At 41.1% G+C, this 288,358-nt stretch overlaps 4 protein-coding genes and 1 long non-coding RNA gene across 6 annotated transcripts; 4 read left to right on the forward strand and 1 right to left on the reverse strand.

The window, feature by feature from the left end:
- Positions 1–3,043: 3,043 nt before the first annotated feature.
- kbtbd12 (kelch repeat and BTB (POZ) domain containing 12) lies at positions 3,044–18,459 on the forward strand. Of its 2 annotated transcripts, XM_007890345.2 has the most exons (6): positions 3,044–3,252; positions 5,085–6,329; positions 7,282–7,552; positions 8,780–8,930; positions 16,831–17,028; positions 17,385–18,459. In XM_007890345.2, the coding sequence occupies exons 2-6, from the start codon at positions 5,251–5,253 to the stop codon at positions 17,552–17,554; spliced, it is 1,869 nt and encodes a 622-aa protein (XP_007888536.2). In that variant the 5' UTR covers positions 3,044–3,252; positions 5,085–5,250; the 3' UTR covers positions 17,555–18,459. The 2 variants fall into 2 exon arrangements, with proteins under 2 accessions (XP_007888536.2, XP_007888537.2); XM_007890346.2 differs by lacking the exons at positions 3,044–3,252; positions 16,831–17,028; positions 17,385–18,459 and adding an exon at positions 3,270–3,537 and having other exon boundaries at positions 8,780–9,765.
- Positions 18,460–21,510: 3,051 nt separating this feature from the next.
- Positions 21,511–34,007, forward strand: LOC103176668 (SEC61 translocon subunit alpha 1). The gene is made up of 12 exons (XM_042339612.1): positions 21,511–21,671; positions 23,076–23,143; positions 24,088–24,153; positions 24,337–24,414; positions 25,615–25,747; positions 26,906–27,015; positions 27,639–27,792; positions 27,879–28,039; positions 29,873–30,070; positions 30,657–30,848; positions 31,588–31,664; positions 32,523–34,007. Exons 1-12 carry the CDS (start codon positions 21,665–21,667, stop codon positions 32,707–32,709), a joined length of 1,431 nt encoding a protein of 476 aa, XP_042195546.1. The 5' UTR covers positions 21,511–21,664; the 3' UTR covers positions 32,710–34,007.
- Positions 34,008–47,777: 13,770 nt separating this feature from the next.
- On the reverse strand, positions 47,778–68,239 carry ruvbl1 (RuvB-like AAA ATPase 1). Its single transcript, NM_001292921.1, is given in 11 exon segments — positions 47,778–48,073; positions 49,805–49,896; positions 56,481–56,583; positions 59,410–59,608; positions 60,879–60,942; positions 61,653–61,802; positions 62,495–62,584; positions 62,666–62,817; positions 64,647–64,779; positions 65,615–65,701; positions 68,017–68,239. Coding segments are annotated over 11 exon segments (1,371 nt in total). The 5' UTR covers positions 68,158–68,239; the 3' UTR covers positions 47,778–47,913.
- Positions 68,240–70,564: 2,325 nt separating this feature from the next.
- Positions 70,565–218,967, forward strand: eefsec (eukaryotic elongation factor, selenocysteine-tRNA-specific). The gene is made up of 7 exons (XM_007890349.2): positions 70,565–70,874; positions 108,129–108,336; positions 113,920–114,016; positions 115,106–115,270; positions 136,064–136,711; positions 157,879–158,035; positions 218,092–218,967. The coding sequence occupies exons 1-7, from the start codon at positions 70,598–70,600 to the stop codon at positions 218,268–218,270; spliced, it is 1,731 nt and encodes a 576-aa protein (XP_007888540.1). The 5' UTR covers positions 70,565–70,597; the 3' UTR covers positions 218,271–218,967.
- A 24,469-nt stretch (positions 218,968–243,436) lies between these two features.
- On the forward strand, positions 243,437–256,128 carry LOC103176671. The gene is made up of 3 exons (XR_487617.1): positions 243,437–243,489; positions 243,578–243,653; positions 256,027–256,128. It is a non-coding gene; the product is annotated as an uncharacterized LOC103176671 (long non-coding RNA).
- Positions 256,129–288,358: the final 32,230 nt, after the last annotated feature.

Raw genomic sequence — 288,358 nt, forward strand, 5'->3', positions numbered from 1 at the left:
TCTAAAAGCTTTGTCTGTGTGCACCCAGTATATTCACCAATTTAAACAGGTATTTAGAATAAGATCAATTCTCACAAAGTTATGGGGATTCATAAAAAAAAATTGAATTTGTTTTGAAATTATGAGTTTAAAGTTTCAGTTGTTTTCAGCAACAAAGGAGAAACCAAAAAGTGATTAAGAGAGAGAAAATGGAATATGAGGGCAAACTAGCAAGGAACATAAAGACAGACTGCAAGAGTTTTTATAAATATATAGAGAGGAAGAGGCTGTCAAGGGTAAATGTGGGTCTGCGACAGGCAGAGACGGGGGGAATAATAGTAGGGGACAAAGACATGGCAGAGTCATTAAACAAGTACTTTGCTGCAGTTTACCTTAGAAGACACTGAAAATCTACCAAGAATAGAGGGGAACCAAGAAGAAAATGTTAGCGAGCAACTTGGAGGAATTAATATTAGTAAAGAAATGGTTTTAAGTAAATTATCAGGTCTTAAAACTGATAAATCTCCTGGACCTGATGGCCTATATCCTAGGGTTTTAAAAGAGGTGGCTACTGAGATAGTGGATGGCTTGTCTTTGTCTTTGATCTTCCAAAATTCTCAGGCATTTGACAAAGTACCACACAAAAGGCTATTACACAAGGTTAAGGCCCATGGGATTAATGGGAACATATTAGCATGGATTGAAGAGTGGCTAACGGGTAGAAAACAGAGAGTAGGGATAAACGGGTCATTCTCGAATTTCCAGGATGTGACTAGTGGAGTGCCATAAGGATCAGTGCTTGGGCCTCAGCTATTTACAATTTACATCAATGATCTAGACGAGGACATTGAATGTAACGTATCTAAATTTGCGGATGACACTAAACCAGATGGGAGAGTAAGGTCTAAGGATGATGCAAAACGATTGCAACTGGATATAGATAGGCTCAGGGAGTAGACAAGCAGGTGGTAGATGGAATTTAATGTGGGGAAGTGTGAAGTTATTCACCTAGGTAGAAAAAATAGAAAAACAGATTATTTTCAAGAGGGGGAGAGATTAGAGATTAGTGTGCAGAGGGATTTGGGTGTCCTTGTACACCAGTCTCAAAAAGTTAGTTTGCAGGTGCAGCAAGCAACTAAGAAGGCGAACGGCATGTTAGCGTTCATTGCAAAAGGTTTAGAGTACAAGAGTAGGGAAGTCTTGGTGCAACTGTATAGGGCCTTGGTGAGACTGCACCTAGAGTATTGTGTGCAGTTTTGGTATCCTTATTTAAAAAATGACATACAACAACAACAACAAGATTTCATTTATAGAGCGCCTTTCACGTCGGGAGGACGTCCCAAGGTGCTGGACAGTTGGGTCGGGACCGAGCAGGGGGGAAATCGTCAGGGTGAGGGGAGGGAATGAAGGGACCGAGGAGGAAGTAGAGAGTCGAGAGGGGAGCTGAAGGCACAGTCGAAGAGAAAGGTCTTGAGACCGGCCTTGAAGGAGGAAAGGGAGGAAGCGGCGAAGGCACTGGGGGATAGAGTTCCAGAGCCTAGGGGCTGAGAGGCTGGAGGCCCGGCCACCGATGGTAGAGCGGTTGGGGCGGGGGATGTGGAGCAGACCGGAGCCAGAGGAACGGAGGGTATGGGCAAGGAATGCAGGGGGATAGTAGGTTGGAGAGGTAGGAGGGAGCAAGGCCGTGAATGGGTTTGTAGGTGAGGATGAGGATCTTGAATTCGATCCTCTGGGGAATGGGGAGCCAGTGGAGGCGAGCGAGGGTGGGAGTGATGTGGTCGCGAAGACTGGTGCGGGACAGTACACGAGCTGCAGAGTTCTGAATGACCTGCAGTGTGGAGGGAGGTGGCGGGAAGGCCGGCGAGGAGAGAGTTCCCATAGTCCAGCCTTGAGGTGATAAAGGCGTGGACCAGGGTTTCAGCAGCGTGAGGGGTGAGGTAGTGCCGTAGTCTGGCGATATTCCGGAGGTGATGGTAGGCGGTGCCAGTTGTGGCGCGGATATGAGGAAGAAAGGACAGCTCAGGGTCGAACAGAACACCGAGGTTCCTGACTGCTTTGAGAGGTGGAGAGTGCAGCCTTGGATGCTGATGCTGTCAGCGCCTGAGGGGCTGCAGCGTGGATTCACTCGGTTAGTTCCTGGGATGAAGGGACTGACCTATGAGGATAGGCTGAATAAACTAGGGCTGTATTCTCTAGACTACAGAAGAATTAGGGGAGATCTTATTGTAACATATAAGATTCTTAAAGGGCTGATAAAGTAGACACTGAGGGACTGTTTCCCCGGTGGGAGAATCTATAACCAGGGGTCACAGTCTTAAAATTAAGGGTCAGCCTTTTAGAACAGAGTTGAGGAAACATTTCTTCACTCAGAGGGTAGTGAATTTATGGAATTCACTACCCCAGAAGGCTGTAGATGCTCAGTCCTTGAACATCTTCAAGGCTGAGACTCATAGATTTTTAAAAAACAGAGGGATTAGGGGATATGGGGACAGAGCAGGTAATTAGAGTTAGGTTTGAAGATCAGCCATGATTTTATCGAATGGTGGGGCAGGCTCGAGGGGCCGAATGGCCTACTCCTGCTCCTAATTCTTATGTTCTTATGACGCTTTTAATATGTGCTTTTTAAAAAATCATTGAGGACATATAATACTTATTGACCAAACATAGCCAGATGTAACTCAAAATTTATCAAAAAAAGAAAGCAAATTAATAATAATAATATCCTTATATTTGATATAGTGCCTTATCAAGTTGTTGGGACATCTCAAAGCGCTTCACAGAATATACTGTAAAATGAATTGACTGTGCACTTTGTGGGCGAAACACAGTAGCCAACTGCGCACAGCATGTGTTCAACGAAAGTCATGTAACTAAAACTACATCTCCCATGAAGACTCATGGACACATTTGATCGACAGTTTCAAATGTCAACTGCAAGGTTATACATATCATTGCTTACTGTAAGACCAATCATTGCGCAGAACAGTTGGACTATTTTGCTTAAATTAACAGGACTTTACCATGAAACAACTAAGGAAAGGGTGAAAGGGATTTTAAAGGATATGAAAAATTAAGAACAAAAAACAGCACAAGAAGCCAACAAGGATTTTGCAAAATATGAATTAAATGTTATGCAATATGATCTGAAATGACAGAAAACAAGTGAGTAGTGAATAATAAACAAAACAAAAATCCCATATAAGTATCTAGATGGTATACCCCAAAGAAATTATTTTGACATTCTACCTTATCTATCCTTTGGGGACAGCTGAGGTAAGATTATCGTACATTAATCAAAATTAGACAACTACTGCATTATAAGTAAAAAGGAACATGTTGCTTGGTGGCTAACGAAGAACATTTCTTGCCCTGAAAGCTTTATTTTCAAGAACTGCCTATGCTATTAACGATCATGGTTTATTTTTAAAACAGTCACTGGACTGCATGTTGCTTATAATAACTGGTGAGCACATTCAGGTGACTGAAGTCTACTCAATGAGGGTGAATAGTCTAAAAGCTTTGCCTGTGTCCACCCAGTATATTCACCAATTTAAACAGGTATTTAGAATAAGATTAATTCTCACAAAACTATGGGGATTCATAAATTTGTTTTGAAATTATGAGTTTAAAGTTTCAGTTGTTTTCAGCTAGGATGTTTGCTTTGCATTGTACTTTTAACACTGGTTATCATGTATACTAATAAAAACGAAATGTCTGTCTGTGTGTGTGTGTCCGCCAAGAACGCAATACCCGATTAATGTAGAGACATGATTTATACTTCATCGGAAAGGTCTTGCATGGGGCAGTGTCATGGCCATATTTTTTTCAGGGATCTACTATTGTTGATGATATTTTTTAAAAAAATTAAAACGCTTTAATTAAGCCCCAGATAAGTATACATGGTATTCTGCAACAAAATAGCGATAGAGGTCATACACCATTTTAGAGAGATATAGCTATACTGGTAAAGGTGTCTGTCTAACCAATTGATGTAGACATGATTATACTTCATTGGACAGGTCTTGCACTGGGGAGTGTAATGGGCATATTTTTTTCGGGGATCACCTATCGTGACCTAAACAAGCTCATCCCACATGTATGGACTCCAACAAGGAGTCCTCCCAACACGAGTCCTCCATTGAGTCCTCCAACTGAGGCCTCCCCACAGGAGTCCTCCCAAAAGGATATGTGTGCAAATATGTGAACAAGAGATGCTAACAAGTTCAGCAGGACATTTTCTTAATCTTAAGGGATAAAGATGCCTAAGAAGCAAAGATCAAGCCTTTCAAGGGCAAATAAAATGCCAGACAAAACAGAGAAGTCCGATTAAATGAAACCGGTTGCAAAAGTAGCTGCAACAGTATAGCTGGTCAATCATAAATGAAGAAAAATTATGTTGGTGTGGCTATGCCCCCCCCATCGCCACATGGCTGGCTCAGTGAACTGAACTATACAGACTGGGAAGATTCCAGTTTTGATCCAATCTCAGCTGGGGGAGGGGGAACGGGGTTACTATTGATTTCAGTGCCCTGGGTTAGGGTGAGTAAATTCTGTTTTGGAAAGTGGAACCGTGGAATAAGGATAGCGTCATTGCTGGCTATTAGGGTCTCTACAATCAAATAGGCTGGATATTTAAATTGTTTTGGTCTGCATATGTCTTATGGCCACTTGGGTGAGATATCAGTGGCAGGCACCCATACAACAGAAAAGTTCCAGGAAAAAGGAATTAAAGTCTTTAGAAGTGGAGGGGAGAAAATTGACAGGGGTAAAAAAGACTTGTTGTCTAGGGTTGCCAGCCAGCCATCTACATCAAAATATTAATAAATAGCATGTCTGCATGTGCAAAACACTGAAACACGAAACCTCTAGAAGCTCAGGATTGAAAGGATAAATCTAAGTATAGATGACCGAATACTCCATGCAGTACTGTAGTGCTGGCTGGTCAAAACTGGTCATCCTTATGAAAAATAATGTTAAACTGTAGATGAGGTAAGTGTAAATTCCAGTAAAAGCTCTGGGACGCGAACCCTGCATGAGAGGCGCTATATAAATGCAATTTGTTGTTGTTGTAGACACTTTTTAAATAGTAACTGTTCTAATTCCAGTTTGGAGATGAAGACAAGGTATGAAGATTCACCATGTGCTCTATAGTATAAGCGAATGTGGCGAACCAACCCGCATATAGTTCAAATTAATAGTAAAGACAGCATAAACAAGCAAATTAAAGCTTTTCATACTTTTTGACTGTTTGGGGGAAATTATTGGTTCACAATGACAACAACCATGGATTACAACAGCACAGTCAGAGACAAACACAGTTTGTATTTACTTAACCGAATTAATAAAATGAAAGACTTGGATGAACTGACCGATGTTGTGTTGGTAGCACAGGGGTCAAAGTTCCCCTCCCATCGTCTTGTTCTGGCTGCTTTCAGTCCTTACTTCAAAGCAATGTTCACATGCGGATTGATGGAATGTAGTCAGAAAGAAATTGTTCTACATGATATGGAAGCAGAGAGTGTGGCCATCTTTTTAAACTACATGTACAGATCGGATCTGGCCCTTACTAATTCCAACGTCCAGGGAGTGGCCACCACAGCCTTCTTCCTACAAATGGAAAACATTTTCATGAATTGCCAGAAATACATGATGGACCACATGGACGCATCCAACTGTATTGGAATTCACTTTTTTGCAAAGCAACTCGGAGCAGAAGATCTGTCTCACCAAGCCAACAAATATCTCCTTTTGCACTTTGCAGAAACCTGTTTGCATGAGGAGGTACTGGAGATTGAAATACATCAATTGTTACCTTTGATCTGCTCTGATGATCTCAATATTTCACGCGAGGAGTGTATCTTGGACTTAGTCCTTCGATGGGTAAATCATGAGCGGAAGTCACGTGTTCAATACCTTCTAGAACTCATGAAGCAGGTGAGATTGCAGCTTGTGAGCCCTACATTTCTAAAGGAAGCTCGTAAAAGGAACACAATCCTTCTTAGTGATGCAGAATGCTATAACATGATCGAGTCTGCCATTGATAAGATCCACAAGACAAATCAACACCCATCTCTCCATCTACGTTATGGGATGGAGACCACGGACCTCCTTCTGTGTATTGGCACCAATGGTCAAGGAATAAGATCAAGGCACCGCAGTTACACTGACACTAGTTATTGCTATGCACCTGCAACTAAAAAATCTTATTATATTCTGTCACCAAAATATGGAGAGGCTTTGGGATATGTCTACACTGGTGTTGTGACGGAGAACAATGATATTATTGTAGCAGGTGAAGCAGGAGTGACTAGAATGTCAAGGCAAAAGACCAAGAATGTGGAAATAGTTAGGTGGGTACTTGTTGCTGTAGTAATTAATGTTCCCAATCAGCTCCTACTAAAACTAGTAACCTTGGCTCTCCTGATCCTAAATTCTTGTGTAATCTTATATGACATCACAGAAAAGTTACTTTTAATATCCTTACTAGCCAACCAATAGTTAATCGGTGCCAAGCAACCTGCCACAAATGAACTATTGAATGACCAATTTATTAGTGTTTTTTTTGGTGAATTTAAATGTTGACCATTATGTGAATACTTATAACCTCCCCCTGAACCAGCAAACAGGACTCAGTTAACATCTTACACAAATGATAGCCTGAACCTCAACCCTCTAACCGAAGGATGTTTGCTAACACATGCAATCTTCTGATTGGGCACCTTCTGCCCACTCCCTCCGTTCATCAGACTCCGGCCTACTCCATGTCTCCCGCCTGACCCGCCCTACCATTGGTGGCCGGGCTTTCAGCCTCTCTGCCCCCACACTCTGGAAATCCATCCCACGGTTCCTTCGCCTCGCTTCCTCCCTCGCATCCTTCAAGGCCGGTCTCAAGACTCTTCTCTTCGACCGTGTCTTTGGTCTCCCTCCCACCTCTCTGCCTTCCCTCACCCCTACACCACCCCTTCCCCCATGCTTGGGCCCCAACAGCTGACCGTTCAGCGCTTTGGGATGTCCTCCCGACGTGAAAGGCGCTCTATAAATATAACTTTGTTGTTGTTGTTGTTATGCTTTTTTGCACCAAACTATGCTACTGATGGGAGTTTGGGAAGTTAAATGCATCTTTATATCCCTGAATTAATCTGTCTGACTATGGATGTATTCAGAAATCAACAGTAATTGATGGTTGATTTGACATTTTGTTAAACATTAAACACATCACTCAGAACACATCACACTGAGCAATCTTCTCAAATACTAAGTTCAGAAATATTTTACTCTGAATAATTATTCTCTGATTTTTAGGTACCATATCCGAGGAAATAATCATTGGGAAAAACTTTGCACAGCTCCCTATAGAGAGCTCTATGGATTGGGAACCACTTATGGCAACCTATACCTTATTGGTGGGCAGATGAAAATGAAGAACCAGTATATGATCACAAACTGTGTCGATATGTTCATGGTGGAGACCAGCCAGTGGAGAAGTGTGGCTCCTTTGCCTGTACAATTGGCATGTCATGCTGTCGTCACTGCATATAACCGGATTTACGTAATGGGAGGATGGACACCACAGGTTAAACTGCTTGTAGAATGCTGTTGGCTGTTTTATCGTGCAAATAATTATACAGATGCATTTCAGTATACTTCCAAGATTATTCTGAAAAGGTGTACGCTGGGGTTTAATTTCCTGTGTAATGGCAATAGTCAGCGCTTATATTTAAGTTTTTGCACTCAAATGATAGTTTCTCAGCGATGTTTCCAATTCCAAATTGGCTACGTGATGCACAGAGACAGAAAAAATTAAGTAAGGAAGACAGTAATATCCCTGAATCGATCAGTAGTCTAACAGTTTATAAAACTTGGGTAACAGCAGATAGAAAATCTGATCCATTATATGTAATAGAAAATAATAATAATAAAAAAAAATCCTTGAATTTGGTATTTTTTGATGGTGCTTACAATCAGCTTTCCCCCTCCCTCTCCCCCTGCGGTGTCAGAGTCCACCACTGTCAAGCACTCCAGGATGCTACCCCACGTGAAGAGCGCTATGTAAATGCAAGTTGTTGTTGTGATATAGCGCCTTTCACATTCGGAGAATTTCCTAAAGCACTTCACAGGATTTACTCTGAATTGGTGTGACTGTGTATTTGTAGTGGAACACAGCAGCCCAATTTCGTACAGCAATATCCCACATTCAGCCATGAAATGAATAACTAATTTTATTCCACATGAGAGATAATAACGCCTGACAATTAAAGAATTAGCAAAATTGGGATCATTGAATTAGCCTTGTTGCTTTCTGAACTAACTCTTAGGCCTGGGTAACTCCTTTATGTCACGGCAAAGTAAACTGTACACTACATTCCTTCAGGTGCAACCAAAGCCAAAATACTGTACAGCCTCGCCAGAGTACTGTGCATGACTGATGTGAAATATAAACTGAAAATGTTTAAAAATCACAGCAATTTTTACTTGCTCTCCTCCCATAAAAGGGGCAGCCTTTCAGTTCTGAACATTAACTTGTCTTTCTCTTTCACAAGTGGATTCACCTTGGAAATCTGGATTTCCAACAGTTTAAGTTGTTTTATTGGAGTATTATGGCTGCTCAGGACTTTTTCTTAAATTATTTAAAACAAATCTGTTTTCCCCTAAATTTGACATTAATTGATGTATTTTTTATCACTTGTCCTTGCAGGCATTTTATCCACATTAGCGTCCAATGTGATTAATTACTTGTATTTTAGGTATACATCGGTCTAAATATCCTCTTTATCTACTGCTGTCATGTTTTGTTATGCAGATGGATCTCCCCAATGATGAACCTGAGCGACTAAGTAACAAAATGTTCCGGTATGACCCTGACAGAGATAAATGGACTGAATGTAAGCCTATGAAATTCTCCAAGTATCGCTTCAGCACAGCCGTTCTGAACAACGAGATTTATGTCTTCGGTAAGAAAATAGCAAGAGACCATGACAATAGCCTTGAATGCTGGGATGGAACAGTACAATTTTTACAATTTATTTGGATGGGTGTTGTCATTAGGAAAAGTGGTGAGTGATTGGAGCATGATCAGATGGTTGACAGAAATGTAAAACTTCCCAAGTCTTTAGCATAGAAATGTGGTCAAAGTGTTTAATTGGTGTTTTAAGCTAAGGTAGTGGAATTCCAAGAATAAGGTCAGTTATTCATTTGTGCTTAGAATATTTGAGCAGCCCCGAGTGAAATGCTCTCCAGCTTCAAATAGGAAAGGAATCAAAAATGTTTTGTTTTATGTTAAGGTGTTTATTTGTTCATGATGAATTTGGTGTTAGCATAGAATGCAGTGAGATATACTGCCACCCACTCTGCGAGTTTTCTGTGGAGTGGAGTGACCGTGACAGCGAAAGCGAAATTGTGGTAGGAAACAGTCAACAAAAAAGAGTATATTAAGAATTCCAGAAGGGGGAAGCTGAGATAGGTTGTCTCAACATCATATGAAAGAGGAAATCCCTTTAAGTTTTAATTGGAGTGTCAAATTGACACAGTTGAAGAAATCAATGGGAAGTCATTAAGTGCAAATAGCATGCACACAGTCTGCAGTGTGTGAAAAGGGTTAGGACAAGTCTCTTGTGACAGAGCTAGAAATATAGACAGCCAAGAGAAATGAAAACTGGCAATTGGCTATGCTCTTGATGAAAGAAGCACACCCCAATGAATGGCCTTCCAATCCTCTCTCTATTGTAATAATTATCATAGCCATTATGCATACCAATATACATAGTTGGGCCAGACTTCCCAACTCTTCCCTCCACAAGTTGCAGACTATTCAGAATTCTGTAGCTTGGGACTTCTCCCGCACCAGGTTCCACCAACCTATTGCCCCCATCCTTTGCCTCGCCCCTTCCCTTGCTTCCTTCCTCTTTGCCTGTGCCTTTGATCATCTTCCCGCCCCCACCTCCTTGGTCCCCAAACCTCTTGAATCCATGAAAGAGGAAATCCAGCTTGGGTGCAAGCTCTCAACTGTCCAGTGCCTTGACGTGAAAGGTGAGATATAAATACAATTTGTTTAGTTCATAAATTGCACGTTATCTCATTCAACTGTTACATTATAGATTAATAAACAGGTGTGGCAAATATAAGGTATTACAAAAGATTTGTTTGAACGAAATCTTTTAAATCTTAAAATAATTAAAATGGGAAATACCACTTTATTTGAAGCAGAACACTGTTGTGCGTCTCACTGTTGAGCTCTTATTACTACAAATCTGTTTCATAATAGAAACATCCCTAACCTTATTTTGTTCTGTCTGGGCTTAGGTCTTTTTTTATTTAAAGAAAAACTGCTTAGAACATATTTAAGGGTACGAGTTTGTAAATGTTATGGAGTCTAGTGTGAGGGAGCAGAATTAACATGCAGTCGATGAGAAAGCAATGTAGGGGTTCTGGCACTATTCCTATTAGTACATTCTGGTCCTTCCTACAATCAAAATTAATAACTTAACAATGTTGGTATCATTTAATGGTATTACTTAATTGTCAATATCGTTGGCAATACACTTTTTTTCTTATGGAAAAGATAAAGGGCCAAGGCCTACATACCGGCCATAACCAAAGTTCAAAGGATTTTCAGGCCGGATGCTGGGACTCAATTAAAAAACAGCTCGATCCTGTAATAAGAAGATAGGGTGGATATTCTGGAAGGATGAGGTCACATGGGCCTTCTTCGTCAGAATCAATCTTGTAATCTTGTGGGTAGAACAGAGAGGACAAATTAAACAATGTTCAGGCTTTGTCAGGCATTTCTTCTCTGAGGCTCTCAGCCTCAGGCAGACCCCCATTTACCCATATCTTTTATTAACCCCCCAATCGAGAATATTTAAGAATTGTTACTCAGTTTATCCATCTTCAAAGGATGAGTGGACATTCTTGGATTCATACCCAGTACCAAGCAACAAGTGACTCAGAATTCTATACTGATGTCACAACAGACTTCCATCTTTAAAAGGTAAACAAAATGGACTTTTTACTGTGTGATAAATATCCTTAGCCATTTTTAGTTTTCGTTTTTCACTCCAAAAATTACACTCGCAATCAGTCGAACTGTGTTGCAGAATAGTTCAGTACATGCCCACAGGCTCCAATAATAAACCCCTCTCATTCACTGTACCCCAGAGAGGGTGTACAGGCCTTGCCTGTTCTCTGCTGCTGGACTGGGCTCAACCTTTTTATACTTGAATATTTTTTTCTCCAGCACATAAGCATGTTTGTAAAGAAATCAAAGAAAAAAGAGCTTAATTGTTCAGTAAATGGCAAGCTGATTGAGACACACTTGGACAAGCTCCAAAAGTGAGGTCTCTGTTACAGCCAATGTACTTTAAACTTTTGAGAACAGGCACAAAAAAAATGAAGGCGTTTCTTCAACTTGGAACTCGATATTACATGGGTCTAGAGCGCCACATAAACACAATGACACTTTATACAAAATAGATAAGCACCATTCTTTTTCTGCAATCTATCTTCTCCTTTACCCTTCTCTCCTGAAGATGCTAACTATTACTCGGGTACAGTTTATGGGTAGCAGCTGCCCTCCAGCACATTGCTAAAAGTTGCCAATTTTCATGTGTGATTCCAAAGAGGGTCAGCAGGTCAATTGACTATAGATGTCTGATCTCAGATATCTCCATGTGGAGGATGTCGATAAGGCATTATCAGAGGTCACAGAGCATGATGCCTGACCTCATTGCAACTGATTAAAGCTAGAGGGATCCAAAGCAGGAAAATAGAGGACATGTTATTCTCGTATAAATAAAACCTGTAAATGTATTGCAATCTTGACCTATCCCTAAGCATCTTTCTCAAAATCCATAATCGTTTTCCCAAACATAATATGCTTAATCCTTAACCTGTTGAATAAAATGTTGAAGATATTGATGAATAATTAATTTAAATCAAAAAGTTTTGTATAACTTCATTTTACATTCAAATTGAATTGTAATGTAAGTTTAACTCATAAACAGTACATTATGAACACAAAATGTAATTATATGTATGAATAATTACATTATAGTTACTCTGAGTACACAGGCAAATTTACAAAACTTACTGAATGGTGAATACCGGTTAGTTCTCATCAATTAAATTGTTGCCTGAAATGCAGAAATAATCTGTTATATAAAAAAAAACCTTGTTGCCCTTTTGACGGGGAGTAGAAAGATCCTGGAAGATGAAAGGGGAAAATATAAAAGTTAATAAGCTAGTTTAGTGTTGAAATTGAAAGAGACAAAAAGAAGTGGAAAATGATGAAACACAAAACAATAGCCTGTTTGGTAATATGAGCCCCTTCTCATGTGAGACTGTTGTGATCTTCTGTGTATAGAAATAGGCCAACACAGAAAGACGCTCGCTCGTACAAGTGTTTCTGGGAAACAAATGCAAATACGATAAATGCTGTGTGATAAATAAAGCAAGATAGGGAAGAGGGCAGGAATTTATTGAAGGATGTGAAGCAAAGAAAGAGAAGTTGGTTACAAGTAGAATGTCGTCATCAAAAACAATATTAAATTGAGAAATCTGTTAGTTCTTAGTAATTGCTCCTGAAGTTCACATTTTTTTTAAAACAGAGGGTAGAAATCATGAAGATTATTTATTCTATTGGTTTGCTCATCAAGGTAAGAGAAGCCAGGTAGCTTGGGTGGTCAAGCACCAGGCTTGGGACTCAGGAAGTGACAGTCCTAAAAGATCTACCAGTACTTCATGGTTACTATTAATGGCAATGTGTTGTCAGGATTGCATAATGGAACACTTCCACTAATCAGATGGAAAATTCCCAATAAACTATCTTAAGTCCAACCTCAGAAGGCATTGGATCCAGCAGTGTAAATCCTTCCATTGTTATGGCCTTCCTCGGTGAAATTGGCAATTTGTGCTGAATTAGGGACAGTAATGTGTTTTAGTCATCATCTACAAGAAACTGGATGGAGACTCTTTCATATAGCATTCTTGATCTTGGTAATGAGAAGAGACTTCAAGCCATCAATTTGGGCTGGACTCAAATCCCAATTTTACAACTGAAAAGATATAGGGGACAAATTCTAGATTTACTCTATTTACTTTGCATTTCAGAGTGTCCAGAATTTGACAAATTCAAAATCTAGAATGAACCTAGTAAATGTTCTGAAGATTTGTGCATTTTTTTCTTTAATATGTCTGTTCATATTAATTACCATCAATTCTTAATCCAGGAAGTTTAAATGTTAATCTCAGTAAATCCAGGCCAGTTTATCCAATCGAAAGGTTGACATGGGGTAAAATTTTAGACATGAATGAACACATCATGAAACCTGACACTTCTTTGAATGCTTTTATCTCTCACCCCATCCTCCTCCCACCCAATTTTCTTTACAAATTCTTCTCTTCCTACCTCCCTCCTTCCCCGAAGTTGTATTCCATTTTGGTTTCTACCTACGTAGAGTTTCACATGTGCAAGTCAATCCCAAGTACACCAGTCAAGTATCCATTATAAATTTGTCAGCTTTGACAGGGAATGTCAACAGTCAGTTCAACCATGTAGGGCATCCTAGCTGAGCCCAATTCTGTCCTTGCTCAATATACATGCACCTCCACCAGGGTTCATTGGATTATGATCAAGAGTTGGAATCCTGACTGATGTTTCTCGTCTCTAGCTCAGGATGCTGAAGCCATTCTAGCCTTATTCCCACCCTGGCTGAGATCAGCTGACTGGGGATCAATGCTCGGTGCTTCTCAGACTGCATTGATTTACTGCTCACTGAATAAACATGCCGGCCTTACCCATCGTGGGATCTTTTCCTCTTTGTATAAAAATACAGTGAACAGTTGAATGCAAAATAAAAGGAGCAGGAACGAAACGTGCTCACAAAGATGTTACAAGCGTAAAATTGAAATGGCAGAAGGAAAACGGGAGAGGTTTCAGAAGTCGAGCAGCTAACAGACAGCATAAAGATTTTCATTAAAATGTGCATAGTCCTGTTTCTCCAAATAATCTAATAAACCTAGTAATGTGCGTGATCATTCAATTGATCGTGCCTGCCAAAACAGCTGGAAATGGTCAGACTGTGATTGATAGGATATGGCAGAGAAATCACAACAACATGAGTTTAAAAGGCAGAAATTATTTTGAGCTATCAAAATCGTTTTTAGTTGCAGTTCAGTTTGGAAAAAGGTTAAGTGAAAGATTCTCTCTCCCATTTAATTTTAATGGATTTTACTTTAGACATTGCGCTTCCAGAAGAATCCCAGTATATTCCTACCAAACCTCTGGTCTCTTGGTCTAAAAATAAAAAAAGTATTCAAATCCTGAACACTCATCTGCTGGAAAGTGATTTCATTTGTTCATATTTGGTGAGCAATGGCATTGGAAGTTAAACTGAAGTTATAAGTGCAGCTGGAAATAATCAAACTCTTTACTTATGGAATATAGTGGATTTCAGCTAATGGGAATATTAAACCAAGGAAGACCAATGTAGAATGTACAGTTAGATTAATATGCTACGGTTTTGCTTGATCTACCCTTGAGGAGTGTTCCCTCAGGACATCAAATGGATTAGATCAAGCCCTGGGTTAGAGAGGATTGTACGATATTTGAGAAACAATGAGAATGAGTGCAATAGCCTTTACGTATTCCGTCATTTATTTTAAACTGTGAATTGGTAAAAGATGTTTGATTATCAGCTGTCTGAATTATCCCTATCCTTCAGAGGATCCAGTTCAAGATTCTGGTCCTCACCTACAGAGCCCTCCATGGCATCGCCCCACCCTACCTCTGCGACCTCCTAACCCCCTACCAACCTGCCAGTTCCCTCCGCTCAGCCGGCTCTGGCTTGCTCCATGTCCTCCAACCCAGCGGTTCCACCATTGGCAGGAGAGCCTTCAGCCACTCTGGCCCCAACCTCTGGAATTCTATCCCCCAGTCACTCCGCCTCGCCCCCTCCTTAGCTTACTTCAAGTCTCGCTTCAAGACCCTCCTTTTCGACCATGCCATCGGCCACCCCACTCCCCTCCCCTCCCTCCCCAACCCCAGCTCAGGTCTGAAATGCTGTACTCTGTCCCGCACCTTGGGACGTCCTCCTGACATGAAAGGCGCTATACAAATGTAATCTTCTTGTTGTTGTTATCTGGTCAAACATCCTAACTCTTATCTAACATATCTCATGAAATTGAACCAGAACAAGGTTTGGTTTCAATGCACCTATGGTGAATACCCTGTAAATAGCAGATGAAGAGTATGGTTTAATATAATTAAAAACACGGGATTATAATTGTTGGCATGATAGAAATAACAACTTATTTATTTGTATAAATAATATATTAAATAATGCAGCTAGGCATTTGTTATTCTCATACCAGAAACAGATTAAACCTAATCATTTACCTTACTCCTGTTTACGAGATGTTGATTGCGTAGATTAAATGCCACTTTACATACAAATAAAACCGCTGCACTTCCAAGTAAGTTACGCATTTTGTGAAGCATTTAAAGCTATTTTGACAAAAATCGATATTAAATGGAAGACTAACATTGAAAAATCTCATATTCCTGCAAAAGCAATAAAGGAATGTAATTTGTTTTCACAATGTTGATGGCTGCAATAAGACTTTTGAGCACAATAAACAGCAAAGGAAGTAGTCTCCCAGAGAATCATAGAAATTACAGCACAGGAGTTTATGGGCACACTAAATCTGTGTTTATGCTAGCTGTTCCTCTTTGACCGAGCCTTCAGCTCCCCTCTCGACTCTCTTCCCCCTTCTCGCTCCCTCCCATCCCTCCCCTCACCCTGACCATTTCCCCCCTGCTCGGGTCATGACCCAACTGTGCAGCGCCTTGGGACGTCCTCCTGACGTGAAAGGCGCTTTATAAATGGAATCTTGTTGTTGTTGTTCCACTGACACCATCTATTTGAATCCCAATTGCCTGCTCATTCCCCATACCTTTTCAATGTAACTGCTGTCTGTCTTTAATCCTGGCTTTAATAGCTGGTTTACAGATGTAGACATTCAGCAAATATGATTACATTTATATTACTAATCTGTATACAATTCAGAGATATACATATTAGTAATATGTCCTGGAACATCAAGGAATTTAAATCCAGTTTTATGTTAGGAGTCAATTTGCTTACTTGTGAATGATCACTTAAATTTGTAAGGCATGCAGCAATTTGAGAATTGATTATGTGCTGAAACGTGACATTACTTACTAACAATTGATTGTCCCTCAACCTAAATCCTTTTAGTGCTGCTTTTCAATTTTCAGTTTTTTGCTGGCCAGCCTGCTCAAAATCTGCAGTAGGCTTATGGTACCTTAAGCCGAGAGACCAGAAGTTACATATGTTGAGGAATTTGCCCCATTTACATGATAAAAATGACCTCACAGATGAGATACTAGGGACTATCAATGACTTTCGAATTGTAGTCAACAAGAACAATTTGTATTTATATACCACCCCTCATGTAGGTAATGTCGGAGCACTTTACAAACATGGGATTGAAGCGAGAGAAGCAAATAAAGGAGGGAGAAGGGGGAGATGACCATAAAATGTGGTCAAAGAGGTAGATTTTAATGTGTGTCTAAAAGACTGATAGAGAAGGGGCAACAAGGAGGGAATTCTAGAGGTTAGGGGCAAAGAAATTGAAGGCTCAGTCACTGATGGTGGTAGGGAGAGGGTGGGGGACTTGTTGCAAGCCTGAGTTAGCTGAGTACAGGAGTCGGCCGGAGTTTTAAGCTAGGAAGGAAGAAAATTAGGAAGGCAGAAGGTGAAATAGAGTGAAATAGATTCTGTTTCTAAGCAGGAAAAAGAAATCTGTAACCTTTACTTACTTTTTTAACTTTAGGTGGGATAGGCTGCTCTGGTGTTGACAGAGGTCAGGCGAGGAGATGTTTGGATCTGGTGGAAATCTACAACCCAGATGGTGATTTCTGGCGGGAGGGACCTCCCTTGCCGTTACCAATTCTGTCTCTTCGTACAAATTCCACCAGTGCAGGCGTGATAGAGGGAAAGCTGTATCTCTGTGGAGCCTTTCAAAGTGCAGGTATGAAAAGATCTGACGAAATAATTCACTGGAATGATCTTACTGATGACAGCAGGTGAAATGCTACATTTGGCCTCATTTGACATGCTAAGCAGACAAGGGCAGGGAGACGGGACATTAGCCTGTTGCACCTTATTCCCATCCAGTGAATCCTGTTGACAAGTGATAGTGGGGGGTGCAGGTGAAAGCAGGGTAAGGTTTGACTATGATGCCTCCTGAAGTTAAATAGCCTACTGACACTAATTGTCTGGAATCGCTCATAACTTGGTCAAAAACTTTTAAGTCATATTTGGGGCAGCTCCTATCGATTTTTTGTAATCTACAGCGTTTCTGTTTCATTTTGTCCTCACTTTCAGATCGGCATGAAGTGATTGTTAAAGAGATTCTGGAAATGAACCCCTGGGAAAACCTGTGGAATGTTGTGGCCTGCAATGTCCTTATGCATGACAGCTATGATGTATGCCTGGTTGCAAGGCTCAACCCCAGGGATCTCATCCCACCACCTCCTGACTTGGTAGATGAATGAGATGGCAAATAGGACACGTAGTGACTGCCTTCAGGTTTGGACTTTTTGATTTAGTTCTGCACATGATTCTGTGGGCAACTAATTCTGAACAAAATAAGGAGACAAAACCCTGTGCTGCCTAATATTTCTCCAGTGTGAAATTCAACCTGTGAATCCATCCAAAAGTATCTCTCTTGAAGCAACAGAATGTCGTACTTAATGAAGTGAGCATCAAGTGAAGACTTCACATTAGGGTATTGAGCCAACTAATTAGCCCTCCTGGTGAGTTCCTGTTTATTCTAAGGCCTGACCAGCATTGCTGTGATTGATACATTTGAACTGATTAGTCCTATCATCAAATCTGTTTTCAGAGGTTCATTGTCAGCTTTAGATGATACTATGTATTCTGCACAAGTTAAAAATATATTTATAGACTGCAGATTTGTGCTTTTAACTTTGCCAATTTTGTTGGCTGTCATCTCACATGATTTGCAGTTCTGCATTTTTTGTAGCTTTTTGTCTTTAAAAAATGGTGCAAGGCTTCCCTGATGGCTTAATTGGTAATGCTACTGCCAAGTGTCGAAATGAACCATACTTAGAAAGGTTAAATCGCTGACTTTTGCTGACTAATTTGATCTCAGCCAAATAGCCTAGTGGCTTATAAACACTGGGTTAGAAGAACATTTAACAAGGGTTCCTGCTGTTGAACACTATCCAGTGATCGCTGGTGGAACGCATACGTGTGCGAATTTTAGACCAGTACTGAATTGCACTGAGGTTATTCAACTGTGGAATACAACAACTATCTGAGGTTCACACTTAAAGCATATAAAATTGCACCAGATAAATTGGTTTATTGAATTCAGGGCTTTTTTGGAAACATTGCTATGTGCAAAATGTACAGTAAATCCTTTCAAGCCCTTTGAAACATCTCAATGATGTGTTAAGGTGCTATATCAAATGCAAGGATGTTTAGCATCGCCAGTTAAACAATGTGCTAGAGGGTGTCTAGTACCCTCAACATGAGCACAGTTCTCGCTAAGGAGGGAACATTGATTAAGAATAAAAACAAATTGGTATTGGAAATTATTAGGCTATCAGAAACATGCATGAGAGCGTATAGAAAGAAAGCAGTGTCTATAGTGCACAAAATAGTTACATCCTTGCAGGATTTAATGTCACACCACCCAAGCGACTCTATAATCCATCGTTACCCTGGGTTGTTTATCTGAGAACTAATTGTGAGTGCCTCAGAGTTAGAAGGTTGTGGCATTCAAGGCCCGTGATGGGATTTTGAATTTATATAATCTAGGCTGATAATTTAATGTTGGGCTGGTGTGGGGAAGCACTGCCTGCTGTTCAAGTGGATGTTAACAAGATCCCATGGCACTATTCGAAAAAAGATGAGAGGTTCTCCCAGTATTCTGGTCAACAAGTTCGACAGATATGAAGTATAATATCGTGGAGTCCTGTAGCTCAGTGGTTAGAGCACTCGCCTCACAAGCAAGAGACCTGGGTTTGATTCCCAGCAAGGCGAAATGTTGAGCAAGTTTCCTTATTTCACATGCCTCTGTTTACCTAGCAGTAAGTAGGAACCCAGTTGTTAGTCGATTGGGGGATCGCTTTTCCGGAGATAATAATTTCTTCAAAAAAAGTAATAAATTGGTCACTTCAATCCACGACTGTTTGAAGGAAACTGCTGTGTGGAATTGGCTGCCACATTTTGCCCAGAAAATATACTGTCAATTCACTTTACAGTATATTCTGTGAGACGTCTCGAAGACGTGATAGGGCGCTATATCAAATGCAAGGATTATTATTATAGAATTGACTTGTGGCGTAGTTACCAAGGAAGACTCTTGGAATGGGCGGTATAAATGAGAACAAGAGGCTAATAGTGGTGTTTTTATGAAGGATGTGTGTAAGGAGGCATAGAAGACAATCAAAAAAGGAATGGATTTGTTTTAAGGTTTTTTTTATATTCCTGGCAGCTTTTGTGTTCTTATAAAAGATGGCTAGCACAGTGTTGTCAACACTAGAGCAGGCCTGTCCTCTGCTGGAGGAACTTTGTAACTGACATCTCTGAACATTAAATTAGTTTCATTTAATTTATCCACACGCAGTCAAAATCTTTGCAGTTCAATTGACCTGATCACCCACCACATATGTACAGCATTTTACAGAAGATCTAGGTAAGTGATTTGGGGGGTAATAATGTCTGAGAGATTTAAATCAATGCAACACAATCACACATTGTAATTGCCTAAACCTCGTTTATAGCCTCATGCTGAAAATAAATTCCTAGTCCATTTCCTAATTGACACCACCATATGGGCATGGTAAGTGGCTCAAAATGATGCTTCTGTTTCCTTGGGTGTCAGCCTAGCTCAGTTGGTAGCACTGTTGCCTCTGAGCCAGAAGGCTTTGTTGTGTTCAAGTCACACATCAAGGTTTTGAACACTCCAATAGTCTTGGGTGGAACGTCCTGCAGAGCCAGTGTGGCCATCCTTCAGGTGAGATGCTGAATTGAGGTTACGTCTGTGCCTGTTCAGGTGAATGTTCAAGATCCCAAGAACAACAACATTACATTTGTATACCGCCTTTCACGTCGGGAAGACGTCCCAAGGCGTTCGACAGACAGAGTTTTGGACCCGAGCTGGTGGTTGGGGAGGGCGGAGGGCAAACTGGGAGATTGAAAACACGGTCGAAGAGGAGGGTCTTGAAGGAGGTAAGGGAGGGGGGCGAGGCGGAGGGACTGCAAATGGAGTTCCAGAGGTTGGGGGCAAAATGTCAGAAGGCCTGCCCGCCAAGAGTGGGGCGAGCGAGGCAGGGGACGCGAAGCAGGCCGAAGCGAGAAAGAAGGATTGTAGGGGGTTAGAAGGTCAGAGAGGTGGGGGGGGGGGGGGGAGCAAGACCATGGAGGGCTTCGAAGGCGAAGACCAGGATCTTGAACTGTATCCTCTGTGTGATGTGAAGCCAGTGCAGTCGGTCGAGGATGGGGGTGATAGGGTCACACAGCCTGGTGCGGAGAGGACCCGGGCTGCAGAGTTCTGGATGATCTGCAGCCTATGGAGGGAGGAGTTGGGGAGGCCAACAACCAATGAGTTTGCATAGTCAAGCCTCAATGTAATGAAAACATTACATTCGGAGAGTTTTATTCTCAGAGAGAAGGGATTTACTCCTACTGCCCTGGTTGACAATCTCCCCCAAAGATAAGACCATTGCTGTTTTTAATGGGAAATTGCTGCCATGTTCACCTACAAAGGAGGACAAACTTGGGGAAGACAAATTTGCAGGTCTATAAGGAGAGTGCAGGGGAGTGGGATTAATTTGGATAGCTCTTTCAAAGAGCCAGCGCTGGCACGAGGGGCCTAATGGCCTCCTTCTGTGCTGTATAATTCTACAACTCTTATGAAAATACACACTTTACAGTCTACCTGTGAGAACGGTCTGAGCACATTCGGCGTAAGTGGCACCCAACTGCTCCTCCGGGTCACAAGATGGCGGACAACCATTTCGCCTTCGCGCGGCATCTCCTCGACAGTTTGAACGGCACGCGCGACCCAACGGTCAACAGCGCGTCACGTGGCGTGGTCGCTCGGCACGTGGTTCCGTGCGCGCGTACCCGGGCGGCGCGTGACGTGCATCGCTCGGTCCTTCTCGTCCACTGCTCGCGAGCCGGGGCTGCCTGTCACGTTTTTGGTCGTTCGGGTCTTTCCGGGTGGCTTGCGACGCAGCCGCCCGGGGGGGGGGGGGTTCGTGTGTTCCCGGGCGGCGCGTGACGTGTTCGACGCTCAGCCCTTCTCGTCCTCTCCCGAGCCGGGCTGAGGCGGTCACGTGGGTGTGCCTTTGGTCGCTCGGGAATTCCCGGGCGGCTCGTGACGTAGCGCTCGGCGGTTCGGCTCTTGCCGGCCGGCAGGTCACGTGGGGGCGTCAGCGGTCTGCCATTGGCGGGCGGCCTTTTCCAGCTGCTGCTCCCCCTCCGACCGCTGACGTGTCTCTGAAGTGAGCCCTGAGAAAGAGGAGCCGCCGCCTCTCCCTTCCCTTTCCCAGAGCCGCCGCCGCCGCCGGACCCGGACCAATTCTCCCCGTAGAGCCGCTGTCGTCGTGGTCACCACCTCCGCCGCCATCATGGGCAGTAAGTGTCGGGCCCTCTCGTCGCGGTGCGCTCTGCCCGCCGGCGCCTCGACCGAAAACCGGAGGCCCTAATCGAGTCCCCGCCGCGAGAGCCCCTTTTGGACCCGATTTTCTTGCCTCAGGGAACGGGCGGCCGCAGCTCTTCTCTCCCGGGCCTCGTTTGGGGGGTGGGAAGGAGGAGGATTTCCCCCCCACACACACTTCAACCCGAATCCGAGGCCTCTTCTCCCCCCCCCCAACCCTCTCGAAGCCGCGTTTGCCCCTCAGCGGTCGCTGGCAATTGAACGCCACGTCGCCGTTTGAGGTGTGGAGGCCGAGCGCCCCCTTCCCCCCTCCCCCTCCCCCTCAAACAGCGCCTCACTGCAGAAGACATCTACCTTCTCAGGCCGTCTGTCTCCTTAAACATCTTTCACCGGTGTCTACGGGGCTCAACCTTTATTTTTCTCTCTCTCTCTCTCTCTCTTCCGTGAATCCGCTGACTTCTCAACTCATTCCGTACCGGTCGATAAATACATATCACCGCACCCAACACCGACTAATGAAAGTCAGACGCACCGCCTAAAACGTGTAACGTGAAACAACATCCATCAACGGTGGTGTTGCTTTTTTTTTAATATATAAAAAAAATGTAAGGTGGAACAGATTCAGGTTTGGTCATTCATTTCACGGCTGTTTGTGGGGCATTGCTGTGTGCAAATTGGACACACTATTTTGCCTACGAAATGTAGGGTCACTACACTTTAACAGTAAGATCCTGCGAAGCGTTTGTGCTTTCTCATCATATAAAGCACTGTATCGAGTGCAAGGATTATTATTATTATAAAAATAGTAATCCCGAGCACTTGATGCGTACAACGAAAGAGAAGAGGATGCACTTGGGTATCGGTCAAATCGCAGTCTCTTCCGTGAACGTCTAGAATGGTGGACAAACTGGTTTTGTCAACAATCCTTGAGAGTTGGAGTAAGAGTAGGACGTGGAACGTTTCTCCCTGGCAGCATTTTCTCAGATGTGGAAAATGTTGGATTTTAAAAGAATATTTACTTCCCAGAAGGACTGGTAATGTAAGGGTATGTTCTTGTCAATGACATTCAAGGTATTCACATTTATGTGGAATTATATAGTACACTACAGTAATAGGCCACTCAGCCATGATTTTGAGAAATTATGTTGCTGAAAGGTTTACTGAATTTGTATTGTGCATGTCAGTAAATAGAGTGAAACGTAACATTTTCTATTTCTTTTTAAATCAAAAATTTACATAGATTTCTTTTTTTTAAAAAAAGCTTGCAATATGTATCTCTGGATTGCCTGAAGCTGTGCATAACTAACTTAGGTGGGCTCATGACTTGCTTGTGTGTGTCTGTATATTTAATTTCAAGTTTTCCTGATTTTCTTGTCTTGCAGTAAAATTTCTTGAGGTCATCAAACCATTTTGTGCGGTATTACCAGAGATTCAGAAACCTGAAAGAAAGGTAAATTACTTGCTGTTTAAAAGGATTATGTTTAAAGATTGGGGTTTCCTCCTCCTTGTCACTCAGTTGGTAAAGCGCTCTACCTTAGTGTGAGACTGGTGTGCCTCTACGTGATCCTGTTCTGTGCTAAGTTAACTAACTTATTTCCAGAGGCTGCACCACATTAGCTTGTGGCAGAGGAGAAGTAAACCAGATTCTCATGATCTCAGATCTATGTGGATCCCTGGTGAGGATAGTATCTGACTCTGTTGTGATGCTGTGGTTGAATAGCTAGTCACTGTCTAGACACTCACTTTGTCATTTAGAGAGGTTCTTGATACCATTTATAACCCATGGAATTCTACACTAGAATGACTTGGTGGCTTCAGGCTATAAATGTGAAGAAATACTGATTATTTAACAAAAGAAAACTTGATTGTAGGGTTTTATATAGCTAGGAAAAGTAAAGTGGAGTTTTGTATAGTTTGTTATGGGGTTAAATGCCTGATTGTGGTTAAATATGTAGCTAATTATAAAAAATGGCTGTTGAACAAAGTTGAGAGGAGGCAATCTAAACAGATTGCCTGTCAAGCCTACAAGTACCAGCAAGCACAGGAAAAGACTATTGACGTTGTTCCAGGATGTGCTAATATGTGATTCAATCCCCAAATTGTTCATACAGTTATCATTCTTCCCCCAGATTTTGTGTACGGGATCAATCAGAAGCCTAAGACAAATGGTCAAAGTTTGATTAAAGTATGGGATTGTATCTGTAATTTAAGGAGAGGATGTGATGAAATGATTCCATAATTTTGCAAACCAAAGGATCTAAACCTGGGTTATCTTGTATCGAAGCTTGCAGGTTTCTTATTTATTAGTATTTTTTCATACTGGATGTTCCTGATGTTGTTCATGGTCTTTATTCGTATTAATCTCAGCATTTTTATCCTTTTCCATATTTTTAGATTCAATTCAGAGAAAAAGTATTATGGACGGCAATAACGCTTTTCATCTTCTTAGTCTGTTGCCAGGTGAGTCCATTTTATTCTTTCTCCAACTTGGATTTATGTGGAGGATGTTACTTCTGTCTTGAAGCAATCTAATGTTTGAAGTAGAAATCAAACATTTTAATATTTTAACTGGGTTTACTTGGGAGATGTGGATTTGTTAATACTCCTAAAGTGTTGATTTTAAATATTTATTTTACATTTCAGATTCCGTTGTTTGGTATCATGTCATCCGACTCTGCAGATCCATTCTACTGGATGAGAGTTATTTTGGCGTCAAACAGGGTAATCAACACTTAAATGATATCTAACATTGTTTGTTTTGCTTTAGTCTCCTAAACAACCAGGCCTAAATCTCAATATTGTGACTAAGGTGTTTTTCACTTGCTAAATAGTAACAGAAAAATCACACTTCAGTCAGTATGTTTATCATTCCAATACACTGCTCGTGTTCAATTCTTAATATGTTTCCTCAGATTTTATTGTTCCCCTCACTGCTACTCTTGAGTGTTTTGCACTACTGTTCCATAGCTCAAAATGTTGGACGCAGTCTTGAAGCCAGAGCCGATATGAGTGGTACGAAGTGTTGCTGAATGCCAGTGACAGTCCTGAAGCTCATATTAGATACATGTCCATTGTTCCAACGTACTGATGTAATGCATTATAGCTCTTCACTGTGTTGTCACGCACAGTATGGGTGTGTCGGGTTTTCTTCATTCTAAGGGTGTCCCATCTATTGACCCCTTTCACATTTGTGCTCTGAGCTAACAGCTGCTTCATGACTGACAGCCATTTTAAGCAGCGTCAGTATCTTCATGCTATTTAAGCCATGTCATTCTGCTTCACATGCCATTCCTTCCCTGGGTGAGTGTACTTGCAGGCAGCATAGATGCAAGCGGTGCATGACTACCTTGTGGCTTTCCCATTTTTGCTTCTTAAGTTCACATCTCTATAAAAACACTGATGTGAAGAATCATGGATGCAAATCCACAACCTGCCACTTCATGTCGGTGTGTTAGTGCACCAATATGCTGTGCTGCAAGATCATCAAATATTAAATACCAGCTACATCTAGTCTGCACTTCAACAGCCCTGTTAAGGAACCAAAAGCTGCTGCAGCTTGTATTTCTATTTTTCAGCACATGGGAGGATTAGTATAACCCAATTTATCCTTGTATAGTGCCTTTCATGCCAGGGAGGACATCTCAAGGTACTCAAAGTACTTCCCACAGCTGGTGTGGTACTTCAAGTTGGGGATGGGAGGATAAAGGAGGGTGGGGGGATGGGGCTAGATGACCAAAAACAGTCAGAATGATGCATTTAAAGGTGGGGAGGTAGGGTAGGTATTGTGTTAAAGAGGAACTTAACTATTAAGAGGAATGGAGTAAGGATTTCTAATCTTTGAGATGTTAAGTAAGGGTAGAGATGTTGACGTATGTTGATTTCAGTGCAGCACAAGAGGCTAACAGTATGTGTTTTTCTTTAGGTACACTGATGGAACTCGGTATCTCTCCCATTGTCACATCTGGTCTCATCATGCAGCTTCTGGCAGGTGCAAAGATCATTGAAGTCGGTGACACTCCCAAAGATCGAGCGCTCTTCAACGGAGCTCAGAAATGTACGTTTTCAGTCTTAACAGATTGTATTAGGAGTATGCCCTGATACTATGCAATCCAACGGACAATCCAATTCCATACTTGGCCGAGATGCTGATGCTCACCTCTGCCTGAGTACATTAGCTGAAAAAGATAAGAGCAACCTTGTGCAGTACACGTTCTGTAATCTTCATGTGTGTTCTGTTTGAGATTTACCTTTTCCTATAAATTATGTAACATTGGGACATAGAAAAGCACATTGCTGTCATTTATAATTAATCAAAGGGGATCCTATACAGTGTTTATTATTATTGCGCACTCATTCTTGGGAAACGGTTCTCTGGGTGATGCTTACCCCGGATCTCATTCATCATTTTTGGAGCAGGTTATGATAAGTAATAATTCTTGCATTGGATGTAGCGCCTAATCATGTCTTCAAGCCGTCTCAAAGCGCTTCACAGAATATATTGTAAAGTGAAATTGACCCTGTGTGTGTAACAATAAATAACAACAATTTGCACTTATATTGCTCCCTCCACACAGAGTTAGATGGGCAATTGCAGCAGAAATCTTTAAAAGCAATATACTCAGCAAGCATCGCTGCATAGTGATTATTCCTCTTTCACCCTCCTCACTTTTTTCTCCTCTTCTCTCTTCCCCTCAAATCGAAATCCCTAGAGGACTGTGGCCAGTCAGTGCCCAATTACTGTCACTGGCTGAAATTACCTAACTCAACAATTGCAGAGATGAATTCTGCCATCTTCCTGATTTAGCAAAGCAGTTGTGACTGGTTGTTGTTTCCATATTAAATGTGGCTGGGATTGGATGAATAAGAAAAAAAACTTATACTTCATCACTGATGTCTCGAAGTACTTCCAAGTAATGAAGTGTGTGACTGTTTTAAGTGTGGCTTAAGTGAAAGAGAGTAATACTCCCAACGGTTGTGCAGTCGGAGGGTGGTAGTGGTGGGGTTTTTGGAAGCGTTGGCTGAGAAACAAGGTCTTGTTAAGCATGTGTATCGCCACACTAGTAATAATAATAATAATAATCCTTGCATTTGATATAGCGCTTTTCACGTCGGGAGGACGTCCCAAAGCGCTTCAAAGTGCTTCTTCTGCTAGTGTTTATGTTCTGATGTATATTGCAGGCTAACTATTTTTCTCCTCCCTTACTTACCCCAGTATTTGGTATGATCATCACCATTGGACAAGCCATTGTGTATGTCATGACTGGCATGTACGGAGATCCATCAGAAATGGGAGCTGGTATTTGCCTCCTCATCATCATTCAGGTAAAGCTGCACAAAGTCTACTATAAATGCAACATTATAGTTAAAGTGACTACGTTCTTGCTATTGAAATCTTCTGCACAGTCAAGCATCAGGCAAGTGCTAATTTTGTTCTAGATACAAGATCTAATTTCTTTAGGATTATACCAGAGATTAGAAGGGACTAGAAGAAAAGCAGGGAAGCCAATGGGAGTTGAAATGCAGTACTTTGGAGGTGGGGCTGAAAAAGGAGGCTATGAAGGAGAATCTTACAGTTTATGGTGACAAAAGCACTTGCTGGAAATTAGATGTTGGTTTGTTAGATATTCAGGGATCAACAATGTTTACAATATTGAAGTCGCGAACTGTTGATTTGCACACCACAGCCACCTCCTGCATGGTGAAGTCCTGAGAGTTTGGTTTCTCCCAGGCAGCACCAAATCAGAGGTTTAGGAGAAGTCCAGAAAGTGAGAGTAACGTTGACGTTGTAGCGTTGGCAAAGCACATTTAATGAAGGGAAGAATCATAAACTTCACAGTAATTATGAAGTTTGAGTTTCCAACCTTGACTGCATTAATATTTTTAACTGAAAGTGTCTCATGTCACTTTATTTTTAAATTCTTAAGTATTTTCAAATTATATTTCAGTTGTTTGTTGCTGGCCTGATTGTGCTGCTTCTGGATGAGCTGCTGCAGAAAGGGTATGGTCTGGGCTCTGGTATCTCTCTCTTCATCGCCACAAACATTTGCGAGACAATCGTATGGAAGGCGTTCAGCCCTACTACAGTCAACACCGGAAGAGGTAGGTGGGGTTGTCAGGAATCTACTATATAGTCCTAATTGTTTGGACCTTGTCAGTGTGCTATAATTCTAGTGTGTTTTGTGCAGGAACTGAGTTTGAGGGGTCTATCATTGCCCTCTTTCATTTGTTGGCCACACGTCAAGACAAAGTCCGGGCCCTACGTGAAGCTTTCTACCGGCAGAACCTTCCTAATCTGATGAATCTCATCGCCACCATCTTTGTCTTTGCTGTGGTTATATACTTCCAGGTGAGTGAGCAGGAGCTGGGGATTTAATACCAATTCAATAATTTAATAAATAATAATAATAACAAATTTAATAAAGACATTGTCTTGTGGAGCACTAAGCCTTTTACAAACTAGAAGGCTGTGGGCTTGTTATCTGAGCCAGCATAGCAGTGAGGGTGTTATAGTTGGCTTCAGTTCCTCCTCAGGGTAAGGAGAATATAATGGAGGCCTGTAGCTCAGTGGTTAGAGCACTCGCTTTGCAAGTGAGAGACCTGAGTTCATTTCCAGGCAGGTCAGGGCGAAACCTTGGGCAAGTTTCCTTACTCCACGCCTAATAATAATCCCTCCAAAAACCAAAAACAATAATAAAATTGGTCATTTTCAATCTACGACTGTTTGTGGGACATTGCTGTGCACAATTGGCTGCCGCGTTCGCCCACAAATATACAGTCAATTCACTTTACAGTGTGTTCTGTGAAGCGCTTTGGGACGTCCTCCCGACGTGAAAAGCGCTATATCAAATGCAAGGATTATTATTATTATTATAATCTCTCGAGTGCTGTGTAGGTATTCCCATTGGAGTTATTTAAATGTACAATGAGGAGACTCGGGTACACAAAAATAGCAACACAGGGCGAGGTATTGAAGAGCGATAGGTACCTTGGGAATCTGTGCCTCAGTTTTAGTCCCATCAGGAAGAGGCGGTGGGAAAACAATTGGGAAAGGAGGTATATTTCAGCTATAGTTAGAATGTTATTGTATTACAAGGAAGCTGGTATTCCAATGAGGTGGTGACTTTTAACATGTAATTTTTTTTATTGGATTCAATTCTTAAGAGAAGATATGTTAAGCAAAGTTACCAGAAAGCAAATGTGTTGTCTCTTTACTGTTTTCAGAGAAAACATGAGTGTGTAGTTCTTGTGAAATATATTGCAGGAACAGTAATAATAAGATAAGAGTAGAGACAAATTGTTTGTCACCAACCTTCCAGGGAACTTCAGAGCTGTCTGATCTCTGAGCTAATCCAAACCTATTTTCATATCCTACAGTAATGTGCTTTCAGAATGCAATGTGTGCTGGATCTTTTTAAATCTGTCTGTGATCTACAGAAACCTAAACAGACAAGAACAAATGGGCAGTGGATTAGCATGAGAATGTGATCCTCTGAAACTGAAATACAATCATCAGCTCCTTAAAGGATTAGTTACATTCATGTAGTTTGGGATGAGTTAGAAGTCCTGTTTAGAGATTTTCAAATTTTGAGGGAAAGTAAATATCTGGGAATAACGGAATGGGAATCTGATAATGGAATGAGGTTTAAGGAGGAAATTCTGGTTGCTTAGGTTTTATAATGAGCAACATTTCATGGGGCAAAGCTCAACCATTGGTGAGTTTTGATGTGAAGCACTCTGGCCATCTGCTGACAAGAGAAACCGAAAGGTGAATTAAAGCTGCCCCGCGTAATCCATTATGGAGTAATTTCAAGGCTATTGTCTTGTTTGGGTAATTTATAAACTGCTTAAGGTTTGTTCTTGTGGCTTCTTGTCAGTTGAACCCCTAAGGTTACAGCCTCCTATCTTGAGTGGGTAGTTTCATATGTGTATGTGTGGCTATTATCTTTTCAAGGAGAATTGGCGTAAAAAAACTTCATAAAGGGGCAGCTCTTGTGAACCTACTGACTTTAGCTCAAAGGCCTAGTAATTTACCCCATTGATCTTTAGGTAGGTAACATTAAGGAAGGTGAGAGTTTGGAAGGTTTTACCTAATCCAGTTGTTTCCCAAACAGGAAGAAGCTAATCTTCGCACAGTGCTGTTTGATCAATAGCATTGAAAAGTTTTCTTTGATTGTCGCAGGGCTTCAGAGTGGATTTGCCAATCAAGTCTGCCCGTTACCGTGGGCAATACAATACCTACCCCATCAAGCTGTTCTACACATCAAATATTCCCATTATCCTCCAGTCTGCGCTGGTGTCCAACCTGTACGTCATCTCTCAGATGTTGTCCACAAGATTCAGTGGGAACTTCTTCGTGAATCTCCTTGGCACCTGGTCTGTAAGTATAAATCTTTATTGGGAAATGGATTGATCCGAATCAAAAACATTTACTGGGGAGGAAAGCAACAAATTAAAGTATTTAGTTTTTTTTGTTTTGGCATTTGAATATCAACAATGCAGTGATGCTGTAGAACATAATGTTGTGCAGAAGTTTCAACAGGTTTAAGAAGTCGTTCAAATTGGAACCATTCATGCGGTGGGAAATGCTTCACAAAATCTGCATTAATCGTGCTTGAAGCTGATGCTGGAAATGGGAAGGTGTTTGATTTGCAGCTCAATGTTCCTAACCATGTTGAGCACTGAATTCACCAAAAATAACTAAAGGGAAGAGGGGATTTGACCAAATTTTTACAACGAAGAGAATCCATGGGTGTATATGATATATAGAATAGTACAAAGCAATTTTGCACTAAACCCTACACTTAACATTGGCGGACTAACACAGGTCTAGAAAATTGGATCTTTCAAAAGGGAATTAGATGCGATTGAGTGGACAAGTATGGGTTCAGTTGGAGGATCGAGTCAATAGTTGGTTGAGTGCTGTTTTCCTATCTCTATTGACATTTTTCCCCTCTGTTTTGAAGGACAATACGGGTGGTGGGCCAGCCCGAGCCTATCCTGTCGGAGGCCTGTGCTATTACCTCTCTCCTCCGGAGTCATTCGGTTCAGTGTTAGATGACCCCGTTCACGCTGCCATTTATATTGTCTTCATGTTGGGCTCCTGTGCTTTCTTCTCCAAGACCTGGATTGAAGTGTCTGGTTCTTCAGCCAAGGATGTAAGTATTTTACCCTGAAGCTTTGGTTTTGGAGCAAATCTTCAAGACTATCTCTTTCTTCTGAGTAGTTCTGCTTCTCAGATATTTTAATTGAACAGCATTACTAATATCAGGAGTGTTGATTTGAATAGTTACTGAGCCCAGAACTGTTTGAGCTGGTGTTTGATTGTAATTTTGCCATTCAGTTCCCTCACAGTGAACCTCTGTAACTGCTTTGGGGCAATTATTACCCCTTCTCTCCCCACCCCCCTGTCCAATTAGCTCAGAGCTTAGCAATAAAGTAACTTAAAAACATAATGACAAGTTTTGAGAATATCTTTTCATCGGAATTCAGCTGAAGATTCCTGCTGTAACCCAACAGTGTGAAAAGGGCTGAATATTTGTACACATTTTACAGCATTTCGTGGAATTTCTATAAATTTGGCATTGTATTGGAAGTCGGGCTTTGCCAGTGTTGGAGTTGGTATCCGTGGAGTCTTCTTGTTTATAGTGCTGGTCATGCCAATGAGAACTAGCGGTGCTCATTCCCCTGTGGACTGGATGGAGATTTGGTGAATGTGGAAGAAACTCGTTCTTGTTGAGCAATGATCTTGTTTTATTTCTGCAGGGAAATGTGGATGGAGGGAGGAACGTTTGCTTATTAATTGGCAAGACCAGGCAGTTTGCTATCCTGTGTAGTGTTGGTCTTGAATTAATAATGGCGATGGCTTCATATGGAGTGTGTCTTTGTATTGTACAGGTTGCCAAGCAGCTGAAGGAGCAACAGATGGTCATGCGGGGGCACAGAGAGACCTCAATGGTCCATGAGCTAAACAGGTGAGTCATTTAACATGTACTGCTATTCCCATTAAATGGTTTAGAACCAGAACTTTGTGTTTCTCTAAGCTACTGTCCTACACTAAGGGCCTTGAGCTTGTCCTTCTTTTGAAACCAGAAGTGGGATCCTTGGCTGTGTAATTGGATTGTGTAAAATACAGATCCATAACAGCTGAATAGTCGCATTGGCTTGAAGTGATAGATGGGTATTAGCCACAGTGAAAGGCTGAGTATCTGCTTTCTTCCACTTTACTCCCGTGAGAAAAGGCAATCAAAGCTGATGCCTACAACCACAAGCTGCAATCTCGCTTGCACTGGCTTTAGAGATTTCACTGTTGTTTTCAGCCACAGATAGTTAGAAGCAAGAGTATAACCTTTTAAGTGAACAGTGCATAAAATGCAGCATCAGATACTGGGCTTAATAAGTTGCTAGTAATTATTGGGGATTCGATTTTAATCCTACCTTTGATAAAACTGTACCACATACTAATGCCAATCCAAAAATCCTGTCATTGTAGTTTTAAAATAAAAGCAGCCTGGGTTCCACCTAGTGGTTGTGTAAAGCCCTCTCACTTTCCTGAAATCCAAGATCATAATCTGACTCCTGTTCGGTGTGGGTTAGTGGGTGGTTGATGCCTGATTTCTTTTAGGAGTGCTGTACTTTTTCATTTAAATAATAATAATAATCCTTGCATTTGATATAGCGCCTTATCATGTCTTTGAGACGTCTCAAAGCGCTTCACAGAATATACTGTAAAGTGAATTGACTATTTTGTGGGCAAAACGCAGCAACTGTGAGGTGGGTGGGTGGCTATGGCTCTCTTCAGTCAGTATTACACCTCTCTCCTTTCTTTGCAGATATATTCCAACAGCAGCTGCCTTTGGAGGATTGTGCATTGGTGCGCTGTCTGTCCTGGCAGACTTCCTGGGAGCTATAGGTTCAGGGACGGGTATTTTATTGGCCGTCACCATCATCTACCAGTATTTTGAGATCTTTGTGAAAGAACAAAGTGAAGTTGGAAGCATGGGAGCCCTACTTTTCTAACACAGGATAGGTTCTGTTCCTATTTTTCTTGGACTCCAGAGAAACATTTCTGAATTATCATAGCAGGGAAGGATTCCTCTTAACCCTTTCTCACCCACAGGTTTCCTTTGTTTACTTTAGGAATTTACAGCTGCTTTGAGTGGCAAAGGGTTAATTCTGCTTTTCATCAAATCTGGCACTAAGTGCCAAAAAAGGCTTATTTTGGATTTTGTTTTTAATTCTGATTAAAGCACAAGCTTTCTGCAGATTGTTTAGCCTACTTGTGATGCGTGTGAGTTTCCTCGCTTTGCTTCTGTGATTGAAACATTGAAAATGGCCCCCTGAGGAAAATGTAATTTTTTTAATTTAAAAACAAAATGCTCCTGGGACCTGCTTGTGTAAATGAATAGTGATACTACAGTATAATGGCGCTGTCCACATGATGCTCACCCATCCCATGAAGGTTTTACGTTCTGCTAGTTTCTCTGTCTCCACGTTGTGTCATATGGTTACTAGAGGCTGATATGCACTTCTCTAATATTGTGACATCGATTAATCACCGGGTATGGGGTTCAATAGCAATTGCGCCTGCAAATTTACTGTATTTCATTGCTTAGATAAAGTGTATTGACCTCCTATACCACTGGAGGCTACAATTGTGTGCACAATTGTATATAACGGACTTTATGTGTACTGGACAGCAAAGAGCTTGCATTGTTTTGTAAAAACGAATCTCAGCGATGTAGACCGTAAAACTGCAACTCCACAGTGCTGCAGGGCGAAAGCAATTTATTTTTTAGTTTGGGCAACTGGCGACCTTTAAATTGGTTAGAAGGCCTGTCCAATTGTCTCGGTACACTGAGATTTCCAAGTGTACGTTTTCTTAACAAATAATCTTTTTCTTAACAAAATAATCTTTTTACCAGTTTAAAAGTTAATGAAATCGCACTGTGTTCTAAAGTGAGGAGACCTACGAAGGTAAATTTGCTTGTGCCTGTTTCTGACACCACCCCACTCCCTTCCTCCGTCCCAAATTGTAAGATAAAGACAGGTTTGTACATAAATGCAGACAACCACTGATAAACTGGGTGCTCCCTCGCTCTATGATGATGAGTTTTTAAATGGATTTTTCTTTCTCACTGAATGATGTAAAAGAATTGTTTTCTTTCTCAAAACTAGTCCATGGAACCATTTGGTGTATGACTCTATGCATTCCTGCGTGTTGGCAGTGACTAAACCTCATGTTAAGCGGCATCGTCCTGCAGGACCTGTTGACCAAAAGACGGACTTTATAAATAAATAGCGTTTGAAGACGTGAATGTGTTTGATTTGCTTTACTACTCAAATATTTTCGCAAAACTGGTTGGGTAAATGTCTACTTTTCTGCTTTCTATTAAGAAGTGTTCGGCAGGATTTTATTGTGGGTACAAAATGCCTTTCGGATTCAGCAACAAGAACAAATTACATTTGTATCGTGCCTTTCACGTCGGGGGAATGTCCCAAGGTACTGGACAGTCAGTGATTTGGACCCAAGTTGGGGTCAGAAGGGATGGAGGACAAGGAACGTAGTGGTAAGAGGGTTAATACAGTTTCCTATATTTAACTGGAATATTGTGACTGTTCCTGTTGGTCTGTCTGCCCGCATATATACAGTCTTTGTTTTGTTCCTTTGAAAACCTCAGCTGAAGAGCCAGAACTTGTAGAAGTCACTGAAGAGTAGGAGGAAAACAGGCAGGATAAATCTAGTTGCATTAGGTGATGCCAAGCTTTGGAAACTTGAAAGGCTGTCGCATGTAAGAGGAAGGAAAGACAAGGGAGGTAAGAACTCTGTGGTTTGATGCCCTTAAGAAGGCGATGGTGTGATTGGAGTTGATTTTAACAAAGAATGAAGGGAGTGAATTTTCTTTGAAGTTGTGGGGGATTTAGAGTGCAGTAATGACCATAGGGTTGTAGACAGGTGGTTCCCGAGGATTAAAATTACTTCCTTGAAACCAAGACTTTGATCCTTATGGGGTGCTACATCTGTTGCACTGTCCTTGAGATGGACTTCATTATAGATTGAACACTGGCTAATTTTCCCCCAACTACCACACGCACATTAATTCTGCTATTCTGCTGCTCCCTGGCTGAAATCCCCTCGGACCAGAGATTGAATTTTTTTTAACTGCTCAGTATACTTCTCTTTGCACAGTGCATGTCATAACATAACATGGAAAGGAACAGGAGTAGGCCATTCGGCCCTTCGAGCCTGCCCCGCCTTTCAATCATGGCTGATCTTCTAATCTAACTCCAGCTAATATCCTAAACCTGCCTTATCCCCATATCCCTTAATCACTTTTGTAATAAGAAATCTATCTATCTCAGTCTTGAATATGTTCAAGGACTGAGCGTCAATAGCCTTTGGGGTAGTGAGTTCTATACATTCACTGCCCTTTGAATGAAGAAGTTCTTCCTCAACTCAGTGCGAAAGGGTTCTGATTTTAAGGTTGTGACCCCTGGTTTTAGTTTCTCCAACCGGGGAAAACAATCTCCCACTATCTACTCTATAATGCCCTTTGATGATCTTATAGGTTTCTATAAGATCCCCTCTAATTTTTCTATATTCTAGAGAATATAGGCCCAAATTGGTCAGCCTATCCTCGTAACTCATCCCCTTCATCTCTGGTACTAACCGAGTAAATCTACGCTGCACCCCCTCCAAGGCAAGTACATCCTTCCTTAAATAAGGAGACCAAGACTGCACACAGTATTCCAGGTGTGGTCTCACCAGGGCCCTATACAGTTGCAGCAAGACGTCCCTACTCTTATACTCTAATCCTTTCATAATGAATGCTAACATACCGTTCGCCTTCCTAATTGCTGCTGCACCTGCAGAATAACTTTCTGTGATTGGTGTACAAGGACACCCAAGTCCCTCTGGACGCTAACACATTCCAATCTCTCCCCTCCTAAAAAAAATAACCCGCTCTACTGTTTTTTCTGCCGAGGTGGATGACTTCGCACTTCCCTACATTATACTTCATCTGCCACCTACCTGCCCAATCACCTAACCTATCTGTCTCGCTGCATTTTTTTTAATGTTGACTTGGCCTAATTATATTGTGCTGCCCTAAATACCGCACTACCACATCCTTAATCAATGATTCTAAAATGTTTCCTATCACTGATGTGAGACTAACTGGCCTATAGTTCCCCATCTTTTCCTTTCCACCTTTTTTAAATAGTGCTGTCCTTCAATACTAGTATTTGATGAAGCACTTGAAGCTCAGTGTATCATATATGGATCACCAGTTTATGCTACAGGCAGAAATTTTACACAAGTGTTCTAACGGCATCAGATATATATATATGCACAAAACATAGCTCAAATTATTACCAAATCTTTATCATTTTTCCTAAGTAATCAATTGCCTGCATTTGGTATTTCCAATCTTAGTTTTTTTTGAAAACTTAATGCTTCATGCATATACTAGCGAACCAACTGTAGAATTTATTGTGTGACTTTGCTATAAAATTGCATACAATTGGATTCCAGTGTTAAATTGTAACATTCCAAGACAAATGGTGTGGAGTCCTGTAGCTCAGTGATTAGAGCACTTGCCTTGCAAGTGAGACACCTGGATTCAATTCCAGGCAGGGTGAAACCTTGGGCAAGTTTCCTTACTCCACACGCCTAATAATAATCCATCTAAAACAATAATAAATTGGTCACTTTCAATCCGCGACTGTTTTTGTGGGACACTGCTGTGCGCAATTGGCTACCGCGTTTTGCCCACAAATATACAGTCAATTCACTTTACAGTCTATTTTGTGAAGCGCTTTGAGACGTTGAGAAGATGTGAAAAGCGCTATATCAAATGCAAGGATTTATTTATTTATGCATTTGATCATATTGAAGCATCTCAAACGCACATAACTTTTCCTAAGCGCTGTGACTAAGAACTGTAGTGACAGAACAATACAAACTAATAGACCTATCTTTGATAAGTCTCTCATCGCATCAAATCGCTTCTGAGTTTTCCATAATGTGTAGTGACTGCATACTAATAATCCTTGCAAAGTTAGGAGGATGTCTCAAAGTGCTTCACAAGATGTGCTCTATTTGTAGGCAAACGTGGCCATTTGTGCAATGTCTCCAAAATAGCCATGAAGTGAATAACCAATTTTATTTGAGGACTTGTTGGCCCAGACACCGGGAGAAACTCCCTTCTCTTTTCAAATAGCACCATGGGACCTGTAACATCCGCCTGAACAGTCAGACGGGACCTCGGTTTAGCATCTCATCTGAAGGAGAAGAATTGTATGTATTTTTAGCACTTGGTGAGTGGGAGAATGTTGGCCAGGATATCAGGAGCTCCCACCACACATCCAGCAAATTTTACCAACCTCTCTGTAAAACAGCCTAGTGGGGTGGGGTGGTGGGGGAGAAGTAATAAAAGCAAACTTACCATGGGAGCGACAACTGACCCAGCAAATCGCACCACTGCTATCAATTTAAATCTGCGGCATTTCTCTACAGCATAACAAGTTTGTCAGTTTTATGAAAACCGACTTTCCCCCAAATAAGCCCGGGATAATCTTCTGAGAGACTGCCACAAAATTAGCGGGCAATTTTTGAAATGCGAAACCCTTTGAGACCAGAGAGTCGTGAGTTGGCACCTAAACATCTGCACAGACGTGACCTTTGTTACATAGCAGGGGCACTGCTTTCTATATTGCTTCCTTAAAATGCCGGAATAGCTTCTTAGAAGCACAAAAAAGTGTCATGTGTGGGATTCCCCCCCCCCCCTCCACCCCGCCTGCCCCTGCCCCCTCCCTGACTTTTTCCAAGTGTTTCATGTAAAAAGTGCCTTCAGTTCTCGAGTCCTGCGCCAAGATTTTGTTGTGACAGTCTTTTCCTGCTTCCTGGTGAAAGAGCAAAGTTTGGGAGCTGGTGGAAGTGAGAGTCAGTAACACTTACCATCTGTAGACAGGCCTGCAGGTGTTCAAACAATGAGTGGTTGTCCCTCACATTTCTGAGCAGTCAGCTGGCCCGACTCTCACCCTTGACCACAGCGAGGTTGCATAGACATGTTCACTCCAACCTCCTGCAGATGGTGCTGTCTTACCACTTTTGAATGGGACGTGTGCAGATTTTTTTAAAAAAAATTTATAATATATTTTTAAAAAAAACACCCCGAGAAAACTCGAGGAAGGATTAAGGCTGCGAAAAGCAGGAATGTCATGCTCTGCTTATAGCTGCGGACTTGCAAAACGTACCCGAGCTATGGTTTCAGGAGCAAGTTAAGGTTTTCCAACCCACACTGTATTTTTTTTTAAAAAAAGAGATACTGCTCCTGTTACATCAAAATATCAAAGTGTTTCACAAGAGTTCTGTAAAGTGTAGACTGTAGGATTCGCGATCAGGACCCTGGGAGAAATTCCCTTCTCTTTTGAATATTGTAGTACAATTTTTTTAGGTTAACTTGACAAATTGCACTCAGCAATGCCCCACAAACAGCGGGAACGACAAACCGTCCAGGAGTATCAGTGGAGACTGCAAACTCGTATTCAAACCCAGTGAGTGCGAATCACACTGGGCAACGAGCCACTGTCTGGGATAGGGAACCCAACAAGAGTCAATGCCTTCAGAAGTGGAGGGGGGGTGTTGGCTTGCTCCGGTCATGTTCATTCATTCCTCCTTTGCTCGGTCCCCTGCTGTCTGCTTCCTCCTCTCAGCTAAATATAGTATTATTCAGAGAATGAACGATTACATTGACTGAGGCACAAATAGCTGGTCAGTGTGTAGCTGGAGTTCACAGTGCACTGGTCTGGGTGCAACATTTTCTGGCAATTTCCAGACGCTTTGAACATTGTCAAGATTCCACAGCAGTAACTACACAAACCTAGGAGGAAAGGGACAATCAGCAGAAAGTTTAATGAGCACTGTGATTCAGCATCCCTCTTGGACTAGTCAGTGACTTGTATTTCACAAATGTTTCTCCCTCTTCACTTAAGAGTACAACAGGTCCTGTTCTGAGCTGTGGTTTCTGGGTGTCATCAGTGCTGCAGAATCTCACCCAAGTGACCACTCTTTTCACTGGATAGTGAAAGATAGCTTTTCCTCCCACCATGTGCTAATGCATCTTTGATCTATGGCTAAGGAGCAGAGTGGTTGGGAACCATGTGCCATCAATCCTATATCGTTATGAATTTATACATTAGAAGAGAATCCCAAGTAGTTTTGAGTTGGATAAAAGTGACCGCACACCAAATCGATGTGAATGGCAAAGGCTCCACATTTAAGTCTAACAAAAGCAACTTTTCGTTTCTCTCGTTCCTTGGGAATCGTTCATTGTTGAGTCAGGGGCTGGTGTCAGAGCTTTCCCGTTCGGCTTGGTTCAGCTCACGTGATCAATAGAGATCTTAGCTCATCCCTATTGTGTCTGTGTATCAGTAAAGTTGATCTTGAGGCTGTCAGGCTGCATGAAATAGCAGCTCACTCCCTAAGCAGCGGTTACTCCACATTACCAGACTAGTGCCTGCGTTCATAGAGCTTCTGCGAAATTATGAATCTATCATGTTTATAGAAAGCAGCTTCTGTTCATCGGGTTAAAAGGAAGTATCTGACCCGCATGCTATCATTCCAATTTTGTGAATCTTCGGGTGGCTGGATTAAAACAAATTGGAGCCAATGCTACAGAATAAAATGTTGTTGACAGCTAACACACACGGAATGCTTCATATCTTGTTTTATTAGGAAAGCTGCTGGATCTGAGGAGATGGGGCTGGTATTCCAGGGCAGGTGTTAGACCATATCACACAACGAGGGCTTGGCCATTTGGCCCAATTCATCTAATCTTTCCGGAATACCAAGCATGTCAGTAGCCCATTACAACATCAAGCTGTTAAATGAGTTCAGTGTCTGAGCCTCAGCCAAGCTTCCTGGTAACCCAGCTCTTGCTGTTTGCTCTCTGTGTAAAGAAATGTTTTCTGTTTCCCCGACTGCCTCAGGTGTAAAGGTAAAGTACTGAACCATAGAGACCCGAATGTTGTAGATTTCAATTGCAGTCTGTGCTGAGTTAGCTGATCTCAGACAGATCAATACAGATTCCTCACTCCTGATCATGATTCAGAGACCTTGCTGCAAAGTGTGTAATCTCCCTTCCCCCCACCCTGAAATGTTGGGCAAATTTCCTTATTCCACATGCTCTATTTACTTAGTAGTACGTAGGAACCCGGTTGTTAATCGATTAACGGATCGCTTTTCTGGAGATAATAATCCTTGCATATGTCTTTACGCTTATGAAAAACAAACAATAAATAATTTGAGCATTCAATCCACGGTTGTTTGTGGGCCACTGCTGTGTGCAATTGGCTGCTGTGTGTGCAGTCGATTCACTTTACAGTATATTCTGTGAAGCACTTTGAGTTGTCTCGAAGACTTGCACTAAATCAAATGCAAGTATTATTATTAAGCTCTCACATACATAATGGACGCAGGTTAGATAACAACGGGTAACTGGTTACCCCGGGAGAAGGAAAAAGTAGTAATATGGCTTTGAAGGGACCAGAGATAATTGACAAGAGCTTGATCAAATCTGAAGAAATATGTCTTGGAGTCTCCTAAACTTGCCCTTCACGACCCTCAGCCTGTGTCCCCTTGTTCTGCGGATCTCACAGCATTGTTCCGGGTAAAGCGGGACGGGATAAATTGGATTATTCCACGCTGATTTCATGTGGAGCTTTATACCCTGTAGACCTTCTGTATAAGGCTATCTTTGAGAGCCGGAGAATGTCATTACAGTGAAGCTTGTGTCAGACACACTTGTAAATATCAGAACAAAGGAGACTCTCTTATTCAGCCCCTCCACCTCCATCTGCTGTGAAGTTCACTGAAAATTAATGAGCAGGATCATCGACACACAAATGTAAGTGTATTAGGAGCTTTAAATCCTTGCATATGTCTTTACGCTTGTGAAAATAAGAGTATTGCTTCACAGACTTGATGAGAGTTGGCCTCAGTGTCCTTGGGGTATCGAGGGAAACTCAGCCAGCATTTATGCTATACTGATGGTGTCTTCCTTTGAAATGTAGCACGCAGTGAGCCTCAGATTTGTCTCCCCAGTGTTGAAAAGCTAGGTCACCAAATTAGGAAAGAATAATGGGGGGAAAAAAAGACAGCAATGAGCATTACCAGAGCTGAATAATCTCTGGATAGTTCTGTAATGGGTGGACCATCAATATCCCTAACAATAGATCCAACCTCAACCTCCCCAACTCCAGAAAGTGCAACAAAATATTGAGCATTGTTAATTGGAATATTAGAATACAATGCAAAATTGCATTTATGTAGTGCCATCCATGTTGCGAGGAATAATAGCCTGCGTAATATAAATAACATGGCACTATTCGAAAAGAGAAGAGAATTTCTCTTCAGTGTCTTGGCCGACCGATAAAACTGGTCATTCACTTCATAGCTGTTTGTGGGATGTTGTGTACAAATTGGCTGCTACAAATATACAGTAACTACACTTTACAGTAAATCCTGTGAAGTGCATTTAGATGCCCATCTCCCAACTTGGCACTCATCGATACAGACAGTCCAGAAGTCTCACAGGTTCAGTTCTTGCTGGGCTGTGTGCGAGCAATGTCCTCGGTGGCATTGAAGGGGAGACAGACCAGCCAGTGGTCCATAGGAATGGCTGGATTGAATTGCCACTGCCTGTTGTCCATTGACCTCCGTGGATGATAACCGAGGCAGAAGAGATTGTAACCACTGTTGGGCTTTGTGTTTTGTTTTTATTCTTTGAAAAAAAAGGTTGTATTCATCCTTGCAGCACAACAGTAATGCCTTTTGTTATAACCTCTCTGGTCATGTATATTTACGAGGCGAGGGAGTGTTCTGAGTTCATTATCTTCGCTCTGCTTTGCCACGTGCCTCTGCTGTGACTGACAGGCCAACAATCTGCCCCTATTCTAATATGACAGGCGTCTTCTACTTAATCAAAAGGTGCGGTGTAAATTTTATCAACAATCTGCTGAGACAGACAAAGATTTATTATTCCGTATTATTTTTGCACCGAGAGCCTCGCAAAATATTTCAACAGCGCCGACACTGCTTTGATGGTAGCTGGCATTATTTGGCCGAGAGGACTAATATGATGTGACCACATTTCTCCTCCTCCCCGCGCTTCATTCTTTTGTCCCGTTTGACCCTCGCTGTTTGACAGAACTTGTGTTTAAAATAAAGGGAAAAAAAACTCGCGCCACGTTTCTCCATTAATCACGCTGCCGAGAATTAGAAAAAAAAATACTCTTGACAGCCTTTTATCTTCTCCTCGGTTAAGGAAATGGCAGACGTTTTTATTGTAGGGGGGGAAAAAAAAGCTCCCCATTGCAAACTCGTCCTGGGCTCTAATGGGGAGAGTAACCTGCTGATAAATAGATCTGTCAGTCAAGAGATGAGAAGGTCTCCCAGTGGCCAGTCATTGTACCTGACGGCTCAGGCAATCAAAGGCATTGAAATCTCCAGATACATCTTATCAGCTCCACACCAGCTGGACTTCTCCAGCTTCCAAGGGCTCAGAGGGCAGAGGAAATTAATCGTACTGTCTAGTCCGAGGAATTGGTTACCTTCCGAGGTCCTAGCTAGGCAGGCAGGGGTGGTCAACATCAAAACCTAGAATTTGTTTCCAGCCCCTTGCTGCTCATGTGCATGACAAGCACATTCATTCCCTGATGACTGGAAGTACCTGCAATTCCACCTATAATAATATAGCCTTCACTGAGCTGTCAGCTCAAAGGCCCAATTTTTCACTATTCCTGATGCAAAGATACATCCGTAATGAGAAACCTGACAAAAAAGTGGGACAAAAGTGAGGCAGAAAGTTTTTCAGAACATTAATCAACCTGCACCTTAAGAGTGACACATGCTGTTCAAAGGACATACCTGCCACACTTAGAGATGGTGTGTGTGTGTGTGTGTATATGTTATATATGTATGCAGTGTTAACAGATTTATTAAGAAATGTATTATTGAGATTGCAAAGTATTCCACTTCTAAAAATTTCCACTGGCTGGCAAATGGGTGAGAGGAAGGCAGAAATGTACCATTAGAAACAAAGACAGACAAAGGCTGGAATTCATTTTACACAGAGGATTGTTAGGACATGAAACACCCAACCAAAACTAGATTTTAAAAGGGAATTGGGGTGAATATTTTAATAAGAAAAAATGGGAAAGGGTGAGGGGAAAGGGGATAACTGAATGGGACTGACTCTTTCAGAGAACCGGCAAAGACACAATGGGCCGAATGGCCTCATTCTGTGCTGTAAATTTCTGTGATTGTGTTAGAAAGCATGACCGACTTTATAAAGAATCTGATGAATATCCTGACGAATCATTTGTCAACATATTCAAATGGTTTAGAAACTCAATTAGATATTTCTTACGAAGAATTCCGATCAATCAGTTGCAGCTGCTGGTGATAGTGGTTTTCTTCAAGAATAAAGTTTTATTAACAGAACGTGGGGTAGTCTTAGCTGTTGTCTATAGCCTCAACTCTACAAAAGTGCCCCGTATATAAAAAATAGTCACCACAGGAAAAGATGGCTGGTTCCAAAAACGAGCAAAAGTACAATTCCGTATACTTATTGTGCAAGTTTAAAGGTTGCTAACATTTTTTTTAACAAAAACGTACAAAGTAAAAAGACACATTTTTACTTAAAGTGCACCTTTAAGAGAAAATGCTAGAAAATAAATCTCAACTCGCTGTATCTCACCACTCACTGAAGCTGCTTTTATGCTTGGAAAGCACTGAGCTTGGGTTGTTTGGGTCAGCCTTAACCCATTCTGTGCTGAAATATAAAGCAACATCTTGTGTAAAGTCTGAACAGCCCGATGACCTTCGTTACAATATTGTGCTGTGTTTACGTGAGGAAATTGTGCATTTTACTATGATTTCTGTTCAATTCTGCACATTTAGAAACCAATGGGGAGAAAAATATAGTTGGGGCTGCAATTGGCCTTAGTGCTCTAAGCTTGTGTGTGGGGAAAAGAAGCAAGGCAGGTTTCTGCTCCTGATCGCTCTCCTTACTGGAACGTCTGCTTGGCTATGATTCCTAAGTAGACAAATAATCTGACAAAACTCTCTGGACTCACAATGTGGTTTCCCCACCAAGAGAAGCTCAGAAGCAATCTCATATCTGGGCTGCTCTTGTACAAGTTAGTAATCAGTTTATGAGAGGGATTAGGAGAGAAATAACAGAAGGAGAGCTAAAATACCTTAACAGAGGGTTTCTGTAGCCTCCGGATGGGTTAGAGAGCAGAGCTGTCCACATTGAGCCGTCCACATCATGAAGGTCTTCGGTTCAATTGCTGTTCTTTGCAGTGTTGACTGATCTGAGTGAGGCTTTAAACGATAAAGGTTTACTCTATTTATGTAGCATTTCAGAGCGTCTTGAGTTTGACAAGATTCTTAAAATCTGGCCTTAGTTTTGAAGCTATTTGCGCCCAATTCACCAAATTCTAGATGCTCTGAAATATTAAGAAAACAGGAGTAAATCTAGAGTAAATCTAGTAAATTCAAGGGAATCCGCTCCGCGGTCACTTCCCCTCCAACTTCCACCCACCACCCACCCCTTCCCTCCCACACTCCGACTCCTACCCATCCTCCCCTACACACCTTCGTACCCGTTTCCCCACCCTCTGTCACTGAACTCATCCTATCCCTAAAACCAACCACCTGCTCCCTTGACCCCATCCCCACTCCACTCCTTATCTCCCAGCTCCATTTTCTTGCCCCACACATCACTGACATCATAAACCTGTCCCTCTCCTCTGGCTCTGTCCCCATTCCATTAAAAACTGCCATCATCACGCCCACCCTGAAAAAACCCTCCCTTGATGCGTCGCAGCTATCAAGCTACCGGCCCATCTCCAACCTCCCCTTTCTCTCCAAGGTCTTGGAAAGAGTTGTCGCCTCCCAACTGCGCTCTTTCCTCTCCACCCATTCTCTTTTTGAACCCCTTCAGTCAGGTTTCCGTGCTGCTCATAGCACAGAAACTGCCCTGGTCAAGGTCACCAATGATATCCTGACCATCTGTGACCAGGGCTCCCTCTGTCTCCTCGTCCTCCTCGACCTATCGGCAGCATTCGATACGGTCGACCACGCTATCCTACTCCACCGCTTGTCCTCCCACCTCAACCTTCAAGGCACTGTCCTTGAATGGTTTAGCTCTTACCTTTCCCACCGTCTTCACTTCGTCTCAACGAATGGCTTCTCCTCCACCCCCCGTACTGTCTCATGTGGTGTCCCTCAGGGCTCTGTCCTCGGTCCCCTCCTCTTCACCCTCTATATGCTCCCCCTTGGTGACATCATCCGCAAACATGGGGTTAACTTCCACATGTATGCGGATGACACCCAACTCTACCTTTCCTCCTCTACTCTCAACTCCACGACCACCGATGTCCTGACAGCCTGCCTGTCCGACATCGAGTCCTGGACGAGAGACAACTTTCTTCAGCTCAACGTGCGAAAAACCGAGGCCCTCCTGATTGGCTCACGTCAGCGCCTCCGCACCTCAGGCGCTGACACCATCAGCATCCAAGGCTGCACTCTCCACCTCTCAAAGCCAGTCAGGAACCTCGGCGTTTTGTTCGACCCTGAGCTGTCCTTTCTCCCTCACATCCGCACCACAACTGGCACCGCCTTCCATCACCTCCGGAATATCGCCAGATTACGGCACTACCTCACCCCTCACGCTGCTGAAACCCTGGTTCACGCCTTTGTCACCTCAAGGCTGGACTATGGGAACTCTCTCCTCGCCGGCCTTCCCGCCACCTCCCTCCACAAGCTGCAGGTCATTCAGAACTCTGCAGCTCGTGTACTGTCCCGCACCAGGCTTCGCGACCACATCACTCCCACCCTCGCTCGCCTCCACTGGCTCCCCATCCCCCAGAGGATTGATTTCAAGATCCTCATCCTCACCTACAAGGCCATTCACGGCCTTGCTCCCTCCTACCTCTCCAACCTACTATCCCCCTACCTACCTGCCCGTACCCTCCGTTCCTCTGGCTCCGGTCTGCTCCACGTCCCCCGCCCCAACCGCCCTACTATCGGTGGTCGGGCCTTCAGCCTCTCAGCCCCAGGCTCTGGAACTCCATCCCCCAGTGCCTTCGCCTTGCTTCCTCCCTTTCCTCCTTCAAGGCCGGTCTCAAAACCTTTCTCTTTGACCGTGCCTTCAGCTCCCCTCTCGACTCTCTTCCTCCTCCTCGCTCCCTCCCTTCCCTCCCCTCACCCTGACCATTTCCCCCTCCTCTCTCCCTCCCTTCCCTCCCCTCACCCTGACCATTTCCCCCCTGCTCGGGTCATGACCCAACTGTGCAGCGCCTTGGGACGTCCTCCTGACGTGAAAGGCGCTCTATAAATGGAATCTTGTTGTTGTTGTTGTTGTAGACACAGATGTCATTTCAACTCCACAGAGAGCTGGCACAGGCACGAGGGACAGAATGGCCTCCTTTTCCGTGCTGAAACATTTCGATTCTGATTCGAGGAAAGTACTCAGTGCCGCAATGAATATTTGCTCTCTAACCCATCCGGAGGCAATAGGAGCCCTTTATTAAGATATTTATCTCCCCTCAAGACAAATTGACTCTAAACAGTTGAATTTACTGGCCGCCAATGAGTCCAGGCTCTCAAGTAACCTAGGCCCCCAGATCACCTCAGTCACCGTGAAAACAAGCCAGCACAAGTTGCCAGATCGAGGAGAATGGGAATGTATGTTGTGGGGAAGAAAAAAAAAGGCCAAATGCAATGACTTAGAACGGTTTTATACAGGGTGGAGTTACTGGTTATAACACTGACCTGGGAAATGTACAAACACGGAAAGAAGAAAGATTGCAATTCACCTCTTGTACCACTGTAATCCATTGGTTAAATCAACTAATAGATTAGGTCCAACCAAGTAAATATGTCAGGTTAACCTTGAAAGTAACTACAAACGCAAATAAAACATTCAGAATCTATGTAAGCCGATTTAACAAAAAAAGATCTTTTTAAAAAAGATTTAACCAGGTAATTTTGCATGATCCAGTCTAGTCTGCGGATTCAAGGCAAAAATATACCTTGGCTATAATTGTTCCGAGATTGTATGTCATACTGATAAGATTAAACAAACATTTCTGTCCGCAGCTGTGTTGTAATGAATGATGCACCCTCACACAAGCTTATGAAATAGGCTCTAAAAAGTTCCTGGCAGATGTATGTTGCTGTATAATTATAAAGGTATTCTGTTATGCTGGGAGATCTACTGACTGATCCCTCTTAAGGGCACACAATGTGAAGCTGATTAGCTAAATGTCCCTTTGGATATTGTGTTTTCCTTTATTATTGTCCATTGTCTAAGGGTTCAATGGTGGCAACTGCGTGTGATGGCCCATTGGCAACCTTCCACTCCCCATTTACAAATTGCAGCAGATTACGTCAAAGAAAGATGCAGAAAAACTGGACACAGATTGAGCCAATCTGTTCAGTTTTGAAATATATATATGTGCCAATGAATAATAACTTGCTTTTGATATTCACGTGGTTCAGACGTCTCAAGGAGATATACAGGAATTAGTGTAAAGTGGTTTGATTTTTATTTTGTGGGTGAAATGAGTTGCAAGTGAATGGATATTGGGTGCCTGGTTTTATTTTGCTGGCAGTATCCTAGATCAGAAGAGGAACCTTTGTGGAGCAGAGGAACATGGAAGTATCTGTGTGGGAAATTAAATCAATTTTAATTACATAAATAGATGTATTTATGTCACCATAAACAGGGAAAGGGGCAACTTCAACCAATTGCAATGTCAAAGAATGTGAAACAGCACTTCTCTTGTGAAATCTGGTTGAACCTGCAGTCTGAGGATACTGTTCCTTCTGGACTCCTTCCTTTGGGGAAGTGCTCAAACTTCCCTCAACACCTCCTAACAGCTGCTTGGCTGTGGCTGGAACCCCAAGGGGCTGGATAGAGAAGGAAATAGACTTGTGTCTCACATCTCTGGGACATAGGGTACTGGCAAATGTCTCCAGGGAAAAATGAATGAAAATATATGTATATATTTTTAAAAGCTTTTATTTAATAAACAAAGAAATTTTTATACTTTAGGAAAAATCTTACACAAACAATAGATGAAATCTACGGGGAAAATCTCGGCAGCACTGTCCACTGTGCCCACCGTCTGCCTCTGCAGCACTAACGCTCATTTCATGTACTTCTCCCCATGCTCGGCGAGGATCTTCGCAGATGACTTGGCATCGTAGAAGAGTTCATTGATCTCCTCCATGTGTTCCTTCTCAATGCTGTCCTTCCCATTGATGCGTGCCAGTAGGTTGGCAGGTGTCAGTAGTTGCACAGCGTACCTGCAGCATAACCAAACTGATGTTTATTGCTCAGGTTTCCGCTAAAGGTGACATCTGCCTGTGAGGATGTGTACCTCATGGATTGTGTGTCTGCGTATGCTCTTTCTCCGTCCCTCTCCCCATCCTCTGCCTGAAGCCTGGTCTCACTTTCCCAGATGCGATGGAAACCCATGTATTTGCATTGAGATAGTATTACTTTCAAGTACTGATTATTTCATTTTTCTAATGAAAACAAGTTTAGTTCAAATGAATACTAAAGTGAGGGTCTACTGTTCAGGGACCCCACATACGTACACTGAGTGCCTGTATCAAAAGGAAAAGAAACCGAATCTGAGGGGAGAGAAGGGAGAAAACCATTTGAAAAGTAGAGTGGGAAAGGGAAACAATAGAATATAAAATAATAGAATTTAAAAATATAAACCAAGGATCTTCTTTCTCAGGTACTGAGTATTAAGTTTTTAACTCTGCAATCAATAGTCTGAGGTTGTGCTGTGTTCTTGGTGTATGGAATGACATTCCATTACACAGATACACACAAATGAAGATTACACAGCTACTTCCTACACAGGTACGTAAGTACATAAGCTCGAATTTCATCTGCAAAGCAAACATCAGCAACCCCTGGAGTGGCTCTTCATTTTCAGCTCCCCTTCGCTTCCTAATCTATATCCACAACGCACCGAAGACACTAAAGTCAGCCAGTTCTGATTAGGGAATGGCCGTGAGATATCAAAGCACACTGAAGAACCTGATTATTGAAACAAAACACAAGAATTCCTTATTAAATGTGTTGTGGAGAAATTTCATTACATCAGCACGGCCGATCAGTAAACTGAAGAATAGAATAGAAAGCTTTGGTGCCAAAAAGCAAAGATAAGTAACTGTAATACACAGTATTCGCTCTGTAAGTTTGCACAACAAACTACCACCAGCCTGCAAGTGTGTGTAAAGATCCACAACACAACTAACTTCTTGAGTTGGCAAATCCCTGAGAGCAATGGCAATGAGCAAAGGGCAGATGGAATCATATTCCCACCCGTCTTCCCTCCCCCAACTTGTGTAGTGAGAGATTGGGACAGAATGCAGCAGGTTAAACTGAGAACACTTTTTTTGATACCAACTTTCAAAGATTACACTTCAAACAAAAAAAAACAAGCAACAACTCCCCTGCAGGTATCAGCACGGAAAAAGCAGTAATTAGGAACACAGTTGGTAGAAAAAAAGGACAGCGCAGGGTTCAATTTGTTCAAGCTGTAAACTTCTCAGCTTTCTCAGTTAAATCTCTCGCGATTGGCATTTCATGGCACTTCTTTTGCAAACCATCCCCGTAATAAACCTTTAAAACGAATGCAAACGTTCATATTTGCGCCAGCTATCGCCCTATAAGGTTTCATTAGCTGCCTTTGTTTATTAAAAGGTTCCTACAAAAACCTTTGTGCCAAATCCCTTGAGTCTACCTACAGTACTATTCATCTTCCCCTGACAAGCCGGACCAATAGCTATTACTGAAACGGTTATTCTACAGCGCTGGATAAAATTAAATACTGCGACTGAAGGGTTTTTGGCTGCAGGTGAAGCGAATGATTTAATACCCCTGTCTCAGGCTCCTGAAAGCGTCAGTGTAGGCGAGCAGCAAATCATTCCTACTGCTCGGGTCAAAAGAAAACGAATGACATTATCAAGGTCTGGACAAGAGCCATTATTCCTCAACAAAGCACCGCGGATACTCACCGCAGAGTTGTCTTCGTGCCGATTTCACCCAGGTGATGCAAGGCCTCGTCACTGATGCTGATTCCTTCTGTCTGCGCTCGGATCTTGATTATCTGTGAGCAGAGAGAAAAAGTGAACACACGATCCTTGAGCTGTCAGTGCGATTGATTCTTCTGTCAGCCTGAATTAATGCCCCGCTCACCACAAGATGATTATTCAACCTACAGGCAACTCTCTTCTTGTTCTGAAGACATTGGGCATCCACAAGGTTTAAATAAAAGTTTATTTAATTTAATTTTATTTAAAAGGTGTATAGAATACGATTTGCTCCCATCGCTTTAACTGACTTTCCCTTTCTAATTTAATTCAAAGCAATATTGATATTTGAAAGGTAGTGGCAGATTATTCAGATTGCACATAATAATAATCCTTGCATTTGATATAGTGTAGAGGGAGGGCTTTCCGTTCAAAATACATTCCCAAAGAAAAGCTTATTTAAAAAAAGAGTGAAGTTACAACAAAAACAAATTACATTCATACAGCCTTTCATGTCGTGAGGATGTCCCAATGAATTTTCACTTTTCTGCAGTACATGAGACCCTACAGTCCTAGGCTGCTCTGGGTATCTTACTGTTGGTGAGTTGATGCAGTGCATAAATAGGTGCTTTGCACAAGCCTGTGAGTCAATCCTACAGAACCCACCACTCTTGCACTTTGTGGTACAGTGTGCTATCACAATTATTCTAAGGCAATAATAACATTCAAATACAGGATAGAAACCGGTGACAGATATCAATACTTATAATAAGACTTTCTCCCCCCCCACACCCATTTTCATTTGACTTTTTAAAATAAATCATTTAAATGGGAAGAATTACCACTCTAGATGGTGAACTGAAAATTATAGTTTAGTGAGTTAATGCATTAAATTTATGATTCAGTCCCCTACAGAGAGAGCACAGCATTGTTGAGACGAGATGCTACACTGAGCCTCTGACTGTTGATTCAGGGCAATGTTAAAAGATCCCATTTCACTATTTCAGACAATAGCAGGGAGAACCCCTGTCTAATAGCACAATATTCCTCCCTCATCCAAATGACTTTCATTAGTATTTATGAGAGGATACATACCACTAGTCACAAATTTTTCACTTAACAACAGTAACCACAATTTAAAGTAACCCATTGCGCAAAGGGCGTTGAGATATTTTGACGCAATAAGGTGCTCCGGCAAATCTCTTTCCCCATCACGATAAGTTACAATTTCAGTGGTGGGGTCGAAGAGCCTGGGTTGCAGTCCTGGATTTCTAGGCTGTGCTAGAAAACTACTATATGCCCCAACTACAGCAGTCAAGCAAAATATTCTGATGCAGACATAAAGATTTCAGAAACAAGTGGTCTGTTGCCTTCTCAAGCCATAATAGTCTGGATTGGATTCTTTGTCTTACAATGCAAAAATACATACAACACTGATTTAATGATTTGTCTGCATACATTTACTAGTTCGTTACAGGCAGACACGATTTACATCAATTCCCTGCTATAGCACACACAGTACCATGACCTCTGATATAATGGTCGATGCTCATGGCTTGCTCGCTAATAGATAAATGAGTTTTCTGTATGGCTCCCTGAGACAGTCTTACATAGAGGGCTCTGTTGTATTTCAGTTCCCTGAATACAAATCTTCCTCTACACGGCTCTGATGTTCCAGCTGGAGTTCCTTCAGGACATTGCCCCCTGCTGTCCCGGGTATGTCATGATTTCATCGGTCACTTGGGAGAAATTCGTTTGAATTACGGTTGCCATATTTTTATAGACTGGCATATTTACACCGTAAGATTTCATATCCAAATACAGCAGCTCTGTGAGAAAGTGACGCTTAATGTATATTAAACAAACCGATCACAAAAATGTAATCTAGCCAGGACAGAACGCCGTAAACTACAAGGGTGAAATGAGTGTTCAGCATTAAAATAATAAATAAAACAATCCTTGCAATTTGATACAGTGCTTTTCATATCAGAAAGATGTCTCAAAGCCTTTCATAGGATTCACTGCAATGTGTAGTAACTGTACTTTGTGGACAAACACGGCAGACAATATGTGCATAACAGCAGCCCACAAATAGCCATTAGGTGAGTGACCAATTTTAGAACCAGTACCAATGCATTGTTAATCACTAGTCTCCCTAACTATAATCTATTTTCTACAAAAGTTCCCTCGATGGCCTTGAGGGTAAAGGTACCACCCAAGACAGTACCAGGTCATACAGGTTAGATGGTTGCAGGTTTGATCTCCAGCTTGTGCTGAATTAACTGGTACACATAGAGAGCAAGAAAAAGATAGAGAGAACTGATATTTCAGTGTTCTGATGACATGAAGCAGCTCACTGCAGTTTCTGAACCTCAGCACAAGATTATTGCCCTGTAATAACTCCCAAGTCGACTTTATTCTCCTCAGCACTGCAAGTTTATCGAGTGATAATCCAGTTAAAGATTACCCCTGAACAACGGATAGTATCTATTATAGGATTGGGAACACGGTTTAAAACTAAATTCAACTGTGCAATTGGGGTGATAAAATAGTAATTTACTAGCAGTTCAAAGCCTTATTTAAAAAAAATCCTTTTACACAGAATCAACATAATGGCCAGACACAAATTTGATGCCAGGAACAATAACTTAAGGCCTGGATTGAATACTATTAACTTTAATGAAAGAGGAGTGTGGATAAGAAAACATTTTGTTTCTCCAATCACTTATCAAGGGTTTACTGCAGTTTTTGCAGATAATGTTTGGCTAGATGTATATGTAGAGGTCTATATAACCGCTACACCTTTCTAAGTGACTAAACGTTGTTTATTGATTTAGATGATCACGATCACCTTCTGCCTCCTTGTTTACAATGGTGCCACAGTGAAAAATAACTAGCATTATATGAAGCTCTCACTTCCAGACTTATCTCTGCGATACAACACACAGCACCATTATCGAGGAAGCCCTTATCACTCTGCTGGCAATGCTGGCTGCTGAATGATTCAGCTCAGTTCTGCTCTAGCTATTAAGAGTCAGCGTTCTGCCTACCACATGCCTTCAAACATTGCAAAGCTGTTAATATTGACAAGTGCATTAGATAATTTTTAGCTGCAAGATTAGCTGAGATAGCATCTTATCTGATCACTTTTTGGTTGGCCTACCTTTTATCGCTATATTGGGAATCATTAGAAAACTGCTCTTATTTTAATCTTATATTCCTGTTACTGATCTGGACTGTGAGTCATGCACCCAATACTGCAGCTACAATATGAATATGTGAAGGCACTAGATTGCTCTGCTTGCTTTTTTCAAACCCAAGTGCCCAGTCAGCTTGAACAATTTTACTCCCTGACCAGCTGAAACTCACTCACAAGGATGCTTGAATACGCCAGGCAGGATTACTGGAGGAAATCAAATTATGTACAGAGCGAGTCCAAGCATCACAATGCTATCAGAGAACGCACTTAGCACTAGAATTATTTACCAAGATTTGGTACAAAACTGGTATTTGGTATGCAATAAATATCTTCTTCCATCCACCTCTACACAAATGTCGTCTTCAACTTGCTTGAAAAAGAACAAGGGAAGTACTATATTAGCTAAGTTATTTTTTGGGAAGGAGGGAGGAGACAGAAACCCCAAGAGAAGAATATCAAGCTGTTCCATAAAGGAGAACAGTAAGGCGATCATAATGGCTTTTACATTGCTTTTATTTCCTTTAAAATACAGGAATGTAATCTTTAATAGCCATTTAATAGATTTATTCATTTTATGATGGTAAAGTGAAGAATGGAGGAAAACGTACTTTTTATGTTTTTGAAGAATAAAGTATTTTTCTTAATCTTCGTTCAAGATAGCTAGAGCTTTTTCCACCATTGAGACAGTCATCCTTTTTAATCAGTTAAGTCAATACATTAGTTCCATTCCAATTTCTCAAGTTTCCTACAACACAAGCAGCTACAGCACCTTTTCTCCATCTTCTATCCCCTCTATGGCAGTATTGGAAAAGGGAAGGGAATTTCTCCTAGTGTCCCAGTCCACAATCCCTCAGATAAAACAGGTTATTCATTTCCTGGCTTCTGTCATCTATTGCTTTTGTGAGACATTGCACAAATTGGCTGCTGAGTTCACCTATATTCATACACATTCATTACACTTTACAGTTCATGCTGCGAAGTACTTCCCAGTCTTTCGACGACATGAAAATGGAAGAATTATAATGATGGGCCTGGCTCACATTGATCTTCCCCTCTCTAAACTTCCCTCCTCTCACCAATTGCTATCTTTACCATTTATAAGTCATCAATAGTGGAGTCCTGTAGCTCAGTGGTTAGAGCACTCGCTTTGCAAGTGAGAGACCTGAGTTCAATTCCAGGCAGAGGGCAAAACCTCGGGCAAGTTTCCTTACTCCACACAGAGCCTAATAATAATCCCTCCAAAACCCAAAACAATAATAAATTGGTCATTTTCAATCTACGACTGTTTGTGGGACATTGCTGTGCGCAATTGGCTGCCGCGTTCGCCCACAAATATACAGTCAATTCACTTTACAGTGTGTTCTGTGAAGCGCTTTGGGATGTCCTCCTGACATGAAAAGCGCTATATCAAATGCAAGGTTTATTATTATTATTATTATTATCCTTACTTTTTCTTGTTTACAAGTTCCCGATACCCTTGAGCCCATTCTCTTTACTGTTTTTTTTAAAAAACAAAGACTTTATTTTAAACAGAAGGGATTTAATATTTTTTAACCAGACTATACACTTCTCGAGTGATGTTTACATCCAGATACTGTGTATAAGTAATCACGAACACTGCACATTTTTTCGTGAAACCCCACAAACACAGCATTCACTCATAGCTCACTCCTTCCTGAACCCTCACAAATACAGCATCCCCAGTGCTCCATGGCCACCAGCGAGTGCCAAGCTATAGGTTTTACTGTAAAGAACTTTGCTCTTGCATTATAAAACCTCAGCAGAGCTGATAAGAGCTTTGGCAGCACTGAGTTCTAGACTCAGAGATTTAAATGAAGTCATCCCAGCCCTGATCTTCCTCTGACTATATCTGAAGCAGTTTTCTTTCAGATTAGGTTATGCATTAAGAGGCCAAGCACCGTGTTGCCCATGGAGTAGGAGAAAGAAGGGTTATTTTTTATACAAAGTCAAATCCTACTTCTGCAACGAGAAAGAGGTTCCACTGAAGAGCTTTTTCAAAAAATTTCAGCTTGGATGTGGGGTCAAATTCTAGCCATGGGCAGTTTCATTCAAACGTTCTTTCTGTCCCAAATGATAAGAATCCTTGCATTTGATATAGTGCCTTATCACGTCTTCGAGGCGTCTCTGAGCGCTTCACAGAATATACTGGAAAGTGAATTGACTATATTTCGTGGAAAAACATGAAAGCATTTTGCCACAGCTGTGTCCCACAAACGGTTGTGGATTGGGTGATCAAATTATTATTGTCCGAGACTGTATTTTTAAAATAAAAATGATAATAATCCTTGCATTTGGTACAGCGCCTTTCATATCAGGAGGACATCCAAAAGCGTTTCACAGAATTTACTGTGAAGTGACTGTGTATTGTGGGCGAACGCAGCAGCTAATGTTCCACAAACAGCCTTGGAACGAATAACCAATTTTATTTGGGGAGATTGTTGGCCATACCAGAAACTCCCTTCTCTTTTCAAATAGTGCGATGGAATCTTTAACGTCCACCTGAACAGATAGGATCTTGGTTTAGTGTCTCATCCGAAGGATGGCACCTCCGACCATGCAATCCCCACCAGCACTGCATTGAATGGGCATCTTAATATGAGTTCAAGTTGCAAAGTGCGGCTTGAACAAACTTTCTGCTACCACTGAGCCAGGTTAACACACACACACACACACAACACCCAAAACCACACCACACACAAAATGAGCCCTTTTCAAAATTACAAATTGGTTAATAAGCAGAGTTTGCCAAGTGTGTCGGGGACTGGGACCAGCTCAATCAGGTGGAAACATTGAGTCAGTCAGTTTATTTAACATTAATAAATGATAAAATAAATTTCAGTAAGGTGCTAGGACATGTGCAAAAGATAACCAAGGTCTTTAAAATACTTTTCAAAATAAAGATTGGACAGGTTTTGTGCCTCTTGTAAAAATGAAGATATTTAAAGTCTATTAATTTGTTTGAACTGAAATAGCCTAATTTTCAACTGAAATAGCCTAATTTCCTCCTCAAATCTCCTCTGCAAAATAAAAGCCGCACCTTGCATTGCAGCCTTTTTAAATCGTAACTAGTTAATATAGAAACCAAACTCATTGCTTGTGCTTTCTATAGAAGAGCACACGTTACTTATTAAGGAAGAGCTTTGCATAAAACTCACTCATAACGTACATTCAGTTTTACATTGGCCCCTCAATCCACAATGGTTGTGGGACATTACTGTGCTCAATTAGCTGCTGCATCTTGCCCATAAAATATAGTGTCAGTCCACTTAAAGTATTCTGCAAAGTGCTTTGAGACATCTCAACTTTGTGATAAGGCACTGCATCAAATGCAGCATATAGGGGGATCGCACATTTTCTTCTTCCTCCTGCCCCCACCCCAACAAAGCGAGACCCTGCACACCCACTGGAAAGAGCATTTAAGATCTGAGGAGTGAAATATACCTGCATCATCTCTTCTGGAGTGTACATCATTGTGCGGATAATCATGACTCTGTCCAGGAGATCAAGTGGAATTCCATGAGGTGACACGATATCCTCTGTACCCCTGAAAAACACAAGGTTAATTTTAATGAACAACCCATAGCTTGGATGAAAGCTGCAAATAATTTGGCAGCGTGCCTGAAATTCCACACTGGGTTTCGAAGAAAGCTTTTTTTTTAAAAAAAGTAATAAAACAGCCATTTTAAATGGACCTTTTTTCCATTTAGATTATGAATTAAATTATAAATTGCATGTAAAAGCTGTCGAGTTCTAGTAATTCCATTTAGTTAATTGTATTACATTAAATTTACATATAGATTAAAATTTCAAGGAAGCTCAATCCATCTCAATGCCAACACTGGTGGAGTTCAAAGAAATCTTTGTTTTGCGGAGTAGGATTTTCCAAAGTTCTGCCACAAGATGGCAGTGGGCTAACACCATCCATCACAAAACTGCAGGAATTTCCAATCAATGTCATTCATTCCCTTGGTCAAAAAGCAAAACTAAACATTTAGTTAGTAAACTGAGAAACATGATAATTGCTGGCGGACAACATTCCCAGGGCCAACTGCCTTGCAAGCGTGCTCTGTGCTGCAGTGTTACAGGCGGGTTCTGTCTCTATGCTGCTGAAAACACTACGCTGTTTCAGTTGCAGTATGAATACCTCGAACAAGCTGTTCCACCTGGTGGGGTACTAAGCCATACAGACCAGTAGGGCCACAGGTTCAATCACTGATTGAGCAAAACTCAGTAAAGGCGCTGCATCCAACCTCGATATCCCCGTGGCTGAGATTCTCCCACAAAATATACAGTCAATTCACTTTACAGTCTATTCTGTGAAGCACAACAACAAATTATATTTGTATACCACCTTTCATGTCAGGAGGACATCGGTCTCAAAGGCGCCATAAGACTCTATAGAAAATGCAAGGATTATTATTATTATTTGGAGGTGGGGGAAGAAAATCAAAATGAATCAGTATTACTATGCTATAACTACTGTATAGAAAAACCAACAATTTCTCACTCTCGCCCTTCAGTAGTTATAGCAGATAGTAATACTGATTCCTTCAATCCTTGCTAGAAAGTACAGACGTAGATGTCAGGATTGGGTTTGGCTCTAATACTGTTAAATAATGTCAACACTTCTTCTGTCGACATACACGTGAGAAACATCCACCCATTGAGATAATAATTATAATAATCCTTGTATATGATAATAATGTCTTTCACGTCAAAAGGACTTCTCAAAGCACTTCACAGGACATGCTATAAAGTGGATCAACTATATTTTGTGGGAGAACGCAGCAGCCAATGTCCCACGAGTAGCCAAAAAGTGAATGACCAAGTTTATTTGTGGGATTTTTGGTCATGACATCAGGAACTCTGACTCAAGAGGCAAGAATGCTACCAACTGAACCAGGCTTACACACCAGAGGGTAAAATCCTGGGAAGCACTTTGGGACTTCTCGAGATGTGATAAGGTGTTGCTATAACAAATAATTATTATTATTATAGCACACAGTGACAGGAAATCTACACATAGGCTTTTCTGTTCGGTATGTGCTATATACCACAAGAATTAAGACTTCTGCAAGCCCAACCTGGTGAACGGTTTACAGTGAAAGGCAATTTTAATCTCAGTGATTTACGCTGCACATGAGTATCACAACAGGTAAGTGCGAAATTCACAAAAAGTTGACATGTACAGCTTCCAAAAGAGCTGGAGGTCAGTTCCTGAGACCATAATCTCTGTAATCACCCCCCCAAGCACACTGCAAATTGCTCCTCCCTTTATCTCAGATCAATGTTATCGCCAACACCCTCAGCCATGATTCTCACAGTATATGTTCAGCCGAAAACCTCATCCAACACATCAGGAGAGTTAAATACAGTTGACAATAAAAGTTAAAGTCGAGCACTCAGGGTTTTTGAGCTTACAAACAGTGGGTTTTACACAGAGACCCATCAGTTATGTTTAAGGAGGTCAGTGAGCAAGGCAATGTCATCAAGTTATTACTACCAATTTTATTATCTTCTGACACCAGCTCAGCACAGCTCCCCTACTGCACTTGCAGGTAAAGATTACAGTTTATAGAAAAGTCAATTTTCTGTTTACTTTGATAACAAGGATCATAATAGGAGTTTTTTTGGTGAATTTTGTCCTTATCAAAGTAAGGAACATCAGAGCAGAAGATTCTCCCACTTTTAGCGCTCAGTGTCAAAAGCAAACAGGGAGGGAATTTTTTTCCATTTCCCACATGTAATGTTGTTACTACTGCCAAATGATGGGTAACTTGTGACGTGGACCTGGATTTAATTGAGAATTAGGCCATTTCCAGCCATCAGAGAGAGATATCAATAGGTGAGCATGGGCTGCATTCACTCAAGCCAAGATCCCAAGATAAAGGGAAGTACTGCCACCCCCCACCACTCAACATCAACCCTTCTCGTGTCCTAGTTTTTAAATCTAATAGAATGCAAATATGCTGAACAAGGATTCAATGCTTAGCACACTCTAAAAGCAAAGCAACACTTGATTTTCAAGCACTCCGGGACGCTGCCCCGCATGAAAGGTGCTAAATGCAAGTTGTTGTTGTTGTTCGCTTTCATTGTTCTTGAAATTCAGCACTATTGCCTATTAACAAATTTGACTACACTGGATGCTATCCACTCATGTGGTGTTTTTTTTTCCAGTTTTGTCGCTATTAGGAAACGGTAAACAAAACTTGTGAATTACAAATGTTGAAAAAATTGATGGGCGAGAGTGAGAAATTGTTGGTTTGCTATACAGTAGTTTACAGCAGATTCAAAATATTAATCGGATGTCCCCTCTCCTCTGTTTAAAAAAAACTATTTTTGAAACCAAAAGCTCCACCCAAAGGCTTACCGAATAACACAGTTTCCTCGGTTTGTGGCAAAAATGACGATTGGTGCAATGGTGGATTCCAGGGCTCGGTGTAGGTAAGTGAAACACTCAATGTCAAGCATAGGAACTTCATCGATGAAAAGCACCCCTGGAACCAGTTCAGCAATGCCTTGATCAATGTACTTATTAACGACCTTGTTAATTTCGCCTCTCAGTTTATCTGTAATGGAAAGTTGGGTTTTATTAGGCATGGAAGACAAACATCAAGATTTCCCTTCCTGACGGCAGCTCAGCACAGCTCCCCTACTGCACTCGCAGGTAAAAATTAGGTTATAGAAAAGTCAATTTTCTGCCTACTTTGAAGACAAGGATTATAATGGGAGTTTTTTTCCGTGAATTTTGTCCTCATCAAATTAAGGAATATCAGTGTCAAAAGCAAACAGGGAGGGAATGTAAAATGGTGCTCAGACCACTGGATGATAGCATCACATCTCAGAGTCAAAAGGTTCAGGCCCCACATTGGGCCTCTGAGCTTCTATTCTAGGCTGACACTCCAATGTATTTCTGGGGAAATGCTGCATTGTTGGGAGAAGCTGTTCTTCAGATGAGATGCAAACCGAGGTGCCATCTGTCTGTTCCAGTTGGATTTTAAAAATCCCACGGCACCAATTACAGGAACTTTCACTAGGTTCAGTGACCAACAATCTTCCAGATAAAACGTCGGGTCATTCATTTCATGGCTATTTGTGGGACATTGTTGTGCCATGCTTGCTACAAATACAGTCACTACATGTTACAGAAGCTTTGTGAAGAGGTTTGAGATGTTTCAACATGATAATGTGCAATACCAAAAGAAAGGATATTGTTATATATACATTCAATTTAAATTGTCTTGGAAATGTTGCTGAGTGGGTAGGACGCGCCCCCGCCCCAAACGGTGATATGCTGCTGCCATTCTACATTCTAAGGGAAACCAGGCTCTTCCTCAGAGAGGAAAAGGAAAATAAATTAAAGGGAAAGTCATCATAGCACCTCATTTCAAAGGGACAGGGAAGCACACCTCTATAACACTTTGCTTTTACCCAACCTCTATAACACTTTGCTTAATCTACAGAGATTATCTTTTTTAAAAATCAATCAATATAACAAACCGTGCCTTTATTTGCATGTCCACTAAAAAAACTGATCCATAAAGATTCTACTAAATTACTCTCCTAGTTGAAAGGTATATTGTTAAAGAGCTAAAAATATTCTATTCATTTCTTAAAAATGCACCCTTCAGTACTACTTCAGCGTCAGATAAAACATAAAATTACAACAGAATTGATTTTATTCTTTAGAATAAGAAACACAACCAAGACTATTTTTGAGGATAAATGAAGGAGTTCCAAATTATAGTCAGTTTGGCCCCAAATATTGCAGATATTTACAGTAGATTCAAGTTGATTATATTCCCAACTTCCTGTGACTTAGAGCTGTTGTCCACTCACCTGTGATTTCAGTCTTCTTTGGTTTCATTAGCTGCCCCATCATGGATAGTATATCTTGCCCTCCCTGAATCAAAAAGCAACGATAAAATCAGTCAGTTTAGGCAAGGCAGCAAGCAATACCATCACTGCACCCAGGGCTGCAGTCGCCATCAGCCTTCCCATACTTTGCTACTTTGGGATTCACGTAATTTCGAGGGATTCTGGAGACACCAAAATTCGTCAGCATCTCAAATAATTTTTAAAAAATTAATGAATGGGTAAAAATTAAAGTATTAAAAAACATCTTGATTCATTTTTTCAAGTGGTCCGGGTGCAAGTTTGTTCATTGATATATTTTTAACATGTGCAAATTTATTTTCAAATACTAATTTTAAAATGTGAATATACAAATGTATAATTATAAACTCCAGTTTAAATTATGACTGAAGTAGGAAATAATAGTAATAATAATCCCTGCATTTGATATAGTGCCTTAAGACGTCGTCGAGAAGTCTAAAAGCACTTCCCAGAATATATTGTAAAGTGGATTGACTGTGTAATTTATGGTTGAAAAGCAGTAGCCAATTAGCAAGCAGGCAGCAACAAATTCAAACAAGGATTGCTGTACAAGCAGACTTAAACAACTGAAATGTTCCAAGTATAAAGTGGATGAGGTCTATTATCTGCTGCAAGCCGAGTTTAGAATGTGTCTAGATGACTTTTTCTTATATTTTTGTTGCTGTGGGATAGTTTGCAGGGTTTGGAAGTTAACCTGAGCAATGTGCTGCTGAATACCTGTGGCCTTGCGTTCGCTACATCGAGATCGTGCAATGTAACGTCCTGTATGATCTCTTTCTTCTTGTGCACATCGCCCTTTGGCAGGGGAACATACTCCTCGGCTTCAAGGTCAAATTCCGTGGCGTATGTATCACACCTGCCTTGCCTCTGTGAAGAAAAGTAAAAAGAAAATACAGGTGTGTCGTCAGCTTACCTGCCAAGCCGCTGACTGAAAGAAAGGGGACGAATGGACAAGGCCCCCGACATACAATTACGGCACTGACAGCCCTTTGTCGACACATCACAACTGTCTTCTCATTTTGGCAAGTGAGCCGGCCCAGCTGCCCACTGCTAGCCTGCCAAAGCCACTTAACTCTGCAGCAAGTCGGCCCCTTTCTTCTGCTCAGATAATACTACTACTAAATTTGCTATTCTTACTAAAGAACCTGATGCGAGAGATAACATTAACTACGGCTCACTGAACATGTTAAGGTCACTTTGTAGCTGGATCCTCCAGCACACGATAGCTTGTCCTGATAAAGTGCACAGCAGCTTTTTAATCAGTTGTGGCTCCCGTTTCCTGGGAGGTACGAAGCTTTCTGAATGACTGGACATGTAGTTCAAAAATTCCATGTTTTTAAACCTTTTGATCAATGCTGCGTTATTTTTAAATATTTCCAAATATGCAGACTGGAATCTGTCATTCTTCCACCCCTAATTCTCTGCTCCATGGGTCCCTCCAGCACACAACCTCTTCCAGAGATGCTATTATTGAAAACACAGCACTGAAGTTGTTTGCAATCGAGTCACATGCCATCAATCTAACCCTCACTATGGTTTTCAAAACATAAGTACTCTACCTTAACTGCCCCACTGTTTGCTTCAATGTAAATCACGTCTCCAACTTCAACACGTTCCTTCTGAAGACTCTCGTAGATACTTGGGTCAAGCTGAAACACACAACATATTGTTTCATTAGACTTATCTTATACAAAAATGTTCAATCTTATACATTTCCACGTTTTGCATACCTTCAGCTGTTTAGTGCCTTTTGCTGTCTTTAGACCTATGATAACGTGGCTGACTGTTTTCCCATAGCCACCCATAGGATTCTCTGTCTCACAAGGAGTTAGTTCCGTGACCTCGCCTTCGTAAACCTCTTTCGTCTCTTTTATGCGGAGTCCTGAGAAAAACATTTGAAGTTTAGTTACATTCAAGTTGGGTTAAAGAAAATATCAACGAGTCCTACTTCAAAACAAAGTCTACCATGTTTGCAGCATCTTTATTACACAAATTCCTTCACAATAATTTAAATAACTATAATAATAATACTTGCATTTGATATAGCGGTTTTTACATCTTCTCAATGTCTCAAAGCGCTTCACAGAATATGCTGTAAAGTGAATTGACCGTATATTTGTGGTCGGAACTCGGCAATATTATTCGACAGCATTAATACAAAACCCTGTCATTTCATCTGCCAATGTTTTGGCAGAGTATTTAACAAATCAATCCCAAATCAAGACAAGGTAGACAAACATAAAGAAACAACAAGATACAACCAAAATGTGCACTGTGGTCAGATGTTCATTTTAAGCTTGAGAAACTGCACCAGGCCCATTTTTCAAAGTGTTGATAGCATAACTCTCAACCAGCTGAACAATAAGTTTTGGTCAGCCAGATGTCTAACCTATACAAAAAAACATCATCATGCTTAAAGCAACCAAATTACACTTGAGAATTCCACATGTATGCTACCTTCATAAGGAAATTTGCCTGTGTCTGAAATGGAGTGCTCACTTTCTCCCTGGAGGGATACATCCTGCTTATTTAATTCCATAGAGTATTAGCGCAGGTTGATGGGAGCCAGGGCTTGGGGACCCCAGAGTTTGTCTTGGGCACACAGAAGTTTAATCAGCTAAAACCACATATCTTGCTAGTGAGAGCAATGTCTAAGTGAATCTGTATAATAAAGATGCAAGGTCTGAGCAGTAAAAATATTAAGGAATATGAGGAAAGATCGGGAAAGTGTGATTAATAATAAATGTTGTAATGACAAGCATGATGGAATAAATATTTTAATATAAATATTTAGAACAACTACATTTCACAATCCTTTAGAAAGCAAACAATTACTTTGTTCCTTGTGACAATGGGAGATTTGCTCAATGCTGGACTTAAGTCGAACCAGGTGGATTACAGGCTGAACATGACAGAGAGATGCTCCACCAAGACATCCCAATCTTTCATTAGGGCCGTTATTTGTTCGAAAAGTTTCCCCATCCTGACATTCAGAGAATGCGCCGGTCCATCAATGAGGCTGGCTGTATGAGCGATTTAGCTCCACGGCCTTTATCTCTCAACCCAACGGCAATGCTGACAACGGTTTCATCTCCCAGCTTGAATTACTGAAACCCCTGACAGGGCCCATCAACACTTCAAGGAAATATTGTGGGCTTTCCTCCTTTTATTTCTCCTCAAGTTTTTAATTTGACAGGTACACACAAAGGGCAGATGCAGCTAATAGTTACATTTGCCTCCGAATCAATGGGTCACCATTTTGCTTCATTCTTTTTGGATAATTAAGATATCAGCTCCCCAGGCAACACTGTGGCAGAACATAGTGGAAATCAACACCTGATGGGTATGACGTTCACGTAGAATCGCTTCTCTACTTGGATTAGAGTCTATCAAAGCCACCCATGTGTGTATTCCTGCAGCATTAGTGGAAGATGCCTCAGTGTAAGTGGCTCACCCTCTTTGCCAAGGGATACATAGCACTGAGCGATCCACGAATCGAGGCAGCAAAGGAAATCCTTCACTAGCGACACTGCCTTGCTTTATTTGTAGACAAGGTAATGTTGTTTAAAGCAGTTTTTGTACAAATCCATAAAAGTAAAAATATGGCTGCTTTGATGAGTGTTCAGAAAAGCTATTTGGGACGATCAAGTGAGGTAATACGCCAATGAAGTGAGGCTGATTTTTTTTTATTACAGATAGCTAGCTACTCACCAATGGCTCGTCTGAAGTTTTCCATCAACACTTCTGTTTTCTTGATTTCAGTGGAGTACACTTCACTCCCCACCATGGGACAGAAAGGGACTTTACTCCCCAGCTCCTGTGCAATGGCTAGAGCCAAAGCTGTCTGCAGCACACACAAAAAACAATCTCACTGATTCTTCTGTAATAATGCAAGCTAATCCTAGCCTTGGAATTCTACCAAAGCTGGGCTACATAGAAAACAGAATGAAAGAGAAAACAACAGAGAGAGAGAGAAAGAGAGAGAGAGAAAAAAGGGCAGGCATTTTTTTTTACTGCTAAGTCAATAGATGTTCCTGCTACAACCCTGGCAGCATGGATATTCTATTTTAAATAGTTGTTTGAAGTATTGACGTCTCAAAGTTTAATAACTGACTGTTTGCAATGCTATGCCAAAGCTCTAAAACAGTCCACATCACACAATATTGACAAAAACTCATAACTGACCTGATGTTCAAACCACTTGTGCCCTGCAGAATAGCAAGGCTCACCATGGTAGACTCACCCACTGATAAAGGGTACTCTCAATGTTCTAAAGGCAGCCCTACTAGTTGCGCCTGGTTGAGCACAGGTAGACTTTGAGGATTCACATCGGAAATGACGTCCGATGATCCCAAATTTGACCATTTTCCATGCTGCTTTATAGCGTAGCCTCTGAGACATTGCACTCAGATGACCACATAATAATGAGGGTTGCCCTGTAATTTGCACTGATTACTGTCAGTGTAAATAAGACTCGAGTTTCAGACAAACTCACTGCAGATAAGCGACAGAATGAGTCCAAACATCAGGAACTAAAATAACTTTGCAAACAGGATTCACTCGAAAAGAAGGAAATTCACACAGCAATCTAAATTGGAACTCTCAAAATTCAATAATGCTGAATCAATTAGCTTTTATTTATACAGCTCTCACCCACTTCATCCACCTGATTACTGTACCTTGCCAGTTCCTGGAGGTCCAGCCAATAAAATAGCTCTGCCAGCCATTTTCTTACTTCTAATCAGCTCCACTATAATTCCACATGCCTAGAAAAGACAAAATATGTTTACAAGGATTCTGAAGTCTCGTACAAGTGTGAAGCAGATTTGTTTGATTTATATAAAGGTTCGGATGCAAAACTGTAACTAAGTACATACGGTTGCACTGCAGTTTGCAATTCTATCTGATCTATAGTAACAATATTTATCTATTAAATTACAATTATAATAAACAGTTATATTTCATGCACATTTACACAACCCACTAAATGTTCTAAGCCTGTTACCAATAAATCCATGCTGTAAGGAAAGGGAGTGTGTAAGAAACCATCAATGGATGGTTGATGAAACTATCAGCCACCATTACAAGTATTATACCAAATTGGCCTCTCTTCCTAGTGATTTTTTTTTTGGGTGGAACTATTTTAAAAACCTTCCTCTGCCTTGCCTCCTCTTTGATCACTGGTGAGACTTAGAGGTGAAGAAATGTCCTGAAACCTACGAGCCCAAACCCTAATGGATAAAGACAATGGTAGCTGAACAAGTAACATAAAACTTACCAGATCTTTGGACTGGTTTTAGCTCCTTGGGATTTCTTCCCAATGTGAATCACTATATGAATGCAATTTGTGGTTGATGTTGTTGTAAACTACATGGTTACAATTCTGTTCCTTAAAAGAACCCAGGTAATAATAATAATAATCCTTGCATTTGATATGGCGCTTTTCACGTCGGGAGGACACCCCAAAGCGCTTCACAGAACACACTGTAAAGTGAATTGACTGTATATTTGCGGGCGAATGCGGCAGCCAATTGCGCAGAGCAATGTCCCACAAACAGTCGTAGATTGAAAATGACCAATTTATTATTGTTTTTGATTTTGGAGGGATTATTATTAGGCTCTGTGTGGAGTAAGAAAACTTGCCCAAGGTTTCGCCCTCTGCCTGGAATTGAACTCAGGTCTCTCGCATGGAAAGCGAGTGCTCTAACCACTGAGCTACAGGACTCCACAGGTAGGTAATCACTGGGAATAAAAAGGGATTTGGTTGATTTGCCCTATTAACCTATCTTTCCCCATCACTAGAAATTCTGCTCATCGCTCAAAAACTCTCCAGGCCTTACACCCCCACCATTTCCATCATACCCTACACTGGCTCCCTGTCCCCCATCAGATTGATTTCAACATCCTGACTTTCAGATGCCTTCACACCCTTGTGTCACATCCCCAGTAAAGAGAACTTCAACCTTGAACCGCCAATTGGGGGGCAATTTTGGGGGGAAGAAATCTGCATGTTTTTAAAAAAGTTTTGAATTGAATTCACATTTTTATATTTTGAATTGAATTCTTCCCCGATATCCTGGGGAAGGATTAGAGGATTCCTTGAGCTTGGTGTAAGCTGTCAAGAGTTGAACTGTAATATAGCGCTTTATCACATTGTTGAGTTGGCTTTTCACAAGAACAACTTAGATTTATATAGCGCCCTCCACGCCAGACGGCATCTCAGAGCGCTTCACAGTAACGAATCCCGGGGCCGAGCCAGGAGGAGGGGGAGGAAGGTGACCAAAGACGCGGTCGAAAAGAGAGGTCTTCGTATTTTGTGGGTGAAAATACACATAAAAATGTGGTCACTCAATCCACTACTGTTTGGGGTATCACTGCTGTGCACAATTGGCTGCTGCATTTTGCCCACAAAATATACAGTGTTTCCACTTTATAATATACTTTACAGTATATTGTGGAGTTTTGTTGATCCGTGGTTAGGGCACTCGCCTCGCAAGCGAGAGACCTGGGTTTGATTCCCGGAGAGGGCGAAACGTTGGGCAAGTTTCCTTACTCCACACTCCTCTGTTTACCGAGCAGTAAGTAGGAACCCGGTTGTTAGGTCGATTGGCGGATCGCTTTTCCGGGGGTAACAATTCCTTCAAAAAATATAATAATAATAATAATAAATTGGGTCACTTCAATCCGCGGCTGTTTGTGGGACGCCGCTGTGCGCAACCGTTTGCCGCGCTTCGCCCACAAAATACGCGGTCACGTCGCTTCACGGTATATTCTGCGAAGCGCTTTGAGACGTCTCGGGGACGTGATCAGGCGCGACATCAAATCCGAGGACCATCAGCATTATATTTATACATAATATTATAACATTTTACTGTATCCCAGGCTGTGTGTGTGTGTGTGTGTGTGTGTGTGCTGCGTGCCGTGGTTGGGGGAGGAAACGGCACAGAGGGCACATGTGCAGCCAGACCCGAAGAGAAGGGGTGCGGAGGGGGCTGGTGGCGGTGGTGATGGTGGTGGTGGTGGCGGGGGTTGGGGGGGAGGGGGGGGGGTGAGGGTACAGGCCCACTCCAGGCCGAGTTACCTCTCTGGCGTTCTCCTGCCCCACCAGGCCAGCCGCCGCCGCTTTGGCCACGCCGGTGTCGTCGAGGCCCAGACCCTTCACGTGGCTGTGGCTGGCTATCCGTTGCGTCTTGGTGGTGCTCTTCACCTCTTCGATCTTCATCTTGCTCTCGTCCTCGCTCGCCTCGAACCGACCGACCCAACCGAGCGACGCGCCACCAACGCGGTTTTCCTTCTAGCACTTTCCGGCGCGGGTTACCCGGGCGACCGTCGCCGTGCGTGCGCAGCTCTACCTAACCTGACGTCGCGGCGCGCCCCGGCCCGGCCCTCCGACGCCGATTGGCTTCGGCGGCCGTCCGTCGGCTCGTCGGGCCGCTCTATTGGTCGGCTCGGGCTGTCCATCACACGAGCAAGCTAGGTTGCGAGCGACATCCGGCACGGTCGCTCAGAGGCTTCGGTTTCAAGCCGTTTCTTCTCGGCCACCGCCGGGTTTCTGACTCGAGCGCAAAGCGTGAGCGTCGCGCCTCGGGTAACGCTTTGCGGGTCTTGTCACCGTGATGACACGGGGTGGGGGGCTCTCCAGGCCTCGGAAACAGTGCAGAGAAGACCAATGAGGACGGTAACAGCAACAGTGATAATGATAATGAGAATCCTCGCGTTTGATATGGCGCCTCATCATCATCATCATCATCATCATCATGATCCTTGCATTTGATACACGTCTCAAAGCACTTCACACCATGTACTGTAAAGTGAATTGACCGACCGTGTTTTGTCGGGCGAAGGCTGTACGCGCGTTTGCCACTTATCGTCCCCGTGTCTGGAATGGAATGCGGACTCTCCCCGGAGGGACGGGTCCTGTTTACCCATTTCTGGAGAATCCAACCCCAAAGCACATATCTTGCCTTTGAAAGCGCCGTCTGTCAAGCTTCCCGCTGCTTGTTCACCTACGGCCATTAGGGCTTTGGCTTGTGGGGGTTAAAAGGAACCCAAGTGGGAAGACTGCTTACTTTACCAACCCTAAGGAGGGTAATGGACAGATACATCTGATTTGAATACTCTGTAGAGTTAAAGTGGAGCAAAGGGGTGAGATTATTAGAGTTCCTTTAAAATATTCTATAAGACACCAGTACCCCATGCTTGGAAGTATTCAAATGAATATACTTTGAGTTCCACACATGTATTCGAAATGACCATTTGTCTGGAATGCAGCCACACTCTGAAGGGTTGCACACTGCTCACCTATCCCAGAAGATATTTTGGCACAGCCAAGGCTTGGAGTGACTGCTGGAATTTAACCAGCTAACACCACACTGCTTAGCAATCCTTGTCCATCCAGGATCACTCTAATACAGTGTATATTTCTGCAATACTTTATACAGCATTTAAGAATGTCAATATAAATTTTCCCAGGTATATTATCAAAATATGTTACTTAAACTAAGATTTTAAAATGATCTGTACAAGGATTAGCTTTTATTATTCAGTTTGGATGTATTTGTGTCAGATGTTTATCAGATGTGTAACCTAAAATAAAGGGTCAAATGCCACAACAACGCAAAAACGGAAATGATAAATTCAGAGTCGGAGGATTGTTTCAGATTATTTCATGCAAACTGTGTTAAGTGCTTCTGGGTTGTTTTAGACACTACTGATTTATGGTCCAGTTGTTTATAGCACTTGTACCTAAAGGGTTCCAAAACTCAAGCTCAGAATTACCCACTATTCTTATTTTGTTTTCTTTTCTTTTTAACCTTGCCAATGTCCTGCATTTTGGACTGAGGTTTCTCCAAAAAAAAAGTCTACTTGGGACAAAACGTTCTTGTGGCCTCATTAATCATTCAATGAAGTATTTGAAAACAAAATGAGGTCATTCCAATGATCTTCCGTCACCTCCCTTCTCTCCCTGGCTCGAGGCCAAGCTCTGTCACCGTTAAGCACTCCAAGATGCTACCTACTTGAGGGGCACCATACAAATCCATGTTGTTGTTTAACATAGAATTGCATGGGATGATACCTCATGGAAACAGGCCATTTGGCCCAACTAGTAAACACTGATGTTTACAATCCACATGAGACCCCACCACTCTCTACTCCCTTCTCTCTCTCACTGGGACGTCCTCCTGACGTGAAAGGCGCTTTATAAATGGAATCTTGTTGTTGTTGTTGTTGTAAACCTTGGGTAAGTTTCCTTACTCCACACAGAGCCTAATAATAATCCCTCCAAAACCCCCAAAACAATAATAAATTGATCATTTTCAATCTACGACTGTTTGCGGGACACCGCCGTGCGCAATTGGCTGCCGCGTCCGCCCACAAACATACAGTCAGTTCACTTTACAGTGTGTTCTGTGAAGCGCTTTGGGACGTCCTCCCGACGTGAAAAGCGCTGTATCAAAATGCGAGGAACCCGAAGGAACTGATCGCATTCCGTCGCTGGGAATGGAATGGGTTTGTGGAGGGAAGAGAGTGAAGCGGAACTCTTGACCTGCGCTTCTTTTTTTTCTCTCTCTCTCGCTCGCTCCCCATCGGGGGAACCTTGACGCGGTTGCGCCGGTCCCGTCGGGCTCAGCTTCCGCCTGGGCGACGGTTTCCTGGCAACCATGGCCGAGAAGACTCTGAATTTTAACGTGGGCGTCCTGGGCCACATTGACAGCGGCAAGACGGCGCTGGCCCGGGCTCTCAGCACCACCGCCTCCACCGCGGCCTTCGACAAGAACCCGCAGAGCCGGGAGCGAGGGATCACGCTGGACCTCGGCTTCTCGGCCTTCAGCCTGGCGCTGCCCGAGCGCCTGAGAGCGCCGAGCGGCTGCGAGAGACTCCAGTTCACGCTGGTGGACTGTCCAGGACACGCCTCGCTCATCAGGACCATCATAGGAGGTAAGAGAGAGAGAGAGAGGGGTGGGGGTAGGGGGGCGCTCGCTCCCTCCCTCCCTCCCTCCCCGCCTCCCGGCAGCTGTCGCAACCGGATGATATCTTCCTGATGAAGAACTAACCTCACAGTCCCTTGCGGTGGTTCGCCCACAGAAGGTGCAGTCACTACGCTTCGCAGTGTATTGCGTGAAGCGCCCCTTGAGACGTCGCGAAGGCGCGATAAGGCGCTGTATCCGATGCCGGGGTTAGCGTGAGATGCGGCGCCCTGTCAGGCCGGTGGGACGTCTCGAAGCGCTTCGCGGGGGATACGCCGTCAAGTGGATTGACTGCATACTTTGCGGGCGAAACGCGGCCGTCACTTGCGCGCAGCAGTGTCCCGCAAACGGTCACGGATTGAGAGACCACATTATTACTATCTTTGAATTATTATTACTATTATTATTATTATTATTACTACTGTGTGAGCTTGAAACACACACTTGTGAATATCACGAGAATGTTGAAGAGCACAAGATGTTACTAGGACAATAACTACGGGCCTGGAGATTATGCGCGCAGAGCCATTTAACAGGAGCAGTTTTGTTCCACCTTTTTAAAAAAAATAAATTGCTCAATTTCTGTGCTTTCGGCCCCGTGGGACTGTTCCGCTGCTCCAGGCCTTTGCTAATAATGCTTTTAAGATGGCCCGTGGAAGATGTCCAGTGTTTGAGTCGTGTATTTTTGGATTGAGATTAGGAGATTTGCCAGTTGAGAATCTGTGGAACGAACCTGCTTCCCCACAAATTGCGTAAAAGTGGATTCAAAGGTCAATTTTCTCTTTGCTTTTGACTTTCCTCCAAACATGTTCTCAAAACAAAACCGGGCACCGCCAACTTACTCCTGTGCTCTCGTGAATTACACGCTGTCATCCATTGTTTCGTGAAAAAGAACACAATTTCCATCTGTGTTTAAATCTGTACAAAATGTCACAGACTTGCTTTGGGAGACGGTTTTGGACGGTTCGGGTTTCAACTGAGTTCTGCGAAACATGCAATGCCGCACTTCAGGAGCTCACTAGATGGCAGTAGTCAATAGAGGAAAGGTAGCAGTTCATTTATGGAGAGCTAAAGTAAACAGTTACGTGGATGCTAGCATTATACTGTATTGTACTTGTGCTTTTTCTGAATAAAATAAAGTAGACCCCATTTCTAACATTGCCTTTGGGAACCAGAAACAGAAGGACTGCTTTTATACTGTATATGAGGTAGTTTAAATCAGTTCTTCTTCTGTTAAAGACCCTCAAATCTTGCCCTTTAGCAACCTGCGGCTCGTGCCAGCTGCAATGTGCTTATGAGGCTGAAATTCATCTTCGAGTACTCATTGTTTCCTTCTGTTCATGATCCGTGGCTTGAAGCGTGACCCGTCCTCGGGTCTTCATCAGTGTTGTTCTGAAATAGCTATTTGTAATGTCTGTAGTGTGTGTAAGAACTGGGGTCCCTCTCTGCCTCTGTGACATGTATTACAGCGGCTGGAGTGAATCTGAGTAATCCAATTCTTTACCTGTCTTTGTTGGGGAAAATCCTGCCCCTGTTCGTTGCTTGCCTATCAGGCCTCTTAACGTGAGTTCAAGCCTGTTGGGCTAGTCTGTTCACTATATTGATACTTTCATTCTATCGATATAAAGATATGCTACTTTTGAGAAGTGTTATTATTACTGGGCACTGGAAATTTATTACAGAAATGATTTGCAGAGAATGATTAATCTTTATGTACAGTATTTTTTAAATGTTTTGGAAATCTTTTTCTTTTCTATCAGACAGCCTTATTGCATTAAACCTAGAAAGGAGTTGCAGATCCTAATGAGATCAGGCTGTGCTGTTGTCCCAACACATTTCCTCTTGTTTCTTGTATTTTTAAAAAATTGTTTCTTATTCGTTCCATGTTTTTTATTTGCTTTTTTCCAAATCCTTTTTTTTAAACTGTCTTTAGTTGTAGGTTTTTGGTTTTGATGTGTTCAGGTATTTTAAAATGACAAGAGTTTTTAGGACTTAATCCTTTTTTTAACATTTATTTTACAGTTGAGAGCAACCTGCAGGGAATATGGACTAACACAGACCATTGAAGGATGTTCAGTATAGACTAAGCAAAATAGAGGTTGTGGGCTGATAAAATATTGGTCGCCAGTAATCTGTGGATGATATGATTGCCCAGTGATATTGAGCTTAGTTTTGATAAGCCCATCATTTTAAAGAAAAGACTGAGATGTGAGTTCTTAAAGGTTTGAAGTCTCAGGAAGCTCTCATTGGTGGGTGAGCTTTCAACCATTCTGTCCCTGCTCTCTGGAACTTCATCCAGCAGTTCCTCTGACTCACAACTGCCTCCTGACTTTTAAAGCTCACCTTAAAACTTACCTCGTCATCCGCCTTTTCGGTTACCTTTTTCCCCCCATGCCCCCAACCTCCTCACCATCTACAATTTTCCCCCTCCATCTCAGGCGCCCAGGTAACTGTGTAAAGTGCTTTGAGACATCCTCCCAACATGAAAGAGCGATCTACAGTACATGTAAATTGTATTGTATAAAATAATTAATTTGCACTGTAGAGAGTGTGATGAGTCTTGATTTTTAGTGCAGTGATAATTACTCAAAAGATGAGTTCTCAATCTTGCCAGTGTTGTTGTGTTGAGGCTATTTCTGTGGAAAGTGTGAGGGGGTGGGGGCGGAGGGCAGTGGAGGGAAACTTGGAGGCTGAGTTACTCAGGATGTTCTTGCATTAAACCGCAGGTCACAGAGTGGCTAACTTTTAATGTTGGCTTTATTTTACTGCCTTTTCTGCCTGGTCATGACATCATCTGAGGAAACTGGTTTAACAAAAGTTCCTGAGACTGACCGTGCAAGGGAACAGACCTAATATCGGAGAGGACAGTCAGAAGATGCCTCAGTAATCTTGTCATCTCAACTGAACATATTAATCTTCCTTTGTGTCTTGTGCTCAGTAGATCTGCCAAGTCCAAAATAACTTTTTCTTGGCAATTTTTTCCTTCCTCTCTTTAAAGGTATTTTAATTCCTTTTTTCGTTCCTCGGTCTCCCTCCATTATCTCTCTCAAGTGGCCATTTGCGTATGTGAGGCTTTGACAGTGAATGTCAGCAACTTATTCAGCCATAGGGAGTGTTGCAGCCAAACCTTGTCTTGTCCTCAACCAGTGACATTCATACACACGTACTTCGTGAAGGGTGTGGAAGCTTTCTAACAACAAAATTATTTTATATAGATGTTCACAACTGGCATCTTCAAAATTATCTAAAAAATTTGTGCTTTTCATATAAAGTCTACAAAACGATTTAATGTGCATTTTTTATTCAATGTTCTAAAGTTTAATGAAAGCTGTGATTTTAATCCCAAAACAGATGCTTCTTAGTTTATGATCTTCCATTGTACTTTAGAAGTTAACTTTTTTTGATATTTGTGGGGAAGTGCATTTCTCAAAAGTCCTGACTCTGTGGAAAGACGCTATTCATTTTAGCCTGTTCACCACAGTGATGCCAGATGATGATGTCAGTCGGCATACCTAAGAAGGAGAAGAAAAAGAATGCACTGTGTTATCAGTGACCCAAAAAAAGATTCATTGTGGTGCTGGGATCTCTTGCTGGACAGAAGACAATGCTCTCCGATTTGCACTTGCTGACTAATATTATCATCGGTTTCCCACAGTGTAATTTGTCTGAAACCAGACCTCTGTAGGCCATTTGGGGTCCGCTGAGATATCAATCTCCTACTTTGGAGGGGTACAAGTGATGATTCTAATGACAGTAATTGTTTCCTCTCTTCAAGTCTTTGAGTCACAACATCAGAGTCACTGCGGAAGTCATGCATTTACGCTAGAAAAAGGGAGTTTGATCACCTGAATTAGTGCTTGACATTGGAGCTTTTGTATGCCATACTGGCAAAACCTTCTGATCTCTGTCCAGTTGAGATGTCAACGTTTGCTATAACTGCGTGGATTGCACTGCCTTCTGACTACGCAATAGCTTTGCTCTACCAAATAACCAGAAATAGTCATTAGAATTAATACACATCAATTAGAACTAACATTTAACCCTTTCGCCCACTTCTTCCCACTTAAATTAGCCAAAAGACTTTTGTTCAAGCAGAGAAGGAACCATGGAATTGTATTCAACAATAAAGGAAGGAAGTGAGTTACAGAAACACTATATATTTTGCTAATGAATGGCCTCTTGTTTTTCCACAAGAGACATTTTTTTTCCCCTAAATGTTTTTATGTTGAACACTGATAATGCATGAAAGGTTAATGAATTGCTTGGAGTGAACTTCTGACTCAGATTTAGGGTTGGTTAAAAATCTTATTAGATTCACTTGGTTGATTTTTGAGAGCCGACTGATACACACAGATTATGAATCTGCTGATCAATATGAATCCACATGTGAGGCTAACATGCTATTGAGGTCACCGCAATTCTACCAGAGGAAGCTTATTCTCACTCCAAGTTTGCTTGTCAGCCTTAGGAATTTGTCTCCTGAAGATCAGTGTGTAGTTCTACAGTACCTAGGTTTCCTTAGTCCTGCAGCACTATTTCTGTACACAATTTCACCAATTAAGTTCTGTTAAGTTTGTAAAATCTTGTTTCCTGTTACCTCCCTCATATAAATTTGTGAATAGCTTGTGCAAATCTTTTGAGTTCCGAATTTCCTTGACTGCTAGCACAATACAGTAGACTCTCTGTCTCACTTCATAGCTCTATCTTTGGGAGCCATACAGAAAATGTGTTACATAGAGGCTGTTTTCTGTGGTTTCTTCATTTGTGAGAGAGCTGTAAACAATGCATGTTATGTCAGATTTGTTTCATCGGTTTTTCATTCTTCCATTCAGCATTAAAAATTAATTAGAGGAAACTACAGAATGTTGGAACATATCTTCATTCATGATTTTCTGAATAAAATAAAACACAGTATTAAAAGTTCTTGATTAGGGGATGGGGGGAGAGAAGGGGGCTGAGAAATGTCACCAAACTCAAAAGATTAAAGCATTCATTCACAACAGAGGCACAAGAGCCGAATTGCCTCCTTTTGTACTGAAATTTCTGTGATTCTATTGTAGTTAGTCTTTGTTGAGTGTGTGACTTTACTTCCCCCACCCTCCTCTTTGGTGGAGCAAGAATCTAGGGACCTGGTCCCAGCTGACTACCATTGCTACTCTGAATCTGGATGTCAGGAGGTGTATGCAAGTAGCCCCTTGAATGCTTCAATTGAATAGTAATAATATATTACATAATAATCTTGCATTTTATATATATATATATAGCACCTTATCACATCATTGTGGTATCTCAAAGTGCTTCACAGAATTTACTGAGATACTAATCTCAGTTTGTGGGTCTGAACTGATTTCCTACTGCGCAATAGAGTTGCATGTTAATGATCAACTGTACCACCATGTTTTCTTTAAAAAAAATGTTGTGCATGTTAAAACAAAAGTGCTGCTTTTAATTTTCTTCAAAAATTATGATGGTTGAGGGAATAGTTTCAGAATTAGTGCATTGAGCTCGGTTCCCTGGAAGAGATTGTTGGCAACAAGAAGAGTATAAAAGTTCATGTGTCTAAATGTGGCTACGATTTAATTTCTGCTTCATATAGTTGTTACCCACATCCATGGGAGTTCTGAAAATCTATTGCACTTTAACCATCTGTAATTTATTTGAGACTAATTCAGTCGCACAGCTCCACTGTGGCCTGCTCAGAACTAAGAAGTGACTTCTTTTTCACCTGCCTATTTTAAATGGTATGTTACCAGAAACAGATTTAATTCTTGTGCCATTTTTCAGTCAAGGATTGAAAAAGCAAGAGGTTTTTTTGGTCCAATGGGTGTCTGGCACTTGCAGAAACCCATCAGCATACTTAAGACTATCCAAACCAGACAGAGTTCCACATATGTAAGCCACGATGGAAATTTCTCTGGATGGAATGTGCACTCTCCCCTTGTAGGGAAGCACCTTACCTAATTCCAGAGAATGTTAGACACAGGATGGAAGAGCCAGCGCTGTTGACCCAACAGTCTGCATTGGGGTACTACTAGAGGTTAACCAGGTAAAACCACATAACTTGCCATTGAAAGGAAAGAGGCATAAAGACAGATCATGCCAAGAACTTCATGCATGTCCAATCTGTTTGTTTAATAATAATCTTTGCCTTATCACGTTTTCGAGACATCTCAAAGCGCTTCACAGAATATACTGTAAAGTGAATTGACTGTCTATTTTGTGGGTGAAACGCGACAGCCAATTGCACAGCAGTGTCCCACAAACAGTCGTGGATTGAAGTGACCAATTTATTATTATTTTTTGTTGAAGGAATTATGACCCCCGGAAAAGTGATCCGCCAATCGTCTAACACTGGGTTCCTACTTAATGCTAGGTAAACAGAGGCGTGTGGAGTAAGGAAACTTGCCTAACATTTTACGCTGCTGGGAATCAAACCTAGGCCTCACCCTTGCGAAGCGAGTGCTCTAACCACTGAGCTACAGGACTCCATAGTGTTTGGTGGATGATTGTATGGGAAAAGATGAAGGAGTGTCACAACACTTGATAGTAATTACCTGTGTAGTGCTTTGTGGAGTTTAAAGGTGATAAGGTACTCTGGAATTTCCATATATAGGTGGGATGCTTGGAACTCTGTTTGGTTTGGATAATCTTTAACGTGACAATTAGGGTTCCACATGTGTCAGACACATGGCTGACCAAAAAAACCCTACAATTTTTTATTTTCTTCACATTTGTGAATTTCTGGTTCAATCTGTGTGAGAAACGATTCAGTTTAATTAAATAAAATCTGTCACTCATTGCCTGAGCTCACCTCACAAGAATGACCACTTGGAAGAGGTACATCAGGGCTTCCTGCTGCTGTGGGTGAAACTGCGACATTGCATGAATCTAGACCATGACTTCAGGAGAGGAGAAGAAAAAGTGAGGAAATCAATGAATATTATTTAGTGTGTCAAAGCATGGAAATTGGGAATTACTATTACTGGAAAAACTCCACCCAGCAGGGAACCTCACGTATGTCACACCGATTTGTGAGACTGGTTCTGACCCAATATGAATCATTGTATCCAAGCAACCGTAAAACCTACAGTTTAAAATCTGATCGTGAAAATAGAAATAGGAGAGAGAACTAGAAAATATAATTTGGGCTCATTCTCCAGCTCTAGTCTCAGGAAGAGGTGACTTGAACGAACGTAGGGAGAAGGAACCTTTAATATATTGCCTTTCACGATGGAAGGACATCTCAAAGCGCTTCAAGGATATCCTATAAAGTGCATTGACTGTGCATAAGTAGGTGGATGCAGCAGCCAATTTGGTCAAAGTGACGGCCCACCAACAGCCATGAAAGTGAATATCCAATTTTATTTGTAGGATTGTTGGCCAGGACACCAAGAAAATTTCCCTTCTCTTGAATAGTGCTACGGCTTCTTTAATGTCCAACTAATCAGGTAGACAAGTGAGAGACCTGAGTTCAATTCCAGGCAGGGTGAAACCTTGGGCAAGTTTCCTTACTCCACACAGAGCCTAATAATAATCCCTCCAAAAACCAGAAATAATAATAAATTGGTCATTTTCAATCTACGACTGTTTGTGGGACATTGCTGTGCGCAATTGGCTGCCGCGTTCGCCCACAAATATACAGTTAATTCACTTTACAGCGTGTTCTGTGAAGCGCTTTGAGACGTCCTCCCGACGTGAAAAGCGCTATATCAAATGCAAGGAATATTATTATTATAGATGTAGTTGGTCCACATTTGATCCATTCATATGGATCTAAGAATTTCCTTATATAGATAGATGCTCCTCTTGTTATTTTTGAATTGATCTGCTTTTGAGGATGAGTGAGATTCTTTCCATGCTGTCAAACTAGATATCTCCCTTGATACAGTTCCCTGAACTGGGCAGATGTTAATCAGGTGGTGCTGTACCGATATTCGTTTTGAAACAAAAGGGATTGTCTTTCTGGCAACTAAGAGGAACGTGGACTCCTGGTTATAACTACATAACCTTTCCGAGTCTTCTAACATTCTCACTACAGGGAATTTTCAGGGCGGGAGGAATGTTCCAATAAAGAGAGTTCGATAAAATTCTTGGTAATATTTTAGACTCGGGTATAACATGCCTTGTCTGCTTTGTATTCTCTCTTTATAATGTAGAAACACGGCATTTCCTAATCCCTATGAAATTACATTCTTCCCAGCAAAGTGGTCAAAGGAATCCCGAATAACATCTCATTAGTTCTGGGGATAATCAATATCGTAATGGTGTAAATCCTTCCCACGAGGACATGGGCAGGTTCTGGATGTATGATCAAAAAGCTTTCCTCATTGTTAACCAACAAAATATGAGCTCAAACTGGCCTGAGTTTGCTTTTGCTGAATGTGTCCACAGAGACCAGAAATTGTGTTGGGTCCAAGAGGAGAGTAAGATCCTGTTTGGGTGTAGGGAGATTGGGTGTTCCCCAGGAACTACTGATGCCCTCACGAGTCCTTATTCTAGCTGCCAGTGACTTCAATAACATGGCAGTATGGATATGGTGATGTTATCGATGCATACATTTTTAGAGTATGAGAATCTTTTTAAAAGAGTGCAGCTCATGTGGAAACTTAAAACTCGCTCAATAATCCAGTATCAGAAAAACGCTTATGTTTCTAATTTTCTTTAAAAGCATTCTTGTAAATCTATCTGCAGCTAATAATCTGCCTATAATCATTTACATACTTTGGCATCACAATATATGAGGAGCACCTGATTTTAGGTAACTATTCAGCATCTAATATAATGCTATTCATAGCAGCTTTAAAAATGCAGTGGATTTCCTTTCCAGAAGTTTTGGTTTAATTGACATTTCCACCCCCCCACACACACACACACACACATTTTTTTTATGCCTTTCCCCATAGTTGCTCATCTCTACGGATTCCACTTCGGCTGTGAATGGGTCTGGAATCCTCTGGGGCCAACAGTCCCATTTAGTGCATGGATTGTTGATTGTGGAATGAGATCATCAACAGGTTTTTTTTATGTGGTGGGTGGTTGGGGGGGGGGAGATGGAGATTTTTGTGCTGTTTGGCATCCCTTTCCTTTATCTCTTGTGCATGCTACATTCTGATAAGCAATCGCAAGACGACAACAATGTAATACAAGTTCCTGAACTGCTGTTATGAACTTTTAATTTTCACCAGGTGGGCTTGCGGAGGTTCAGATAAGTGAGTGTTCCCTTTAGTTGATTATACAGTACAGTGTGTGCACTTGAGAACACAACTTCTTGGGAGGCATTTCATTACAAGTGGGCAACAGGCTGAATTTTCCAGCTCCATTCAACAATCACCAGTTCTTCAGGGGTGAACTACAGTGAAGTTAGCTTCCAGAATATAAATCGCCATTCGTGAATCTTCCCTGTAGCTTTCATGCTGCTATCAGATCTGCTCCCTTTGTGCCTTGAACATTTTTTGAGTCTTAAGAAAATGCAAGAGTGTATTATTGTCTGTGTGAATTTAAAAAGATTCTCATCTGCTTTTGTTTTGAGCTTCTAAATATTACTTCAGATTTACTAATCCATGTCGCTCTTATTTTTTTAAAAAATGCTTAATTGCAGCACAGTTACTCCTCACTGCAAAATACTGCATCATGATGGTAACACATTGTCTGTGGCCCTGTAATAACACAGAGTATTTAAATAGTCAACCTATCTATTATGCATGCATTGCTGTGGTTCGGAACTAGAGTGCTGGATAGACACAGTGCCTTAAAACAAATTAAACAAAGCAGCTTGCCGTGTTTCAGTACACAAATGTGGCTTGTTTGACCAGTTTAGATTACAGCTCTGCCCTCCTATTTATTTGTGTAATCTGATATTCTACTGATTGCTGGAGTCATTAATTGAATATTCGGAGCAGGAGCTGATCAGCCTGGCTCCTTCATGTTTCTGTGTGTATAGTGCTGAACATGCACAGCAAACAGAGTGGCCAGATCAGTTCAAGGTACTTGACACTGCTTCCCCTATGCATGTCAAATATGTGACTGATAACTTAACAGAATGTATAGATTTGAAAAGTCTTGTAAAAAAAAATTGTCTCTGAATCAGAAGCTTGGAGCAATTGATGAAATGAATATATGGTTTTATACTATCGTCTCAACACCAGGCTAGGCAAGAAAATAAGGTCTATTAGTTAAAATTCTGTCAATTAAGAAGCTAATAATAGATTACAAAGTGTGATTACTGGGTAATCTCATCCAGAGGCTCAAATTACATTAAAAAAAAGCAATAGAGCAAAGCTTGTCTTCTTTGCAACTGTTATATGAACACTGAAATAAGTTTCCACTTGGACGTCACGTCCATAGACCTATTAATTTTTTAAACCTATGTTTGAATTAATGGGGAGCGTGCGTGTTTTGGGTGGTGTTTTTAAATGCCAGGTGTCGTGGCAGACATCGAGAGCAAGATCTTCATTGCAGTCGATGAATGATAATGTTTCAGTGAGGTTTAAATATGTGATAAAATTGCTGTAGTGTACTGGAATTTAATGTCTGGTTGTTTACCATGAAAATCGCTTTGGCACTCTAGGCACTGTGCATTTTAATTGACCCAGTTGTATTTAACCATCAATTTACATTTATAAAGTTACATGAAATTTCTTTGAAGGATTAATATTTCCTTTAGCCCCATTTACCTCTTCAGCTTTTATTCAGTAAATGATGCTGTACTTTTCAATAATAATCCTTGCATTTGACATAGCCTTGTACATCGGGAGGACATCTCGCTTCTCTTTTCGAGTATTGTCATGGGATCTTTAATGTCACCTGAACAATCAGGGCCTCGGTTTAATGTTTCTTCCGAAGGATGGTACCTCCAACAAAGCAGCGCTCCCCCCTCCCCGCCCTGTGAACGTTTTCTCCTTTATTATCCAAATGCTATTAGCACAGCTCTAATAATGCAAAATTCATTTTTCCCTCCTATTTTTAGTAAAGGGAAAATTTCTCCCCCCCCCCCCTTGCAAATTTGACTAGGTAAGACATAAGCATGGATGAAAGAAAGAAAATCTATACTGTTTGGGAATAATGAGAGCACCTTGATTTGATAGACATTGCAGGAAAAATCAAAAGAAAATATTTGGTAGTTGATTGTTACTAAGGTGAAACTTAATGCAGGTCTTTCTTTTACTACAGTATTTCACTGTTTGTCAATTCGATGGGAGGAACTTGGATTTTCTCCTCTCTGTTAGTTGTTTCTAATTCTGGTATCTTGCCTCAAACACAATTTATTTTTGTAAATATCTCTTCATTGAAAAGTAAAATGCTCCACTGCAGCAGCATTGTCTAAAGGACTTGAAATTAAGTTCTTCAAAAAAAGGCACACTGAAATAAATTTGGGTGAGGTGTAAATTAGTCTAAATCTGACTTTGTAGGTTGAGTAAAAATTTCCACTTGATTGGTTGCCAAATTCCACAAAATTTGTATCTGAATTTATTTACAATTTATTTAATAATATTATAGCAATTGCAAAGTATAGACACTAAAGCTATTAGTTGAAGAAACAGATGTCTCTTGCGATGTTTCCGTATGATGTTCATAGTTAATTTGATGTCTGTCAAGAAATGCTTTTTGAAATGATTGATAAAAGGTTTTCATAGCTGTACCATTGTTATGTCTTTTATTTAACAACTGGATTGGGGATAGGACTTGAAAGATGTTCCGATCTATCTCTGCTATTTGCACGAGGCCAGTCAGCTTGTCTGTGTGCTCGCCAATGTTTCAAATTCCTTCTCTGCAAACTGAAATGGGAATAAAAACTGTTGTTTGTTGATTAATACCTGACTGCAATTGCTTAACCCACCAGGAAGAAAACAGTCTGCACATTTTTTTAGGCTCATTCTTGATGTACGCCGATGTTGTCGCCAATCTGTCCTGTCTGTATGTAAACCAGCCACCAGAACAATGATCATATTCATGTGCAGTCATGTTTAATGTTATTAAAAACTGACTTTTTGTGTGAGCCAGCAGTCTATAGTCTCTCTTTAATCTTTAAGACTTTTCTCTTCGTCAGTTCTATCCGTGAACTACAAAACATAAGGAAATGGGGGTTGGGGGAGGTGTTCTGCCCAGGCAATTGCATATGTTATACGTGTGATGTTATTCCAGAACATTAGTGAAAGGGAAGTTGGGGAGTAAAATACTTCCAAATGTTTTGCCTTTAGTTTCCGACAATAATATTTTTCCTAATGCACTTTTTCTTTTTTAATGTTGTGGAATCATTAAAAGTAGTCTTTGATCTAAATTTGATAACTTTTTTAAAAGCTCCGTCCACAGTAGTAAATCTTAGTGTTTGTTGGATGCAATGTCTCCCGCTTTGGGGTTCAGAAGACTTTTTGATTAAAAGCCTCTTTCATTTTTGTCCTCCAGTGGAATGCTGGTATGTTTCATCTCTTGTTAGTACAACATACATACTGAAATAATAGGAGCTCATGTTGTTTGAATTTCAATTTTGTTTAAATCAGATGATCTAATTTTGTTTACTCAAATATTCTGATGTAATCTTTATGGTATAGTGTATCAATGTTTTAATCTGCCGAAGAAAGAAAAAACCTTCAGTATCATGGTACATCACTTGTCCAGTGAGGCTATAATCCCTCAAGTTAGCTCATTTTTCAACATCACTTTGCCTCTGTCAGGCATTTTTGCTAGCATTGTATGCTGAACGCTTTTAAGGAAATTATTTTTTTCATTTGGTTGCAAGCATACATTTGGTAACCCAAGGCCACAACCCTAATTGGTGGAATTACTGGTTTACATACTAGAGAACTATGGAACAAGGAGGCAATGCACTGAAAGTGATGTTCTGAAATGCATAACTCAAAAGATGTTCTGCCGTGGTCATCCCAGAATACATGTTTAGACTAATACTGCACTGTGTTAAATGGAATAAGAATAAACGTGCTGCGGAAAGAGATCTAATGTGTACTATTTTTCTCCCCGTCTCCTTTCGTTTGGTAGCCAAGAGGGAATTTGCACTACCAGCACAGTAGTATGCAACACAGAATTTACAAACTCGCAATGCAGGTGGTGAATGGATTTCAGCATTGGTCAGAGCTGGGGTTGAACAAAAGCATTGCCAGCAGTAGAAAATAGTATTTTAAGTCAGTTCAATAATCCTAAAGCTTTCGCCAAGAGATTTCCTATACAGCCGTTTTTTATCTTTTGCACTTAATTGCATGTAATAACACGCACTTATCTTTAAATAGCACTATTCAATTTTTACATAGTACCTTTGAAATAATCTAATCTAGTTAAAAATGTAAATCCCATTGTGGCGCCACACTTTTGCCCCATGTTACTGTTTGGGGTGCTAAACAGGGTCTATTTGTAAAGTACGGTAGCACAAAAAATCATCAGGCCTGGTCAGATTCACAATTTAGGTTTTTTCAAATTTTTTCGATATTGCTGGTGAAGAAATGTATTGCGCCAAATTGAAAGTGAATTTCAGATGGTCTGTGTGTCTCTCCTACCCAGCTGCCTGTTTATTAGTCACGGTTTCCCTGACTGGCTTCCTGTAGTTAAGAGAAAATTGTAAAAATTACACACATAAAAGAATTGGATGGAGGAATTCTTTTGAAAGAGAATGAAATGCTAGAAAAGTCTGAAGACATAAAGCTCAGACTGGATTTTTATTTTTTTAAAAAAAGGGGAAGAATTATAGCGTTAAAGAAAAGGCCTGGATATGCAGTCCCTCTATTAGGCACTTTAGCTTCAAGGCCTTCCTCAAGCACTGAACTAAGAATGTAAGGGAAATCCCAATTAAGGTTTTACATTCTTGGTCACTGAAAACCCCTGGTTAATCTTTTGAAAGCAGTGTACTGTAGTCTCGTGCAGTGCATAATTAAAAATGAAGAACAAAACTTTTTATATCACTTTTTTAATCCAAAAATTCAGGTGAAATGATAAATCTTGCTGACGTTTGGATATTTGGCTTGTTTAAATTTGTATTTTGATTTTTAAAAAATCTGCGGAGAGGATGGAAGAAATAAAATTATCAAGAATAAAATGATGCAACAGATTCTGCCGTGAGTAATGAAAAGGTAACTCTAGCTTCATTATTACAATGAGACATAACTTTAATTCAATGCAAAAGCTGTCAAATTCATTTTCAGCATTAAAAATAGCTTTGTGAAAGAGTTATGATTATACCTGGTCTTATCGCATCAAGGAAGTGTCGCAAAGCAAGCACCTCACAAGAATTACTGCAAGGTGTAGTGACCGTATTTGTAGGCAAATACCTGAAAACGTATGTCCAAAAGATTACTCTTTAAATGTATGTTCAATGATTTGCCCCTACTTTATATTTGCCTTCTCTCTCGGTACTGTGAGTAAAGGAAAGTGAATGTAGAACAACCATTTGTAGTCATAATAATAATCCTTTCATATGAAACAGCACCTTTCACATCAGGAAGACTTCTGATAGTGTTTTACAGGATTTACAGTAAAGTGTAGTGACTGTATTTTGTAGTCGAACGTGGCAGCCAATTTGTACACAACAAATGCAGTAGACATGTGCAGTGGAGCATTTTATCTTTAGCAGCACTTCTGAATCGTGGCAGCCGTTAGTTGAATTTGATGGGTTTTCATTATTAATATGCAGCCTGGAATATTCGTTCAACCAGACAAGATGGTTATTTGTAAAATCATTTGACATATTTAAAAATAGAAATTCAAACTGGTTTGTTTTCCTAAAATACACAAACCTGTAATTCAATTTGTTTACCAAATTATTGCATAACCATCCAAACAGTAACTAAAGATTGGGTGGGTTTCACAATCAGTACATAGCTCCGTTTGAATAAATGTCTCCAAACACTTTAATCTGTAACTACATTGTAATTTTATTTTCTAACATCTGCACATATTTACTGATTAACTCATGTTAATTTCATTATTGGTTAATCAAGTTACTTTCAAATTATTTTTGAATGTCTCAATTTTATTTTATTTGTTAAATATATAAATCGTATTTAAATACGTTTGCGATATACAGCTGCATTGGAATCGCAGGACTGCAAGTTGATTTTCAACAATTCAATATTTTTAAATGGTAATTAATATTATTTTTAAAAAGTTTTGAAGGTCAGTATTTTTCACTATACATTTGATTCAGATTATTTGGTAAATGGACTTAGAAGTGAGACTAGTATTGAAGTCAGCGAATGAAGAAGAGACCTGAAGCCCCAGATATGCATGTGGGTATGTTTTAGAACTGCATTAAGGCTGCTGATTTACTTGGGAAAGAATAAATTGACATGAATAAAGAATGGTTTGGGGAAGATTTAAATGTGTTTCCCATCTTCATCATCAATTATTGATAAATTAAGATTTTTCTAAAAACCACTGCCAACAGCATTTAGTAATTATATCATTGATCACATATGGTTATTTTTTTTGAAGGCGGAGAACTTTAAACGTTTTGCTAAAATACATAAATGCTACTGTAGCCCAACCAGAGGTTAATCCAGACCGATTGTCCGTATTAGTAATCTCCAGCCACTATCACAGATTCCAGATGTGCATTGGACAGATTATAAATTCTATACTGTACAAGTACAATATTGCAGGACAACAGATGTACCAGCACAGGAACATTCAGAAACCCACCCAATCTTTTGACTACAAAGCATCAGTAAATGAAGTTTGCAATTTTAATTGTTCATTACTGTAATAGAGAGACATTTGGAAATGCATGTATATAAATATTTCTAGTGTGTTTCTTCTGCGGTACATAAAATGGGTAGTAATGAATGAAGTAGTGTTTGTTTTCGATTTTAGCAAATCACCTTATTGTTTGTTTTTGTTCCAAGATCAAACATGATGATTAATGCCCCTCAGTTTGAGCCATGAAGGTGTGAATTTTTAATTCCTTTCCCCCCATCCAACCTGTCTTCTCCTTTCAACATTTCAGTCATCGTGGCTTAAATCACAGAAGATTTTATGCAATAAAATATTTTGAGGGCAGGGATTTATTATACGTGTATTTTTTTAAAAAATGTTCTCAAACAATCTGAATATTTATTTATGGCATTGTCAGAAGCAATGGTGCATGGTTAACCTATCCCAGGGAAGAAGTGTATTGGCTTATGATTTAGCTACAAAGCTAAAATCATAATCTAAAGTTAGAGATGGAGATAGGGGAAAGGCAACATCAATTATGAGGAAATGGAAGGGAGAAAGAAGCAGAGATCAAAAGGAGAAAGACTGAACAGGGAGCTCATGATCAGGTTGAGAGAGGGTTAGGTTGGGAGAGATTTAAATTAGTGCTGGAGATTGGCTATAAGAGAAAATGATGCACTGGAAAACTACATCAGGAAGCCACTGTGAAAGGTGAGGGAATGGGAAAATTGGGTGGAGAGAAAATAGGAAAGAAAACTGGAAATTTGTCAGAATAAAAGAGAGGTCAGAAGTGTTGGTTGAATAATTGGTGCTCAGTGGATACAAACCTCGGCTTCCTGTCAAAGGATAAGTTGAATACATCAAAGCCCTGTCCTGGTATAGCTTTAATATTTCATTGAGTTTATGTTCCAGCCTTGAAAGTACTATATTTAAAAAAAATCCCAACCATTATGTGGTCTGTGTGTGGTATGAAAGTTGTTTTCACTGCAGCTGATGATTTTCAGTCCACAGAATTGTATCTGACAAGTGCACTATTTTGGTGTTTCATCCAGTGTATCTGCAGCTGTTAACTTTATTGAATTTTTAAAAGACCTATTCAACTCCTCACTGCAGACATCTCTGTGCAAACAGGGAAATGCTGGAGATTTATCAATTACACCGACAGCTCTTTTCAAAATGCAGGCCAAATGCAGAATTATTGCAGGAAGGAACATGGATAACATATGTTGTATTGCCACCCCTGAAGGCTAACTGTTAAATGGTCATTTGCAATCCAGTAAAATGCAATTGGAAAAATAAACCTCGAGTACAGTTGAGGCAAACCATTTGTAATACTTTGATATTTCCATAGGGAGGCAGTATGTGCACACGTAAATCAATGCTTACTTTGCAACTTTTTCTAAAAAGAAGTTTATTTGATTATTAAAACTTGATCTCATGACTATATTTGGTTGAGTATGTTCTTAATCTTTCACCACTATTTTTCCAGGGGCCATCATCGATCCTCTAGACTTAATATTTCGCTAATCGATGACAAATTGAAAGTAAGGGTAATGTAAGTTGTATTTTTTCAGAAGAAGATATTTGAGAAAATTATTAATATTGGGTTTTGCAAGAAAATTCTTGTGTGGGGGAATGGTGGGAATTATTTTACTGTAGATTAATTTATAGTCTTAATTTGAAGTTGTTGTTGATAGCTGTGGATTAGACAATCCTACCGTACCAAATGAGGAGAGGTTAAACTACCAGGAAAGTAGCACAAATTTCAGATATAAAAGCTGAGGAAGAACAAGAATAAATAATTGGGAGAAACTATACTTTCGGAAATTAAGTGTAAATTGTCTGCTTTCAGTTATTGAAAAAGACCAGCCACAGGACATAATTAATTAAAATATATATATATATAGGTTTTCACCTAGTTGCTTAAGAAATGCTAAGTTAATAGTTCTTTAGGGACTTATGGCTCAATCATATAAACTAGAAATCCTAGGTATTTATTCAATGCTATGCTGAGTTAACTGATATCAGCTAACTGATATGGGGGTGGGGGCTTCAGATCTGCATGGGTTAGGGAAGGGAAACGGGAGAGGGTTGACACTCCTTACCTATCCTTGGGACATCCTCCCGACAACTTGGGACGTCCTCTCGAAATGAAAGGCATTGTAGAAATCTAATTTATTGTTCAATCCAGTGGCCCCTGGTTTAGGCTGATGTGCCTGGGTTGTCAGGTGTAGACACAATTGGATTTGGAGGTAAACATACCACCACATCACCAACACCACCTGACTAGTGGTGCAATTTTGACTGGGAAACTCCTAGGCATAGAAATTGAATTTCGCACGTGAAAATTAGTCACTTGGGCAATGTACCAGAGGGCAACCAACACCCTTGGAAATATTTCTCCCTGACTGCGAAAAGGAAATAGGAGTCAGTGACACCTTACAGAGAGAGGATGAAGAAGGGAGAAAATTGCTGAGTGAAAAAAAAGCTCCATAGTTAATATGTAATGGAAATTGATGCAGTTTTCTGTGGCTATTTTAATAAGCGTCTTTTGTTTCAATACTTAGCGAGATCTAAAAAATTAGCCAAACCAGGAATAAACAACAACAACAACAAGATTACATTTGTATAGACAGGACATCATGAAATAGATGGACAATCTCAATGCTGATCTCTACACTGGAAGGAAACCTAATGATGTGAAATGTTAGTTCTCCTACATTATAAAATTCAGCAAGCTCTGTAAATAGTATAGCAAATCTGCAATCCTGTTAAATTTTACAACCCAGTAGTTTTGAATTTGATCTCTTCATGTTCACAGTCGAGCACACTCACAACAGCAGATTCTGTGCTGAATTGCTGCACATGGATGTCCTTATGTAAGGACATGAGCTGTGAATATGGCTTTAAAGAGTAAAGTGCAACATAGTTTTGAACCAAGTTTTATAATCTGAACTATTAATATGGTTTTTAAAAAAAATTGTGTGTTCCGTTCCCTTTGAAAATCAGACACTGAATCAAGTTTTGTGAACTGTGGCCGCATTGCATAGGATTAATCTCACACAAATTTTTAGGAATGTCATCTGAATTGTGCTCCAGCCTGTGACCATTTACAGTAATCTGGGTTACTCTTGTTCTTGATGGTTATACTGTAATTATGTACAGAGTGTCCACAAAACCATGTTACCCATGTGTTTTTTTCTCTACAGTGCACTGACCAACAACTGAAACATGAGGAAGAATGATGTTAATTTAGAAGTACTTAATTGTATTCACTACAAAGTGTTTTACTGTACTCAGACGTCCAGAGGATCCGTGTCAGCGCCATCATTTTCATGGCAGATAATGATCAGTCGCCATGTTTGGTGCGACATCTTCCATATCACGGATGGAGTGACGAGGCAAAATGAATCTCTGACAGCTTGTTCAGCTACTCTGTAGTCTTGGGTCACTGTTTTGTAAGAGTACTTTGTGGACACCCTGTATATTAGAGCCCTTGGTTGGCCAGAAACCGCCACCGATGCTTGTTTGCAGGAGGTTGTGGTGCTTGAGAGAGGGGAATAAGAACAGTTTGGATGAAATCTCTGGGATGTTGTATTCAGGCCTGTGGTTGTAAATCCAAAAATAACTGGGGAAATTAAACAGTTGCATTGTACTGAAATCAGCCTTTGTAAACATCATTAGTTGATGATGCCACTACAGGAAATATATAGAGTATAATTCTCTTGATTTTAATGTAACTACATTTTCAGCTACAAGAATCAGTTACTGCAGGTTTCTGTTCTGAACAGAAACCTGCATTAACTGGCCTTGTCAGTATTGTCAGTAATAGTGAGTTGTAGCAGGGAGAGACTTCTGAATTACGCTGATCTCTCACACGAATAAAAACAGGTGGAAACTGCCCTCCCTCCCTTGTGAGATGTGCCTTTTGTTCTTTTTCCAGCAGCTGCTCATTGAATACTGAGCACATCAGTGAATGAGTTCTGGATAGTGAGTGGTGCTGCTATCATCGTTTTGTTTTACACCGGTTAACTCACACACCTTAAATACCAGGACCTCTCTCTCTCTCTCTCCGACTTAATTTTCCCATTGCCTCATACTGTGTCATGGCTTCTCAATCACTTTTATGCACATGTTAAATTACTTTTATAAAAAAAGATTTCATTTAAAAAGAACACTGCAATAAGTGGCACAACGGTATCTGCAATTTCTGACATTTGACCAGTTACAGAGAATGATTCTGTTGGTTTATTTTGTAAAATAAAATTGCCTCCCTTGGCCATGCAGTAATTGGCTGACAGGTATCACTGTACCCCCAGGGCTTCTGCCACTTAATAATAATAATAATCCTTGCATTTGATATAGGGCCATTATCTATACAGCGTTTGCCGCTATATAAATGTATGTTGTTATTGTCATTGAGACGTTTCAAAGTGCTTTACAGAAGATACTGTAAAATGATTGACTATATTTTGTGGGTGAAACTGTTGGCTCTGATTGGGGTTCCAGGGAGCGTGCAAACACAGCTTAGGGCAACTTCCCATCTGATTCCTCTGCTCACAGCATTGCAGCTGCAATCTGTGGAGTGCTGCTGTTGAACGTGGCCTTTGAATTATTGAACGTGTAATTGAACAGCAAAAGACATTTGAGGCAGAATCCGTATAGGATACATACCTAAGAGGCTATAGTGCTACATACATGATACATTAAACTATATTGAATCAGCTAATGTGTGAAATTAGCATTTTTTTTCTCACCTGGCGCAACACATCACATCTTGCATCTAGATTTGTGAGGAATTCCAAGTCAAAATATAACACTGTACCTCTGATATATTATTGCTTCATTAACCAAAACTGCAGTACAAATAATCACTTGTCCTGGAGCGTGTGTTCTTTTCTCTGAATGACTAAACCAGGTCCTTCAAAACTCTGAAGCCCACTAGATGCATTATTCCTCTGCTCTCTTTCCAACGTGGCTGCCTTGTGATCTGTGGGTAACAGTTGAGTTTCTGAGGCAAGCAGTTCTTGCCTGCAGAGAATATTAGTAATAAATCACTAACGCATTTAATAAAGTGTCCCTCATACAGGCTAGGTTCCAAAAGTGCTAATACACAGGCCAGTACATCTCTACATGTTGGGGAGAATGCTCTGTCTACTAAATTGAAACCCTCAATTGAGCCAAATCTGTGCATTGGGTTTATTCACAAATCTTTCAATTTGAAGAACTTGAAATTTGAATGGAACTGCATTTTTTTTAAAAAACGCACCCTTTTATACATGAATATACAACGTTTTTGAGGCAGGTGGCTGAGACACAGAACCCAAACCAAAGTTTTTAATTTAAAACGTAACTTTTACGGAAAATTTTTGTTGGTGATCCAGACAGAGGCAAAATAATCCAATACGTGTATTTTTGTATAGGGGAGGTCATCCTACAGGTACATGACAGAACTCCATTGGACTGGGAGAGCAGAGGGATAATAATCCTGTATTTTCTCCCAGTCTGGGGTTTGGCAAGGATTATAGATGAGAGGGAAGACTTTGTTACAGGGATTTCCTTCAATTTGCAAATTATTAAATGCTTATTCTCCTCTAAAGTGTCATAGCCATTTTTGTTATCACTAGACTTGTGTCATGGCAACCAGATTGTACACAAGGCTCCAGGTGTGGTTTAACTAGAGCATTATACAACTTCTGGGATCTGAACTCCTTGTTTATTGTAGCTTCACATTGTTCCTATTCCTTGCATTTTGTATTGCACTTTACCACATCGTTGAGACGTTTCAAAGCACTTCGCAGGATTTTACTACGGTGTTTTCCCATTGTACCTTCTGATCTATCCACAGAGTATATTTACTTCCAATATGTGGATATATGTATCTGAATTGTATTTCATTTACCAGATGCATACCCCTTTTAAGTTTTTTTTAATAGATTTGATCTTGTTTGCGTTCTGTGATTTCATAATTTGCACTTACTTGGTGTTATTATAATAATCCTTTGATACAGCTCCTTATCACATCTTCGCGAAGGTGCTTCAAAGAATATACTATAAAGTGAATTGACTGGGAGAGGACACGAGCTGCAGAGTTCTGGGTGATCTGCAGCTTGTGGAGGGAAGAGTTGGGAAGGCCCACAAGCAGGGAGTTGACGTAGTGGAGCCAAGATGGAATAAATGGGTGGATGAAGGTTTCAGTGGCCTGAGGGGAGAGGCAATGGTGGAATCAGGAGATGTTGCGGAGGTGGGGGAAGGCAGAGGGGCCATAACACAGATGTGAGATAGAAAGGACAGTTGAGGGTCAAACTTGGACTGGCTCAGTGAGGTGGAGTGTGTATCCATGGATGGTGATGCTGCCAGTGTGCAAAGGGAAAGAAGCAAATGCTTGTGAAATTCAAGGCTAGGAAATGAATTACAATAATTCACGGTTTATTACAAACAAATTCACAAGTAATACAAACAGTCTGCTGATAAATTGACAACATTTGTGAAGCTATCATTCTATTGGATTAAAGCCCATTAGCAACAGTAAACTGTCTACTCATACAGTTTGCACTTATTACCAGATTCACTCCACTTTAATCTTGTTGTTGAATGCCTCACATCCTAAATGTTCTCCATTGGTGCAGGCTGGCAGTCATTAACATTTCAAAGTAAGCCATTACATTTCATATTTAACTGAAAATATTGTGGAGACTTTGCTTGATTGACGTTGGGATTTAGGGAACTTCTATGTAAAGGATTCCCCCTGGAGAAAATGGGTGGAGTGACATCCCCGATAGAGTGGATGTAGACTGTGGAACAAATGGGCTTGATGGACCAATTGACACTTTTTTTGGTCAGCCAGATGTCTGACACATGTGGAAACCCACTGCCATAAGAGTATTCAAACCAGACTGACTGAGAATTCCATGTTAGCCACCTACACATGGAAACTCCCATGTTTGGAATTAAATGTTCAGTCTCTCCCTGGAGGGATGTACCCAATTTAGCTACTTGTGGAGAGTATTAGGCACAGGTTGGCAAGAGCCAAGGCTGAGGGGACCCCAAACTGCATTTGGGATACTGCTGGAATTTAACCAGCTAAAACTGCAGAGTTTGCTTTTGAGGGCACTATCTGGCAAACCTCTTGCTGCTTGCCCAGCTAGGGCTACCCGTTAGGGCTTTGGTTTACAGGGTTAACATGAGCTGAGCAGGAAGAATCCCTAGTCTGTCCCTCCAAGTTCTGCATTCCATCCTTTCTTACATTCTTAAAGTCCTACAACAATTGGAATCATTTGTAGCTCATTTTTAATGGCATCGGATTACAGCCCTACATTTCTATTCAAAATGCGGTACAACTCCTGATAACTCTTGATAATACAAAATACCAACTCCTGTTAACTCGATCCTGGCTTAACTTGTCACTACCGCTTAAGTCATCATGCTGTCAGTATCCCGGCTGCATGTATTTATGTATTTATGCATATGACTCACTCGCCGCACCAGATAACTCATCACCAAGCCCTCTCCCTTGGAGTGATGAATTATCAGGAGTTTGCGGTTTGGATAATCAAGAGATGCAAGGATAACTGGATTACTTAGAACCCAATCTAATGCGGTGCGCCCATCTTCTGGGAAATGAAAGACCTAAACACAGTGATTCCAATGTTTAAGCTCACAGTTAAAGGTCTTGCAAGAGCAGGCACCCTTTGAAATTAACGAACTTCACTGTGAAATACCAACAATCCTTACATTAGATCTAATGCCTTTTCTGTCGGGAGGATGCCATGAACCACTTCCCAGGGTATACTGTAAGGTGCAATGATCGTGTATTTTGTTGGCAAATACAGCAGGAAAACTGCACAGCAATCTCCCACAAAAGCCCCAAAAGTGCTTGTTCCCACACCATTTCACTGTGATCCACCCTCTAGTTCTGATACTACGTTCAACTTTTTTTTTGCAAAACGTCCCACAGATTTTCCGCCTTTCCCATTAGCCCCTATAAGTGGAATGCACTGAATTGAATTTCTAAATTTGTTACAATTGTATTACCTCTCGTCTTCCAGGGAACTGAATTGAAAGAATTGAAATTGAAATGCATCAATACTAAAATGTTATATTTTAGTAGTGAATGAGTTAAAAGTCGTATGAGATGGGATATGATTTTTGAAACAAGAGTGTGACTTGGAATACTAAATTGGATTTCTTTACAAAATACATCTTTTTTTGCAGACCACTCTGGTTAGTCTTTTATTCTGTGAGCATATGATAGTCATTAAATGTAAAAAAAAACCTGGCTTAACTACACGCAGCTCATTAATTACAAATTTCCGATTGCTGGAAGTTCATCTCAAGTTATGCTGGGCTGTACAGAGGGGCAATAAGACTTGAAAGGAAGCAAGCAGACAACCCAGCCTTTTTGACAGCACCTTAGGTCAAACGACAAAGTTGATATTTTTGTAATAACTGTGAATAATGAGCCTGATTAATAATTACAAAAAGAATTCTAAAACAAAGTTACTATCAGTCTCTGTGTAACTTTAGTACCAGGATAGACAATGTCATAGTTCAGTTAACTGTAACATCGTGTGTAACAGAAGGTTAATGTTACGAATACTCCAGTCACCCAAGGGATTTGTCTAATATTGTTAACCAGAAGTTCAGATAAAGCTTGTGAACTGTTTAAAGGGGAACACATCGCTATTTGTTGTTTTTATTTCAATCGTTTACTCATGAGCAAAGTCATCTGCCAAGTGTCCTAAACCATGTGCAGATGTATTGTTCAAAAATCCAGCTGTTTGCTTTTAATTGGTTTTCTTCTTCCAGGAGAACGCATTTGCTTCTCCTCATTGGAGTGCACCCCGAATAGAACAACACTTATGCTGTGCACAGGTATTTGCCCCTTCCCACCACCCACCTGCCCCCCCCCCCACAAACAAAATCAATTTTTATTTAAAACTGTTATAATCACAATAACCTGCAATTTAAATATAAAATAAACATCAAAAAACAGTCGACAAAATCAAATTGATTGGAAAAGAAGTGAACGTTATATATGGGCAAAATGAGCCCTCATTCTGGAAATACATAACACAGCTTCAAAGCCTAAGCAAATTACTCCTGACAACCTACTCAGCACACACTGCACGAAGAAGCACAGCAGTACCATACCATGTGAAGGGTACTGAGTGCTGTAAGTTGACCCTGATTTGCAATGTGATCTGTTGAATTCTAGTCGATTCTGGTACTGTATCACTGTACACGTAGTCATGGAGTGCACCTTTGCTCAGAATTCTGCCTGATAAAGAAAATATTTTAATTAAAAAGGAAAGTGTAACAAAAGGGCACAATTAATTTTTTGATGAATTTCATACTGCGCGGGGCGAGGAATGTCAGCATTAAAAGTTGTCCTCTAAAGCTTGTTCTCATCACTAAGGGCAGCTGTTAAATGTACTTCCAGGTTCTGTAGAGGTTTTTACAGTTAAACGGGTACATTCAGCAGATATGTTCAAACACTTCTGAAAGCTTCACATTAATACTGCAGCAATTATTAAAAACAATAGTCCACCACCCAAGATATTTAGAGCTCAGTTTGTAAAGCATGTATTTCTTTCAAAAGGCACAGAGGACGAGTTCTGTAAGGATGGTGCTCCTCACAGGGAGCGAGGAGAAGATGATCAGAAGTGGCTTGGAGTCCTGTAACTCAATGGTTAGAGCACTCGCCTCGCAAGCGAGTAACCTAGGTTCGATTCCCGGCACAACGAAATGTTGGGCAAGTTTTCTTAATCCACACCCCTCTGTTTACCTAGCAGTAAGTAGGAACCTGGTTATTAGTCGATTGGCGAATCGCTTTTCCAGGGATAATAATTCCTTTTAAATAAAAATAATTGGTCACTCAATCCATGATTGTTTGCAGGACAATGCTGTGTGCAATTGGCTGCCGCGATTTGCCCACGAAATATAGTCAATTAACTTTACAGTATATTCTGTGAAGCTGATTGAGATTTCTCGGAGAAGCTCTATATCAAATGTAAGGAGTATTATTATTATTTCACCCCGACCTTTTTTACATTTCTTATTGTAATTATTTCAATACTTTGTTTATCTTTATCTTCTTCCTTTATCTATCTATCTTCTATCCATATACTAATAAAGACGAAATGTCTGTCTGTGTGTCTGCCGATAACGCAATAACTGATTGACATTGAGACATGAATTGTACCTCATCGGAAATGTGGAGTGTCATGGGCATATTTTTTTGTTGGGGGAATCTCCTATCATAGTCGATGAGCTATGACCTAAACAAGCTCATCATCCATATATGGCAGTTTTGCTTAAGGTGTACACAATGTTTATGGCATGTTAAATGGTTTGGTCAGGTGGACGTTAAAGATTACATAGCGCTATGCGAAAAGAGAAAGGAGTTTCTCCCATTATCCTGTCCCAACAATCCCCCAAATAAATGGTTACTTATTTCATGGCTGTTTGTGGGATTTTGCTGTGCACAATTGTGCTGCCGCATTTCCCTACAAAATTCACAGTCACTCCATTTCACGGTAAATCGTGTGAAGCATTTTGCGACATCCTTCCGACATGATTAAGATTATTATTTGATTATTATGGTTATGTAGATAAACTCTGCAGCTAATGTGTGGCAGCAACGTTCCACAAACAGCAATGAGATGAATTCTAGTTTGGGGCGTAGTTGGTTGAGGATGGATTGGTCAGGATGCTAGAAGAAATCCCTACTTGTCTTCAAAGAGTACAGATTAATCCTTAAACTGGTGGATGGGATCTTCAATTGAAGGATAGCACTGTCAATAATGTAGGGCTCCCTCAGTATTGCACTGGAGTGTCATCTTGGATCATGAACAAAGTCTTGGTGTAGACCACAAACCGAGACCAATAACTATGCATATTGAGCGCTGTAGTGCTAGCAGAAACAGTGCAGCAGTGCTCCAGGTCTCAGAGGAAAACTGAATGCCCATTTGATGTGCGGCCAGCATAACCTAACATGCATGACCGAGTGGCAGTATTCAATTGTGCTCATGCACCTTGAGGCATTAACGGCATCTTCAAGGAATGCTAGGTAGTCTCGGTGGAATCTGAGGATAATTCATTTGTTTAATAAAAACTAGGAGCAGTTAGAACAGACTAGTGAACAATATTGGAGAGGTTAATGGAGAGATGAGATGTTAGTTCACCTAAACCTATTCAACAGCCCCTTCAGTTTCGTGGATCTGAAGCCCGCTGCATTTCTTGGTCAGGTTAGTGTACGCTTCTTTTTTAAAAAAGTTTGATAGAAGTACGATTATTTTGGAAGCAGCTAATGGTAAGTGTGCATTTTAAAATACCTGTTTTGTACAGAGGCCATTTACTGTTGTTATTCATAGCATAAATACCATCCATTCAAAATAAGACTATTAATAGCATTATTTTCCAGAGATGATGAATTGCATTTGGTTCATTTTAATGCAAGCTAATCCTGAATTTCCTTTGTGAGTAACTGTTACAGAGCCAATAATCTATTAACAACAACAACAACAAGATTACATTTGTATAGCGCCTTTCATGACGGGAGGACGTCCCAAGGCGTTGGAAAGAGTACAGCATTTCAGACCCGAGCTGGTGTTGGGGGTTAAGGTAGGAGAGAGGAAGGGGGGTGGCCGATGGCATGGTCGAAAAGGAGGGTCTTGAGGCGGGATTTGAAGGAGGCTGAGGAGGGGGCGAGGCGGAGTGACTGGGGGATGGAATTCCAGAGGTTGGGGCAGAGTGGCTGAAAGCTCTCCCACCAGTGGTGGATGGGTGGGTTGTGGGACATGGAGCAGGCCAGAGCCGGCTGAGCGGAGGGAACGGGCGGGTTGGTAGGGGTTAGGAGGTCGCAGAGGTAGGGTGGGGTGAGGCCATTGAGGACTTTGTATGTGAGGACCAGCACCTTGAACTTAATCCTCTGAAGAATAGGGAGCCAGTGGAATCGGACGAGAGTGGGGGAGATGGGGTCATGGAGTTTGGTGCGGGAGAGGACATGGGCTGCAGAGTTCTGGTTTATCTGCAGCCTGTGGAGGGAGGAGTTGGGAAGGCCGACAAGTAGGGCGTTTGCACAGTCGAGCCTGGAGGTGATGAAGACATGAACAAGAGTTTCAGCGGCCTGAGGGGTGAGGTAGTGGCGGAGTCGGGCGATGTTACGGAGGTGAGGGAAGGCAGAGCGGGTCATGGCTTGAATGTGGGGGAGAAAAGACAGTTGAGGGTCGAACAAGACACCTCGGTTCCTGACTGACTGGTGAGTTGCAGTGTGCAACCATGGAGGGTGATGCTGCCGGAGCCTGAGGTGCTGAGGGCCAATCAGGAGGGCTTCAGTCTTGTTCAGTAGGAAATTTGCCCTCATCCAGGACTTGATGTCCGACAGACAGTCTGTCAGGACAGCAGTGGTCCTGGAGTTGAGGGTGGAGGCAGAAAGATAGAGTTGGGTATCATTAAAGGGAATTGTTCTTTTAGTCAATAGAAATAGCTGGATACGAATAACAATGGGCACATTGTATGTTACTGCAGTTTGATTAGACTGATAAAGTCCCATTTAGTGTTTCTGCTGTATTTCAAAGCTTCATGAGTTGCATGTATAAAAAGAAAAGTGACAAAGTTTGGTAGTTTTATATCCTGTAATACAACATAGAGAAACAGCAACTCATCTTAGATGAATGAGCAATTATTAGTGGTGATTTGCCAGGAGGCAGCACTATCCAATTGCGATACTTCACAAAGTTGTTATTCTTTCTGCAGTTTGGGGGGAATAAAGATTTATATTTTGCCTTCTCCAGTGTTTATGAACCCCACACAGCCTGTTTTTGACAGAGGTCTGGATAGTTCAATGGATCAGGAAGCACACCATTTTACCTGTAGGAGGGACTGGCATTTAAATCTAGTACTGATAGGATAAAAGTTGCCTATAAAGAAAGCTTTAAAGATCCTAAGTGAGTGAATTGGTCAGTCTCTAACCCAGCAGTTGGTGGGTATGAATCTGCTGCAGAAAAAACAGCTACATTTCGGATCAAAGGATTATCAAAGGATGATCCTTAAATTTGATATACCACCTTTCATGTTGAGAGAATGTCTCAAAGTGCTTCACAGGATTTTTTTGCTAAGGGTAGTCACTATGTATTTTGTAGGTGACGCGGTTACCCAGTTTATATCCACAATGTTCTACAACAGCCATGGAGTAAATGACCAACTTTGTTTGGGGGATTGGTGGCCAAGATACTTGGAGAAACTCCTTTCGAATAGATTCATGGGATCTGTAATGTCTGCCCAACAGGCACAGATTGGATTTCGGTTTAACATCTGATCAAAAGGACTACACCTCCAACAATGTAGCATACCCTCAGCACTGCATCAATGTTAGCCGAGACAATGTTAGGTGGATAGAAATTTGTTAGGTGAGGGTATCAAGGGATATGGGGCAAGAGTGGGAATTGGAGTTGAGTTGATTGGAGATCAGCCATGTCTTATAGAATGGTGAAACAGGATCTAGGGGCTGAATGACCTCCTGCTCCTATGGGTTCAAAGTTTAGGCATGGGGCTTGAACCCATAGCCTCCAGTCTCCGAGGCGAAAGTGCAAATGACTGAACCAAACTGACATACAATATTTCATTTAATGCACCAATGTTCCGTCACCTTGATTTGCACAAAATAAGTTCTCCATGCAGTTTGCTCACTGTGATTCCTTACTGTTATTTTCAATAACATCTAGTGAGTCTCTAGTGGGGTAATTTTCTGTTGATAGTTACTGGCTGCAGTTTACAACTCCGGAATTATGCGATGCGAGCTCCAGTCATTTTATTTATTTACTTTGAAACTCTTATGGGCGATACAGACTTTGATCCTAACATTATATCTGAATGAACAAGATTGTATCACATTCTGTACGATATAAAGTCCAAACAGTAGCAGCCATCCAGTTTGCCAGTCGTTTGTGTTTGAGATGAGTTTGATTGTTGTCTGCCAGGCTGCTCGATGGGATATGTTCCACCTTCTCAGGGGGGAGAGGAAAATAATGTGGGGCCCATAATCTGTCTCAGCCCAGGCCAGCAAGTTATGTACTACAGGGGTTAATAATTCTACTTTCAAGACATAATAGTCAAATATTTGAGACTGCTAACATTTGATCTCCCTTAGTTAAGATTGTATTACATGTAGTGCGATTGCCTCATTGTCCTATCCAATGGTCGCATTGCACTGCTCTATGGAGTATTGTGGTCTGGGTAATTTCCCATTGATCACGAGGACTTCCTGATGCCTTTTAGTGCTGTAAAGGTGAGGTGCTTTCTACAAGAGGGAGGATTGGGGAAACCGTTGATCACTCCTGCTCTTGCTCTCTTCCACGGCCAACCTCATTGGCAGGGGAAATTTGCCTGGGGCAGGTCAGAAATAGCTCTTCAGGCTAAGATGGTGCCAGTGTTCTCTAAAAGTAACCAAGTAAATAAGTTAACAATATAACTTGTGTAGTGTAGTTACACATAACTAGTAGAAGAATAACTTTGGTTTCTCAGTGCAAATAAAGGAGTGGTTGAGTTTATAAGGTATTAAAGATGTATATAAATTGGTAGAGTGCGTCTCTTGTGGTTTATGAGATCAGCTGAACCCTCAGATGGGTTCCTGCGTTTGATCTGCCGCCTATCTGTCTCCTGTTCTTTATGTGATTCATTCTTCTCGCCAGTGATCTTCAGATGAATATTTTGCAAGTGGATCATAACTGGTAACACAATAGGCTGTTTGGGGCACTGGACCCATGGCGATCTCATTCCCTTCAGTTTTCATTCATTGGACAGAGGAAAACGCTGTTGATTCATCCAGCGAAAGGAGGGCTTGTACACCAAAAACAACTTGTGCTAATAAAAAAAGTAATGATTAAATCTCACAGTACATAACTTGGAAGAAAGTGCGGTGAATGAATGAAACAAATACATTGGAACAAATACAATATGCTTCAAGTGATTTATTCCTTTCTGTTTTCTCAATGTACATGTGTGGTACCTGCCCTAAATTTGAACCTAAAGTAACGCATAGCAACACAGCAAAGGGTGCATCAAGATTACTTTGTGACTCACCAGAGCAAAGCTGGAGTAGTTTCACAATGTTATTGCAATGGTAAAGATTGCTCGGTGTCATACTCTGACATGGTTTCTCCCTTACAGTATACTTAAGGTTTCTCTGCTGTTTGTTTTTGTGAGCTGGGTGTCAAGGCAGAACCACGCTATTTAATGAGCAGCGACATTGTGTCGTGTCATTTGAAAAACCATGAGCACTGTATTTGAGTGACGATGGGGTCTACGATAGCTTGTATTATAATACAAGAAACATTTTTTAAATATTAAGAATCAACAAAAAGCAAATCTCCTGCACTATGAACGGTTCCCTTCGTTCTGGCTCTGGTGGCAGTTTCAAGTTATTTTTATTTATCAGTTCCAGAGTTCTCATCTGGGATCATTTTTCCTCCTCTTTCTTGTTGTAAATCTTTGTGTCCCATCGAGGTTTGACGCATCGCAGCACGCACATAGCCATGTTTGGCCTGAAAGAAACCCTTCCACAATAAAACAAACATGTACACTAGACCTCTGGAGAGCGCCCAACATACCTTATCTCACTTGCGATCAATTTGTTTTAGTTCAGTTGGTAGTTTATTGAATGTTTCTGCTGTTTGTTTTGTTTGTATGCATTTTGTAGTACGAAAAGGCCTTTTGGAATTTGTTCAGAAGAATTTGACAATTTGCACTGCACGGTCTAATAAATGATGCATGGAGATTGCAATACGTGAACTGTTGCACGTTTTTGTTCAAGAGGCCAATTCCATATGAAATGTTAAGTACTTACTAACAGTTTACTGGATAGGGTTTCTGCTGTTTCAAACCTTTGCCTTGCCATTTATTCATTCACTACTCAGTCATTCACTCTATTCATTAAATACCCTGCAGAAGGGAAGATACCAAATGTTTGAATGGAGCATCCAATTGAAGTAAACCTAGTTATCACAAGGTGACAAGTTTAATCTTTTCGGATTTTTTTTTAACTCCCAATTTTTTTTTTGTTGCTAGCAGCATTGCATGGATCTGTTTGTCGCGAGTCACTGAAAAATATAGATTTTTTTTGTTGCACCTTTATACTGCAAATACGAAAGCATATTTAGGGTTAAAAGATAAGCATAAAATACATCCCGATTTCATACATTACATTCACGGGGAAAGTGGTGCTGAATGAGCCTAACAAAGTGGCTTCCAGCTGCTCTGGGGACTTGTGTCTTGGTGGCACGACAATGCTGTTGTCAAGAGGTCATCATGATTTGGCTTTTGGAAAGTTTTGGGAGTGCAAATTTTTTTTAAAAAAAAAATTATATTTATGTATACCTATGAAAGCAACTAAAGATAGTAGATGATTTTCACCATAGCAACAGGAAGTAAGACTGCCAACTCCCATTCTCTCATTAGTTTGAGACATTCACTCTGTGTGCTGGGAATAGTCTGATTAAACCCTCCAGGCCCTACTGTAATCTGATTGCATCTTTCTGAGGCTCCGTAGAATGTTTCAATACAACATAGGAATATTTGGGTGACATGACAATTCTAAGCTCCTTATTTTTAACCAACATTAATAGGCCGTTTTATCTGAGCAAAAATGGTAGCTAATTACTGTTGGTATGACAATACGTTACCGAATGTATCTTTTTCTTTTTTTTCCCCCTCATTGATTGGAAGCTTTGCTCTGAACGTTGAGAATTGCAATCTGATTACAAGCCTCTAGGCTTAAGCATGGTCAAATGACCACTCACACACAGACAGATGAGATGAAAATCTAGGATAAATTTAATTCCGAGCGGAAATACTGAAGTAATGTTCCAGTTTACAACTCTTTCTGAGGTAAATAATTCAAATATTGGAGGTCAGATATTTATTTGCCGATCTATTTGAGTGAGTTTCATCCATCTCAGCTGGGGCTACGATTCACTTATAGTCGCGAAAAAGACATGTTGTTTCACTTTCCGTAAATCTAGCCCTGATGGAACTGCAACAGGGAATGATCATTGAGGGAAAACCCTAAAGAGATACTTTACTGGACTCACTACTTTGCTCGTGCCTGAATTGACCTGATGGTACAAAGTGATTCATTTTTAAGACTCTGTACTTGTACATCTTCAGTGATAAATACATAACAATAAATCTTGTGAAGTGCTTTGAGAGACATCCTCCCGATGTTAAAGGCGCTGTATCAAAAGCCAGGATTATTGTTATAATTCTGTTTGCAAAATAAACCATAGAAATATGACAAATAACGTGCAACATGATTGCAGTTCTTAATCTGTTAGGAATGACAGTATCAATGCAAGATACCTTAATTGTGAATCTTTCTGGGACCCATTCAGTATTATCTTCCAGAAAGGCTAGTGAGAGCACCGGATTCCCATGTGAAAAGGAATCAACAAAGTATGTCAATTATTGGAGTTAATTTTAAATATCCTCACCCACACCAAACTCACACCCATCACCCAAATCCTTCCAAGCTCCCTGTCTCTCATCGGATCAGATTCAAAGTCCTCACCCTCAGCGACAAATCCTTTCACTGCCCAGCACTTTCCTAACTTTCTGATCATCTCCTCTGCTCTCCTCCACATGGCCTGCTGTGCATTCTCCACCGCCCCCAAACCACCATTGGTATCTGAGCCTTCGGTCAATATGCCCCTAACTCCGGTAGTCCCTCCCTGTACCTCTCCACACCATCTGTGTCCCTTTAGATTCCAACTTGAAAAATCTCTTTGACAGGGGCAATGGTCAATTGCTTGGCATCCAACCCTGCCACCCTGAAGTTCTCCGAGACGTAATTCTATGTGAACGGTGCTACATAACTATAGTTGTTCTTGTTCTTCTAGCAGGGGATAAGTTGAAATTGGTTGCAGCTCCAAAGTTGTTACTGTTTGAGCAGATGGACATTGCTTAGGAGTGTGGAACTGCTTACTCAGACCGCAAGGAAAACAAGCTTGGAGGCTAAAAAAGAGGCTGAAAATTGCCATTCAAATAAGTATACTATTTTTAAAAAAAATAAGGTTAGATCTCTTATTTTGAATCAGATCATTTTTTAAATTAGTTTCCTTTGAGTCAGCTAAATTTATAGCGTGTCTTCGTTTCAAACTGTACCAGGTAAGGTGAGACAGTGAATGAGTTGCATTGAACCCAGCCTCTGATGGAGGGAAGGAACATGAGAACTGTAGATGTTACGGTTAATTGAAAGAACATTATTTCTGCTTCTCTCGTACATTTTGTAATGAAACAAGAAAAAAAAGCAGTGGGAAGGAACATTATTTCTCGTTACCTGCTTTTGAGACGTACCCCTGACGTGACAAGCAATATATAAATGTAAATTGCATTATATTGTGGTGATAGAATCACTGTGTTAAACTGGTATAGGAAAGATTTCTCCTTCAGACAGCTTGATAAGTGGGAGTTCAATCAATTCCCATGCCGATGTTTCGTTATGTTTTCCAATGCATGCATCACTGCAGTGCTATAATGTTATTCATTTTCTTTTACCAAAATCTATAATCCTTGCATTTGATTCAGTCTCAAAGTGCTTCACAGCATTTTTCTGTAAGTCACTATGTATTGCATAGATTGCCAAACCAATAATAAAATTGTCATTTTCAATCTACGACTGTTTGTGGGACATTGCTGTGCACAATTGGCTGCCACGTTCGCCCACAAATATACAGTCAATTCACTTTACAGTGTGTTCTGTGAAGCGCTTTGGGACGTCCTCCCGACGTGAAAAGCTCTATATCAAATGCAAAGATTATTATTATTATTTTTATTGTTATGAATGCCGCAGTCAATTTGCACACAGCGATGTCCCACTAACAACCATGAAGTGAATGAACAATTTTGTCTGGAGGCTGGTCGGCCAGCACACTGGGTGAAACACCCTTCTCAACACAGCACACGTGGAATTCCTGGAAAAAACACCTTTAAAAAGTGGTCTCCAATAGTTTAATATTTGCTTTGTATCATGTGGCTAATTGAAAAGCGGGCATCGTGGGTCTGTGTGTCCGTGCAACGCATTAATGTTTTGTGGAGGGCCACATTCCCAACCTATTTGAGTGTGCTCTACTCTATGCGCTGTGTGTTAGGATTCTGGTCAATGATTTCACCATACAATGAACTCCAGCTGCCAGGTAGAGATATTCTTCACAGGAAGAGGGAGTGGGGTGGAAACTATATTTATGGATATTGGAACCAGCCTGCTTACAAACTGCATTCTCATCTTTTGCTGGAGAAACAGAAAAAGAGAGGAAACATCATTCATTTCCAGATTGGTCAACATTTATAATAATAATAATCCTTGCATTTGATATAGCGCTTTTCACGTCGGGAGGACGTCCCAAAGCGCTTCACAGAATACACTGTAAAGTGAATTGACTCTATATTTGTGGGCGAACGCGGCAGCCAATTGCGCACAGCAATGTCCCACAAACAGTCGTAGATTGAAAATGACCAATTTATTATTGTTTTTGGTTTTGGAGGGATTATTATTAGGCTCTGTGTGGAGTAAGGAAACTTGCCCAAGGTTTCGCCCTCTGCCTGGAATTGAACTCAGGTCTCTCGCTTGCAAAGCGAGTGCTCTAACCACTGAGCTACAGGACTCCACCCAGTGTCTAGAGTAGCATGTGGAGTAACAAGTTGGCCAATGCCCCTGAAGATCTGAAGGGACAAAAGTGGCAGTGGTATACTGATCAAAATATACAGTATATTCTGTGAAGTGGTTTGAGACACTTCAATGACGGGATAAGGTGCTATATCAAATGCAAGGATTATTTTTATTATCATGTAATCTTGAGAGGTTTATCTTGCATCAAATCTTCAGTGTTCATGGCTGTAACAAGTCTAATCAAAACCAGGGATAAGTAGACCGAACAGAACAAAAGGATGTTAATTCATCGTTCAGTGGAGTCCTAATGAAGCTTCCTTCGGAAAGTAAAGAAACAGAAAGAAAATAATGGTTTATTCTTGTACTAACCCCGAACATTTTATAACCTTTGTTTGGCAAGACCAGAAGTGTCATTAAAGTCTATTAATTTATGTCAGTTCATTGGGGACCACTTCCCTTAGATTGCCTGTCCTCCTGCTACATTTTGTATAGTTTCATGATCGAGTGATGTTGCCTGGTAATTTCACCTTAGATGGTCTATTGTGAGCTTTGCACAGCATGAAACCACTTGGAAAAATATGTGGGGTGTATTCAACTCTAAGCTGATTTCATTGCCTGTGATTGTAAAAACAGCCCTGATTTATGTGAAGTTAAATTTAACCCTTCCACTGTTTCGATGCACAACAGGAAACAGGTGTTGTTCTTATAAACAGCTGAATGTGTATTAATGACTCCTGTAGGATCAATTTCTGGCTTGTTTTTTTCTCTGAGGAGAGATACAGAAATACATCTCTTTTCATTATATTTTTATTCTCGCTGGCTGCACTCTGATTGATTCATCAATCACATTTCGAAGATGACATGGCATTTGAAAATACAGCATTTTGATTGAAAATGGGCTCAAATTACCGGCAAAATAAGGTAGTAATGGTAGCAGGAACGCTATCTGGTTTCTATTTAACATCTGTATCGCACAAAAAAAAAGATTTGTCGATTGGAGATGCATTATCTTCTTGAAGAGCAGGATAGGATTTTTGTGTTTTAGAAGCTTACACACCTTTTTATGAGGGTGAGTTCTGTATTTTGATCACAAATTGTTTTGTTTCTTTCCTTGCCCTGGATGATCTACTCTCAGTTTGTGGCAGTTTCCAGGAGTTTACGAGAGTAATCTGCTGGCAGTTCCCCATCTTGAATGATTTGCGTACACACACCACACGTACCTGCTTGTTAGTCGATTGACATAATGCTTTTCTGGGGTAATCTTTTTTTAAAAATTGTTTTTTTTAAAAAAATAATAACTTGGTCATTCAATCCACAACCGTGAGACACTGCTGTGTGCAATTGGCTGCTGTGATTTGCCCAATTCTTCACTTTGCAGTATATTCTGTGAAGCACTTTGAGACGTCTCAATGACGTGATAAGGCGCTATATCAAATGCAACGATTATTATTATACCATTTGATTGACAACTCCCTACAGTCAATTTGACTGAGATCAGAAACTCAAAGGAATAGTTAATTGAACCTGTGTCCCACTACTTCCGTGTGCCACTACTCCATTGTGTGGCACTGCCCTGCTGTCAACACAGCCTACATTCTTATTAAAATCACTAATGTTCTCCTGGGTAACTGTTCCATTAGGATGGTAATTTTATATCTAACCCCTTACTTTCCTTAATAAAAGCAGAATAAAATAAAATATGTATTGTTGCTTGGACTAGATAAAAAGGTAGCAAATATAGTTTGTTATAGCAAGAAAAAGCAGGCTGAATTAGTACATTAGGTGGTTGCCATGAGTGACCCACTTACTGTACAGTGCAACATACAAATCAATACCAGTTTATTGTAATTTAAAGGCCACCTATTACTTTTTGCAGAACCCATAGTAAAATGATCTCCTGTCTTCCAGGTTCCCAGATCATTGATCTGATGATGCTGGTCATTGATGTGACAAAGGGGATGCAAACACAATCTGCAGAATGCCTGGTAATTGGTGGAATTACCTGCCCGAAAATGGTGGTGGTGCTGAACAAGATTGATATGCTACCTGAGGCAAAGAGGCAAACAGCCATAGAAAAAATGACCAAGAAAATGCAGAAGACTTTGGAGAATACAAGGTACAAGACTTAAAGGTTGTGGTTTCAGGTTGGGATTTTGAGCCCATAGTCAAAGCAGATGGTCCAGTGCAGTGCTGGGGGGAACTCTGCATTGTCAGATGTTCTGTCCGTTGGTTGCAAAGTTAAACTGAGGTCCCATCTGCCAGTTCAGGGAGATGTTAAGATCCCATGACATTACTCAAAAAGAGAAGGGAGTTTTTCTGGTGTGCTGGTCAGCAACCCCCAGATCTACAAGTAATTGGTTGTTACTTTATGGCAGTTTGTGAGAATGCCGCATTTGTCCACAAATAAACAATCACTACACTGTACATAAAACTCTGTGAAGCACTTTAAGACATTTAGATGCTATGTCAGATACAAAGATGATAATTATTATTGATAATAATAAGCGTGGCCATCGATGCACATTTACAACTTGTCTTTGGCCATAGTTTTTAAAATGAATCATGTCACAAAATGTTAAACACTAAAGGTTGCTCTTCAGTAATTACACTTGTGACTTACAAAATACCCATTGGAGGTAGCTCAACCAACTGGGAACTCTGAGGAACTCCAGTCTCATGAAGACCTTTTCTCTTGACCATGTTTTTTTTCCAGTTGAATTCTGTCAATTGAAAACTCCCCAAAAAATGAATGGGTGATCAGATAGCGAATCACCACAACCGCTTTTCCAACTCTTCACCTGCTTCTCCAGAGTTATTCATGGACAAGTCTAGTCAGCTTAGAAGAAACCATTCATTATGGTATTTTAGGTTACTCTGTATTTCGGATTATAGCACCTGATTGAGGAAGAGAAGGAGGAAGCTTTGAACTTGTCTTTGACTTGAGGTTTGGAAGTGGTTGACATTGATATAGAGTCAAAGTGGTTAACTCCTAGATTTAGAATTGTTCACCTTAAAGAATACAGAATATAAATCCAGAATGGGATCAAATTCTCTCTTTCAGCTCTCGTCACAAATGCCATGCTGTGGTAGTTGGGGGTCCCTGCTCCGAGATAGGCAGCATAACATAATAGAGAGGGGCTTGAATTCACTCACACCATTGCTCTGAATGTCTGAATAGGGTTCAACGTCTCATTCATGACATTCGCTTGCTTGAGTTGAAAAATACAGGGAGAATAAACTCAAATTAGGAGAGAGAATGAGAATGTGTACATCTGTGTGTTTTAAGTACGTGGACCCAATACGAAACAACTCATCCTCAGTGTTAAGTCTAAATGTTAAAAAATGGTCCTTTTGAGTTCCCAGCTCTGAAACAAATTAAATTCATCGCCCCCGGCACTTGAAGGCGTAGATACATGCAGAGATTGAAAGATGTTCTGAAAGTATTTCTACAAGAGCATAAAGATGAATTGCTTTATTGTTCTCCAAATATCAACAAGGTCCTACTGAATTTTCGTGACCAAACATGCAGAGTTCAAAATTTGTTGTTATAATTGCCCCTTTAGGGTTGAACAGTCTTTTTTTTGCCTGTGCAGATGTAGTTATCTAATTTATTAATTTACGTTTTAGTATACCCTGCCTGTGGGCAAGTACTGAACTCCAAGCAGCCTGTTGAATTTGAATAAGTTTGGAATGGAAATGTATTTAGCAAGACGGGATATGACATTATTTGCCCAATACATCTTGTTTAAATTGCAATTAATCTATTTATATAGCAATGTCTCATTCTCAATGAGTTTAAAAACATTTGTTTTATGTGCTTTCTGTGCAATAAAGAGCTCCTTGGCATTTTCAAAGCAGAAGGGAAAAATCAAATCTGCTTAATATTTGAACAGAATTGTTTTGTAATCTTTATTTCAAGTTGTAAAGAGTTTTTATGTGGTTAGACCCACTAATGACTGCAATTGGTATCAAAAACATGGATTAAAAAAAACTGTGTGCCTCTTTTATGTATAAAGTGGATCTTTCTGTAAACAATTTACCCAAGTGATGCATAAAAATGCTCCTTTTGGCAAACTGTTTACCAAACTGAAGTGTTTAATCCTTTACTTTTCCAAAAAACATACTTTCCTAAAAAACAAACTTGTATAAAATGAATGTACTTTACACAACAACATTCTAAAATGTGTAAATTTATAGATTTCGATGGCTGCCAACAATTCACTTGTACACGTTTAATTTGTCTTGATTTTTATTGACTTCTTCACAAGAGCTTCGCTGAATAGGAAGATATATTTATAAGCCGGTTCCCGATTTCAATTGAATTTGAATCGCTCCTCGACTCTTTTCCCATTCACTAATCTGCTGTTTTGGATAGGAAGGCTTGATCCCTGTTTAAAATCAATTTTATTCTCGTTAAATCTTATTTCTGGGTCAGAAGGTTGGGTTCAAGCCCCACATCAGTTCTTAACCTTTGACACTTCCCCAGTTTTGGTACAACTTGGGCAAACCCACCACCAACTGCTTATCCAGTGCCTTTCTCCTCTTTGGCTGGTGTTTGGCTGGCAGATGTGCACAACATCTGCTGGTTACCCACAGACTAGAGCATTAGCCTTTTAAACTGCCTGCTTTACTGCTTTTCCACATGTGGATTCGTACATTGAGCCGGGATTTACAGCACTAGATCTTTGTACAAACAAGATGTGTAAAGAGGGGATTCAAAGTAAAGTTGGAGACTTTGAACCACAGCTGATTTTTATTATGCTGTCTCAATATTATTAACTGTGTTCTGATGAATATTGTCCCCGGTGTTGGGTTTCAGTACAAGAAAATGTCAAACCTCACATGAATACATTTTGTTTTCTGGTCAGCCGGGTGTCTGACACATGCGGAAACCCATCACTGTGCTGAAGAGCATCCAAACGAATTAGTGCTGTGAACTGATTCTAAAGAACACACTGAATTCTCCGGAGCTTTGTAACTGTTGTGGTTAATATCCAAACATAAGGGAGGCAACAATCTCTTAATTGTTATCTTTCAACAATTTTATTCAGGTCATCTATTTAGATTGTCATTTTAGCATCTCACTTAAACTGTCACATTTCAGAAACAATGTATTGTCAGACAATAAAAGGAAAAATTCTTCCAAAATGCACAGTAGATTTCAACGGCAACCTTTGTACTTGCGAGATTTTGCTCGGTGTCTGACCCCGTTATTGGGAAGTGCTCCAACAAGTTATCCCATGTGAATTGCCGCTGAATCAATTACAGGCTTCACTGTCCTTCCCAAAATGTTCACAGTTATTCTTTGGGTCACATAACACCATGTGTAGAGCCAGGTTTAAGGAGATTCCATTCATGATGGAAAATAGCAATTTAAATATTATATAATTGTTTCTAGTTTCCTGATTTCACTTTCCTCTGCTTCTTCTTTCCTGATAACTCTGACACATCCTCAGATACAGAGCACCAGGCACCACTGGTAATTTGCTCAACTATCTTATTTATCATGTGTGAGACTAGAAAGTGAGCATTCAACTTCAGGGATATTACAGCTGGGCTGAGTTTATCCTCCAAGAGGTCTAGGTGTTATCTTGGTACCATTTCGTCCACAAAATACAGTCAATCCACTTTATAATCTGTGAAACGCTTTGAGACATCTTAACGATGTGATAAGGTGCTATATCAAATGCAAGGATTATTATCGCTATTATAATAATATAATAAGCGCTCCGAGACACCGTCCGGCATGAAGGGTGTTATGTAAATGCAAGTTGTTGTTGATATTATTATTATTACCTCTAACATTAGTCACCAGGGAGCTTGTAACATGTTTTGCTGTCTGATTTTGCTGGGATCTTTCACTATTATGATTCCAGAAATCACTGCAGGGCTAAGAAAAAGACTGTAATTTTATACAAAGACCACCCGAGTTCTGAGCATTATGACCATTGCACTCCCAGATGTTCCCATAAGAATGAAAACTTCTGTTTAAATGTCTGACTGTTGAAGACTTGACACCAACCAGAGACTGGCTAAACCACAATAACAGTGTTTTAAGAAGCACTTCTCTGCCTTGGCCATTAATGTGTCAAGTGGAATAAAGTGTTTAGCAACTGCACGATTTGAAAGCGTCACAATTTTTTTTATCAGTGTTTGTTCAAAACTCTGATCAGTGTTGCCACTGATGGCTTGTAAGACTAATCTGTTCCACTTCCCCAATCGTGAAAGGTACAGAACATCATAACATTGTCTCTTGGTGCAGTAAAGATGTGCCAGCAGGTTAAGTCTCCCGAGTCTTTGCCAGTGAAAGTTTTTGTGTTGGCTAAACTAACATTTAACATGTCCCAAATGAATTACATTTCCTCTGGCTGATTGCAGATTGGCAGCGATTGAGGTTGTGGAGCTGTGTGGAGCACAGATCTCGAATCTTCTGAATTGCAAAGGTGTGATGAGCAACCTTGTGTATGTGTGGTGGGGTGGGGGCACAGAGAGGAGAGAAATAGAATAAACAGTTTCTCTCAGGAGACGTTTGGTAAGCCGAACTCATTTACTTGGTTCATAGAATCATAGAATCTCACAGCACAGAAGGAGGCCATTCGGCCCATCAGCTCTTTGAAAGAGTTATCCATCTAATCCCACTCCCCCGTTCTTACCCCCTAGCTTTGCAAATTTTTCCTTTTCAAGTACCTATCCAATTCCCCTTTGAAAGTTGCTATCGAATCTGCTTCCACCACCCGAGGTGAAAGGCGCTATACAAATCGAATTATTTTTTGTTTGTTTGTTTGTTTGTTCAGGTAGTGTGTCTGAACAACGCACTTTTGACCAACGCAATTTTTTAAAAAAGAAGTGCATTCCTTTTTAATTTTTTTTAAACATGTATGGACTTTCTTTCATTGGTCCTTATAAGATCCCCTGCATTAACCAGCCACCTCCTGGATCCTCCCTCTAGAAAGTTGTCTTGCTTCTGTTCAGCAATCAGCACATAGGAAATCTCAAGCATGAACTCATGTTCTGTGGTCAGGTTTTTCCCTAGTTTTGCACCTTGCTTTTTTTCCCAATGCAGCAATCGCTTTGTTCAAGAAGAAAAATCTTTTTGTCGTGACAGAAAATATACAGATATTATTTTTAGTCAAAAGCAATTCTGAAGTTGATCAATGTATAATAATAAAAATATCTGTAATATTGATCAAAATGATAACCTTGGGCTGGCATTCAGCATGTTATAAATCTTCGCAGAGACCTTAGCCTTCAAACAATAAATGTGAAACATATTACAAGAGCCTCTCTAAAATTTTCCGGTTTGTTTCCCAGTAAATAATTAGTAATTGTTCAGGTTTCAAAATCTTCTAATCCTGTGATACTTTATGATACAATTTGACAAATATTTTAAAAGAAGTTATTCACCACAAAGCTAACGGCTAAGACCTTTAGTTAAAGTATGATTCTTGGCTCTCTTGAAGCTAAACTTCCCACAGAAACGCATTCCCATCGATGTCTCGGAGGAAACCTGGAATGTGTGTCCTTGATTTTTTTTCTTAATGTATGGATATTGGTTTCAGTCTCCTGGGATACATTGCAGCAATGTCATGATTATGAACAGCCGAGAATTAAAAAAAAATCAGCCCAGTCCAGCCAACTTCTGGTTCTGATGGTACTGAGAGTGAACGAATGTTTCAGTGGTTCCTTTGTTTATTTATAGGTTTAATGGGTGCCCCATAATCCCTGTTGCTGCTAAACCCGGAGGACCTGATGCTCCAGAGACAGAGACTGCACAGGGCATATCTGAACTCATTGAGGTAAGCCTATCCGAAGAAGCCCTTATAGGGGCAGTCTGATGGGCAATTTGCAAGCCCTCGTAATCTACTCACAAATGTGATACTATTTCAATAACGCATTTTAGAGAGGCCAGAAGGATGGAGCGTGCCAGCGATGTCAGAGGGGAAACCGATACCCCATCTTAGGTATATCTTAAAGATCCCATGACATCTTGAAAAGAGAAAGGAATTTCTCCTGGCGTCAATCTTCTTGGCCAAAAATGGCTGCCATATTTGCTTACATAAAACATTTTCAGCACTTGACTATAATTCTGAAGTCCTTTGAGATGGTTTGTCATGATAAGGTCCTATAATAATACAAGTTGCTTTGTTTCTGTAATAGGATTTTGATTGACTTATGATTCAGTGCTGCTCCCTTTCCTTTTCTTGCTCTTCTGCAAAAGAAGATGCAGAATGCCAGTTTTCATAAAGCCTATTTCAAGAGATCTTTTGATCCTAGAGTCTCCCTCTTTCTATAGGGAAGTGACTGGCTACTCCACATGCCTCTGTTTACCTAGCATAAGTAGGAACCCGTTGTTAATCGATTGGCAGATTGTTTTTCCACGGGTGATATTTCCTTCAAAAAGAAAAAAAATGATTTGGTCACTCAATCCATGACTATTTGTGGGACATTGCTGTGCGCAATTGGCTGCCGTGTTTTGCCCACAAAATATACAGTCAATTCACTTTACAGTATATTCTGTGAAGCGATTTGAGACGTCTCGAAGACATGATAAGGTGCTATATAAAATGCAAGGATTATTATTATTATGGTGCTAAAGTTTTGCATGCAAATTCATTTTAATTGTGCTGGGGTGAATTTTGATTGAAACAATGAAAACATTTAACTGAAACCACCCAGTTAACAATGCACCATTTATATTTTGGTTCCACTTCAGTCGGTAAACCACCAACATGAGATAGACTCTGTACTTCTAAAACCCATTCCGTTTTTTTTTTCTTCATTCTTTGCTCTTCAGTCCTTTTTTTAAAAAAAAATTCCTTTCTCTTTATTCCTCTTGACGGTTCCTGACAGACTGTGTATCCTGTGTGTTTATTTTCTTGTCCCAGCTCCTGAAGTCGCAGACGTACCTGCCAAAACGTGATCCTTCAGGATCCTTCCTCATGGCTGTTGACCACTGCTTCTCGATCAAAGGTCAGGGGACGGTGATGACGGGAACCATCCTCTCTGGGTCTGTCAGCGTTAATGACAGCGTGGAGATTCCATCCCTCAAGGTAACAACCTGCTTATAGAACATTAAGGGTCCTGTTTGGCTTTCTTCTCGGGGAAGGGGAGCGAAGGGCGAGCATTCAAACTACAAACAATAATTACATTTGACTGCAGCCCAGTATTTGAAACCAAGGCGAAGCTTTTAAATTGAGTATTATGCTCAAATTAGATACTGTGTTCTTTTGAAGTTTTCGATCCTCTTTTATATAAAGCATCACAAGTTGTACTAAAATTAATCTTTACGGGTACTGTCCATATAAAATAATAATGTTTGCGTTTGATATAGCGCCTTATCACATCTTCGAGGCATCTCAAAGCGCTTCAGAGAATATGCTGTAAAGTCAATTGACTGTATATTTTGTGGGCAAAACATGGCAGCCAATTGCACACAGCAGCGTCCCACAAACAGTGGTGGATTGAGTGACCAAATTATTATCATCATTTATTTATTTATTTTTGAAGGGATTATTACCCCCTAGAAAACCTACTGTAGTTTAAGAAGAACTGTAGTTGTTCTGACTTTTTGTCTTCCTTTGTTTATCTTCCTTCCCCCTCCCCCCGCCAACTGCAGTTCAATATGGCGAGTGGATATTCCGTGTTGAGGTGGTACACATGTGGAACTCTGTTTGCTTTGGCCACTCTGAGACAATCTCAGATAATGTATTTCTGAGTGAAAGTGTTTCCGAGCATGTCAGACACCTGGCTGACCACAAAGTTGCACTACAAAGTGATAGGTCGCCAACAGGCTCCCCAGATCATGGTTGATAACGAAATGGGTGCTGCGGAAGCCAAGCACTTTCCACGGTGGGTGAGAGAGAGAGAGAGAGAGACTCCCAAGTGAATCACCCTAATTTCATAGAAATCCTCCAAGCTTCCAGCAACAACAACAACAACTTGCACTTATACAGTGCCCTCCACACAGTGCAGAGTGTATCCCCTCACGTCCAAATTGCCTACACTTGCAGCAATTTCCAGCAAAGCTCATTGGATAGGTTTCAGGACTGAGAGAGATCCCTTCCTGATGTACCTCACCTCGCAACCCAAGGCACTGAGGTCAACACTATTATTGCTTCAGCTGAGTCATCTAACTCAGAACAGCCTGAGGATTAAACCTGTAGTTGCCAATTCACATTGTTTGGGGGTTAAGTATCTGTTCAGGTTTTTTTTTCTCAATAATGAACGACGGCCACAGTATACGAACTGAACATTCACTATGTGGTAAATGAAGAATTTCCACATCTTGATGAAGTCTGTTGTATAATTAAAATCTCCATAAAGAATAATATCTGGGTCGCTCTCCAGTTTATAAAAGACATTCTTTACCCCTCCCCCAGCTGAAGAGTTGAAATAATGTTGTGTTCCCGGCAATTGTTGATTTCCAACCCTAATGTTACATCAGTCTCCGTGCATGATTCTCAGAATAGTTTCGCCATCAAATATACGGTCATTTCACTTTACAGTATATTCTGTGAAGCGATTTGAGGCATCTAGAAGACGAGATAAGGCGCTATATCAAATGGAAGGATAATATTATATACTTTGTCAAATGCAAGGATTATTATTATTTATATCACCCACAAAATATACACAATCACATCAATTTACAGCCTATCCTGCAAAATGTTTTGAGACATCTGGACGAATAATAAGGGGCTTTATCAAATGCAAGGATTATTCAATCAAATTCACACTATATTCTGTGAAGCGCTTAGAGACGTCTCGAAGATGTGGTAAGGCGCTATATCAAATACAAGGATTATTAATTTATTATCGCATACACAGGGGTGGGTAGAGAAAATGCCAACTGTGCACTTGTTAACATGTTTCACACTACTGTCCAGCAGATGGAAGGGAAACTTGGGGCTGATTTTGTTCTTGGAAGAACTTAGGTGCGGGGCCAGACCCCTGTTGCAAGATACCACCAGTGTTGAATAGCATAGGAGAGAAAATGAGACAAACCATGGCACATTGCTTAAGAATACCGACTCCAGAAACCATTCTCTCCTACTTGTAAACGTTCCCCCAGCGAGACCTTAACTGACCCGTGTTGACAGCCCTTTCAAGGCCTATTAGGAGTTTCTATTGACCCTTACGGCTGACACTCCAGCCCCAAGCACCGTAGGGACATGGATTGCTTCATATTTAGGTTTCAGTCTGAATTTAAACACTTATGACTGTCTCAACCCTATGCTGCTAGACTGCTTCAGTCAGATTTCAACAGACTTTTTTTCGGTGCTGGTGAGTCCACTGATTGGAAGATTGGGGTGAACCCGGACTGCTGAGATGTATTGCTGTGCATCTAGCCAGCTGTAATTACCATCTGGCAATGATTACTTGTACTAACAGAGAAAAATCATTACATTCTACACTCGTAGCAAAAAAGCCATTAGAGCAATCATAGTTTAGATTTGGTGGGATTCTGTTGGCGCACTCTCGATCTTTGTTTTACTTTGCACTTGTTTTGTGTTTTCAGAGAAATTGACTGTAAATGGAGTTAAATTTTTCCAGCACACAGTGATGAAATCTTGTGCATTTGGTTCTTTTGAACCCATTAATATTGTTTTAACCCATTGCAGCAAGTGCAAGCTTTCTGAGTTGCCTCGCTTGGACAGCCATTGCAGTACAGCTGAAAGATCAAGTCAGTTTTAAGCGGAGGAAAAAAGTAATCCTTGTTGCTTTGATAAAATTGTACTCAATATATTAGGAAGCACCTCTATGGATGTCTATTTTAAAGGACCCATATTGTGTTTGTGTACATGTGTATATGTGTGTGTTGTTTATTTAAGAACTTAAATTACATATTCAAGATTGAGGTTGATGGATTTCTAAAGAATAGAGGGATTAAAGGAATTAAAGGATATGGAGATAGGGTGGGTAAATGGAATTAGGTTAGAAAATCATCCATGATCTTATTAAATGGTGGGGCAGGATCGAGGGGCCGAATGTCCTGCTCCTGTGTCTTATGGTCTTAAGCGCTCAGAGATGCTCCACACACAAATAGCGCTATATAATGCAAGTTGTTCTTGTTATGCTTATTAAGCAGTGTGTGTGTGTTTGTATGTGTGTGTATTGTGTGTATGTTTGTGGATACGTGTATATCTTTCTCTCTCCCCCCAAAAAAACTAAAACCTCAAAGATAATTTATAATCCTTGTCAATGCTCCTGGTTGGGGTCTCCTTGTCCAGTGTTGTGGGTGGAGGAAATTCCAGGCAGATCACATTGTTTCGAAAGGAAATATCCAGTCATCTTCAATTGCGGTAATCTAATTTGAGGACAAGAATTTCCCACTGCAATCACATCCTTTGTTAGAAAACCAGCCAAAACTATGCAAGAAATACTTGAGACAGCAATCTTTTCTCCACATTTACATTGCCACATCTGAAGGACATCCCAGTGTGGGCACTTGCGGACAGTTTTTTTTAGAATGGCTTAGAACATTACGGTAGGGACCATCAGTGAACAATTAGACAAAATTGATATATGTTGATTCTCCCAGTTTTGTAAAGTCTAGATTCTCTAATGTGTTGTCCTGGAGTTTATGGCTGTGTGCAGCGAAAAGCAACTCTTGTATTTTAACTGTTCCAATACTTCAAATTGTAGCACAAAATCAAACTTAAACTATCCAGGTTTACTGTGTTCGTTGGCATTCGCAAATGCTTGAGCTTAATCTCCACGTGAATGGGCTTTTAAGACTGAAGATGGTATTCACCATTGATATCTTGACCGTCACCAGAGAAAGCAAACTTTTATTCTGCTTCAATGCAGCCAACTGATACAAAGGCTCTTTAACTAACATTTAAACTAACGTGACCACAGGCTGATCATTCTATGAGCCGTACCCAGAGGGCAGAGGCGTAAAGGGTGCCTAGCTGCCTGTCTGGATTTCTTTGCTCTTTAAGAAGAAATCACACCAACTGTATACTGTATAAAACATGCAGCAACCGCTTCAGGGCATGTGTGGCTCTACAAGGTAGTCAGTGGGTCTGGAAGATACTGTAAACTGCAAAGTGAGGATTGAGCAGTTTTCAAACATTGTCTGAGCCCCAAATCACAATTTTTGGCGATGTGCGTGATTTAATGATCTTGGCACAGTTTCAAAACATTCCCATTAACCACCTTTGGAGTTTTTTTTCTATTACCATTAGTATTGTGGCTGCTACGTTTTTACATGTAGTTTTTTTAAATTTTTAATTATTGGGAAAGAGTTGTTTTATGACGTATGTTGGACCAGAGATAATATTATGATAATAATAATCCTTGCATTTGTTACACAATAACAGGTCTGCCTCCTGAGAGCAATGGTATTTCTAGTTATGTTATACAATATCTATTCGTCTTATGTTTTTGTAAGTTCCAACTATGTGATGAAAGAAATGTGTCAGTGGAGGTGCAGCAACCAACAGCTTTAACACTGTGTTTCAGCGTCACCCTGGCTCAGATGGTAGCTCTCTTACTCTGCGTCAGAAGGTTGTGGGTTCAAGCTCTGTCAGGACTCACCATCTAGGCTGACATAACAGTGCCGTGCTGGGAACATGCTGCAATGTCCAATGTGCTGTCATTCAAATGAGTGGTTAAACTGATGTTGCTTCTCTGTGTTCAAATGGACATTAATGATCGCATGACATTATTTGAAAGAAAAATGGCATTTCCCTAGAGCTGGATAGTCAAGAGTTTGCACCCGAGCTGGAGATTGGATTCAGGAACTCAATCTGGGGGATGGGGAGCGAGCGGAGCTGGACAAGGATGGGAGTAATAGGCTTGCTGGGGGGGGGGGGGAGTAGGGGGGGTACAAAGGCGTGGTCAAAGAGGAAGGTCTTCAAACCTACCTTGAAGGAGGTGAGGGATGGAGTGAGACACAGGGACTCCGGATTGGGAATTTAGAGAGTGGGGGCAGACAGACTGAAAACCCGACCCCTGATGGTGGGACGGAGGACGGGATTTAAAAGTGAGGATGAGGATCTTGAACTCAATCTGGGGGATGGGGAGTGAGCGGAGCTGGGCAAGGATGGGGGTAAGGCTTGCGAAGCCTAGTGCGGGAGTGGACACAAGCTGCAGAGTTCTGGCAGGTCTGAAGCTTGTGGAGAGAAGAGTTGGGAAGTCCAACAAGCAGAGTTAACGTGAGAAGCGAATGGTATAAGTAATGCGTTTGAATTGCTATCCCTGAGCTTTGCTATGTACTTTCAGGGACAACTGTTGCCTGTCTCTGGATGTTGGGTGTGGTAGGTAAATCCTACAATGAGCTAAGCTGTGTACTGTTTGTGGAGAGAACAGCCATGATGGGCTGTCTCGCCTTTTCACATTCCATCTTCTGTTTTGTTCTGAAGCCATTTCTCTGATGAACACTGAAGAAAACCATAGACCAGAATAGACCAGAAAAAACACAAAGGGAAATTACAACAACAATAACTTGCAAATCCCATGGGGTCATGTCTCGGAGTGCTTGATATGTTATGGTGATTTGATCACAATTGATGGTTTAATGGGATATTAATGCTTAGCTCTTTAAGGAGCATATTCTTTACTAGGCTTGTGTTTTTTTAAAAAAAAGCTGTATGGCAAACAGTGACTTTTCTTGACTGCAACACTTCTTTTTCAAACAAATACTCAATAAAGATGAGAGGTTTTAAAGCAATTGCCCCTCCCCTCCCCCGGCTTAAAACTTAAATTGCCATTCTGACATCTCATTCCACAGCCCACATCCACTTCACAAAACAGCTGGAGGAAAGATGGGAGCTGGCAATAAGAGGGAGGATAACTGAGTTCACGTGATATTTTTAAAAAATCCTGGCACATGCAGAAAACCATCACCAAACGGAACTGAGATTTCCACGTTTGCCGTCTAAACATGGAAATTTTCATGCCTGGAACGGAATGTGCACTCTCTCCTTCATTTCGGAGAACACTAAGCACAGGTTGGGCAAGGTAAAGGAGGAAAGCTATTTGTTAGGTAAAGGTATCAAGGGATATGGGGCAAGGGAGGGCAATTGGAGTTGAGGTACAGATCAGCCATGATCTCATAGAGGGGCGGAACAGGCTCGAGAGGCTGAATGGCCAACTCCTGTTTCTGTGTTCCTCTGAGTTCAAAGTCTTGCTGTGGGGCTTGAGCATACAACCTTCAGACTTCTATAAGGCTTGGGGACCCCCTTCGTTCCCTCCCCAAACTCAGGTGCCCATCCAGTTTTGTCAAGCTTTGAGACATCCTCCCGATTAATGTAAATTGCCATGTGTTGTCAGCTAAGAGCACCCGTTAGGGCTTTGGCTTTCAGGGTTAACGGGAGATGAGTAGGAATATCCTCACACGTCGCCAGTGACCGTGCAGTAGTTCAGGATCAGTAGTGAGGGGGTTAAATAGGCAAATGCAGATGAAACTGTTCAGATAGGTACACCAGATTGCAGACTTCCACTGAGTGAAAGCCGAGCAACAAGATTTGGGTTATTTTCGATCATTGTATCACTGATCTCTCTTTTTTAAAACAGCACATTAACCATTAGTTGATATGAAAGCTTGGTTTCCCTTTCCGATTACCTATTTTGATTTCTACTGCAAATGTGTACAAAAAAATGAATCAAATCAGAATAATGCAATTATTTCACATAGTTTAGCTTGCTCGCAATTTAAAGAATTGGAATTTTATTTTATAAAAAATCTTGTTTGATTTGTTCCAAGGGAAGTTATCCTGCAATTTGTGCAGAGAAAAGGAAAACTAAATCTCTATTTTGAAAGGTGTAAAAGTCAGATTTTTTTTCTCCCTTTTGGTGAGAGAGGCAATTCGGGAAGAATATTTTCTCAATTTGTTTGTGCTTTTAAGAAAAATCTTTAAAACCTTTACGTTTCTTCGTATCTGTAATAACATGAGCTGTTCTTGGAGTTTGTGTGTGTGACATCTGTGTCCCTTTTTTTTGCAATTAAAGTGCAGCAATTTGTTCCTAACTCCACAAGCAACATTAACTAATATCTCTTATTGGAAGGAAGGTCATAAGTTTAATGGTTTGTATTATTCAGAAGCTAAGAGAGCCAAAGGGAAAGAAGCCAGGCAGAGCTTGTTTAATGCAAACCATAAGCTGGAAAGGGAGGTTGTGGCTTTCACTTCTCTCCTAAAGGCAGGCAGGCGACCTGGTCAACAGAGCAGTCTTAATCCCAGAGGGATTGGAGTTGGGAACAGGGTTGGTTTGCTGCATGAAAAAGGAGTCTGAACTTTACTCAAAGCTTTCATTGGAATACTGTAGGCTACATATAATGGTTGAGAGTTTTGAGTTTTTTTTTGTCTGTGGCAGCTTTCAGTAAATCCAAGATAATTGTTGCTATTAAGGTTTGTTTTCACTCTTTGTGAAAGTTTAAAGAATGTACTGAGACTTTGCCAGTAAATTTAACTAGAGAACCGGAAATATGGAAGTAATATGAAAGTTCCTAAAGAAAAGCGTGTCATGTCGTTCATACCTTAATCAGCCCCAAAGATTTTAGATGGTTTAGCAACTACCAATTCAACAACTTCCATAAGCTTTAATAATGTCTGCTTATTGTTTCTTTATTTTTCTCTGTTTTCACACAATACTCCAAGGAGTCGAGAAAAGAATGAAATCTGCTACGTATTGATTTTATTCTTCCCACATTTTGTTTCCTTGTTTGTCACTATGCCTCGCTTCCTGTTTGTAGGGTTAGATGATCCAACCCACGGATTTCTGTTCGATTGCTGCTGTCACGTCTCCGTGGTCAGTTAATGCCCATTTACTGCTCTGTTTGTTTTTCTTGTGATAGATCTCTTGACGTCTGTGAAGCGGTGAAGGCTGGATAATCTCATCCAAATTAAAGCAACTGGCAACTGTAAAACCCATCCGTTCTATATCCCACCGCTCGAGTGTATTTCTTTTAAAATAGTTTTATTTCGGAGTTTAGATAATTAATAATCCTTGCATTCGATACAGTGCCTTATCAAGTCTTCAAGACATCTCAAGGCGCTTAGCAGAATATTCTGTAAAGTGAATTGACTATATTTTTTGGGTGAAACATTGCACAGGTTCAGTGCGACACTGAATCTTGCTTTTAGCGAGGTGGTCACAGAATATTGCCTTTGATTGTTAGCTTCAAATAATCTAATGCCCTATTACACTGCTGGAAGCGGGAGACTGAATCGATTTGCACCATCTGTATTTATATACAGCAGCACAAATTGATTTTCCTGGTAAAAGCACCTCCTCCAGGTGATTTTACCAGTCACTCACCGGCATGATTTACTTCAAGATTGTGACCCGCAAATGGTATTTGTAATGTTTTTAGTGACCATGACGCCATTTTAATGTCAAAGTGACACAAAACGTACAGTCAATTATAAGTGGAGTTAATTTGTGGGAGTTCTAGGTTTACCAGTCACTTCATTTCACATGCTTGTGCTTCTCAATGAATTCTTGCTACCCAGTGCAGTGTAGTGCTGCGTATTTTGCTGACATTCTTGTACAAATGCACTGTTCACAAAACGCCCTGTGATTTTAATTTAGCAAAGCGGGAATGGCTGACTGAAATCTAGGTTAATCCATCCTGTTGTACACTTTGTCGTAACCTAAATATAGCTTGAAGTGATACACAATCTGGAGGCTTGGGGTGATCATGTTGCAGTGGCCTTTGTTGTCCACAACATGCTCAGTCTTTGAAACTCCTTGTTCAAAAGATTGTTTAAGGAAATTGTCTGGGTTATCGAATCTTTAAAGTGCCTCAAATTCATGACCGAGTGATTAAATAAACATTAAATTATTTTCATACAATAATAATAATTCTTGCATTTGATTTAGTGCCTTATCACGTCTTTGAGACGTCTCAAAGCGCTTCACAGAATATACTTAGTGACCAGGACGCCATTGAATTGAATTGACTGTATATTTTGTGGGCGAAACATGGCAGCCAATTGAGCACAGCAGTGTCCCACAAACAGTCGTGGGTTGAGTGACCCTAATTTTTTTGTTATCCCCAGACAGTGATCCACCGATCAACTAACAACCAGGTTCCTACTTATTGCAATGGTAAACAGAGACGTGTGTGTGGAGTTGGGAAACTTGTAGATGATCCTTTAATTTTTTAGAAAAATATCTATTTAGCTAAAGCTATATAAAAAGTTTTACGAAAAGGGAATTGTGAGGATGCAATGACAGAGTCCTGGTCGATAGAGACGGAGTAACGAAGAAGGAAATATGACAGCTAACTGACTGCCCGGACATCTCCAGGGAGTTTTCGCAAAAAAAAGCAAAAATTACTTTGAGAATGTAACGGACAGAAGCAACATCTTCACCACAATCGTACTTTTGGACCACTCAGAAAACATCTTATCTGGTCAGAACTACGACCGAAAGGTTTAATGGTCTTGAAAAAATAATTTCTATTGTTTCAAACGCCGAAAACCTCACTTGCAGATCAGTTGGATAGAAAATAATGAGCTAATTGCGACAATGTTAAATTAAACATTTCTGAGCCTGATTATTCTCCGTGGTGTCGGTGCGTGACTGAGTGCACATCAGTAAGTCCGAGGAAAACGGAAATATCTGCTTATGGGCATAATTTGTAGCTACGCTAAAGGATAGGGACAGTCACCAAGTTAGTTTTCCCTTAATTGTAAGATATATCCTGTGATAAAATTCTTTAAACATTTAGATTGAATTCATTACAATTTCACAACAGGAAGCAGATTATGTGATTTCAAAGTTGGCAGCCAAATGTTTGTCTAAACATGGGCAAACTCATTTCTACATAAACCCCAAATCCATATCTGAATGATTAACTACTCCTTACTTTTCAAAATAAACGAGCATGAGAGTAAAGAAACAGGACACAATATTTAGTATGGACCCAAAATGAACTTTGAACCTTTATTTTGGTAGCGATTGAAGCAGAACTCGTTGGGAGTTTAGCAGTTAACTTATTGTAGCTTGTGGGGGATTAGCTGGGAAACATTTGCAATTATGAAGGAGTAGAAGTCTTCATTTATAAGAGACTTCGGGGAGACGGAAAGGTGGGAGTCCTAAACCAGATGAGGAATTAAATATAATCTGAAACATGAGAGTAAAGCACAGTTTTTCTGAATCATCTTCTCCCCAAAATGTACCATCAATGTTAACCTCCCAACTACAGAATCTATGTTTTAAATAAGGTGCCCTAGCTGTTCGTTTCCTACATATTGTAGCTTTCCTGCAATGCTCAGTTATTCAGAGTTGCATTCATTCAACATCAACTAGAGATGTATTTGTAATGCACGCACACACAATGTGTTGGTCAGGCAACTGACACTTACAAGATGATCTGATGGTGTATATTATAAGAATATTTTAGATGTTCCAGTTTTACATTAATGATTCATCCTATAAAACTTTAGTTTTAAACCTTCTGAAACAAATATGAGTTTGTTGTTTAAATAACCTTCGAATGATGGTGCATAATCATTGCATTCATGAGAAGCAGTTGTTCACTTGAATTTCCACACAATCCTGCATTTTGTAGAGGCTCTTTGTAGGTAGATAATTGGGATAATTGAGACATGATAACAAGCCTTTTTTAAAAGTAGGAATTTTTACAGGTGTCTTCACAACTGGAAGAAATTCTTGTTTTTAGAAGTTTCCAGTTAAATACAGTTAAATAAACTTGTTCTTTCCAACAAATTTATTATTGTCTTTTTAGTGAAATTACTACATGTCTCTTGTGTCTCTGGGGGCAAGTGCAGCTACCCTCAGTAGCAGTAAAGAGGTAAAATTCACTGGGATGTTTCAGCCGAACTTGAAATTATTCTGTGGCTGAGTCCAGGAACTACATTGTGATTTTGGGGTCTAACCTCCCCTTCTAAATCAATAGGGATAAATTCAGCCCGTGTATCTGTGGCTCCATTTATTTTTTTCTTTTTGGGTAATGGGAGTTCATGCATAACTATGAGAATTGTAGTGTGCGAATTGCACGTTGGAATGTACTTTATCTTTGTCTGAAAAATAGTTTAATTTGCCTGTTGAACAATACATCACCTCCTTGTATAAGGGGCAATCCAAATACAGTAGTTATTCATGTGCTGTTTATGTTATTTATTTAATCTCTGACATTTAGGGACTATGATGGTCCAATTGTGCACAGTTTCATTCTAATAATTTTTAATTATGTATATAATTAATCTGCATTTTAATTTAACAGATTATCTATTATGCGGCGCTCAGGGTATTAATTTAAGACCATTTTAAGCGCAATTAATTTTTTTGCTGCTTGAGATCAGAATTTCTGCTTTGGAAATTTAACGTGAACCAACTTTCTACGACTTAATTGAGATTATACAGTATTTTCTTTGAGACGTCTAAAAAGAAGCGCTAGGATTATTAGCAAGGATTATTAAATGCAAGGATTATTATTATTTATTATTATTAGTGCCTACAAAATATACAGTCAGAGAGTTGGGAGGGTGACTGAAGGCACGATCGAAGAGGAGGGTCTTGAGACCGGCCTTGAAGAAGGTTGGCAGGGAGTCAGCAGGTCAGAGAGGTATAAGGGGGCAAGGCTATGGATGGCCTTAAAGGTGAGGACAAGGATCTTGAACTCGATCCTCTGAGGGACGGCGAGCCAGTGGAGTCAGGCGAGGGTGGGAGTGATGGGGTCGCAGAGCCTGGTGCACGAGATTACATGAGCTGCAGAGTTTTGGGTGACTTAAGACTGGAAAAGATGGGAGTAATTTACTGGAGTGATTTTGAAAAGGTTTCGATGATGAATTTATTCACCGGTGCAAATGTCTATAATTTGGTTTAGCTTTGATTCCCAGAAACATTGCATTTGGAAATTAAAGTAGCTATTTTATTCTATATATATATATATTCCTAATTCTATTCCTAATATATATTTTATCCCTTAATATACATAACTTACTTGTGATCTTCTGGAAATATTAATAATAACATTGATGAAGATATTAATAGTGAAATGAAGTTTTTTAAAAAAACAAATTATTAAGTGTAAAAAAATTTTTTTAGAAAGAGAACCTATGATAGGCAAAAATCTAGCTGATAGAAGGTTCAATTTTATACTTTACAAAAGTTTCTTTTTTAAGTTGGAGTATTATGTTGTGGCGAACTCTTAACCGTTCCTTAGTTGCACGTAGCAAAATGAACTGTCCCCTCAATGTTTCGTTTGTGGTTCATGAATTTGTCTCTTATTCTCTGTTCAAAACGTGCTCCTTACCTCTGTTACCATCGTCTCAGTTCTAAACATCGATTCACTCATGCATTTAAATTAGCTTACAATGAGCTGTTCAGATACCGTTTCAGCTATTCCCACAGTGACAAAGAACTCAGAATGGACTTTTTAACCGGGCTGCCCTCTGCAATGGATACCTGAATACACTCACTCACTGATAGAACTGCAGAGAAAATTTGGAGGTTGGATGGGTGGGGGGGGGGGGGTTGAATAAGAGGAGAAATGATATGGTATTTTTGTGAAATTGTAGGTTGTGCTGAGATGCATTTCTGTTGGAACTGGATCTGATGCATTTTTTTTATTTAAGGAAAGACGCACTGATCAAAAATGTTAGGAATGCTGCCTTTTCCTGCTCCCTGAATGAATCCAGGGTTAAACCTGAATTCTGCGACATTTGTGAACTTAAATGTAGATTTTCCTGTTGCTTATCCTGTGTCAGTGGAGAGCCCTACATGAAACATTTTGACGCGAGTGCAACATTATGCTTTGAATCAAAATTCAGGATCTATTTAAAGTGCTGGAAAAAAGATTTAACAAGAGTAATTATCATAATAACAGTAATAATAATCCTTACATTTGTTATGCGCTAGCCTTATCACGTTATTGAGACACCTCAAGACGCTTTACTATTGTAAAGCGTAGTGATTGTGTATTTTGTGGGTGAAAGAGTGTGTTGGTACCATCAGTCCTTTCAGGCTGACCCATGTTGGCACTGCAGTAGTAATGTGAGGTGGTTTCTAGTTTCTTAGCTACAGCTTTCAGAACTTGAGTCTTGTATCAGACAAAGCAGTCACTCAACAAATTGATGTCACAGAGCCTATTGAGATCAGTTGATCCCTTCAAAATAAGATAATCCGCTGCTCCTCATGTAATGATGATTTTACTTACAAAAAAACGTTATGATTGCACGTTTTGTCGTAAATGTTGAGCAACTTGTGTAATTTAAAGAAATCACTGACAATGTTCATATTTGAACGAGACCCACTTTAGATCATATCTTCGATTATTCAAAAGCCTTATATTTTATCCAGAGGTGGATTTTTATTTAAAGCCTGGTAATTTATCCAACTTTGGGACATTGCTGTGCACAGCTTAACTACCATCTTCGCTTACAAAACAGATAGTATACTTTTCAGTAAATCCTGTGAAGCCCTTTGAAACATTCCTCCGACGTTAAAGGCGTGATATCAAATGCAAAGATTATTATTTATCATTAGGTGTCTTGATTTAAATGTTCTGTGCAATCTCGCAATGCTAACTTTAGGCAGGAAGTGTTCTTACTATAAAATGCTCCAGGCTGCTGTTTTGTAAAGAATTGTTTGGATCCTTTCTGCACTAATACCGGTTGTCAGGTGCTAAGGACCAGATGTCAAACAACTTTGCATTTTTAGCTTTGGCGTTTTCGACCGTATGCTATTGTTCGGCTGACTAGTAAAGGACTCGTATTGTTTGACAGTGGTGGAGTATACACTGATTTGTTTCTTGTGGAAGCCTGGGTGGGGTTAACCCGGCTTTACAGAGTGCATAACTTAATTTGTAGAATATAATCATTTTACCTCCATGAAAACTGAGCCTATTTAAATTTCCATGTTTGTCACAATAGTTAGTGTACAGCAGACACAGTTGCTTTCTTAGCATTGGTGATGGATGGAGTAAAAGTCCATCGGTCTAGATTTTTTCTATTAATGTAGAATTTTAGATCATCCAGAATTTGTCAGATTCTTTTTTTTAAGTTTTTAATTTTAAGGCCAGTTTTCTGTAAGTTTCCTATTAGAACTACTTTACTCTGCGCTAAGAGAGTAAATCTAGATCCAGGTGCAATTTTCACATAGTAAATTTAGATTTAGACTTAGACACACAAATTTAGACACAGGTTTGGACTTAAATTTAGACACACACACACCAAGCATTGCATTTCCAAAAGTTCAGCGAGATCATTTATTCCAAGTTTGTGCTAATGCCTCCCTCATAATGGATGCTAAGAAGCATATCAAGGATTATTATATATGATTAGCTTGGATCAGTTGTGTTGATACATCATCTTGCTGCACACCACCCTCCCTCACTGATCCATTAGGTTTTTCCACATCTGGAGATACCTAGTTTGCAGAACCGTAGCAATGATCTTGTAGCATCAAAACCGTTTTTGCATTTGACCTAAAAACCCTTTTCACCCCAAATTAGATTTCATTCAGCCGGTTTGATCCTGTTTTTAAAGAAACATTTGTTGAATGCTCTCAAAGGGGGAGGGTTTGAGACTTGTTGCTCAACAGTCACTTGAAATATAGCATGTTTAATCTGACAGACCAGCATGAGAGACCAGACACCATTTGACACAAATCAATTTGTCAGTGGCAGATGCCAAACTTGCTTTGGGCCCTTATATGTCCAGTTCATTAGATGTGAATGATAATTAGCAGAGAACGTCTGTCAGAATCACATTGATGGATCATGTAACGTTGCATTGCTGACAAGACTCAAATTTTATCTCCTACCCCCTCTCTCTTTGCAGCAAATGGTAAGGTGGACTTTTTGCTGAATATATTTCCAGACCCAAGTTACTGTCTTCATAGCTCTCTGGTTATATTTTGCATTCAATTATTTCGTCTCACTGATTATTGCTTTATTAGACTACAGGATAACATAGAAAAGCTTTTTTTAATCTTGGTAAATTTGCACGAGTTTGTTCATTGACTGATAAATAGGAACATGAGAAGGCTGAAAACCTTGCCTTGCCCCAGGCAGAGTGACTTCTGCCAGTTACCAGCCAGCCCTCTCACACCACTTCACCTGACATTGCCATGTCGTACTCGTGCATCATCATCATTGTTTGCAGAATATTTTAACGAGTGTTACAGAAATACCACTCAAATGGGTTTGGGAACCAAAATCTGCAGGATCCCAAATTGTAATATCCTTGCCATCAGTTTTAAAATGAAGTGTTATCATCTACTGTCATGTCCCAAACTCAATGTTGGAACTGATTAAAATTTGCCCTGTGCCCCAGGTTTGTTTTCCTCCATGACAATATGCAGCTTTATCCAACCCCAAATCATATACTCCAAACTCTCGCATCCAAAATTGATTTGAGTTTCCTTATGAATGTTCCACTTGGTCAGTCCCTGAAATGGGCACAAATCCTGGCCATAAGTAACAATAATGATGATAATCCTTGCATTTGATATAGCACCTCATCACATTGTTGAGACGTCTCAAAGTGCTTCAATCACCTCAATGTCGTTCGACAAGTTTTAAATTTACAAGAGAAGTTTTTTTTTAAGAGTTTTTTTTTGCTTTTTATCATGATTGCTGCTTTTCCCCATCAGGAATCGTTTCAAATATTCCTCTACAGCCTTCCTATTCAACCTCATCGTTATTTTAACATTACTTTTAAGATTTCACGTAACAATTCTGTGGTCGACACGAACAATGAGGACAGTTAATTTCTGGGTATTTAACCTCTATCTGTCAAAGGTCAGACAGAACGATGGCCAACGGAGGTAACGGAAAACGTTTAGACTCCTTCAGCAGAGGAGCAAAGGAGAAGGGGGAAAAAAGCCTGTCTTGTGTGCATTTGTTAGTGAGCACAATTGTAGAGAAGTCATTGCTTTGGTAAGGCAGCATGTAATGTAGCTGTCAGTAGATGGAGCCAGAGGCTTTATGCTGATTCTGCTGGGAAACTGAGCATTGACCACGTTTTCTGTTTGTTACAAAAATAAACCGCTTTGGTAAAGTGAGAATTAGTGAAGGCAATTTAGCAATCCCTTCCGAGGTAAAATTGAGTGAATCTAATGTTTCTCAAAGTTTCATTCATGTTTTGCTGTGGATACAGATGATTCACTTGGATGAGTGTCTGAGTAATTGTTGAGAAACAAACAGCGAAAGCTTCTGTTGTAAATTAATGCATTCTTGATTTAATTGAATAACTTTTCTCGTATATGGAGAGGGGCAGAGTGTAATTCAATTCTTAGCAGACTACAATCTGGAAAATTGCACAGAAATAAAACAAACATTGTCAGAATCATCGATCAGTTTCCAATCGAGAATAGCATAGGTTTGAGTAATAAAATTCTTATTATTGCTTTTGACTGAACACAATGTTTTTTAAATAGATTTTTCACTTTGCAATCTTGTTAATTGTATTAGTTACATAATTGACCTGGTGGTGTCTGAATGGGACAGGGTGACATGTCTGTATGACCATCACAGTTAAGCCCGCTCTGTACGACCACAGGAAGTCGTGCTATTACATTTCCTATCAACTAGGCTTCATCAGAGTTGTTTTTATACAAATACTTAGGATATTGTGTTCTCAATCTAGTTTCCAGATATCTCACTGCTGGTCAAACCTAAGCCTAGCTGGAGGATGACTTAATAGTGAATAGGTTTGTAACAGGAGGATTGTGTCTTTTGGGGATGAAAATAGCTGAAAAGAACTCAGGCAATTTGTTTTTGACAACTGAGCATTTTGCGACAGTATTTTCTGTTCTCCCCATTTAGAAAGAGTGGCAAAAGCTTTTCTGCCATTAGTAGGACCATAACTTAAGGAGTTGGATGGAAAAATTAAACATTTCCTAGCTGCATTTCAGTGTAGGCTGAATATTTCTGGTTAGTCCACTTCTATTAAATTTTTACCATCTTTACGAGCCAGTATTATCCTTTAGTCTGCAGACTGTGGGAATTCTTATTTTACCAAATCTGCCAAATAACAAACATGTCAAACCACTTATATACTGCATTGAAATATTTCACAAAATATCCATAATAAAAAGTGAGAGGAAAGAGTTGCTCGTTAGAACAGAATGTTAAAATACATAATATGTGTGTGTGTAATATGTAAAGTGTAGTGACCGTGATTTGTGAGGAAAGATATCTCAAATTATTCTTTATAAAGTATTTTCTTCAGTCTTTCAGGTGGGTTGCTGAGTCGGAGGCAAGGATGTTATCCACTGAGCCAGATATTACCAATAACATCCTACTGGCCTGGATACCTCTCCTTCAAAAATCACTGTTATTCCAATCATTCTGACTAGAAAAATTCAAGCTTGGCCTTTTCCTTCCCCCTGTTAATCTAATGTTTCATAAGATGAATATGTTCAAATTGTTTAAGTGTGTCATAGAAATTTTTGCAATGTGTTGTGCAGACTGCAATTACTGCCAGTTCTTCATGGATTTTATAGTGTACAGAGCGAGCCAGTATCCAATCCTGCAAAAAACTTGCTAAAAACAGTTCAAATCTACACACAAAAAAATATAGATGACAACAAAACATTGATTATATTTCCCACCAGTCAAATAAAGACCGAGGCTCTGTGTAAACTTCCACCGATATGTAATCCTCAAATTTATTTATTTTCTTTTTCAAATGGGTTTGTGCTTTTGACTCCTGAACAATGACCTATCCTGATTTGGTAAACCAAGAGGAATAGAAGAGCACTAAATACCTCTCCAAGGAAACCCACACTGAGTCTGGTGTTTGTTTTCAGTATGAGGATCTTTAATAACCCGCACAGCTAATATTTTAATTTGTAAAATTGAGTTTGTGCAGAGTATTGTGAAACCCATGTTAGATGAATGTACATTATACAGGAAACTCCTGGTAACTTGTCACTCCAAGGAAGAAGAGGACAAGAGTGGCAAGTTAGGCATATATATAAATACATAAATAAATGTGGCCGGGATATTGACAGCGTGATGACTAAAGTGGAGGTGACAAGTTACGCCAGGGTCAAGTTACGAGGAGTTTATTGTACTAGTGAGAAGAAGCTTCTTTAAGATCCAAGATCTTACCTTATGTGAGTCTTATTTTAACCTTTTGTGGGACAAATCATTTAAAAAAATATATACTGGACATTTCTCTAACTGATTTATCATTAGGAATGTACCAGAATTACTTTCAGCAAAGCTATATATGGAGACACAACAACAAAAACTTGCATTTGTATATCGCACTTCACGCGGAGTATAGTCGAAAGCTAAAATCTATCTAAAAGAGGTAAAAACGTAAGGTGCAAGTGAGCATTGGACTATATTCAGGGTTTGACGTACGTCAACTATTTTTATATCCCGGTGTATCATTTTCTGAAATTGAAAGCGATCTCTTGCGTGTTATTTTTAATGAATCCACCGTGGCTGTCATTTAAATGTTTTGAAGCCCATTGCATATTTTTCAAAAGTGCTTTGAGTTTCCAGAAGTTCGGTGCACTTCATGAAAATTAATTGCCTCAATTTAGATTCTGCCCCTCTACTCCTCCCCCCTCCCATGATTAAAGATGACGACTGAGTTGTACCGTATGATTTTATAGCATAATAGTTCTCTTTTGAGGCTTGACTGTGCTGTGCCTCTGAGAGTTATGAGTTTTCTATTCACGACTCTGCAGATTTCGAGCTTCTGATTTTGCCTGTATTTTGTGGAGGGTAACAAGCTGAGACAGATTTCCACACACAGAGAGAAGGGGAAAGTCACACATGCAAAAAGAATAAGGGGAGATCCTATGGAAGTATTCAAGATCATAAATGGTATAGACAGACTGAACCCTAATAATAATAATAATAATTCTTGCATTTGATATAGCGCTTTTCACGTCTTCTAGACGTCTCAAAGCGCTTCACAGAATATACTGTAAAGTGAATTGACTATATATTTGTGGGCGGCAGCCAATTTCACACAGCAGTGTCCCACAAACAGTCATGGATTGAAGTGAGCAATTTATTATTGTTTTTTTTTCTTGAGCGATTATTATCAGGCATGTGGAGGAAAGAAACTTGCCCAAGATTTCTCCCCCTGCCGGGAATTGAACCCAGGTCTCTCGATTGCGAGGCGAGTGCTCTAACCACTGAGCTACAGGAATGATATGTTTGACATGGTCAAAATTCTCTCCAAAAAAGGGACACAGACTCGAGCTCAGAGTTAAATTTCAGATTTAATTACTTTACGTTGGGTGAGAAATGTGTGGAACAGACTAAACTGCCCAGGTAGGTGGTGGAGGCAGATTGTGTCAACAAATTAATAGGGAATTAGATTATTTGGCTAAGAAATCAATTGAGCAGTATGGGGACTAGAGTAGTCTCTCTGCCTCGTGTGAAGCCTTTTAGGACATCCTTCTAACGTGAGAGGCATTATACACATGTAAGGATAGCGTCTCAGAGCGCTTAACAGTGGCGGAGCCTGACTCCGAGCCGGGGGGAGGGGGAGGTGGCCATAAGCCTGGGCGAACAGGAAGTCTTCAGGCAGGATTTGAAAGAGGGGAGAAAGGGGGGCAAGGTGAAGGGAATGAGGGAGAGTGTTCCAGAGTTTTGGGACATAGTGGCTGAAAGCGCGACATCCGATGGTGGGGCAGAGGGTGCGAGGGCCGAACAGGAGGCCAATGCCAGTCGAGCGAAGGTGCCGGATGGTGGATTGGGGAGTCAGGAGGTTGGAGAGGTGAATGGATTTGAACATGAGAGTGAGGTTCTTGAAGTCAATCTGTTCGATGATGGGGAGCCTGGCCAGAACTGGTGAGATGTGGGTAAGGAGTTTGGTCCAGGTCAGTATGCGGACGGCAGAGTTCTGAATGAGCTGGATCTTGTGAATGGTAGAGCTGGGGAGACCGGTGAGGAGTGCGTTGGAGTAATCCAAGCGGGAGGTGACAAACGCATGGACAAGAGTTTTGGCTGCATTTGGTGTAAGGTACGGTCGAGGCAGGCAACGTGGCGGAGGTGGAAGAAGGCAGTCCTAGTCAGGGATCGGATGTGGGCGAGGAAGGACAGTTGGGGGTCGAACCGGACACCTAGGTGGCGCACTGGTTTGGTGAGTCTGAGGAAGAGCCCAGGGAGGTTGAGGAGTTTAGATCCGTTGGAGTGAAGACATTCACGGGAACCTATGGCTTCCGCCTTGTCCTTATTCAGTTGCAAATACGTTTAGTCAATAAGCTTTGAAATCTGTTACTAAATGTCTGTAATTTGTTTCTGAAGGATGATTATTTACAAGAAAATATTTATTGCACTTGGTTTGAAGTGAAAATGCTCAATAATGCAGAACGTGTAAATATTTATATCAAGATGAGCTATAGATAGCTGTTTGCCTTTTGGAGTGCAACATTGATTTCTTAGTTTATATAGTCATTCAATTTTCCAAACCGTTTTTGTATTTTTATGCTACTATGCGAGTGCAGTTTCTGTAAGGTTTTATTCTTTCCTTTTATAGCCCAGTGAAGCATTTTTCAATAAATGCAGACGCCTCTGCCTCCAACTAGTCCCAGCCATCATGTGTTTATGAATACAGACCTCCTCGTACTGTCATATCCTGTACTACAATAGGACAGGCAGGGGAGATACGGCATTTGATTTCAAAGCCTGGAGTAATAACATGCAAGTTCTAAAAAAGGGTCATCTTTTATCAAAAGCCAGCATTTGTACAATATTAATCACAGTAGAGGTAGTAAATGGCTTTTGTGTATGAGCGCATTGAGGATAAACATGCATAATTTATATGCCCCATTGACCTAAGGTTTGTGTGATAATGATATTTCTCAGAGAATTTAACTTCACTGCTTTCTGCCTTCTTTTTAGCCTTCTCTCTGCAATACTTTTCTTTCTTATTTTGTCTTGTGTGCAGGTCACCAGGAAGGTCAAGTCCATGCAGATGTTTCATAAACCAGTGACCAACGCCATCCAAGGTGACCGGGTAGGGATCTGCGTAACCCAGTTTGATCCAAAACAGCTGGAACGAGGCCTGGTCTGTGCCCCACTGTCCCTCTGCACCCTTTACGCGGCTATTATCACAGTGAAGAAAATCTCTTATTTTAAAGGATCGGTCCACACTAAGGCTAAATTCCACATCACAGTCGGGCACGAAACGGTCATGGGAAGGGTGACATTTTTCAGCCCTGCTCCTGATGATTTTGATAGTGACCCTGTGACTGATCATTTTAACTTTGATAGAGAATACCTATACCAGGAAGAGTACTTGACTGCAGAAAAGGGGATTAATTCTTCCGACCAAATCAAAGGTGTCAGTTCACCAGATAGACCTCGTGTGCCCAAACAGCAGTGGGCCCTGTTGGAGTTTGAGAAACCTGTGACGTGCCCCAAGCTTTGCCTTGTGATCGGTTCAAAGCTGGACACTGACATCCATGCCAATACGTGCAGGCTTGCTTTTCATGGAGTGGTGCTGGAAGGCTTTGAGGTGAAGCACTACGCAGAAACCGCTCTGCCCAAGCTGAAGGTATTCAAGCTCAAGCACAAAGAGGGGCAAGTAGAAAGGGTAAGCAGTTCTGATGCACTCTCACTGCTCTGTATTTCCTTTTGATGTTGCTCTTGAGCTATAGTTCTGCAAGGAAATATTATACAAGATTGATGTTTTAAAGTTTATTTTTAGCTGTTGCCAGTCATGGCGTTAGTTGTTAATTTGTGAAATAACAAATCCAAATCCACTGAGATCTTCAAAGGCTGGACAGAAAAGGCATATGTTCCCCTCACTGGCCTCACTGGCTCTACCCCACAGAAACGTCACGTCAACTCATACAAACTCCCAAGTACTATATGAATTGGGTTTCATACTCCCAGCACCTTGTCCTTGCTAAACTTCACACCGCTTTGATTTCAAGATCCTCATCAATTTTCAAAACCTCCACAGACTTGCTCCGCCCTATTGGAGCAGTCTTCTCCAGTTCTGCTCCCACACCACACCCTTTGCCTTCTGTCTCTTGTTTACTACTCTTTCCGTCTCTGTACTCTTGAACTCTCTTCCAAAACTACATTGCCCTGTTACATGTTTCTCTGCTTTCAAAACTCGCCAAAGGAAACTCTCTTTGACTGTGCTTTGAAATATCCCCCCCCCCCCCCCACTTCCACTTATTGCCCCCATTATAAACATTGAATTTTTTTTCAAACCGAATGATGCAACATACAGTAAATGCAAGTTCTTGCTGAAGATCATAATATTGTTTTGTGACTTCAAGTGATTTCATACACAAAGGTCATGGTTACCGCAAAATAAGGAACTGATATGGCTACTTACAATCATTCGATTTTGATACTAAAACCAAATCATTTTGGCTGTTGTTGGTGAAAACAGGTAAATAATTTCATTAGGATTAACAGTGTTAAAAACAAACTGGTCCAAATAATAGTAATAACAATTGAATAATTTCCACATGACAGCAACCTCTTCTGACTTTGAGTATTCCTCAGCTCATTATAGTACCTGCGAAACTTCCAACATTGTTAAAACAGATTTATTTCTTTTTTTTAATAAATCAGTGATAGTAATTGAGCGCTTTTTGTAACTCCTGTTTGTCCATTGGGTGAAGAAGACCAAGTTATTTAATCTGTGTTCATTATTTGTACAAACAGTTTATTCCAGGATTATTCATGGTTAAGTGTGACTCTTGTTCAGTGTAATCCACTAAGAGATTCTCCACAGTGCATCTTAGTTTATTTGCTGAAGTCATTAGATTGACAGAACTGAGCTTTACCAGCAACACAATGCCATTTATTTCAGTCTCTTATACAGAGTGAAATATGCTAATAGGTTATTATAATTGTAGCTCAGTTTCTTCTTAAAATGTGGCGGACTGTTCAGTAAATGAGCCTGTCAGGTCATCCAATCTAAACAGATCTCTGGTATGGACTGACTTTATCATAGAATTATACAGCACAGAGGGAGGCCATTCGGCGCATCGTGTCTGAGCCGGCTTTTCGAAAAGAGCTATCCAAATCAATCCCGCTCCCCCGCTCTCTCCCCACAGCCCTGCAAACTTGTGCTCCCCAAAACAGAATCATTTGGACGTTTAAAAGGGGAGATACAGAAGTATTTGGGGAATAGGAATATTAAGGACTATGAAGAAAAGGTGGTGAAATGAAATCAAAAGATCCTACAGTCTGATAAATGGATAGATCAGGCTTGATGGGCTGAATGGCCACCATCTATTTCTATGTTCCTATCTATCATCAGCCTATGAGCTAGAATTTGAGCTCAAGTCCTGGTGGCAGACTCAAACCCTCAACTTTCTGATTCAACGGAGAGTGTGGTGCCAAACTGGCATATTTATTTAGTACTTTTTTGGTACGTACATGTTGGGATCCACAGGTACAAAATTCTGGGAGGTGAAGCGCTATATAATGGGTTTCTATTGTTTTCACAGAGTTTGGTCTATAATTGGGCCCAACAACACTGTCATTTTTTTTCTGAATGCCATCTGTACTTAGTACTTTAAGCGCAAATTCATTCTTGACCACCCTCTCCTCTGTGTATTTTTAACTATATAAGATTTACTCATGTGAAGCAATACTTATTGGTTTTGATTCTGAATATCAGTGCCATGGATATAAGATCTTTACACAGGCTATCCCTTTTATTACATTCTCAGGGACTGGTAAAGTAATTATTGCTTATCGTACTCATCTGATTGAGGTGTGAGAGTCTCTCCTGACTTCAATAGAAACTCAGCCTCTGATAGTTTCTGTCCAAAGTGTTTTTAATAACAAAATTAGTGATGATAAAGTTTGGATATAATGAGGCTCAAGTACACACATCACAATTCGCTTACTGCACACGCAGGAAAAGGTTGCATTATATGTTCACTATTTAGATTTCATTCTTAAATCCGTCCATTGAAGTGATCGTAAGAACATCACTGCTGACATGGTTTTTGATAATCCTATTTTGATTCTGGGGCACACATGCAATTGGAACCTCAAAATATCCTGTAAATTGAAACTATTTTTTAAGGATTATGGCAATATTTTCATACCAAAACTAAAATTCTAACCCGATCACAATTTGTTTTTGAAAAGGAGGTCTGTTCTGTGTTTCTTTATTCCTTGGGTCCAATATTCACCATCAGAAAACGTACAGAAAATTGGGTTTGCAGCTGTTATATAATAGAAAGCATGTGTGTAATTTGAAAACTACAAAGAGGTTTTGTATATAAAGGGTTAAAGAAAAAAGTTTAAAAAAACTAACCTAAGCCAGATATTGTCTTTCTTAATTGTACTGTAGCCAACATTTATGTTGTCTGGGGAGATTTTCGTTGCTAACCCTGGTCAGATAAAATTAGCCTTTCAAGAATATAGTGACCCAGATTTAACCCTGCACTGGAATTCCACATGACACCCACAATACTAAACTAACACTATATAATGATTACTGACAGACTGCTGTTAAAGCCGTGGAATTAGATCCAAGGAAGGTTAGCTGTTAAATTGCAGCCAACTTTTTATAACTGAACTTTTTATTACTCACAGTTTTAAGAAATATCATGAACCTGGTGGTGAGTTGGGTGTTTTTAGGTAAATACCATTTTTCTCATCCATTCACCCCATTCCACCCCCACCAAACCCATTTTATGTTTTTGCTTTAAAACGGTTTCTAATCATTAGGAGGCTACACAACATTGTCTCAGGATTCTCCAGTATTATAATTTCAATGTAGATCCACTGTCAGAAAATACGAGTTGCTGAAAGAAGGCATTCCTCCTAAAGTAATGATACTTGATTTCTGCTGCTTACCAATGGCAGCAATTCGTCTTTTTAAGGCAACTCTTATCTTTTTTCAGGCTAAGTAATGAAGTCTTCTCCCATTGGTGGGACCTGGGTTTGATTCCCGGGTGGGTGAAACCTTAGACAAGTTTCCTTACTGCACAAGCCTCTGTTTACCTAGCAGTAAGTAGGATCCCGGTTGTTAGTCGATTGGCAGATCGCTTTCCGGGGGTAATAATCCCTCAAAAAAAAATGCAATCACTCAATCCATGGCTTTTGATGGGACACTGCTGTGTGCAATTGTTTGCTATGTTTTGCTCACAAAATACACAGTCAGTCCACTTTACAATATGTCTGTGAAGCGCTTTGAGATGTCTGAACGGTGTGATAAGTCTTCACTTTGTCTCAACAAATGGTTTTTCCTCCGGCCCCCACACTGTCTCGTGCGGTGTCCCTCAAGGCTCTGTCCTCGGTCCCCTCCTCTTCACCCTCTATATGCTCCTCCTTGGTGACATCATCCGCAGACATGGGATTAACTTCCACATGTATGCGGATGACACCCAACTCTACCTTTCCTCCTCTACCCTCAACTCCACGACCACCGATGTCCTGACAGCCTGCCTGTCCGACATCGAGTCCTGGACGAGAGATAACTTTCTCCAGCTCAACGTCCACAAGACTGAGGCCCTCCTGATTGGCTCACGTCAGCACCTCCGCACCTCAGGCGCTGACAGCATCAGCATCCAAGGCTGCACTCTCCACCTCTCAAAGCCAGTCAGGAACCTCGGGGTTCTGTTCGACCCTGAGCTGTTCTTTCTCCCCCATATCCGCGCCACAACTGGCACCGCCTTCCATCACCTCCGGAATGTCGCCAGACTACGGCACTACCTCACCCCTCACGCTGCTGAAACCCTGGTCCACGCCTTTATCACCTCAAGGCTGGACTATGGGAACTCTCTCCTCGCCGGCCTTCCCGGCCCTCCCTCCACAAGCTGCAGGTCATTCACCAGGCTTCAGGAACACATCACTCCCACCCTCGCTCGCCTCCACTGGCTCCCCATCCCCCAGAGGATCGAATTCAAGATCCTCTCCCTCACCTACAAGGCCATTCACGGCCTCGCTCCCTCCTACCTCTCCGACCTACTATCCCCCTACCTACCCGCCCGTACCCTCCGTTCCTCTGGCTCCGGTCTGCTCCACATCCCCCGCCCCAACCGCCCTACTATCGGTGGCCGGGCCTTCAGCCTCTCAACCCCTAGGCTCTGGAACTCTATCCCCCAGTGCCTTCGCCTTGCCTCCTCCCTTTCCTCCTTCAAGGCCGGTCTCAAGATCTTTCTCTTTGACCGTGCCTTCAGCTCCCCTCTCGACTCTCTACCCCCTCCTCGCTCCCTCCCTTCCCTCCCCTCACCATTTCCCCCCAATGCTCGGGTCCTGACCCAACTGTACAGCGCCTTGGGACGTCCTCCCGACGTGAAAGGCGCTCAATAAATGGAATCTTGTTGTTGTTGTATATCAAATGCAAGGATTATTATTACAAAATAATTATTCTGGTCCTTCTTGCAATATTATTTTAGCTTAGCCAAATGCAATATGCTATATTAGATTTCTGCATTCCTCAGGATCTCTTTTATAAGATCAAAGTTCGTTCTATGATTGAGACAGAACTCTTCAGAACTGTCCAGTGATATCTCATGAGATAGTCTGGGATAATCCATTCTTGTACTTTTGCCGCACAGGTGAGCAGCAAAGTCCAAGGCTTCCACCAATGCCTCAGAATCTGCTACCAGGACATATGAAGGAACTTCCAAAGTTTCCATCAGTCTAGGAGGAAGAGCAGCTCTCTGCTGGTCACTTCCCTACAGTGGGTACCTTCTGGGAGCAGAAATTCAATCTATTCAGGCGCGAAGCACTTATCCTGTCCCCATCATGTTTTCTTCCAAACTGCAAAGGAGGCACTAGCAGATTCAAGTTTACGTTTTTAATTATTTAAACAAGATGAGGATTGTTTCTTTGACTCATTGCTACTGAGGTATGGGGGGCGATATGATCTTTGGAAACCCTCACGATGTGCCTTTTTGAAGCCCGAGATATGGTTTATGAATTTGGGAATCCGCATTCAACAAGTTATCCCCAATTTGCAACATTAGGAAGCTTCAGTTTGCCTTCTGCTTTTGAAAAGTCTGCTTTACGCCTACTATTTGATAGGTAGACCTTTATTTGAGACATATTGTGGAACGTTCATCCCTTCTCTTTGATGCCTTTTGTTTGTCTCAAGATCCCACATTCTCATGGGATATATCTGCACCAAGACATCTTGGTTTTGAAACCTAATAAATTCAACAATTCTCCCTTCTTCAACTCTGACCCAAGTTATTATGTCCTGCCTTCTAAAGTGACTTCCAGGGTTATCATACTCTTCGCATGAGTTTTGAGTGAATTAACACCAATTCAAAAGATTTTACCTTTTGGAGCTCTCTTTCCACCCCTCTCTGGATTTACATCTCCATTTGTATTTCCAGTTTCCTGAAGATGTCAACCATTTCAACCTTGCCTTTAGGACTGGACAGTAGATATGCAGCAAATATACCACAATTGACTAATTCTCACCGCCCTGAATGATGGTTTCATCAAAGTAATCCTGGCAGGTCTGGACCTTAATTTAATTCCTGATTGTCCCACCCATCATTTTTGAATGAGTAACTATTTATGACATGAATTTTCTGTTGTGGAAATTAGCCTTCCTGTTGGTAGTGACTCCTTTCCAAAGACTCTGTTGAGCTTTAGGCCCTTGTCATCGACTTCCCTTTGATGCCGTGTAATGAATAAAATGATTTAGAAACTTAGCCCGAACTTCCTGTATGTACATAAATCCAATCCGAGAGAAAATTCCCCTCTTTGAATCTTCATAAATCTATTTGCCTTCACATCAACTGAATCAAATCTCATCGCTTCATAGAGCTGTATTTTGTGTCTGTGACAAAGGCTGTCCATTTCTAAACATATCACCTCTTATTTGGATTAACCCAGTCTAGGTACTCTTATTAAGGAGTGTTGTAACTGTACATTGTATGGGGTGATTGCTACTCTCCGTTTTGGATAATATTTTTAAAATGTGAATTTGATCTTACATATTCTCTTGATGTTAACAGATTAATCCAGCAGTTTTATGCTCTCACCCACGCTAACTCTCTCTGTTTCCATTGTGTACTTTCATTCCCCTGGTTGTTTTATCCCGAGTGTTCAGGATGTTCATTCTTCTTCATTACTTGCTGCCTAAGCAGTTTGCCCAACTGTTTACATGTGGAAGACCCACTGATTAGAGAAAGGGCACTAACCTACTCTCAGATGAGTTTTTTTTAACTTTGCCTCGGGATGTGGACTTCACGGCAAAGTCCTACACATATAATCCTGAATCCAGTCACTTTCCGATCCTCTGGGAAGTTCTTCAGTTTGGGGGGTGAAGGGGTGGGAGGGGACGGGGGGAAATTGCCAAGATGATTTTTGGGGCATTGTCTTGAGAGGAGTTAGTGCTTCCCAGGTAGGAGTCTCGAGGCAGAATTGGAGTACAAATGTAAATTATTTTAAAGATTGTTCTTTGATTTCACTCATTATCATTCTTTCAACTTCCTTTGTTTTCCAGTCTCCCTTTGCTATTTTCATCTTGATTCCTTTGTTAAAAATGTCTTTTGTGTGAGAGTATGTACCACTGGGCAATGCACCAACTACGAGTGTGAACATGGATGGCTGACCTCCTAGTTCCCTGCCAATGGTACTGAAAGCCAATTTGTAGAAGGCATGTAAAGATTGCCTGTGGATGACTCACCCCTGTGGGGACGTGCCAGGTCTCTGCTTTACATCTTCCCACGCAGTGTGACTCAGGTTCGCGACTCCGTAGTTTATACCTCTATCCTTCTATACATTGGTGCTCGTTCCAACACGTAGGCACGCAAACTTTCCTCTTTAACCTCCTGTTTGTCCCATCTATCCCAGCTTCCTATGGTTAAATTAATTATTTTGTGGTTCCAACAGTAATTGCTTAAAATGCCTCCTTTGTACAATGGTATGTAGTTTGTAAATTTCAGTCTGTTTACACAATACTTTCATATTTATAGCACTTTATTATTGCTAAAGCTTTACAAAACTATTGTTAAGTCTAGTAACTGTTGTAGGCAAATGTGGCTGCTATGTAAATGTATATAACAAGATCCCACAAACAGCTATGGAACAAATGAGCAATTTATTTAGAGAGTTATAGGCCAGGACACTGTTACGGAGCTTTGGACATCAGTGTCCAGTCACTACAATAGTCTGAATATTAATGGAAAGCTTCCGCACTCTCTTGGTTTTCTATGTGAACAAGGAAACAAAAACAGTCATCAAAACAGCGATGACAGTTAAAATTAAACTTGAGTAACATTGAGTAACTTGTGTCGAAGTTCATGGCTTATAGGTGGGTGGAGATGAGACTCTTATCTCTCATTTAATGGCTCACTTCACTATCTATTTGGTACCATCTATCAAGAAATGCATTGGAGCTAGATATAGATGTATTGATTTTAAATCTTTGTCAAGCACGATATGCAGAATTGATCTGTATCTATCACATATTTACACGTAGGCATGCTATTCCTGTTTCAGGGGTGCTTGCTGAGTTATGTTTCTTTTCTGTCACTATTGAGCCAGCGGAGGCCGGTGCAAAATCTTCGCACATTGCCTCTAGAGTGAGCTGTTGCTGCTATCACCTGAAACAAAGACGCAGCATCAGAGCCAAAGAAGGCAAAGATCGCCCTCACATGCACAGAACCTTTGACACCAATAACAACAACAACAACAATAGCTTGCATTTATATAGTGCCCTTCACGTGGGGTAGCGTCCCGGAGTGCAGTATATCAGTACATAACTGGCACGATGGGGTCCCACAAATGCAACTCTGCGAAGCTTTCTTCTCCCATCGCTATTACCTAACTGGAGTGAAAGAGCAAATTCTGATACTTCAGGTGCATTTGCTGACTTCCCCTAACATTATTTCAGCTTTTGCCAATGGGGTGGAGGGGGGGTGTGTGATCCCCTCTAAAAGTCATATTTGAAGAGTCTGACTTTACATATGTCTTTGAGAAAGGTTTTTTTCTCTCGGATTCTTGAGGAAGCTCCCCCACCTCTTCCTGAGAGTGAAGGGCAAAGTGTCTGGTGTTCAGAATGTGCCTAAGGACAATCAGCATCTCCACTTGCCGTACATCTGTGTGACTTTCCCAATCCAAATTCCCGATTCTCATCGGTTAGGTTGCCAGTTTGATGAAGTAACTATCCTTTCTACAAAGCATGTTCACCCAAACTAATTGAAGTTCTATCCATACTGTTTGCCTGGACCGGATTCAAACCCCAGTTTCCAGAAGGTTTTTTTTTTGGTCAGCCGGGTGTCTGCCACGCAGAAACATATGACCAGGTTTTCATATCATCAGTTTAACAAAACCAAAATTGGGATTTGAATTCAAACAGATTCAGGGTGCCATTAGCACTGCTATCACTGCTATTAGCAACGCACGTGAAGTGTACAGTATTACCCAGGTGAGGTCTAGCAGTTCCCAGACTTGCCAGTACATATTTTGATTTGAGGTTTGGGATAGATGCCAATTTTTTTTATTTGCTTTAAAAAAGACCAGTTTGTAAAATCAGTGGAGTATGTAAACCTAACACTGATGTATTAAGGCCTAATATGTCATGGCAACAGGGTACATTTGGTTTACTGATGACAGTGGCGACATGGATAGATAAACATGACTGGCATCGAAGTGACAGGGTCATTGGCTGTGGACTTGTAGATGGGTCGCTTGATAGAGAAGTTCAGGTTCTTTCTTCTAATAGCGTTAATCACAATTTTGGGTTCATGTCAAGGTTTTTTTTAGACAAAACAACCTTTTACTTAAATGCATTCTACGAAGTCAAGCAAAACAATGTATTTTTTAAAAAAAAAGCTCTCATCATGTGGTCTGATTGTGAAAGTTGCTTACTTGCTTACTTTCTTTCCCCCCCACCCCTCGCAAAAGTTCACTTTTATTCTTTGACTTCTGCAGTTAAGCAAATGATCGATGGCTCTTTACATCCTCCTGCTGTAATTAATGTATGAATCGTAATTTAAAAATGTTAAGAGCTGTCCTGTGGCACAAAAGATGTCTATTTTAAAAGCTACAAAGGAAATTCACAGCTCAGAGGATTATGTTCAGGAAAAGCACAGCATAATCAAAAGTTGATAAGATCAATTCAATTTTGTCAAAGAAAACTTGAATGTGACCTTATTTATTTAAAGGTCTCCACTCTACATTAAACTCTACCTATGTAGAGCTATAAAACAGGACATAGCATCTTTAAACCTGGGGGCTTCTGTACAGTTGGGCGTGTTGGAGTAAAACCCTGGTAACAAGGAGTCTGGGTGGGATGTCATAGGTTATCCAAAGTCCATAGCGTGAGTGAATCTCTCTACATTATGCACCTTGTTGTACTGTGGTTTGCACTGACGCCGAATTAAATATTTCCCTTGTTTGAAGTCTGGGAAATGTGTTGTTTGGTTGCACTTGACTGCAGAAAGTCTGCTTCCAGCAAAAGTGAAAGAATGTAGAGAGAAAATCCTACCTTAAGCAGAGTCCAGATCTGATATTGTGTAATTAGGGAGTGCGGAAGCAAAATTTAGAGCTTTACAGAAGATGTATGTTAAAGGCTTTCAGAATTGAGCAAATTGTATGAAACACTGACTTCAGATGATGGCTTTTGTTTTTGAATTTCATTTGTTAAAAATGGAAACTTTTGAGGGAGAAATTCCACCTGAGTCTCTGTAGCATTTTAGAGCGTCCGGAATGTGGCAAATTCTTAAATAAGGACTTCAATCCTCCAGCCCATTTTCTGTAAGTTTTCTTTAAGGGCTACAAAGAAAAAATCAACTTAAGACCGAATCTGACGATTTGCCAGATTTGGAACACTCTAAAACGCTACATAAGTAGAGCTCAAACTGTGTATTTCACAATTTATGAAATCCTTTGTGTATTCCAGTAGCACAGTGCCCTGCAACTCTAAGGTGTCAGCTTGGCTCATTTGATAGGGTCTCAATCAGAAGCTTATGTGTTCAAGCCTCAAATTCAGACTGAAGCCCTGTCTACCTCTGTTGAGCTGGATGTTAAGCATTCCCACTGCACTAAATGGAAAGAGAAGGGAGTTTTCCCCCAGGGAAGAGGCTGACAGTCCTCGAGATAAATTTGTCATTCGTTGTTTGGCTGTTTGTGGAACCGTGCTGTGCATAATATGGCTGGTGTGTTTGCATACAGAAACAGTCACTGCATTTTGATGTGATAATGTGCTATAAAAATGCAAGTTCTTTCTTTTGTGGCTTTGTTTGATGCCCTGTGCCACAGGAATGTGAATTCCCATCCAGCAGTTCTTACATACCGGGCTCCTGATCTGATTCATAAACATGAGGAAATGTTAGTGAACAGTGCATTTGTACAATTGTGAAATCAGTTTGCTAACAAAGTGACCGTGGGGTGGGGGGGTAGAGGGAAATTCGCAGTAACAAGGTTTCGCTGCAGTTTGATAGACATTTTCAAATAAATTGTGGTTGCACAATAGGTGAGATATCACTGTACAGAACATGCTCTCACTTCCTACACCACCATTTCATAGAATATTCATGGCATATTGTCCTGCAAAATTCACAAGGTTTGCATGGTATTGTCCTGGAAGCTTTCACTTCTGTGCATTAATGTAAAAAGGTATGATTTGTATACCATCTTTATTCCTCTCTAAATTCATGTCACAATTCAGAATGTGATAATACAGTAGTGCCTTATGAATACCTGACCAACGTGTGAAAGTAATGACTTTGCAACAGCTTTGCATACAGTGGAACTACCCAATAATAGCCGTATTTGGGAATTTAAAATAAGTAGAGAGCTCGCTCTCTTTTTCTCTTTCTCTCTCCCCCCCACCCTCGTGCCCCGATTGCTCAGTGAGTTTATCCAGTGAGCAGCTGACCCATAAAGTCGGGGCAGGTCACAGGTTTGATCCTCAGCCTTTGCTGAGGTTATCTGATTTCACTGGGAACGGCAATAGGAGCAACGTCAATTGATGTTGCTGGTAGAAAGGGGGGAAATAACAGCTTGAATTTCTGTTCCTGAGCACTGAGGTGTCTCCTAATCGTACTATGATGACCATTGACTTCAAATTTTAAGACTGTGCAGAATTTTGGAAAAATCTTCAACTCAGTAAACCTCTCCAAATTAACCGTCTTCAAAAGAATTGCCGAAATCCCATTTTCCAAATTAAGATTGAATTTAAGATTGCTTTAAGATTCTGCACAATTCTTTTTAAATCAATGGCCTAATGCTAACACCATAATGATTTTTAGGCCTTATTTCTGTATCAAGGGACCCTGGTAGAAAATGAAGAGGTGCGTTGATTATTCCTTCTCCCTTCCTGGCTATTGTGTCTATGGAGGTGATTTTAAAAATATATCTTATTTAAAGGGGATTACTGCAAGCATGAATCAAGCAGATTGGTCACCATCTTGAAAGAGCCAAAATCAAAGATGACATATTGAAGTTACTCTGTTGTCTCATCCCAAATACTGTATGTACATGGTGTCCACAAAGTTCTGCGACATCTTCAGTAACATGGATGGATGGAGTGAGGAGGCAGTGGATGTCTTGGGGGTAAAATCCTCCTTGACCTCTGAGAATCAGAGCAATTGAGCTCAACAATGTACGGCAACCCATAGGGTGGAAGGGGAGGCCACGACAGGTTTCAATGCTGCTTCATGAGTTTTAGCCATTTCTCTCTGACATTCGTGTTGAATGTTTTTTTCCACTTGAGAAAGGCCAACTAACTCCATGTGCTCAGTCTATGTTATGGCCATCCAGCGGATTTTGTTGTGAGTCAGTGGTGTAAATTAATCTCCAGGTTGAGCTGACATCAGCCAATTGATCAGTCTGCATCCTCCTGTTTATCCAATGTTACCTGAAACCGAAGATTAAATGACAGCCTTGCTGCGCCCACACCACTCTGTTCTGATTGCTGTATTAATGCACTGAATGTACAGTATTGAAGGGCAGCATAGACCTTATTCCGTGAGGTGGCAGCCACTCAACGCAAACAGCATGCTGAGGGCACAGCCATTGCAAGTGTCAGTCCTGACTTATAATAATAATCCTTGCATATGATATACGTCTACCGTCTAGACGTCTCAACACGATTTAATTGTCTTGTACTTTTCCGGTGGTATTGAACGTAAATGCTTATAATTGATTTGTTTTTGTTTTTGCATCTAACTGTGCGATACCTACATCAATCCTGGAGGCTGAGCACAATGCCCCTCAGCCACTATGCCCACAACTTTGGAACTCCCTCCATCTACCTTTCCATCTCACCCCCTCTCTATCTGTCTTTAAATAATAATGTCATCAGCGGTCACCACTTGGAGGACAATCATTCCCTCTCTTCTTTGGGAATGTGCACCCGGATCTTGCTCACAGCTTTGCGACTGAAATTGGAAGGGCAGTGCATGGCATTGTACTTGTTCTGTTACACTATAAGCCCGAGTATTGCTGTTTATATTTACTGCAGCTTTACCTGTAGATAGATACCCCATTACAAAACATTACCTGCTAACTTGTACAATTTCAATGTTCATCACCGAAGACATTGTCATCTGTTCCTACTGCCATCGGATAATACAACCCAGTTACATGACATGACTTCTTTTGTATAAAACAAAGTTCATGCGCGACTCAAAACTTTTGCATGGAGTAAAATTGTGGGAGCCTGCTCTGTCTACATCCTATGATGCTATGTCGACATTAGAGATAAGGGGGTTGGGAGTAAATACTTTTGTATTTTAAAAAAGTAAGGTTAAACAATGGAGAGAATTCAGTAAAGCAGGTTGCCCAGTTTACACTGAAATTCATAACAAAAGGAGATATTGTGGCACATTTTCTGTACTTTGGTTGTACAGTTATTGAGAAAAGTTTTATACTTTTGAGTAACTACAGTAATATGTTCAGCTTCTGCTACTTCTAAATTTTTCTGATTAATATATTGATTTTTTCATATAAGATTGAGCACGATCAAGCTTTTTTATGTAATTGAATAAATGTGAATTCAGTAGTACTCACACTAATAACTTAATCTGAGTGGGTGGGAGGAGTAAGTTAATTCACTTTTTAAGCAGTTCACGTCAAACATCCAGGCAATGACTTCTTGTGATCATTAAAATGTATGTGCACAGATTTCAGATTGTGTAGCAGAGTTTGATTTTTAATACCTCCTGAACAAAATGGAATCCACTTTGATTCCCCCAAGATCATCTTATTGTGATGAATACTATTGAATTTCACATCAAAGTTTTCAGCATGTGTGGAATGTAACTTATTTTTTTTTAAAAAGAGATGCCTTTTTTTAAGTTTGGAATTTCTTTCATAGCTTTCAAAATTAACTTCTTTCCTCTCTTTCAACAATTGCTGATATGACTTCCTGCTTGATGTGCTAGAGCAAGAATTAAGGGAAGGAACGTTTCTTCATCGACAGCTTACTTTGAATAGCCATCGAAATGTAATCTTGGGTTTATGTCGTAGTTCCCTGCAAATGACTGAAAGGTTTACATGGTAAATTGAACGAGCTTTGCAAGAAATGGAATCTGAAATTGTACTTTTGATACTTAGAAAAAAAAATTACCAGTAAGAAAAACCTGTTGGGATCTGTTGCAAATTATATGTGGGGTCGAGGGGGGAAAAAATGCAATTTCAAACTGTTTGAAAGGATCAGCTTTTACATCTTTCTAAAAGAGCATTTAAAAATTTTATGTTTAATTCGCTTATGGAAATATGGATGTATTTAAACCTTTTTTTGAGGGAATGAGTTTCCTTTCCAGTTTTCAAAATGCACACATGTTTCCTATAATATAACATCCGTCGAACTGAGTTTCTGTGCATTTTATGTACTGAATATTAGCAAACGCAATAGGAGGAATGTTCCAAGTCTCCAGAATTGTGCATTAGTCGGGATTGAGGAGAAAGTGTGGGCATTAGAATTGTCCTGTGCCTGAAGCTTGCACTGCCTGAATAAGGCACTAACCGTTTTGCAATGTTTTCTTTTAAGATTTAATTCAATGTGACATTTTGGATTTTATTTGAAAAAAAATGTTTTAAGCAAATGTTTTCCTTCCACTTGGATCTTGGTGTGTAGAAATTATGTTCTCACTTAGTCATCTGAGCAATCTAGATTTTGTTCCATATTTTCTCTCTGTTTTGAAATGCCCATACAGCCAGAAGTATTGATCAGAAAACGTTTTAAATCCTCTTTTATGACATTTTTATATCAAAAATTCTATAAATTGTAAAAGTTACAATCCTCCAAATGAAAAAGAGGCCATTACTTCATTGCTGTTTGTGGGACATTGCTGTGCGCAAATTGGCTGCTGAATTCACCCACAAATTACACAGTCACACCACTTGGATATCCTCCTGACGTGAAAGGCGCTACACCAAATGTTAAGGATTATTATTATGGACTCGGGTTTGATTATTGGAGTGAAATGAATGTGGATTGATGGCCATCAGTAGCCAGGTGTGTTTCTGTGGGCAGGAAGGAAAAGCACAGTTCCAAGGCTACTCTCCACATCTCCTAGAGGTGGATTCTAGTTGAGTACAGGGCTCCAGAGAACTAGGAAATGGGAGAAAGTAAAAATGGCTGGTGCAAACTATGATAAAAAATTGTTTGTGTGTATCTATGGAGTCCTGTAGCTCAGTGGTTAGAGCACTCGCCTTGCGAGCGAGAGCCCTGGGTTCGATTCCCACCAATGAGAAACGTTGGGCAAGTTTCCTTACTCCACATGCCTCTGTTTACCAAAGCAGTAAGAAGGAACCCAGTTGTTAGTCGATTGAGGGATCGCTTTTACGGGGTTAATAATTCCTTAAAAAAAATTGGTCACTTCAATCCATGACTGTTAGTGGGATACTGCTGTGTGCAATTAGCTGCCGTGTTTCGCCCACAAAATATTAGGTCAATTCACTTTATAGTATATTCTGTGAAGTGCTTTGAGACATCTCGAAGATGTGATAAGGCGCAATATCAAATGCAAAGATTATTATTTATTATAAACATCAGAGCCTTGCTGTAAGGAAACTGAACTCAAGACATGTTTATTAGTCAGTAATCCCTTTAAGAATTAAATGAAGGTTCTGATTGCAGCAGAGGCTCAGTGAGCAGAACAGTTCGTCCTACACTGTCATTTGTATTATTCTATTTCATGATATGAACACTGAGATAAGAAATACCTGGGAATAATTTTATGCCGTATAGGGAGCAGGAGTGAGGTCAGTGCTTATTCTATTTTGATTCACTTTGTTAGCAGTGTTTGACATCGTTGACAGTACACCCCATGTGTGCATATAATGCACAATTGTATCTAAATGATAGGATTTATGATTCTTGTGTAATCGATGCAAGATGTAGCGGAGAAGCAGAAATCGGCTCACATTCTAAACTAACACTTACTTCAGATTTGTGATGAGTGCAAACAATTATAAATTAAAATCAGGCTGTTTTCCAGGTAAATCCCAGAAATGCATTGTTTGCATTGATTTGAGTGATGGGGGAGGAGAGGAGAGGTATTTGTAGTCAAATACAAGTGTCCCCAAAAAGCATTTAATATCTATACACATTTGGCTTGGATAATTGTGTGTGAAGGAACGCATATTTGGTTGGATGCCACTATCTCGAAGCAGCAGGATTTATCTATTTTTTTTCCAAAGGTTTTTTCCTGCCTCGTATGAAAAAGGTTTTGATAAACAACCATCAGCCATTTAGAGCAGGCGCTTTTGTATTTGAAGAGAAATTTTAAATGGAAGATTTTGATCTCTAGGTCTTTGCTAAAATAACTCGGCATATCAGTGAGCACCGGAAAGATCCATTTGTAGTTTAATTCAGCTCCTAGTTTTTTGACTCTATATGACAACCAACTGTTTATTCAAATTCTAGTGAAAGTGTTTCTTCAAACTTCACAGATGGAAATTGTGATTTTNAAAAAAATGCAAAGCTATGATAATGAACTGAAGATTTGCTGGACCTCTAAATAATTTTGTTGACATAGTTTAGCTGTGTGTCAGAAACGCACGCAATGAAGCACAAGGCACTTACGAACTCTGAATTAAACTAAGATACAGGTTAGACAAACATCTCTCAATGGCCCAAATTATGAGTACAAAGCCACAGCAGTTTGTAAGAATCTCTGCAATGTAAGGCTATAACATTTCCTTAAAGTCTATGCATTGTACATATACTGTCTGTTTGTATATTAATAATAGTAGTAAAATAATCCTTGTATTTTACATTGCACTTTTCAGGATGTCTCAAAGTGCTTCACAGGATATAAAGTGTGACTGTATGTTGCAAACGAACGTGGCAGGAGGTTTACACATAGCAGTGTTACAAACAACCATGATTTGAATGACTAATTTAATTTGGGGGATTGTTAGCCAGGACATTGGAAGAAACTCCATTCTCTTTTCAATCAGCGCTGTGGCATAGAGTCCACCTTAATAGACAGGTGGAACCTCAAGTTTACATCTTATCTGAAGGATCACACCCACAACAACGTAGCACTCCATCAGAATGCCATCATTATATGAGTTCAAAGTCTTAAACCCACAACCATCTGACTCAGAGGCAAGAGTGCTACCAACTAAGACAATGCCATATGATGGCAAGTTTTTAAATTTGCTTTCTCTCTTGCCCCCTCGCTCTGCAGTTTTGCTCCTCCTCTCTTGTGCGGTTCCACGAGTGCTGAGTATTCTCTCTTGAGACGCTATTTAAACATTCTCTCTTTTTCCCTTCCCCCTAATCTCATCGTGACATTCACTCACATACTCGCAAACACACACACATCCACATGTACACACACTTTGCTGGAGAAGTCAATTGATAGTAACCAGAACTAATAGGTAGCCCTGGCTGTCCTTACAACTTTTTAGCCCAGGGTGCTGTGGCTAGTTGTCTTTTCTTAAGTCCGGTGTTCACAAGTGCCAAGCACTCCATATGTGTTCTCACTAATTCTAAATATAATGCGGATTAGGAAATTATTATTAGTTTAACCCTTTCACTCAGTTAAATAAAAGCCGTCTCAATAATGTGCTTTCAGTTTACCTACCATTGGAGGAGATGAAAGTTCCAGTTACTGTTTTTTTTTGCTGATGCTGAAAGTGATTATCTCACTGGCTCGTATACTCCCAGGAAACTCTGACGCTCAATATAACTTGACCCGTGACATTTTATAACTCAGTTCCCAAATTTATTTTTTGTCGGGAGCCAAACAAGGCAAAAATTATTATTGTTCAGGGCAGATAAGAGCTTCAGCTAATGTGGTGGCTGGAACAAGACTTGTGCATTGCTTAGTGATATTATCATATTGCCACCGTGGCTCAGCTCCCATTACTTTAATCAGAACTCTGCTCAGTTGGAACCTGTTCCAGAATGCCTGTGTTTGCAGCCACAGCAATGAGTCTGGAGAATCTACAGCAACATTAAAATGTTCAGGAGGAGCTCGGGTCATTTCAACAACCAAGAAGCAAAAACCTATAAAACTTTTGACATTATTATAATAATACATTTTTTTATATATATGTGTACATTTCATTTATATAGATTTTTACCTACCAAGTATACAGTCAATTTGCTTTACAGTATATTCCTTGAGACGTCTCAAAGACTTTATAAGGCACTATATCAAATGCAAGGATTATTATTATTAATTATTATTATTATTATTAATTAATAATAATAATCCCTCCAGCACGTGCAACACATTTCAACCAGCACAGAAGTTCAATTTCTCTGTGTAAGTTTCATTTGCGTACACAATCTATCGATAGCGTTTTTCTTCCTTGTACAGGTTTGTGTCAGTCCTGCGTCTCAGCCATCTGGCAGGAGGTGCGGGCTCCAAGCTGACAATGGGCTCTGGTTTGCTTCACTCTATGGCGAGGTACTTTACCCATGTAAAGTGAGACTGTTTGGGGGAAGAAGTACAAAATCTATGCATCTTTGGTGTTATTTAATTAATTGGAATTGTGCTCTGCAGTAGTTGACAGTGCCCATTGCATTGACTGTTTGTGGTACACTGCTTTGCGCAATTGGCTGCTGTGTTTCGCCCGCAAAATACACAGTCACTACACTCTACAGGATGTTCTGTGAAGAACTTTGAGACATCCTCCTGACGTGAAAGACGCTATACAAGTGTAATTTGTTGTTGTTGTTAATTGCAAAAATATTGCAGGTTATTTTATATTAAACAAAACCAAGCATATTCAGAACCTCCAACACACTGTGTCTGCACACTAAACTGAGATCTTATTATCTTCTTCCAGAGGTTCAGGTGGATATTAACGATTCCATTGCACAAATTTGAAAAGTTCTCCCCACATCCCTTGCCCACAATTCATCAAAAAAAAGTTGAATTGCCCATTAATTTTTTGCTGTGGTTTAATGCATGTTACTGGCACAGATTAGCTGCTGCGTTTTCTACACAAACCACAACACTTCAAAGTAAGTCATTGTATTAAAGTTCTTTGAAAAGTCGTTCAACATGATGAGGTGTTGTGTAAAATGAGTTGTTGTGCTCCAATACCATTATCACCACCAAAAGCACTTTATTCAGAGTCCAGAAATGTGCGCTTTCTGAACCGATTTGTAATTTAGTCACACAATCTTATTGCAGATGTGCAGAGCGACAACTCCTAGCAGGGCTCACTGTGCTTTAGGTCTAAATCCACTGACTGCCGTTGTGTCGGTAAGGTATGGTGGAAAAAGTCTGTAATTTAAAAAATAGGTCAGATACGATTAGAATGGAATCCAAAAAATAACCTGCCCTGTAATGATAGGCAAACCTAAAAGAGGCGCTGATATATTTTGTTTATTGGGAGAATACTCTCAAATAGCAAAAGAATTGTCTTGGCTCATTCTCTGACCAGGGCATAGAAAAGCTACTAAAGACTCCAGAGGATTAAATGAAGGATCGGGCTGTATCTTTGCTCTACAGGTCATGTGACAGTGTAAACAAGAAAGGCAAGAAGCCTTCAACTTTCTCTGCATCTAATCCTTTGTTTACATTGTACTAGAATCGACTTTAAAGTTGTCTCTGTCTGGCATTAGGGGGTTTTGATGTTTGTCTGGCATTAATAAAATTGGTCTGCCCTTTGCGCGAGGTGCTTATTGCTCATACTGTGCCCATTATTTTGCTTTCTCATTGCTGTATCAGCCATTTAGGTTTATTGGTTCGAGAAAGAATTCTCAAATGACTGTTCTGTTAATGGGCAATGGGATCAGTTAACCAGACATTTGTGAAACTAAAAGGAAGGATTATTGTACGAGGCTGCTGACTTTGAATAGATTACCGTGACCCAAATTGGTAGCTATGAGCTTCAGTTTAATAACTGTGCTTCACTAAGGTAAGCAAGCAATGCTGCCTGAAAGTTTAACATAACAGGCGCTGGTGTGGTCTGACAGCGTAGAGACTTTTATGCCATTGCTCTGATCACAGGTTTGACCCCAAATGTTCACCTTACCTGTTATTTTGTCTGATGCTTCTAGTGTTCCTTAGATGTACTGCGAGGCAGGGCTACCTTAAAACTGAATACTTTGGGCAAGAAATCTCTCTTGCTGCAAAGTATAGCAATCTGTGTGCTTATTATGGGGCTCTTCCCTTCCCCACCCTGTCTTGCACTTGATCTAGCTCCTTGTTATGTCAAAAAGTCTCAAAGCATTTCACATAACGAGACGTTTCAAAGAGTACGAGCTGTTACCTGGGGTAAGTGCAACAGATATTCTACACCATCTACAATCCACAAACAACACTGAGATAAATGACCAATAATCAAATGCTTTGGTGAATTTGGATGATGAACACATATTGAGCAGGACACCAGGAGACTCACCTGCTCTGCAAAATATTACCTTGGGAGCTTTATTGTCTACCAGAAAAATCAGATGGGACTTCAGTTTAACATTTCACCCAAAGCATTCTGCCTCCCAACAATACAGTGGTCTGTTTTATTCTGCATTATTCTGTGAAGCGTTTTGACACATCTCAAAGACATGATAAGGAGCACTAACAAATGCAAGTATTATTATTGTGATTTTAATATTGCACCAAATGGTCAGCTGGAGAAAATGAAAGAGAAGGTGAAATCAAAACAACAACAACTTGCAGTTTTATAGCACCCTTCACATAGGGCAACGTGTGGGAGTGCTCACACAGAGCGAGGGGGAAAGGCTCGTGATCGTTGACACGTTCAAAGAGATAGTGATGAGTGTGCAGAGTTTGGTGTAGGTGAGGTTGTGGGCGGTGGAGTTTTGGATGAGTTTCAACGTATGGTCCAAGATGAAATATCTGTGTCTATTGCCTCCTTCCTGATTCGATAGCCCTCTGTTAGCTTCCTCTGTATGTTTTTTTTAAAAGTTGCCCTTTATAAATCCTACTTTCCCCCCCCAAAAGACCTTAATGGCTTTATTGCTCAGGTGCTTATCCAGTTCCCTTTTGAATGATTCTATTGATCCAACCTCAATAGCCAATTGTGGTAATGAATTCCTCACACTCACAAACCTGTAATTAAAGAAGTTGCTCTCAACCTTTTCCCTGATTTTTCTGCTAACAGTCCTGCCTCCTTCAACAATGTGATGTAATCCTGTTAAATTATCAGAAAGGCTGTGCTGCAAGAGATGATGATCGTTTAGTTGGTAAATAACTGAGTCTCTGAGTAATACAAACAAATTATCTATAGTTCTGAGTTTACGATAGTTTCTGCCTGAGGTGTAGATTTGGTATATTAAGGGGAATTTAATTTGAAAACAGTGAGTATTTTTTGACCATTCATTCAAATCCAATTAATTTCTACAGTTGCTGCATTTTCCCTCTTCAGGTCTTGGATGATTACAGTGTTATTGGTCGCTCACTGTTCAAGAAAGAAACCAACATGCAGCTGTTTGTCGGGATGAAGGTTAAACTGTCGACTGGAGAAGATGGGGTGATTGAAGGTGGATTTGGGCAGAGCGGAAAGTTTAAAATCCGAATACCAAGTAGGTGCTCATTTGGCTATTTCAGAATTTGTTGTTCATTTTGAAGGAAAAGTAACTATTATTTCTGCAAAAGCTATTATTGAGCCCAGTTAGGCTGATGATCAGGTAATGCCACAATCATTTCTGAAGGGTTTAATTCCTATCTGGTGTTTTACACTGTATATTCTCATACGAGGCTCAACTCAAAACCCTCCTCTTCGACTGCGCCATTCAGCCACCCTCCTGCCCTCCATCCTCCCCCATCCAGACCCCTAGCTCGGGTCCAAATCCCTTACTGTCCAGTGCTTTTGGTTCCCGACCTGAAAATATAATTTTGTATTGTATTGTGCAAGTTCTGCCTGGTGGGTTGGGGTGGTTGGGATTGTGAGGACAGTCTGAAGTCACCTGCTTGCTTTACCTCTCCCGTCGTGTGGAGGAAACACTATATCTCTGCTCGGTGAAACCCCACAAAATTGTGACGAAGATTAGTAACTCAACTTGAGGTGTGAATCTGCATCATTCTATTTGACGTCCTCCCGATGTGAAAGGCGCTGTATAAATGTAATTTTGTTGTTGTTCTTGTATTTGGCTGCTTCCTTAAAGTGGCGAGACAGAAAAATTTGATTGGGGTTTTAATTTTCAAAAAGCATATATCATCAATACCTCGGGGAAATGACAAGTGAGTGACGGAAATAAAATGTAATTTCCACCTAGCTTACTAGGGACATTTACGATTTAAAAATCCTGACTGCATTCCAGTGTATTTGGGTGGTTGCAAATGCTACTTACCTATTTGGAGCACTGTTATTGACACATTGCAGTATTTTGACATGTGGCACGTTGACTTGTCAGTACCAGGCTTTTCACCTCATTTGCAGCAATTAAAGTGAGTTTGGTGTCCTGACTTGATTCGGAACAAGATGATGAAAGTGCGAGTAACATTTCAGGGAAGGCCTGTCAAGCAAGAGGTTAAAGGATCACCTCTGAGGTGAGGGATTATAAAGGATTCAGAGTCGGGCCAGAAGAGAACACGGTTTCAATTTAATTTCAGATTTGTCGGGATTATGTAATGCTCTTACCCTCCTAGGTCAGAGAGAGTGCACTATGCACTGGCTGAAACCTGGCTGAAATGTACAAGAAAAGCTTTTAGGAAATTGCCTATTTTTCATGCTTAAAGAAGCCTTCCCAGTCACTCATATCAACAGCCACCATTTTCCCTCTTTCACCAGGAGGTTAGGACTAAGTAGGATCTGTACGCTAACTGTTCCAAAATTGCTGTGAATATTGGAGTGAATATGACTGATCCCATCAGTTCACGACTGTTTGTGGGACACTGTTGTACGCAATTGGCTGCCACGTTTCGCCCACAATTACATAGCCACAATGTATTCTGTGAAGCGCTTTGAGACGTCTCAACGCCATGATAAGACAGTATATCAAATGTAAGCATTTTTATTAATTCTGTACTCCTGTCCTGCAGTGCTCTATCGGGTGAACCTGAGATTGGATTCAGCTCATGTCTTTTGAGACTGGGATTTGAACTCGCGACCCTCTGGTTGGCTGTCCAGAATGCTAAGCCAGAGAGCCGTCAGAAAATGAGTTTGTTTGCTTTTTCATTTGAAAATTTCATGATAATAAACAGTCCACACTAGATGGGAAATCCCACACTCTTGTGTAACCGTTTGCTCTGTTAATCATATCAGAAGGAGCAATGATATAAACTGGGGCAATCAATGGTCTATTTGGCGGTGTGTATGCCTTTGATTAGTGAGGGCATGACTGCTTGACCTGGGGCAGGACTGCTAGTCCATGATGAGTTTGGCATTCTCCATCTTCAATACGACTTGCTTGACAAAGCATGCTCTACCTGCCCAGGGGACTTCTGACCTTACAAAGTGATGCATGTAACTCTGTTCTAACTTGAAATAACACTGTAGAACCGGTTTCAAGCCCACAGCATTCAAACTTTTTATCAGGTACTGAATTTTTGACAGAGTTTGCAGAATCAGAAAAAACAATCATTAATCTAACTTGATTAGAAGAAATAGATCAGACAACAAGAACAAAAGCTTGCATTTAAGATAGCATCCTTCACGTAGAGTAGCATTTCGGAGTGCTTAGCCGTGGCTCAATGATATAAACTGGGGAGCTTGATGCTGAGAGGGGAGAGGGGGAAGGTGACTGTAGGGACAGTCGAAGAGCAACATCTTCTGGTGTGATCTGAGTAAGCAGGTCGGAGAGGTAGGGAGATGACAGAGCATGAAGTGATATGAAAACAAGGGAACCAGTGGAGCCTGGCAAGGACTGGGGTGATGGGGCTACGGAGTTTGGCTCAGGTGAGGATATGGGTGGCAGAATTTTGATTTAATCCTTTGGAATCCTGGAATCCTTTGCAAAATGAACTAAACAATTTCCATAATTCCATATGGAGTCTTGTAGCTCAGTGGTTAGACACTCGCCTCGCAAGCGAGAGACCTGGGTTCTATTCCAGGCATGGCAAAACATTGGGCAAGTTTCCTTATTCCCCACGCCCCTGTTTACCTAGCAGTAAGTAGGAACACAGTTGTTGGTCGATTGGCGGATCACTTTTCTGGGGATAATCCTTAAAAAAAATTAATAATTTTGTCACTCAATCCACGGCTGATTGTGGGACACTGCTGTGCGCAAATGGCTACCACGTTTCGCACAAATATACAGCCAATTCACTACAATATATTCTGTAAAGGGCTTTGAGACGTCTAGAAGGCGTGCTTTATCAAACCAAGGATTATTATTATTATCAATTAACTTTTTTAGAATTTTTTAGATGTTTGTAAAGTTGCATTTGTGAACATTTTAAAGAAGATTTAGGTTTTGAAATTGACTTTGAATTGACTGCCTAGCAAAAGGAAAGGCAGCAGGAGGCAGTAATGAATGGAGAAAAGCCTTGACTGATGGGGACAGGTTGTGGCAAATGGAAATCGACAAGCATCTAGCCTTGACTTCTGGCATCCATGCTGTTCACAAATAATATGGTCGAGAATGTAACTTGGAACATCATATAATATACCTGTGATACTAAGCTGTATAGTCAGGTGACGGGGGTAAAGAAATTGATGAGATTATTAAAGTAAATGGGCTAAAAAATGGGAGGCAGATATATGGCGGATAAATGTGATGCAGAGAAAACATAAAATATGGGCACATCTATCAGCAAAAATAGGTAAGGATTGAGTTGTTTATTGATTGTTCATTCAACATTTCCAGTTAAAGAGAAGAAACTGCTTTAAGAAGCTATGAGATCATAAGGGATAGAAGAAAAGAGGTGGCAAATAGGATTAGTAATAAAGGGTGACTTAGAAAACCAGTAGCAGTACAGGCATGATGGGCTGAATGGCTTACTTCTGTCCTTAGAACTGCTATGTTTCCAAGTGATTCTGACCTTATATGGATCACCGGTGAGATCATATTTGTAACCTATTATTTTTTGTATAACTTACCTTGAAGAGGACATTTCAAATGCTGGAGAAAGTTCAGAGAAAGAACGAGGATAATTTCCAAATGATGATTCTAAATTATCTAATGGAGAGAAGAGGATTGGAAGAGAATATGATCCAAGCCATTAACATAATAAGAGGGTTAGATAATATTAGATGTATGCTACCAATTTAACTCTGGCTGCGTACACAGATATAGAGTTAGTGAGGACAGAATTTACTAGCTTGAAGCAAGATGAGATTGATTTGAAAAAAAAAATTCACTTCTCATCCACAACAAGCAATGGATTCTCTATATGGAACTGAGTCCAAGTAAAAATAGTTGATACTGCATCAATTAACTCCTTCAAAAAAGAGCTGGAGCATGAAAACATCTGGTTAAGAATGAGATTAAAGGCTGTGGAGATGAGTATGATTCATATACTCTTTGCTTCTATATCTCAGGAAACATTTTCTGGGGAAATGAAAGCAAACAGTCTGGGCCTTCCATTGGATATGTTGAAGGATGGCAAGATGTTCTCGTGTCTCACAGAATATCCTTTTAGTACAGGGAAACCTTTGAGAGATGCAATAAATGGGGTGAAGTCTAGTGTAATAATAATAATAATCCTTGATAGAGCACATTTCAAACATCTCACAGTGCCTCACAGAATTTACTGTAAAGTGTACTGACTGTTTTTAGGCAAATGTGGTAGTCAATACATGCACAGCAATGTCCCACAAACAGTCGTGAAGGGAATGACTATTTTTTTTCTGGAGAATTGTTGGCCAGGGCACTGGAAGAAACTCCCTTCTCTTTTCGACCAGTGCCATGAATTTTTTAATGTCCACTCATGGGATTGAAAGATTCTGCTAAAAAATAAAACTGGTGGAGCAGGCTCGATGGTCTGAATGACCTCCTGTTCCTGTCCCATAGTTTACAAAAAAAAAGTGTGCCACCATAAAGTGGTAATGCTTCCCTTTTAAAAATATAAATCAATAAAAACCATTGTTTCTTTACTTTGTATGGTTCAGCACTTCCAAAAGCGTACTCCTACATCACAGAGTGAAGCCCATGGTACAAACTCAAGACATGGTATATCTGGGAGTGTCAGAATGAGTTGCTATTGTGTAAAAATGTGCAGACATGTATTCTAATTAAAGAGTTTTTTGCTAGAGTTTATGTAACTAATATCATAGCAGCCGTTCTGAATGTCAAGTACAGTTCACATTCCTGCTTGAGGTTAGTGGGGTCTTTGCCTCACTTTGTGTGGTTTTTTTTGTGTGTGTGTGTTTTTTTTTCTTGCTTTTTTTTTAAATGTCACCACACAAATGAAATCCACCCCACGTGCATTTTTGTACAGGATAATGCAAAATGCAAAACTGAACTCGCTCTTCAAAGAATTTTCTTTTCAACTTTTGTGGTTTAAGTGCCACAGGATGTTACATTACTGGAAGCAATCCTAATTAAAACCATTTTGAACCAGCGATTTTACAAGAAAATACTGATTAATATATCTCCAATCTTTTTATAGTGTTGTATGAAACCAGACATGAAAGATGCAAGGTTTAAATAACTCCAGTTCTTATGTGGTGACTTTGAGAAATTTTAATAATTCAGCATTGTGGTCCATTATTTTTCACCCATGGTACAAATGTGCCATGAACTATAAAGTTTGTATTTTTTGCACTTTTTTTCACTCCTTTGAGATTGAAAAAAAGACGAACCGTGACTGGTAAAACCAAAAATGTTAGTTCTCAGATTTATGAATGAACTGTATTTAAAAAAGCTATCTCGCCTCAACCCTCGTAGTCATCAAAAACCAAACAACTTGTGTGTTATAAGGTCAGAGAGCTATGTGCTGCCGTGGGTATCTGATAACTTGGCACCTATAGTGAGGCCGGAGGAGGCTGAGGTTCATAGTTCAGTAGCCTTTTAATCAACATTAAGCTAATTCAGCTCCCAATTTTTCCCTAAAACCAGCATGGCAACAAACAATAATAATAACAATAAAGCTTGCATTTGACATAGCCCCTTATCACATCTTCAAGACGTCTCAAAGAACTTCACAGAATATACTGTAAAGTGTAGTGACTGTGTATTTTGTGGGCGAAACTGTAAAAAGTTATACAGTGGTTTTCATGTAAAAGAACACCACAAAGTGGTTGACAAATTTAGGATTGTACACATCGACCGGGGAAAAGATTTAAGAATGTTGACCAAAGGCACGGTTGAAGAGTTGTACATTTTGGAAGATCTTGAAGAATGGGAAAGGGCAATGAAACAAAGTGATTTGGAAGTTCCAGAGGATCAGGGCAGTTTAGCTGAAGATTCGGTCACTGATGATAGTAATAATAATAATAATAATAATCTTTGCTATAGCGCCTTATCACGTCTTCGAGACGTCTCAAAGCGCTTCACAGAACTTACTGTAAAGTGAATTGACGGTATATTTTGTGGGAGAAATGAAGGGAGCGAGAAATGAGACACCTCTTTCAGCAGATGGAAGACACAAATGAAACTTTTTCTCGAAAAGTAACTAAATTTAATCTTAGAGGTTACGAGCATGAAATGCTTCAAATCAAAAGAGTCAAAGTTATTTTTGTGGCTTAATGATAGTCATTACAGTACATTGCACGACAGTGACTCATTGTGTGAAACGCTTTGAGATGTTTGACATAATAAGGCACTGTACTGAGTTATTATTACTTCATTCAGAAAGTGTTGCTCTTTGTGTAGGATCTAGCAGCTGGTCTTCCTTTGTTGTAGTTATCATTTGCTACGAGTGATTCCAACTGCAGCCTCAACTCATTTCAATAATTTAGTCTTCTAATCTGGATAGTTTTCTTTGCAGTTCAGGGAGGCTGTACAGAATGGACAGAGCCCAGGCATAACCTTTTAATGATCCATTATCTCCTGGGTTGGGAAGAGGAAAAAAATAGTAAGCATTCTTGCAATATATTTAGGATCCACACTCATCTTTTAAATGTGTTTTATTCAGATAAAGGCTGCTTCTACACAAATTGCTGGGCTAATTTGCGAGGTTTGTCAGTGGAGGGTACCTGATGTGTATTAAGCCATTCGGGCACCAATTGACAGCTATCTCCTGCCGGATGCCAGGAACTTCCTTTGGTTGTAACCCGGGATTAAGGAAGTAGAAACTGATGGGTGGTTAAGTGAGGGATGCAGAGGTTTGTCCTTAGACCTCCAACAATCTGCAGGATTCACCATTTACGAATACTGTAGCCGATCTTGGAGTTTGGATGCCAGCAAAGTTTTATTCTCTCTTGCTGATGCAGTTAGAAACTGTCTGAACACACGATTCTTCATGGTCTGGCATCGGGAAGTTACGCTGAAGTGATTTGATTCCTCACTCTCTCTGGGAGCTTCTGCTCAGGACACCTCAGCCGCCAAATGTTGGAGCTTGGTATGAGGACAATTGTTCTTGACATCCGTGGAGACTGTAGTACAGCAAGAGGCTGTACTTTTAGGAGAGCATGAGAGAGGTGGTTGACAAATCTACTATCCGTTTTCCTTGAAAGTTTTTATTCAAGAATGGGATCTGTTGACGAACGTTTAAAGTGAAATTTAATTGAGGTGGAAAAACGTTTTTTTAGCACAAAATAGACGTGAGCCTCCAGTGAATGGTTGCTGGAAACATTTAGGGATGCTAACGTTCAAATGGTACAAAGGGTTTGAGAAAACCCTTGTTACAGTTGTTATTTTCAGACTGACTAATTTCTGGGCCAGTTCAGAGCAAACTTAAAGTGAATTAGCGGAGCCTGACCTTTGAGGCATTAATGGTGATAATTCACATAATTTGAGGAAAACATGAAAAGCTTCCTCTTTACTGCTGTACAGTGACTGTGCTCTGCACAGGAAGGTATATGTCCCCTGAATAACACAGGATATGTTCACTTATTTAATAAATTGTAATTTTTTGGAATTGTTTCTAGTCTTTTTGGCATTTCCTCTCGAGAGGCACAGGATGCTACGTAGTGCACATTAATTGACTTAAATAAAGCAGGAATAAGTATATGTTTTTTGTAACTAACCTAGCAGAATTTTGCTAATGGTTGAGATATCCATCCAAACTTTCAATTTAGTTCTGCAATTAATGCCCACAGCTTCATTATTTTTCGGGAAGGTTGCCTTCTTGTTAAACTAACGTTTTTCTAAGTTTGGCGTTGCAGTTGCATTTCGCCTTAGCTCATTGGCGTGAAATCAGTGTCCACTTGAACTTTGGCCCTTTTTGTTGTCCTTGGCAAGTTTGCAGCTGAACTCAGTGTAAGAGTTGTAAGGCATTCCTGAGATACTGTACGGATGCCAGCATTTGTTTGCCGAATCGTAGAAATTTCAGCTAGAAGGAGGCCATTTGGCCCATCTTTCCCTCTGCTATATTGGCTGGCCACTGGAACTCATTTCTGTGTTGCTTTCCCCAAACCCTTTTGTATCTTCCTTCATCCGATACCCTTTGGAGCTTTTTATTTGTTAATTCTCATTCTGACAGTTATCAGTTACGACTGCTTTAGTGGCTTGGGGTAGCAATGAGTTCCAAATCTCAACCTTTTGAGTTTAAAACAAATCCCTTATCTTATCCTTTGTACGTGTTGTTAGTGTTTTTTTTTAAACTTTGTGGGATTGCTTGGGAGAGGTGAGAGAGGTACTAACAATTTTGCTGTTGGATTATGAAATAATTCTCTTAATATGCAGAGACGTGTGAGTTTTATGGTCATTTTCTGTTGAAAACGACCAGCAACTGTCCAGAAGTTGCTAAAATTACTTCCCTGAGACATACAAACCGAGGAAGGTTCACTCTCAATTACAGGGTCTGTGCTGATTTGCCCTCAGTGCCCTGGTTCAGGAAGGGGACCATCAGTTGCGAACACTTTCCTGTGACTTGCTGGATAGTGCGTTTGACTGAGGATGTCGGGAGGACAGGATTGAGCTGGCAGTAAAACCCCTGCACTCAAGAGGCAGCTGACACTCCCAGCCCAGGCTCCTCTCCTCTACATGAATGTGCACTTGGGTGGTGTACATTAGGAATGGTTTTCCCAGCACAAGGCAACCCTTTCAGGAAAGAACGAGGAGAAGGTGGACGGCATGTGACCACATTGAAAGGTGGTTTGGCATGCTATTAATTTGCACCTTGTAGTATAAAAGCAGGCAGTGTGAATTCATTCAGCTGTTGCTCAAAACTGCTCATTCTTCTTCTTCCGCCTTCCTCCCGCCCCCCCCCCCCTCCCCCCCACACCACCCTGATTGACTGCCCAAAGAACTTTTACGGGGTATTTTTTTCAAAAGAGAAAATGATACTTAAATAAAATGAAAACTATGACAGGTTGGTGCACCCGTGCAGCTCTCGTCTCAGAGACAGATTGGAGCGAGAGGAAAAAGCCCTGCACGGATGTGATGATGATCCAGGGATCAACAACAACAGCTTGCATTTATATTACACCCTCACGCAGGGTAGAGCTTTCCAGAGCATTTGACAGTGGCGGAGCATGATGCTGAACTGGGAGGAGGGGGGAGATGACCTCAGTCCCTGTCGAAGAGGAAGATCTTCAGGTGTGACCTGAAGATGGGGAAGGATGCAGGCAAGGATGCAGGAAGAGTGTTCCAGAGTTTCGGAGTTTCAGCAACGGACAGGAATCACTCGACAAATGGCTTTCGGGTTGTATTATTGTGTTTGCAAACTGTAAAGGTAAATTCCAACTAAGTTAGGACAGAGATGATTGCAGAGCGATCTTTTGTAAAGGATGCTAACCTACTGCAAAATATTTTTGAAGCTGCATTTACAAGCTACACGTCTACAGGAAACCCCAAAATGTGTTCTGCTTTTCCAATTCTCATGCCAAAGCCACAGGCTTTTGAGTGGGTTCCATCCAATGTTCTCGATCAAATGACAAGGTTGCATTTTTTTCCTTTTTTTTTCCCTTTCCTTTATTGTCCTTGTTTGGTTACAAAATTGGAAATCTTATACTCCCAACATTCGCCGATTGTCTGCAACTTGCTGCAGTGTGTGTAAATTTACGACTTACAATAAGACTCATTGGGTTAATCCGATGCTATTAATTTCCTTATCTGCTTTTACCAGCAAAGTCTAATAGTTTGTGAAGCAGAGCCATAAACTATGACCTCATTACTTATGGGCAACATAGCAAGTGAAATACTATCATTATAGCTCGGCTTTTTTACAAAACCGTTAGGAAATGTTACAATATATTAGTGGTGCACAAAGAGAAATGTGGTTACTTGACCTTCATTGCTTCTACACCAGTGTTGCGTTGTGCATTGGGTACAGGTATAACAGTGTAAGAGTGGTTGTTCTGTCACAAGAGTAAGTTATGTGTGCGTTTAGTTGGGGGAATAGAATTGAACATGTGATAAAGATCATGCAAATTGGCCCTGACATTGAATTTTTTAATCCTTTCATCAATGCAAACTTATATTTAGCTCTGCACAAAACTGCCTCATCGGTAGCACATGGGAAGCTTGATCACTACACGTTTTATTGAGAGGCTTGTTTCACCTACACATGTATAGCGCCTTTCACATCGAGAGAATGTCCTAAGGCGCTGGACAGTCAGGGATTTGGATTCAAGCAGGGGGCGGTTGAGATCAGGAAGGACGGAGGGCAGGGAGGATAGGGGCAGGAAGGTAATTGAAGGCTCGGCCGATGTAAAGGGTCTTAAGATGTGCCTTGAAGGAGGCAAGGGAGGGACCACTTTCTCTGAGCTCAGGGGTGTTGAAACCAAACAGTGACATAAACACTGTTTTGAGGACTTACAGGACTCCAGACAGGACCTCTGTTACTGCTTATTTCCTAAAGCTGACATTTCTGAATTTACAGGGGAAAGTGGATTGTAGGTGGATAAGAATATGTATAGATGTAGGTAATCAATGGTAACCCTATCACAGGAGAGAGCTCCTGTGCTGCTTTGACCGTGAACATGTTATTTGGGGAAGTGCAAGTAGGTCGATGATTAATCACATTTTACATGATCTGTTGGAAGGAGCTTGTTTGATGGCGTTTCTATTTTCTGTACTTGAGTTCTTACAGGTATGAACTCTGGAGGCACCAATATCACTGTTTGGTTGTCTTGGGCTGGATTTAGGTTTGCTTATCCATACATGAGTTAGCTAATCACTGAAAGACAGCTTTAGAGGCTGAAACTCACAACGGATAAGAGATTAAGCTACACCTCCAGCTTCTGCCTCTCTGCCAAGTAATTACTCCACTGCCTTTTTATACATCCACAATCAGATCTGTTATCAGAGCAGAAATTGGAAGGACACTAATCCTCACCTGCCATATCAACTACTAATATTGATTTATGTAATGTCAAAACACAAAATGAATTAAAAGATGTCAATTAACTAGAAATTTGAGGCACCTTTTGGCACTTCACCCAATTATGCATAATGCAGAATGTATCAACAGGAAAAGAAGTGTGAATAATCCTATATACTACAGTTTATCACTTAATTAACTGACGTCCCCAAAAATATAAAGAAACCTGAACCTGCTCGAGTTGTGCCTCCCAGGCAGTGCCAAGAGGGCATCTGGGATCAAGAGGGTGATTTGCTCCTAAACACCAGATGTGCAATCTGGATCCTGTTATATTAATTCATGCTGCAGTGATCAACCATTTAGGTATCTAGTGAACACCCACAAGTGTAAACTCTAATTTACGTTCTGACCCTCTCCCCCCCACCCCATACTATTTCTCCCTAGGAGAAAATATCACCAAAGATCTGACCAAGAGTCATTTGTAAAACACAGTAAAGATTGGGGGGGGGGAAATTTTGCTGCAGAGATTTCAAAATTAGAGTTTGTCTCCTGTTGCTGTTATTAATTATTAAAATTGCATTAAATACGGGTCTATTGTACAGGGTGACCAAAAAGTCGTTATACCATTGCAATGTTTAATAAGTCTTGAAGGAATGATGATGAAATAAAATAAATGGAATCACGATCTTTTGGTCAACCCGGAATTTTGTATTTTGCTCATGCATGCTGGAAGGGATGGACAGTGGATTTTAACAAGTGGCTGAAATGGATCCAAAGCTATCATCTAAAGTTGTTGTTAATTCTTACCTTGACTATTCGAACTGGGCAGCACCGAGACTGAAGACATTATTTATTTTGACATAACTGAATGTGAAACCTAAATATCTGTTGCTTGGTCAGATCATACTCTTTTGCGTTCTTGATTTTTGCTGCATGACAAATAATAATCCTTACATTTGATATTGCGCCTTATCATGTTGTTGAGTCGTCTCAAAGCGCTTCACAAAATATATTGTAAAGTGAATTGACTGGGTATTTTGTGGGCGAAACTTGGCAGCTAATTGTGCACAGCAGTGTCCCACAACCAGTCATGGATTGAGTGACAAAATTATTATTTTTATGCCCATTTTTAAAATGCATATGCGTCTGTTTTAAAATATATATTTTTTAATCGTATTGATTAAAATAGAAACAGAGCACCCAACAAGATGGTTTAATTTGTTTTCAACTGCATCCTTTAGTCAATGCTAGTCTTTCGTTATGAAAGTCCATAACACAACACATTTTACTGGATGAGCTTCATCATATTTCAGCATTCTTAAATGAAGTAATCAAACAGCGATTCAAGTAAGCTCTCCAAATAAGGAGATGTCTTTACTGTGAAACTTGGTGTAGGCAGTGTGGACGTGGGCATTTATACCAGCGGAGGGAGGCATGTAATTGGGCTGTTTCAACCAGTTGGAATATTAAGATTTTTTTTATATCCTCGGTCACAGGATTTAATTTATGAGACAGAGTCTATCCAAACTTCCTCTGCTGTGAGGAGGACCTCAGAAAGCTGTAAATATAGTGAAGCTCTTACAAAGGCATCTCTGGCAGTATGTGTGTGTCTTTAATAAGCTGGGATTGATGACTTGAGTGGTTCAGGGGTTAGGTAAACAGCTGTTCCTTTGGTAAGGGCACTACATGTTTGATTGTTTATTTGGATGGATATAGAAGGGGTTATACTAGCCTACTTGTCCTCTCCAGGGAGTTCTCTGTCCCAATCTTAAATCACTCACCATTGGTTCCTGCCTGCGGAGCCTCCACATTTGATGGCACTGCCACAGATCATGCTGGAGCCAAGCTGACTATTTCGAGCCGGGGGAGCGCGGCTGCCAATAGGGAGCATTTGGCAGTTGTAACTAGTCCACAATATTGAATTTCACTGTAATGCCTTGATAGGAATCAGAGCTGCATCCCGAAAGTGCACAGTAAGGGTAAAGTGCCAGTGATTAAGACTGAAGCCATGTTTTTATTTTTACAATGACTTTAATAAAGTTCCAGCACTGAGTCTGTCCTGTTCATTTATAGACTCTCTTTTTGTCAGGTATATTGTACACGCATGCAACCGCAGAGATAACCTTCCTCGGCTGATTTTGATTGTCTTGTCGTGCTTATCGCTGTAACTGAATATTAGTAAGGATGTTCATCTGCTTCATTCAGATGTTAACCTTTTCTAAAGATTGCGTTGTAGAATTAGATGCACAGAAATCCTCCCGATGTGAAAGGCATTATACAAATGTAATCTTATTGTTGTTGTTTATTGATTTACATTTTAAAGTCAAAATGAAATCTTTGTTTTGTTTAATAAAAGCATTAGCAGTCTTAACTTTTGTTGATGTTGGACTGCTCATTCAGTACACATTCGATTCTAAGGATTGCTTTTGGGGAGGTTCTGGAGTCAGTTGCTGGACTCAGCACTTTTATAAAATGTGCTGTACCAACCTCTCAAGCAAACGTATAGAAGGGTTGTCCGGAAAATGGACTTCTAGGGAAAGGCTTCTCTGGGGATCCTACTTACCAACCGATGGCATTTAAACCTGTCGATCAAATGGGGACATCAGCTGTTTGCCTTCCGAGATTGACTTCTTAAGCGTTTGCTCCAGAGTGAACAGCTGTTGCAACTCCGAGTTCAACCTGCTAAGATCTGGAGTCAGGAAAAGAAACATCTGTTCCAGGTTACTTACCAATGGGCTCCAGAGAAACATTGTTGACTCTGGAGACAAACTGGTAAATTATAAGTGGTCTTGACCAATTCTTGCCCACACCTAGTGAATGACGCTAGGGACTGCTGTTGGTCTAGAGGCTTCAGATGAGGGAAGAAGGAATCAGGCTGCTTTCCCGATCCTGATCACAATACAGAGACTCCCTGCTGGAAGGGGTGAAGGTGAGTGAGGACCAACAGCTATCCTTTTGCTGCCTACTGTGAAAGCTCATACATGGAAGATGGTCTCTTGGATGGCAGTGTATTCCAGTAGAAGGAAAAAGGAGTCAAATGGCTTCAGGAACAGAATTATCCAGTTAGTGAGTCAATAAATTCTCATAACAAACTGGTATAAACTCTCCGAAATGCCGTCCAGTGTGAAGGGTGCTATGTAAATGCAAGTTGTTGGTAATTAAACGTCACACAATCTCGCCATATATTCTCTCTAGTGCTGATAGTTTTACAGAGACTCTTTACTGGAAAGCACATGACCTAGATGTTGGTTAAGGACAGAATTAGGTTTGACTGGGTCAGTAACTCCCCAACTCTTGTTATTAAGGCTAGTTCTGCAAGGTAGCAAAAAACGACTAGCATCAATGCTAAACGAAGCACAATAAAAGTAAAGGAAACAAGCTTCTTTTAGAGAAGAGGGTAAGGGAAAATATGTTTATTTCAACACTAATTGCTTTCCCTTTCTCAGTATTAACATTCATTTCATAGAACCAATTAGAATTACCGCAGATTCCTGAAAATAATACCTGGGAGAAGTTTCCACTTTTTAAGATGCTATTAGAAAATGCAAGTTTTTTATTTTTCCACTGAACAGTTAACTGGATAATCATAACAAGTTTTGTATGAAATTGTGCATCGCTATTCACAGTGAACAGACTATAGATAACAACAGCCATCTTGCATATTTGTGTTACCACTTGCCGTACAGCTTGAGAAAGTGGACTTGGCTGATGAAAACCTGAACAGTACGGTGTTCAGAAATGAGTGGAGTGTCTGGAAACATTGCCGTCTCTTGGGTCTTTAAATGGTAATGCCAGGACATTTTATTCAGAGAAATACATAGCAGCTGTTAAACTATTGGCCGGTATAAGCAGGGACAGTCTTGGCCTATGTAAGCAGGAAGTAAGAGCAGAATCATTTTTGTGCATATTTCTTGATATGAGGTCTGTTCTGTACAATCAGGGGATTTATATGCAGAGGTATGGACACTCATTTCTCACCACTAGATGTTACCAGCGTGAGAGTCTCACATTGACTCCTCTGACTCAAGCATGACCGAGATCCACCTGACCAGACCTGTGTCACTGTCACACAATCCTAGACTGAACTTCATTCATTGATCAGCCACAGTGACTGTGAAGAAGCAATATTCACAGTAATTGTATTTCTTAGATGGTGTATATTGATGAAAGACTGTGTGGAACATGATTATCATCATGGAATTGGCCAACCTGGAAGGCAACAATGCACGGTGTGCGGTTAGATTGTTTTAGTTTTGTTTTATTTATCGTGGGTGGGTGGGTGTGTGGGGAGGTGGGGGTGAGGGGGCGGAGAGAAACTGCCAACTGGGTTGTGTGACGTTCAGAATTTACGTGGTCTGTAGGTAAATCAAATGGTCTTTTCTTGTTCCATGCATTCTTATATTACCACAGCTAAATTAGGCATAAAATCAGTAATTCAATCCAAATAAAATAATACAAGCCACTGAACCCAAACATGTAATTTTCACAAATGGGATTTTTGACTGCATTTGGTGTCCTGTGCACTGTGAGCTGGATAATTGGGTGAGTGTGTTATGCTTGGATCAGTACTTGTCTCCAATTAGCGTGAATGAGGAGTGGTTTACTCCATATACATTCTGTGCTTGGAGCAGGTCTGTGGTAAGTGGAGAAGGCTGTATATGGGGCTGCTCTTAGGGATCGAATTTCAGTGGTTTTATAAGACAGAATATTTAAAAAGAAATACATATACAAACAAATGCAAAACGGTGGTTTTCTTTTATATCAAAAACTACTGGATAGGTATTGCTCAAAAAGACTGCATTTCCTACTTCTCAACAGATGCTTGACATGGCCCAGTCTCAAATAAGAATCAATACGCAGGAAATCTTAAATTTGATCTGCCAGCGGGTCCCCTTTGGACAGATGCTTAGCTATAACCGAGGTTTACAGCAACAGGAAGGTTTCATGGAATGGGGGGAAAAAAATCTTTTGTTCCTGAGCCAAAATCTCCCAGCACACGAGCGAGCTGCCAATAAATGTCATCCTTTCCAAAATATAGCGCATGAATTAGAGGCAAGAGTGCCCGCTTCCCCTGTGCTCCATCCCACTGCCCAGCAGGTTGAAAAGTGCAATGCAGCAGTTTTTTTCAACTATCTGTCTGTCTGAGAGCTGAAGACAGTAGATATAAAAAGATATTGAATACAAATCGTCGGTTTGTGATTTATTTTTCTCCAGTTTTCTCCCCTTTCCCTCTTTTCATCCTGCACAATGTATGCGCTACTTTAACTTAAATTTCACCGTTGTTTTTGTTTTAAACTACCTGTACTGTAGTTTTAATTCTGTATTTTTTTTGTGGGCGAATGTGGCAGCTAATTTGAGTGCAGCACTGTACTGCACAGTCTCTTAGTTCTGTTTGTGGTAGAAATCCTTAGTGCTTTTGTTCTTTCCCTTCTATTTTTGTCCCCTTTCCTAGAGGCGTGACACATGCCCCCATCCATTTTCATGGGCCCCAACTACCTCCATTCCCGTGCCCGTGTTGTCACTCTTTCTTTGAATATCTCCCGGCGAGATTATAGTTGTTCTCATCATCCTTTTTTTCTTAAAAAAGATTAGCTTATGTGAAATCCAATCTTTTCCCAAGTGGCACCCCCTGAAACACTTAACGGACCAAATTAAACATATAACAAACTGAAAAGGATCTAGTTGGCAGTCTCCGCGATCTTACTAGTTGAAGTTCGACAACGCCTTTTACCTTAGAAAGCTGTTGCCTATCTTGAAGAAGTTAGCATTTTTCTAATGGCTCAAGAGCATAAGAGTCAGAGGGAAGTGTTAATGGGAAGCTTGCTCACTATTTCATATGTCAAAACATTGTGGGAAGCATCCTCTTTTATATGCTACCTTGTTTTGAAAAGTCATATTTCTCATTGCTGCTCAGTGGAAATTTTCCGAGAAAAAATATGAGGTATTGTTTAGGATTTTACATGTTCTTTTAACACTGTCAGAGGATCTCTAACTTCATGTCAGGCCACTTTGACACACGTAACCTAAAACTACCAAATGAGCTTGATCCATTACAATGAAGGGTTTAGTCGTTTTGGGTTACATGTGTCTATGTATTTTGAGCTCCTCAGTCTAGGGAGGTAATATAAGTAATGGAGACTTACAAATAAATATTTTTGCAAACAATTCATGCAGCAAGTTTGTATTTATTGACTGTTAGCGCTTTATGCCTTAATTGTGGGAGTAAATCATTATGACCATTAATTTACTATTCTGCCTACATTCTTTACCCGAGGCAGAATAGCTCTCTGCATAACACAGTGCATGATTATTTTAATAATATCCAGTGCTATAGTGAATTATCCCGGGAATTCAGTAATTTAATTGGATTTGAGCTAAAATAGAAGTAAAACCTTTATGGATTCCCACATCCTTGAAACATGACTCTGTATCCATAGGAGTGCTTTGTATGAGGACAAACTCGATAATACAGATTGGACCCCAAGGGAGGTTTGCATTCCAGTGAATAGTCTTGTTCTAGTTTTTTTTCGGTTTCCGTTCTCTTAACTGACCTATTCTCTTATCAGGTATTCATTTTTCCCTGGAATCAACTGCATTACAGTCCTGTTCAATTTTGGAGACTCTCTCTCTGCTCTTTATCTCATACCGAGGTGATTTGTACTTTAATGAAATATGTCAGCACTAGACGCCAATAAGATTTATCATATGCTGGTGGTTTGTTACTGTGCTGTGTACAGTTAAGCACAAGTTGCACTGAAATGCTGAGCGCTTGACATCTGTCTGAATAGATTAATGGTTTGTCACTCAACCCCAACTTTTTTTAAAAAAAACAATTAAATCCACCCCTGTTGACCCTTTCCAACCCATTGGGTCAACATCTTCCTTTGAATTCTTGAAAATAAATAGTCCAAATCAATTATTATTTTACTTGTGTCCTAAATAGGAGTGAAAGACTATACTATAGAAAAACAAGTGATTACAAGCTGACAGAGAACAGGGCCAGGTCTGGCCTGCTTCATTTTGGTATTTCAGTTTAATGTTTGTGCTCCAATAATAATAATAATCCTTGCATGTGATATAGTGCCTTTCATATTGGGAGGACGTCTCAAAGTGCTTCACGGGATTTACTGTAAAGCGTATTGACTGCATTTTGCAGGTGAACACGGCAGCCAATTTATGCATAGTCGTGTGTCCCACAAACAGTCATGAATTGAATGACTAATCTTATTTGGGGCATTGTTAGATAGGACACCAGGAGAAACTCCCTCTCTTTTCGAGCTGAGCCATGGGATCTTTAATATCCACCTGAACTGACAGACAGGACCTTGGTTTAACATCTCATCCAAAGGGTTGCACCTCCAACAATGTGATGCACAGCACTGGAGCATCAGCCTGGACTACGTGAGTTCAAAAACCCAAAGTGGCGCTTGAACCCACAACTTTCTGACTTGAAGGTGAAAGTACTGCCAACTGAACTAGGTTGACACAAGGATTTGTCACCCGGCCAGCTTAGTTCAGTGTTTATATTGAGTTTTTTCAGTGATTGGCTTCAATTTTCACAGCTCAAGTGAAGTGTTAATTGTGATTGACATGTAAAAGTATTGTAGTGGAACCAGGCAGCCCACTGTGGGTCTCAGAATGAGGGAGAGAGAATTCAGGGGTTTGTGTGGAAAACATTTCCCAGAAGTAACAGAGCTGAAACCATTTGGGAGAAATCTGAAAGATCCTTGACCCTGACATTGATACTAGTGCAGGAGGACAAACTATACTGTGTTCCTTCGAGCTGGGCTAAGGAGCTGCATTGGAGTCCTTTATTTGTGTCTTGGTGCAATCCTGGATGGTAAATCACTGTTAGTCAGAGGACACCGTCTAACAAAGAGTCCTAGACCTCTAGATTGAAATGAATGCAAGACCATGACACAGATCATTGACCAGTAGATCAGGCAGTGAGTCTGCTGAAAACATTTAAAATGCCATCGGTTCACTGTGTGAGCTATCGCATGTGCATTGTTATTCAGGTGACTGCACTTACCTTGACACCATCATCTAACGCAAGTCAACAGACAACCAATCTGCCTTGGTCTGTTGTCCATGTCTGGATTTCCAATGACATCTCGACATTAAAACAACGACTAGTCCTTGACAAGGAGCTATACCCAAACCACCTAAATGTCCGCCTTCACTAACATCTCAGCAGGTCTCAGGAAAACTACTGGATAAATGACTGTGTGAAAATAGTGGGCTGCAGAGGGGTGGTCAGTGTATCAAATCCGTAGGATCGCTCTAATTCCTGAGCTGGGGCTCCAATTCTTGCGGTGGGGGTGGGCCATTCTGATCACTGGGAGAGGTGGGGGACACTTCTATCCTGCCAAAATTGCTGATCGGACAGACCATTGACCGTGGCTGTCGAGAGGTCTATAAGAGCTAAACTGCCCGTGCTCCACCAGAGGCAGTAAAGAATTGTAGGCATATTGGACCAAAAAGAAAAAAAAAATGAGGGAAATCCAAATAAAGAAATGTAAACACTACAAGCGCAAACTTCCTGCTGCCTGTGTATAACTACGCCTGGCTGAAGAAAGAAAAAGCTTTGTTAGTGTATATGACGAGTGGAAGATTTATTTAAGTTTTCAAAGAAACTACTTTACAGTGACAGGATGGCCCACTTAAAGCTGACATGCAAGTTATAGAGTCTTTGGGGAGTGGATTGTTCGGGGTTATGTCAAGAAGAACAGCAACTGGCCACTTGTAAAAATAATGAAAATTTTACTCACTGCTGTCTTAGGGCAATCTCTATGATAGTTTGGTTTCTGAGACCCTATTATTACCTATAAATGATCAAAATCGATCACGCATACATAAACGCAAGTGATTTCTCTTAACAGAGAAGAAGCTCGGAACAATGTTTGCTTTGTAAAGTGCTCTTATCGCTGTCTTTTTAAAACAAACAATTTCATAGGGAGAATTTTTATTTGGTTTGTTGGATCAAGCTGATTTCAGGTCTCCTCTTGCCTCAGGGCCCGCTCTGATAATAATAATTATTATAAAAATAAAAAAACTTTGCATTTGATAATGTGCCTTGATATTGAGAGGATATCTCGAAGCACTTTACAGGATATACTGCACAGTATACTTACTCATTGAATTTTGTAGGCAAACACGGCAGACAAATTGCACACAGCGGTGTCTCACAAACATTCGGGAATTGAATGACTAATTTTATCTGGGTGATTGTTGTCCAGGACACCGGGAGAAGCTCCCTTCTCTATATGTGCGTGTTCCAGACTGACTGATACTATTGATTTCTCAGACATAGCTAAGTGAGCCAGGAAGAATTGAGGTGTAAGTTACGTTGTATATTCAGGCGCTAATCGCCATTTCAGGACTGTGCAAGATAGGAAATATGATACAGAAATGAGCTTATCTGATAAGACATTTTTTAAAGAAAAGACATATGGGGTATACAATTTAATGCACCCACACAACATAAAACACGAAGACTTGCTGCAGGTGAAGGCTAAAGCTGTAAACTATGATTCCTTGTCTGTTAGAGGGCATTCATGACATTTTAGGTCCCTTTTGCAACTTGAGGGCTATAGATTACTTTTTAGCCTCTCACTCCTCCATCCTGTCTTTTTTTTAAACCTGTGAATTTTATAATGAAAGCAAGGAGGCCAGAACAGAGTGGTTAACTGTATAAATGTAATGTCTTGGCTGCCTTGTCTTATTTAATCATAAGGTTAATAGCAATGATAACGTAAATGAACTATTTTCTGCCTCACAGTCAGTATTCTCAGGCATAGTCACTGCAATAGTTGAAGTGCAGTATAAATCGTTGATACTGTGATGGATGACCCCCTCTTTAGTATACATGCCTAGGTTACAGCTCTCTGTTTTTATGGCTACGAAACTTCCGATTTCTTTCGAACTCCCAAACTTCAAAGAGAAATCTGGGAGCCGTAAAAAAATGGCATTGTGTACAAATACAGTTCTGTGATCCCTGATCCCAGATCATTTCAAAGTCAGGGAGAAACTCAGCCATAAGAGCAAAACCAGTTAATCAAATGTTTTGATGGCAGTCTGTTTTCAAGGTTTATAAATAATCAACAATTAAACTTTAAAATGGGATGGAATAATATTACCCTTAAAGTCTTTCTCTTTTCCTTCGTATACAAAATAGTGTTTATTCCCATTCTCTTTGTGTTCTTTATCAGTGTACTCTTATAGGTGAATCTGAATGGGAACCGATTTATAGGTAATTCGTAGATGAATCTAAGTTTGCTTACAAAAGTACACAATGTGTATTTGTAGGCGAACTTGGCAGCCAATTTGTGCTCAGCAGTGTCCCACAAACAGGCCATCAATGAGAATTTTCATTCTAAGAGATTTTTGGCCTGAACACCGGGAGAAAACAACTTTCTTTTTCCAAAAGTGTTGTGGGATCTTTAACAGAGAGACGGGATCTTGCTTTGACGTCTCAACCTAAGGATGGAATCTTTAACAATGCAATGCACCTCCAGCGAGGTGATCTGGAACCCACAATTTTCTGATTGCAAGGCCAGAGTGCTAAGACTGTGTCAGGCATCAAATGCAAATGGAAGCAAAACTGACCGGAATAATTGTGCCCCCCCCCCACCCCACCCCAAGTCCTAATGATTCCTTACATAAGATGCGTTTTTTGTTGAAATTGATGTGCACTTCTCCATAATATTTTGGTTAAGTACTGTTTGAAATAGTGTGCTCATGCAAATGTCCACTCCATTTTGTAATGTACTTGTACTTTCTAAACAAAATGTGATGGGACCAGTTGCCTGAGGAAAAACATTTTGGATTCGTGAGAATCAAATTAGCATTTAACTTCTTCTCTGTTACCAAGGCACAGTTTGCAGTGTTTACACAACATTTCACCAAGCTAGAAGTAATTACAGCTTAACTGCTCTGGAAAAGTAACATTTCGTTAAATCCAATTCACGTGTTGTTGGAAACTTTCCATTAATTACACTAGTCATAATGGTTTAAAAATAAAACAGCTTGCTGAACAAATATTAACAGCGTGCAATTAAGTTCAGCAAATGCCGTAACTATCATATTGAGGGTTAATTTGTTAAGCGTGTGACATAGACGGTCAAAAAAAAAGCCGCATTCCGAGCATCATAGATGTTGAAACCAATGTAATCCACAGTATTCCTGGCAAATGTGATGTTATTTGCCTACAAAAACACAGTCATGACACTTTACAGTAAAGCCTGTGAAAAGCTTTGAGATGTGCCTTTGTGTTCACTGTGGTGTCCAGATTTTTTATGATTCTTGCTCTAGAGGTCCTGGAGATGACTTTATATCACAGCAAGTCCATATATAGAGGTAGATTACAATGGTTTGCTTACAAATGCACTGCCTGTTCTATTAAAGAATTATCTTCTTCATTCTGCAGAAATCCAATTGTAGAAATGTTAGCATAGAAGGAACCATTCTGCCCATCGTGCCTTTGTTTTGCTAACTCACTGAGTAAAAGAAGCAGCGTAGAAAATGTATCATTTTTATGATCAACCGGGCGATTTTGATCATTGAGAATACAAAGGTCTTAAATTTTATTTGCTATATTACAACTTACCGTTGTCAACTATATATTACTGTGCTTTGGTTTTAGAGTCAAACCTTTAGTACCCAAGTAACACTGATGAAGAAATCTAGATTGACCCTCTTCTATAAATTATTTTTCATATTGTAGACTGACTGGTTGTAAATCAGCTGTATTAAAATTTAGGGATGTACAATGGGGTCTACTTTACAAGCAATGTATTTTCCCCATGTATGTTTCTAAATCTGAAATCTCTTCAATCTACCATCAAGGTTCCCCAGAATTCCAGTTATGCTCAACTGATATGAGCCTTGGACTCTGTCTTGTGCCTTTGTTCAGGAAAGATAAGCCTCCACTGCGGGTTTTTATATGGATAATAATCCCCTGGATAAAATCTTTCATTCGCTTTTGTAGGATGTTGCTGTGGACAAATTGTCGCTGTGTATGCCTACAAAATATGCAGTCAAGACACCTTAAAGTAAGATTGTGAAAGGAGCTAAATCAAGCGAGTTGAATATTTAACAGATGATCCCCTTTGGTCCGCATACAAAAATTAGATGACCACTGAGTCCATTTCGGAAGTGAAATTTCCAATAAAGGGTTAGATCTGTTTTAGAGCTTTGAAGAACACTTTTCCATAGAACATCTTTCCCATTTTGCTTACTATTCAGATGCTTATTTTTTTTCTGTCCATCCCATGATTTTGTCGAACAGTTATACAAAAAGAACATTCTGCAGATTACAACTAAACTTTGAAGACAATGCTACTGATTGGATAATTCTTCCCAATCTAACCATGGCAAACTATACCTGTCCCCATATTCTATACACAAAATAAACATTTCATCTTAGTTAATAGCAAAACACTTTAATCAGTTATGTTCCATATTAATCTGTATGGATTTGTTCGAATGGCCTATTTTAGAGCTGTATCATCATCAAAGAGAGATATTCCTCTCCAATCACTAAGGCGAAACAGAATTCACTGCACTAATACATAAAAGTATTTTCCTGCAAGTGATTTGATGTATCTCTATACAGTTTTATAAACCAATTCTAAGCTTAAATATTCATCTCTGCTAGTTGACTGTTTACTGTATATCCAGAATAGCTTTCTCCCTTCTCTAACAGAAGAATTATTGTTGTGTTGAGATCACAGAGATGCATTAACCCCACTGTCTATCCCAGCCAGTCCCAGAACATCACCAAACGAAAATCTTCATGGCTCCAGTCAGTTATTTTAGCCCGAAGCATTGGTACGGCCCGTCATCTAAAATTTGATTGGGTCACTTAGGTCTATCACTCTTTGAGTATACTGACAAGGCTTTTTACTGTCTATAGATTAACCCCTAGTGCTGAGAGAGCACAGCTTCATGGAGCCCAGTTCACAATTCCCTTAAGTGTACTTTCTATACAAAATTTCCCAGACAACAAAGAACTGGAGTCAGAACTAAGTAATTCTTTGTTTTAGTTTCATAATATGCAATGAAGTGAGTGCAAAAGGTTAAACACAGAGACAATATCAAGGAAGCATGGGGATGGCTTTAGGGGAAATATATACTTTACAGTTATGCTGCATTAATTTCAGCTCCTTTGGTGGCAATGAGGGTTGAGAAAATGGATTATCGGCGTACGTTCTTTCTGCTTGTGTGCCTCAAATATCTCTGGATCCAGCTTTATCAACCAGCCACTTATAAGTGATTTCTATTAGTTACACTTTGGAAAACAGGGTGTACTTAGCCTTTCATCCAACATGCACAACATAACAACTAATGCTGTATGTTAAATGAATTATCCCACTCTCTCAGTCACCTCAGTGGTTTCTATTGTCTGTTTACCACAGTCCTGTGTTAAATATGCATAATTACTATAATTGCCATCAATATTTCTAGCATGTTCACTTTTTCCACCCACCCTCCACTCTTCCCATCGCCTGTGGGTAACCTGTCAGTGGACCTTTAAAGTCCAAAGATCCATAAATCTAACATGCTTTTCGGTTTAAATTAAAACTGCAGTCTGGCTCCTCTGATGGCGCAGGCAGTTTATTAAGTGTGAGAAGCTGAGCTGTACAGGCTGAAAAAGTCCCAGTTTCAAAGCCCAGTCTGTGCTGAGTTAACTGAGGGGGCAGTGTGAAGTGGGCACTACAGTTGGCCTTGGTTCCCTGAGTTAGGAAAAGGGGACAATCAGTGCTGCTTCCTGTTGCTGATGGCGATCCAGAGATCCCAGCTAGAGATGTATGTGCGTGGGCAGAAGTTGGTCAGGATAAAACTTCCCTGTATTCAAGGAGCTGCCAATATTCACTGTCAAGTCTCATACAAGAATAACAACGCATTATGGTAGGAACCATAAGACAGTTGGCTCTCATGGAACCTTACTCGGAAAAGGAAAGGAAAAGGGATTTCAGGAGAGGAGCAGAGAAGAGAGCAATGACAAGATATGAAATATACTTACGGTCTGTTCCTTTACGTGTTTCTAGTACCACAACAGCTTGCATTATATAGCTCCCTTCACATGGGGTAGCGTGTGATTGGATCGCTTAAATTACAACTACACTTGTCATTTGTTTTATCGTTGAACAAAAAAATTGTTTTGAAGCCAAACTAGGAAATGTATAATTTCATTATATTACAATATTTACATTATTTTACATTACAAATCCAAGGCGAATGGGAAAATTGGAAAACTCCTGTCTCCCAAAGACAATTGGCCCTATACCCTGACACTCTGCTGTTAACAACGTCAGTGTGGCACATTCAGACTCCCTGACTGTAACTGTTAAAGGTTTGCCCCTCCCTGAGCTATCTATCCAATTATCCTGTTCTGCCCTTCATCTTCGTGAAACTCTACATGAGATTCCTTCTCAGAAAGTGCCATGATGGTGTTTGTTATTGTAGATGTGCTTCTTGTTGACTGATAGAAGATGGTGTTGAAGGGAGTGTTTAGCTTGATCTGTGCCAGCTGAAAAAAAATAGTGTGGTGGCCAGCAATCTGAGAGTCGGAGCACAGTCGATGAAAACCATTAATAATAATAATAATCCTTGCATTTGATATAGCGTTTTTCACGTCTTCTAGACCACCCAAAGGACTTCACAGAATATACTGTAAAGTGAATTGACTGTATATTTGTGCGCGAACGCAGCAGCCAATTGTGCACAGCAATGTCTCACAAACAGTCATGGATTAAAAATGACCAATTTTATTATTGTTTTTGGTTTTGGAGGGATTATTATTAGGCGTGTGGAGTAAGGAAACTTGCCCAAGGTTTCGCCCTGCCTGGAATTGAACTCTGGTCTCTCACTTGCAAAGCAAGTGCTCTAACCATTTTAGCTACAGGACTCCACATGCAGAATAGAACTGCAGCTACCTTCAAGTATGTTACATGCTTCTTATTTCTTTTTTGCAGAGGAAGCAACTATAACACTTGAAATGTTTCACAAAGCTTGCCCTCAACGTGCTGAACAACAAGTGCCAGAGTATTGATTTTATTAGAGTATTAAGGTTCTGCATCCAGCAACTGGTGGGATCAACCCAATGCACTGGCTTGTGCGTTGGTTAATCTTGTATTGTTCTATAATATCTTTCAAAGGACTGACAGATCATCTTGATTAACCTGCAGTTATTTTGCTGGTACTTTGACCAAGGAGTTTGGCCCAGTTGTGAAGTATCTTATACTATTGCTCTTCACAATATTTACCAGGTCGAACGAACAAGAGGAATGTCTATAGGCTAGAAATACATATTTGAGGGCTCCTTGTGTTTGAATGCCCCTTCTTCAGGACATATGTGGGGAGATAATGTATGCAATTCAACAACTCAGAGCAAGAGCATGTTCCATCAGCTGCTATTTTAAATGAAGATAAAGAATATTGCAAAACTTAGCAGGTTACATGGCTTTCCATAGTCTTGGTATAATTTTTGTTTTAAATACTTGGATCCACCTGGAAGCGCTGATAGAGTGTTGAAAGAGAGAAGGTAGAATGTGTCACCAATATGGACCTCTCCTAAAACCTTTCCAGATGACACCCGACTGCTCTAGCACAAGCCAAGATAGAGCCATCTACAGTGAGCAGCCTGTCATGAGAATTGTCATGGTGAGTGAGAAATCTCACAGAGATGCTCCCTTCAAATCCTATCCCGCGTTTCTGATTTCTAGTTCATAAGCTGTAGTGTAATGAGGATTCTGCTGCCAGATCTGTGATCGCTCAGACATGGGTGGCTCAGTCTAATGGCAACTGGCAGCTGTTTTGCACATGGATCATAAATTTACATTATATTACACAAACATTTATGGCCTTCGGGCCAAGCTGTCATCTCCTGCTGCCGTTGCAGCTTCTGACAGTCATTTTACTTGTAGTTTAAATCCCTTCTCTGGTTTCCACCACAGCACCCGTGACCAAGACGCCTCTCTCAATACCACCTGAAACCAGCCATTAGAACCTCCAAAAGAGTGCTTCAGGGATGAGCGTACTGCCGATTGTGTCAAGCAACACATTGCCTTCTTGATAACTCCAACTCCTCTGCCAGCTTTTCCAGCAGCTCTCACTGTCTGCCTCAGCTTAGTTCAGATGTGATAAACAAGATAAGGAGCTGAATGTTTGTAACTCACGGGTTCCTGACCACTGTCCGTCCTTTCAGCACTGAACACAACACAACATTCAGCCACCACCCGCCCAATTCCACCTCTGTCTCTGTGCCTTTTCGGTCTTCAGTTATACAATTATAATAATAATAATAATAATAATAATCCTTGCATTTGATATAGCGCTTTTCACGTCGGGAGGACGTCCCAAAGCACTTCACAGAACACACTGTAAAATGAATTGACTGTATATTTGTGGGCGAACGCGGCAGCCAATTGCGCACAGCAATGTCCCACAAACAGTCGTGGATTTATTATTGTTTTGGGTTTTGGAGGGATTATTATTAGACGTGTGGAGTAAGGAAACTTGCCCAAGGTTTCGCCCTCTGCCTGGAATTGAACTCAGGTCTCTCGCTTGCAAAGCGAGTGCTCTAACCACTGAGCTGCAGGACTCCAATTGCCACTTACCCTTCTCTATTGTGATGTTGATTTTGACCCCCCCACACACACTTTCCATTTGGTCCTGCTCAGTTATCTTTGAAGCTCTAACCACTTTTTTATATAAGGATTATCCAGCTTGAAATGTGGGTGACCAGATGTGTGGGTTTGTCAGCACTCTCCGTTCACCTCTGTGCTGAAACTCCGATATAACTACTGTGTAATGGCATAAGATAAACTTTTTGTTGTACAATAGCATCCAGATGCTTCTATGATTGCAATATTATGTGGTGCAATTTGTTGTCATTTTTCAAGAATGAGTTTCAATCATTCTTCCCATACCCTCTTTTCGTGTGGTTCTTACCCATTAGTTGGGGATTGCCCCTTTAGGTGAAAACCAATTTGATTCCCATTGAGTAATATGGCAGCTGTTATTGCTTGTTATTTTTGTGCTTTTGTTTTCTTTGTCTTTCAATCGATAACTGTTCCTTTAATAATACTTTGAATTGTTCTTAGTAACTCCCCAAATGTTCTGCTGGCTGCTACATTAGCACACCTCTTAATTATACGCCTGGCTCAGTAGAGAATATACAAGGGAACTCAGTGATTCAAAATATACAGTGGGAGGAATTATGGTTTAATTTATTTTCCATCAATAATCATTCTGGGTTCGTTGTATGAAGTGCAGTCCTGCCACGGTTATAAGCGCTTCGAGTGCTCCACCCTTGCTGTGATAGTCATATGGTACTTGGTAAACTGAATCTCATGCTTGGGAGTGGGGGGGGTCAAAGTGTAGGGTTCAGAAATATTCAACCACAAAAGAGCCACCAATACTCAGTCCACCCATGTCGTAAGAGAATGGAAATCAAGCCAGTAATTTAATCAGTAACATGTCCTGATGTTTTCCATGCATTGAAACTTGCTTGCATGAAAGGAATCGGTTTCCATACAGCAAAACTAAAAACTGTTTTAGAAATAAAATCTGGGAAACAAATGTGAAAATGCAAAACGTTCAGTCCCGTAGTACAGTGGTTAACGAACTGCTTTGCAAGCAAGAGGTTCAATTCACGGCCATCAGGGCAAAACCTTAGGCAAGCTTCCTCACTCCACACTCCTCAGTTTACTTAGCAGTAAGTAGGAACCCGGCTATTAGTCGATTGGCAAATTGCTTTCAGGAGGTAATAATCCCATCAAAAAAATAAAGATTAAAAAATTTGGTCACTCAGTTCACAACGTGTTTGAGACGTCTCAATGATGTGATAAGGCGCTGTATCAAATGCAAGGATTATTTATTATTTTCAAATACTGAAATTATCCCTGAGCCCGATTTCAGGTGTTTACCTCACAAAATGTTGAATCATCTGTTGAGCAAGTTAATGGCATTACAAGTTTGTGATGCATAAATAATTCTAGTTTTGAGCAGTTTTGTTTTCTTTAATTGTTAACTGCGTGGTATGTGTTGGTTCAGGCTTCCCTTACCTCAGGCAATGTTTGGAACCCACGAACGGGCCTTGAATGTATCACTCACTTCCTGATTGTGTCTGAAGTGCCACAGCAGTGACTAAACAAACCATCACTATCGCCCGGTTATGTGTGAACGGCCTCATTTTTCAGTTAGTACTTGTCAAAACATGGTAACATTATCACAGCCCGGCACAGTTGAGTTTAGGTGCAAAGTGCTTCACACCAGCATCACTATTCATTGGGGCACGATGAGGAAATACTGTAGTTTTTAAGACCAAACCGTGCCTTTAAAACCTGAGTGACGAACTTCAGAAAAGCTTTTGCGGAATTATAAAGAGAAAGACAATTGGATAATAACAGTAATATGTTTCTGCTGCTGTCATTTATCTGCTAAAATATAGGATCTCAGAGCTGTTCATTGTTCAAGTGCACCTAACTAAATTTTATATGTTCCAGGCAAGTATAAAAACATTGGCCAGCCGACTGTTTTACTGGCTGAAGTCCCCTTTGAGTCAGTTACTAATCACTACCATATTTCAGTAAACTAGCCAGTGGAGAATTAAAAAAAACTAGCCAGGTTAATCTTTTGAGTTGTGAGCCCATTGTAGTTTTCTGTGGTAATTCACCATCGGGAACTTGAAGATTTAAATTAGTTTCTGTTGAAATAAGACCCAAGATAAGACATCAGCTGTTGACTGCTCTTTGTTGATTTCCATTGTGTCCTTTATTTCAAGACAATGGATTACTGAGCACTGGAATGTGACGTTCCATGGATTGTAGCCTCCCTCCCTCCCTCCAAACTCCACATGAGTGCCCATTGCATGTATAACCTTAGATTCTGGTGCCAATGCACCCCCCCCCACCCCCCCCACCCAGTGCAAACCATACCAAATTTTCCATTATATATTTTTGATGTCAAACCCACAGCAAAACGTTTGCTAGCATTGGGAAAAAAAGAAACCCAGTAGTAAAACAATACTTCAGGATGCACCAGGTCAGTAGGACAAGAGAACATGGGTTCAGAGTTTATGGACAGACTCCAGGAAGTTTTTCTTCATCCAGATTGGAACATATTGCTACGAAGTTTGGTTGAGGCCAAGTCCAAAACTTTTCTTGGTCGACAAGTTTGCAGGGCTATGGGGAGAGCACGGGGGAGTGCGATTGATTTGGATAGCTCTCTTCAAACAGCTGGCACAGACACGATGGGCTGAATGGCCTCCCTCTGAGCTGTATAATTCTACGATTCTCTGAAGACTCTGGAACTCATTTTCTTTTTAAAAGAAAAAGCTTGATGGTAGGGTGGATATTCTTGGAGAATAAGATCAGACAGGACAAAGGGCCTCCTTCATCAGAACTGATCTCGTGGTAGTGATATGCAGCTAATAGAGTCCAGAGGGGCTCTATTTTAGATTGGTCCAGTATTTGGCTGATATCCTTTGATATTCACAGGTCACTAGAGAGGAGTCAGGACTGAGACCCCTAAATATGAATTTCACTCCCCCGCCACCCCACACTTTGGCCAGGGATACAGACTCTACTACGCTCTAATGGAGACATTTGATTCCTGAATGATCTCACCGATCATTGAGTTGGTGAAGCACAGATACGGGAGCGAAGCTGCGTAGGGTTGGAAGAGAGTGGGGACTTATGAGTAACGACGAAGTTGGCGGATATACTTCACTTTTGTACTTGCAATTCCCCATCATGGCAAATTCTCACATTTATCCCAGGTTGTCTTGGGCAGGTCAACAAGTCATATCTTTCCTGTCTGGAGAGGAGGAAATTATTTGTTAATAAACTTGGGTGCTCATGTGCATCCCTCCGAATGGTTAGTTGCTTAGTAAAGATTTTGCTAGGGATGTATTTGTATTGATCAGGAAATTCAGTCAGAAAAAAAAGCGTTTTGTCTTGTTGGGACCCCTTCCCAACTGTCCTAACCTATATATTAAAGGTATGATCATATGGTAGGTTTTATTCTCCAGTGCTTTATTCCTATTTTTCCTTCTGCTTTGCTGCTGTCAAATGCTATCTGTTCAACGAACTGCAGGTTCCTAGGGACTAAACAGCACAGTGGGTTAGAATTGTACTTTTTCATCTCTGGGATTCTGTTTAATTTCAGCCCAGACACAAGTTCTGAAAGCTTCCTTTCTGACAGTTTAAAATCCAAAGTGAAATTAGTTCAGTAGCCTAAGCCCATCTCTCAGTGGACATAATTTCAAAAAATTGCCTCACATTTGACACAGTTTCCACTTAATTCAGCAACCTCACTCAGTGATTTCCTGAGGACAGACATTAAGGGAGATTAGCAATTAGATATTAGACTATTGTAGGAGGAGTCCTGGATCACAACTGACCTTGTGTATCATATAATAAATAATAATCCTAATATAGCCCCTTATCACATCAATTTGATGGTTCAAAGCACCTCACAGGAGTTTACTATGAAGTGTAGTGACTGCGTATTTTGTAAGAGAATACAGCAGCCAATTTGCGGCACAGTAATGTCCCACAACCAGTCATAATAATATAATAATCCATGAGTTGGTGTCTCAAAGCGCTTCACAGAATATACTGTAACCTGAATTGACTGTATATTTTGTGGGCGAATCCGACAGCCAATAGCGCACAGTCATGAAGTAAATGACCAATTTTATTTGAGGGACTGTTGACCAGAACAAACCCTCGAAAACTCTCTTTTCAAATTGTTCACCTTTAATGTCCACCTGAACAGGCAGACGGAATATCAGATTAACCACCCATTGACCCCCAGCACTTCATTATAGCTTCAGCCTCAACTATGAACATCATGTTTTGCCTGGGTGCGGAGCAACAAAAAGATGAAGAATTGCCTACTTTGCACTGCAGGACGTGATGTGCCTGTGCTTCCTGCAGTCGAGGGATGTAGAGCAGGAAGAGAAGTCACTCCCTCACAGTTGCTGTTGCCAGTGGCAGGTCAGCACAGTGCAGAACTGTGCTAACTGGCATTAATAATAATAATAATCCTTGCATTTGATACAGCGCCTCATCACGTCTTCGAGACGTCTCAAAGTGCTTCACAAAATATACTGTAAAGTGAATTCATTGTATATTTTGTGGGTGAAATGTGGCAGCCAATTGCGCACAGCAGTGTCCCACAATCAGTAGTGGTTTGCGTGACAGTTACGTTGCTGGGTAGTTGTGTACAGTAGTTCAGAAGATGCTACATCCTTCAGGCACATTGAAGATGTCCGTTCACTTGCAAAGGATAATGGTGTATTTCCTGATTACTGACTGCTAGAGACCTTCCTCAACAAATTTGATCGTCGATTGACCCTGTGCTATAGGGGTGGGGCATGGGAGAGAAACCAGGAAAGATTCCTGCTAGCTATGCAGTGATTTCCCTCTGGAAAATGTACATTTGTAGACAGTGGGTGTGGACAGGATCAGACTTGGCTGTGATTCTATCCGTGGTCAAGTAGGCTGCCAACATTCAATGTCTGGGCTCACATGTAGAATCGTAGAGTTTGAAAGCACGGAGCAGGCATTTGGCCCATATTCCCTGTGCCGGCTCTTTGAAAGCGTTGTCATTTAGAATGGAATTTTCTGTGCCCCCAAGCTTAACCCTCTTCTCCGCCCAGCGAAAATTCCAGAGTTTGAAGACAGTTGAAGATCTTGGAGTTCGACATCTTACGCTCCGCTGCTGAAGGGCACAAGCCATCCTTCTAACAAAATCACAAACCACTCTCTGAACCAGTCAGGTCTTATGTCCGTATTTTTTTTTCAAGCCTCTTTTAAAATTATTCATATTTCCTTAAATATTATTGAAAGTTTTTTTTAAAAAAAAATATTGAATCGACGGTTGGTTGGGTGATTCTGGGCTGATGAAACCGGGCCGGAAATTGACAGGTGAATTGTTTCAGGAGAAATACTGCGATATTAGCCTCCTCGCAGCAAAAGTAATTTTCTCATTTAAATGCAAGTTAAAATTAGTTTGGTGGGATTTAATCAATAAGACTGTAGCGGCATTGTCCAAATGAGTTGCAGTGGAGGAAGAACTCGGCTTTGATTCAGGGCGTCTATGTTCTTTCCCACATACAGCCTGGAGCAGGGCTGAGCCATGCATGTGACAGCAGCAGAGTGACTGCTCCCCCCCCCCCCCCGCCTCCCCACTCCCCCACCCACTCCCCGCGCGCCCACCCACCCCCCCCCCACCCCACCCTCAGGTTAAAAACCCCAGCTGAACTTTTGAACCCAGTCTGTTCCAAATTGAGTGCATCTGTGGGGACCACCGGGGTGAAAATCCCAGAGAACAGCCAAGTGCTAAATACGTACGCCCACGTATTACAGCGAGGCTATGTAACCTCGCAAATTGACTGACTGCATTCCTTGCTCTGTGTGCCCTTTGCCTGTCAGTTTAACATATAGTGAAAGGAAGGTAACTTGTCAGCATTTTAATGCTACAGTAACAGTAACAGTACTCCATTGAAGGCCCTTTGAAGGGTTCTGTTAACTCAGTGAGTGTTGAATTTCCTTTGCAGAACTTCAAAACAGCAACACTTATTCTGCCGGTCGATCACTGCAAAAAATGATCTGAATTTTCAATGTAAAGGGTTTATATCAAGTAAAATTGAAGGAACATGCAGCTCGTCATCAGTAAAACTCTCCAACTAATGTGAAAGCTCATTTAGAGCTTGTTGTGACTAGATGGTCACGTGGAGCCTGAGATCCTGCTTCCAGAGAACCTGGGTTTGATCTCTGGTTTTACTCTTGTTCAAGGTACATTACGGTCGATAAATACATTTCACCCATTCTCTCCCCCTTTGCTTGGTGAAGGTCAGTGCCGAGAGATAGACAGTAAAACAGAGAAGAATTGTTATGTGTTTGGTGTAAAAATACTTGAATGGCCTTCAAGGCATTGAAAAGACAAGATAACTTTGTCCTGTGCTTTCGACATGTTTATTTTTCCAAATCCCAGTCACAATAGCACAAACCTTTACAAGTTCTTAGGCAAAGGAGGTTTGGAATGTTTAGATTGCGGAGGGGTGGGGTGGGCGGAAAGAAGAAATGTATTGTCTCGTTGAGCGCCGTTACTCATGGTAACGGATCCTCATCCCAAAATAAGGGGACATATTTGTTATTATGGGAGTTTTACAGAATCTGAGTTTGTTGTAAAGAGGTTTTAGTGTGTATCGGTTTGCACCGCTCTCACCTTTTGTGGAAGGTTTGAGGATGTCTTGTCTCAGTTACATTTCCTGCATGAAGTTCATACAAAACAAATCAAGTTCAATAATAAAAATGTTTGTCTGTGTAACAGCAAGACTGAAATCCATCCCCTGTAAGTTATCCCTCATTATTCCACCCTCCCCCAGCCAGACAGTGTGGAGCAGCTTGCTGACACAAAATTGGGCTCAATGGGTATTGTTCCATTGCCCTTCATTCGAACTCTAACTCTACTGAATGTACATCATACTTTTATTTTATACTCTGCATTAAGGGTGGTGGCAAAGTGACTCCAGGGGTGTGGATAAACTAGATCCATTGCCTTTTGGGGCAGGAGATAGAAAAGGAAAGAAAGAATTTTTATTTTAGCACATCGAAATGTCGTGAAAGTGCTTTACAGTCATTAACGTCAAAACAAACTAGACAAACTGAGTTTTAACTTAGGGGGGGGCTCTGTATCCATACAGGTTCCGTATTCCGTTAAGGAGCAAGTCAGAATAAAAATAATCCTTGCATTTGGTATAACGCCTTATCACGTCATTGAGGTGTTTCAAAGTGTCAAGTTTGACTTTGACATTGTTTAAATATATTTCTCATAAAACAATGTCTTAATGATGGAGTGGTGGGTGTTACCTTTATTGCTCTTATGATTAGAGGGCGTAAATATTTCTCTTAGAATTTGTGGCACGTCGTGGCTGACATAACGTAGCGACATACAAATCTAATCCCAAAAGCAAAACCCACCCTGGGCATCATTGTGGCACAATCTCATCGCTGAGCTCACGGGCCTGGGTTTATTAGGTAAGACTGCTAAAGGTTATTTCAAGAGTTGCTTTGCAGAATGACACATTCTGCTGCTTATTTTTCTAACCTCATACTTACTGTCGAAGTCACTTGCCATTATTTTCTCATAAAGTGGTTTCTGGTTCCTAAAGTTTGTTTTGAAGAAAATCGCCTCTTGTTGAACTTCCAGTTTGGCAGACTTCAGTCTGGGCTGGACTCACTCCCAGGTCTGAGCAATAAAATGACATGGTACTTAACCCACTCCACCTCAACGCTCAACAAGCGACTTTCCTCAAAACAGAACTAGGCAACCATAAGCTATTTTACCAAGAAAATAATACCAAGTGATTCGGACGGTGTGAAGTTAGAAAAATGAGCATCAGAACATGATATTCAGGGGAATTGGCTCTTTAGTGTGTCTTTCCCACCTGCGCGAGTGGTATTTGATCCCCATTACAGATCAATTAGAGGTATATTTCCTTTGGTCTTTGAAATAATCCTCTTAATCCCTCTTTTATTTCCTATTCATCTTATTCTCCTTTGACTCTCGCTACTTTGTCAGCAGATTCCAAGCTAGTTACAGGGAACATAAAGAGTTGCACCATGCTGGTGGGGCAGTGTGTTGTAGCTCCAGGGAACTGGAGGGCTGCATTGAGAGTCCCTTCATCGCAATCTCCTGAGATCCCAATGAGCGGTGCAGAGTAACAGGGCACGTCCGTGACATTACCTCAAACTTTCCTTTGGCGGTTGCTTCTGATGGGACAGATAATTTCACAAATTATAAGAGAACTTTCAAGGACTTTGACTTTGACGGATCGCTTTCAAAAAAATCCCTTCAAAAAAGTAAATAATAATGATAATCCGGTTGCTCAATCCACGACTGCTTGTGGGGCACTGCTGTGCGCAATTGGCTGCCGCGTTTCGCCCACAAAATACACAGTCACTGCACTTAAAGTAGATTTTGTGAAGAACTTTGAGACGTCTAAGATGTAATAAGGCGCTATATCAAATGCAGGGTTTATTATTAATAATAATAATATTCCTTGCATTTGATGTAGCGCCTTATTACTTAAATCAATTACTTAATCCCAATATTCAATACCAAAAACTCTTATTGATTCATTCATCTTTCAGTTCATTTCAAAGTCACTGTTTGATTTTCATAAGGACATAAGAACATAAGAATTAGGAGCAGGAGTAGGCCATTCGGCCCCTCGAGCCTGCCCCGCCATTTGATAAGATAATGGCTAATCTTCAGACCTAACTCTAATTACCTGGTAAGTTTCACTTGCAAGCGTTTAATGTTTGGTCATTATTATGCTATTTACCTGGGTTAGTGGGTTCACCAACATCGCAAAGGATTTTGCTGTAAAGTGTAGTTTAATTTTTGCACCATATTTTACAGGCGAACAATGCAGCCAATTTGTGCATAGCAATGTCCCACAAACAGCCATGAAGCAAATGAACAATTTTATCTGGGGGCCAGGACATCAGGAAAAAAAACTCCCTTCCCTTTTCCAAAAAGTGCTTTGGGATCTTTAACATCCACCTGAACAGGCACAGACAGGTCCTCGGTTTGACATCTCATCTGAAGGGCGGCACTTCCAACAATACAGCACTCGGCTTTTAAGTGAATTAACACTTGCAAATTTATGGAGAAAGGATCTGTATTTGATTACAGAGAAGTCCTATGTCCTGTATGAAAATAAACAACCCTATCTAGAACATGTTTATTTTACTAAAGAAACTCTACTCACGAGGCCACAGTTGTGGAGCAAACCATAGCCTGTTTCTTGACCTCGCAAGCTGATGGACTTTCATGTGGAGGAAGAGGCTGCGGTGAGGGAGAATGATAGCAGGAGCAGTCAGGAGAAAAATTTTGGATAAAGAAATTTGACTTTCTAAACACAAGCTATCCGGGGGTGGGGGCTGGAGAGAAGGTCTATAAATCATGAGGAATATAGATATTTAATGGACTTTTTTCAACAGTAAAAATGGTATCATCCATATTTTTCTGTTTTATTCGCTTGAGCTTTAAGTGTTATTTTTTTCCTCTCATTCAACTCTTAAGTAAAATTACTTGCTTTACAGGTTCTTGATGCACTCTGTATCAGCTGATATTTATCATGCGTACCTGCTTGTACAGGGAGCACCAAATGAATGCCACTATAAAGATGTGGAGAAAAGAATCAGTGTGAAATATACCCCACTGTCTGGCTCACATTGGAAAGCCATTGGACAAGTTGCTGGAGGGTAAATAGATCCCATTGAGCCATATCCCTGTAGACAGAGATGTTTTACCAATTGAACAATGGGGGAAATGTAGTTATTGTTCATTTCATAAGTTGATGGTGCCATTAAATCTTGTAAATCGACGATGTGAAAATGTATTTAATGAAACTATACACAGGAATATCACAAGATTGATATAACTAAGCATACGAGTTAAGAGGTGACAAGTTAATAATAATAATCCTTGCATTTGATATAACGCCTTATCACATCTTGGAGATGTTTTAAAGCGCTTCACAGGATATACTGTAAAGTGAATTGACGGTATATTTTTGAAGGCGAGTTATTGTATCTGTCCAGTCCAGCTCTAATTGAAGATCACACACAGACAGTTCAGTGGGAGGTTCCCCCCTCCCTGAAGAAAGGCTCCTTTTTGTGAGAAGAAATGTAACTGAGAGCAGGAACATGCACATTTTAATTTAGCTTTATTTGCCTGTTAAAATTGATCAGTAACTGCTATGATCTCAAAACAGCTTCACCATACTGGAAAATAGCTACCTTCTGGGCTGATTAACTTATTCTTTTGAAGAACTACAAAGTAAAGTATTCAGGAAACAATGTAAGAACATTTAGAGGGTACTTTTATTGATGATATTTTGACCATTAGTTACAAGTCAGACTATTGTCCCGTGGGGTTCATTATAATTAATGTGCTTCCCTTTACCTTAGTAATTTACAGTGTGTAATTTAGAAAAAAAATCTGATAATTGTGCTTGCATGCACATCTCTGTAAGCTTGTACAGAAGAATCTCATTAGTTGAAACTCCAGGGGACTGACTAAAAGTGGTTCTTATTATCCCAGGTTTATTATCGAAGCTCTAATCCACTTATAAAGAGTCAGGGAACCTCTCTTGGACCAATGGGTTCACTACATGTTAACAATATGTTTACATTGTCCAAACAGTCAGCAAGCAGATTTGTTGGGTTAGACACTGAATGGGGTGGCTATGCCCAGTGCACAAACTGTGTGTGTGTGTCTGTATAATATTACTGCTACAGGAACCTGTGGAGCTACACAGCCGGGGATGGGGAGGGGTACTTTGGAGCTCAGTGTGAGATGCGACCACACACGATGCACGCGGAAGTAACTCAAGGTTGTCCTTGACCTTGTTAGGCGCTGCTACTGTTGCGTGGGGCAGGCTGCGTGCTCTGTATGCTCGGGCTGGCGATGAAGTGATGAAGCTGCTTCTCCATCATTCCCTTCTGTCCATGCATGGCAGCTGTCTCTCAGGCACGGTGAGCCCTAGTCAACAGTGGTGGGGGGTTGTGTTTCACAAGAGTCCTTGGGCGGTCGCAGAGAGCCTTGCTTCATTTGCCTTGTTTCAGGGCACGCTCAGACATGCTGCGGTAAATGGTTTCCTGGCATCTGAGAGGGAAGGCGGTGCAGCACAGATGTGCCATCATCACCACGGCCTCAATCGCAATGTCCTTCACTCTGGCCAGGATTCATTGCCGCAGATTCAATCTTGCCGATCCTGGGGATGGCACATGATGGGGTGGAACTTGGCCCGTCGATTTTCTCCAGCTCTTTGAAGTGGCTTCTGGAACTTATCCAAGTCTCGCAGCAACTGAGCTGCAAGTGCATATGTACAAAGTAGGATTGACAGTGTGTCTACAATTTCCCCATAATGAACTGCAGATTACTTCTCCATAAACATGCAGAAATAATGCCATAAACGCCTTCATATTGCTTCAATGAGTTTTACTGCTGAGTGGTCGGTTTTATAATGGACTAGCAATGCTTTGCAATACTCTGAAACTGAGATATAATTGACAATAGGACGGTAAAAAAAAAGAGAGAAGGAGAGGTGCATTTGCTCCAGTCCAAAAATTACAATATGATTCTTTTTAGTAAAAGCCTTTCTGCTGTAACGTGAAACATACAGGAGTACAGGTAAAAATGTGAACAAGATCAACACTAAAATTCAGAATGTAATTAAAAACGAAGACAGAACGGTGCTGGAGATTTCTGCAACATCTTTTCAGTTCTAAGACCTGTGTTTGTTTGCATCCAGTATGAAGTTGGGATCACAGTCCTCGCTAATGCAAAGCATACTTTGATATGCTCAAACACTCACATGGCTGTAAGGCCACAGCACCGAACTACCCAAAGGTTAGTAACCAATTTTGAATTGAAGAGCTTCTGTAGCAATGGGTGGCTTGGGAAGTAAAAACGATTTTATCTTTTAACGCTGTCGGTTTGAGTAAGGCACATTTTTTTTTGTGTCGGGCTTTCCCTGGTGTGAACTAAAGCTCCCGAGAGCTGTGGTGACACCATGAATGGGTACAGCGGAGCTGTGGGAAGCTCTCTTATTCAGATCACATAAAAAGACAGTGCTACGCAAAATGGCTGCTGCCGAGAGCTGCTGTATTTAAAAAACCCACAGTAACAGGGGACAACTGAAGAGACGCTGATAAATTTGCACTTCTCCCTGCATAATATTTAGTATTGTGTGACCATTGAGTATACTTCCCCTTTAATAGCAGATAGAAAGCAGTGATTTCAAGGCTGTAATCTAATCGAGGGGTTCAGATGACATCCGCAAACCTCTTGAGCTTCAATCCCCACAGCCTGACATCTTTTGCAATGCTTGAATAGATTGCAGCCTTTTAATCGCTACCTGCTATCCAATATATACATAATATGATCTGATTTCCGAGTTCTTCCTGTCTTTAGGTTGATTTCTTCAGGACGTGTTCCTCCACTATCTCGGATGTTCATCAGCAGCAGTAGAATTCCGCTACAGCTGATGACTGTCCCAGATACAGCATCGAAATGTTCCTAAGCAATCGAGCTTCCAAAAGATGGTTAAAAACTCAAAAATTGTGAGAATTCTCCCAGTATAAAGGAACTCCCTTGTGTCGTACACATACATATATATTCAGTCAGTCAGACATCTGCTTGTATTTTCACAGAGGGATTCTCAAACACTCATTATTATTCATATAAACACCATTAGGCTCTCGGAATATAGTACTACAGTAGCTACACCCTATTACAGAGTGACTATTGTATCTGCACAGGAGAGCATTGTGGATGAAGTAGTGCATTGCACAAGATGCTTTATGAGATGCACAGAGGAATCCACAGGGGAACTGTTGACCATTGCAATATCTCGGGAATTCTACAGACTAAATATAGTATTACCCAGGGAAGCAGCGAAGGATTCAATGCTACATTAGACAGTGGAATTCTATGGGTTGAAGGCACTTCTGTAGGTTAATTGGCTGATATATAGGCGAGGGCGCCTTAAGATTTGATGCTGTGCTTGAGTTTATTAGATAATGTGGGTGGGAGGCAGGGTCAAGGCCAAACAGTACCAAACGAAAATGTTTAATATTAAATGCACAATGATTGAGTATGTTTGCCATTCAGGAGTCTTAAAAAATGATGTTGTTGATTCTGGCAAGCAGGGAGGAAGAGACGTCGCAACACAAAGAAACAGAGCTTTGTTCTCTCTGTTATTAAAGGAGCTTAAAGAAATTCCTGCTCCTTTGCAGTTGAATTATTACACACTCCTCTTTTTATGTTTGTTTTTTTTGGAGGGGTGAGCTGTGGCAGGAACGGAAGAATTGATAGCGAATTCCGAACCGAGCGAGCCTCACAAACAAGAAGACGAGGAGAGGGGGGGGGAAAAAAAACTTGCCTAGCGAGGGATTTGTATCTCTTTTTCTTGTTCTGTGTATTTTTTTGTTAGTTTGTATATCAGTTTGAACGTTAATTAAAACTAAGTAGATCAGACCTGCGCTGCACTTCAAAAGATATGGTGTTTGGTTAATCCTGGTTTGTGCTTTGCATGGGATGATGCAATTACAATTACAAATCGCTTATTAAAACTCTATACTTTCTGAAGTGTAAAACAAGTTTACTTCTTTTATATGTGTGTGTGTGTGTGTGTGTGTGTAATTAAAGGAGTAATATCCCAATTCTTGGCAAGTGAAGGCAGGCATTTAGCCATTATCAAAAATCAAAGAATTTGCAGAGGATTTTCCTTTCCCTCATCCTACAGCCTATCAAGTTTCGCTGGCAATTTCGGGGAATGCTATCACCTACCACCTAGAAAAAGTATTTATTTATTTAGCACTGACTTGGGTGAGACAGATTTCTTCACTCTTCTTCAAAGAGGCCTGTTGGGCTGTCTGTCCCACCTCAGTCTGAGCCAATCCACCCTTCGCCCCGTTATCCTTCATCTCTTTCCATCCTTCAGGTGACATGTTAACCCAAGGTCCCTGTCTGCCTGTTCAGGTGGCTGTTAAACATCCCACGTTTGAAATGAGAAAGGAGTTTCTCCCAGCGTCCTGGCCAATAATTCCCCTAAATAAATCAAATTGGCCATTAACTCCATTGCTATAACTATTTGTGGGCCATTACTGTGCGCAAATTGGTTGCAGCATTCACCCACAAAACACACATTCACTGCAATTTACAATTTATCCTGTGAAGCACTCTAGGATACCCTCCCAATGCAATGGGCGCTAGACCAGATGTAAGGATTATTATTATTAAAACCTGTAGGATTGTTGGCGTGGGCAATTGGCTCCAAATCCACACCCTCTTTGGCAATGATCTTATAATTGTATTTAATAAAATGAGGCTAAATATTGCAAAGGGAATGAGGGTGGGTGGGGGGGGGGAAGGGGGCGCGATTGGAAAATAAAACAATCCCTGAGCAACAACAAGAAGATGATTACCTTTGTATAGCGCCTTTCGCGTCGGGAGGATTTCGGACCCGAGCTGCAGTCAGGAGGGGAGGGGAAGAGGGGTGACCGATGGCATGGTCGAAGAGGAGGGTTTTGAGGTGGGACTTGAAGGAGGCTGAGGAGGGGGCGAGGCAGAGTGAATGGGGATGGAATTCCAGAGGTTGAGCAAAATATTTTTACAAGAGGGTTGTCGTCTTGGAGGCTTGCAATAACTGCAGCTTTCTTTAAACAGCAAAGCAAGATACTTGTCCATTTGGAGAATATTTGAAATTACGAACCATTTAATCTGCCGTACCGTGATGAGTTTTATGGTGCCCGGGTCAGTTTTGCATATGTTCTGTATTAGAGACGTTGCCCCTTTGAAAGCTGCTAAAATTGTTTAATGCCCGGGAGGTTAAAAGTGATGTAGCTCAAGTGTAAGAGCACTTGACTCCCAACAAGAAGGTCACAAGTTCAAATCCCAGGGCTGACTCGTGTCCTGATTCACTTGCTTGAACTATTCACCAGAACGTGGGCTGTTTGCAAAAAGTCTGAGTTGTCTCCTGATCAGCTGAGAGCTTGTTGTTGGACTTGTCTTAAACTGCAGTCTGAACTTTTCCAGGAAAAGCCTATTAGGACCATTGCCATAGATTTACAAGAGAACTTCCTTACATAACGTAGGACCATTCAGCCCTTCCAAGCCAGCTGTGCCATTTTTGGCTACCCTCTCTCGTCTTAATCAAACTTTCCCTGCACTTTCAGTATATCTCTTAATACTCCTATTTCCTAGGTATCTCTTTTATTCTTCTGAAATCTGAAATCGATTCTGTTTGTGTGCTTTCTGTGGCAGAGTGCTCCACAGAGGGATATTGGAGTTTTACAGGTAACCTTTCCTTCTCGACGGTGGTGATAATGAGATGGAGAACTGGGCTGTTATCCAGAAAAAAGAAAATGACCCTCTATTTAAAGAAAACTTATGGAACTTTACAGATTAATTACAATAATAAATAATAATCCTTGTGTTTGATATAACGCCCTATCACGTTGTCGAGATGTATCAAAGTGCTTCACAGGATATACTGTAAAGAGGTGGGATTGTGTATTTTTTGTGTGGTGGATGAGGTTCAAAGACCTATTAGAAAGTGACAAAATAACTTTGTTTTCTCTTTCCTAATGTGCTTTCGACCAAACTTGGGGTAAAACTTAGATCTGAGCCCTGAAGTATCTCATGGTCTTGGTCTTAGGACTGCAGTCTTAAAAATATAAGTTGTGCCCAATTTTGGAAAATTCCCAAATTTGGTTTCCATTTGGAAAATTACAATTTTTAATTTCTTAAAACGAAACCTGAGGAATCCTGAGCTTCTGTTATTTCTTTACCTTATCTGTAACAGTGACACAGTTAATCTCCACCTTAACTCTAATATATGGTAATTATCAAAATTACCTTAGCATGTGCAGTGAATGGAGCACATTGGCTAAATATGTTGCTAGTGATATCTCATAACACAGAATTATATGGAGCATGGCATTCATTTGTAGGTGTTAGCGAAAGGCTTGCGAATATTGGACATTTAGAACTTTATATGGTGCCAAATTGAAATGTCACTGGTTCATTAGATGGAGGGACTTCTGTTGAGTGTCGTTTGTAGTCTTTACTGATAAGTTTATCGGGAGTGTGTTCCTGCGTCACTTATCTTTACTGTAAGCAATAGAATAGCATTGATAAATGGTGCAGTGTGACACGGGGCAAGCTTTGATGTGTCTCGCCTCTCATGCGTTGCACTGAAATCCTTGCAGCACTGCAAGTAACGGAGCTGTTTCAGGGAGGATTGTGTCCCCTGACTCGGAAAATGAAGATGGGCTTCATTGGTTTGGGATATTCTAATAAATATAATAGATATAATAATAAATTGGTCACTTCAATCCACGATTGGGACACTGCTGGGCTCAATTGGCTGCCGCATTTCACCCACAAAATATACAGTCAATTCACTATACACTATATTCCGTGAAGCACTTTGAGACGTCTCAAAGAAGTGATAAAGAGCTATATCAAATGCAAAGATTATTATATCCTAAGTAAACCCTGTCTCATGCCAGCAGGATATCTGGTTCACCTTGTGCATGTTTTTCTCTCTCTTTCTCTCCCCATGCGCACATTCTCTCTCCCACAACCCCCATCCACCCCCTTAATGGTCGCTTTTTCTCTTTCATTCCTCTTTGCACACACTTTCACTCCTTGTGTACGCTCACTCTCTCTGCCTCCCTGTGGTTTTCTCTCTCTCTCTTCCCACCCCACCCCCCCCCATCCATGCACTTTCTTACACTCTCCTCCTCTTTGTGCATTGGTCACCCACTCCCTCTAACGTGTCGATGCTCTTCACTCACTCGCATGTTATCTTTCTTGTGTACAATCTCTCTGTTACATGTGGCTTATTACTCCACTCAGATGCAGTCACTTATTGTGAACTCCACTTCAGTTTAACCTCTATTTCCATCCTGTGCTCTGACTGTTGTAAATAAACTTATCTCACAATTAATTTGATCTCCAAGTGGGCACGCATGAACTCGATCTATTACTGCTGGTACTTTAATGTTATAACCGATTTAGTTACAGTGATTTGAGGGGATATTAGCAATACCTCTCTCTTTACGCTCTCTTTCTGTTTGTTTTGCTCTCCTAACTCTTCTCTTTCCTGTTTTCTCTCTCTGGCTATCTCTCCCATCCATTACCACCAAATACGCTACATTCCAACAACAACAACTTGGATTTATAAAGCGCCCTCCACGCCAGATGGCGTTCCATTGGAAGCAAATCACTTGATTGTACAGGAAGCTATAGAACCAACTTATTTATATTCCCCAAGTCTAGCTCTTTTAAAATATTGAGCTGCATCTAATTAATTTGTTGAACTGACATGGTACAGGGAGTTTCTACCAGTATCCTGGCTAACACTTCCTCAGATAAAATTGATCAGTCACATTATAACTGTTCCTGGGAAATGCTGTGCGCAAACTCGCTGCCATGTTTGCCTACAAAAATAAACATTTGCTGCACTTTACAGTAAATCCCATGAAGGACTCTGAGATATTCTCCCAATGTGCAAAGCGCTGTATCAAGAATTATTTTTATTTTAGGAACTTTCACACACTTGTGTTGTACTTGTAGTTATGGACGTAATTCGTGATTTGTTTGTGTGAGCTTGGAGCAGAATTTCTTCCACAAATAATAATAAAAATCATAATAATAATACTTGCATTTGATGTAGCACCTTACCATGTCTTCAAGACGTCTCAAAGTGGGGGAAACATAATGTAAAGTGTTGCTAGAAGGCCGATCAAGAACAAGACATTTCAAAATGAGAGATGCATTCCTTTCTCTCTCTCTCTCTCTCTCTCGTCCACTACCCCCCCTCTCTCTCTCTCTCTCTCGTCCACTACCCCCCCCCCCCTCCCGCTCTCTCTCTCTCTGTATTGTCCACTACCCCAATATACAGTGTGTTCTACTGGTGGCAGGTCATTTCAATGTATAAGAATCTGAGAATCTCTCTCGGCTTTTCTTTTTCTCTCTCTCTCGCACGCGTGTAGTCTTTTTCTTGCTCTCTTATCTCTCTCTCTCTCTCTCTCTCTCTCTTAACTTTCTGGTTTCTGTCGATTTTAATTTACTCCACCGTGAAGCTTGCAGGAATCTGGTTATTTGCACTGATTGTATGTTTGACACTTTCATGTGCATCTTTTATACAGCAATATGCATGCGTAAGCCATTTGGATTGGAGTTGTCCCTTTAAGAAACCAGTCCTTTGATGTGGTTGTGTTTGATCTTTTTTTTAAAAAGACATTGAAAGTAATGTCATTTTCATTAAAACAGTGCTACACTATTTTAGGAAATTTGTGTTGGATGTTTAGTTTTTTTTTAATATTGAAACAACGTAGACTAGAATTACACAAGGGAATAAAACCAACAGAGACACTGGGCTATTTCAGTGAAAATAGCACTTACTTCCGGTTTGAGGGAATCAGAGAAGAAGATCAGAAGAAACCACATAAAAGAATTGGCCTCTTTAAGGAGGTGGGTCAGATTGAGCCATTTGTCAAAATTTCAGCCTGAGATAATAGTTTAAATGTTCAAAAATGTAATAATGTAAAAACAAAAATAATTTGGGGATAAGCAAAGGATTGTGATTCGATTTGCCCCAGTCAGGAGGATTTTTGTGGGTCATTATTATAGTTGGAAAGAAAAGGACTTCCTGCTTTGTGAAGGGAAAAGGGTTATGATTTTTTAAGGGGAGGGTGGCGGGGGCAAAGAGAGGAGATTTTGATTCTGTTTAATCGCGACCTAAGTCAGTCTTGGGAAGTACAAATTCCTGTGTATTGTGCATGTGTGCAGAAAGCGATGCCAGTTGAACTGAATTCCAGGCAGGGGGCGAAACCTTGGGCAAGTTTCCTTACTCCACACACCTAATAATAATCCCTCCAAAAAACAAAACAATAATAAATTGGTCATTTTCAATCCGCGACTGTTTGTGGGGACGCTGCTGTGCGCAATTGGCTGCCGCGTTTCGCCCACAAATATACATTCAATTCACTTTACAGCATATTCTGTGAAGCGCTTTGAGAAGTCTAGAAGACGTGAAAAGCACTATATCAAATGCAAGGATTATTATTATTACTATTACAACATTTGTCACCTTTGGCACATACCCTCTTTAAGATTTGGACCAGATTTAAAGTGAGTTCCATCTCCACAACATCACATTAAATTAATTAAATTAAATGGTTTAGTCCTAACCTAGGATGTCAGCTGGCACATTTGGTAGCTCTCTTGCCTTGGAATCAGAAACTTGCCTGTTCACCGTGACGAGACTTGAATTCCTATAGTCTATAGGCTGACACTCCAAACTAATGCCGGGGAGCGACTCATTGTTGGAGGTGATGTCCTTCGGATGAGATATTAAACCATTCCATCTGCCCGTTCAGGTGGACATTAAAAGTTCCCTAGTACTATTCAAAAAGAAATGTAAGTTTCCCCAGATAAAATTGATCAGTCACTCACTTAATGGCTGTTTATGGTACACAGTCAAACTGAAATTGTACTTGTTCCCATGGAATGCCATATGTGACTTTCTCTCTCTCTTTGAGACTATGCCTCATCTCTGTTTAATGCCTTCTCTTTTCTAAGTGCAGGTAGTTTAGAAGAGTCAGAAGCGTATTTACTAAACAGGGAAGAGATGAGAAGATGGGGCCCCGTTATATGCTGTGCCACAAACCTGACTCTGAGTATTTGTCAAATTGGTTATACAGTACAATCCCTTTTGGGATTGAATTAGGTGCATGAATTGTTTTAAGCTTTTCTTGCTGAATTACAGACACAAGCTACCTTCTGTCAGCAATGTAACAATAAATATTTAAGCTCTAAATTTATCTTTGCTCTGTCGCAAAAAACATGTTCTCAGTAATTGTAAAGGAACAATCTTAACAGATACAGCGGTAGCTATACATGTGGAATGCAAAACAGACATACATGTTTAACAGCACACGTTGACAACAGTCGGCAAGTTATGGCAGAGAGGTTTTGTTTTTGGAGAGAAGTTATTTCAGTCCATACGCTGCTTAATATCAGTCGGACTGTCTCTGCCGTTCATTTAAATCTTTAAGGGCTGTAATAAATAGAAAGTAGCTGTAATTGCCAGTCTGCTGAAATCTTACATGCAGGCAATATAAAATTGAGGCTGCCTACAATCCCCTGTTAACTCTTTAAACTAATTTGTGTAAAGCTTGGTAAATCTGTATACCCTGAATTAAGAAATCAGACCAGGAAAAGCTAGGATTCTAGCATGAGAAGTGATCGGTTAATGTTTTGGGCGTGTCCAACTCGAACGATCGCTGGAGAAACCCCATTTACAGGATAAGGAGGGCAAGTGGAAAGTCAACAGGAAGGAGCCAACATCTCAAATTGACTGACGACATGTTTTCTCTACTAAATGAAGAAAAATAGTAAGTCAGAGGTGACTTGTACATGTTTGTGTATGTGTGGTCAGGAGTTGGTTTTGAGCCAGGCACAGCCACAATGACACTTATGATTCCATGTTTTCCCCCGCCCGCCCCCGTCATCCTCCTGAGGCCCATGATCCAGGACCACCACGGTTGAACAGGGTGGTACGGAGGGCAAGAGAAGTTGAGGAGGCAACAAGCAGCATTTTAAAGCTAACTGAGGAAAGGGAGGAGTGCCACTTTCTCAAAGATCTGGGGAAGAAGCACTGTCAGAAGACGGTGGATTGAGTCATGTTTTGGCACACGAGCTCGGGGGATGGGGGTGAAGGAGGTGGGATGAATGATGACCAAAAACACGGTTAAAGAGGCAACCATAACAACAACTTACATTTATATACCGCCCATCACGCAGGATAGCATCTTGCAGTGCTTGAATATTGACTCTTGAGAATAGGGAAAGAAAAGAGTTGAGGCAGGATGATCAGGTTACAACCCCCACGTTAGACCCTGTTCAGGGATGTGAGGCGGGTAGTGAAAGAGCCTCCCCTAATATAGGAACTGATTTCATGTCTTCTGGTCCGTCTGCCCCTTAATTTTTAGACTAGATTGATGGCTCTACATGCATTCGTTATAAATATTCAGTGTGACCTGTGCACATAAATGCATTCCAAAATGATACAGTTCTTCATGTTCAGCAGGTCTATCTATTGACCCACACAGAGTATCAACCAAGAGGTAGAAAGCCTTAAAACACAGCCCAGAAGCAAATTCTACACACATAGCTCACAGTAAAATTTGCCCTTGCAAGGAAGCTTGAATCAATATTCATTTACTAATACATAACTGTTTAAACAAAATTTAAAAAGAAATTATATTTATCAGGTAGAATGTATGGGTAACATTAATCTACGCAATCTTAAAAAATGCATAATTTGACAAAATATTATTCCGATATTTTTAAAAACGAGTTTTTTATCACTTACAATATTATACTAATCAATTGTAATTAGCGCTTAAATAGTTTAATGAATGTGTACTTTATTGTAATTACGGAAATCTCAGAATAATCCTTATATACTGATCTACGCATGTAGTATTTCAACACAGAATGCATATCTTTCTTTGAATCTTGATGATTAATTTTTCTGCCCTATCATGTTTCCTACTCTGCTTTATCTTTGCTGATCCCGTTTGTGATATGTTTGGTTTATAAAATGCTATCTGGGGGTTCCATGAATGGCCACACGTTCCCGCTATGAATTGCAATCTGATATTCTCTCCCATTACATTTAGCTGGGCTGCAGCTCACTTTCCCAGGTTTGTAGTACTGGGAGTTTGGCACCAGCAAGGGCAAGCTTATCGTCTTCTTGTCATATCTCTCAATGTACAGCCCAGATGTGTCTCCAGATATTGTAATCATGGGGTCAAGAGGTAGCTGGATATCATATAGTTTTGGTAAGATCCCCATCACCCCTCTCCAGAATGAGTGAACTTAGAACACAATAAATGTAAGACTGACTCCACTTCTTCCTCTCAACCGCCAACATTGGCTTTGTGTTTGGGCACTTATAATTGGCATCCTGCGTGGAGAGAGCTGAAATCTATTCACGGCCATAAAATGAACAAGATGAAGTTTGACATTCACCGTGTGAATTTTCTGGCGCTGATCCAAATCATTTCCTATTTTTCCTGACTATTTTTCCTTTGAAGCTCTCATTTCCCATAGAGCATGAGGTTCTGTTTCTTGAGGGTGGGAGGGGGATTCTCAGCTTTGTGTGGAGTTTCTTGTAAATTCTTGTTTATTACTGCGATCGCAGATAAATGAATGGCGCTGGGAAAGGACGAAGATCATTCTATAATTTGCCGTTTCTGAACCTCCTTCAATTGTGTGTGTGTGTGTGTGTGTGAAAGGTTTCAGATCTTAGAGAACCCTTTTGTTCACAACAGCAAAATTGCCCTTTCTGGACTAAATCGACCTTTTGGTCCCCTTTTCCTCATTTGTGGAGTTATATAGCTCAGTGGTTAGAGCACTCGCCTCGCAAGCAAGGGGACCCTGGTTCAGCGCCTTGGGACGTCCTCCTGACGTGAAAGGCGCTTTATAAATGGAATCTTGTTGTTGTTGTTGTTGGTTCGATTCCCGGGCAGGGAGAAATCTTAGGCACCTTTTCTTACTCTACACGTCTCTGTTTACCTAGTAGTAAGTAGGAACCCGGTTGTTAATCGATTGGCGGATTGCTTTTCCGGGAGTAATAATCCCTCAAAAAAAAAATAATTTGGTCACTCAATCTACGACTGTTTGTGGGACACTGTTGTGCGCAATTGGTTGCCGGGTTTTGCCCACAAAATAAACAGTCACTGAACTTTACAGTATATCCTGTGAAGCGCTTTGAGACGTCGCGAAGATACATACGTTTAAAGAAAAAAATGTTACAGCAGGAGAATTGCTTGTAAATAATAATTTTAATAATAATCCTTGCATGTGATAAGGCACCTTATCAAATGCAAGGATTATTATTAAAATTATTATTTACAAGCAATTCTCCTGCTGTAACATTTTTTTCTTTAAACGTATGTTTCACTTGGTTAGCCGCTGATGCTGCACGTTACTAACATTAGTTTGGAACACAGTTGATGACTCTTGCCTTTTCTGGTTGGCTGGATCACAGGAGCAATAGATTTCTATCCTCTGGTTATCAATGTGCAATCAAAGCAGATTTTGGTTGGATTGTTGTCCTGTCTTGTAATCCTTACTAATAATCCTTGCATTTCGATATAGCGCCTTATCACGTCTTTGAGACGTCTCAAAGCGCTTCACAGAATATAGTGTAAAGTGAACTGACTGTATATTTTGAGGGCGAAAGGTGACATTGAAAATGACAGCCACAACACCGAATCTACTGGTCGAGACTGGGGGCTTGGCCCCGTTCTGTGACCAGTGCCTGGAATTCTGCCCCACAAAGAAATCAGAGCAATTGCTTTCCGGCTGCTCAGAGACCACTTTTTGCCCCTCTTTATTGCGAGCACGTTGAGCCCCGGGGTGACTATTGGCAGCTCCTCTGTCACCGCTGTTCATGTGTGAGTTCAGAAAGGGTTCAGCATCTACCTCTGAAACTCTCTCCCTCTACCCCTCCACCTTGTCACGTCTCTATCTGCCTTTACATCCCATCTTAAAACCTACCTCTTCGAACTTGCCTCGGGTAACGTGCCCTCAGCCTTGCTCGGGTTCAGACCCCGACTTTATACAGCACATTACCCGACATGAAGGGCCCTATATAAATGCAAGTTGTTAAGTGATTGAACCATTGCAGTGATAATCAGTGCTTGATTGTTTGGAGTATTACTGCTTTAAGTGCCGTGATATCCATTGTGAGACTTCTTGAATAATGCAGCAGTCTCAAACCTCTGACACACTTCAAACGACGGTGTCTGATCAAGCTTAAACAACTATTTGTATTCCAGAGGTGGGTGGGTCTTTGCTATTATTTATAAAGATTCCCACATGTTTGTAATTTAGGGTCTTTGGGGAAGGTGGCTGGGCTGTGACCCAGTCTCCTGGTTAGAGGAACTGCAGCACATAAAGTTACCCACAAAAGTAAGACTCCATTTTTATTATAACACTGCAGCCGGTCATGAGAGCCCAGCAGTGAACACGTTAACACTCTTATCTACCCCTCCCCTCTCCTGCCCGGACTGGGTGCACCTCTTTGATGGTCGTTCACAGCACAACAAGGTGAAGGTTATAACCCTGCCTCATGCAGGCCGCTGACTCCTTTGCAATGCCTTTGGAAACATCTGGTCTTCCTCGGAGATCGGGGAAAGTCTACGGTCGCCCTACACAACTGGGACACAGCTGTGCACGCCGGAGCTCCCAAGCCCAGGAGTAGTTCTCGCACCAAAAGTCAATCCCAGTTCTACTTGAATCGGCTCTGAATAACCCTATAGAATATACGGCGGGGTGTTAAATTAGGTTTATAAAGAGAATCGAGAGCCAGCCTTGTTTATGCAAGAAGGCTTTGTATTTCGCCCACAAAATACACAAGTCAATTAATTTTATAGTATATTCTGTGAAGCGCTTTGAGGCGTCTCAAAGTCGTGATAAGGCACTCTTATCAAAGGCAAGGATTATTATTAATATTATTATTATCTCTTGTTTCATCTCTTTCTGGTGCTCCACTCCCCACCTTTTTTTCCTCAACAGCCCTCACTTCACGGAGAATGGCGCATCTGGGCTTAGGACTGAAGGGAACCATGTTCTTGGTATTTTGCATGTGCTTAATTCACTACCCATAAATTCAGCAAAGTGCAGCGTTACAAACTGTTAAAGTCCTCGCAGATATGCACGCACTGTTAAAGTTGAACAAAAGAACTCGGGAGTCTGAATCGTTAAGACGGGGAAGATTTTTTTGTGTGTGTTTTTTTTGTCGAAAAAGGAGGGGGTGGTTAGAGGGAAGAAGTACACGACATTAAAAAGAAACAAAAGGCCACATATATACAGACGAAAAATGCTACAACGGTCCTTTTAAGTATTAAATAATTACGAACAAAGCAGCGAGTATGAGGGCATTTGTTGCTGTCAGGCTTCCAGTACCAAAAGCACGTTTTGTATCTTGGCTTTCATTTTAGGTAATCAGGAAAGAATGCATGAAAACAAAACTGTTTCCCAAGTGCTGTTTGTTGGTGCCATGATTAATTTAATCTTCAAACAGTTCAGCAAATTGCTTCCAATTGCTGGCGTCACTTTCATGTAGAAGGCCAGACTTTTCAGAATATTTCGTCGGCCGATGAATGGGGGACCCACTGCTTTTCAATGGGAATAAAGTGCTTCCCAAAGAGCTAAGAGCACCCGTAATTGCTACAGCAAATGGACTCTGGCCTCACAGGATACGTTCTACCGAATATTTGTGCCACTTCTTTCTCTCTCCACGCCCGCCCACCACCACCACAACCCCCCCCCCCCCCCCCCACTTTCTTCTATTCAAGTAGAGAGAGTTTTGTATTCAACTTTTTCACATCGACAACTTTTACTAGAATAAAACTTTATGAACTTAATTTTCAGAGCTGTACCTTGCCACTCACTCTGCTGACTAGCAAGGTAGGATTTGACTCGCACCATGTTTGAAATGTCTTGGAATTCACTCAATCTGACCCTGTGAAAACCAATAATAATAATAATAATCCTTGCATTTGATACAGTGCTTTATCACATCTTTTGGACGTCTCAAAGCGCTTCACACAATATACTCGCAGAGTGAATTGACTGCATTTTTTTTGTGGGCCAAATAAGGCGATGAATTGCAGGAATCCAGCTTGTTTTGCGGATGAGATGATTTCTCTGGCAGGCATTTTCTCACCTGTTCTCCTTATTGGGGACTCTGCACGGAAGAGAAAGAGTATTCCCCCCACTGAGACCATGTGTGGTTTGGGTGCTTTTGAGATGCAAACCTGCTTCTCGCCACTCAGTGGTGCCACAGCACCATCCCACCAACCCAGCTTCATTCTAAATCTTGATGACTATTACGAGTTAGAGCCATTCGTACAATTGGAGGCTAGGATTTCTGTTGGGAATGCCACACGGTTGTGTTAATGTTGTCACACAGCCTGGTTGTTTGCAGGCTGAAGTGGGTAAGGAGATGGAGGTAACTGTATCGAAGAAGCCTTTTTGTGAAAAACAGAAGTTACTACAGGCTAGTGACTTAGTTCCAAGCAGCAGGCAATGACAATGATATATACCATGACACCAGGGAAACATTATAAACAGGAGTAAAACAAATAAAGTACTTTATAGAGAAACCAGACAATTGGGCATTGTGTCAGTTAAAGTATTCTTCAAGTCACTTTCAATCCTTTTTGTTTTCTCTTCCAAACACTTGACGTCCAGCTTGAGAAAGGGAACTTGGCAAACCTGAACGGTACAATGTTCAGAAATGAGGAGAGTGTCTGGAAACGTTGCTGTCTCTTGGGTCTTTAAATGGTAATGCCAGGTCATTTTATTCAGAGAAATACTTAGCAGCTGTTAAACTATTGGCCGGTCGGCATATGCAGGGACACTCTTGACCTATGTAGGCAGGAAGTAAGTGCAGAATCATTTTGTGTTCATGTGTCTTGATGTGAGGTCTGTTCTGTCAGTTGGGGGATGTGTGTGTTGGGGGAGACCGAGGGCAGAGGTATTGGTTCTCATTACTCACCACTAGATATTACCAGCATTGAGTCTCACATTGATGTCTCTGACTAGAGCACGACCAAGAGCCACCTAACTACACCTGTGTCACTGTCACACAATCTCAGACTGAACTTCGGTCAGGATCTCTCATTGATCAGCCACAGTGACTGAGGAAGCAATGTTCAAAGTAATTGTATTTCCTAGACGGAGTATATTGATAAAAGACTGGGTGGAGCATGATTGTCATCCATGGAAATGGCCCACCAGGAAGGCAGCAATGTACAGTGTGTGGTTAGATAGATTTAGTTTTGTTTTATTTATCGTGGGTGGGTGTGTGGGGAGGGGTTGGCGGAGAGGAACTGCCAACTGGGTTGTGTGACGTTCAGAACTTATGTGGTCTGTAGGTAAATCGAATGGTCTTTTCTTGTTCCATGCATTCTTATATTACCACAGCTAAATTAGGCATAAAATCAGTAATTCAATCCAAATAAAATAATACAAGCCACTGAACCCAAACATGTAATTTTCACAAATGGGATTTTTGACTGCATTTGGTGTCCTGTGCACTGTGAGCTGGATAATTGGGTGAGTGTGTTATGCTTGGATCAGTACTTGTCTCCAATTAGCGTGAATGAGGAGTGGTTTACTCCATATACATTCTGTGCTTGGAGCAGGTCTGTGGTAAGTGGAGAAGGCTGTACGTGGGGCTGTCCTTTTACCTTCTCCGTAATGATCACGTGCATTCTAGCAAGGATGACTGTGTTAAGTTGGTTTGACTGCTGTACTTGTACTTTACATGTAGCTTTACTACAGAACTTTTATATGGATATTTGGATCACACAGGCAATAACACAATCACACACACACACACAATTTGGGGGATAAAGGAAGGTAGGAATTAAGTTTCTGTTGTTTTCTATGGTGTGGGAAAGGATACAGGCTGAGTTTTGGATGAACTGATGCTTTGCAGAAGGTTGAGATGGGAAGACCGACCGAATAAGGAGATTATTGGGAGAAATCTATGAAAGCATGGATGAGGATTTCGGCTACGTGGGGGCGAGGAAGGGATGGAGGCGGGCAACTTTCTGGAGAGGGACGAAAGTAGACTTGATCAAGGATTGGATGAAAGAGTTAATGAAAGCTGAGGGGTGAGGAAAACACTGAGATTGCCCACTGACTGCAGGAGCTGGATGGAGCAAGCAGCCGGGAAGGTTAATCTAGTCAGAGCCAGAAGTGAGGAGACACTACAGAGAGCGGAACAAGTTTTGTTAACATTCAGTTGAAAGAAGTTGAGGCTCACCCTCAAACACACGCCCCTAAGCACACACCAATCTCGTCATTTCATCCAATTTCTGTGATGCCTTTGATGCTGAGCGTGTTGCACAGTTTACAAGGGAAATGATCGCTTCACTGAGCAAAGGCTGCTTCTGTGCTGGATGGTTTATTCCACACTGTTAAAGGTGAATGACTTGTTGTCCTGTAACTCTGGACATTTGAGCGCTCCGAGAGGCCATCCGGTGTGAAGGGCGCTATGTAATTGCATATACAATACAACACAATAATTTTAAAATATCTTCCACCAGATGTTTATGTTCTCAACAAACAATGTGTAGAACACTCTTTTATTTCAGCTCGCAAACAGTCCAACCAAAAACCCTCTACTCAGTGCTGCCTGCTTGCTGCTTTTCTACCTCCTGATCCCCTTCGATTGGTCCTAGTCAATTGTTCCATATTGTCTGAATGAGTATCGAACACCAGATTCTGTGATATCTTCAGGAGTTTGTATTCAATGATTTCTGCGTTATTACCACAAATTAGATGCTTGTAAGCGAGCACTTTGGGATATTATCCTATGTGAACAACACTGTAGCAGTGCAAGTTGTTGCTGAAGATATGCACAAGGAATGATGTGCTTCCTGGGCATCTGACCATTATCAAAGTACTTGCGGAAGGCCAAGTACAGTTAGTAGAGGCGAAATAGGAAGCTGTTCTGGTCTTGTGCACTTTTCTTTATAATAATAATAATAATCCTTGCATTTGATATAGCGCATTATCATCTCATCAAAACGTCTCCAAGTGCTTCACAGGATTTACTGTAAAATGTGGCGATGTGTATTTGCAGGCCAAATGACCTTAACCAGCTATTTTCTTAAAAATAAAAATACTGTTGAAGGATTCCCCCCCAATCACTCCAACCCTCAAATTGAAAAATGTAAGCAAAGCAACTCTCAAAACTTATTTACATTTTTGGTTCAAAAATATATCTGATTGATGTCTTGTTGCATTTTCATTCTGCCACCACCTTTTTTTTCCTTTAATTTCATCTGTTACTTTTACAACATTGATTCTGGATGAAAAACGCAGCACACACAAAAAAGACAAGAGTGGCCCTGGTTTAAAATCTAGACGTTGACAGCTGAGGGTTGCTGAGGTCCCATGTTTGTCTGGCTGCATTTTGTTTAAGCATTTCCACCAGCATCTCCTGAATTCATTCAGACAGCGACTTGTTGGCCACCACTGATACGTGACTTGAATTCTTGCTGCAATGCGGGCGGGCGTAGAAGAAAGGGCCCACAGGCATGGAATACGGGCTTTACTTGTTTTTGATTTGGGGGCTGCGGGTGTTTTGCCTGGACCTACATTGTGGCCAATGTTCTGCCGCCAGGTACCCAGGCAGCAGGTTATTGTGAGAGTCCTGTTTGATTGTTCACAATCTTTAGAAACAACTGCGTTCGTCCAACTATCTGCTATTCGCTACCCGACGACTGCAAACTGTGAGCGAGCGCCTTTTAATCTGAACTAAGTGGGTCAGACGGCGGCCTACACACAAAAGCAAGAATTCAAATAACCAACGGGCTGTTGACAGCATTTCATAACATACAAGCTTGCAAAAGGGCTTTGAGCTGGCTTGACGTGAGGAGGAGGTGGGAGGGTGGGGGGAGATTGGGAGTTGCTTCACCTGATCACACAGTACTTAGGGGGAAAAAAAGGTAAAGTTCAGAAAAATTGCTCCTAGACTTCCTCTGTCAGGGTCATCAAGGCTGCTTGGGTGAGGGTAGTGGAGCAGTCATCGCCTGTAAACCCGTACATCAGGAAAAGGAGAGCATCTTTGGGCAAGTTCAAGAGAATTGATCAGAGAAACAAGGAGCTTAGTGAGAGGACAGACTGCACAGGTTCCGCAGTTGTGTAGAGCGTTCAGATATAACAATGAAATCCAAATGAAGAACAATTTTGGGTCATGAATTTAATATAACAGGTGCATTAATGCTTAAAAGAGTATTGCGTTAGCTTGCTAAGATTGCTGTATGACTCAGTAGGTAAAGCAATGAAATGAAATGGTAGTAAAAATAGAATGAAGCATAGCCCAGAGAATGGGAAGGAAGGTCATAAGTTTGCTCTGTGCTCATCTGGGCTGCGGTTGCTCTGGGCTGTAATCACTACTTGAGCTAGAGGTGTTTTTTGCCCTAGGGGGCCAATCAGCCTATTCTGCCATTTTATCAGATCATGGCTGATCTTTTAATCCCAGCTCCCTCCTTTATTGTTCATTGAGAGATCTGGGTTCAATTGAGAGACCTGAGTTCGATTCCCAGCAGGGCGAAACCTTGGACAAGTTTCCTTACTCCACAAGTCTGGTCCTAATTCCTCAAGAAAAAAGCAATAATAATTTGGTCACTCAATCTACGACTGTTTGTGGGACACTGCTGTGCGCAATTGGCTGCCGCGTGTTGCCCACAAAATATACAGTCAATTCACTTTACAGTGAAGCGCTTTGAGACGTCTCGAAGATGTGAAAAGCGCTATATCAAATGCAAGGATTACTATTATTATTGAGGAATCAACAAGAGGCATTGATACTCCGGTAGATTGTGTTTTGGAGAACTTGGGCACGGATTTTCCATTCTGTATGCGTTCTCACTCTCAGTTTGCTGCTACAGGGAAGGGAATAGTACGATTATACATACTATTTGCTTACAGAAGGGGTGGAGTGGACCAGTCTGTCGTTCAAGTCCACATCCGGTGACTATATTTGAATGTGATATTGTTTGTATTAGGTCTGGGATTGGGATGACGTTTGTCCTCTTGTCTAGGTTTGCTATGTGATACTGTATAGGAAGAAAGGTGCTTTCATTATGTGGCAGTTTGGCTCAGTTATTGGCATTCTTGCTCGTGAATCATTAAGTTGTAATTTTGAGCCTCTCGCCAGGGCCAGAGCTAATGCTCTCAGCTGACACTTCAGTACTTTGCTGAGGGAGTGGAGTGCTGTCTCCCCTGCTTTATTGGAGGTGATGTTCTTTAGATGAGTAATTAAATTGAGGTCCTTGTTTTTTGAAGAAAAGCAGGACATTGTCCCAGTGTCCTGGCAAATGTACCTCCCAACACCAAAATAACCCATCCTTCACCTCAGTACTCTTTGTAGGACATTGTTAGTGGAGATTAACTGTCGACAGAGAAACATAAAGTGCATTTCAAAGTAGCTCACTGTGCAACATGTTGCAACGTAAGACCTTGTACCAAAGCAAGTCATTTTATTTTTAAAAAAGCTAAACTTACTGATAAAGCTAATATGCAAGATGGCAGCTCAGAGAAGGAAAGAACATTTGAGATTGAAGCGGGATTTGTTTGTAGAACAAAGGTGGGGATACAGGCTGCAGAGAGCCTCTGTTCCACTGAAGAGCAATTTGTCTTTGGAGTGGGGGCGGCGGCGGCGGAGAAAGGACGAACTACTGGTAAGGGGGCTTGTCGCAGTTGTGTCCATGTAAAATTTTCCAAGTGCCCCCGTGTTCTCAAGAGCGATTGATTACATTTGCTTCAATAGAATCAACTCTGTCCCCTGCTGCCCTCATCAGCACTCAGTTTCCAAAGAGTTAAGGCAGTCTAATGGTTGTGAGACATTAATGTAGAGGCTATTACTTATCATTGTGATTGAAATTAGAATGGATAGATGTGCAGAAATGTCCCCAGTTTCTTCCTGCATAATACATGTGCCCTGTCTGCTCTGATCAAAGGGATATTTTAACCTGTTTGCTTGATTTTCATGAAGTGGAGAGTATGTTTTCTGTAACCAGAGAAATCCACAGAGGTAGATGAAGCGACCAGATTAGGAAGGATCCTGTCTGCTATGGTTTACACATGCAGAGCATTCTGTGTTGGAGTCGGCGTAATCTGTAGACCTCCTGGCACCAGGGCCTTTGAGACACTTTTCCCATTTGTCAGACCATAATGCTAGCCACCTATCTGAATTTTTATAATAAGGGTAAGAATCTGATTAAGTGATCCAGATAAGGCATTGTGATACCACATATTCAGAATACCTGAGCAAGGCTTTGGCACCGTGCCTTGTGGTGCTCTCCATTTCAGATCCTCCACCTAGAGGGCTGACTCGCGCCGCATTATCCCACAATGTCTGCAACGATGCTTCAAGAAATGCAAATGGATTTACCACTGTAAACGGAATTCTGCACCGTCCATTATAACCCAGCCGTTTGAACCTTTAACCTCTCTCTTTCATACAAAGGGTGTTGTGTTTTGTCCCCAAACAGTTGTGGGGATTGTTCTTCATTTTTTCTTAATTGTTTGCTCAAAGGATTTGTTCGTTCTGTTCCCTCTCCCTCCCTGCTGCTGGGAGGGAGCTGATTCTGCAAAGTGCATGAAGTGGTTTAGGTTAACTCGTCGTCTAACTTTACTCCCTCTTTCCCTTACAAAAAGTTAGTTGCCTCTAGCTATCTTTTCTGACAATTCACTGTTGTGACCAGTCCTGCAGTTCATAGCAAACCTCACTTCAAGGGATTCTCCCCAAATAAGGCCTATAATGAACGATATGAAAAACACCATTACCCTGCAGAGATTAACCACCCAGTCCATACCACCAAGGTTGTCTCTGTATTTCTGAGCCTAAAGGAAGAAACGTGACGTTTTGTCATTTACTGTTACCAAATGGCTTCCTCACACCCTCCTCCTTCACCTGAGAGTATTGAGACCAGGTTCAGAGGCCACATTTCACATTTGACAAGTGCTGTGTACAATTAGGATCTCGTATAGTTTTTTTCCAGTTGAAATGAAAGGCTGTTCCAAATCACATTCCATACCAAATTGGCACACACACACACATTTTGTACCTTTTGAAGCTTGGTCGCTGCTTAAATTAGCTTTTTTTTGTATCCCACAGATTGTTTGAGACCAGATACTCGTCAGTCGCTCACTGCAACAACCAAGAAAAAATCCAAATCGGGGAAAGGTGATTCGATCAAAGAAGAAGATGGGAAGATTGACATACAGCCTGTGATGATCATCCTAGCCTTTAAGAGATATTTGTTTGACCCACGCAAGCAAATGATTCAGTCTTGATGGCTGGGTTTCTTTGGGCAGGGGGTAAATTTGCATTCCTTTAAGTGCCCTTAATTAGTATTGTGGAAGAGTGATGATCTTGAAAGAATTGACTCTTTGAATACTGAATAAATACTGTGTAATGAGAATACAGGGTATGTTCACGATTAGAAAACTACAAGTACCTCAGGACTGATAACCTGATTGAACGGCTCTGGAGAGATGAATCAAAACTGAGTTAGAGTGGGTCTTCGAATTGAGAAAAATACTTCCTATTTCCCAGTCTAGCAACAGTGACCTTTTACACCGGGTGTCTCCTTTTGACAGTTTATTTCCATTTCCACTTCCTTGTGCATCCCAGCAACATATATCTTCCCCGCTCGCTTGACAAGTTAGGATATCGATCTGGTCTAAGATCTTTACAATGTTGTGCAGCTGATCAGCAAGTCAATGCACAAGAGCAGCCCAGAATTCAAACTTCTTCCAATCCTCCCTCCTTCTCACTCCTCAGAATGTTTGTGTGAATGTCAGATCATATGAGGGACTGGCTCTGGCTCAGGGGTGATACCCTCACAGACATATAGCTTGAGCACATTCACTACTGAGACACAAAAGATGGACATTATCGGGCGGTATTGGAGAACTGACCCCAGTAGGGGTTGGGACGGGGGGGAAAAAAATATTTAAAGTAAAATAAAACGATGTCAATTCAGTGATATAACCGGTGTTTGTCAGTGTTGTCTACAATTGACAGAGTGTGTAGAGGGATAAAATTTCTTCTGTCGTATGCATGGAAAAATATATAGTTTTAAAATGTATATAATCATTTTATTGTAAGACCATTTACGTTGAAATAATGTTACAAGAATCCTCCCAAGGGTTAAAATGAATGAATGAGAAGTGGCAGAAGTTGAGGCTATCAGCATGCCCTATGTTTACATTGTTCACCAAGCCCTAGGTATGCTTGTGTCTTTATCAACCGCATGCCAAAGATTGTAAACTCTACCCTTCATATTTCCATTGTGAATCGACTGTACAAAATATTATTGCATTGACGCCTATTCTAATGTCATGGCAGCCAACAGGAGGAGAATTGTCTGGCCGTACACAATGTTGCTATGTTTTTTTTCCTCCTCACCTTTTCTGCCTCATCCATCCTTCTTCAGTCCAAAGAGGCAGTTCTGTCCGAGTTATTGCAGTGTTTGTACCCCCGCAGCTTAGGAGCCAACTTGTACTTTTATGGTAGTCGAGAACAGATTTAAGGTTGTGTTTACACCCACGTGAGCAGCCTCACAAGAGATAATAATAATCCTTGTTAGCGCCTCATCATGTCTTTGAGACGTCTCAAAGCACTTCACAGAATATATTGTAAAGTAAATTGACTATATTTTCTGGGCGAAATGCGGCAGCGAATTACACACAGCAGTGTCCCACAAACAGTCGTAGATTGAGTGTCCAAATGGGAATAATAAAGAAACCGCTATCACATTCGGCAACAAACTGGCTTTGGTGAGAGTATGCTAAGGTGTGGTACAAGGTCAATTGCAATTTTAAACGCCTTGGGTCAGCCATTTGGCTGGGTACATGAACAAGATGGAGGGCTTAGTTTGTTTCTAGTTGTAAACCAGGACTAAATAAGATCACCTTCAACACATCACAAGGGTATCAGTGCCAGGCCAGGGTAATGATATCTCGTCAGATTGTTTGCCAAAGCATGATTCTCTTGCCAATCAAAAAAGGTGCGATACAGAGACTTAAACCTTGCTGATCCTTTTCTGATTTTCTTTTCATTTATTAATAATTGCTCAAAAATTGCGATTTATTAGTAATTGCTCAAGTAACACTCAAGTAATTGCTCAAGTAACAGTCGTCCAAGTGACCATTATTTACACAGTAACTTTGAGAACGAGCGATTGATGGGAACCCTCCCCAGCACGAGGCAGCATCTTGAGAGAGGAAGCAAGAAGGACAAACTAAATTAAAAAGAGGGCAGCGGGCAGGTCAGAAAGAAATGAGCCCAGAGGCAGGGAAACTCAGTTGGACGCAGAGAGAATAAACTGGTACAGAGTGAGTACAGGCTTTTACTTTACTTCTTAGCCGTTTTATCTTGTTCTGCCCTGAGCATGTACTGTAGTTCACGAAAGAGAGCGGTGCCTGGGAACCTGCTGCCTTGAATGTTGTGGGGCTTTTTTGCCCCCCCCCCCAAAAAAAAATTACCTGGTGAAATAAGCAGCATGGCACCACTGTTATCACAATGCTCCAGAGAGTACAGCCATTGTAAGCAACGCTATCTTCATCAGCGAAATATAAATGGTGTTACACGTGCACATATCCTGCATGTCATCTCCCGTCGTGACGGCGGGTTCTTCATTGTTTGCACGTTCCATTGAGGTGAATGATTAGTTTCACCAGCCAGCGACGTGATAAAAGCCGTAATTCAACGCCACAAAAAATTCCTTTTTTAAAGAGTCGAAATCGAAAGGCTGCATTCTTCCACGTTCCCTTCCATTTTTTTTTCGCACACGTTGAAGAAAAGCATTTAGTGTTTATTGTAAAGTATTAATCTATCGCCTCCTCCCACCCGGCACCTGTGCCGCAAAGATAATCCTTTCTCACCTGAGCCACAAGGTGGAGCTCCAGCTGTTCACTGAGGTCATCTCCCGGTGGGCATGTTTCAGTGCTGGGCTGGGCTGGGCTGGGCTGGGCTGGCAGCCTGACCTAGATTGGCAACTCCCAGGGGGTGAGGAGGAAGGGAGAGTCCAGTTTCAAATGTGAATTGACGCTTGGAACTGAACTGAACGCTATTCAACGCTACTTGTCTGTGGGCAGTGGCTTTCGCTCCCATTGTTACAGGAACCACCCTGATTGCACGGCAGGGCCCTTTCTGTGAAGGTTCAATCGAACTCGCGAGCAGCTTGTACATGTGTCATTTTAAAGCACCTATAATCCTGGTGACGAGTCCTTTCTCTCTCCCACCACGCCCACCTCTCTCCCCGCGCGGATATTAAGCAACAACAGTAATAGCAGCCATGATAACACACAGTGTGCAACCAGCATGACTTTTTCCAATGGGAAGTCACTCTGTTCAAGATGCGGAGTCAAAGCAGCATACTTGATACTTACTGGCCTCATTTTCCACTGATGGTTCACTGTTGGGCTCAAGTTGCTGTTCGAGGTAGACAAGTGATAAAGTGATAATTTTTTGACAATGTCCTGGGTTAATCTACAAGATGGCATGAAAGCTCTTTCTGTATCCCTTGTAAGGGTCCTATGCATGTTTAGCCAACTCAGCTCGGTGCAACTCAACTTGGCAAAATTAGAGCCCACTTTGTTGTGGATCTGATGTGTGCACTCTGTCCTTTGAGTACTTGATTGCTGCCAACAGTGGAAAATCTATATTGCATTCCCAACACTTAACACATTCCCAACAAAATAAAATAAAGGAAAGAAATCATCACAGTGAGTGGATTCCAATGTTTTTTTTCATTTGGGCTCAGTGGTTGAATGTAACCACCTTCCATTGTGCCATTGGTTGACTGTGAAGCACTCAATGAACTAAGGATTTCTAATTTTCATGACTTACATACCCTTGAGATGCTACCAGAGTTAGGATTCAATGTGATCACTCTCCTCTGCTCCCATGCAATGAAACTGAAACTCTATTAGGAGGTAAGCGTAACAATAAATAATAATCCCTTAATTTTATATAGTGCCTATAATGTTGGAAATATCTCAAAAGAGCTTCACAAACTTTTTGTACAGTGACTGTGTATTTTTAGGTGAATTTGATAGCGAATTTGCTCAGAGCAATGTTCCATAAACAGCCATGAAGTGAATGACCAATTTATCTGGAGGATTGTCAGCAAGTACACTAGCAGAAACCCCATTCACTTCAAACAGTGCCAGGGGATCTTTAACGTCCACTTGATAAGGCATACTGGTCCTCGGTTGAAAGTCTCATCTGAATGTCGGCATTCAGATTGCAACACTACCAAAGCACTCCATGGAAAGATCAGTCTAGACTGTGAGCTCAAAGTTCTGACATGAGGTTTGAACAACAACAACTTGTATTTATATAGCAAGTAATATACCATTAATATGAATGCTTCAAGAGGCTTGCAGATGGAACTGTTGTCAAATGTCTTTTGAAGATCCAAGTAAATCATTTCCATTGGATGTTCTTCAACCACCAGTTTAGTTTCCTCTTCAAAGAATCCTAGTACAGTTATAAGGGATAGCTTAATGCTTCTAAATCTATGTGGACCACATGTAGCCTCTGGGCACTTCAGGTTAGAATTAGTGAGTGACGCTACTAATAATGGCAAATCTTAAGTGTGAACAAGTTTCTGGCTTAAGTTTATCTCTTTTCATTTCTAATCATGTCCTTTGGGTTTCTTTGCCTGGTTGTGCACAAAACGTTTATCTGAATTATCAATTCCTCTTGTTATTTTTAACAAAAACTTGGATCACGTTCTCTGTAATCTTTGCCAAAATAGGAGTAGATTTACTTCTCTTAGAATTCGTATTCTAATGATTTAAAACCAAAAATGATTGGTGTTGCTCTTTGAATTCTGTCCACCTCCTCTGTCTTTTTGTAAGCCTAGTGATCACACTGTGTGGCCTCACTGATGCTTTATAGAGTGTTGCTGACACTCTTTCAGACTTTTATTTTATGGATCTAATTCAACATTTTATTTGCTTCTACAAGTCCTTCAGTACACTGTGACGGTATGTTCAGTGTTTGATATTTATTGCATCTGTATTTCCCCCCCCCCCCAAAGTAGCCTTATTTCTGACACATCCTTCATTTTGTAATCACATTATTAGCCTTTGGCTAAGTGTAATAATCACAGACTAGGTTTTATTACCATTGTGTGTTACATTGCGTCCAGAGCTGAACTGGGGAGGAAGAAACAGCTGGGAGGTCCATCAACAGTCAGATCACACATCTTGCAATCTTCATAATGGAGCTTATCAATACCAAACACAGAGTACCACAGCAAATGCTGCATCTGTGAAGCATTACATATTGAGTGAAGGGAAATATATTTAAAAAATTTAGGGGCTGCATGTTTTGTGGGGGAGGTAACATTACATTTTTAGAGGTTTCGTGTTTTCTCCTTTTCTGGAGTAATGACGTGGTTGTCCCGGGCTTCGAGGGTCTCTCTTGGTTTGGTGTCCCAAGTAACCAAATGTTTAAAATCCGACATGACATTTGGGTTCTTTAGATGTTGCGCTGCTCAGTGAACTCCCACGTTCCAAATTTGTTGATGTGGGGTCGTTGCTGCTCTGTGTTCAGTAAGGTTAACGGTTCAGTGACCTTGTGCTAATAAATAAATTCAATACAAGTTAAATTATGACCATCATGAGATTATTGCATTCACCTGTGTGTGTTGCTGCATTCGCCTACAAATACATTGGATCCAGTGTTTGCCTACAAACAGTCACTAAACTTTACAGTAAAACTCTGGTACTTTTTGAGACATTTCGACAACTATAAGGTGCTATATTAAAAGCAACGATTATTATTCTAAGTGTAAAATTAAGTCGTGCTAGTAAAATTGCATAGATTTATTTGTAAGTACAGGGACAGATGAGCTAAACCTATCAAACTGGAATATCAATGAATTGTTACGTGGTATTCACAGAGCAGATTAATTCTCTCAAAAGCTTTTGAAAATCATTGATCCATTTGCATAGTCCAGATTCGGTTTTCAAATATGAAATGGCTGTGGGGGTTTTCTATTTTCTTTGTATATAGCTGTGCATCTGATAGATAAGTAGATAACTTTCTTGTTTCAGGGTGTTAGTGTGGTTGCATCAGGAATTTTGAACCTGTATCTGGGACCTTCATCAGTTATACTACAACTGATGAAACCAAGGATAACAAACCCAAATATGCTGAACTAATTGTGGTTCAGCAATACTGGTGAATAGAGAAATTGCTCTCCTCTTGTCATTGAGTCACACGCGCAAATTTTTTTATGATAGGACGTTGAAAGTTTAAAAGAGAATTAAATGAATTGAAGAGAACTGGGGGTGACAGCCGCTGAAAAATGGTACCTGGAATCCGAGTTTTTGAACACGGGTTTGTACATTGAGTGCCTGGAATCAACAACAACAACAACTTGCATTTGTATAGTGTCCTTCACGCCGGGTAGGGTGTCGGAATGCTCAACAGTGGCGGAGTCTGAATCCACTTTGATTGGTAGTTGGTGCTTAAGCTCTGCACCTCCAACTCGTAGAACCATCATTCAACGGGAATGCATGTGTGTCCAAACTGCAGACAGGAAGCTCGCAGGGAGTTCCTGGTACCTACCATCCACCCGGTGAGGGCTCAAACCAGCACTTTTCGGATGGCAACTAGAGGTAAGTGGGGTCTCCTTGAAACTGAACTAGCTCCAGGGTGACATGCTTTCCAATGGAGTGTCGGAATCGAGCCAGCCCTCTGTGGAGGTGTCGGTGGTCCGGTTCCTGAGTCAGGAGAGTCCGTAGTATTCCAGGGCACTGATGATGACAGAACAGCCAGCCTGGTACATTGGCAGGACTTTGAAGGGCAGACCAGTCCCTGGGTAGGATGATCCAAACAGCAGGAAAGTTTATAAGGGCAGTACTCTCAATTACAGCTACGTTGTGTTAGCTGGTTAGATTCTAGCTGTACCCCAACGCACACTCTGCGGTCCCCAAGTCTTGGTTTTTTCCAACCTGTGTCAAATAATTTCTGGAATTAGGTAAGCAGATGCATCCCTTGTGGGAGAGAGTGCACATTACATCCCAACAAATACCTCCGGGATTTCCATGTGGAGGTGGGATTCATGGAATTCTCATGGTTTGGATACTCTCAGCATGGTGATGAGTTTCCACATGTTTCGAAACCCAGCTGACCAAAAAAAATCTTGAGCGATGCTGTCAACTTCACATGAACTATCTGCAGTTTCATGCTGTTGACTTGTGTCCCACTGTGTCAAACCAATTTTATGTAAGACTCTTCCAACCAGCAGAGGAAAAGAGTCGATCAATTAGATTTCGGCTTCTGAGGTGAAAGAGAGAGTGCTAACCAACCCAGGTCGACAAATTACTTGCCATTAATTTCCATTCTCCTGACACCAAAAAAATCTCATCCAGATCATTCAAGTGTTTGAAATCTAGGCAAGCTGCTCATAGCATTAGCAACCTAATCATTTCCAGTGGGCAGGAGTTTCCTGAACCAAGTACAGTACTTGCTTGAACCAGCACTTAAAACCTCTTCAACTCGAGAAAGAACCTCTAAGCTACTTTTCCTGTACAACAATAATAATTTTCCATCCTGGGAAGAGTTATTCTATCAACAACACATGGTGAATTTTTTTTTTGGTCAAATACTCATTAACTTTCCTTTGACCCGAAAGCCTTATATGTTGACGATTAGAACCCACATAGTCTGGGTGGGATGTGTTTCCAAAAGACATTTGTTTTCATTTACAGTTCAGAACTCTAGGCAATCACAGTTTGGTCCTTGACCTGATTTTGTATCTGCACTCTTTTAATTTATTGCTTCTGTTTTGCATCCTGAAATCACAATTTACTTGTAGTCAGATGCTTCTGATAGGCAATAACAAATAACAATAAGACTTTTGTAAATTGCTCACCCCAGTTTTTTTTTCTGTGCAGAAAAAAAGTTTATAATTATGTGGTTTAGGAACATTATCAGAACAGATTCCAAACCAGCATGAGAAAGTGGCAACGGCTGTTCCTGGCCATCACCGCTGAAGTCAAACAGGGCTTTGCACTTCTCTGACTTAAATTGGCTGAGGATATCGGGGTGACCACAGACATTCCAGACTTTTTAGTGATGTCTGAGTATGATGTCAGCTCGGTCTATGCAGACTTGTAGATTTCTGAGTCAATTAAGTGCTTATTATTAGGACACTGGTTTTGTCATTGAGGTCATGGACATTGTGGAACCTAACAAATGAGGGCTTCTTGTGACTTTCTTACCATTTGCCAAAATCTGGGTGGTTAGGAAGAGGGAAAGGCAAATAATAGTAATAATCCTTGCTTTTGATAAGTCGTTGAGAAGTCTCAAAGCACTTCATAGAATATATTGTAGACTGGATTTACTGTGTATTTTGTGGGCGAAAACGTCAGGAATTACAGATCTTCTGCTGGTCTCAGTACCACTCCACATTCTGCATTGAGCAAGCAAGCAAAGACATTCAGAAGTTAAAACAGATGATGGGTAATCAATATTGCACTGGAACCCTTTAAAGTTCAAAATTTTGCTTTCGACAAACAGGATTGAAAAGAGAATTTTATCACAGTGGGAGCCGGTCGATCAATGTTTTGCTGAAGTATAGAATGGGATACGTGATGCTCGAGACACCATACCCAACGGGGTAAAGCTCGCATCACATTTAGCCAGAATCTGCTGTATCTGACCAGCCAGCAATACACAATGTCAATGTAACATGGCAGTTAGCAATTGCAATTCAACTTGCTTGATTACTCCTTAAATATGAATTGGATCATCCACCCTCCAAGTTCCCCGAAGTGCTTATTGTGCCATCCTGCCAAATGTTGGTTACATCCTCAGCCTGAGGATGATGATGTATTGACCTGTTCACGACAGGGATTTGCCACAGTCTCGTATGTGCTTTGAACACACACTGTGATACACTGCACAATCAGATCCAGACTTTGGCTCCCGATTTTTAGTTACCCATTTAACTCATTGCACATAAGTACAGATTCCAAACACTTCTTTTCCTCTCAAGATCTCTTAACTGCGAAACTTAGGTCCATCCAAGACTTAAATCCTGTGACAAATATGGCTTTCTACTCACTCATCCTCCTCGCTGCATCCTCTCTGTTGAATAAAAAGTCGATGCACTGTCTCCAGCTACAATTCATTGTTTCCCAGGATATAAAACACCTTGCTTTCTCCGACTAGCTACGTAGATTTTCACATTCTATATTTCTATTGTTCAGGAAATTGGAAAGGATGGATGGAACAGAAAAAGATATGGTAGATCTTGAAATAATACAGTGAATAAGAGTAAGTAGGATGGATATTTGAATCTGGGAGACAGTGGAAGCAAAAAATGTTGTTTGTTTCACAAACAAAAGAGATAGATTTTTGCTAGAAAATAATATCTCAGGATAGAGTATACAGTTTGAGACATGACATGTCAAGCAACTGCCAGGATGGTGGCATTCGAAATTCTTATAAAATAAATTTATAAATTAAAGTCTTATGTTCTTAAATAGTAAGGAACATTCATAGGAACAATAGCCATTTGTTAGTCGATTGGTGGATCGCTATTCCAGGGTAATAATCCCTTAAAAAAACAAATAAATAATTATTTGGTCACTCAATCCACGACTGTTTATGGGACACTGCTGTGCGCAATTGGCTGCCGCACTTCGCCCACAAAATATACAGTCTATACTTTATTCTTTACAGTATATTCTGGATGTCTGGAAGACGTGATAAGGCGCTATATCAAACTCAAGGATTATTATTATTATTATAACCAGAGTAGATAGCAATTGAAAAGGAGAAAAAGGTTATAGAAGACAGATTGCAGGCCAGAGAAGATCAGCTCAGATAACAAATGCAAAGGTAGAAATTCTGTCTTGGTCCCCATTTACTGTATTAACAGAGCGTTTCAGAGGCTGCAGGATTTGGAAAATTGTTAATTTATTCTTAACTTTGAAACCAGTTTTCTGTAGTTCTTAAACTTACAGAGTTCCAGTTTTTAAAATTAAGGCTATATTTTAAGCATTTGCCAAGAGAATGGAAAATGGAGGGGATGGGGAGATAGTGAAGATAAAATGTATCTTAATTTCACTGGTGTTTGGAACCACATGTGGGCTCCTCTATGGTTGTGGGGTAAGACATTTAACCGCATTTAACTTATTGCTTACCTGACCTGGGAGTGTATCAGAACATCTTTTTTTTTGAATAATTAATTTCAAATTTTAATATTCTTTCATCTGCTGAAGTATCTTAACTTGGAAAAGATCAGACATCAGACACCCACTCGCTAAACGATTCAGACTCTAGCAAATCTGGATACTAGACATTAAAAAAAAGAAAAAAAACTTGTTCTGTCCAATGACATATTTAATTTAATATCTTGTTTGCATTTCCTCTTGCTTTTAAGACCCTATTTGTCTTGACATACTTTCTGCTCGTTTCTCCAGCATATCAGTCTCGATCTTGTGTGGAACGCTCCTGTTGGCTCCATGGTGGAGGCACCCGTTTTCTGATCTGTCGTTTATCTCTATCTCACAGATGTTTTATTGGATTAGGTTTTGGTGGATGTCCAACCCAACCTTAAAGGGACATCGGTTTCATGAATAAGTGTCTGGCAAACCTTTGGTTTTTTTTTTTTGCTCGCTTGCCAAACAAATGACGTGATGATGTGAATTATGTCAAAATGGGTCATCATCCTTGCAAACTTGTCTATGATACAAGCGCAGTGTAGCACGGTGCTGGGAGTTTGCAATGATTAAAGCGGGTTTGTTTTTTATCCAGCTTTCATTCTTTATCTCTCCCTCTATGGTTTACTCATGTCTTCTCCTGGAGGGGTCGATTCGTATTGTCCGGCCATTGTCTTGTTGCTCACCCCAGTGGCCTTTCTTCATGAAGTTGTTGTTGTTACTGTGAGCATCAGGAAACAGTTCAACCAAATGGGGCATCAAACCCTCTGTTCACCTGATTAGCAAAGTGGGATCCCCTAATTTCCTGGGACGACTCCGCTATCACTGGTCCAACACTGGTTCCCGCTATTTAGGAATACAACAAGAACAAATTATGTAATTATATAATTTATATAACGGCTTTTACGTAGGAAGGATGTCCCAAGGCGCTGGACATTTAAGGGTTTGCACCTAAGTTGGGGGTTAGAATCAAAAGAATTGTAGGGGAGTGAGGTTGGTGGTGGGAATGTGGCTGAAGGCACAGTCAAAGAGGAAGATAAATAATAAATAATAATAATTCTTGCATTTGATATAACGCCTAATCACATTTCGGGACATCACAGAATACACTGTAAAGTGTAGTGACTGTATGTTTTGTGGGCGTAAAGATGGGAGTTGTTGTTTCCTGTGAATATCAGGAAATGTTCAGCCAAGTGGGACATACTAATAGTATTATAGGATTAGGGTAAAGGTTTAACAACTGTGCAACTGATCATATTTATGCTAATTCCTGTTATTACATTTATTTGGACAATGTTTGAACATCCCAAGTACTTAATTTATTTGAGATTTGGGATCAAAAGGTTCTTCAAATTTTTCAAGGTTAATAATATGAGTTTCTTGTTTACAGTTTGATTTTTTTTGGGATGGGGGGAGGGGATTGATAGGTTGGGTCTCACTGGAGTTGAACAGACTCCATACAGATGCACTTGACAAAGTCAGGCAGTAAATCCACAGTAGTGCTAATAGTTGACCAGCCTGTCTGGCTCAATTATTGGTGACAATATGTCCTTGGCTCTAATGTTTAGGGTGGTACGAGCTGAACCACTACTCTATTGTTCATTTTCTTTGAAAAAGTTTAGCAAAAGTATTCATTTTATAAAAAAAGTGAAAATTGCAAATTGTGCTATTTGTAGCATTAACAGCAAGGTGATTCATGTTCCTACAACATGTGCTTGTGTTCTTTAAATTAACTGCTTTGAATGTGCCGAACTGCTCACTTCTGATTCAACAGAGCATTTCTAATGACATTGGGGTCACATCTTAATACAGGGTAACCTTATCTGAGTGTACAGAGTCAAGATCTGCAACAAGGAAGGTTAATTGCACAACCTTAATCCTGGCAAATGAAACAAGGAGAAATATCTTATAAATATTTTATGGAAAGAAAGAACGGGTATATATGCCACTATCAATTGCACATTATGTATGTATTTATACAGTCCAACTGACACTGGCCAGCAATTTATTGTAATGAATTCAATTCCCATTGTTCCTAATCCTTGTATGTTTCCGAGTCTCGCTTTTACAACTCTGTGGTAAATTAGAATAGGCAATGGACCTGTAAAATGGACTAATGATGTTTCCTTTATTTCAGAATTGTCTTTTGCCCCCTCCCTCCCCAACATGCTGATTCATCCGGAGATGGTTTCTTTAGGCACCAGATATCGGGGATTAATTTGGATAGCTCTTTCAAAGAGCCAGCACAGACATGATGGGCTGAATGGCCTCATTCAGTGCTGTATAATTCTCTGATTCTATAATTCTATGATATCTCTGGTGCTTTGCCCAAGTGGCTGTTCTCATCAGTGAAAAGGAGGCACATGGATAGGCTAGAAGTTGACCAGGGGAAAGTTGGAAGGGATCAAAGGGTTTAACTGCCTTGTTGACTACCTGGTCTAAGCCAGTACGAACCAGCGTTAAATAAATAAAGTGAACAGGATGTTGCATCACATTGCCAAACCGTTGAGTTCAGTTCCTCAGAAGTACAGTGCTCTCTGGTCAGGTTGCACTTGGAGTACAGCAGTTCCGGTCATGGTGACATAAGGAACTGCTCAAGCCCTGGAGGCAATGCAGAGGAGATCAACAAGGTTGATTCTAAGTGTTAGAGGGATAAGCTGTGAAAAAGGACTCAGCTTCTCAGAGTGAACCTTATAAACATATATCAGATACAGTTTTAAGCCGGGCGGAGTACAGTTTTAGGACAACAACTCCCCTTCACTTAGGATAACATATTTCAGTGCTTCATAAAGACAAAACAAGTACAACGTGGGAAAGCCAAATATTGCAAGGGACCTTGTGCTTTTAGGTATATTTGGGATTGATTGAGGTGAAAGAGGATAGTGAAAATGTGATGATGGAAGAATCATCTCAGCAATCTTGTCATGATTTGGCAATCAGAAATATCCATGCAAAAGCTTTCCCGAAATGACGAGTCTGGGTGGAATCCATGATAGAGTCGGTTTTCTTTTGCTTATAGGGAGAGCAGGACTGATGGGCCAAATAGACTTTTCTCATTCCATGTTTCATTATGTTTTAAGTCACTAAAAACAACTTGTCCCAGGGCAAAGGGAAACTGTAAACATTGGTGAGTTCAAGAATTCTGTATGGTGAAGATGATTTTAATTTCCAGGGTTGTATTACATCCTCCTTGACCTCTCTGCTGCCTTCGATACCGTTGACCACTCTATCCTCCTCTACCGCCTCTCCTCTCACCTCAACCTTTATTGTTATGTCCCTGAATGGTTCAGATCCTACCTCTCACACCATCTCCACAAATGGCTTCTCCTCCAACCCGCGCACCATCTTTTGCTGTGTTCTTCAGGGCCTCCTTAGTCCCCTCCTCTTCAATATCTACATGCTTCCTCTTGGTGACATCATCTTCAAGCATGGGGTCAACTTTCACATGTATGCGGATGACGCCCAACTCCATCTCTCTGCCTCCACCCTCAACTCTAGGACCACTGCTGTCCCGACAGAATGTCTGTCAGATATCAAGTCATGGATGAGACCTAACTTTCTACAGTTGAACGTCAACAAGACCGAGGCTCTCCTGATTGGCTCCCGTCAGCGCCTCCACACCTCAGGCACTGACAGCATCATCATCCAAGGATGCACTCTCCACCTCACTGAGCCAGTCCAGAACCTTGGCGTCTTGTTTGACCCTCAACTATCCTTTCTACCCCACATCCATGCCATGACCCACTCTGCCGCCAACCTCTGAATCTCCATCCCATTGTCCCTCCACCTCGCCCCCTCCCTTACCTCTTTCAAGACCTGTCTCAAGACTCTTCGATCGTGCCTTCGATCACCCTCCTTCCCCTCTGCCCTCCATGCTCCCCAATCCTGACCGACAGCCAGCTCAGGTACGAAAAATTGATTGTCCAGCACCTTAGGACGTCCTCCTGACTTGAAAGGCACTATCCAAATGTACTTTTGTTGTTGTATTGTTATGTATAATGTACAAAAACAGATTTTTATAAAGTATTCTACAGCCTCTTTCAATATTCCCCTCCAGCGTTTCTGTCCATAATAATTATAATAATAATATCCATGTCACAACTTCTTAAAGCATTAGCTTACAAAATGATTTGGCTACAATCTAATATCCATAACAGTCACAATTAATACAGTAAATCTAGTTTGGGAGCATTGCTTCTTAAATAGACTCTCTTGTTTCAGTGTGAGGAATGTACTGTCAGAGGTACCGTCCTTGGATGAGATGTTAAACTAAGGTCTATTCAGATTAATTTAAAGATGCATTGCACTATTCAAAAAGAGAAGGCAACTTCTCCCAGTGTCCTGACCAAGAATCCCCCAATTAAAATTAGTCATTCACTTCATCACTGTTCGTGAGACATTAATAGCCATGCTTGCCTACAAAATACACTATCATATGTCCCACAAAGCGCTTTGAGAAAACCTCCTGTGTCCAAAATGTAAGGATTATTATTGTTTTCAAACAGGGCTGCTTTACCGCCTGTTCCAGAATCTCAAGGTAATCCATTCTAACCTGGGACCACAACAGTGACAAGCTTTAAGGTAAATGAAAGTGGCTTTTGATGGTGGTTTTAATTGTCTGTGAAGTCTAGCCTCTGTGAGACTGAAAAGTAGATGGCAGATTCTCTAAGGGTTTTGTTTTACTCCCGAAACAAAGGACTAGTCAAAAGTGACATAACTTTTCATTAAGCAGCTGTTAGACGGTATCATTTCTTCTCAGTTTCCACCCCAGTTTGACAGGATGAGCGCATAGGACAAGACCGGGGACGCAGCTTTTATTAAACGCCATGCTCGCTGACAAAAAATAATTGTTCAGTGCGTGGTCCTCCTATTATATTACCGAGGCTGCCACAAGGAATGTGGAATGGATTTGTCCAGAGTCAAAAATGTAATAATCATCAATGTCCCAGTCCATTCAGCCCCTCACTAATGTGCCGTAACTTCTGACAGGCTGGTAAAAACTCTGACGTAAAAGACGAAGTCAAATTTCTTTGAAATTTTAATGACCGGACAGGTTTATCTATTACTTCAAACTATCACAGTGCAAGTCAGGAAGAGAGCATTGGAGAAAGGCTCAATGAGGAAAATGGGAGTGAATCTGAGGGAGAAGGGTTTAAAAAAACTGCAGGAACGCGATAGTGAGGAGATTAGGATGGGTGGAAACTCATGTGGAATGTAAATATTGACACAGACTAGCTCGGCCGAATGGCCTGTTTTGGTGCTGTACAGTCTACAACAACAACTTGCGTTTATATGACACCCTTCATCCCGGATGGCGTCTCGGAGCGCTTATGTAATGAACCTTTAATAGTCTATCTAATGAGCCTGCAAACTTCCTGGTCTGTATGTCACTGTATTCCTTTGCACTAGTTGTTCAATAACATAATTAAGGGTACTTGTAATACTTGTAATACTTTCTATGTACACACCTTCATATAATTTGCAAATTAGACTTTGTTTGTCTACAAGTGTAAACTGGACGACAGAAAGTGATCCTTACATTTGATACAGTGCCTTTTGTGTGTGATGGGCGTCTTAAAACACTCAGTGACAGACGTCTCAAAGCATTTGCTGTCAAATTTAGCGACTGTGCATTTAACAGGTGAACATGGCAGCCAATTTGCAACAGCAACGTCCAACAAACGGCCATGAAATGAATGACCGATTTTTTTATTTGGGGATTTGTTGTCCAGGACCACTGGGAGAAACTTCTCCTTGTGAATAACACCATGGGATCTTTCAACAGGTAGACAGACCTCAGCTTCACGTCTCATCCGAAGCCCAGTGCTGGAGTGGGGCTTGAACACACAACCCATAGAATAAGTATAAAAAGCACATTAAACCATCTAAATGTGATGTCTTAAGCACATTCTCCAAGTGGCAGCCCTTACTGTAGCAGTGCCACAATTCTTTTCCTTGTGTATATCCTTATGACCCCTCCGAATGAGGTTGCTCAATTAAAGCTAAATTATGGGCAGTTTTGTGTTCAAAGCCAACTTCCACTGGGAATTGGAGAGAGACTCTCCAATCTCCTTGTAAAGTAACCATTAGAGAGAGAGGAGACTTTCATCCCCCTCTGTCTGAACTGGATTTGAACCCAGGTCCCAAAGGTTGAAAGGGACTGTCTTTTAACCCAATACATTACTCCAACCTCCTGGGATTCGAGGAGATTATTTCACAAGTACCAATCTTGAAAAGAAATCAGAAATTTATTATGGATGACTCCATCATGTGAGGTTTCAAAGTAAATTTGCCATTGACACAGCAAATTAAAACTTGGAAAGAAAATATTGCTTTATCAGGTTAAACTCTACAGCCAGTCCTTATACTCATCAGAACCAGGGAAAGGAAATTAACTGGAAGCCAAATCTTAAACACGTAACCGCTTTTACGCATAATACCCCTGTGGTTGAGGTTTTTATGAATTCATCTGCACTAGTCTGAGATGTATTTAAGAAAATAAGTAAGCATGGTACAAGAAAGGCCATTGTAACCATCGGATCCTATCATTCCAGTGTCCACGAGATTGTTGGAAAAGGCTGTGTCGAGGTTTGACAAGTTTGCTAAGGTGTGGAATTCATTATCACAGGTGGCTGTTGAGGCTGCATCAGGTAGAACAAATCAAGAGAAGAGGAATGAACACCGGAAAAGTAGGAACAGTAAGAGGAAAAATATGGGAGATGGAATTAATAAAAAGAGTGACTTAAAAATCACCCAGGGATTAGTAGCACCACAGACAACGAAGGACTGAGTGTGGCCTTCTCTGAACGGAAAGATTTCTATGTTTCCATGGATCTGGAGGCTTTATCTTTATCTGTAAAGATAAGAAAACAGGAAAGCATTGTGGATGGCAATATCCTATGTGAGACACTGCCATAGACCGAGGCTAGAAATGTTGCTGCACTGATTGCTCGCTGTTCCCATCAGGTGCTATTGAAGTCCACATGTAAGAGCACAATGAAAAACACTTTTATCCTTTGTTATATCCCTGCTTCTCAAATTTGGAGCATGGCGTCTCAGATCTTCTAATCCTTCGTGAAGTTGCAGATTCTCTTAGATTTGCCATTGATCTAACATTTGTTTTGGACAACTCACTGCACCTTCAATGAGAACGCTGCAATTAACCTGTCACTACAGAATCACCCTTTAGAGGTAATAACCCTAAGGCGGAAGTATTAAGTGGATGATCAAACATATCTAATTAAGTGCCACGTTCTGTGGATTACAATAAGTGTGTGGTTTTGTGCCTGTGTTTGATGCTTTGTCAGGTATTATACTGGATTTACACTAAGAGTCCACTGGTACAGGGGCTGCAGTTGTCACAAGCTCATCCAAAGTGTAAAAAAGCAGCTGAACTAGTTCTGACTCCAGGTGCCTCGGGTGGAACATTATCGGATGGAACAATATCCTGGAAAACACTGCGATTTTGAACTTAAAACACCGGAGCTATGCTGTGAGCCACTTTAGCAAAACCTGGTCGTCATTTTCTAGCATTGCAGGTGAAGTCCTCTCTTTTATTCTCTGTCTTGCTGGTTTCTTTTGGTGTGAGATACTTGGTGTTTCAGTAGCTAAGGTTGGAGTTACTATGTGTAAATACTGATGAGATGCGTTATGCTTCTCTGGAACGTTGGAGGGGTTTAGTACACCTTACACTTTGCTATAATGTCCATGTAACTCATCATTTATGTATCCCAGGATCCAATCACATCATAAACTTCAATCCTATTATCCCACTTCAGATTGCTAATCCCTCTGTTCACCTCTTCCATTTGATCTCCTGTGTGTTTTATTGGGTGTGGGGAATCTTCGAACTTTTTTCCAATGACTTTACAGAAATGTAGTAAATGATTATTCAATACTTCATTCTGCTTTAGACCTTAGAAGTATCTCTGCATGTAAGGTTTTGCCCTCTCTGTTGAATATGATCATTGGTTCTGGGGCCTGAAATGTTCGCATTGTGTTCAGAGCTGTATCAATAAAAGGGGTTTCTGCCATGAAAGGAGTGGGAAACGGCTATTCGGCTAATCAAGCCCTCTTGGTTCCCGTGCACCTTTAAATATAACAATCCTGTAATAATAATAATCCTTGTATTTTGTACAGCTTCATTTACACTGAAATAACATCTCACAGGATTTACTGTGAAGTGGAGTGACTGTGTATTTGTAGGCGAATACGACAGCCCAATTGTGCACAGCCTTGTCCCACAAACAACTATGACACAAAATAACTTGGCAGCGAATGTTAATAATTCTCACAAGGCGGTAATGGCACAACGGGACTTGAATTAGGATGGAAAATATTCGAGATTGATGGGAAAAACATAAAGGAACTCTACACCGTCTCACCCAAGCTTTCTTCCTTTTCTTTCCTCCGTTCATAAAGGCAGTGACTCATCCTGGTGGTGAATCATGCAGTACCTCATACAACTAGCTAATTTTCATGTGTGAGCAAAGTCATTGGGGCCTATCATTCCCTAATCACTAAAGCAGCCATCGTTTCAATATGTATTAAGGAGGAGAGAGACGTTGACTGTTTCTAGGGAATATAATACGATAGTTTGCAGTGAGTGTCGCTGGGAGACTGAGGAGCACTATATATTAGTGTTGTTTCAGGGAGAATTTCTCATTGTATATGAAACCATTGGCTTCAAATGTGCACACTTTATTGAGGAAAAGCAAATTTCAGCTGAGCTGAGCTCTAGATGTAAGGACACCTGCTTAAAACATTGTTATGGCTGCTGTTGAGGAATACCTTTTAAAAATAAATTTATCTTTCATACAGTGAGCGAACTCTAATGTGCTCGTAAGAGATCAGCTTAGGTTTTTTTTAAAAAAAATTCTTTTATCTAGCTTGTATTTATTTTTGCAGAAATTAAAGTGGATCAGAATTGGCAGCGAAATGCTTTTCTTAACTCCGGATGCTCCCAACCTGAGTGCTTGTTATGTGCGTGGATTAATCACGTGCATAGGTGATCCAGTACACATTGTTGTGACTGTAGTGCGAAGAGTGCAGTTGTGAATAGGTGCTCCTGAGGTGCCATCCTCTACTCTGATTCCTTCTTTCCCAGGACCTCAAGACATGGGACCTCTTCGCCTCCCTTAGACCAACAAGTCTATGTGCACATATACCAAGCACAGAGGCCACTTAAAGTGAGGTTGCACAAAGACACTCTTGGCTAATTACTGGAACTGAAAACGATGGAGGTCTGGCAAACATGAATACCCCAGGATTATATTTTCCTGTGGAACTGTTCTATCTGCAGTGCAGATCTCAAGAAACCTGAGTGTACCATTAAGGTTGGAGGCACACATTTGACAGGATCCCAAGTGAAACAGAAGGAGACTGTTAAGGCGAACTGACAGTGCTTTTAACGTTATCTCCTGTGCTTTCTTCTCTCTCGCTTTCTCTTTCTCTGCCTCTGTCAGTCTGCGTGCAAAATGATGAGCCTCAGAAATTGAAGATGGGGCCGGAGGTCTTGCTGGATGAAGCTGGCAGTGACAGGGCACCATTACGCTGAATTCAAAGTCATATTGCTTTGCTAAGGGAGCACCAACTCTCTCTCTCTCTCTCTCTCGCTTTCGCTCTCTCTCGGAACTTCAGAGGAGTGAACATCATCTTTGCAAGCATCCAGTCTCTACATTAAGATTCAAGCATGTCATTTATTTTTGAAATAAAAGAAGGTTTTGATTGGCAGAAGCCTCGTTAGCTATTACTTGTAAATCTACTAGTAATAAGATAAAGTCTAATCTTCAAATGTCTACAGAGCTGAGACTGTTTGGAAACTGCACTGGGGTGGGGTGTAATAAAGTAAAGTGAAAGCTCTATAATACCAGTGGAAACTATAAGAATAAAATCTCATTTCGTTTGGGTGACTTTTCTCATCATGTAATAAGAAAATACAAACAATTGTGAGATCAGATAATCCTCAGAGGCAGGAGGAATACTGAACTTTTTCAAGCTTTGCTCAGAGGTGAAGCTTTATCAAAGTACAACAGAATCTGTGATAAGAGAACAAGGCTGTATGAATTTTTGGAATGTTATAAGGTAGATTAGATTTGAGAGAACTCTCCCGACTGGTGTCAGTCATTGAAGATATGGTAGAGAGTGATTAATCAGCTTTGTGGTTCTTAATATTTTGCTGAAACATGCACCAATCCATACATTACTGTTCATGTTTTTTCAGCTTGTATCTCCAATTGTGTTTTAAGTCACATGCTCTAAAAATTCAATGACAAATATAATGTTTTGAGGCAGCAATGATTGAGGGAAACAGAATGCTGAGCTACATTGAGCTCAAATCCAGTTGAATTCAGATGCAATATAATACAAAATTGCGTTTGTATAGTACCTTTCAAGTTGGGAGGACATTCCAATGCACTGATTCCCCCAAAGTCATGCCGAAGCTCAAATTATGAGTCCTTCAAGTCTCCGTATTTGCCCAGTTATGTGTGGTTGCAGAAGACCATAGTATGTTAGCATCAGCAAAACATTAACTAGCACAAAATTGATTGAAGACTTTCTACCATATTTTTAGTGACTGACGTTAGTCAATAGAGTTGTCCTGCATCTAATCTATCTTACAACATTCCAAAAAATCATAACAAACTTTATTCCTTGTTTTTATTTGGCCACTCTCCTATGCCAGCCCTCCCTGCCCTCCCCCACCTGTGATCCCAACCCCCAGCTCTGGGCCAAAGCCCTGATGGCCCAAAGCCTTGAGTCATCCTCTCGACGTGAAATAAACAAATATAATTTGTTGGTGTTGTTTTAAAAGGCTCGGTATATCCATCCTCACTCGCTAACAGCAAATCTTTTTCTCTCTATTAACTCGGGCAGATGAATGACTTCAACAGGGAGATAAACAGATTACTTAACTTGTCTTGTTCATAATGAATGAGGAATGATCACATTTAGTCACTGTCCAGGGTTTGGAGGTTCTCTTTCCACTGATAAAATACTCATGCTGGGCTCACGTTACATGAGTGACTGACAAGACTGAAACGCTTCTTCTGTTGGAATACTATAATAATCCTTGCATTTGATGTAGCACCTTATCACATCTTTGAGACATCTCAAAGCGCTTTACAGAATATAGTTGTAAAGTGGATTGACTGTGTATTTTGTACGTAAAACGCAGCAGCCAATAGCTTAGTGGTTAGAGCATTCCTGTAGCTTAGTGGTTAGAGCATTCACCTCGCAAATGAGAGGACCTGGGTTTGATTCCCGGGCTGGGCAAGACATTGGGCAAATTTTCTTACTCCACACACCTTTGTTTACCTCGCAGTAAGTGGTAACCTGGTTTTTAGTCGATTGTCGGATGCTTTTCCGGCAGTAATAATCCCTTCAAAAAAATAATAATAGTAAAAAAATCGGACACTTAATCTCCGACTGTTTGTGGGCTACTGATTATTACTCAATTGAAAGCAATCTGCCAATCGACTAACAACTGGGTTCCTACTTACTAGGTAAACAGAGGTAGGTGGAAAACTCTTCAAATAATATTAATTTGGGCCTCGCAGTCTACTAAGGTTGACCACCCTTAACAAAGACTTTACCATTGATATAGAGTTTAACAAGCTTAGACTCAGGATTTGACTACGGATGCTCCACACACGGCATTTCCATCCCTCTTTCCCCTGCATCTCAGCCCAGTAGAAGGGGAACTGGGGGTTGCCCCATTTACCTGACCAGAACATAATCAAATCCAGCACAGACTGATTCGGCGAAAGGCTCTTCCTCATTCTCTCTTTAAGCTTCCCACAAGCAAGTTATGTGAAACGAGTTGACGTCCGTTGACCTATGCCCATAATTTGGTAACAAATGGACACTTTTGCGCAGCGAGGAAGTAGAAAAAATCGAACCACAGAAATTTACAACAACATCTTGCCCCTTACTCAGGCTAGCGTCCCAGAGCGCTTGAAGAAGTTCATTTGACCCAGAGGGGGTGCCTTTCTGAGTTTGATATGGACTTTGAACTTAGGTAGAGGGGGCGTGAGGAAGGTTTTGTACACCTGAACTTGCTAATCTTCATTGGGGAGTGTTAAATACTGGCACGGGGTGGGCAAAACCACAAATTGTTCTCTTGTTGGCATTGAAATCTCTCGTTTGTTACTAGTGGGCAGTGGAGGGGGGTGGGGGAGTCTCCAAAAATTAAGAAAATCCAAACTTGTTCCTCTCTCTGATACTAAATTACACAGATTTCAAAGCTTCAATTGATCTCTCAGCAAAGGGCAAGTTGGGTTGTGCGTGCTAATGAAAGCTTTGGTGTTGTGTTTTATCAGTGCTGCTTTAGCTTCTCACTCATTAATGTTCCGATATGCTTCAGCGCTTTCAATATGTGAGCACATTGGGGATTAGAGTGGGTCGTACACTCTGAGCCAGAGGCTGGTAGGCAAGAAGAACAATTTCTCATTCCCTTCTGATGAAGTCAATTTATTTCTCTCTAACCACACCCCCCCCCCTCACCCCACCCCCATACCCATCAAATACTCCTCTACTGACTGATGCTGGGCTTCCTACAGGTTCCCAATCCACCCACCGCCCTCCAGCATCTTGTGTGTTTGAGACAATCTCCTGGATTCCTTTTCATTATTTGTCTCCCCTCTTTATTTATCTCTAAATCCCACCTGAAAGCCCATGGCACCTCCGTCTCCCCCTTAACCCTGGTTTGACATCACCACTGTACAGTACTCCAAGATGTTATCCTATGTGATGGGACGGAGTGACCCACGAGAGAGAAGATTTGTTACCTGATTGGGCCAGCTGTGAATTGGGGGAATTGTCCAGGCATGCATTTGATGGGCATTTGAGTCTATTTCCACCTTTTTCCTTTATGGATCTATGCTCATCCACTCAGGCCACTGGAAACTAAAGCCCATTGCCACCCTGTGAGTGCATGCTGCTCAGCCTGTATGTGAGGTTTGCAGTCGCAGCCAAAAACTGACCTCTTGTAATGGTTGAGCCTCATCTTTGGTTGCACTGGTGCTAGCATCATTGACATTGCTTATTTTGAAGTCAAATGAAAGTGCGTAGACTCTAACCAATATGCTACAGGTAAGGTAGCAATTTGGTTAGAGCATTCGCCTCATAAGCGAGAAGATCTTGGTTCGATTTCTGGGCAGGGACAAATGTTAGACAAGTTTCCTTACTCGACACACCTCTGTTTACCTAGCAGTAAGTAGCAACTCGGTTGTTAGTCAATTGGCAAATAGTGTTTCCGGGAGTAATAATCCCTTAAAAAAAGAAATTTGGTCATTCTATCCACGACTGTTTGTGGGACACTGCTGTGCACACTTGGCTGCCGCAATTCACCCATAAAATACACAGTCAATTCACTTTACAGTATATTCTTTGAAGCTTGTTGAAATGTCTCTAAGACGTGATAAGGCGCTATATCAAATGCAAGGATGATTATTCTTATTATTGTAAATTCATCAAGTTGGTCTGACAGTCTTTGCTGGGTGACTTCTTCCTTGAAAAAGAGTAACTGAGATCAACAAGTGGGAATTTTGCCCTTGCGAAAGAATTTTGCACAACTCATGTCCTGTGGTGATATTCTAGATTATTCATTTTATCTGCACTTCCTTCCTAGTGTTGCACAATAACTTGTACAAAATTTGAGGTTACCTATAATTTGCCATATCCGTTCCTCGTTCAGTGAGGAGGTGAGAGGCTGAAGATTTCCTTGGATCTATGTTCCAAAGGAAACGAAAACCCATGGCCATTATTTAGTACAAGATGGTTGAGATTTATGTTAGGGTTGAAGTTGCAGCCTACAAAATACACCATCACTATACTTTGTACTGTATGCTGTGTTGCAGTTTGAGACGTGCTCCTGACATGAATTGGCGCTAAATCAAGCAATGCTGCTAACCTTATCTCCGTTATAAGCCCATGTTCGAGGACTGCTCTCAGGAATGCTCTGACACCAACACTACAGAGCGAGAGGATAGCGCCTGTGGGCTTTTCACATGGTGAGCTTCTCAGTCTTGCGTTATAACCAAGGTATTTACCAAGCAGAGGTCAAACCCTTCCCCACAAGATGCCCACTAAACCACAGAGCGGATACCTTTGTTAAACATGGACATCTTATCACTTTAGTGGAGCATTTTCACTCACTCTATGGATGTTGGCCTATGTCTGTCTCTTTACTGTATTCCTATCATTTCTCTCACTGATCAGTAGAGGTGCTGAGTACCAACTTTGACAATATCCCATGGACATCAATAGGCCCAAGGAGAAAACCTTTCATCTACAAAATGCACAGTCCATTCACTCAGTATATTTTGCAAAACACTTTGAGACGTCTCGAAGAAGTGATATGCTATATCAAATGCAAGGTCATTAGTATTATTATGAAAATTCCCTAAAAACTGAGTTAAAGCAAAGGTGCTTTCTTAAAAATTCAATGTTATTTGCATATTTATATTAGTCCACAAATGCCTCACAGTCAGAAGATGGTGGGTGTGAGCCCCACATGTCAGGACTTTGAGCTCACAGACTAGACTTACACCTCAGTGTAGTACTGGGGGGCACTGTCTTTCGGGCAAGACTTCAAATACCATCTGCCAGTGCTCAGTTGGGTGTTAAAGATCACCGTATTTGAAAACAGAAGGGAATTTCGAAATCCTGTTGGTCCTTCATCTCGTGGCACAGTTCACCTACAAAAGCAGTCGTTGGATTTCACAGTAATTACTTGTGAATTACTCGAACCCTCGTCCTCTATCCCTCCATCTTGCCCCTTCCTTCCCCATCTTCAAGTCGTGCCTGAAGACCTTCCTCTTTGACCTTGCCTACGGTCACCTCCCTCCAGTTCGGCATCAGTGTCCGCCACTGTCAAGCACTTTGGGACATTAGCCTGCATGAGTGGCGCTATTTAAAGGCAAGTTGGTGTTGTGAAACACTTTGAGACGCCTGAACAGAATAAGGTTCTTTCATTACCATTCCTTGCTCTCCCCTCTAACCCCAGCCCTGCTCTGTCTTTTTTTTATAGGTGCTCTCACCTCAAGCTTGCAGTGGAGAGACCCTGTCACATCCTTGACAACAGAACCATTTAAAAGAGTAATTAACATTCAGACTGATAAACGGCTGGTTTGTTAATTGGGCTGATTTACTCGTGGCTTTGTGTTATCGAACGGCGCCCTGTTCGGATGTTTTCATCAGCCTTTCACAGGTTGTCAGTGCTATCAGAGCAAAAATGCAGACTGGATTTAATGGACATGGATGGCTGCCCAACAGATAAAAGGCCGCACACGGCGAGATCCTGACAAGTTTACAGGTGTTTTCATCATCTCCATCACCATATCTTACCTGGCTATTTTGTGTAGCATTCTGAAAGTAATTAAATTGCTCCGTTATCTTTTCAGAAACGAAGAATATAACTCAACACAACACGTGTCTGGCCAATCAAATAATTTGGACGGAATTATAAAGAGCACGGAGGTGAGATACCACATCTTTGACATTACCCGCAGTGAAAGTGAGTTTTAATTAAACATGATGGCATTTAGAGCTACTTTCGCTGTTGGGTTATATTGTATTACTTGACTCTGAATTGTGGGAGGAACTAGTATGGGTACATTTGGTAACACATTCTTTGAGGCTGTTCCCAAGAGAAATTCAGTTAGTGAACCTAAAGCGTAAAGTAGCAGGCCTGAGGGAGCCCGCTGAAAATGAGCTATTCAATACCAATACAGAAAGCCTGACAAGCCATCTATTGTGTGGGAATTTTCCTCTCTGTGTGTCTCTCTTTCTTTATCAGCTCCATAATTGTCATCATAATCATTGCCGTCTTTAAGAGGTTGCAGAAGCCGTGTGATCTTGGAGGAAATTAGTCTTGACCAGTTGTCACATTCGGCTCCACTGATGTAAAGGAGAGTGTTATATCATCAATGGTTAAACTGTACTTACCACCTGCTTCTGGAGTAAATGGAGCATAGAAATCCCTGGAACAGGAGGCTGCCTGGATAGTTTTTTTCAGCTATGACTGAACCAATGTATTATGCCTTGTATTATGCCATCCAGAGTTAATGGCTGCTGACTTTCTATTGAGCTGAAATAATTGGGATACGCCAACAACTTGTCTGAATTTTCCTGTCTGATCCCTACCTCTGGTGGAGTTCGGATTTCGATCACTGATTCTCTTTGAACGATGGCATTAGTTGTAAGATTCTAAAATTGTAGGTTAAATTCTTGGAGGGGATGTAAAAGAAATTTGTTCCATTTTTCACTGAACTGTCTGGTGCCCATCCTATAATAATAATAATAATGATAATAATCCTTGCATTTGATATAGTGCTTTTCACATCTTCTCGATGTCTCAAAGTGCTTCACAGAATAGACTGTAAAGTGAATTGACTGTATATTTGTGGGCAAAATGCGGCAGCCAATTGCGCACAGCAGTGTCCCACAAACAGTCGTGGATTGAAAATGACTAATTTTTTTTTTGGAGGGATTTTTATTAGGCGTGTGGAGTAAGGAAACTTGCCCAAGGTTTTGCGCTGCCTGGAATTGAACCCAGGGGTCTGCGTGCAAGGCGAGTGCTCTAACCACTGAGCTACACGACTCCTACCCTCCAAGTGCTCCTCAGATTCCCAATACTCCCCTGGTAACTCTTGAGGTTCCCTGTTCCCCTCCCTATCCTCCTCGTGTCCTCTGGATGCTTCTGGTGGCCTCCCTGCCAACCCATTGCCTTCCTTACCGGCATATTATCCTCACAAGCCTCCAGTTGTCCTCCTACACATTTTTGCTTTTGCCAGACCACAGCGAAGCAGCTGTATTGTGTATTTATATGAATCTGTGGTTAGCTCAAAACTGTTTTCTGAATCCTTATAAGGGATAAGTAAATATTCCACTCGACACAATGCTTTTGTACTGTGTGTGTGGGTGTGTGTGTGTGGAGGTGGGAGGCAGAAGAGTACAAATGTTCATTATGCTTTCATATCCTACCAAAACTCACTAGATAGGCTCACACAGTAAAAATGAGCATTTGGCACCCTGAGGATGACTAATAAGTGTGTGATTGAACCCCACTATGAATCAGCATCATTAAGGGAAGAGGGCAGTTTAAGTGGGGAATTGGGGGAAGGGGAATGAGAGCGTGACTGGAGCAAGTCAGGGTATGATGATCCAGGGACATCTTATTACTTTGGGCTCTCTGGGGTAGAAGGGGTTAAGAGTAAGGAAAGCTACGGAGGAGCAAACTGGGCTTTACATGAAACTAGAGCTTGTTCCCTGGTTTGTGTAATTGAAAGACGGAATAAAAGAAGAAGGAAATGAAAAGAATTAAGTCCCACTTACTCACAAAAATGCTTTTGTTGGCTAGATATTTACAGTGCCTGTTCTGTAAAATCTTTATACCCACAAACAATAAATTTCAAGGCAGCTTTGTGTACCTATGTCTGGACTTCTCAAACCTTGATTGAGGTAAGCAGCTCCGAGAGCAGATGATGTTTCCCCCAGGCGCTGCCCTCAGATGCAGCTTCTCAATGTGCCTGGATATCAATGGACTCATCGGAAACTTCCAATCAGCTGTGGATTTCCTCTCAGCCAAACTAGCCTGACGTAAAACTATACACCCTGCCAAATCCATCCTGGGCCCCCAGCTTTTCACTCTGTATATTAATCAAGTGGGTGTACAAATCGAGGGCATCCTGTACATCCTGGTGTCTCCTGATGAGACTATTTTTAGGTGTGTAGAAGAAAGCAGAAAATTGCAGAGACGCACATAAAAGTAGTTGGCGAAGCTTTGCCTGAACGTATTCTATGCTGCGAGCCATCAGACTTCCTCTCACTATCCATTCCCAACATTTACTTCATTACCTCACACCTCCTTACCTATCCTCCCACTCCATCACCCACTGCCTCCGCTCGACTGGCTCCGGCCTCCTGTTTGTCCCTCGTCCCCTCCGCTCCGTCATCTGAGCCTTCAACCACTACATCCCAAAACTCTGGAACTCTCTCCCTCAATCCCTCCGCCTTGCTCCCTCCCTCCCCACCTTCAAATCCCGCCTCAAGACTTTCCTTTTTGATCGTGTTTATGGTCACCTCCCCACTCCCTCTCCCCCTTGACTCGTTGTCGGTCTCTGCCACTGTGAAGCTCTCTGGGATGCTACCCTGTGTGAAGGGCGCTATATAAAAGCAAGTTGTTGCTGTAAAAGCGAGTTGTTGTGGTTGTTATCTAATTTCAGAAATTAAACTTGGTTTTTTCTTTCACAACATTTTGGACGGAGGGGAAACAGATAGGAACACTGTCTAAATGGAGCTGGACCCTGTCCCACTGTGAAGTCTCAAACCATCACTGAAGCCAAGCAGACAATTATAGAGGTCTGCTGGCCTCTGAGCCTCCAAAACACCCTTTGGCGTTCAATCATTACCTTCTGCTTCCTCTTAATTTGCTATTAATTCAATTTAATTTAATGTGTAGCTCAGAGAGCTGGCACAGTCACAATGGCCAAATGGCCTTCTGTGATTTTAAGAGTCTATGATTCTTTAATAATCCCACATATCAATAATATTGTAAGCTGGCACTGGCCAAGGTTGGTAAATTTAAGCACTAGTGGATGATTGCACACTGGCTATTAAAAAGGAAATATTCTCCATTACCTGGTTTTACTAATATTCAATTTAATGACAAAATGGCTGTTTGTGGGACATTTCTGTGCGCAAATTGGCTGCCTTGCTGGCCCATAAATACACAGTCACTTCACTTTGTTTTGCCCACAAAATATACAGTCAGTTCACTTTACAGTATATTCTGTGAAACGCTTTGAGATGTCTCCACCACGTGATAAGGTTCTATATCAAATGTAAGTATTATTACTCTTATTCACAGCATATCCTGTGAAGCGCTTTAGGACGTCCTCTCCACGTGACAGGCACTGTACCAAATGCAAGGATTGTTATTATTATGTTATTATTAATAGATGTACATTGTGTACGAAAACCCTCCAGGGCTGATGGAAAGAGTTCCTTTTAAGAGGATAATGTGTCTCTCCCTTATCTCCTGAATCTCTTTAAAGCTGATCTCTCTTCTCTATCGAGCCCAGCTCCCCAGCCCAGAGCCAGCATCTCCAGGAGAAGCAGTAAAATTTCATGTTAGTCTGTACAGGATATCCTCATTTCACTTCAAATCAGACTTCCTAGATAGGAAATTAGTGAAACGCACACTTCCTCCAGCCATTCATTCTTACATACTGTATTAGAATATTATCCTAATTCTGAAACTAGACTTTGTTTTTCTTTCACAAAGCGCACAGTGATCCTGGATCCTGTGGCACTCTCAATGCCAAGAATAACTAAGCTTGCGTTCATTTTCACAGTGTCACACATGTCGGTATTACTTTCAGAAAGTTTTGTCTCGTTCTTGTAGAAACTTATAGAACATGGCGTAATACAATTGAATACATTTCAATACTGTGTTCTTCAGAGCCAATGTCTAGCTTGATTATTACTGAATTTACACAAATCTTGTTTGTATTGTATTGGGAAAGCTAGGGCAAGACTCGGTGTGCAAGGATACCACCAATTTCTTGAAAATATAATGTTGTAATCTTGTAATATTAGATGTTACAGGGTCAGGTATTCTAGGTAACGGGAATCAATGGGGAACAATGCCTTAATGGATTGGCCCATCGGAATGTCAGCTGCTGTGTTTGCCTGGAGAAATCTGAATGACTATTTCGACTTAGACAAGTCGTAGTTTTAAAAGTGGATTTAATGAAATCAGAGTTTTAAATGTACTCTGTTTTTCTATGTTAACATGATAAAGGTGACTGACTGTAAACAGTATCTCATGAAGTTAGTGGCTGAGACAGCAGAGAGTGGCGACAGATTGTACTGGCCTACCATTGGATACGTCAGAGACTTCCCACAGGCTAATGGATCGTCCAGCAAACCTAGTCAGTGAGGTTTGAGCTAGGGATGAGCAATCCAACTCATTAGGTGGTAAGAAATAGCAACTGTCCTGCTTCTGTTAGTTATAATGGTCTAACACGAAATGTGTTCAGTGCAGCCCGAAACTGCTCCTACTGAGTACAAGCCCATAAACAGTGAACAAGCAATCAAACTCCACAACATAAGATGCTCATTGTGGGAAATGGGAAGCCATAATTGGCAAGAGGGGAAGTTACTCTTTTGAGGTTGAGATTTTCATATATTTTTGGAGCATTCCCAGCTATGGAATGACTCCAAGAGCCGAAATTACTTTTACTGGAGAAACAAGGAATGATACAGATCTTCAAAATGTTTAAGAGTGCAGATGAAGTTGCTGTATGTGTAAAATTTGCAGGAACAAAAACATTAATGAGATCGAGCAAGATTAGATATTAGATTTTCATATCATAATCCTTGCATTTAATGTAGCACCTCAACACATCATCAAAAGGTCTTAAGGAGCTTCACGGAATCTATTGGTAATTTGCTGTGCTCAAATTGTCTGCCAGGTTTGCCTACAAATACAAATTGTGAACCCACAATCTTCTGACTCAGAGGCAAGAGTGCTACCGACTGAGCCAGACTAACAACCTGGGATATTAATAGACAGAGTTACCCCCATATTCCAGAGACACAATTTGGGGATTATCGGAAGCCAGGGTTAAACATGGAAGGGTAATAGATATTCTCGAGTGCCACTTGACTTGTGGCTTTAGACGGAAAGTAGTAGAAAGTAGTGGAGGAGTGAATGTGTGAGGGAGAGAGGGGAAGTAACCCAGGCTGATGTAGTGTTGCACGGATAGTGGATGGAGTAGCCTTGATGAACCAAATGGCCTTTTCAGTCTCTCTTACAATGTTAGTAACAGCCTTCACCCTGCAGATAGCAAAAACTTCACTTCAAAACAACTCTATAAATCGTAACATATCCAATTAAACAAAAAACCTTTTCCAAAAAATAAATAAATACTCCTAGCAAGATCGGGATGTAATATATCTAAAAAATATCATTTCAGACTGTGACTTCAAAGAGGTAAAATGGTTCCATTCATCTGTGCAATGACCTTAGTACCCAAGTGACTGTGGGATACATTTCTGATGCTACCATGAGTCTTAACTGCTAAATTAACTAGTTAATTGAAAGCTTTTGACATATGCAATTGATCCAGAGCCAATAAGCATATTGTAATTTGAGAGAAAATCCATTCTTCCTTTTTTCATTAACTGATCTTCAACTGCAGTCAGTAACGCAATGAGCCAGCTAGGACAGTACTCTCAAATGACTTCATTTTCGACAACCCTGGGGACCCTCTTTTCCACAATATTACTGCTGGATTCCCGTGTACCCAGTGCAATCAGAGGGAGCATTACGTGGAGGAATTGAGTATTAGTCTCTTTCGACTGTCAGGGGAAAACAATAAAACACTTTTTGAAATTCAGGCTGAATCCCCTTTTTCCACGGCGGGTCTATCCTTGGAACATGAATTATTTTCTAACGTTGGGGTAGAGTAATTGTTAATAGGTCTCTTCATTACGCTGATTATCTGAATTTTGCTTTTCATGTGTAAAATTACATTATTTTACGTGTCCCAACCAGTTGTGCTCGCCCACAGTCTATTTAGATCTATACGCATCAATGACTCATTATTCAATACAATACAAAATGCCGTTTGCATTGTACCCCAATTGTTTCATGTTGGCAGGATGTCCCAAGGTGCTGGACATTCAGGTATTTGGACCCGAGCCGGTCTCCAAATTATGACCATTTTAATCTTCATTTTCTGTCCTCTTCACCCTGGACCTTGTGTTGTGCTGGTTTAAGCTTTCCCCAGGAGCTTGCCTTGGACAAGCATCATCCACACAGTGAGTATTAGCAGGCTATTTAACCATAGGAGAGGAGGGGAAGAGAAGAGCCTAGATGAGGTTAATCCTGCCCTTGTCTGATATTCACACTGGACAGTAAGGAACGGGAAACGTTTCATTCCCTCTTCCTAGGATTCAGTGTTGTTCCCTCTGTCTGCTAACCAGAGAGAGACCCCAAAGCACCATTGAGAAGCCAATTTGAGCAGCCCTGTTGCTCCTGTAACTTGAGGTCAACTAACTCAACACAGACCAGAGACCTGCCTGACTGTGTGGCTCAGTGGCCAATGTGGGCTGTCACTTGTCTAGGATCCCTGACACTTTTTAAAACACGTCCAAATAAGTTCACAATGGTGTAAAAGTGTACAGCGACGGGAGTAGAGAGTAGCTCAGTCACTGTTTTCTCACAGTGAGGGCGATAATTGGAGGAAGTTGGAAGGATGTGTGTAAGATTGTTGTGTTATAATAATTATAACAAAAATAGAGCGGTTTGAAGTCTCTGTGGGAGAAACTCCATCTTCAATGAAACCATTTTACAGCAACTCACGACTTGCCTTGGGTCACTTTCTTAATTATTAACTTGAAATTGCTTTTAATTAAAAAGCAATTTTGCATGAGTTCTTTTTTTTTCCCCTGTCAGTTTTCTCCCTAGGCTCCTTCCTTGTCTGCTGATGTGGAATTTTGACTATCTTGTTTGAAGAACGTCTCTCTCAGCAGTTTTCTTCAGCAGTTGACTTCTACATGAAATTGAAGAATTTTATTGAAGAGAAAGATAATAAGCCGTGTCTCGCAACTTCACAGGAAGCTGATCGTCTGCCTGTCTGACCGCCTAACTTATATGAGCGAGGTTGTAGACTGGTCAAGCACTTTGGGACGCTATCCTGGGTGAAGGGCAATATATAATAATAATGGTAATATTTGCATTTGATATATCGCAGTGTTTTTAGACCCCACTTTTCACTCCATGTTTCTGAGGGGAAATCCAACAATTATCATATAGCCAAGGGATCATGAATGTTCCTGGTCTGTAAGTTGTCAGGAGACGATTGCGGAACTGAACACTTTCTTGTTAGAAAATGACTGAGGGGGAAGATACAATCCAGGTCTTTAAAATGAGGTTAGATAGAAGCAATCGACGTGACTTACAACTTGGCTCCTGGGCTTGAATCCATTCCCAGACCATTGGCATGAACCCCTTCCCTTGCTATAATTTAATTAAATTTAATTTGAGGCAGTATTCATGCTAATCCTATACTAGCTGAAAGCGTACAATGACTCGCCCCCTACACAACTCAGACAGACACCCCTGTACAACCCAACCAATTCCCTACCTTATCTCTCTCCCTTTTTCCTCACAACGGGTTGCGCTATTTGCTTTACTATTACTTTTTGCATCATTAACGCCTCTTTAACCAATCTTGCTCTGTACTCTACTCCATTATCTCCTTTGTCTTCCTTGCCCTGCCTCATCCCCTTCTCTGTTAGCCCTTAAAAGCCTCTCCCTCCCAATGTGCCCCAGTTCTGACGAAGGGTCATGGACCCAAAACGTTGACTCACTTTCCTTTCTACATAGATGCTGCTTGACCTGCTGAGTGTACTTCTGTTTTTGTTTGTTGACTGAGAGACTGGTGCCTGACATATTCCCAGAGGGTACCACTGCTACATATAACAGCAGCAGTAAATTGCATTTATAATCGCCTTTCATGTCGGGAGGACGTCCCAAAGCCCTGGACAGTGAAGGGTTTGCATCCAAGCTGGGGGATGGAGTCAAGAGTAGTGGAGACTAAGGGGGTTTAGTCGTGGGAAGATGGACATTACTGTATATATGCTACTGCAAGGAGTGTGCATTAGCATTCAAAAAGGGTCCCTTTCCTCCTGAGGCAGAAAGGGATATGAAGTCCATTTCCAATTTGGTGAGTGATTGTGAACAGATTGTTCAGCAGGTCAGGTCCTGTCCTCACTCAAAACCACACCTTCAGGAATGGATCACCGGAGAACAATCAGGGACGGGAATCCTGACTGATTTTATTTAGTCTCTTTTCTCCCTGTCGGCGAGGCGGGGTGGGATGGGATGGGGAGAGAATTGGCACTGAGACCAAGTGTAGAGGCTGGACTGCTGCCCGGCCAGGATCAGCTAAACTCTATAAATCCCATTCTTGGGGAGGAGGGAAAGGGCACAGAGTGGGAGCAAAATGTCAGCATCTGATTTCCCCCGAGACGATTTCAGCTAATCTGATTCGATTCAGGATGGAACCTGAAGGATTATCAAGTCGTCCCACACTTCCTTTTGCCCTGGACCCACACAGAGTGGCAGAATTGACTTGATAGCTTTTTCACTGAGAAGGGTTGATTGAGTCCAGACCAAAGAAACAGAGATTAACAAGCAAACAAACAAACAAATAAAACAAATAAGTTTCATTATTTTTCTTCTCTATTTGGGACTTTTTGTTTGTTTCAAACTTGGGGTTTGAAAAAAACGAATAAAAATAGATTCAAGCCGAGAGAGAGACACTTAGTTTATGCAAATAAGCACATGCCAGGTTTGACCTCCCATATGTATTTCAATCCTATGTTTACGTCCACACTCAACACTTGAAACTCCTTTACTGCCCCCGGGCAAATGCTGCCCCTCACTTTACAATTTCTCTTATTGAACCTGATTTGCTTGAAGTAAAAGGTGCCAATCAAACGATAAAATGCATCAAGTAACCTTCAGCGTCTAGAGAGTTGGAGAATTTGCTGCTTGTATTGACTTATAGCGGAAAAGGGAGAAAATGTGTAACTCACTCAGGTCAAGTTACCAGGACACAGAGAGAGAGACAGAGAGAGAGAGAGAGAGAGAGAGAGAGACCCGAACAAACACAAAGGTTTTTCTGAATTCTGGAAAAGATGCTTCTCCGGGGGAAACTATTTGTTGCTTATTTGTTTACAGTGCGACGTTGTCATTGATGGACTTTGATTGGTGTCAGTGCTGATTCGAACGCTGAATGCTAACCTTGTTTTGCTGCCTTTTTACAAGTGCCTGAAATGTGCGTATGTGTGTGTGGGTGTGTGTGTGTGTGTGTGTGGGTGGGGGTGGGGGTAAAACAGTCACCACATGGAGTGAGTTGTGTTTCACTCTCTCCAGTGATCAATTTCTCCAGATGTGTTATGTCTTCACTTTCCTTAGTGTTGTTCCCTGCTCTCTGACGACTGATGGTGTAGAGTGCTTAGGCTGGTAAACCCAGACCGTGAGATTGGCAGACTCTTTGACTGTTTGGGGGGTGTCAAGCATCAAGCTGAGACTAACCCTATCTTTACCTGACGAATACACCTATACACTGTACTTATCAACAGAGGATTTTGAGTAGCAATCAGAAACGCTAATCCTGACTGATTCTCCTTCACTAAACTTGGAGCACTGAAGCCAATTGTCGTTCCCCTCCTGTCATTCTAGCTGAGAGCATCTAACTCACGCACTCATAGGACTGAACCTACGACCTTCTGAGTCCAAATAGTTCAGTTTCAACATGACAGGAACGAGTGAATGGACGGACAACCCAAAATACAGAAACCTAGGTGTGCTGTAGCCAATATAAAAACAATGTGAGGTATTAGGAAATGTGATACTAAATCTGACTGACCTCATGATTCCACAGGTTTCGAAACATTCCCAGGTTTCAAGCTCACATAAAAGAATAGAAATAATACTGTCCTGCTGGCCTGACCTTAGTGTCAAATGACAATCACGTTGTCTGTCTGTTCCCAGGATTATACTTTAAGGAGCAACAGGATAGTGGACGTTTGGCTAAGACTTTTTTAAAAGTAGATTTGAAGAGCTGTCAAGGTCTCAGGCTTGGGGATATGTTCTCTGATTAGAAATGGCTTAGAGAAAGAGGAAGAACAAATCCTTTTGTGGATAGTTATTGGGAATGAAATAAAGACTGTTTTTCAACCTTCACCTCCGCAGGGGAGTAGAGGGAGAGCTCCACAGGTCACTACCATTACTGACCTTCTACTGTTCGTTTCAAATGGGGGAATCCAGCAGCGGAGTCCGTAGCGTAGTGGTTAACTCGCTCACCTCGCAAGCGAGAGGATTCAGGTTCGATTGCCAGGCGGGGCGAAACCTTAGGCAAGTTTCCTTCACACGCCTCTCTTTTCCTAGCAGTAAGTAGGCGACTGGTTGTTAGTCGATTGGCGAATCACTTACTTGAGGGAATGTCCCTAAAAATAAGGTCACTCTATCCACGACTGTTTGTGGGACACTGCGTACGCAACTGTTTACCACAATTCGCCCACAAGATATACAGTTAATCCACTTTACAGTATATTCTGTGAAGTGCTTTGAGACGTCTCAACAACGTGATAAGGCGCTTTATAGCAAATGCAAGGATTATTATTATTATTATAAGTGGAAATCTCCTTCCTTTGCAACTTTGCCATCCCATTGCCATTTCCTTAGACTTGATCATCGATCAATGGGAAAATTACATTTGCTGCATTCTCTTATTGTTGTCGACAACCATAATCTCCAATGCGTGCTCAATGTTGGTATTCAGGTAGACGCTAATCCCTCTTGCTCCTGGTACTCTCAGGTTTCTGTTGGAAGATTATCTCTTAACTTTGAATCCCTTTGGAATTCATTCCCAAACTAAGCATGTTGCAAACAAGGCTTCAGATCATCAGTCTGTCAATGGTGACATTGTGTTGCTAGATCACAATCAGATGCATTTTGTGGTGTCATTCACACGTTTTGTACATGAGAGCTAGTGATTAAATTGTGATCTTGCTTTGGTGTTAAGAATGTCCAAACCAAACTGAGAATTCCATGCATCCCACCTCACATAGAAATCCCAGAGATAGATTGTTGGAGTGGAATGCGCACTCCAAGGATGCATCCTGTTTACCTATTTCCAGATATACAGTACATTAAAATATAGAGGTGTGCAATTTGTATAATCCTACCCTACTGACTATCTCCCTTGACTCCCACCCCCAGCTCAGGTACCAAGTCAAGACTGCCAACTGAGATATCCTCCTGACGTGAAAGGCACCATATATATGTAAATTAGTACTGTCTTGTACAGTATTGTACTGTATTGATAATATTGGACACACGTCTATCTCCTTGGACTACCTCTTTTAGAATACATGAGGGGGTTGTTGCCATCATCAGGAACCCTTGGAAGAGAGAGACAGAGGAAGAGAGCGAGAGAGTGCTATTGTTAGGGCCACTTTTGGAGACAGCTGTATAAAACAAGCCTTCATCACTGGAGCCCCTCTTACAAAGGCACTTTAGTATTGTTACCTTTTCTAAGAATGAAAGTTTCTCAGAATTATAAGTAACTTGCCAATTCATGACATTTTGTTCTATCAGTCAGGTTATATTTTATATATTTTTTTTAACAGCGTGGCTTGGATGAGTCAGTGAACCAGACTAACATTCACTTTGGATGCTAATTTTGTGACTGTGTCTTTACTGATGATAATTCCACTTCCTCAGATTGTTGGACTTGTTAACTCCTCCAAGCCTACAGCAATCACTGTTCAAATATTTTACTAATCATTTTGCACAAAAAGAGTGAATGGGGGAAACTAAACGACTAATAGTTAGTGTCAGTCATCGTTCTTTGTGACTTGTTTTAAAAAGGGTCTGATGGTTAAGATGTTCTTTGATGAACAAGAACATTTCATGGGTCAAGAAAGCTCAAGGGCTTTGGGCTGCTATGTCTAACTTTAGAACATTACATAAATGTATTTTTTGCAGAGGTTGGGTGACCAACAATAAGCAAATTTTGAACGAGTTTTGAAGGTTATAGAGACGGCCCTTTGTGACTGTTTTACAGGATTTGTCCTTTACAGTTGGAGCTCGACTTTACCCCACTGTAAAAGATATGATATAACTCACAAATGACTCAACCAATGCAGAATGACAGTCCCCATGAATCTCTATCGCATTACGAAGGAAAGGTCAAGATGTGTGGAAGGTAAACACATGGAATCAAAGAAAAATTGCCTCATGAAATGTCACATTTATTTTCTCTAGATGGTATCCTATCCGGAGTGGAACACTTTGTTTGGGAGGACCCCAGCGTTAGTGTGGAGGAGCAACAGAAGAGAAATTCCTATGGCAAAGGCTTGTCTGTTTAAGTGGAGATCAAAGCAGAAACCATGTGTTGGGCTTTTATGTATTATACATTGATCTTACTATAAATAACATTGTAAAACTTTTACCATAAAGACTCCGGCGCGTTTCACAAAATCCGTTTCCATCATGATTTAACACTACAGGATCTGTGTTTCTGAAGACATTATATGATTTTTGTGCAAAGGACACATATGTAGCCGCAACACAGCTATTATTTATTTGCTTTCAATCGCCGTCCATTTCTTTCTGTTCTACATTTACGTACGTTCTTCTTTTATCTTAACACTTTCCACTCATGTATCCGGTTCACCTGGAAGGGAACCTAATGAGCCATGGAGCTTTATAGCATCTTCTGTTCCTGAACAGATATGTAAGAAAAGGCTAATGAGTAATCTTTCTCTGACCTCTCCCTGTATCACAACTTTTGCCTTTAATTTATCAATGCTACTGTGGAGATTAATTTATCAATGCTACAGTGTCTAATCTATTAAATCTATGTACAGGTAAATCTAAAACTGATGTAATAGGCTCAATGGGCTAAACAGTCTCTTCCTGTTCTGTGTGTGAAATAAATTACCAAAGAAGCCATTGAAACGGATGGTATAATAATAATAATAATAATAATAATCCCTCCAAAACAAAACAATAATATATTGGTCATTTTCAATCCATGACTGTTTGTGGGACACTGCTGTACGCAATTGGCTGCCGCGTTTCGCCCACAACTGTACGGTCAATCCACTTTACAGTCTATTCTGTGAAGCGCTTTGAGATGTCGAGAAGACGTGAACAGCGCTATATCAAATGCAAGGATTATTATTATTATTATATATTTCTTCGAGAGTCTCAAAGCGCTTTACAGAATATACTGTAAAGTGAATTGACTGTGTAGTTTGCGGGCGAAACATAAAATAGGTTCTGAAAGAGAAGGCAACAAGGATATTGTTGTGAAAGTGAGTAAATCAAACTGAGAATCGGAACAGATTTCCTAAGAATTATTATGTTCTTTCCAGTTGACAACTCCCTAAAAAGATGAGAGAAAATTCTTTAAACTCTCCAATTTTAAGAGATAACCGTAAGGACTAGATGTCCACATTGCTTTCAAAAGGTCAAGCTTGGTCAAGATCAACAACAACACCAACAAGATCAAGCTCTCGAGTGGAACTAAATCTGCTCCTAATTGGCAATTTCCACAAACAAGACGGTCCATTTTGTCTCTGAGGTGGGGGTTGCAGAAGATCAATGGGTGTTGGAACCCATCAATGAGTATTGACTTTACGCTCCATGATCATTTGCTATCTTCTAAAGGGTCACAATCAATTTGGAAACAATTGACACTTCAGTGGCAAAGTCATAAGGAGTTTCTTCTAAAGTTGGTCAGATTAAGGAACCACCAAATAACCTTTCTTAGCCTTTCCCTCTTTTAACTTTGCCTTTGCCGGTCTATTTCACCTTGTGTCATCCTTTGAGAGGAGGTTCAACGACCAATGACCACTGTGCAACTCCTTGCTTCTGGTTTGCCAACAAATACAGTCACACCCCTTCACAATAAAATCTTATGAAGTATTTCCCAACATGAAAGACGCTTTTCCAAATGTATTAATATAAAGTAATTAGTATTAATATAAAGGACTCAGAATACTGATAAAAAGTATAACTCTGTCAAAAATAGATGATGTCAAGAAGCTGTTTAGCTACAGAAAGCCACCATTATCTGAGCAGCAGAATACCTGAATTGTTAATGGTTTGGAGGAAAGCTGCAATAATACCTTCACTGCTCCAGTAAATTCCTTGTGTTCATTGTAATTACTTTACAGGACAGGACGTACAAATCACATTGCTAACCTCCAGCAGCAAAAAAATCATCAATTATCAATGAGCGCACATAGCCGGCTTTGATGCTTAATAGCTTGAGTTGGAATTGTGCTTGATAAAAGCCGTGGGTTATGTTTAGCTAGATTACCGAATGACAAACAGGAGAGCCTGTTATCTGAAATGTTTGCTATTAACTGGTGAGAGCCAAGGGGATCTTATGATGCCTTAAAACAAGAGATCATCACTAAACTAAGTGGATGAGTTTTTCCATTCTATAGCCCAGTGAGGGACATAAAGCCAAATTATAGTCCATACCATTAACCAAGGACTAAATGGTGAACCTTCTTGGTGTATTATAACTCTGTGGGGAGCTCGGCTATGGAGTAGAGAGAGTCAGATTATAAGTTTTTAAAATATATGTGTTTTACCATAATTGGTAACACAATTGGTGGAATTTGCTGGAAGAAGATTCTGAACTAACGTCATCAGATGCTGTTGATAACTCAAATCTGTTTCAGCAAATACACAGTACAGTATTATGTTAATTGTGTGCATGTTAATTATAAACCTTGGCGGTTCTTCACAGCCACTTCATTAGAATCTTCCAAAATATTCAACAAATTTATGGAAACAAAGAATGCCTGAAAGAATATTAAGGTTAACTGTTAAACTGGTTCACTTGAACCTTTTGATGCAGCAGACGAGTTTAATTGTCTGGGAATTTCTAGGCTCAAGGGCCATCAATGACTGTATTGATGTCAGTAGAGTCTCTTCCATGTTCAGCTTGCTTTTATGTGCCACAGATTGACCTGGTCACACCACACACACACACGCACACTCTTCCCCCCTCCCCTTGTCCTCACCATGTGAGAATTGAAATAAATTGCAGCATCTCTGGCTCCAACACATCCCTACCCCAAACATCAAGCCTATAGAGCTCCTCAAGCTCTCAGTCCTCGTTATGTAGAAGGTGCTGACAATGGGAAGTGGTCCAGAGGTCATAAGCGCAGTATCAACTGAGGTACTTGAAAGTGGCAGTCTATAGTTGAAGTATTAAGGGATATGGAGAAAAGACAGTTTAATGGGATTTAAATCACAATCTAGACATCTACTGTAAAAATCACTAAAATTCCACTCCTATATCACTATAAAAAGAGTGAAGACGATGAGACCTCTCCCTCACTTCACATTAAGTGAAAACGGCTTTCTGTTCACGAGATCAAGAGGTACACTAGTGAACAACAACAAACAACAGATTGCATTTTTATATTCTCTGTCATTTACATCATAAGTGCTCTGGGACGCTACCCTACACGAGGGACGTTATATAAATGAAAGTTGTTTTTGTTGTTATTGTCATTGCCTTGAGAGGACGTTTCATCACACCATTTAGTCTCATCCTTCCAGAATCCTCGTCACAGCATCAATCTTAAATGAGTCCAGTGTCCTGGCCACAACCATCCATCTATGGAAATGTGGGGAAGGAGGGGCGAAGCCCAGAGTGCAGTCATCACTGAGGAGGTTGGCAATCTTGAGGTCCTGAGAATGAATGAGATAGAGTTAATGAGCTTGACAGTGAGTTTTGATTTGAATCACCAAAGTTCAGGGAAGAGAAATGATGTGGAAGGCCGTGTACTTTGATTTTAATCTGTCTAAACGTTAACACTTATTTGATCAGTCTCACCTGGATGCTGGGAGCAGCCAATTTCCACCTAGTCTTATTTCGTCCTTGGTGTGTTCCCACACACGGGAAGGGGTTTGAGTTCTTGGTTTGATTATTCATCGAACAAAGATCTGAGTATGTGTGCGTGTACATATGGGGGTGAGCCTAGGTAGTACCGGTGAGTGTTTAAACAATGGTTGAAGGCATCACAACTCAATCCGATGCCGTCCTCAAATGACAAATTCAAAAGTAAAAATGTTTATGTGGCCCCAGGACAGGAAGGGGGGAAAATAATTAGCTTGGGTTCACATTCCTAAGCGCTATCCGGACATTCCTACTGGAAAGTATGTGTGTGTGTGGATGTTGCGTAAGGACTGGGCTTTGCTATGATGTACCATATAGTTATTAGGCTAACACTCACGATCCAGGCTGCGGTAGATATCACAGGACCCATACCTGTGGGACTGTCTCCCAACATGGATCACTAGCTTCAGAAGGGCAATACAGAGAGTATGGAGCAATAAAAAGAATTATTGTGTATTTGTACAAGCAGTTTCTCCCTAAGTTATATTTATGATTATAATCTTTGTATTTTATACAGCAGTTGAAAAGTCTCACAGGATTTTTACTGTAAAGTGTAGTGACTGTGCCTTTGTAGGCAAACATTTGCAAGGAAATCCACAATGCTCTGGTGCCCTTACTCACCCTGCATGTGAATGCTTGCGGTGGTAGTCGCAGAATGAAGGGAACTGAATGTAGCAGAGTTCAGTTTGCACTGAGGTTAGTGTTCGATGCAGTAAAACACAGCCGAGTAGACTAAGGGTTAAGATACTGAAGTTGTAGAAAGCCTTTGGTAACGACTCTGTTCACGCCTAGTGTTTGCATGTCGGCTACATATTTCCAATGAAAACTATCTGTAGACGTGGTGGCCCAAGGCATCAGATGTTATTATGCTAGGTTACTGAAAATGACCTCAGTTGGAGTCTGAGCGTCTGCTTAAGAATTAGTGAAAGTTAATAGGCTTGTGGAGAGGACACTTGCTCGGATTGTTGAGGTCTGCACTAGCAGCTTTAAGCTTAGACTTCGGAGACTTGTCAGAATAATGTCATATCCTGCTTTTGATCCACATAAATAGATTACTTTGAGAGTGAAAAATCAATTAAAATCGGTCGATCGACAAACAGCAGGGAAAGTAGGGGACCGGTTGAATGTGTTTTACAATAGGAGGCCTCAGTATATTGTGTGCTTATAATAAGGCTGTGGTATAAGATGATATCTACCTGGGGCTATGTAACAAGGCCACCATTTAATCGAAGGGGATCGGAAAACTTCTTAAAATGCACGAGCAAAGCTTAAGTTCCATATAAATGTCCTCTGATCCACAGGTTGGACAACAGCCAATTTTTAAGTCTGTATATTATTTTTGTTTTGTTTCTCAGCTTGGCTTTTTTTTTCGAAGAAGAAGAAAAGACTCAAGTGGGATGTTTTCGTGCTTTTAAAAAAAACTCCTTCAACTATCCGTTCGGCAATCGCACCACACATGCCGCGGAATTTACAGATGGGGAATGTCCTGGGCTTGATCTCCCCCCACCCCTTCCTCCGTCCCCCATTCTTTACTAATATTAGCGGCTTTTTGTTTTATGGTGAGCCAAGAACAACAACAACAACTTATAGTTATATAGCGCCGTTTATGTGGGGTAATGTCCCGGAGTGTTTGACAGTGGCGAAGTCTGACCCCGAGCCAGGGGGAGACGGAGAGGGGAAGTGACCATAAGCACAATCAAAAAGGAAGGGCTTTAGGTGAGATTTGAAGTTAGGAAGGGTGGGGGCAAGTCGGTGGGATTGAATAAGAGAGTTCCAGAGTTTCGGGGCATGGTGGCTGAAGGCACGGCCACTGATGGTGGACCGGAAGAGATGAGGGACAAACAGGAGGCCGGAGCTGGCCGGGTGGTTGACTGGGGGTAAGCAGATCAGAGAAGTAGGGAGGTGCGAGGGCATGAAGGGATTTGAAAACACGTGAGAGTATCTTGAAATCGATCCATTCGGTAATTGGGAGCCAATGAAGCCTGGCAAGGACTGGTGTGATGGGGGTACAGAGTTTTGTGCGGGTGAGTATCTGACACATGTGAAAAGCCATCACCATGGTTAAGAGTATCCAAACCAGACTTCGAATTCCACATTTGTCAGCCACCTACACATGGATATTTCCCTGCGTGTGGCGTGGAATATACTCTCAGTCCCTGGAGGATATTGGGTGCAGGTTGACAAGAGCCAAGGCTTGGGGACCTCAGCTTGGAGAGTCAGCACAGCTCACCATGAAATGTCTGAGAACATTGGCACCATACTCCCACCCACAGCTTGGATACATCCCCAGCCATTGAGAAATGGTTCCACCAGTTGGAAATGTGTAGCTGGAGCACCAGCTGCTCAGCTAAGGTGGGGGTCAGTGTCGGTGGACTACAATCAGCCTCAGCCCTCGTGGGATAGAGAAGGGAAAAAGTCAGCCAAGGTTCCTCTTCTGATCGCTGTTTAATATTACTCTGCTGTAGCGTGTGTTTTTGGGTGCGTGCATGCATTTGTGTGTTTGTGGACCTTAAGGTCACACACATACACACAGACACATACACACACAAGGTGAAGAAAATTTCATGATGCCCTCCATCCTGTTTCAGTTAATTTTTATGAGAATTAAAAATAGTGATTATTTTGGGGTGGGGGGGAGGTATAACATGATCTAAATTTCGAATTTAATGATTCTGAACGTATCAAAGTCCCCGGTTGTACAGGAGGAAACCCACGCGATAAGATATTGTATCCTCTGCCGACTGCACCAGTAATATGTTTTGTTATTTATGCAGAACAAACGTTTTTCTTAAAAGAACCCTAAGTAGTTCCCGGTTTATTGTTGATGTCTTGAGTATATTTTCATTTCAGAAAGATTCTATTATACACTTAAGCTATGAAGCAATTACTGAGGAAGAGGTCTAGGCTGATATGGTTTGCTCTCATTTGTAGTAAAGTAAGTACAGTGCATTAATGTAACTTCTAAATCAAAAACAGCTGGAGTGGGTTCAAGTGTACTCCTACACGGTGGAGGGCTGTGAGATTCTGCGTTCCTGAGCATTGAACCGTACAACAACCTGACAACTCAAACCATATTGTTTTGGTAGACCGGAATCTAATAATAACCCATTACATACTGATTTGGGTTAAGGGCTGCGTGTGTAAAGTGGCAGGAATGACAGTGATGTATACCGACTGTGGAAACTATGAATTGCCAGTCACTAGACTTATATTGGTTTTGATAGTTCCCCCTTCAGTGTATAAGCTCTACTCCGTTTGCTCACTTGGGTAAGTTGACTATTATTGCACCATCGACCTTACTGCTCCTGGGCTGGGAGATTTAACAAAAGGATTAGGGCACCTGGCTTCGGATTTCTACCTGGGGGTCTGAGATGCGTGAGATCATCAGTTGGGGAACTGGACTCACGTTTTTGCATAAATAACAATAATAATCCTTGCATTTGATATAGCGCCTTATCATGTCTTCGAGACGTCTCAAAGTGCTTCACAGACTACTGTAAAGTGAATTGACTATCTATTTTGTGGGCCAATTGTGGCAGCAAATTGCGCACAGCAGCGTCCCACAAACAGGCGTGGATTGAGTTGCCAACTAAAGTGGCCACACTGAGCTCAGGTGGAAGTTTGAGGTGACACAATGTAAAAGTGGACAATCTGCCCACAACATTTGGTCATTTGGACGAGATAGCGGATGGTGCCTGATTCCTGTGGAACCCCAGCGTAGAGAAAGTGGCAGCCAAAAATAGTGTCTTAAAAAGTTTACACAGCATAATCTATCAAATATACGGAGGCAATTAAAGGAATAATGAACTGTAAGATTTAGCGCTAAGATTCAAATAATTTATCTCTTATAATCGATTGTCCACTGCTTAAGCATCAACATTTTATTAGAATCTTTCTCTACTTACAGAACTGTCCTCTGTCTGTGGCAGTTTGCGAACCAGCTCAGACTTTCTCTGGCACAATTAGGACTATTTATTATTATTTTATGTTAAGTACAAAAGGCTTCCATTTAACCTTGCAGTTTAGAACATAATGTAAGCCTCCCCCACCACCCCCTCCCCATTTACTGTGAAACTCGGAGTCATCTGCTATTTTATAGAGCGTGATTGTTAATGGAAAAGTTTTCAAAAAAAGTTAAAATCAAATCCCGGGGGCATATATCTAACAATATCACGGTGTACAAAGGCTTAATTCAAAGAGCTCTGCTTTATTTAATAGACATTCCTGGCTATTGTTAGAGAGGGAGAGATTGTCCCTTGGGTTCCCATAACAGTAGTTCTCAAAAATAAAAGACAGAATGATTTTCTCCTGGAATCCTATATGAATTGTGGCATGCGTATCCTGTGAGATATTTTAGCCCGACTCGTATTCATTATAGAAGATAAAGGCATCGCATTTGGTTATCTTCTGTTCCAAATATTACTATTTTAAGTTTGGAAACCCGCACATCAAATACTCACCCTAATTTTGTTGGACTCAGATTACAAAAGGATATTTTGTCACATTTCCAATTGACAGTCACTGTGTGATTTGTTGCCTGGGAGCATTTTCGTCTCCACTTTGAAGTGTTTCGCATGTAAAATGTAGATTTTTTGCATGTTAAATAAGTGACTGCCTATAGCAATCTCTCATTCACTGTTCAAGGCATGCACGGAAATATCTTTCTTTCTCCATCCATTTGCTCAGTAGTGAACTTTAGCTGCGAAGATTCCTTCTAATCGCTGAAATGCCTTTCATTTACAATGTAGCTTTTAACTGACAGTGTTTGATGTACAATTGTTCTGTGCCTTTGGCATGGTTTTATTGATCTGCATTAAGGGCTGACACCATCCCGGAGAGATCAGACTGTCCCATTAATCTGAAGCATTTATTAATTCCACCGTGTAAATCTTAAGTGATTAGATTTTCCTCTAAATTATTCAAGCTCCTTCATCAATAAATAGCTGAGATATGATAAAGAACAGTTTTTTTCTCTCTCAAGCAGGGCTTTGACTTCAGGAGAAATCGGTACCTTTTCCCATTTGGTTGAGAGTCGTGCACACAAAGCAATAAAAACACAATCACGGGAATTGTTTCAGGCACCCAGTTTGAACCGAGTCTAGGTCAATGACTGAAGTAAAGAGGGGCTGTCTCGATTGATTTCCGCTCCTTAGAACCTCAATTGTTCGGCCCCTAATTTGGGAATGAATTGGCGTATTGGCTCTGAGACCCCACTTTCGGTCATCTTTTCCCCTCCTCACCTCCCTCGGCTCCCACCCACAGCTCATCCGGTAGTGTCGAACGCTTTGAGACGTCCTTTCAACGTGAAAGACTGCTGTGTAAATGTCGTCATGTTTCTGGAAGGGAAACACAGAAATATTGCTTATGCAGCCCACGTAGGGAATCCACCCCACAGCAGCCAAAAGGTTGGACCACTCTGGTCTACAGTCTAGCCTGCAATCTCTGCATGAGCACTTTTTATTCCATTATATTGCTATCCTTTTAACAGTTCCATTGCTCAAAATNAAAAAAATAACCATTTTGAAGGAGCGGGGAGAAGGGGAGAAAGGTATCGGCAAAATGGAAAATTTACTTAAAGCAATTCTGAATGGAAAAGGAGGGGGAAAAACCCTTGTTAAGTTTCTTGTGGTTTCAGTATCTGACAAGTTATGTAAATTAGAAGGATCACAGATTTCTGGGCTTATAAATACTGGGCTGGTGACCCAGGAGAAATGGGTTGACCCTGTGCATTATTTCGCATTTTGAACTATTTCAGTTTGACTGATCACAAGATTACAAGGGAGCATAACAAAGTTGTTACCCCCTAACCATTGAACTCTCTGCCTTTACCCCTCTGCCTCGCATCCCTCTCTATCTCACTCTCTCTCTTATCTATCTATATCTATATCTATCTCTCTCTCTCTCTATACCTCTCTCTTCAAATTCCATTTTAAACAGGGCACAGATGAGACCTCAGTTTTAATGTCTCACCTGAAGCACAACACCTCTGACAATGCGCTTTGAGAATCTCAAAGGAGTGATAAGGCTCTATATTAATGCAAGGATTATTATTATTAATGCAACACTCCCCTAGCACTACATTGCCTAGGACTATAAGTTTGATGTCACGGCGTGCAGTTTCAATCTGGAACCTTGCGAGACTGCTACCGACTGAGCCAGGCTGATAAACATACAATGTACGCTTTGAGGATGACGGTGTTCATGTCTTGTTGAAAAGAGATAGCGATAGGTTCACCTTTTATAATGCTGTGTACATGGTTATCAGAATTGAAAGAGGTCTGTTCTTTCAACGCAGTTACAAACTGTATGTAGATTTAAAACAGGGAAATGAACCTTATCCCTGTTTTCTAAGGTTATTGTGCACAAGATTATGTGTAAAGGAGTGTGTTGTTTGTTTTTTGGTGACTCGTTTTAAAAAAAGGTGCCTCTTTACAAGGAGCAAACAAGGGCTGGACTCCAATCTTTTGTTTGGAGTTTGAAGTTCCAGCCCCTAAGTGTTAATTGGGAACCAGCAACAGGCTAATGTATAAAGCTGGGTACTAGAGACAGGGAGACTGCTTGTATAATGGTGACCAGTGAAAGTTCATCTCGGTGTCTGTGGACGAGGTGGAAGCCTTTCTCTGTGAGGTACAGTACGGTGATCAGTTCTAGACTGGGGTTCCAGCACCTTGGCACAGAGTAAAGCTGCCATGCTTGACTTGATAATGATTTGAATTCTCCCTCTCTATCTATCTTCAAATCCCACCTTAAAACTTACCTCTTCGACTGTGCACATGGTCAGTCAGTTCTCCCTCCCCTTCCTCCAAGCTTAGCATCCAAACACTGCTAGTGTGAAACCTCATCCCAGTTATAAATCTATGTTAAAACCCATTTCAAATGGTAATCTTAATAAAAGCAGCTTGCATAGATGTAGGGCAGAACACGAAAATCACGTTAGATTTGCAAAGTTTGTTGTAGGGACACGGGAGGGCAATACTACACTATAAAATGTTAGCTCTTTGAGATTTCTTGATGGAGCTGACTCATCTGTCAACCTGTACGTGCAATAGCTATCAGATTTATTTTATATAAAAACTGAGTGTAAAACTGCGTTCTGTTTATTTGCACTTCAATGTATAATTAATACCTAGTGTGTACCCTTGTAAAGATGTAATGAGCCTGCACTTTGCAAGTGTTTTGACATTGTGAGGACTATTTGGCACACGTTTACAGCAACTTACAAGAAGCACTTACGTTTGGCTCAGCTAGCCTTGCCCTTATCTTACCTGGAGCCTTATTCGTCACTTGTGTCGACAGAACAGACCTAATTCTATTGTTCCTTTTATTGGCAGATTTTCAACATTGTGTGAGAATGGAACTCCGAGGGCATTATTAACATTGTGTGACAAGTACTTTTCTTTCAATTGGAGATGTTTATTCTCCTTTTACAAGAGTTATACCCTTTTACACTATCGGTTATGTCTCCACAGGCAAGCCTGTCGCTGGAGGGCGTCCAGTGGTGCAGAACAGCCGGCTTTCCCACCGCTAGATTTGGGAAAATTCCGACTCCGACTTTCTCTCCAGTTACCTCCTGGTTCCCGGAGCAAGCAGGACTCTGCTGTTCCACATCTAGGTGGGTGTCTTGAAGTCGTGGGGTAACAATAACAAATTACATTACAAATTACAGTGCCTTTCGTGTCGGGAGGATTTCCCAAGGTGTTGTCAAGGATAGTCAAGGATTTGGACCCAAGCTGGGGATTGGGATCAGGAGGGATAGAGGACGAGGTTGGGGGTGGGAAAGTGTCTGAAGGCGCAGTCGAAAATGAGGGTCTTGAGATGGGCCTCGAAACAGGTAAGGGAGGAAGAGAGGCAAAGGGACTGTGGGATGGAATTCCAAAGGGTGGGGGCAGAGAGGCTGAAGGCCTGACCGCCGATGGTGGCATGCAGGGCGGGGGCACGGAGCAGACCAGTGTCTGCTGAGCGAAGGTAAGTGTTGACTGACCCTGAGACATTTGTGCAGAAATGAGCTGCTATTACCTTGGGCTTTTTTTTTTGGTGCATCCAATTGCCAAACAATGGCAGTGGCATCTCAAAACAGTACCAGGACCTGGCGGTATTTGCTAATGGACATAGTCCAAAGTGACTTCACTGCTGGTTTACACACACTCCAGTCTCTTGACATCTTGATGTCCATAGGACACCAGAAGGCAGAGATTTCGCTCTGACTCCAAAGCCCCGAGAATTACAGTGTAAAAGCCATGTTGTGAATTGAGCCATGAAACTGGATCTTTCACGTGATGTCTGTTGCTGTGACCTTGTTACTAAAGCTTGTTTACTTCCCTTTTCTGGGTTGGGTGGAGTTGATAATGTAGTGTGGGTGTGCTGCATAGTCGGAGGTGCCGTCCTTCAGATGAGACGTGCATCCAAGATCCCGTCTGTGCCCCGTTCGGATGGACGTTAAGGATCTTATGGCACTATTCAAAAAGAGAAGGGAGTTTCTCTTGGTGTCCTGGTCAACAATCTCCCCAAATAAATTAGTCAGTCACACTGTGGCTGTTGTGGAACATTGCACTGTGTAAATTATCTGCCATGGCTGCCTGCAGGATCCAGTCACTGCACTTTACAGTAAATCCTGTGAAGCATCTTGAGATGTCCTCCTGACATGAAAGCCACGATATGAAATGCAAAGATCATTTTTTTTGAAGCGACTTAGCTGGTATAAGGACCTTCTGTGATGACTTTGCACTCGTTAATGTGTGTTTAGCTATGGTAACCAGGCTAGCTATAAAGTGTTGCCCCTTTGTTTTGGTCGGCCAGGTGTTGTGAACGTGTGCAAACCCATGACTGTGCGTAAGGGTATCCAAACTAGACTGAGAATTCCGTGTAGGTCACCATAACATAGAAATTGTCTTGTGTCTGGAATGGAATGCACATTCCCTCCCTGGAGGGGCGCACCCTGGTTACCTAATTCTGCGGAGTATTTAGCATAGGTTAGCAAGAGCCGAGGCGATGGGACTCCAGAGTGTACGTTTTTGGGTGTGGGGGTAATTGCTGGCATCTAACTAGCTGAAACCACATAGCTTGCCACTGAAAGCACTTTGACCTTGCTGAGACGCGCTCTATGAGAAAGCAGATTTCTAAATAAACATTTAATTTAACTTTAGACCAAATTTAAGAGCTTTCCAAGATTCTGCATGATTTTACGCAATGTGGAGTCCTCCAGGTTATCATGGGTTAGTTACAACACTCGCCTCGCAAGCGAAAGGATCCGTGTTCAGTTCGCGGCCAAGGCAAAAGTTTCCTTACTCCACACGCCTCTGTTTACCTACCAGCAAGTAGGAAACCAGTCGATCGGTGGATCGCTTTCCAGGGGTAATAATCCCTTAAAAAACAATAATAATAATTTGGTCCCTCAATCTATGACTGTTTGTGGGACACTGCTGTGCGCAATTTGGTCGTTTCATCCACAAAATACGCAGTCAATTCACTTTACAATATATTCTATAAAGCACTTTAATACATCTGTGACTTGATAAGGCGCTACATCAAATGCAAGGATTATTATTATTACATTTGAAGACTGTGTCCTTGTGAGTATGAGTAATTTTGAGCTGTGTATGACGAGATGAGCGCAATGCCTTCAGTGCGTTTGCTGAAGGAATTGCGTGTTACAAATTCCCACCTCATTTACATGTGTTATTTATTTTTGCCTTCACGCACAAGATGAACCACCATGCAAGTTTTCTTACTTCAAATGCCTCTGTTTACCTAGCAGTAAATAGGAACCCGGTCTTTAGTTGATTGGCAGATCGCTTTCTGGGGATAATAATCCCTCCACAGAAAAAACAATTCGGTCACTCAATCCACGGCTGTTTGTGGGACACTGCTATATGAAATTGGCTGCCAAGTTTTGCCCATTCTGTGAAGCGCTTTGAGAAGTCTCAACGATGTGATGAGGTGCTAGATCAGATGCAAGGAGTATTATTATTATCCACTAGACAGGAAGAGGACACAGGGTAGGCTCAGTCTCCCGCATTTGGTAGCACTCTTGCCTCTGAGTCAGAAGGTTGGGTGTTCAAACCCCATAGAAATCTTTCAAATCTGTGGAGAGGAATGGACTCTATTTTCTCAGCATTTCGAGAGTGTCCAGAATTTGGAAAAATTCTTCAACATTGCCTGAACTTTGATGCTATTTTTCTATAAGTTTCATTTCAGAAACTGCATGAAAAGAGCTTCAAAGTCCAAACCAAATTCAACAATTTGTCTGACTGTATTAAATGCAGGATTTGCTTTTATAATTTTAGCTTCTGACTTTTCCAGTTTGTAATCAGCCAATTTAATTTTCACTGTCCTGCTGTTTAATGTAAAGACAGCTGTACATTATTTTTACAGAATTCTGTGAAGAATAAATTCAGCAGTTGAAGGCTTAAGGGGACAACTTTCTCCCAGTACCAAATAATAATTTAATCGCTGTTTGTGGGACACTGCTGAGTGCAATTGGCTGCTGCGTTTTGTCCACAAAATACCCAGTCAATTCACTTTACAGTATAATTTGTGAAGTGTTTTGCAAAGTTGATTACTAAAAGGACACTGTTTTGGTGTTTGGCAAACTTTTTTTAAAAAAGAGCAATCCTTTCAGCCCCAATTACCTCTCTTTCCCCCTTGTCTCTCATACCCTGTCAATCACTCCTTTTTAGGTCTCTATCTATTTCCCCTTGAAAGCTAATATGAGTTCTGGTTCAACCACATGTTTGAGATCCTGTTATCACACGAAGGTTCCATGAATCAGGAACAAATGACCAGGAATAAAAATTATGAATTATACACTCTCTTTCCCAACCCCTCTCTCTCCCGCCCAGTTTATTCTGCATACAGCTAGGACTGTGAGTGCATTATGCAAACTGAAACATTTGCAAGTTGAATGCATGGCAGTATTTGCTTAAAGTAAAATATTGAGGTAGAGTACAGTAAAAGGTGCCTTTGTCTGCATATTAAAAAAATAAGTTTCATACCCTGGAGACTCTTTGCTTTGCACCTGTTCGGAGCTTGATTTGAATGCATTTCTTTCTTGCCTCTTTCTTCTCAGCCACTCCACACCTGGACCCCAGGGCTGTGTTAGCTTGTCTCTCTTTACCCCTCTCATGAGGTGCACTGGCTCGAATAGATGATGGGTTCCAAGTATGGATGAAATCCATTACAAAAGGGGTTGCCACTATATTTTTCTATGCAGTTCGCCTGTTGTGCCCTTGACCTGGAAGTAAATACGTGAAGACTTCTCTTTAGAGATTTTCCTGATCTACCATTTTCCGTTTTGTTTAAGTCCCATGGGGAAGTGTAAATGTGTTCTTTCCAGTACCCAAATCATGATTGATTACTTACCCAGACACAGATCTTGAAGATCCTCCCCCATCATCACCCCCCCCCCACACACACACACACACACACACCTGCCCCCTCCAGTTTTAAGTACTGGAGAAGAATGTGTTGCCTCTTGACTCAGGCAGGTTGGTACAAATCCACTGCCTGATTGTGGAGGTGTCGTAATTCTGTGATTTTAATGTCCTTGAGCTCTGCACACAAGATGCCACAGTTTGCGTGTTTATTCAGGCGCTGCAGTATAATGGTTTGATTCCAAAAAGTAGATGGCAATGAACACCTGAGGCTCTTCCATCTCTCTCATGTCCTGGAGGGCATAGATCTATGGTTTGATAGGTGATCTTTAATCTTGCCTCTCTCTCGGTCTCTCTCTCTCTTCACACAGCATTACCTATACTCTTAAAACCATCTCTCAATCTTGTTCCTCCCAATCTCCAACTGCAGCTCCCTGTATACTCTTCCTACAACAACAAATTATAACTGTATAGCACCCTTTACGTCAGAAGGATTGATTGTCCCAGGGTGCTGGACAATCAATCCTACTCCCTGTGACCTCACAGTATTAACCTCAAGACTGTACACAACCGATCACCGAGGATGACTGAAAGAGCAGTTGAAGAGGATGGTCTTGAAACGGGCCTTGAAGGAAGCAAGGAAGGGAGGAATTATAAGGATGATTATTATTTAACCTGCAGACGCTCAGATGTGTTCATTGCCTCTGAGCCTCTTGCTATCACTGACACTCTGCCTACAAGTAATTTGTATTGTTTTTGCTCTTATTAAAACCATTCTTTAGATAATGCTAAGAGCTGACGATTAAGCTGTGTCTTTCTATTACTGTTGCAGTTTCTGAACCTGTGAAAGAGGTAGGAGCTATACACAGCATGTAGGAACAGATGTAGAGAGGGTGCAGAGGAGATCTGCTAGTAGGGTTGAATGGTTTAACCTATGGGAAGAGGCTGGAGAAACTGAGGCTTTTTTCACTGAAATTTTCTTGAAATTGAAGAGGGTTTTTGTTGGAATAGACAGAGAAAAAGTATTTCCGCTAGTCGGTGAGTCAGTGATAATTTAAGGTAGTTAGCAAGGAGCAAAGGGGAGATTAGGAGAATAGAGAGATGTTAAGATTTTGGAATGCAGTGGGTGCAGTGGTCGAGGCAGGACCCATCTTAGCTTTCGAGAGGGAATGAGATTGATAACTAAAAATTAGTCACTTGCAGGATTTCAGTGCTTTTTCAGCACTTTGGGATGTCCTCCCGACGTGAAAGGTGCTCTCTAAATGTAATTTGGTTGTTGTTGATGTGGGGTGGTGGAAAGATCGGTGCATGGGTCTGAATGGATTGCTCTTTCGAAGAGCCAACACAGACTTCTTCTGAACTGTAATTGAGTATAGTTCTATCCCACGAGCGTTTCGCCCACAAAACATACAGTCAATTCACTTTACAGTATATTCTATAATGCGCTTTGAGACATTATTATTACTATATTATAACTGAACCTGCTCCACAGGAACTGTTCGGTGTTGGGATTGAGTCAGTCCTGACAACATCACCATCCATGGTTGCACACTCCACCTTGCTAAGCCAGTCCAGCACTTTGGGGTCTTGTTTGACCCTCTATCTTTCTACCCCACATCTGCGCCATGACCCGCTCTGCCTTCCTTCACTTCCGCAACGTCGCCCGGCTCCGACACTGTCTCACACCGCAGGCTGCCAAAACCCCCATACGGGCCTTCATTACATCGAGGCTCAACAATGCAAACTCGCTGCTTGTCGGCCTCTCCAGCTCCTCCCTCCACAGGCTGCGGGTCATCCAGAACTCTGCAGGCCGTGTCCTCTTCCACACTAGGCACTGTGACCCTATCACCCCCATCCTTGCCCAACTCCACTGGCTTCCCATCACACAGAGGATACAGTTCAAGGATACAGAGGATACAGTCCTCACCTTCAAAGCCCTCCATGGTCTTGCTCCCCCCCACCTCTCCGACCTCCTAATCCCCTAGTACTCTGTTCGCTCCCTTCTCTCAGCGGGTTCCGGCCTGCTTCATATTCCCCGCCTTGCTCGCCCCACCAGCGGTGGACGGGCCTTCCGCCACTCTGCACCTACCCTATTGGAAAGAGAAAATGAAAAGGCTTTGGGTGAGATTATTAATGGGAGGTTTCTAGTCAGTATGCTGTTGCTCTCAACAAGAGGAATCGAGCATTAAGAATCGCTAGAGAGCGTCTGATTGTAAATCAAATAAGTTATTTTAATGCGTGTGCTGCCTTTAAAATTTTGTAAGAGATGGAAGCCCTGAAGTTTCGACCTGTGAGACTGTCTTGTCTTGAAGTTTGGGGAAAACTCTCGAACGCAGTCTTAAATTGGAAAGTTGTTTTTCCGCAGCTGTTAAAAATAACCAACCAACTCTTTACCACAAACAGCTGTTGAAGCCGAGTACATAAGAACCTTTCCTAGAGAATTGTATATTTACTTGAAGAAAAATATTATTAAAAGGTATGAGGAAAAAGCGGGGCGATGGGATTAGAATGAAGAGCTCTATAGTGGGTTGGGGACCAGTGCAGAATGGAGCAGGGAAATAGCAGGGGAACTGGATTAGAGTGCACAGCACTGTGAGAAGAAGAAACACCAGTATAGAGATGAGTGCGGAAGGAGAAGGGAAATGGGATTACAGTAGAGAGCTCCAATGGGGTAGTGAGGACTAGCACGGACACGATAAGGAAAGTTTAGGGGAATGGGATTGAAGTAGAGAGCTCCACAGGGTAGCAAGCACCAGACACGAATGGGGGGGTGGAGGGGGAAGAGCAGGGGATAGGATTAGAATAGAGAGCACCAGTGGGGGAGCGAGCACCAGCACAGAACTGATGAGGTGAATGAACTCTCTGTGCTACAAAAATATTTCACATTAAGTAGAAGGAAATGCTCAGTCAGACAACAGCAGGTGGCCTGAAAGTGTCTGACCGATGGCCATTTGTGCCAATACACATATTAATATATAATGCCATTGCACAACCTAACCGTTCCTTCCTCCCGGAAAGGTAACAGCAGTTTGTGAAATTCTCAAAATAAAAAATGAATCGAGCTGATGGCATTGTGGAGAGCCCTGCAAGTCACCGGATAGCAAGGCAACTGGCTGATTCACTCTGATTAGTGCAATCTCGTCTTTGCCAATATCCGGTCGGTCGTCTGTTAATTTGGAAATTTGTCTTGTGCTGATAAGGAACGTCTCTTGTTTTTTTATAACATATGCGGAAAGAGAAAACCGGTATAGTATAGAGAGAATGAAAAGCAGAAGCAGCTTTGACAGGAGTTTGGACGAAGGTGAAATTGATGTGAATTTACTTCTCTGAGTTTGTTTATTTCGGTCCATTTAGCCTTTGCAAATTGAATTTGTTTTTCATGAGGCCGGGGAGGGAAGGGAAGAGTTTGTCCACAAATAAAACTTTTTTTTCTTATTTTCATCGCTAAAAGCAGGAATGTTTTGTGCTTCTGTTCAGTGTTCGATGAAACCTTTTTTTTAAGGTGTCCTGGCCAACAATCCTCCAGAGGAAAAAAAATGATCGTTCACTTCATAGCAGTTTGCGACAGATTGCTGTGCGCAAATTGCCTGCCACATTCGTCTACTAAAATACACAGTCACTACGCCTTACAGTAAATCTGCTGAAGCGCTTCCAGGCGTCTTCCTGATGTGAAGGTGCTGTATCAAAGGCATTTTACTTCATTGTTGAGCCTCCAGTAAAGGACACGGCTGAATCAATTTGAATAGTAGTAACTCCAACAGCAGATAACCTCACTCCGTATCAAGCTCCAATGGTAATATTCATACCTACAATTTCAGCGGGAACAGAGAGAAACTCTTTTCGAACAGTGCCATGGGATCTTTAAATTCCACCTGAACAGACACAGGCAGACCCTTGAGTTAATGTCTCATCCAAAAGCCAGAACCTCCACCAATGCAATGCTTCCCCCAGCACTGCGCTGGAGTTGGACTGGTATCAAGGCGAGGGAGGGGGGAAGCACTAACAGGGAGAAATCGTTCACGCATTAAAATTGCTGCTAAAACAGCAGAACATTAGGCCTCCTTAGTAGTGGGGGCTGAAGGTGATTGATCTCTCAATGATCTGTGTAAGGAAGTGCATGGGTAGGTCTCACACTCTGGCCATCAGTGTTTCAGGCCCCTCCACCAGTCAGGAAAACAACAAACTGAATGGTATTAGCAACATCAGAGGTCTATCCTGGGCCTGAAATTGCAATGTTTATGCAATGCTTCTTGTGAAAATTCCTATTCAGGGAAACAAATATGTCGAAGCATGTATTTTTATACGTTGCGTAAGAATCTCTGCGAGGAGGTTTTTAGTTCCTGTGTTCACAGGGCTTTATGCAACTTGTCTGATGAAACAGTTCTTTTCCTCTGTTTGGGTTCCTGCTGTTGGTCAGGACTATTTTGCCATCAGCTTTCTTTGAGTTTCCAAGTAATCATGAATTTAGTAATTCTGAAGACAATTGAAGGTCAGACTTCACTGAATTGTTTTGGTCAGTGAGGTGAGCAGCTGAGCACTCCCCAGGCCACATTAGGGAATCCATCAATATCAGCTGTGCCTCTGCCCCATCTCAGCAATGTGATTCCAAACCCAGTGGCCGGAGACTGCATCCCTGGGACATTCCTGTTTCCCTTTCAAACTCACATCACACCTAGATGAGGCGTCAGATTATATGACAGTAGTTTTCTGTGTGTGTCTGTGGTGGAGGGGGAGGTGTATATGAGGGAGAGAACATGTGTCTGTGTTTGAGGGGGTGAGTGTGTGTCTGAATTTTTGAACAAGAGAGAGTGTATGTGTGAGAGCGAAGTTATACAATAATAATAATCCCTGCATTTGATAGAGAGCCTTATCGCGTCATTGAGATGTCTCAAAGCGCTTCACAGAATATATTGAAAAGTGGATTGACTATGTGTTTTGTGGACAAAAATGGGATGTGTGTGTGAGTGTATATGCATGAACTGATGGCTGGTTTATGATGTATGATACTGGTGGTTTCCTGCTTTCTATGGCTCTTTCTTCCTTAGACGGTTCCTGCCAAGATTAAGAGGCAAACTGTATATGTATTCCCATTCCTCCATGGAGGAGATATGGTTGTATTAAACTGCTGGAGATTAAAACCAGTGGCCTCTCAGCTTCAGCTGTTGTAAGATCTAAGGAACATTCATTCTTTTTCAGCAATACGTTGTAGTGACTGTCATTCAGGTCGACATGACTGTGATGGTCAGTGTTATCAGATTACTAGACCCCGAGGAGCATGGAAGAGCAGGAGACTGGTGCCAGTTGAGCGGAGGTATCGGGTGGTGGTTTGGGGAGTGAGGAGGTCGGAGAGCTAGGGAGATGCCAGAGAGTAAAGGGATTTCACAACACAATCCAATCCTGCACTCCCTCATTTCCATTTACATGGCACTTGACAGGACGGGAAGAGCTTCATTCTGTGTCTAACCAGGCTGTCGCTGACAATGTGGAGGGAGCTTTAATGTTCACCCACAAAATATAGTCGACTCACTTTACGGTATATTCTGTGAAGTGTCTTGAGACATCTCAAGAACGTGATAAGCGCTATATCAAATGCAAGGATTATGATTAATATTTCTTTGTGTCTAACCTGTGCTGTCCCTGATCTGGGAGTATGGAACTGCCACTATAGAGAGGACTCCCTGATCTGGGAGCATTGGAAAGTGATAACAAGTGCTCTAATGGGGAAACTTGTATTCACTGTGTTCAAATCTTTCATCTTAATGACCGCAACACTTGGGGGAAATAAATTTCAAACGCTGATAATGTTATTGGTTTGGCTTTTTGGGTGTCAGAACGATGGCGTTTGGACATGACAGCGGTTCTCACATAAATACATCACGTGAAAGCCATTTCCTAGAGAGCAGAGAAGTCTGGAATTATACAGATATGTTACTTGGTCTTCAGAATGACCAGAATATCCTGCTAGGAGATAAATGTTGTGGTTTCCATGGCTGCCCGACCTTCCTCCTTGTTATCTTGTGTTAAGTACATTCTTGAAGTAAATGAGTTTCTGGTTGGCAGGATGGCCAAAGCCTTGATAAATGTCGAGCAGGAGAATTTGAGACTAAATGGTCTCAATCCCTAACACTTGCACGATATCTGCACCGTGAGGTTGCATTCTTGAGATAGGGGGCTTCCATTTTACCTCCCTGAAGGTGCTGAGTCATTGCTGGGACTTCAGGCAGTTCCATGTGCACCCATGTTCCTGTTTTTCCTGCCACGTTATACAGACTACATGCCCATGGGAGCATCACAGCCAGGCCAGACCCTGCCCTTAAATAGCCAAGTTGCAGCCCAAGATACTCCTCTCTGGGCTCCCCAAACATTGGCTCTTTCGAACCCGCTTCCAATATCTCAGGGGTCAGGTGAGCAAGGTCCATCCCTCCGGGGAGAGAGTGCGCAGTCGCACACTTTACACCAGGCAAATGGAAACCAGTCATCTCAGTTGTCATCTTTTAAGTACTGGTGGGTGGCTTTCCTTGAGCAACAGACACCTGGCTGATAAAGGACGAGAGTTGCCACCATCTGCACTGAAACACTTCCTTTCCAACCCAGGGCCACCAAGGCTGTTCGTCCATCACAGTTGTTGGCCTGGCTGAGATCAGCCGAGGCAGCCGCAGACAAGACAAGGGCTCACTTCCGCACTGGCTATAGCTTGTTTACCCTTTTGAATCATTTGATAATGTGGAACTAACCGTTGTGAAAACTGATCGTGTTTTTTATTTGACTCAAGTAATAATAATAAGTCTAATAATAATAACAATAATTAATAACAATCCTTGCACCTGATACAGCGCCTTATCACGTCATTGAAACATCTCAGAGCGCTTCACAGGATATACCGTAAGTGGATTGACTGTATTTTGTGGGCGAAAGAGCAGCAGCCAATTTCACACAGCAGTGACCCACAAACAGTCGTGGATCGAGTGACTGCATTATTTATTTCTTTTTTAAAAAATTGAGGTATTATTACCCCCTGAAAGTGATTCCCCCCCCCCACCAATCGAACAACAACTGGATTTACCTACTTACTGTTAGGTAAACAGGCATGTGGAGTAAGGAAACTTGCCTAAGGTTTTGCCCTGCCCGGGAATCGAAACCACGTCCTTTCGCTCACGAGGCGAGTGTGCTCTAACCAATACGCCACAGGACTCCTGTAGAAACACAATGAAGTCTAGAATTCTACATAATCCCTGGGGGAGAGAGGGTGGCGCGGGCGTCATTTGGAAATGATTAAATAATTATGTTGTATTCTTGGTTCTCATTTTTGGAATATTTCAGTCCTTTTTTCTGTTGTGCGTTGCTCTGAGCCGCTTGGTGCCAGCCAGGTTAATGCTTTTAAACGATCCTAATGCTTTTTTTTTTGGAGGGGAAAATTATATTTCGGTTTCAACAGGAAAAGACTAATTTGAAGTTACCAAAAGAAACAGTTCTTTACCCTAAGGGAGAAATATTAGCGAGACACTCAAACCTCAGCGTCTAATTTAAGGTCAGATTCTGCAGATTAAGATAACGGGTGTCTGATCCATGCTCTGACTTTAGGACTTCTTTTTGGAAGAGTAGGTGAAACTTCCTGCATTTTTAAAAAAAAAAATCTCCTTACATTTAATACAACGACGTTCACTTCGGGAAAGTGTTTCAAACTGTTTCGCAAGATATACTTTGAGATATCTTCCTGACTTGAAAGCCGTTCTATAAATGTAAATTATATTGTACTGTATACAGGGTAAAATCAAGTGACTGTGTATTTTGTAGGTGAACCAGCGGGCAATTTACACCCAACAACATCCCACAAGCAGCCGTGAAGTGAAAGGTTATTGCAACGATAATAAAGATTGATGAATTGCAGTGTAAGAAGCTGGGCCTGTGCATTGGTTTGAGGACAAATGGGTCTGAGTGTGAGTCCATGTAAATGCAAATTATCGTTGTTTTACCTTGCCCCCATTCTCCCCACTTTCAAAGGTCACTTCAGGAATTATCTCTTTGACTGCACTTTGAGTCATCTTTTCCCCTACCCGCACCCACCCTCTTTTAGCTTTCCCTCACCCCCACCTCCCCACTCCCCCTTCCTGGGCTCAGATGGGTGCCCAGCCAGTTGTGCAAAGTGCTTTGAGACACTCTCCCGACATGAAGGGAACTATATAAATGTAAATCATCCTGGATTGTGTTATTAAGGCAGAATGCTGAGATATCTAAGAGTAAAGCACAATTTAACTCCAGAGGGCAGAGGGAGCGTTGGTTAAAGTGAAAATCTCAGGAAGCAGATGTACTGCTGTGTGATGTGGTGGAAAATTACTCGTTTTATTTACATTATTATCTGGCTTTAATCCAGACTTTGCCTCTCTACGGAAAACAAAACATTAAATAAACAACTTATTTGTTTTTTTGCTTGTACCGTGATTACTCGTGTAACTGAACAAATCTTCTCTGACTATTTTGAAGTTTGTTGGGTTGGGAGTCAGTTCTGGTTTACAGGTGTACTTTCCCTGGGAGGAATTGTATTACACCGACACAGGCAGGACTCCTCCACACTTTTATTCTTTAACCCCCCGAGGGAATTTTATTACAATCCAACGCATTCAATGCTGACATATCAGGACACAGGAGGAAATAATAGGAATTGATGTATATTACATGCTTAGTAATGCCATCTACTGTGAGGTCCCCTGGATGGCTCGTCTTCTGGCTAGTATTCTGTGTTTCCTATCCCTCTTATGTTACGAAAGCTTCTTGTGAGATCTAAGTTCGTGGAACAGTCTGTGCACTGTTCAGTGTGTGTGACACTCAGCCTGGGCACTATCGTGTGCGTAGGTCACTCTTAGTTACAGAAGCCCTTGATGCAGTCACTTTACTATTAATATTAATAATAATTATTGCATTTGATATTAGCGCCTTGTCACGTCGTTGAGACGTCTCAAAGCGCTTCACAGAATATGTTGTAAAGAGCATTGAATGTGCAGTTTGTGGGCGAAATGTATTCCTAACAGCAATCAGGAAATGGAAATCACAAAATTCTGGGCGATTAAGGTAACTGATGTATGTAAAGTTGCCATAGAGTTTTCATATTGGAAAATCAAAACCAGGGTGATATGCGCTGTTTATTTTAATTTGGGGGTGATTTTGGTTGGCTGTGGAATACAGGTATCAGGGAGTATTGTAGCTGTGACTGGTTTCACTTCAAAGAGCTCCTTAACAGAGTATTATCTGGCAACAGCTTATTGGATCTTTGTCCTGCCTTGAAATAACTGTAATACATTAATGCTTCAACAGTGTTGGAATGTTCCTTAATGCATAACTCCAGTCAAAATAGACCGTCTAAAACATAAGGGAAGACATTCAGCTGTTAGCCATTAGCTCCTCGCAATCTCATCTGGTTATAGTTAAATCATAAGATACAGACTTTCATTCATTAGATTTTTATAAACAAAAAAACCCTCTGGTTTAAGAATCTTTTGTGGTGCCACACGTTGCCTGTTAGGGTATAATGTTGTTTCTTTGCTCTGCATTAGGAGCGATTCATGTATTTTATTTACCCAACTACCTAAAAGAGTTGAACACGAGTGTATGGCTTTTGAATTCTATCCAGCAGAGCTGAATGCTTAATAACGAGCAGTGCCTGTGTGCTCTCTGGCTTACTTATACTGTATATAGATGCTCAGGTCTATTTGACCATTGAGTACATTGTGTTCGTGCCACATTTCCCTTTTATTGTGGTTACCTATATAACTAAGGGAATAGGTCCTCCTATCAACCGTGTTTTTCCTTTGTACTAATGTACATGATGCTGTCTCCACATGGTTCCGGTACTCTTATATGAAGGGAATTTATAAATGCAAACAACTGAATTGACCAGAATGTATTCGGCCAGCCATTCTGCCCTGACTCTTTGAAACACCATCCCACGCCTCGCCCCTCCTCATCTTGGGACCTTTATTTTCGACTGTACTTTTGATCCCTCCCCACTCCCTTTCTCCAACTTTGAGACGTCCTCCTGAATAAAATATTAACATTAAGTCTGTATAAAACATTGGTGATGGTGTGGCACATTGTAACCAGGGCCAGGGCTCAGCTGATCTGTTTGATGCTCAGACCACATGGTCGTTCAGTAAATCACAGACGCTGCTTTTTTTCTTGAATGAAGTGTCCCAGGTGATGTTCACTCATTAGACTGGCTGGCGATGCAAGATAGGAACAGCCAGAGATTATTTGTTACCAACATTGTCTCCTGACTCGCGTATCACCTTAAAGAGGTATCCCACCCTCCTGCCTTCCCTTCTCCCTTAAAATTATCTTCAGTTTTCTCGGACTAAACCATTGTGGGAACCAGCAAATGATTCCACCAAAATATTTCCCTGCTCCCTCCTAACCCCAATCATCCCCATTATAGTCATTCACTGGTGGTCTGTCTCTTTGATGTTGTTTGTTCGATCGTGCGCTACGAAATGATATTTGAATAACTATTTAGAATCTTTTGACGCATAATAATCCAGCATTCTCATTTCAACAAAGTTCTTTTCCCCATTTTGGTCTGTGTGAGACTGATCGCCCGCCTTACAACCCCCCCACCCCCCGCCCCCCACCACACATGTGTAGTGTCCTCGTCAACATTCCCCCCAAATAAAATTGGTCGTTGATACTGATGATTCTTTGTTGGACATTGCTCTGTGCAAATTGTCTGCCACATTTGCCTACAAAATAATAATAATAAGCTTTGCATTTAATACAGCACCTATCACATCATCAAGACATCTCAAAGTGCTTCACACAATACAGTGTACTGAAAAGTGATATAGCTTATTTTGTAAGTGAACGCAGCAGCCAATTTGTGCACAGCAATGTCCCACGAACAGCAATGGAGCGAGTGACTCATTTTATTTGGGTGAGTGTTGGCCAGGACACCGGGAAAAACTCCCTTCTCTTTTCGAATAGTGCCATGAGAGCTTTTAACATCCAACCGGACAGGCAGATGAAACCTGGGTTTAAAGTCTCATCTGTAGGACAGCCCCTCTGACAAATCAGTCCCTTATAGCACTCCGCTGGTGTGTCATCTCAGACCACGTGAGTTCAAAGTGCCAACATGTTTGTGCTGGTGCTCACTCCTCCACTGGAGCACTCTCATCCTAATCCCCTGCTCATTCCTCATTGTGTCTGTGCTGGAGCTCTCCACTGAACCCAATCCCCTATTCCCCAATCATTTCAGTGAGCAAATAGTGAACGGGCTCCCCAGGGAGACGGTTGAAGCAGGAAGTGTTGATTCTTTCAAACACAGATTAGATAGTTTTCTTTTAGGAAGTAACATTATGGGATATTGTACATAGGTAGTTCTGAACATATGTCCATGCAAGGGAGGTGGAAGGTGAACTGGATGGTCCTTCGACTTTATCCGTCTAGCATTTCTTATGGTGCTCTCAGTTGCACCATTCAATCCGAATTTGTTTCATTCCGAGGACAGTTTATTCCTGTGCTCCCAGCAGTCCTGGGTTTATCGGGGAGTATTTGATCATCTCTGTCTACACTTAGCCCATTACCTCCAATCCCTTTCTTAACCAGATAGCTCTTTTCAATGGAGTTAATCAGTGTAACACTAAGTGCTCCTGACAAGTGTTTGTTCCACACAGCTACCATTCAGTAATCCAATCTGCAGTTTTGCTCCAGGCTTCATAATTTGGTTGCAAAAAAATATTTTGGCAGATTTTCATTAGAGTTAGAAAGTGATGTCCTATGATCAAACTAATTATTCCTGCTCAGGGAATGCTGCTAACTAAGTATGTGTGAGTGTGTGTATGTGTGTGTGTGTGTGTATCTCTTTCCCCCACCCAGGTCTGCATCTTGAAGACCATTGCCTTAAAAGCAAGATTGTGCAGAATCTTAGATAATACTCAACTTCAATCTCAGTTTGCCAGTCAACTGGATAAGAGCAGCAATGGAGGGAGTTTGTTCCAAATGACACCGAGAAGATGAAATTGTAACTTTCGCAAAAATGTACGTGAGATCAGAAGACAGATTTACATTTGAAATTGATCCATTAAATAGTTCCTGGATCCTGCAACTGATTCCAACAGCCAGCTGAGTAATTTGATTACAATTCAATGCTCACTGGAACCTACCTTTGGGTTTGTTGAACTCAGCATAATTCCAGGCCTCTAGATTTCCATCAATTCCTTGAGAGATGTTCAGATGTGTTGGGCACGTGATGTGTTTACGCTTCCTGTTTTTATGTAAAACGTATTGGTTTTATTTCATGAGAAAGATCATGTTTTGATGATGGATCAATGCAGTTATTCAAAGCACTGAAAGCTATCATGGGGCAAAAACATCAGCCAGTGTGCTCTCTACTGATCTCTGTCCTATTGAACACTGCGAATGTTGAGTGTATTAAAGGACATGGCTATTGCATTGTAACACTGATGTGATCCAGCAACATGAAGATTTGAAGAATAAGATAATTTTGGGGGGTTAGCTGTGTATCTGACACATGCAGAAACCCATAAACTTAAAAGTATCCAAACCAGACTGAGAATTCCATGCATCCCAACCACACGTGGAAATTCCAGAGATAGATTAATGGAATGCGCACTCTCTTCCTGAAGGGACGCAACCTGTTTGCCAAATTCCAGAAAGTATCAGGCGCAGGTTGGCAGGAGCCAAGGCTTGGGGAAGCGAGAGTGTGCGTTGGGGTAACTGCTGGAGTTTAACCAGCTAAAACCGCATAGCTTGCCTTCAATGGCACTGTCTGGCAAGCCTTCCAGCTGATGTCCAGCTAAGACCATCCTAACTGTTATGGCTTTGGCTTACAGGGTTAACAGGAGCTGAGTGGAAGAATTTCTTGCCCCCAAGAGGATAAGTGTAAACAGTTAAGAGCCCGAGGATGTTACAGCCTGCAATCTTCAATCTACTACTCCATTAGTCGCTACATTCATAAAACTCATAATTGCCTGATACCCAGTGCCTTGGGACCTCCACTCGATGTGAAAGGTGCCGTTCACATGTAATTTTGTATTGTATTGATACCATCCCTGTAGTGTGACTCAGAGAGACTGGTCACTTTTCAGTTCTGGTCTCGGTGGAAGATGTGATGCTCTCCAGGAAGAGTGTTGACCACTTTGCGACTAGACAGCATGATGTTTGTGGTGATCTCTCTGTTTTTCTCAGGCAGCCAGCCAGGCGTCTGCGGAAACCTATGACCATGCATAAAACTATCCAGACAAGATTAGGAGCTTCACATCCATATGCCACGTACACATGGCAATTTCCCTGCATCTGGAATAGAATTCACACTCTCTTCCAGGAGGGACGCACCCCGGTTGCCTAATTCCGGAGCATATTGGGCGCAGGTTAGCGAGAGCCAAAGCTTGGAGACCCCAGAGTATGCTTTTCGGTACTGCTGGAGTTAAGCGCTCTGGGATGCTATCCTGTGTGAGGGGCGCTATATGAATGCAAGTTGTTGTTTTTGGAGTTTAATCATCTGAAATTGTATAGCTTGCCATTGCGCGCACTGTCTAGCAAGCTTCCTGCTGCTTTTCCAGCCACGACCTGCCTTTGGGTTTTGGTTTGCAGGAGCCAATGACTGGTTTCAGTCCTACTGGTTTCTCTGGATAGGAGAGATTAATAGAATTTTTTTTTGGGAGATGCTGATTATTCTCACTCTCTCACTGGCTTGGTTTACTTTTGCCAGAATGGGTTTGCCTTGTTGTAGTCCATTGACTGCTGACTACATTATCTGCTGCACTTTGCTTAACAAAACTAATGCCTGACTTTATTGCACCTGATCTGGTTTGGGCTTAACCCACTCCCTGTCATGAGCTGAGTGCTGCAATACCCATTCAGTTTGTTTAGTGAACAGCTTCCTGTGAGCTTCAAACTAAATGCAATTTTAAAAGTATAATTCAATTTGACATCTATCCATCTATTTATCAATCTAAACATACATTACATTTAGTTATCAGGGCTTAGACCACATCAACCACCGCCCTGAGCAGAACTGCCCTGTTTATTCAATGATCTATACATTGTTAATAAAAAACTTCTACACAATAACGCCTTTCTGTATTATGGCATCAATGTCTCTATATATTATACAATACTGCTCTGTCTATAATGTGAATTCAGAGAGGCAGGCTAGGCATTCCCCGATTAGCTGGTAGTCAGTGGATTACATAGGATAATTTCCCAGTCTCTTACTGGCCTGAAATTCCATCTACCCTCAAACCTATAAAAATCATTTTATCTTTAAAATGTAAGACCTGCTAACTCTTTCTTAATCTTCAGTTTACAAACTCTGGAAACCCGGCTTCCAAATTTAAGAATTTTGCGCAATTACGAGCGGAATGGTCTTTCAGATTAAGACCTGGTGTAATTTCAGACCTATTACGTAGGTACATTGCTGGCAATACATCTCTACCCCTACCCTCACCCTGCGTTGTTGGAGAGGCTGACAAAACATTGGCCATTAAATATTAAATCAAATAAATAATCCTTATATTCGTGCAGTGCCTTTTCACGTTGGGAGGATGTCTCAAAAGATTTTACGGGATATGTTGTAAAGTATAAACACAACAGCCAGTTTGTGCACAGCAAAGTCTGACAAACAAATGTGAAATGACTGACCAATTGTATTGGGGGACTGTTTAAGTTGATCTGAGAATGTTTAAGTGTGTGATGTAGTTGGCAATTAGCCTGGGTTACTGATCACTCATGAACATCATCACTTATCACTTCACATTTTCATTGCTGGTTCACCACAAATATTTGTGCCAGGACAGAATGGCACATTGTTGATTTGAATAATTGATTTACTGCCTATTTAACTAGCTATCGTACCACCACAGCTTCCAGTTTAACTCTGGAATCACATTTGCTAAGTTTGAACAAAATTTACTTTACATTTTAAACTTCGCTCCCAGCAATATACTGAAACATGCTTCAGGGCCCACCCAGAGTCCTGAACTCATTTAAGAAACAGATGCTGTAATGAGAGTAGAGTAAGCTGGAGATTATCTTATAAGGGAATTGGATGAATGTTTCAATGGAAAAAACATGGAAGGCAATGGGAAAGAGCAGGAGATTTCGATTGAATGGTTATCACCAGTGGGACAAAACCTTACGCAAGTTTCCTTACACCACACGCCTCTGTTTACCTAGCAGTAAGTAAGAACCTAGTTGGTAGTCGATTGGCAGATCGCTTTCCAGGGGTAATAATCCCTTTTTTTAAAAAAATATAGCATAAATCAAGAAATATTCAATCAAGAATATTTATTTTGTTGGCCAACCATTCAGATTGGCCCAGGGACTTATAGGAAAGGCAGGTAAATGGGACTGAATGGATTCTCTTACAGAACGCTGGCACAGACATGATGGGCTGAATGACCTTCCTCTGGGCTGCAAATTTCTATGCTGCTCTGATAAAGCGCAGCTGGGCTGAGGTGTGTACCCTTGGGCCCGCCTGTATTTTTGCTGCCTGTCAGTTTTGTTGGAGAAGCAGGTCTGGCCCCTCAACTAGAGGTGCTGATGAACACATCAAATCTCACCATGCCTTCAAGCCTTGAAACCAAACAAAGTGTGCAGGCTTCCAGTAAACCAGGAAATCAGCTGGAGATTGTTTAGTCTTTCTCAATCGAGCCATGGTTGGAATTAGCACCTAATCCCATAACCATTTTCCTGTGTGAATTTTCAAAGGGAACTCGTCTGACACAAGACCTTGTGACCTGTTGGAGGTGAGGTAATGTGCACTTCATATCTAATATCACCAGAGCAATCAGTTCTTTACAGAGGTTGTGAGACTATTCACATCCATTACAAAGATTACCGCTGATTCCCCACTTTGTCAAATTCGATTACTTTCCCACACTTAAATGTCAATAAATAATGCTCGCTTTTTGATATAATACCGTAATCACTTCAAAACATCTTAAAAGGCTTGACATGAGTTACTTTGCCATGTAGTGACTGCTGTCACATAGGTGAAGACTGGCGGCCACCAGCTTCCGCCATACATAGCCATGAGATGAACGACCAGTGAATGAGCTCTCCTGAATTTGGGTGTGAGAGAGGAACATTGGCCCAGGACTAATGTTCCTCCTCCATTGCTCTTCATTCAAATAGTTGCCTTGTGATCATCAAAGTCCATCTGAATCACCAGAATACCAGAGAGATGTCACCAATGGACATCACTGGACAGCCATCAATGGGTATCATTGCACTGTTAACTTGACATATGATGCGAAGGTTATATATCATGTGAGGAGGCCTGAGAGTGGCTGTGAGCCTCACTAACCTACTGTGCTGTGTAAAGGTCAGGAAGTTCATTACTGCATTGGAAAAGCCAGCATCAGCCCAGCATTGATAAGTCAAATGCCCTTCTATTTTTTTTTAATGTGTGCAATTCTGCCTTCGTCAACAGTACACCTGAGATATGGACCTCAGTCATCTGGGATGATACAATATTGTATCCCTGGGCACTATCACCCTACCATATGCTGGAGTTAGGTGTGTTGGTCAACCATGTATCGATCCTATCTCAGTGTTTCCTTTGTCAGCAATTCAACCTAATACTTTTCATTATCCTCTGTGTAGTCATTGGCCATTAGCTCTAATGATTTGATGTAGTCATTGGCATTCTATGAACCCTACATGACATATTATTGGAATATCTGAGCTTTCTGAAATTTCTTTTTAATGTTTGAACCGTTTGACCAGCCTACACTATATCTTTTGAGAGAAATAATTAAATAATCTGACATTTTTGTGAAACTAGATTCGAATCAGTTGAAGGCGCCAGATAAAAGCCCAATGTGGACAAAGGCTCCATTTTGTGTGTGATCTCGACTCTTAGGACGTTTTTACCCTGTTTTTATTGAAGAGATTAATGTCATTAGTTAATTTAGTTAGGCATTATTAATCTGTCCCGTCCCCTGCCCTCCTTCACTACAGGCTTCACTTGATGCGTTATGAAACCCTACGAACTCTGAAGGTCAGAGGTTTGATCCCTGGTCTGAGCTGAGTTGCATAAGAACATAAGAAATGCTAGACGAAAAAAAGAACAAGATCCATTAGTTCGCCTTCCACCTTCCTGCTGGTTGCATGCACATATTGCCCAAACTACCTATATACTGTTTCCCATAATATTATTTCCTAAAAGAAAACTATTTAATCTGTGTTTGAAAGAATCAACACTTCCTGCTTCAACCATCTGCCTAGGGAGCCTGTTCCACAGGTTTACTATTCGCTCACTGAAATAGTGTTTCCAGAGATTCGTTCTGAA

Source organism: Callorhinchus milii, unplaced genomic scaffold (genome assembly GCF_018977255.1).
Source record: "Callorhinchus milii isolate IMCB2004 unplaced genomic scaffold, IMCB_Cmil_1.0 Scaffold12, whole genome shotgun sequence".
Classification (NCBI taxonomy): domain Eukaryota; kingdom Metazoa; phylum Chordata; class Chondrichthyes; order Chimaeriformes; family Callorhinchidae; genus Callorhinchus; species Callorhinchus milii.

Coding starts and splice junctions, on each gene's coding strand:
- kbtbd12 (XM_007890345.2), top strand. CDS start 5,251: ATGACAACAACCATGGATTACAACAGCACAGTCAGAGACAAACACAGT. Junction 6,330..7,281: donor AAGAATGTGGAAATAGTTAG/GTGGGTACTTGT, acceptor TCTGATTTTTAG/GTACCATATCCGAGGAAATA. Junction 8,931..16,830: donor CAACGAGATTTATGTCTTCG/GTAAGAAAATAG, acceptor TTTTAACTTTAG/GTGGGATAGGCTGCTCTGGT.
- LOC103176668 (XM_042339612.1), top strand. Junction 24,154..24,336: donor TCTTCTTAGTCTGTTGCCAG/GTGAGTCCATTT, acceptor TTTACATTTCAG/ATTCCGTTGTTTGGTATCAT. Junction 30,849..31,587: donor CTGGTTCTTCAGCCAAGGAT/GTAAGTATTTTA, acceptor TGTATTGTACAG/GTTGCCAAGCAGCTGAAGGA.
- eefsec (XM_007890349.2), top strand. CDS start 70,598: ATGGCCGAGAAGACTCTGAATTTTAACGTGGGCGTCCTGGGCCACATT. Junction 114,017..115,105: donor GCATATCTGAACTCATTGAG/GTAAGCCTATCC, acceptor TTCTTGTCCCAG/CTCCTGAAGTCGCAGACGTA. Junction 115,271..136,063: donor TGGAGATTCCATCCCTCAAG/GTAACAACCTGC, acceptor TCTTGTGTGCAG/GTCACCAGGAAGGTCAAGTC.